A 256,100-nucleotide genomic window follows, 5' to 3' on the forward strand; every position below is an offset into this window, starting at 1 on the left:
TGGTCCACTATCTTCAACACTGCCCACGAGCCAACCAGCACAAGCCTCTCTTTGCTACAGAGGATGGGAAGCCCGTTTACCAGGCTTGGTTTGCTTCCCGCCTTCGCCTCCTGTGCCAATTTTGCCGCCTACCCCTGGATCGGTACACGCCTCATTCTCTCCGCATAGGAGCAGCTACCACAGCATCATTAATCGCTCCCGTGCATACGCTCAAAGCCATGGGTCGATGGTCGTCAGCTGCCTATGAACGCTACCTCCGTCCAGGGGCTCAAGATGTCCTTGTTGTTCAAAAAGCAATGAGTGCTCTGTAAATGTGGTGGCTCTTTAAATAAATGTTGTTGCATAACTGTTACTTGCATCAATATGTTGCCCCGGGGAGAGTTGCTGCTTCTCCCATATGCTTGGGAGGTTTTAGTCCAGAGGTGGCCTGCCAGTAGTTAACCGTTTTACAAGTGTGCACCTCCTGTTGACTGTAGGTCTGCCAGTATGGTTGTTTTGGGGGTTTATTGCTGCTCTCCCTGCCTTGGGGCTTTCCACGTCCGAACGAGGAAGGGCAGGGGGCTTCCAGAACAGAGTGTACGCCAATAAATGTATTTCATGCAATAGTAAATAAAACTTTTTCTGACAAAGTGGTCCTGACTGAGGTGTGGTTTTGCTCAGGGAGAGTTAGAGCTTTTGGGGAATTTGGCCGATGCTCTCCAAGGTGATCTGCAGCGCCTGGAATTGACACTTGACTTGTAACAGAATAAAGATCTCTTTGTTTGGTGAAAATTCTTGTGTTACGGAGTCTCATTCTACATCATCTCATCAACTGGTGTTCTGAACAAGAAGGAAGCCTGACAAAACGACACTTACAACTCAGTTTTCAAACTCAACACATGTCAACACAAAGTCAGAGATTCTCCAAATATGAGTCCAAAGTGAGTGAAATAAATTAAAAGATCTGCAAAGAATAACGCATGTCCTGCAGCCGGAGGAGATTCTGATCTGAGGCTTGTCCTTAGTATCACAGTGATGGTAGTGCAGTCATTATCACTTCAGTTTCAAACTATCAGAATGCTGATTACCTTCAAAGGAACATAACTATTATAATACACTGTCTGCGTTACACAACATCAAGATATGTTCAAAGCACAAACAAAAAAAGAGAGCATTCAGTAGAAAGAGACTGAAATGTACAGTGTTAAAACAAGTTGTTCGAAGAGAGGCACCATCAGGACAATAACCTCGATATCACGCATACACAGGTCCCCAACTCGCACTTCCCGAGACGCCTCTTATACCTCTTGATATTGCAAAATAAACTGCATGCCTCAGTCTTTAGCTGCGTCCATATCCAAAATAAATTGTTCTTCTTGCCACAGAAAAATAGACTATGACATAATACCACTGTGACCACTCTCAAGGCAGGTCGACTTTGTGCGACGGGGGCCCGCTCTGCTTACACAAGGGCCTTCAGACAGGGAGCGTGTACCGTCCAGAATCAGAGTGACCTGTAGTGTTTTTAATTTTAACATTTCACCCTTTACACGTTCAGACTCGAGCAAAGGCAGCTTACCTGCTGTTCCCATTAGCCGTCTGGAGACATTTACACTTTTAGAAACAATGAATATGGAAACATTCCAGGGTCAAGCGTTAGAACCAGTTGCAAGCACAACGTTGTATACTGCTGCCATTTTGTCTCTCCCTGCACTTCCTGTGAGCTGACCCAAGCTTCCTCAGTTGGGAATTAAGCGTCGGGGGAAAATACATAACTACTGGTCCCACGTTCCATAGGGCAGAGGGTGTTGGTCCTCGTCAGGGGGAATTCAGCAGCTGCGTTCTCTCCTCCCAGGCCTCAGAGCTCAGACAGACACTGCTGGACGTTCCCCTCTCTGCTCCTCTCCTCGTCTCTCTGCACTGTTAGTGGCTCGTTTTCAACAGAGAGTGTCTGTGTTGAAGGAGAGCTGCACCTGCCAAACACACACAAGCACATGGTCACATGGACAAGGGCAGCACATGGTCCAACGTGGGATTCCAAGATGGCCGTGAAGTGTAATATACACTTTAACAAAGCAAATATGTTACTATAAGTCTGTGTGTGTATAACTGGGGTTTACAATGCCCTACAATTAAAGGGGAATTCCACCAGTGGAGACATGAATATGTTTTGAAAGTGGGTCATATATGTAGTAGAATAGTAGCATAAATGTCTAATTTGGTGCCTTCTTGACCGAGACAAGGCAGAAAATGACTTTTTAGTGCTTGTGAATTGCAGACAACAATCCCCATAGTGCATTGCAATGCTCAGCTCCGGGCAACTCCCACTGTTGAACTCAATGGTTGAACACCGCCCATCAATCTATCAGTCAAGGATGTAGAGTAGAACATATGACATTTCAGACTAAAACGATGTCGACGTCTGCAGCGTTGTTGTCCTCCTTATCATCAGAAGAGGATAAATCCCAATTAGTGCGAGCACCAATGGTATCAACACCAGTCAAGATTCCTCCCTCTGTCCAAGCACTCTTTGTAAGTAGCCTACATAATATTATCTCTAATCATGGCTGCAGAGGAGGCTAAACGCAAGTAAACGCAGTTTACCCACCTCTGAAATTTCAGAAATAGTTTATCCGACTCTTGATAGAGTTTATCCACCACTCAATACATTAAATGCACTTCCTAATAGAGTGTATGCACTCTTAGAACTATACAGACGGCATACCACTAGTAAACAGTAATCTTCACCATTATCAAATATGTTCTGAATGTCTTATGTATTTAAAAAAAAAAAACAAAAAACATCCAGTCCCTTACTGCAGTTTAGCCTACCCACCACTTATTCAAGATTCAAGATTCAAGATTCAAGATGCTTTATTTATCCCGAGGGAAATTATTGTGCAACAATTGGGAGGTAAAAGTGTAGATGTACAAGAGTTAAAAGATACATAAAATAAAATAAAATAAAATAAAATAAAATAAAAATAAAAATAAAAATAAAAATAAAAATAAAAACAAGTAAGACAAATGCAACAAAGTGCCAAACAGAAGGAAAAACAGTAACTTACAACAGTAACTTAAATGCAACAATGCCACAAAAAGAATCAAAAAATAATCACAGTCAACGTAGGTATATATAATATACAGCAGTACGCACGGAAATAAAATAAGTACAACTAAAATATGGTGAGCAAATGTTGAAAGTTATAAACAGTGATAAGGTGACTAATGTTATCAGCATAGTGCAAACAAAGTAAAGTGATGAAGTGATATGGGTAAAGTGACATTTGGATCAGGACACAGTGTCTCCACTGTTCCTAATGCGGCCAGAAGTAGCTAAATTAAACAGCCTGATGGCCACAGGAAGAAAAGAATTCCTCTGGCGTTCTGTGTTACACCGGGGGAGAATGAGTCTGTTGCTGAAGGTGCTTCTGCTCGAAGTCAGCAGCTGGTGGAGAGGGTGAGAGATGTTGTCCAGGATACTGTGCAGTTTACACAGCATCCTCCTCTCAGACACCACCACCAAAGAGTCCAGCTGGACCCCCAGGACGGAGCCAGCCTTCCTGATGATCCTGCTGATCTTCTTGGCGTCTGCTGCCCTCAGCCTGCTGCCCCAGCACACAACAGCAAAGAAGATGGCACTGGCTACCACCGACTGGTAGAACATCCTCAGCATGGTGTTACATACGTTGAATGACCGGAGCCTCCTCAGGAAATAGAGACGACTCTGGCCCTTCTTGTACACAGCCTCAGTGTTCTTGGCCCAGTCCAGTTTATTGTCCAGGTATACTCCAAGGTACTTGTAATCCTGGACAACATCTACAGTCACACCGTTGATGGAGATGGGTGTGGGGGTAGATTTCCTCCTGCGGAAATCTACCACTAGCTCCTTAGTCTTGGTGGAGTTGAGAATCAGATGATTAGCTCCACACCACTCGACGAAGGAGTCCACAACGCCCCTGTACTCCTCCTCCTTCCCCTCACTGACACAGCCAACGATTGCAGAGTCGTCAGCAAACTTCTGTAGGTGGCAGGACTCAGAGAGGAACTGAAAGTCTGAGGTGTACAGGGTGAACAGAAAGGGGGAAAGAACAGTTCCCTGTGGAGCCCCAGTGCTGCTGACCACAGTATCAGACACACCATCCTGCAGTCTGACATACTGTGGTCGACCCGTCAAATAGTCCGTAATCCAGGAAACCAGGGGAGGTTCCACCTGCATCGCCGTCAGCTTACTCCCCAGCAGAGCAGGCCGGATGGTATTGAACGCACTGGAGAAGTCCATGAACATGATTCTCACAGTGCATCCCGGTCTGTCCAGGTGGGCGCAGGCACGGTGGAGCAGGAAGATGATGGCGTCCTCCACACCCAGTCTCGGCTGGTAGGCAAACTGTAGAGGGTCCAGTGATGAGCTGACCAGGGGCCGAAGAAGTGACAGGACCAGCCTCTCCAGGGACTTCATCAAGTGTGACGTCAGCGCCACCGGTCTGTAGTCTTCGGAGGTGCTGGGACGCACCTTCTTCGGTACTGGTACCAGGCAGGATGTCTTCCACAGCACCGGGACCCTCTCCAGACTCATGCTGAGGTTGAAGATGTACTGCAGGACTCCGCTCAGCTGGGTCGCACATGTTTTGAGGACCCTCGGGCTGACACCGTCGGGACCAGCTGCCTTGCCCGGGCGGAGTCTGCAGAGCTCCTTCCTCACCTGCTCTGCAGTGAAGGTCTGTCTGTTGTGTGTGTTGATGGGGGGGGGGGGGAAGGTGATGGCGGGGGGGTGGGGGTTGGTGGGACAGGTTGGGTAAAGTCAGGAAGGAGTTGAGGGGGAGGGGTGTCAGCAGGGCTGGAGGTTTGGAGGTGAATGGTTGTAGAGGAGCTGGGGGAGGGGTAGTCCGGAGCCCTTTCATCAAATCTGTTGAAGAACAAATTCAGCTCGTTGGCTCGTTCAGTACCACCTCCTATTGTCTGGCTACCAGATGGTTTGTAGCCAGTGATGCTCCTCATACCACTCCACACGTCCTTAACATTGTTCTGCTGGAGTTTGTGCTCCAGCTTCCTCCTGTAGTTGTCTTTGCCCTGTTTAATCCTCTCCTTAAGCTCCCTCTGGACCTGCCTCATCTGCTCTCTGTCCCCATCTCTGAAGGCCCTCTTCTTCTCATTCAGCAGGACCTTGATGTCTCTGGTGACCCACGGCTTGTTGTTGGGGAAACAGCGTACAGTCACTTTAGGAACAACGCTGTCCACACAGAAATTGATGTACCCCGTTATGCAGTCCGTGAGATCATCAAGGTCCTCTCCATGTGAATCACAGAGCAGCTCCCAGTCTGTTAGTTCAAAGCAGCCCTGTAAAGCTTCATCAGTCTCCTGTGACCATCTCCTCACAGTCCTGGTGGTCACAGGAAGCCGCTTGACTTGGGGCTTATACAGGGGCTGCAGGTGGATGAGGTTGTGGTCCGATCTTCCAAGAGGAGGAAGGGCAGTGGAGCTGTAAGCCTCCTTAACATTGGCATACAGCAGGTCCAGTGTCTTGTTTTCCCTGGTGGGACAGTCCACAAACTGCTTGAAAGTGGGCAGTGTGGCAGCCAGAGTGATGTGGTTAAAGTCCCCAGATATTGCAATGAATGCGTCTGGGTGCCGTGTCTGAAGATCCGCGACGACGGTGTGTATGACGTCACTCGCGCGCGCTGCGTTTGCGGTCGGAGGAATGTAAACAACGAGGACGATAACGTGTGAGAACTCCCTCGGCAGATAGTATGGCCGCAGACTCACGGCAAGCAGTTCAATGTCCGGGCTGCACACACGCTCCTTCACAGTAACGTGACCAGGATGACACCACTTGTTGTTAATAAGAATAGCAAGTCCTCCACCTTTACTCTTGCCACTCTCCCGGTGACTCCTGTCCGCCCGAACAGTCTGAAAGCCGTCCACAGTTGCATTCGAGTCCGGGATGTCCTCGTGGAGCCACGTCTCCGTGAAACACAGCACACTGCTCTCACGATACACCCGCTGAGTCCTCATCAGGCCCGCCAGCTCGTCCATCTTATTAGCCAGCGACCTCACGTTCCCCATGGTGATGGAAGGGAGAGAAGGTTTGTATCTCCTCTTCTTTTCCCGTTGTTTACGTCCAGCCTAACATCCCCTGTACTTTCTCCTCAGTTCTTTGGGGATTTCAGGCCTCTCCCGCATTAGCGCCGATGGTGTTAGCGACAACAGCTGGTCTCGGGTGTAAACAATAGACTCGCCGCATTGCTGCGACAAGACGGAGATGCGGTCGGGAAAAATTGTCCCAAGAATGAGACACACGGACAAAAAACATGGAAAAAAGTTCACAAACATGGTTGGCTAGGGTTAGCACAACAACTTACTGGGAAAAAACACCAATACAAATAAAATAAAATAAGAAAAATAGCTAAAAGTGCGGAAAAAAGAGAGAGCAACTGTTGCTGGCTGCCGCTCGACACAGCGCCGGAAGTCATCCACTCTTATTTCACCACTACACCTATCTCTAATATATCTAAGACTACTGTCTGATTTAAATTAGTGGAATATAGTTTGAAAAGAAACCTCTTGTTTGTTTTATAGTCACCATGCCCAAGTACACCTGGCCTTGATACCAGTGCCAGCACCCTTGAAGGTGAAACAGATGAAAGCTATCAGCTTGAGTCAACCCTCACCACCACGTCGTCATCATCATCAGAAGATGAAGGTGTAAAGGAAGACTGGAGAGGCAAGAAGATCATTGTCAATGAATCCAGCCTAATGTCACTATTCAAGTTTTGCCAGATGTGTGGGAAACCAATTTCTTCGAAGACTATCTATGATACTGGGGCACAGAGGTGTGTGAAATGGATGTGTCCATTCTGGTACTTGGAAATCTTCACCAGACATACGAGGAATGCCTGAGGTAAATGTACTTTCAGCTACAGCTGTTCTGTTCAGAAGCTGCACATACACTGAGCTCTCCGACTGGTGCCAAACAATGGGTGTCCAAATGATTGGATCATCAACATTTTACAACATCCAGAAGGCGTAGCTGCAACCTGCTATTGAGCATGTGTACACGGAGCAAAGAAGTGCCCTCTTGGTGAGAGTATATTTGGAACAGATGGATGGGAAGAGGCCACATTTGTCAGGCGATGGTAGATGTGACTCACCAGGCTTCAACGCAAAATACTGCCACTACACTTTCATGCTAGACAGTACCAAGGAAATACTCCACACCGAACTGGTTCAGGTAATAATTACTCATGCTATGTTGAATGTTGGGATAACAAACTATTGATAGAATTACTCTTGCTATGTTGACAATTTGATAACTTATCAAATATAAATCTTTAGTGTACAGAGGCCACCAGCTCTGGCGCTATGGAGCCACTGGGGTTTAGAAGGGGAATGAACGATCTCCTGGACACGGGCCTTGATGTGGAAGTGATGGCAACGGACCGCTCCACGTCAATACAGAAGATAATGAGGGAAGAATTTTCTAATGTCCAGCACGAATTTGACATCTGGCACACAGCTAAAGGTATGTCTTTTTTGCCATCCTTGTAAACACACCCATGCTATTATTCACATTCAGGCAGTTGTGGCCTAGTGGTTAGGGCTTCGAGCTTGCGACAGCAAGGTAGCCGGTTCGATCCCCGACCAGTCCGCGGCTGAAGTGCCCCTGAGCAAGGCACCTAACCCCCTCACTGCTCCCCGAGCGCCGCTGAATGCGGTTAGTACTTCACCTCACTGTGTGCTGTGTTCACTAATTCACGGTGGCAGTAATTGGAATTTCCCCATTGCGGGACTAATAAGGGAATCTTAATCTTAATTAAAAAACCTAAAGCAACCGAGACATACCTCATGGTGTCTTGCATATTGCAGTGCAGTGCTTGCAAACAGAGGTGTGAAAACAACAGACAAACGTATACATTGGCTGAGGGCACGTCTACACGGCAATGCTTCAAGGCTCTGTGAGGGGGTGGAGAGTGAGAAAGTAAGTAAATGTAGAGCCATTGTAGTGGTGTGATTCTTTCATACAAGAAAACAGACAGACAATCCACACGTCTACACTGGCTGAGAGCAGCAATGCTATGAAGATCTGGGAGGGGGTAGAAAGTGTGAAAATAGAAGATGTGTCGCACATTGTTCTCCCTACTATCTATATGTGTATCTGTCTATCCAATTGAAAGACATATTTGATAGATAGCATTGATGATATCCAATTGTCCAATTGATCACCCCACCTGCATTACTCCAAAAAAGCCCATTGACAAACCACAACCTGTGCAGTAGTCAACCATGTGGCTAAAATAAGCAATAGATAAATAAATCTAAACTATGAAAGGCTCAGACAGGGTGAATGGGGAAAATGTGTAAATTGTTTGACCAAAGTTATGCCGCATTTTTTACCACAGGTTTCCGGAAGAAGTTTGCTAATTAAGGGGAAGAAAACGGGGAACGAAATTCTACTTTCCTGGAACAGGTCAGTGTTGGTTTGCAATCTTCGGGCCTGATAGAGTTCTTCCTGAAGTTTCCATTGATTTACAAGGTAGAATATTACACATTTTTAATATCTTTCACAGGTTTGTTGTAAACCACATGTGGTTTTCCTGTGCCACCAGGAAGAGGGACATTGGGGTAAGGAATCAAAAGCTGACATACATTTTCAACCTGATTTTTTTAAAGTAATAGTGTTATTGAGAATCTTTTCATGGAAAAGCGGCATCACTGTCACCATGCTCCTCTAACAGCCGAGGAGCAGAAAAAGAGGATGTGGCTGAAGGACTCGGTGGCATATCAGGTCCTGACATCGCTAGTCTTTGACAAAAGGCTTTTGAAAGATCTTCAGAAGATGGCCCTCTTCAAACATACTGGTAAGAACCAACACCCTTTTTACCCACATGTTTTGAACGTATCCTATTGAACATGGTTTAATTAGTGCTATATATTCTCCTTTTCACACAGGGCCACTGGAGATCTTTCACAGTGCTCTCCTGAAGTACCTCCCTAAACACCAGGCCTTCTCCTACGAGGGAATGAGGGAGAGGGCCTACCTCGCCATCATGGAACATAATGAGAACATTGTGGCACGAGAACAAGCCACCACGGCAACAGGTGTGTTTTCATGTACTCTAAATACTAACATAACCAAAATTAGCATATTCACAGCTAACTTGAAGGCTGTGGAGCCAGAATGACTGTAGAAAGTTTGAGGAAAAGAGAGAGGGAATGCCTCTGTGACAAAAAGATAGACCATGTCTAGAGCAGTGGCTTATTCAATGCTTGATATGAAGCTGCAGGAGAAAATGGGGTGTTAGTTTGTGTTTGGATTGTGGATGGTAATCATGTGCTTTACTGGTTTAGACTGGTATAAAATGATAGAAGTTATTGGTGTTTGGTTCTAAGAACTGATTTCTTGTGGTCTCCTGTGGGGAGAGTTGAATCTTGTACAGGTTAAGCCAAATTTATACTTCTGCGTAAAGTGCTCTGCGTAGGCTACGTAGAGACTCTGCGTCGACGCAGAGCCTGTCGAAGAGCCACTGCGTCGTCTCCGACTGCACGAAATATTTTTTAAGTGTCCGTCACTCCGTCAAGGGACAACGGAGACGGCAAGAGCTGCGATTGGTCCTCAGGACAGGCCGAGCGAAGCTGCTCTGTGCCGGCTCTCAGTGCGCTCCGGGCGTCCTGACAGAGGCGGAGCTGATCCCCGCCAATAACGCCGCTGTCAAACTATAAATACGTCATATCTATACACACACAGCACATGTTTAGACCCTAAATGGCCAATTTCTCGCCTCAAATTATCTTAAAACTGCGTTCCGTCACACAGAAAAGTGAGAAACGGCCACTGTTTCAACAACAACAGTCTTTCTCTCTCTTTCTTTCTCGGACGCCATTGCTCACTGTAGCCAGAAGCACAACAACCTTGCGCAGCGACCCCTACTGATCAGGCGGAAAATTGCAGAGAGTGTCCGTCACCACGACGCAGAAGTATAAATGCTCGAGGCGTCTCCGTGGTGACGCAGACGGATAACGCATACGCAGTCGGAGAAGTATAATGTGGCCTTTAGACTCACACACAATGACAGAGAAACAGAGAGAAAGGGGGGTTTTAGAAGTAAGGAAAAAGTAAGTTGGTCAGAAAAGAATGTGGAAAGTAGTGAGAAGGTAAAGAGTATGTTGAAGTTGAAGTTGAGGTTTGATTAAAATGTGTATTATTATTATTATTATTATTGTTGTTGTTATTATTATTATATTTATTAATAATAATAATAATAATAATAATAATAATAAATGAATACATTAATGGAATAAATAATAGGAACTGTGTATTTTGTAATAAGAACTACATACCAACACACAAATGATTTATAATTGTTAAATTAGGCTGAAATAGAAAGGTTCTGTTTGACATAGTAAGGGCAGAGTCCAGAGATTTTATTTTTTGGAAAAGAGCAGGATTTCCTGTCACTATGGAGATGATAATGTGTGGCTGGGGCTGAGTTAGCTCAGCTCAGTTGTGGAACTTCAAATTTGTTCCTATGTTATAGTGCATGAGCTGGTGAATGGGAGAATTGTTTATGACAAAGTGTCCCTGATCAAGACACTAAGTTCTTAACGGCTCCCATAGTTTTTAAGATGAATTTGTGACATGATTTTGTTTCATTTCAAATGGCTTTGTCAGGAGTGTGCTGTGTGGATGTTGTTGATGTGGTGTGAAAATGACTGAAGTGAAGTTAACTAAACTAAACTAAACTAACACATACATCTGTAATTACATTCCAGTAACTATAGGGCAAAAATAATCTGTAATCCAGAAGTGAATTTGACTGCATGAAGAAACATCTGAACACATAATCTACAATTAGGCTCAGGAGATAATAGAGGTCATGAGGAGAGATATAGGATGCTATGACTCTTCAGGGATCCTAAGAGAGAGGAGATGGGGGACGCTCTGTTTCTTCTCAAGCCTTGGGTGAACACATACTGACCAAATAAATATCTTCTGATAATTTCTGACACTAGTAGAGAACAAATTACATACATTTGATATAGGTATAGGGGATTGATTACCCTGATCTAATCCCTGACTCCACTAACAGACCTGACTAATAGGGAAAAAACTTTGAGTGTCTATATGTATGTGTCTGTGTGTAATGTGAAGAGTGTCTGGAAGAGTATGAGTTTGTGCTGAAAGTTGTCTGAAGTGTGTTGGCAATTGAACTTGTGTATGTTAAATCATGTTTGAATTAAAAAGTAGTATGTTAAATATGCTAATTTGGAAATTGTGTTCTGCTTCAAGGTGTTTATCAGGGTGTTGACATTTATTACTTTTATTTGTGAAGTTAAGATACATAAAGTGGTCATTTATAGCTGTACAGTCACTGCTGGTAAACGTCCGCTTTCCGCATACGTTGGTCTCAAAATTACTGTGCGTCTCTTGGTGTTTCACGTATGTGGACAAACATCCCATAATCCACCAGAATCACCGGGAGGGCTTTTCCCCCTGGGTCACCAATCTTTCTATGGGCTCGTCTTTTGCCCTTCAGAAAGCAATGTTACAGTCTCGCGTGTACAAGCTCGGCCAGCCTTCCATTGAAAATGTTGGCACGCTGTAGCCAACAAAGAATATTCAGAGGTGTGCGCCCGAGCGCCGCACCACCTTTTGGAGCTCACGCATCCAGTGCAACACAGGATATGATGTCATTTTGGGTGCGCGCCCTGGGCGCTACGGCAGGTATAACCCACACTACGGCGAGTATACTGAAGGCTTCAGTGTTCTCTTCAGTGTCTGAGGCAGAAATGAAACTTGAGGACTCTCGGTGAAGTAGCAGGGGCTATCCATGTTATCCAATCATCTTGTTCTCTGACATTTGGTCACCACCCCCAGTCCCGCTGTGAGGCCTCAGTCTTGACTCAAAAACTTTGAGAAGGGACAAAACAGGATTGAAGCCACATGCAATTTCATACATATGATTCAAAAGTGGAGAGTTAATGAGATTTGGGTAAATAAGTTTAAATTGAGCATTTTTTAGCAGATTTAAGATATATGCAAGTAGATTGATATATGAATTCTGATATTTAAGTTTCTCATAATTAATTGTATTTGGCTCTCGAATTGAAACACCAACTAATGCCTAGTTTGAATAAAATGAGGTATTTGATTCAAAAGTTTACAGGAATAAATATTATGATTAATTGAAGGTCTTTCAATATGTGTGGACATGAACATACAAAATAAAGATTATAAAGTACAGGTAAAAGAGTAAAAAGTAAAACACAATTAGAATTAGTAATACTAGGTTTCTTCAATGCAGAAGGCCAACAACCCAGAAATAACGCAAGAACAGGGTTGGCTGTAATCAAACCTTGATTAATCAAAACAAAACAAAAAGAATCAGCAAAGCTTGCTGAGGATTACAGGATTGTATCAATTGCTTAGGCTCCATCAACATTAATGATATTTAGATTAACAAATCAAAGCTAAAAATCCCCTCAATTTACTGATTATTCTGGGATAACAGAATGCTTCAAGTCCAGAAGTGACATAATATTTGATTCCAATAATAAAAAGCCAAATACAGAAATCTTAGATTGTTATACAGCACAAGATGAAACTTAAAGCGGAACTAGAAGTTCCTATTAACGCTGTTTTTTTTGGTGTGTATCAGCGTCATTACCTTGTTTATGAAGCCCTGACGGTTCTAAACAAACAGTTCAGCCACTGCTGAGAACGCTGTGTTTTATTGTAATCTCGGGGCTCAACGAGATCACTGAAAATCCCGTAATAGTTACGTAAGCAGCGGTTCTCCTGAACAACTGATCGTCCTGCTCCGGGCGGTAGTCCGGGCACATCCGGTTTCGTACATTGAACCGCAGAAGAAGAATAACGTCCGTTGTGGAGGTGTTTCAGGAGCGACAGTGTCTTCTGACTCTGGGTCTGACTCCGGGTCAAAGTCATAAAAGGGACTGAGGCGGGGAGTCGTGACAAAGCTATTTTTAAACACTGTTAAAACAATGTTTTGATAATGAGGAGCAGTGCATCCACCGTTCCAGAGGGGGGCGCTGCGCTTCTGAGAACTGATGTGCTGGATAGTACTGGCCAATCACAAGACTCTGTCTTCTGGGGGTGAAAGTTCACTCTGAAATCTCGCAGCAGAAAAACAGCGTCAGAAAAGAGGATTTCAATCGGCTCGTTTACAGCAACTAGGAGGTTTTTGACCATAAAAACAAGTTAATGTATGTAAGTAGACCTCCATAACTAACATTTATGTGCAACAGGACCACTCTATGTCACCTTTAAGATAAATTTGAAAATGATGCAGAAACTAATGCTGAGAATATCATTAAAAGACAGGTAATGATCTAAAACATAGAGCCAACATACACCCACCAGATAGACGTTCTCCTGGTTGGTTACTATTTCTTTTTAATTAAAGGTACTGAGGGTGATTATGTACCATACACTTGACCTTGTGAGGCTGATGTCCAGACTGCCAGACATTCATGAAGGGGCAAGTGAGTGGCTGAGAACATATGGGGGGAAATGACAGTGGAATAAAATCAAAGTTTTGTGGACTTCTTCTTGGAACAGCAGCAGTGGAGAACCTACTGCACTCCAGAGGGAAAGGCTGGATGATGATTCCCATGGAAGATTTGGAACAATAAAATAAATAAATTTTAAATTTTTGGAACAACAAAATAAATTTAATGGAATAATTTAAATTTGGGTATGAAATATTTTAATGCATTTGTAATCTTTGTTGGTAGTTTAATACTCCACTGAGAATCCCTTTACCAGATCGATAGTTTACAACCTTCCTTTTTGATAAAGTTTATAGTTAGTTATGCTGCTATAGACCTAGATTGCTGGGGGAATTCCTGTGGTTCAGTCACACTCAATCTCTCACACTGAAGTCATGAATATGACTTCATATTCTATGACTACTTGTTCTTTCTCTCCCTTGTTTGTGTCTTTCCTTCCTTTCGTCTCTCTCTCTGTCCTCGTCTTTTGAAAACCATGTAATGTTTCCCCCAACTTTTAAATGATGCACTATTTTGTGTTTGTCGTGTGGTTGTAACACAACAAAGTGTGGAAAAGTTTAAGAGTGGTGAATAGACATTTGTTGCTTATAAGAAGTTTTCACTTTGAAATAAATAATGAAAATAAAACACATGTTTTCATAAAGAATGTGTGACCCACTCACCCTTTCTTCTTCAAAGCTGATTAGTCCTTCATCATCGTCGCTCTCCAGCTCCTCCGGCGCCTCACTAATCAGAGCATTGAGCTCCGTGTTTGCCGGTCGAGACTTCAGCAGGCTGAAGATGTGCTGCAGGGGCGACTGAGCACCACCTGGGGGCAGCACCTCTTGCTGTTCTAAGTTGTCGCTCTGCTTCTTTGCGAAGTTGACAAATACCTGTGGGGGGGTGGTAATTAATTTAGTTTCCTCCATGGTTCATTGGTGAGAGAGACTATGTGAATGTTGCATCACATCATTGATCACATTTGAGGATTCAGGATGAATTGGGACAGACAATAATGCCAGGTCTAAACTTGATCGTGGACTCACGTTGTCCAGTGTGGTCTGACTAACAGAGTAGTCTTCAATACCAAGAACCTCCACCATCTGCTCCATCTTACTAAACACTTGAGCCAGAGAGATCCACTCCGACTTCAGCTGGTACTGCACCTTGGTGTGGTGACGCTCCTGCAAACAAGACGAAAGACAGTCTTCAGGTCTGAGACAAGGCCTCGCTCTGTTCCAGGCGGCGCGTTAAAAATAAAGTGCTCCCATGGAAATTAAATTCAGAGAAGATGCTGTGAAAAAAAATGTAATAAAAGTTTTTACTTCCACATCATCAGCAAAGTTCTTCTTTGCTAATTAATTTAATGCAGAATTATTTCTGTCATGAAACCTCTGCCAAAGATGAAATAGAACAAAAGTTACATATGTAACTACGGTTCTATGAATCCTGGATGACCGCCAGAGCGTTCTGTCACTCAGAATCCTCATGGTTTCGCGAGAAGATTCTGCAAGAACAGAAGATGTCATTGGAAGATAATGCTGGCTTGTATCATCAGGGGTCACAGGTTACTTTGTTTGTATACACTCGACCTGCGCATGTGCAAGATGGAGACATTCAGTGCTAAAGCACCGCCTCTGGCAGTCATCCAGGATTCATAGAACCATGGTTACATACGTAACTTTAGATTTATACTGTTTACACTCGCTGTTTATTGCTAATTATTTATTCAGTTCTTTGACACAGAGGTATATATTATTTTGTACATAATCTTTTTTCTTTTACATATTTTTCTTAGTTTATATCTTATGTATCTTACAATAGAAACTGTGTTATTTTCTGTTCTTGGTTGGAGTAGCTGTAACTAAAGTAACCCCCCAGGATGAATAATGAGTATTTCTGATTCTCGTGTAAGTCATGGTGTCGATGTCGGACAGTCTGTGCAGTTGAGGTGCAGTGACAATACCTTCAGCACAGCCTCAGGGAAGTTTCTGTTGAAGAATCGAACCACCTCCTTCACTGTGGAGCTGCTCTTGGTCCTCACTGTGATCATGTAACCGTCTCCAAACCTGGAACACAAGCATCAAAACATGAAATGACAGATTTTCAGATATGAAGCACAACAGTAGGCTTTTCAGACAATGGTTTATACTCGTTACAGTGTAAATGTGAAAAGTCTAAACAGAGGCCGACTAAAATTTAAAGGGCACATATTATGCAATCAACTTTTTAATCATTTTAATACTTATATTTGGTCATTGTTCTTGGGGATTTTAACACAGCAAACCTCAGTCATGAACTGCCAAAATATAGACAACATGTTAAGTATCCCACCAGGGACATGCTGCACCAGCTTTTGTGAGGACATGTGTGTGCCAACCAAAACCTTCTGTACATACAACAACAATAAACCACGGTTCACTGCCAAATCAGGATGCTTCGTCAGGCCAAGGAGGGGGCCTACAAGTGGAAAAAAGTGGGGACAGAGTCCTGTACAACTCGACCAGGAACACACTGACGAAGGAGATCAAAGTGGCAAAGAAGTGTTACACTGAGAAGCTGAAAAACAGTTTCTCAGCTAACAAGCCTGCGTCAGTGTGGAGAGGTACAGTGGGGCAAAAAAGTATTTGGTCAGCCACTGATTGTGCAAGTTCTCCCACTTAAAATGATGACAAAGGTCTGTCAGTTTCATCATAGGTACACTTCAACTGTGAGAGACAGAATGTGAAAAAAAAATCCTGGAAATCACATTGTAGGATTTTTAAAGAATTGATTTGTAAATTATGGTGGAAAATAAGTATTTGGTCAATAACAAAAGTTCAACTCAATGCTTTGTAATATCACCTTTGTTGGCAATGACAGAGGTCAAACGTTTGATGTAGGTCTTCACCAGGTTTGCACACACTGTAGCTGGTATTTTGGCCCATTCCTCCATGCAGATCTTCTCTAGAGCACTGATGTTCTGCGGCTGTCGGCGGGCAACACGGACTTTAAACTCCCTCCACAGATTTTCTATGGGGTTGAGGTCTGGAGACTTGGAAGGCCACTCCAGGACTTCGACATGCTTCTTATGGAGCCACTCCTTCATTGTCCGGGCGGTGTGTTTGGGATCATTGTCACGCTGGAAGACCCATCCATGTTTCATCTTCAATGATCTCACTGATGGAAGGAGTTTTTGTCTCAAAATCTCACGATACATGGCCCCATTCATTCTTTCCTTAAAGGTCCCCTATTGTGCAAAAGTACTGATATTTGGGACTCAGGGGGCCATACCAGTCCCCGTGGGGAAAAACAATTTCCCCACAGGGATTAATAAAGTATTCTGATTCTGATTCTGATTCTGAAAATGTGAAAAAACAAGACTCAGTCATGTTTTAGTGGTTCCACTTTGTGTAAGTATAGGTGATAAAACACGCAATGTTTTAACCTCCCTCGGAATGACGACATAGCAACACATTTCACCGTGAATGTTGGCACCCCACCAGGCAGAGTACTCCACCGCTCCACCGTAGCTCCCCCTTGTCCCTGTGAAATACGAGAGTGCAGGCGAGGGAGCTAGAGTGGCAGCACAGCGGAGTACAGTGTTTTACACAAACTTCCAGCCTCAGAGGATTTTTGTGTCGTGGATATATTTTATTTATGAAAAAATGTTCACAAGCTTCACAAGCCCTTTGTTGTTGATCGTGTATGTAAATTCCTATGCTAGAAAAAGACCTTGAACGCACCAGTTACGTGCCTGCAGTTAGCGAGTGACGTGTGGATCCATAATATGAAGAGCACGCGTTTGAAAGCACTGCATAAAGATGTAGATGTCCTACATTTCTTCTCAGCCAAAGGCTTCCTTTCTGTCGTGTTTCCACGTTCTCTCCTCATTATTGATCCACACACGACACTGTGCATTCAAGGTGTTTTTCTAGCATAGGAATTTACATACACGCCGCGCCGCGTGGGCTGTTTTGGCAGGGTTATTGAACTGCTATTGTGCTTCATCCTTATGATATTTTGACTAAAGCATGACACAGACATGTTCATTAGGGCACCAGGACCTAGTTTAACTTGGGTTAATAAGGTATAATATGGGACATTTAACACGGATCAGTCGTCTTGTGTCCTTTGCAGAAAAACAGCCCCAAAGCATGATGTTTCCACCCCCATGCTTCACAGTAGGTATGGTGTTCTTGGGATGCAACTCCGCATTCATCTTCCTCCAAACACGACGAGTTGAGTTTGTACCAAAAAGTTGTATTTTGGTTTCATCTGACCACATGACATTCTCCCAGTCCTCTTGTGGATCATCCATATGCTCTCTGGCAAACTTCAGACGGGCCTGGACATGTACTGGCTTAAGCAGGAGGACACGTCTGGCTCTGCAGGGTTTGATTCCCTGTCGGCGTAGTGTGTTACTGATGGTAACCTTTGTTACTTTGGTCCCAGCTCTCTACAGGTCATTCACTAGGTCCCCCGTGTAGTTCTGGGATTTTTGCTCACCGTTCTCATGATCATTTTGACCCCACAGGATAAGATCTTGCGTGGTATTGAGTTTTGTTTTTTGTTATTGAACAAATACTTATTTTCCACCATAATTTACAAATAAATTATTTAAAAATCCTACAATGTGATTTCCAGGATTCTTCTTTCACATTCTGTCTCTCACAGTTGAAGTGTACCTATGCTGAAAATTAAAGACCTCTGTCATCATTTTAAGTGGGAGAACTTGCACACTCGGTGGCTGACTAAATACTTTTTTGCCCCACTATATACAGGAAATCACCAACTACAGGAGACCATCCCCCCACATTGCAGTGAACTGTGAACTGGCTGATGATCTGAATGTCTTCTACTGCAGGTTTGAGAAGCCATCATTCACACCCATCACCCACTCCAACATCAAACAACCCTCATCTCCCCCCACACCACCGTCACCCCTCCCTACTGACCCCCCACCATCACTCAGGATCTGTGAAAATGATGTGTGTCAGCTCTTTAGGAAACAGAAGACCAGGAAAGCTCCAAGCCCAGACGGCGTGTCACCATCCTGTCTGAAGGTCTGTGCTGACCAGCTGGCTCCCATCTTCACCCAGATCTTCAACAGATCACTGGAGCTGTGTGAAGTCCCCTTCTGCTTCAAACGATCCACAATAATCCCGGTCCCCAGGAAACCAGCAATCTCAGGACTTAAGCCCAATTTATACTCCTGCTATAGTGCTCTGTGTCGACGCAGAGCTTGTCGGATAGCCTCTGTGTCGTCTCCGACTGCACGAAATATTTTTTAAGTGTTAAAATTTAATGGTTAAAATTCGACAAGTGAATGTATTGATACTGTGGGAAAATGATAGGCCTTTGCGTAACCCAGTAGAAACAGGGTTTCCTTATTTTATTAAGAATTTAATTAAATTTAACGTGTATCCATAATGTTATGCGCCTGCCACTTTAAGGTTCACCTAACCAGGTTATATCAATGGCGGAGGCCTGTGCTTTTCGTTATGCTGCGTGTTAGAGTGTGTGTGTGTATCGCTGCTTGCTGGCTAATGTGCTACATGCAGGGAAGGGAAGGGGTGAGAAAAAAACAACTCTCACACCATGTCTATGAGGCATAGTGTAAGAAGAAAACATACAAGCAACATAAAAAGCACATTAAGCAGTTTCCACAAGACAGGGTGTGGGTCTGTCCATGAAGTGTGTGTAGATTACGGATGCAACGGTACAGTTTTCCCACGGTTCGGTATGTATCATGGTTTTGGGGCCACGGTAACGGTACGGTTTCGATATATTAATATGAAACTGTTCAAACAAGCAAAGGCAATATTGCATTGTGAAAATAATTTATAGCACAGCTATAACCACACCAAAAACTTTATTTAAACAACAGTGCACTATCAGATCAAATTAAACCGCAAACATAAAAGCACACATTAAAAATAAATATAAAGTTAAGTGCTATCCAATAAAAATAAACACATTTTTAACCCACTCACAGAAACTACTCAACACTACAAATACAATCCAGGGTCTCTGCAGGTTTCAACAAGTCAAATTTAAGACTTTTAAAGACTTTTTTAAGATTATAATGAATACAATTTAAGACCCATTTCAAATCCGTACTGGAAAAAAAGTACAAAAGACATGAAGGAAAATTGGAACCACAAATTGTTGAACTTGCAATTCGGCTTAAGCCCAATTTATACTTCTGCGTAAAGTGCTCTGCGTAGCTACGCAGAGTCCTCTGCGTCGACGCAGAACCTGTCGAAGAGCCTCTGCGTCGTCTCCGGGTGCACGGAATATTTTTTAAGTGTCCGTCACTCCGTCAAGGGACTACGGAGACGGCAAGAGCTGCGATTGGTCCTCAGGACAGGCCGAGCTAAGCTGCTATGTGCCGGCTCTCGGTGCGCTCCGGGCGTCCTGACAGAGGTGGAGCTGATCCCCGCCGATAACGCCGCTGCCAAACTATAAATACGTCATATCTTAACACACACAGCACATGTTTAGACTCTAAATGGCCAATTTCTCGCCTCAAGTTATCTTTAAACTGCGTTCCGTCACACAGAAAAGTGAGAAACGGCCACTGTTTCAACAACAACAGTCTTTCTCTCTCTTTCTTTCTCGGACGCCATTGCTCACTGTAGCCAGAAGCACAACAACCTTGCGCAGCGACCCCTACTGATCGGGCGGGAAATTGCAGCGAGTGTCCGTCACCACGACGCAGAAGTATAAATGCTCGAGGCGTCTCCGTGGTGACGCAGACGGATAACGCATACGCAGTCGGAGAAGTATAATGTGGCCTTTAGCTGTGGGTTTTCATTAAGTTTAGTTGTGTTTTAAATAAAAGTAACATTAATTAGGGCTGGACGATTATGGCAAAAATAATAATGACGATTAATTTGATTGATATTGAAATCACGATTAATAAACACAATTATTCATTGATTTCAAAACTTGAGTATTTATTGAACCACCAAAACTCAACTTTACATATTACTTAAAAGAACAGCCAGAAATAAATTAGTAACACATAAACAAGTAAAATAATAATAACAGTAAATAAAAATAATAATAACTGCTTCATAACTTGCAAAAATGTACAACATGCACTGACAACACTAATAACACAGGCAAAATCAAAACAAAATACTCTGCAACTTCAGCACAACATTTATCATACAGGACTGGAAATATTTACGTGACGGCAACACGTGACGCTTGTCCAAAGCCTTAACATGCGTCTTGAATCCTGGGTTTGCTTACGGTACTGATGCGTCCTTCACTGCCATATTTTTTAATTAACGTCACAGCCTCCGCTATCTCTTGATGTCTGCGGGACGTGGTGGATCTAGAATGGCATTGTAAAGGGTGTCCTTAATAGAGGACTGTGTTGCGGTGGCGCTGACTGACGAGCTTTATCGCCTGGTCATAGACACGACAGACAAATGCCATTCCCATTTATTGTCCATCCTGGTTCTCACGTCATCCTACAGTGAGTTTCTCCGAGTTGTAATCCACCTTGCGATTTAGTTCAGAAGTCACCACAGTCTGAGCACCCACTGCTCTGCCCACCTCATTGAGTAAGATAGGCACCTTTTGGGCTCCTTGAATGGCTGCCATCTCACAAATTTTCGGTTACATCAGGGCATCACACACTCCCAGTAGCAGATGTCCTGTTATCATTCATCTAAAAACATCCTCGACAGAGAGAACCACCAGGCACACAAAAGTCCCGTCCGGACAGAGCTCCTTGTTGAGATGATTTTGTCAATTGCATTGAGAGACCAGTTAATCAATTCCATGTTTATGGTTTGAAGAGACAGTGCAAAGAGGGGCTCCAGTCAGGCAAGACAGTAAAGCAGGCAATGGGAGTGAGAGGGATAGACAGAGAGAGAGAGAGAAAAATGCAACCGCCTTCGTTGAGAGCAAGCAGGAAAGATGGGAGTTGAAGCTATAGCTATCACAGACAAATGTATTGTTGACTGTGTGTTTTTAGGATATAGATTTAATTTGAGATATGGCCATAGGTGATTGCAATATTATGACTGTAAACAATTAAGGGTTTTATATTGTTACGCAGGCTAGGTTTTTTGATCCTACTGGACACTTCTTTGGATTCCGGAAACCGTAGACTGGATTTTCTTCCTGATGAAGGAGATGGCGAGCTACGAGGAAATCGGATTGTTGCGATCATCCGAGAAGATCATCACTCTTCTTTATTCCCTGCACCAGTTTGGTAGGATTTGAAGCTATACTTACCTTTCTTGCATGTCTCACAGCACTTAGATAAAATTTGAACATGAACACCTCCAAGTCCCACCCTCCAGGGCGGAACGGCAGCGGCTATGCGCGATTCATTTGCAGCCTGGACATAGAGTGCTCAGGTTGTCTGTCTCTACGCTGACTGTAGGCTGGGACTGCGGAGGTTTCCGTGCTTTGGAAGGTGATCCCGGCAACACACGCTGCTTGTTGAACACAGTAACTGCAGAGTGATATGTGCTTTGACGTGAGAGTCTCCAAACACCACAAAAAGTCGGCAGATTTAGCGACAAAGTCTCCATGTTGGCAACACTACTTTGTCAGAGATGTGCGCGACTCGCAAGCTGTGACAGCGATCGGTGAGGCGCGCGACAGATGACATAGGCGAGGCGCGCGACAGAAGACAGACAGGTAGCTGGGCGAATTATTGTATTTGGTCGGAATTTTTATTAGTCATACTTTTATCATAATAATATGAGAATTAAATAATGATGAGTTTCAAAACCTGGTGGGTTTATCTTACGTTTTAGAGTGTTATACGCTTATTAGGAGCAATTAAAGATTACAAAAGAAAAGTGTAAAAATGCAAGAAAGGTAAATGTAGCTTTAACATGACATAATCCCAATGCTGACTGATTATAAATAGGATGCACCCAGAAGAACAAGAGACAATTACAAAAACTTGACTAAACTCTCTGACTACAAGACATCCTACTGACAAAACTGTGTGACTTGAATTAAACTTCATTGTGGAAATATAAATAATTGTTTAAAGTATTGGAGTAAGAGTAAGTTGTTTAAAGTATTGGAGTAAGATTGATAGCTCATGTGAGTTGATTTTTCTGTTGGAGTTTGATGCTCATGTTATGTGCTTTCATAAGAAAGAACTTATGTATTTTGATTTCATAGAGGTGCTGGCTGCTAATTTGTAAAACTTAATATATATAATATATGTATAATATATATTATATCTGCACAGTATTGCAATACTAAGTTACATGTTCTATTTGCAAGGTATCGCAATCAGGCTTTTAGCTAAGATTTTTTTAGAGGCTGTCCCTCCCTTGCCCTCCAGACCCATCCCCCAATTATTGGAAAAACCGAAATCGATTATTATGCCAATTCTGTAACCTTTTTTTTTTTGTTTAAATCTATTGTGTTTTTATTGCAGGGACTGTGTGTACCTACCTCACTAAAGTCAAGGCATTGCATTTCTAGAGGGTGCCCTCATCTGGTGCGGGCCTTTTCTTTCTGCGTGTCGCCTCTGCTGACTGCACTCTTCTCTCTCTCCTGCATTGTATGCCGGTGTAAGCGGGCTCTCCGTATCCAACGCAGAATTGATAATTTCTCTATGCGCAGTTACATCCCCACATCCATATATGACACATAAATAATGATCTTTATTAAAAGGATCGAGTACAGTCGCGATGAAATACAGGGGATCCGAGTAGATCTTAGTAAAACGTGTTGACAGATTCAAAAGAGAACGCACTTTTCATTGTTTTCACTCGTGGTCTGAATCTTTGTGTAGAAGACGCTTTATCGCTGTAATTAAGGGAATAACAGATGCATCAGATGAGCTGATCGCTTTAGTTAACTGCTCAAAGAGAGAGAGAGAAGAGAGTTCTGTCGTGGGGAGTTCATAATCTGCGCTGTTTGCAGCCAAGTTTCACTTTTGCGCAAAGAGACTTTGCTGTATTTAATAGGTGCTGTTCCACCGTGTACTCACATCTTGTTGGAATGGTTTTATTGGTTCCAAACTTGGACATACTCTAAGTGGGTATAGACAGAGTTTGCAGTTTTTGCATGCGTCATCACAACATAGTTTTGGTGGTTACAGGGGGAAACGGGAGTAAAAAATAGGGTGTCTTTAGGGCGTCCTGCCTAAAAGTAGGACGTCTGATTTCTTATTACTTCCCACCGGGACGCCCGGACACCCTGCTGGCTAAAAGCCTGATCGTCTACATTTTTCATCTGCAAGGTATTGCAATACAAGGTTAACATTGAGCTCATCCCTGGTCTGTGGTCTTTCTTCCTGACTATCATACAGCACAGCATTTACCTCCACAAACCTAAACACTGGTCCACAACTCAGCTAACTAGTTGAAGCTTACTTTTGGTTCTCTAATGGCGCTTTTCCACTACCTCTACGCGACACGACACTGAGCTACACGGCACGAAGTGGCACAGTTTAGTTGTGTTTCCACTACAGAGAACGTACCTAGTCAACGTGGGAGGGGTTATCCCAACACAGCTACAACGTGGCTGCGCGAAACTGCTGTGATCTTATATGCGTCTTATAAAGCTACAGGCGGCAAGAAGAAATACTGTGGAGGCATACAGAAAAGTTTGGGAAGTCATACAACATGAAACTGAAGATGAGATGTTATGAGACGACGAGTGAAGGTAAGCTAAATATAGTTGCTATCGCTAACTAGCTCATACACAGTACTGTGGAGAAGTTTCTGGCACCACCAGCTCTGTTGTTTTTTTGAGTATGTAATACTCAAGCATTTCTTGAATAAACCTAGCGTAATAGACGTATTTTACAGCATATATTTCTTTAAATGAAATAGTAGGACAAACACAGGATTTACCAGAAACATTAATTAAGGTTCCATTCCAGTATTAACAGAGCTGTGTTATTGTTCAATTGTAAGGGTAGATCACACTTAATACTTGACACCCGTAGAGGATTGATTTTTTAAACAACAAAAAACTACATATACATATATTCTAAATTTTTTCCAGTAAAGTGAAATAGAAATAATGATCCTCTATTGTCATTATAGCATTGCTCAAGCAACAAATCTAATGGTGGCCTAAGACTTCTACACAGTACTGTACAAGTGTACAGCGTAGTAATGACTGAAAGCAATCTCTATTTTTGGTATTCTGGTATTAACGTAAGCATGCTGCCTGTGTGTTTCAGATGGTTCTGTGTCGCTCCTGAAAAGGAATGACTGTGGTGTGACAGCTGGTGCAATCCATGGTGGTGACCTGCTGTGCTCTGCATAACCTGTGTGAAAATCATGGTGAGCCTTGACACTGAATGAGATGCACACACAGCAGCTACAGTGGTTGAACCTGTGGTGGCAGTGGCACAGGGTGTAGAGGAGGGCAGAGATGTAGGTGAGGGCCTGATGTGTCATTTGTTATGAATTTGTAAAATGCTTTATTAATGTACTGTTTTTTCACTGAATTATGAATAAAAGTTTGTACTTTCTGCAGAGATGTCTCCTCTTGTCTGTATATGTTTTGTTTGTAAAGGCTGCCACAATTAACAGAAAGAAAAAGAAAAGAAATACGCATGACGTAATCACATTGTTGTTTATTCAAACAAAAAAACACAGCAAACCAAAGTTAAAGTGCAACACTGCAAATCAAATAAACTGTACATAGGTGGCGGAGTCCTAGGACAGGAGGGAGGAAATAGGTCACATGCTCCTGCCACTTATTGCCTGGACATGCTGCCCAAGCACTCAAAGGAATGCGTGGTTGAACGCAGCACTCTCGTGGTGTGGCGGTCACGTTGTGTCCGGTTCCACTCCTGCTACTGAACATCAACCACCTGAAGCTCTGCTAGGACAGCTGTGAGCTTCTTTTTCTCTTCCCTACATAACACTATAGAGAAGTAGAAGGGGGTTATTAATCAAACCATTAAGGAAATACACAAATGCTGTAAATCATGTTTATTATTTCTTACCAGTTGCACAGAGCTGTGGTCTGTGGCGAAGTTGGTGCCCCCGATAACGAAGCAGCTGATGGCTCTGCTGGGGTGGATGAACACTCCTCACATATGGAATGGGATTCTTGAACAAAATAATTGTACACATACGCTGTAATTACACACATAACAATATATATATTCAGCCACAGACTGAAACACCCTAAATGTCTGAAGGAGCTTTATCGCAGATCATTCCTCCCTGCAGCTGTTAGCTCTCAGTAGACAACATATAACCAGGCTCCTCATCCCATGTGCAATATACTGTCTTTTTACAAAAGTGCAATATAAACATATAATATCTCATGCTCATTCTCTGTCTATAATGTAAATATCCAACCCATACTGTGTATTCTGGAAATTGTCTATTATGTACACTACACATTCTACTCTATTTAACGTTTTTATATAGTCTCAGTGTTAATATCTTTTTATAGTGTACTTCTAGTTAATACATGGTTATTATTTATTCTCCTGATCTTTACTGTCAAGCTGCTGTCATTGTGGGATGAATAAATTACCATCTTATCTGTTTTAACACGTAAAAACAACACGTTTCACGGTAGTAAGTCTAATTCATGACTTGTACAAATCTGGTTTCTTTTACAGGTTTACGTAATGTTAGGTTGAACACCTAATAGCAGGCATTGCTAACTAGCTAGCCAACTACGTTGTCTCGTGTAAACAGACAGACAGAGGTTGCCGACTACCTAACTTGCCGGCACACATGATGTTACTTTTAAAATGTCTTATTTAAGTGAGTTTATTCTCAGCAGTGGTTAAACGTTGCTCTCAGGCTGAAAAAACACTTACCATTGGCGTGTGCGGAGTTGTTGGAGTTTCTGTGGAAGCCGTGAGCGGACATCAACTCCCGGTAAGACCTGCTCGTTACGGGTGGCTCCGTCCAGCTCGCTCTGTATTTTGTCGTCTCCGACTTAACACAGGACAGTCTGGACCTCGTCGTTGGACCATGGAATGTTCTGACGCAGAGTCGCCATGTTGAAGTATTCGCGCGTTGCTCTTTTTTGAAAAATTTTGGATTTGATTCCTGCATCCTGTATCTCGCTCATGACGCACCCAGTGACGACACTTCTGGCCAATCAGTGGCCGGCAGTTTTGACCAATCAGCGCATATTACCTGCGCCGCTGACTTGGAACCTCGCCAGGGCAGATACTAAAAATAGTGACTGGTTCCAGGTTCTACGCTCGTGGAAACACCGGTTGAAAAGCACCATAACAGTACAGGTACGTTAGCGGGGTTACATCTGTTTTTGGAAACAATATAATCTTGAGTTTGTTGTACATTCTTGCAAATATTAATATTCTTTTACTATTTTTGGTAAAAGATTAATTTCAAAGTTTAAAAGATCACAACTAAATCACATCTACAAATGACAAAATAATATTGATCTTAGTTTCTGCCTCCTCACCTGTTCTTGAGGTGTTGGATGCTGCCCAAGCATTTGAACCTGCCATTCACCATGATGCCCAGTCTGGTGCACAGAGCCTCACACTCCTCCATGCTGCAGAGAATGCCATCAACAGTAATACATATATAAACATTATATATTTTATAAGCTGCAGACGTTGCACTTCCTCTGTGAAGTGACGTGTCTCACCTGTGTGATGTCAGCACCACTGAGCGGCCAGTCTTGATGATGTCCAGGATTAAATTCCAGAGGAACCTGCGAGCTTTTGGGTCCATCCCAGTGGTCGGCTCATCCTGGAAACATAACCCCAGGATGTAAAAACTAATTGTGAAAATACAGTTAGTTCAGTAAGAATAAAGTCAACAGGTTGGAAGTGTGAATAATCTGTCACTGCTCAGAAATTAAATTCAAGACAGCTGTAAATGAACTACGCAGAGCAATCTGCCTTCGCATCATCTATTCATAGATTACTTATTTATGTGTGGTGACTTTTTTAACTTATCAGTGTGAGAAATGTCATGTGTGAACTAAAATACATGCGTCTCATGCGTGAGACTTGAGAACTCTGTTCATTCTTGAATACAAGAATAAAAGTCATGTGACACACTGATGTTCGAACCATCATACACTGTATTCAGCGAAACCTGCATCACACCAAGTCAGTACTGAGCATGGGATGCATAAACTTGACTTATTACAAAGTAGGGATGAGCGATTAATTGATTTTAAAATCTTTTCAAAATCGGATTTATTTGTTTGGGCGTTCTTTCCTATTATTCCTTTTTACTGTGCTCTCAGTTCTGTCTGCTCCTTTGCCCTCCCCCTCCCCCCACTAGTTCTCTGACAATATCAACACGGCAGCGTGTGCAGAAAACAGTGAGAGTGCTGTCTCAGGAAGAGATGTGCGACACAAGGATCAAGCCAAGCACTGCCGAACTGAAAATCATTTAAAAAAACGTAACTATCCTAAAAAGGCTACCAATATTATTATTATTATCAAACTTGTCATCACCAAATACCTGCAGTGTACTGGCGAACTGTCCACGGTGTACCCTGCCTATCGCCCTATTTCAGCTGAGATAGGCACAGCACCCAGCGACCCTCCGGTGGAGGAGATCCGGTTTCGAGGTTACTACTACTTTCTGCTGCCACAAGCGAACGGCATGAAGCCAGGACAGAAATGAGAACTGTGTGTGTGTGCAAAACTTTATTCATTTGCACATAGTATTTGTATTTAGTAGTTTAAAATCGAAAATTGGATGTGGTATAAAAAAATCTGGGATTTTTTTTTTCGGCCATATCGCCCAGCCCTATGCCAAAGTCATACTGTACCAGTGCAACCTGGACACATCCACGCCAACCTCTTACCAGGAAGATGAGTGAAGGATATCCAATCAGAGCAATGGCAGTGGAGAGCTTGCGTTTGTTTCCTCCACTGTACGTGCCGGCAGGCTTGTCTGCATCCTTGGATAACTCCAACTTCTCCAGTGCCCACTGCACCACCTCAAAAGTCAAGAAACATATTAAAATGTGTTAAGTCTCAGTGTGTATCAATCTGCTGATGCTGGGTAGAAAAGGTCCTAATAGAAACTCTGGAGTCTCATTCCCGGTCCTGTCTTCAACACCCCATTATCACTGGTCTGGTTTTACAGCAGTGTGAATGTATTTAATCTGCATTCACACTCAGGTCAAAGGATTATGTAATACATAGGTTTAAATCCACTCTACAAATACATCTGTCTGGCCATTAGCGTTCATGTTTATAGTGATCCTTACTTTTAACAACTTGTTACAGTGCACATTTTTATTTATTTCATCTAAATAATTGATTTGAAGTGCAACTGAAGTCAAATGTAAAAGTATTATTACTGAGAGCTAGAGAGCTGTTGTTATTTTTCCTGCCCTTGACTAATTTTGTTATCCGTGACATCCGTGACATCATTTATTGCAGTAAAAAAAAAAGTTTGAACATCCCATGTGAATAAATAGGTTTAATTAAGGAGCGTGTGTGTCATCCTACCCTCTCCTGGTCTTTCCAGGGGATGCCACGAAGGCGAGTGTAGAGCTCCAGATGTTCCCTGGCTGTCAGGTCGTCAAACAAGGCGTCAAACTGTGGACAGTAGCCGATACTCTGCTGCACATGTAACAGGTCCCTCAGGATACTGCACACACACACACACACACACACACACACACACACACACACACACACACACACACACACACACACACACAAATAAGCTACAACTGAGCTTCCACCAACTTGAAAAGCACTCAGGGAGAGCGCAGACCTCCGCCAAGGCCAGCTCAGTGCCTACAAAATACACCCTGCCGGTGCGCCTTGGTCAGACAGCGAGTGTTGTAACCAGTGATAGCGTCTACAGATGTCCTATTGCGGACATTTCTGGAAAATTTCATCCAAATCCGTTATTATGTTATGTTGATCACTAACAGACAGACAAACAAACTCCGGTGGAAACACATACAGTACCTCCTCGGCAGAAGTCAATAAAAAAAAAAAAAAACAGGTGCTGAGATCTTTATTGTCGCTTTAGTACAATTATATTTCTTTAAGAACCAGAGACGGTGAAGAAAGATGAAGCGGCTGCTGCTGTGGTAGCAGTGTTGCCAACTGGGCAACTTTGTCACTAAATCTGGCGACTTTCCAACTCCTCCTAGCAACTTTTTTTTGTCAAAAGCGACAAGCGGCATAGTATCTAGCGACTTTTTAGGGTGTTATTGGAGAGTTTTGTGGTGTTTGGAGACTCTCACGTGAAAGCACGTATCCCTCTGCAGTTACTATGCTCAACAAGCGGCGGGTGCTGCCGGGATCCGCGCCCCTTCCCAGAGCACTCACAGGCAGTCAGTCAGAGCAGAGAGGAGACCCTCTGGCTTACAGAGTGCAGTGTAAACATAAATGTATCTTCACTCAGTCTCACCCAAAAATAAATCACTGCATTTGACAGTGATTTATACATATACAGTATGTTATGTCTGTATCTGTACTGATATCTGTACCGTGTCACGGCACACATGCGATTATATCAGGCAATTGGTCAATTATGCAAATTAGGCAATGACGTAATTTAGCGACTTCGAACTTATCGTTCATTTATCGTTATCGAGGTGATCTGCTCAATATATCGTGATATTGATTTGAGGCCATATCTGTCAGCCCTAGCCATAGTGCCTGGTACTTTTATTAGTACCTGCTTTGTGTGAGGTTGTCAGACTGCCATGCATTTGGTCAGAGTGCCATCACAGAAAGAGGCCCCAGAATCAAAGCATCCATTGCCGAAATGTAGATCAGTTACGAAAACTTAACAATCCTGAAAACATGCGTTAATCGCCAATATTTTGCAAGAAAATGTCTAAAATCATGGTTTATGGTTTTGGTTCCTTCCTAAACTGACCTGTTGCCATTAATGAAAGCCTCCCCTCCCGTGGTGCACTCATCTCCTGTTAGCATCTTGAATGTGGTGGTCTTCCCGGCTCCGTTCACCCCCAGCAGTCCAAAACACTCACCAGGCTGGACGCCCAGACAAAGCCGGTCCACTGCCAGGATACGACCCATCTTCCTGGATTTATATACCTGAGGGACATACAGAAGCATCACTTAACATGTTGTGAATCTTTTATTGTACATATATTTTACAAACTGAAGCCTCTTGTAGTTTTCTTTAACAATTTTGTACCTTTGTCAGGTTCTCAATCTTCAGCATGTCATTATCAGCATCTCCTCGCAGCACCCTTCTCCTCTCGCAGGCCACATCTACGTCGTCATCGTCCACCGGCTGGCAGCTGACTGGCACTCTCCTGAACAGACACACATGTTCATTATGCTTTGACATCCGTTACTGATTCAAAAATTAGATTCTTTATTTGATTATTAAGGTCAATATGTTCTTACGATAGATAGATCTTACGATATATACCAAATTGGATGTGTATTATTGTACTATGCTATCTTTGATTTAAAGTTACTTGCTGACAACACAAATAACCAGTTTCTTTGTGTACATGTTTCTGTGCCATGCATAGTTTTTGTCTGTAAAATGGCAGCAGTAGAGACAACGGTCACTGAAACCTACAACACTCACGAGGGTTTCCTGAGAAAGTTGTACTGGCAAAGGATGGTGATGAGGAAGCCAACGAAGCCCTCTATTGTCATGGCGACGAGACTTCGAGTCACAATGTCCCACTCAAACGGCGACTTCATCTTGTCAAATTGACCTGTAATCGCAAAGTTATAAAAATGAAGAAACTCAAAACTTAAAAATGTCCCCTTTTACAGCTAACTATACAACAAACATGTAACAAATATAATATATAACCGTGCATAACAAACCTAATCTCGAACAAATTGATGTAGCCTTTAAAATATTGTTAAGTTTAGTTTATTAGTTTAATCGACAGGGACCATGTAGAGAAATGGGTCTATACCAGAGTTAGCTAAATTGCTAATTTGCATTTGTGGTCCCTGGATAGTGAGTTAAAAGACAATAAAACACCTACTAAACATTACAGACAGTATCAGCAATAAGACAACAGCAACAACAACATATAGCGAGACACATTGTGTGCAGAGTTCCTTCACATTTTCCATTTCAAAATTCCATACTTTTACAGACTCAAATTTCCAGACTACTCTGAAGATTTTTCAGTCAATATTAAACATCTGAATACCAATTGTTAGATGCTTATTATGCAAATAAATGTTTTTAAAATCCTTCACTCATCCTTCATGAAGCCAGCCCTCGAAAAACTCAAACCATGACACTGTTGCTGCCGACAATAGGTGTGTGGCTCGATGACACGTATGGAAAAAAAATTTATAAATGAGAATCACAGTCATACGGTAAACAGCAACCATGGTAACACGAAACCATTCCACAGCCAGCTGTATATTCACATCATATACAGGCAGGCCATGTTGCGTTAATAACTTGTTTTGATTTGTATATATTAATATATTTTTATATTAATATATATATATATACATATACATATATATATATATATATATATATATATATATATATATACATATATATATACATAAATGAGATAATAGTCTGGAAACAACACAAACATTTTTCCATACCCTTTTCCCTTTTTCCATACTTATCCAGACCTGGAAATTACTCAAATTATATTCCATACTTTCCATTATTTTCCATACTGCATAGGAATCCTGTGTGTGTGTGTGCGCAAGTCCCATAACATAAATTATCAAATTTTAAAGCAGAACATATTATACCCTATTAACCCAAGTTAAACTAGGTCCTGGTGCCCTAATGAACATGTCTGTGTCATGCTTTAGTCAAAATATCATAAGGATGAAGCACAATAGCAGTTCAATATCTCTGCCAAAATAGCCTTTTTCAAAACGGGTTAGGGTTACCCTTACTATCCACAGCCATACTGTCACCACTTTTCACCTATTGTCATGCAGCGTCGTCACAACCCCTGCTTCATATACCCCATAGTAATGTCCGCTTACCCGTTGTTACTGAGTTTCACCGTAATGCATAGAGTGACCACAATTTTGGCTTCTCGCGATCATCAAAAAATCGAAGAAAAACGATTAATGCGCCACGCGGCGCGGCGTGTATGTAAATTCCCATGCTAGAAAAAGACCCTGAATGCACTAGTTTAACTGCGGCTCCAACTGGTGTGTGGATCAACAACACGAGGAGAGAACTGGAAACACGACAGAAAGGCAGTCTTTGGTTGAGAAGAAATGTAGGACAACATCTACATCTTTCTGCAGTGCTTTCAAACGCGTGCTCTTCATATCACCTATCCACACACTCCACTCGCTAACTGCAGGCACGTAACTGGTGCGTTCAAGGTGTCCCTCCAGCATAGGAATTTATATACACGATCAACAACAAAGGGCTTGTGAAGCTTGTGAACATTTTTTTGGACACTGGACACAAAAATATTCTGAGGCTGGAAGTTTGTGTAAAACACTGTGCTCCGCTCTTCCTACCTCGCCTGCAGTCTCAATTTCCCAGGGATAAGGGGGAGCTACGGTGGAGCTGTGAAGTACTCTGCCTGGCGGGGTGCCAACATTCACGGTGAAATGTCCGCACTGTCGTCACTTGGTCGGGAGGTGTAAACATAGCATGTTTTATCGCCTATACTTACACAAAGTGGAACCACTAAAACATGACTGAGTCTTGTTTTTTCACATTTTGGGGACTGGTATGGCCCCCTGAGTCCCAAATATCAGTACTAAAAGATCAAAAAGTTGATTTTTCACAATAGGGGACCTTTAAGAAGTACAGCCGCAGTTCAGTCCCATCTTCAGTCATTCAACGGTGAACACACACACGCACGCACGCACACACACTGCAGAAGCAGTAGCGGGGTACATGCATATTAAGTAGCCATGTGCTTTCTCCGCCGTCACAATCACTATTTAATGTACCTATCTAAATCCACATAGATGTATATCTATCTATCTATATCGGTTGTCCTGTCAAATCTGTCCGTCGGATCAAAGGCTGTTGGCACGCGTAATGGACACAGATATTTATTTATTTATTTATTATTATTAGATTTATTTTGTTAAATGTATTATTATTATAGTTATGTGTAATCTTAAGAGAAACAGCAGAGCGCCCCCTGGCAGCTCTCAGTGAGCTGCAGGTGAGTCAGGAGGAGAGTGCGGCCTTTTTTTTTTTTTTTTTACGGAAACATCCGTAGTCCATAGTTTTCTTTGTTTGATATGTCAGGTAATGATGGAGCTGTCCATCATACCAACGCAGGATGTCCTATGGACCCGGGGAACATACAGTGGGGCAAAAAAGTATTTGGTCAGCCACCGATTGTGCAAGTTCTCCCACTTAAAATGATGACAGAGGTCTGTAATTTTCATCATAGGTACAGCTTCAAATGTGAGAGACAGAATGTGAAAAAAAATCCTGGAAATCACATTGTAGTATTTTTAAGGAATTTATTAGTAAATTATGGTGGAAAATAAGTATTTGGTCAATAACAAAAGTTCAACTCAATATCACGCAAGATCTCATCCTGTGGGGTCAAAATGATCATGAGAAGAGTGAGCAAAAATCCCAAAACTACACGGGGGACCTGGTGAATGACCTGTAGAGAGCTGGGACCAAAGTAACAAAGGTTACCATCAGTAACACACTACGCCGACAGGGAATCCAACCCTGCAGAGCCAGACATGTCCTCCTGCTTAAGCCAGTACATGTCCAGGCCTGTCTGAAGTTTGCCAGAGAGCATATGGATGATCCACAAGAGGATTGGGAGAATGTCATGTGGTCAGATGAAACCAAAATACAACTTTTTGGTACAAACTCAACTGGTCGTGTTTGGAGACAAGACGAATGCGGAGTTGCATCCCAAGAACACCATACCTACTGTGTAGCATGGGGGTGGAAACATCATGCTTTGGGGCTGTCTTTCTGCCAAGGGGACAGGATGACTGATCCGTGTTAAGGAAAGAATGAATAGGGCCATGTATCGTGAGATTTTGAGCCAAAACCTCCTTCCATCAGTGAGAGCATTCAAGATGAAACATGGATTGGTCTTCCAGCGTGACAATGATCCCAAACACACCACCCGGACAATGAAGGAGTGGCTGCGTAAGAAGCATGTCGAAGTCCTGGAGTGGCCTTCCAAGTCTCCAGACCTCAACCCCATAGAAAATCTGTGGAGGGAGTTTAAAGTCCGTGTTGCCCACCGACAGCCCCAGAACATCAGTGCTCTAGAGAAGATCTGCATGGAGGAATGGGCCAAAATACCAGCTACAGTGTGTGCAAACCTGGTGAAGACCTACATCAAACGTTTGACCTCTGTCATTGCCAACAAAGGTTATATTACAAAGCATTGAGTTGAACTTTTGTTATTGACCAAATACTTATTTTCCACCTTAATTTACAAATAAATTCTTTAAAAATCCTACAATGTGATTTCCAGGATTTTTTTTTTCACATTCTGTCTCTCACATTTGAAGTGTACATGATGAAAATTACAGACCTTTGTCATCATTTTAAGTGGGAGAACTTGCACAATTGGTGGCTGACCAAATACTTTTTTGCCCCACTGTAGGTACGGCCCCTTCAACGATGTCATATCCCTCGATCTCAGTTATCTGCTCATCACAGAAGGTCAGCTGTACTTTCTGTTCAGTGGCTTCAAATTTCATTTTGCGCTTCCATTGAGTCTGCGCTTTCTCTTTCTCCATGTTGACAACCCTTGAGTAGCGCAAACTCCTCATTTAAATAGGGCGGTCTTAACCACTTCTGCGCCTGTAGTCAATTGCGGCCGCAATCTAAGTAGGTCACTCACAAAATGCAAACCGGCAGCAGGCGCAATCTTTAGGCTTCCGCACGCAATTTAGCGCTCTCTATTTGGGATCTTAGTAAATCAGGCCCTTAATGTAAAAATAAGTGGTGACAGAAAACAGTTGCTGTGGGTTTTACAAGAGTTTAACAACAGCAATATTAATAGTGATCAATACTTACCTATTTTAGCGTAGTATTCATTGATGTACTCGTTGTAGGCCATCTCCATCAGGCCATGACCAAGGTTATAGTTGGGGAAGATGAGAAAACAGGATTTCAGGTAGCTGTTGACTTTTTTCAGATCCTGCCAGAAAAAACAGAGAAAGAATAAATATGGAAATATGGAAAGACTATGGTTAATATTGTTGCAAGTCCAATAACTGTTCAAAATACAGTTCATATAGTAAGATCTTTAATTTCCTATAATAGCAATATATTGAATGTGGTCATGTGTCTGACTGACATCAGTATGTGAATTGCATGCTGTCATGTGTGAGGTTAAAACACCTAACTGACCTTATCATGTTCAAAGAGCTGTAGAAGGAAAGTAGCAACCGTTGCAGTGATGCCTATGAAGAGGTTGATGACTATGAGGAACACGTAGGCTGTGCTGGGAACCTCGAACCAGAAGGATGCTGGGTACATGATGGGAGTGATGGACCACCTAGGATAAAGTATATAAATGTATAGTAATATAATACTGTATATCACTATACAACATGGCTAATAATAGACAAATAAAAAAGTGTTTGTCTTACCCGTAAAGAAGAAACAAGGAGAGGACAGCGGGGAAGTTGGTGGGGGAGGTGTAGGCAGGCAGGTCGAACACAAACAGAATAATGACGCAGCACGTGGCAGGTACCAGGTAATTCAGCTGAGGAGAGATAGATAAGAGGAAAATAATATATTCAGACACAGAGAGACACAGCATTTTGAGTTGGACTGTGGTTAAACTGTACATCGACAACCCAGCTCACCATGTCCCATATATAGTTAGCCAGCCAGTAGATGACAGGGTCACAGCCGCTCACAAACTGCAGGTGTTTGGCCTTGGTGGATTTCTCTGCGACCAAGAAAACCACAAAGCTGGCTGGCACAAAGGACATGGCAACGATGATGAAGATGGCGATCACCACATCTGTTCCCTGCAGCCTGGAGAGGAGATGAGAGGAGAAATACAACACCTCCACTGGAAACAGTATAATTTAGCTACCGATCAGACTTTCTGTAACATCCATAAACTATGTATAAAAAGTGGATATAGTCTTCCTGTCGCAAAATTAACCTTGAGACTTGACATTGCAATTTCTAACTGGACATTTACAGGTGTCACCTGCAACCAGGTAAGATATCGGCTATCAATCAAACAGGTGTCCACTCATAAGTGTTGTCCCATAAGTTGTCATCTTATTCCCTCTGAACGTAATTCACAAAATGTGCATCGAAACTGAACGAAATTGCACCGACAAATTGTATTTTGTGAAAAGTATACACTCATTTTCCCATAGACTTCCATTCAAATAGAGTTCTTCTTTCAAACAGTGGTACCACCCCCTGGTGGCTATTCAATACACTGTTACTTCCTGGTTAGACTCTCCTTGCAAAGCAGAAGACGACTTCCACTGTTCATATACTGTTGATGGTGAGATCACTGTGGTTCCATATCTCGCTCATGAGGTAAAGCTTTTACCATGATTATATATGAATATTATTTAGTTCATTCCATCTCTCATGTCACGGTGTGTATTAGGGATGCAAGTGCAACAATATTATGTATTTTACTGAACCGTTCAGTACACCCTGTTTGGTTCAATACGCAACGGCAAACAAGCCTCTCATTTACATCGTCATCACCCGTCTCTTTCACTTGGAGCAGCATGGTGTATTTGTAGTTGTAGTTTCTGTGAGTGGGTGAAAATGTTGTTTATTTTTATTGGATAGCACTAAACTTTATTTATTTTTAATGTGTGTGGTTTCATGTTTGCTTTCATGCTTTCAATAATTTTTTACAATGTAATATTGTCTTTGTTAGTCTGAGCAGTTTTATATTAAGATATCAATGCTGTACCATTACCGTGGCCCAAAAACCGTGATGCATACTGAACCGTTGCATCCCTAGTATACAGTGGCATGCAAAAGTTTGGGCACCCCTGTAAATTGTCATGATTTTCCTTAATAAAATATTGGTTGTTTGATTAAGAAATTTCAGTTAAATATCATATAGGAGACAAACAATGATATTTGAGAAGTGAAACAAGGTTTATATGATTTACAGAAAGTGTGCAAGAATTATTTAAACAAAATTAGGCATGTGCATAAGTTTAGGCACCACAAAAGAAACATTTTGTGCATCCTCCTTTTGCAGTAATAACAGCCTCTAAACGCTTCCTATAGCTTCTAATTAGAGTCTGGATTCTGGCTGAAGGTATTTTGGACCATTCTTCTTTATAAAACATCTCCAGTTCAGTCAGGTTTGATGGTTTCCGAGCATGGACAGTCCACTTTAAATCACACCACAAATGTTCAATAATATTCAGGTCTGGGGACTGAGATGGCCATTCCAGAACATTGTATTTGTTCCTCTGCATGAATGCCTTAGTAGATTTTGAGCAGTGTTTAGGGTTGTTGTCTTGTTGAAAGATCCAGCCCCGACACAACTTCACCTTTGTCACTGATTCCTGGACATTGTTCTCCAGAATCTGCTTTTATTGAGTGGAATCCATGTGACCCTCAACTTTAACAAGATTCCCAGTTCCCATGATGGAACCACCACCAAATTTTACTGTAGGTAGCAAGTGTTTTTCTTGGAATGCTGTGTTCTTTTTCTGCCATGCATAACGCCCCTAGTTTTGCCCAAATAACTCTATTTTAGTTTCATCAGTCCACAGCACCTTATTCCAAAATGAAGCTGGCTTGTCCAACACTGCTCAAAATCTACTAAAGCATTCAGGCAGACGAGAAATACAACGTTCTGGAATGGCCATCTCAGTCCCCAGACCTGAATATAACACGGACTGTCCATGCTCAGAAACCATCAAACCTGACTGAACTGGAGATGTTTTGTAAAGAAGAATGGTCCAAAATACCTTCTGCCAGAATCCAGACTCTAATTGGAAGCTATTGGAAGTAGGGATGCAAAGATCCACTTTTTTCACTTCCGATCCGATCCGATCCCTGAATTTGGATATCTGCCTATCTGATACTATTCCAATTTTGATGCTCTGTTTGTTTGAATATTATTATCATCATTGTTGATTATATATAAGGCTTTAATGAACTCCTTTATACAGGCAAGTATGATATGTACGACTTTTACTTGTGCATCATTAGTCCGCATCTCATTGAGACATGCCTCAGTTCAGGAAATTCATTCCACTTTTTGCAGTCAGCTATCAGAGCAGCCAGGGAACCACTTGTGGAGACATTTCAGCAGACATTAAAGGACATACGAATCGGATCGGACATTTCTACAATTGTAGATTTGATTGTTCCAATCCGTCAATTATATCTGTATCAGTACATGATATCAATACTGGATCGGATCGGCCCCATCCCTAATAGGAAGTGTTTAAAGGCTGTTATTTCTGCAAAAGGAGGATGCACCATTTTTTTCTTTTGTGGTGCCTAAACTTATGCACATGCCTAATTTTGTTTAAATAATTCTTGCACACTTTCTGTAAATCATATAAACTTTATTTCACTTCTCAAATATCACTGTGTTTGCCTCCTATGTGATAACTGAAATTTCTTATTCAAACAACGAATGATTTACAAAGGAAAATCATGAAAATGTACAGGGGTGCCCAAACTTTTGCATGCCTATCGTACACACATGCACGCACACACACACACACGCACGTGCACACACACACACACAGGCCCCTGACTGGATAAAGTGATTTACTATCAGAGGCTGAGACAGACTCATGTGACAAATTGAGCTATTTAACACAGATTTAATTAATACATTTAATAATAATTTAATACATGACTTCACTAAGAAACAGCCTTGCAAATTTTATATTACATTTAAGGTGCCAGTACTTACAAGTAGTCCAAAGACAAACTCGCACTTGTTCGATTCATTGGGTGGTTTGTCAGTGTGATACCTGCAAAACACACGACAATATACTTTTTGTGTAGTTGTAGTTGTAAACATTCATACTCTTAACCATAACTTGTATTATTGTGTGTGTTATATCATTACCGTAGGCAGCAGGGTTTCCCTTGGATGCCGGGAGGTTGGAACGCAAGATGGCATTGTTGAGGACGTTGAGATACGTGGGCATGCTGTGGTAACCTTTGTTGTTGTACAGAACCTGGACATAAGATGTTGCTCTGTCAGAGGCTCTTGTCTAAATGTTTGTGATCTTAACGTTGTGTGTGTGTGTGTGTGTTCAGAAGTCGTACCTGAGCTGATCTGCGGACCGCTATTTTGCGAACCATTGGTGGTATATTTCTCCCAAACGATGCTGGGATCGACTTCTGGATGTTTCCCACTGTGAGACCACCATATCTGTTGAGAACAACATAGGTGATATAAGTAAGACTTTGGGACGGACCCTGCACTTAGCAAAACCAAAGCAAGCTAGTGGGGCTTGGAGCCAAGATAGGGGGTCCCAACCAAGGTATAATTACAGTTTTCTCTTAGCCAAGTGTAACCCCCTCTACACCTATCGCTTCAAGCTAGGGTTATATTAAAGCCAAAGACAGGGTTATTATCTAGTTTAGACTTGATGAGGAGATTGTTTATATTTTAAATGGTCATACTGTTGGTACAGACCTGTAATATCCACCACAAATAACTCACATGACAACAGACTTGTGATTTCTTTTAAAGAACTATATATATATATATATATATCCATATCTTTTGCAACAAATTAATGTATGGTGCCATTATCCCACAGTTTACTTTATAACAATGGAATGTGATGAAATGAAGGAAACTTCACTTCACACCACAGAACCAGGTAAGTAATAAATCACAGTAACACCGTTTTAAATTCACATTAACTTACTTAAATAAAATAGTACAAAATCCTCTCTCAGGAGATCTCAGGAAAGAATTATGAACATCCAACATAATATTTTCAAAATTCAAGTGAATGAAAGAAATAAAATAAAATAAAATAAATAATACAAGTTAAACAAAATATGAGTGCACTCAGAAAGTCCTACTACCCTTAACCCTAAGTAAGGCAGTCCAGAGAGAGTATCGCAGGGCGAAATGACGATGTGGTTGATGATTCCTTGGCAGAAGATGGAAAACAACCGGGATGATGATACAGACAGATGACGTTCCACTGAAGAGCTCCACAAAAACAACAGCCTACACAATGTGCAGGAAAATGTTTCATTAAGTCCATAATAAATGTCCACATATATATAAACTATAATCTAATAATCTAATTTACTGCTCCACAGTGTCCTCTTTACGTATTATTTTAACGGCTCCTATGAACTTATAATTACCTACATCCACTATAACACAAACTACGATATCCTAGGGCTGGGCGATTTATCGAAAATGTATCGTTATCGATATTTACGACGATATTCAACGTCATTTTGCCCATATCGATATATTCGATAATTAAAAAAGAAAATAAAAGTCGTTTTTGGCTGTGTCCGTATGTAGGCAGGCTATGTTCATGTCCCTTTAAGACACTCGGCTGTGTACAGCGTGTGTAGTCACGTGACTCCACGCCCTCTGTAACAATGAGCCAAACCAAAGGAGAAAAACTGTAATAAGAGGTCAGGGATCATTTTTATGGGGTTATTTTAGCAGCGTGCAACACATTGAATATCAATTAACCGCTTCTAAGGAGTCCTACGCAGTTCCACACAATGTCAACAGCTTCTCAGTCATCTCTTGTTTGTCAGTGTTCAATTCCTATTTCAATGTTTGAATTCAACCCTTTGACTTAGGTCTATTTAGCTCAAAGCTACAGTACTAACTTCCACCTGGACCGGGCAGTAGCCGGGGAAGGAAGAAAAAAACAAAAACATAGATCGAGTGAGATGACGTCTCGCCCCTTCTTTCAGACCTAAAATAGAGTGTACTGATGCACCTCTGCTGCCACCGGACTCTCTTATGAATACAGCATCCAAGAGCTCTCTGAGCTGCTGCTTTACAGTTTCCCTATCACTGGGGTGTATTGGCCTCGATCGCTCTTTGAAAGGTGTCTGGTCGTGCAACCGAATATGGTGTTTCACAGTGGTTGTGTGACCAAAGGAGAGGTCATCAACTGCAAAGACCTCTGGGATGGAGTTCAGCTTGACTGCAATATGTCGTTTCCACTCCTCAGACATAGGTGGGTCATCGAGATTGAATGTAAGCTCCTCGCTTGTTGCCTGAGGATTGTGGGCAAAGACTGATGAGACTTAGGGTGAATTCCAATTCCTTGCTTAACCCTCAATCTTAACCCTCAATCTCAAAAATGCGCGCTCCCGCTAGTGCAAGTGCTGTCCCGATTCTCAGAAAAATTAAGTTGAGGGGCGAGTTTAAGGGCTGTATCGCCCTCAATATTGAGATTTTCAGAGACCACCCTTAGGAGCAAGGGCTACCCAGAATGCATTGCGTGTTTTCACATGAGAAAGATGGCGTTGAAAGCAGCGAAGCGAGTGCGATACAAATTAAGTATTTTCTTTGTTAATAGAGATATAAAAATTATGAAAACCATTGTATTATCTTAGTTTAGGCCCATATTATGGATTACTGACGTCATTGTTGTGTAACATTTATTTTTATTTTACGATCTTTTGTCAATAGCCGGCCGGTGCGCACACGCAATCGTTCGCTATCGTTTACCCTTCAATAAGCCGTGGTGTGTGGTAACTGTCAGCTGAATATGTCCATGGTTGTGGTATTTGTATGAGTATCATCTTATAACTAACTTACAACCTAATAACTTGACTGAAATAAAATAATAAATAAATAATCCTGACGTAAATGTGTTCTTCTTCTTCTTTTTTGGAGTTGACAGACTGGACGCAGCTTTCACGTTATTCTGCCCCCCACAGTCTGAAGACGTATCTGCATTTAAGGGGTGTCCCATTTCTAAGTGACAAAATAACCCTCAACACTTGGTTTTGAGGGCCAGTTAAGATAAGGGTTGAGCTTGAGGGTTAAGATTGGGGGTTAAGATAGGAATTGGAATTGGCCCTTACACTATGAGCGGCAGATATTTCGCCAATGACACACTTTGGAGGTATCGTGATACTGTGATCTGTTGTATTTCTGAGAATAAACAGAATTTTGCTGGAAGCCTTACAGTTGATGTTAAGATCCATCTTATATTGACTGTTTTGTTTAGTTGAATGTTTTTAACAACTATACAACCCTAAATTCAGTTTCAGCGTACCTCGCTAAATTAATTATTATTTTGTCTGAAAAACATTTGGGATGGAATTATAATCTACACCAATCTCCTGGCTAGCTCGCCACTTTTGTAAGCCCCTCCACACCTATCACTTCAAGCGAGGGTTATATTACGTAGAGCAAAAGGCAGGATTATTATCTAGTTTAGACTTGATGAGGAGATTGGTTATATTTTAAATTGTCATACTGTTGGTACATATCTGTAATATACACCCCAAATAACTCACAAAACAGACTCGCAATTTCTTCTAAAGAAATATATATATATATATATATACGTGTATATATGTATGTATATATATATAAACATATATATATATACATTATACATATTGCAACAAATTAATGCATGGTGTCAATGTCAGTATCCCAGTTTAGATACTTTAACAATGGAATGTGATGAAATGAAGGAAAAAATATTACTAGATTGCCACACTTCACTTCTCCCACAGAACCAGGTAAGTTGTATACAGGATTGCTGTATGTCAATCACAGTAACACAGTTTTAAATTCACATTAAATTACTTAAAACCTCTGAGATCTCAGGAAAGAAATAGGAACATCCAAAATAATATTTTCAAAATTCAGAGTGAAAGAAATTAAATAACAAAAAAAAAAAATACAAGGAAAACAGAATATGAGTGCGCTCAGAAAGTCCTACTACCCTTTTACCCCATGAATGTCAAATAAGGAAGTCCAAGGAGAGTATCACAGGGCGAAATGGCGATGTGGATGTCGATTTCTTGGCAAAAGATGAAAAACCACCGGGATGATGATACGGACAGATGACGTTCCATTTTAGAGCTTCATAAAAAAAAACAGCCTACACAATGTGCGGATTTCATGAATACCGCCGTTGCGTTAACTTCGGCTTTAAACCATGGATTTGTAAATAAATGCAAAACCAACGATACTGAAGTGAATATAGTAAGCTGAAAAGTACAATGACGTAGTTAAAGATTAAAACGATCAATATAAATGGTTTATTTCATTGACCGTGGCTATTAGTTTATGTGTTACAGGAATCGTTTAATCCCTTATATAATTATATAATTATTGTTAGGAACAACAACAACGTGTTTAAAGTAGTTTTATAACTAACCTGTTAGTATTTAACAATAATTAGCGTGTTCATCACATTTAACAGTAACTTCATGAACCAATAATGACGGTAAGAAAAACATCCTCCCCGGGAATCAGTGGTGAAGTGACCGCAGGTCTCAGTGCATCACACGGTCACAGCTCCACAGTCCACACCGTCATCAGTGTCACGATGTCTGGGACTGAACACTGTGATAAAGTGCAGCATGTCAGTCTCCTCTCCTCAATGAATCCACACAGCAGCTCATTATTAAAGTTTGAAAATAAATGCTAATGAGTAAGGAATAAATAACTAAAACCTGCTTTGTCATAATATTTAAAAAAATGTAAAAAAAAAACCTCATTGTCTTCATTTATTCACATTTCTAATAAAGTTTTCATGTCCTACGGTCCCACATGACCGTCCTCATAGGAGAACCCTTTTTTGTTCGAACACTTTTGGAACTCTTATTTCTAAGAGTGTAGGCAAAGGTCACAGCACAGAAGATCTGAGTGGAAGGGTAAATAAGCTCAACCCACAACAGTCAACTGATTTGGTGACAAACATCACTCCCTTGTGAGCGTCCCATGAAAGCTTGACGTCTTGCTGAGACAAACAGCCACAAACAGAGCAGGAAAAACAGAGCTGCTGGATGACCTCCTGTGTTGTCTGTTGTGTCCTGTTCGATGTCGTCGTTCATTGTCGTCGCACTGGTACACATTATCGTCACATTATGCACCTATTGGGAACAGCTCTGCCTACCAAGTAAAGGCACTGTTCTCAGCTGGAACACAAGCCTGACCCAGGAATTTACCACTCCAAACTGTACCATAACGTACCGTACCCAACTGAACTGTACAATGATGGAAACAACACTTTTTCCTTTGCGAAATGCTCCCTTACCTGTGCAGCCGCAGTCTGTCTGACGTGAACAGCAGATACTCTGAGACATTATGGCCTGTGATGTCTACCAGGATGTCACCTGTCACCACCTTCATGAGTGGGGGCCGTCCTCCCACCCCACTGGGGCAGGAGAAGCCTGTGCCCTGCATGGAGCAGGTACAGCGGACCGGCTCGTGGATGGACAGTGGGAGGGTGGGAGGAGATGTCACAGGCTCTGAGAAAACACAAAAACAATAGCTGTGTTATTAAAAAAACACCAAGAATATGCAAAGTAAAAAGGATCTTAAAATCTGTTTCCTTCCATGTTGTGCTGTGTTTAAAGCTACTATCTATATCGTGAGACAGATTTTGAATATTGTCATATTGTGATCAAGTATCTGTCATATCTATCATATTATACATTTGTGAAATACAAAAATTTCTTTCATTCAAAAAAGTCACTTAATAACACGTCCAAAATGTAAGTCTTTGTATTTTAAGATCATGGATATCATAAACATCAGATGTTTGAGTGTTTTGTTTTGGTGTATTTGTTGGAATATAGCCTTACCTTTAAGCTTGACAGAAATATTGATTTGATTTATGTTGTAATATCGATATAAAAATGTATATTGAGATAAGATTGTTATCCCATATCACTCAGCCGTCACTATGTTCAGGGTAATGCACCAATCTGTACATGCAATATATTCATGTGAACATGAAACATCACTGAATGTTCGTTATTGCATGGTATTCAATACAGAATGACAGTTCTGTTCATTTGTGGCGTAAATTGCGTCATTTTTCCATGTCAACTGTGCCTTCTTTGGCAAGAGAATAATAGTGTTATCATGTCATAATGTTATTATATTTTTAAAGCAAACCTTAGACCTACCTTATTACCTGACCTTTATTATTATTCACTTGAACTCTTTCACAATTATTTTATACCACCCGTTTTATTGCACTCCTTTTACTGAATATTTAACTGCACCTTTTACTTTATCGTGTTCTTGTTTATCTTATCCTTTGATTATTTATTTATGTATTTCCTTACTTACTTTTATGTTAGCGTTTCCTCACTTCCTCCCTTCTCCGTGACTGTTTCAATACATAATACCAGTCATGTGTCAGCTGAGATGGACGATTATTGGTTGGGGAGTGGGTTTTTTTCCTTGAGCATTTGTTTATCCTATGACGCACTTTGAGTTGCCTTTTCTTAAGTTCTTATGTTACCCCTTTGTGCGTTTATTGACCTAAGTGAAACAGTTTATTGTCCTTGTGTAATTATATAGTCAGTTAAATTCAGTTAAAACACAGATGGATCAAACAGCAGGAGCAGAAAACAACGTCACAGTGCACACATTGAAAAGCGGCAATATTGCCCAAATAGATTGTAAAGACAAATTTTATCCATTCTGTTCTCCACAGTTCCTCCAACACAGACCCCTGATCATCTCACCTGTCTGCACAGATTTATGTCTTAGTTATGAAATATCTGACCAAATTCCTCCAGCAAAAATGTCTCCAAAAACCAGCTAGTGGAGGTTGACTGCACTGAATATATATTCAGCCACTCTTCTTCTGTAATAACAGTTCCAGCCTTTTTCTACCATTTTAGTCTGACCTTATCTGTTGAGTGCTTCTTATTCGCTCGAATACGAGAGTACAGTCTTGAGACCAGCTTTTTATTATCCTTTTTTTTTGTACATATCCACGAATATGTCAATTAAGTTGGTCTCACATTCCTCTGTTGGTTTTATCTGATCAATAACTGACTGTCTTTCAAGCAATGGCGGTTTACATTCCTTAAACCAGATTGCTACCAAGTAAAGTTGCGAATTGAACTATTTGACAAACTGGCTCCACAAACTATTTACTATGCCATAGGCTGCTGTAAAGATTTAAATCTCATTGACACCTGGAGGGCACTCCACCCTACAGACAAACAATATTCATTCTATTCTAATGTACACAAATCCTCCTTGAGGATTGATTATTTTTTCACTCCTAGCCATGCCCTTTCAAAAGTGCTCTCGTGCAATTGGTAATATTGTTATTTCAGATCACGCCCGATTGTTTTTGGTTATGTCGAGTAAAGAGCAGCGTCCACCGCCTCAGTGGAGCTTTAAAAACCACCTGCTTAAAAACCCATTCAAAAAAATACTTTACTGAGCAGCTCTTTTTGGCTGAGAATGATACCCCAGATGTCTCTCCTAATATGCTCTGGGAGACTGCCGGGTCTCTGGGAGACCCGGCCGGGCTCAGCCCGAAAGAGCGACGTGGGCGCCCTTTCAAGTGGGCCCACCACCCACATGAAGGGCCATAAGGGGCCGGTGCAATGTGATTTGGGTGGCAGTCGTGGGCGGGGGCCCCGACGGCCCAATCGCGGGACAACAATCCTAGCTATGGGGACATGGAATGTCACCTCGCTGGGGGGGAAGGAGCCTGAACTTGTGCGGGAGGTGGAGCAATACCGACTAGAAATAGTCGGGCTCACCTCCACGCACAGTCTGGGCTCTGGAACCCAACTCCTTGAGAGAGGCTGGACTCTCTACTACTCTGGAGTTGCCCAGGGTGAGAGGCGGCGGGCTGGTGTGGGCTTGCTTATAGCTCCCCAGCTCAGCCGCCATGTGTTGGAGTTCTCCCCGCAGAGCGAAAGGGTCGCGTCCCTCCGCCTTCGGGTGGGGGGTAGGTCTCTCACTGTTGTTTCGGCTTACGGGCCGAACAGCAGTGCGGAGTACCCGGCCTTTTTGGAGTCCCTGGAAGGCGTACTGGAAAGTGCTCCAACCGGGGACTCCGTAGTTCTGTTGGGAGACTACAATGCTCACGTGGGTAACGACAGTGTGACCCGGAGGGGCGTGATTGGGAGGAATGGCCTCCCCGATCTGAACCCGAGTGGTGTTTTGTTATTGGACTTCTGTGCTAGTCATGGTTTGTCCATAACAAACACCATGTTCAAGCATAAGGGTGTCCATCAGTGCACGTGGCACCAGGACACCCTAGGCCGGAGGTCAATGATCGACTTTGTGGTCGTGTCATCTGGCCTCCGACCGCATGTCTTGGACACTCGGGTGAAGAGAGGGGCTGAGCTGTCAACTGATCACCACCTGGTGGTGAGTTGGATCCGCTGGCGGGGGAGGAAACTGGACAGACTTGGCAGGCCCAAGCGTGTTGTGAGGGTCTGTTGGGAACGCCTGGCGGAATCACCTGTCAGGGAGGTCTTCAACTCCCACCTCTGGGAGAGCTTTGACCAGATCCCGAGGGAAGCTGGAGATATTGAGTCAGAGTGGACCATGTTCTCCACTTCCATTGTGGACGCGGCTGTTCGAAGCTGCGGCCGTAAGGTCTCCGGTGCCTGTTGTGGCGGCAATCCCCGAACCCGGTGGTGGACGCCGGAAGTAAGGGATGCTGTCAAGCTGAAGAAGGAGTCCTATCGAGCCTGGTTGGTTCGAGGGACTCCTGAGGCAGCTGACAGGTACCGACAGACCAAGCGGACGGCGGCCCGAGCAGTCGCAGAAGCAAAAACTCGGGTCTGGGAAAAGTTCGGGGAGGCCATGGAGGAGGACTACCGGTCGGCCTCGAAGAGATTCTGGCAAACTGTCCGGCGCCTCAGGAGGGGGAAGCAGTACTCCGCCAACACTGTCTACAGTGGGGGTGGGGAGCTGTTGACCTCGACTGGGGACATCGTTGGGCGGTGGAAGGAATACTTCGAGGATCTCCTCAATCCCACTGACACGCATTCCCTAGAGGAAGCAGAGGCTGGGGACTCAGGGGTCGACTCATTCATTACCCAAGCCGAAGTCACTGAGGTGGTTAGGAAGCTGCCCAGTGGCAAGGCACCGGGAGTGGATGAGATCCGACCTGAGTACCTTAAGTCTCTGGATGCTGTAGGGCTGTCCTGGTTGACACGTCTCTGCAGCATTGCGTGGCGGTTGGGGACAGTGCCTCTGGAATGGCAGACCGGGGTGGTGGTCCCTCTTTTTAAAAAGGGGGATCGGAGGGTGTGTTCCAACTATGGGGGGATCACACTCCTCAGCCTCCCGGGGAAAGTCTATTCCAGGGTACTGGAGAGGAGAGTTCGGCCGATAGTCGAACCTCGGATTCAAGAGGAACAATGCGGCTTTTGTCCTGGCCGTGGAACACTGGACCAGCTCTATACCCTTCGCAGGGTGCTCGAGGGTTCATGGGAGTTTGCTCAACCAGTCCACATGTGTTTTGTGGACTTGGAGAAGGCTTTCGACCGTGTCCCTCGTGGCATTCTGTGGGGGGTGCTCCGGGAGTATGGGGTCGGGGGCCCTTTGATAAGGGCCGTGCGGTCCCTGTACGACCGGAGCAGGAGCTTGATTCGCATCGTCGGCAGTAAGTCAGACTTGTTCCCAGTGCATGTTGGACTCCGGGAGGGCTGCCCTTTGTCACCGGTTCTGTTCATTATTTTTATGGACAGAATTTCTAGGCACAGCCGGGGGCCAGAAGGGGTCCAGTTCGGGAGCGGCTGGATTCCATCTCTGCTCTTTGCAGATGATGTGGTCTTGATGGCTCCTACGAACCAGGAACTCCAGAATGTGCTGGGGCGGTTTGCAGCCGAGTGTGAAGCAGCGGGGATGAGAATCAGCACCTCTAAGTCCGAGGCCATGGTTCTCGACCGGAAAAAGGTGGCTTGCTCCCTCCGGGTCAGTGGAGAGATCCTGCCTCAGGTGGAGGTGTTTAAGTATCTTGGGGTCTTGTTCACGAGTGAGGCAAGGATGGAGCGTGAGATTGACAGGCGGATCGGTGCAGCGGCCGCAGTAATGCGGTCGTTGTATCGGTCCGTTGTGGTGAAGAAGGAGCTGAGCCGAAAGGCAAAGCTCTCGATTTACCGGTCAATCTACGTTCCTACCCTCACCTATGGTCATGAACTTTGGGTTATGACTGAAAGAACAAGATCCCGGATACAAGCGGCTGAAATGAGTTTTCTCCGCAGGGTGGCGGAGCGCTCCCTTAGAGATAGGGTGAGGAGCTCTGTCACCCGGGAGGAGCTCGGAGTAGAGCCGCTGCTCCTCCACATCGAGAGGAGCCAGCTGAGGTGGCTCGGGCATCTGTATCGGATGCCCCCTGGACGCCTCCCTCGGGAGGTGTTCCGGGCATGTCCCACCGGGAGGAGACCCAGAGGAAGACCCAGGACACGCTGGAGTGACTACGTCACCCGGCTGGCCTGGGAACGCCTTGGGGTCCCCCCGGAAGAGCTGGAGGAAGTGTCCTGCGAGAGGGAAGTCTGGGCGTCCCTTCTCAGACTGCTGCCCCCGCGACCCGGCCCCGGATAAGCGGTGGAAAATGGATGGATGGACTGCTAAAGCTGTGTCTGGGGGAATTACAATATCTTTTTCTGCCCATGTCAAGCACAAGAAGGAGGCAGAGCGGCAGAATTTGGTACAACAATTAGAGAAGCTCCAGAGAGAATTTGATATCAACCCTACCAGTTACTTGAGATCTCAAATTGATACCACAACAGCAGCCCTGGATACACTTATGTCAGCAGAGGCTCAGAAATTCCTGTTTTTTTTCTAAACACAGAATGTATGTATAAGCCATATATAAGTACTTAAATCGGAGCCCAAACTAAAATTTACAGCAGTAAATTAAACAGTAATCTTAATCCAAGCTCATCAGATATAATACAATGGACATTGTACCAGGAGTCATTTTCCCTTGTAGAGCTTGTCATGTAGTTTACCTACTTCACGAGCTGAAAAGCTTTATCTAAAAATCTAAGAAAGCTTTAAAAGTAAAGTAGTAAGTAGTTTTCTTCACTATTGTATGTTCTTGTGCTGGAAAGATTATTCATGGGCAGACTTCAGGCTGAGCAGAGAAGCCCTGGTTGTGCTTCTGGACCATCTCAACCAAGACATTTTTATTCTATTTAATGTAAATGTTGTTAATATCGTGTTAATAGTGCTTGTTTTGTGTTTTTTTTTTTTTACATGTTTATACATATTCTTATGCCATATTATGTCATATGCCTATTGTGATCACCGACCTTATGAGATGGACTCACCATGGATTGTGGTTGGAGGTGCGACTGTGAAGTTCCACAGGCCGTCCTCAAAGCGAGGGTCCGGGTCATCTAAAGGTGCCGGTGAAGGAGGTGGGGGTACAAAGTTGGACAGTGGGACGCCCTGAGTGAAGGAGTCCAGACACATGGAGTCAAAGTAGCGCGCAGCCAGGGTCTTGGAGTTGTTGGCACTGGGATTGAGGGTCTGGGCCAGTTGGTCCAGAGTGCTGTTGAAGGGGGTTTTGAGAATGCAGGTCGCGCCCACACCTGATGGCAGATGGAGGGTGTTGACGATCTTCTGTGGATTGGCGTCTGGGGACAACTGGGACCTGAGCACAGAGATGAGCTATTTCAATGTTATTAATATAATAAATAAATAATAATTAAACGTGTGTTTTCAGTGGTATATTTTCCAAAGATTTATTTTTACCAGGAAGTCACATTGAAATTATACCACACTTACAACAAGATATAAGCTGCTACTTTTTTCACACGCTTTGAACCCTGTGGCTTATATAACGATGTGGCTAATCTATAGATTTTTACGGGCTAATGGCTTCCACGGGGCGCTCTAGCAGGAAGTGCAAGAGCGAGACAGACAGGTAGAAAAGATAATGTTACGAAGAAGAGGCTAGTTCGAAGAGCAACTTTGCTGTCTGTCAGTGGATCCTGACAGCGTGGGGCAGTGTGAAAAATCACCAACGGGTTTCGAAAGGCTGGACAGCTGCGTGATGAAGAGGCACAAATTCGCCTTGAGACGAAAGTGACAGTGAGAGTGACAAAAAAGAGAGACTGCGTCTGATGAAGTAATTCTAAGGCCGTTCAAGCCCGACACAAGAAGACAACTTCAGTGGTTTTAGTGTGCAGTATGAAGATGAAGATAGCGATCAATGACTTTTCTGGTAGGCTGGTTATTTTTTGAAATGTTACTGCCGTGTTACAGGCACTTTTTGGAAAAATGCATTTATTTTACGGAAATTACGTACACATTTGTTAATTTAGTTGGTACGGCTTATATTCAGGTGCACTCAAAATTGCGCTGGAAATTATGGTAGTCCAAAAGCAGCTTTCTTTAAATGTAAATATAGCCACTATTTTTTTCTTAAAAGAAGAAAGTACTTACATTATCTAAAAACATACTTACAGTATGTCTTCTGTTTTTTCTTTCTAATTTACACTAAAGAGTAAATCGTAATAATAATATGTATAATTTAGTTTTGGTACATTGCTTAACAAGCATAATTTAGCTTAGTTGTGGCCTGTTGAGGTGCAATAAATAAGTTCCAAAACATATATTGTGTTATTTTTATCAATCCACTCTATAAGCATAGTAATTATAATATCTACAATAATCCATCACATTGGATGCTCGTCTCACTTTCCCACAGCAAAGTTAAAATAATTTAGATTTGTGCACTGTGGATTTCTGCTTGTATTGTATTGAGTGTCCATTTCATTATAGTATTCAGATTTATCATAAATATTTGAACACACACACAAGTTTCGTCAGATGCCTATGCTGTCACAATAATCCAAAGTTAATATATTGTAATAATTATATTATAATATGATATAATGTAATATAATATATAGCTGCAACTAACAATTCAGAAAAAATCAGAAAATGTTGATCAGTGTTACCCAGACCTGAAAATTATGTTTTGTTTTGTCCACAAACCAAAATAAATGCAAACAAAGAGATAATATTGCAGAAAAACAAGTGTCATCTCACCTGTACTGTGGTCTGTCTTCATTAGCATAGGGAATGAAGTTGCCTCTAGGTTGTGTGTAGTTATGATACTGAGATGGAGACAAGATCAGTGGGGGCAAATCTCCTGTAAGACAAGAGATACCAAACATTCATTTATCTTAGTTTGGCAAAAAAAACCCTGCATAACACAACACTTACACAGCTTTGCAGTTGTTTTGAAGGACACTCAAACAAGTCCAGTGCTTCCCAAATTGTGTGTTAAGGCCAGATTTAAATGTATGGGCGCTGTAAGACCTATAGTTTGATTGCTTTGGGCTGCACCACCACCACCAGTCAGAAAAATGTTACAATGTAGCAAACAGATGTGGGTACGGTTTGCTTTCACATATGCATAGTTCTAAACCAGGGGTTCTCAAAGTTTTGATACCTGAGGGCCAATTTAGGAACCCAACATTGGAAATCCCATTTGTAATCATTTTAATGACCAGATTGCAGTTCTACAGTTTACACTTATTGGTCTGTGTCCATTAGGGGTGGGGGAAAATTATTGTTGTAACTTCTGGGAGAAAAAGGCAGCTAGCCTAAGCTTTTATTTATGCAAGTTATATTTTTGTACAGTAAGTAAGTTTTTATTTGTTTTGAATGAATAAATGTTAACTTTTGTCTTAAGTTTGCCTTTGTGTGATCACATTATCACATTATCTTATACAAACGCTATTGTTTTGATGCCATAATTTGCCTTAACACACTATTCATTGTATCAATTTTTGAATCGAGAATCGTATGAATCGAATCGTGACCCTAAAAATCGGAATGGAATCCAATCGTGAGCCACCCAAAGATTCACATCCCTAGTATCCAGTAATGTCCAATAAACATTTAACAAGCTTAGTAGCCCCTGGATTAAAAATTGTAATCAACTGCAATTCATTGCGGGCCGCCAGAAATGTTTCAGCGGGCCACAATTGGCCCGCGGGCCGCACTTTGAGAACCAATGTTCTAAACGAAATGGACCGAAAGACTATCGACACCGGAACCAGACTAAGGGTGCTTTCACACCTGCAGCATTTAGTGCGCACCAAACATGTTGGTGCGCTAATCTCGGTCCTTTTGTGTGCACCAAATCAACCGGGCAGGTCTCGGACCGCCTTATCCGCCCTACTTTGGTGCTAACTCTGGTGTGAAAGCAACCAAACCAATGGGACGAAATGGTCTAGTTTATTGCATTATGGGTATGAGATACGGGATAACCCCGGATTATGCACCGTTATATGGCCATCTTCAATCCCCACCGGCACGTTACGGCTGCACTGCGCTGCCATCTGTGTGAATACTGTGGCGTGCCTGGTGGAAATTCTCACATTGATTAGAGTGGCAACGATCATAGATATAATAAAAAAGGTGGATGTCTCGTCCGCGCTGCCAGCCAATGGAGTCAAAATCGCACTGGTGGCCATCTTGTTACAGTTAGCTCGCTCACCCATAACATGTGTTGTAGTGGTACATGGACTTTTTAAATAACCACAACTTGCTCAATTTTCAACCGATTTTCAAACGGTTTGGTTTGTTATAAAGGTCAGAGATGTAGTTACTATGACACTGCATATTTAAGAATAATTATAACCATGGGCTTTAAATAACATTAAATGGAACAGAAAGGTGCAATGAATGTACACACACAAGGTTTATGTTAAATCAATATATGGGCTAGTAAAACTCAGGATACAGAATGGCATGAGATATATGTATACTTTATAATAGAAATATTTCTAATATAATAAAATAATTTTAATTATTACATGTTTAGTAATAATTCAAATTATTGTATTATATTAGTAAATTAGTCGTGTTGTAGGTCTTTGGAGCTGGTCTGGCCAGCTTTTGCCCCCTTAGTTGTGTTTTTTCTAATTTGGCTTGATTTTGTTTGTTTGTGTAAATAAATTTAAGTTTCTCCTTTTTTTTCCAAAACTTGATCTGGATTTCCGCTAATTATGGGTTTGATCAGCTTATTCTTTACAAATCATCATATTTTAATCTATATTAATGTTCCTTACACAACAAGGAACATTACTAAAGGGTAACAATGGTTAATAAATGCCTTATTATAGTTAATTAATTCTTATTTCGTATATACACACACATGCATACATTTATGTTTCGGCATTATTGATCAATTCATCCAAAATATCCTTTCAGCTTAATGTAAGTCAAGTGATCTGAGTGAGAATTTTACTCCTGCACCTCATCTTTGGCTTTGCTAATAATGGGAAGACTAATAATACGGCTGCAACTAACGATTATATTCATAAACAATTAATCTGCCAATTATTTTCTCAATTAATCGATTGCTTAGGAATGTCAGAAAACATTGAAAGATGTCTCGTTTTGGTCACAAACCAAAATTCTGTTTCAATAAAATATTCAATATTGTATGCTGCAAAAAGGCAAAAAAATTAAAGAGTCTCAAAGCAAGAAGAGTGAAAAAAAAATATGGTCTCAATGTGGCCAGGGATTTCAGAGATAAAGAGGTTCCTTTAGAGAAGTAGAGTATTTTAATAACTCACGGATGAAACGCGGATACGATACTTTGATTTAGAACGCTGAATACATCTTCTACTACTACTACCAACAGTATTAATTATCTATCACTATAAGAGTCTTTAGCAGGGAGGCATAGTAAGCACAGGAGTTGTTTGAAACGAGTCAGTAATTGCTCTACATATCTGCTATTGCATCCTTGTCCCCGAGAGCACAGGTCTTGCTGCTTTTAATTACAGCCAACAACTGTAATTAGAGATTGATTCATAGTTGGGTGAAAGTGATTAATCATATCAGACCAATTAATGCTGTCAGCTCAAGTAAACTGTCACCCACAATGGCTTAACACAGTGTACATCAGTGTTATTATTTGCACTGCAGCTCTGACCAAGTGCTTTAATCTACTTTCTTAATGGGTGGGTGCCCTTCCCAGTACAATTCTCTGTTGTGGGAACCAGGATAGAAACCAGACACTGTGTGTGTAACAGCTCACCAATCTCAGGCACAGATAAGGCCACAGTCATGGCCACACAGACGAAGAAAGCAGGCAGGAGGATCTGAGAGAAGAGGCCCTTGGTGTTCCTCTTGGCACAGTGAAACCTCTTCACTATGAGGCCATGAAACTGACTCAGCTTCAACCACCAACCGTCCAGTTTGAAGATGCCCTGACCCTCCTGGACCTCTGGCTCTGGGGACGAAGGGTTCTCCGCATCTCCTGGACATGGAGGAAACACGAAAAAGACAAAATTCAGAAATACTACTGTTAGTGGAGTTAGTATGCCAGTTCTATCGTTTAGAACAGTTTATGATACAAGTGTGAACATTGGCATTAACACTCTCCATGGGTCACTTGACAAGAAAATTGTTGAAGACATTTGAAATTACAAGATGGATGCCATTTTTCAAGATGGCCGATAACCTACGTGGATCACTTAAGTGATATAATGGTTTATTTGGTGATACAAGCATACTAATTGGCATGAGCAGTCTCTGTGTGTCACTTGACAATGAGCCACCCACAATTACTTGAATTTTCAAGATGGCTCCCATTTTTCAAGATGGTTGACACCGTAGTGAAGTGGTCACTAACAGGTGGACCGCCGTCATGTATGGACCTGGACCTACAGTGAGTAAATCATTTAAGTATTTTAAATGTTGACGATTTTGACTGGCGTAGCTTCTCTAGACTTTACGGTACTGGTTGAGCGAATCCGGAAATCCACTGACCAATTGCATTCGACTTGAGCCATCCCACGTGACGCCACTAAAAGCCAATCAAATCTGTGCATCCCACTAAATAGCGTGTGACAGACAGGGAGACTAGTGAGTGATACAGCGAGAGAAGACAGAGACGAGTGAGCGATACAGGTAGAGAAGAGTGTGCCAGAGAAAAATAATTAACATGGCGCTCTCTAAGAAGAGAAAAGTGGTCAGCAAAAATAGAGCTTTCAACCCAGAATGGACAGAATCATTCATGTTCAATCTTCCCCCTGGAAGCACAAACCCAGTCTGTCTCATATGTTCAGAGACAGTGGCACTTGTAAAAAGTGGCAACGTGAAACGCCACTATGAGACCAAACACAACATTTTTGACCAAACGCACCCACTCAAATCTGAACTTGAGAAAATTTTCCTTTAAGAGAGAAGAAAATAATACATATGATCAGTGTTACATCTATATAATTGTATAAAGGTAAATCAGTTATAAGTAAATAATTATTGTTGAAATAAATATTTTTGAATTGTTCTTTCTGTATTTGATTTGACAGTCAGTTGTTGTTTTCATTCAGAATACTAGGCTACTCCAGTATATATCCCACTACTAAATAATAACGCAAGTTAGACATTATGATGTTCCGGACCTTTGCTTGAGGAAATTCAAAGTGGACCTTTTAGAATTTTAGTTGATTATCCCTGCTGTAGTGGATCAATTAAAAGATATAATGGTTTATTTTGTGATACAAACATAAAAATTGGCATGAGCAGTCTCTGTGTGTCACTTGACAATAAGCCACACACAACTACTTGAAATTTCAAAATGGCGACACCTTAGTGGAGCATTTATGCAATATCACTGTTTAGTTAGTGACAAGAAGGAATTGTTTCATTTCATTGCTGATAAAGTAACGGAAATGAAAACAGTCAATATAGTCATTGTGATCAAGGGGGAAGATGCTGTTAGCAACCAAGCTGTTAACCTGGATGCAGTGGCCCCTTGTAGTCATGAAGAGGCAGACGCGTATTTTCCTTCATGCCCTGCATGCAGTGACACAAGGACACACATCCCTGATGATGGATGCCAATGACACAGACATTGTAATCATAGCCACTTCTGTTATGCCCTCTTTGATGCAACTTGAGAAAATGTGGGTGACTTTTGGCAAAGGAGAAGACAAGACAGGTCCCAATACATGAGGTGGTTTCAGCCATAGGACCAGAGAAAACATGTGGTATCCTCTTCTTCCATGCCTTCAGCATGTCATCCTTCCATGGCTAATCGAAGATGTCTACCTGGAAAGAGATGGGACGTTTGTGATGAGGTCTCAAAGACCTTTGCCAGACTCAGCAAATGTCCCTCTGCAGTGGAGGATAGTGACATCCAAGCTTTGGAGAGATTTGTTGTGTTGATGTACTACAGGTCCAGCGATATTACAACTGTTAACAAGGCAAGGCTGGATCTCTTTGCCAGAAAGCAAAGACAATGGCCGCGTTTCCCAGATTCGTTAAGAAGCTCTTAGCGCTAAGATCTTCTTTGGAGCGCTCTTAAGAACGCTGTGAAAGAAGAACGTGTTTCCCAGAGTCGCTCTTAGCTTAAGAAGATCTTTCACTAAGAAGGAAACGTAAGATCGAGCTGACCCACTCTTAACAGCCTTCTTAGCGATCAAATGTTCAGTGATAATAGCCGCTAGGGGCGTCTAGATTTCTAGGTTACAGTGATCAAGCCGCATCAGGGAAATTTATATTCTCCACTTTTTGAAATAATAAAACAATGTTCAATTTTGAAATGCGCTCATAGCTGTGGACCACTGGCGCAAGAAACATAGTCTAATAGTAGAGAAGAAAAAACTCTTATTGAATTACACGTTTATGAGTTTATAGTACTATAAAATATTTTTAAAAAACATCAACAACCCTGTGGCATTTCACAGATATCAAGGAAACAGATGTAATTGAGCACAGCTGAACCTAATCCAGAGAGGCTTCACCTGCTACTCTATATAAAGGCGTTGCCAAAGTCTGCATGTGTGAGAAACCATGGCTGCAATACAGCACATTCTCGCTGCTAATCAACAGCGTCGCCGAGCGCGGAGCCAGACAGGCTTTTTCAATGCAAAATGATCCACACAATACATGGTTGAAAAGGAAACCAAAGTTTATTAAAAGCATAATGAGGGAGGAGGGGTTGCGTCTCCGGCTTTACTGGGCGTCTGCATCACCTGCAATGAAGGGGGATTGATTAATGAAATTGAATGGGATACATTGCGTAATGCAGATAAAAAAATAGAAATGTCCCGTACATGAATCCTGGGGAAGGATGGTTGGAACGGAGATGGAGGGACGGTTGAACTGCGCCTCGGCAAGCGCCAGTTGTCTCCGGTCCAGCTCCAACCTCTCCTGCTTCATCCGGACCATCTCTTCCTGAAGGGCCGTTTGTCTTACGAGCTGGCCCTCTATCCCCCGCAGCACCACCAGCTTCTCCCTCTCCAAGCACACCAGCGTCTCGCTGCAGGTGCAGGTGGTTATTGCAGGCCGCCTGGTTAAGCCTCCAAGCATGCGGACACCGGGCCCTGCTGGTTGGCGCACGGGGACAGGGCACGGCTGTGTGGGGTTGTCCTCTCCTGTGGGCGTGCATGTCCCTGCTCCGCTCCCGGATGGCTACTCTTCCTCACTTTCTGAGAGGCCCTCATCCCCCTCAACATCAATGCCCCCTGTGATGCCTTCAGAGGCCGTCTTCCCGATTATGGACAGGACTTTCTCTTCATCGGGAGTGAGGGTCGTCCCACCAGGTGCTCCACCACCCGTGCCCATGGCTTCCCTCCTCACCTGGGCACTCTTCTTCTTGGTCTGGCTTTGGAATTCCTGCCACTTCTTTCGGACAGCACCCCAGTCACGCAGGCCACATGGGCTGGAGGGGGACATCTTCTCCGCTATAGCCTGCCATACACGGTTCTTCACCGTGATATTTTTCTTACCTTTCGTTACACCAAATAAAACTTCACGGTGCTTCCACACCTCGTCCACCAACACGCCCATCTCCTCCGCGGTAAACGATGTTGCCCACTTGGTTCTTTTGCTGCCGATTTCTTCCATTGTCACGTGTGTGCCATTATTCACGGGCTTATATGCGCTAATGGGCTTGATTACTACTTGGATACACCTGATGGTACACACACACGTTTTCAAAATGAACTTAATGCTATATCCACGTGCAAACACTTTGTTTGAGCGGGAGAGACGGGCGTGTGTACCATAGCATTAATTCCTGCAGGCGCCCCTGAGCCTAATTGCACCTGTGTGGGGGGACCACGGGGCGCTGTGTGTGACTCATGCGCTGATAAAGTGGTGGGTGATCGGTTTGCCTGGCATCAATTGATTCAGTTTCAGCACCACCGTGGTGAACAGCTCTCATTAAGAGCTTCTTAAGAAGCTTCTTTGGCTTGATCTTACAGTTCTCCTAAGAAGGCAGTTAAGAACGCGTCTGGGAAACACCCGTATCTTAGTGCTCCTTCTTAGCCGTTCCTTCTTAAGAGCCTTCTTAAGTCCTTAAGAAAGATTGAATCTGGGAAACGTGGCCAATATGAGTTGATCCTACCAACCCAAGCAGCACTCAATGCATGCCAAATGTGCTTCTAATGATATGGATATGTGTGGGGACAGGCATTGAAGAAACAGCCACAAATGCCAAGCCCCTCCTACTGGGGATGGGTTAAGCAGGACGAGGAGAGGAAAGTCTTCTGGACTCCACTTCCACCTATTGTGGAGAGTTGTTGGGAGTTGACAAAATGTGGGTGCACCAAGGCATGTAGTGGAAAGTGTAAATGCTACAGATATGGACTCTACAGATAAGCCTATATAGTTGCCCCTGCTAGAAATGTGCCTGTTTCTTTTGCCAGTGTTATTTCCTGATGTCAAGTGTAGGCCTATGTTGTGTTCTACTTTGTCACATTGTCTGTTGTGCCAAACAGGCCTGGTTTAGACTGCAGGTGTGTAAGCATATCTGATCTGACCTTACCAAGTGTTCACATTATATATTGCAAGTGATCAGATCCAATCTGCATGTGTCCATATTGACATAGTCTTCAGAAATCTGTGACTGTCTCTGTCAGTCAAGCTAGATACAATCTGGATACAAAGCCATAGTTGCCCAAACCAGGACTGAAAAAGACCAGATTCCATGTAAATGGCATTGCTATAAATAATAGATTTGTGTAAAACGTGCAAAAAATTTTAAACATGAGACTGCAGTCCGGACATGGACTTACCCCTGAGGCTGGCAGAGTCAGACTCTTGACCGTTGTCAAAGAGGGGACAGTAGTCTCCGTAGAAGTCTGCGTAGAGTCCCCCTTCATCCCCCCTCACTGAACCAACAGACGAGGAGGATTTCAGTGAGGTCTGACTCTGGTTGAGATGAGAACACTTCACTAGATTGCTCAGCTCCACCTCTGGCTTCTCACTTTCCACCGGTCCAGTCTCACCCTGTGTCACCCCCAGTCCTGAACCCATGGAGGATTTCCCTGGTGAGCTGCTCCCTGGGGAACCCTTCATGTCTGCACAGTGACAAAGATAGAGGAGGGAAAAGTTTTTTATCTTAGCCTGGAGTCAAAGAAAGAACGCTGACACAAAAATAAGTGTCTGGAGAAAGTTATGAATGAATGATGAAAGCTAAAAACTATAGGAACAGTAGAACACTCACCAGCATCACTGTTTTCTAGCGACTGGTCCTCCTCAGACACTTTGAGGAAGACTTCTTCCAAGGTGGTGTCCATCACCCCAAAACTGGTCAGTGCCAGGCTATCCAAGCTCTGCTCTAAAGCCTGGAGAGAGCCACAAGCCACAACAATAACAAGCAAGAGAACAGCTGTGTTCGACAGAAAACTATGAAAATCGGTGTTCAGTGGAACAAAGGCTCTGAAGGTTTTCTCACTCTGGTATAGTGTAGTTACTCCCAAGTGAACAGGTAAACAGATGATAAGACTTTGTTTCACATGTGTTCAGCCACTATTTTCTATTATATATAATAATTATTATAACAAAGGTTTGAATCAAGATGTGTCCTCACGGCCTGCTAAAGATATGAGCACAAACACACTCAAACAAATTTTACCCCAAAGATAATCAATTTAAACTGACACAGCTGTTGTAGGCTTGGATACCTTCTCTGTACCTGTTATACTAATGACAGACAGACAGACAGACCACTTTATTAATCCCTTTGGGAGGTTCCCTCTGTGAAATGAACAATTCCAGCATTCACACACAACACTGTTGAATTAAATTTATTTACAGGAGACAGGAAAGAAAAACACCCCAGTTAGCCGGCACCATAAAATATAAATAAAATATAATATAAGATAACATCTAAAATATGCATAGAATATATATATATATATATATATATATATATATATACACATATATATCACATACACAGTACACATATATATGTGTATATATATGCTAGACAGGCTCCTAGCTGTCGCTGAGGAAGTCCTACCAGTCACAGTGCGGCTTCCGACTATCTCGTGGCACAATTGACATGATCTTCTGTGTCCGCCTGCTGCAGGAGAAGTCTCGTGAGCAACGACGACCGCTTCTGTTCATCTTCTGGGACCTGGAGAAGGCTTTCGACAGCGTCCCAAAACCTGCTATATGGGCAACCTTGAGACGCTTTGGCTGTTCCGACCACTTCACAGATCTTGTACAGGCACTTCATGACGGGATGACTGGTCGCATCGTTGCGAAGAACACCATCTCTGATCCCTTCTCCATTACCACTAGTCTGAAGCAGGGCTGCGTTCTGGCCCCCACTCTCTTCTCCCTCTACCTTGGGGCTATGATTCACAAGCTTCCTGACACGGCCTCTGGCATCCGTCTTCGCTGCCGAATAGATGGAGGCCTCTTCAATACAGGACGCCTAGCCGGCCGACTCACCACCTCGGTCATAGTACGGGAGCTGCAGTACGCTGATGACAACGCGACCGCTGTTGACACAGTTGACACCCTCCAGACTACTGTTGATGTCTTTGATGGTACGTACTCCCGCTTTGGTCTCACCTCTAACACTGGGAATACCAAGAAACTTGTGCAGGTAGCCCCGGGCCATCCCCCTCCTGACACCAGCACTGAACGTCTCCGGGGCGAAGTCCTTGAGACTGTGGATGAGTTTCCCTACCTTGGAATCTACCTTTCCAGCGATGGCACTGCGCAGAAAGACATTGACAACAGGATTCGCTCAGCACATGCAGCTTTTGGGAGGCTCTCAAAATGTGTCTTTCATAACCACGACCTCAACCTTCATACAAAAATCATGGTGTTCCGAGCCATCGTTCTCTCTACCCTCCTCTATGGCTCTGAGGTGTGGGTCCTGTACAGAAGCGACATCAAAAAGCTGGAGCGGTTCCAACAGCAGAAACTCCGTGCTATCCTGAAGGTCAAATGGCAAGATGTCCTTCTCCAAGCCAACCTCCTTAGCATTGAGACTACGATGGCACGACACCACCTCAGCTGGGCAGGACACGTCAGGAGAATGCCCGCAACCCGACACCCCCACCAGATCGCAACTTGAACATGGCACAATATCCCGAGGAGCCCCTAAACGTCGGTTTCTCGACCAACTGAAGGCCACTCCTTCACTGCAACATTGATCATGCTAACTGGGAGACTCTCGCTGAAGACTGCACTGGGTGGATCACTCTGGGGACAGACCAAATGGAAAACAAACGTCGGTGGAAAGAAGAAGACAAGAGACAGAGACGTAAAGAGCGGCTTCTCCAGCCTCGCTCCCCAACAACCCTGCCCTACTCAAAATGCCCTCGACTCTTCCACACAGTGCTGGGCTTGGGCAGCCATATCAGACATCGTCATCCAAAAACAGCTACAAATTAACTGAGGTCAAGTTGAACCTGTCCAGGAAACAATGCTCGGACTCGAGCCACCGCCGACACACATATGTATGTATGTACATACTATATACATACATATACACACATACAAACGTACATACATACACATACATAGGTAACCCGTATTCCCCAAGTCCTCAATATACTTTTTGCATATTGTGATTATTGCACATTGTGATTACGGAAATTAGTTTAGAGTCTCTCAGCCTGTTGGTCCTGTACTTGGGGAGGAGAAGCCTGTTGCTGAGGCTTCCGTTTCCTCTGGCTGCTGATGACAGTGTGCAGAGGGTGGCTGGCATTGTCCAGGATGCTCAGCAGTTTGTTGAGAGTTCTTCTCTCTGCCATTGTCACCAGAGGGTTCAGCCTCATTCCTACCACCGAGTCAGGCCTTCTTATCAGCTTTTCCAGTCTGTAGAGGTCTGCCTTTGTGCTCCCTCCGCAGCACACCACAGCGTAGGAGAGAACACTGGCCACCACGGACTGGTAAAACATCCACAAGAGCTTCTTACAGATGTTAAACGATTGTAGCCTCCTCAGGAAGTACAATTGGCTCTGAGCTGTCACAAACTCACTCTTCCTCAACACTGTACCTATTATTCTGGCATTTGTGGGTTTTTTGACTCGCCATTGCTCTGCCTCAGGTCGGCAGGTCTCCTGCCTCCTGAGAGCTACAGACTTCTTAGATTTCCCAAGTGCCACAGATTGCTACGCCTCACTCAGCATCTGGAACCTCTCCATGCAGAGCTGTAGTAGTTTTTCCCAGCTGCAACAGAATTTTTAAGAGATACTCATCGTCTTTAGTCAATCCCTCAGGGAAATGGCACGCGTAAAGATAAATGAATGTTACGTCCACACTAAAACCCAACACTTTATCAATGACTTCTGTCACCTCCTTCCAGTAGGTCTGGATTGTCTGGATAAAAAAGTGAATCAAATTTTTCCAGCGAAAGTCTCTCCAAACAAATGAGTTAGTAGAAGAGGACTGTGTTCTCCAAGCGTTCATCCACATGTCCTCTGTTATTTCAATGTCCAGTTCTTTTTAACAGCGTTGCTTTACATACTCTGTGGAGTCCTTTGAGTGATGTGATTCCACAGGACAGTCTGCTTATCAGTCCTTTACAGTTTCTGCAGTTACAGGCATCAACAAACAACTGGACAACAGGTGACAATTCCCTCTGGTCAAGATCCTTAACCTCTTTACAGAATGAATCAGAGATTTGTAAATACCTGTAGAAATCCTCTTTACTCAGCCCATAAACCTGACATAGATGTTCAAAGCTATGAAGCGCCCTGTTTTTAACTATTGTGCATAGAGATTTAATGCCATGATAGACCCATTGTCTATATCTGAGGTCATACAATGACGGCTTGTAGTCAGGGTCGTATGCAGGCCACCCGAGTAATTTTACCTCTCTCTGGAACTGAGAGCGTTGAACTACTTCAGCTCATATCTTCAATGATAAGTTTACCCATTGGCTTTCTGCCTGTGATTTTTCCTTATCGTTGTCAATACAACCTAGTAATGAGTAATTGTATAGGGACATCTGTCAAAGGTGTCTCTATATCTTTCCATTTAGCTTCATAAGATGGGTTACACAGGCATACAAGTGGCCTTAGCTGATATATAGTAATCCTTTAAAGGTCACATAGAGTGGTCCTGTTGCACATATATGTTAGGTATGGAGGTCTACTAACATACATTAACTTGTTTTTATGGTCAAGAACGTCCTAGTTGCTGGAAACGAGCCGATCTCAAGTAATCTGTCCTTTTCGAAGCACTTGTCAGACGCGCTATTTCAGACATGAATCTTGCCTGAGAAGACAGACTGTGTTGTGATTGGCCAGTACCCCGGAAGTGACATTCGGCACACCAGCTCTCAGAAGCGCAGCTCCCCCTTCTGGAACGGTGGATGCACTGCTCCTCATTATCAAAACATTGTTTTAACAGTGTTTAAAAATAGCTTCGTCCAACTCCCCGCCGCAGTCCCTTTCATGACTTTGACCCGGAGTCAGACCCAGAGTCAGAATATCGTGAAACACCTCCACAATGGACGATATTCTTCTTCTGCGGTTCAAATGTATGCAACCCGATGTGCCCGGACTACCGCCCGGAGCAGGACGATCGGCTGTTCCAGAGAACCGATGTTTACGTAACTATAAAGGGATTTTCAGAGATCTCACTGAGCCAGAGATTACAATAAACACAGCGTTCTCAGCAGTGGCTGAACCGTTTGTTTTGAACCTTCAGGGCTTCATAAACAAGGTAATGACGCTGATACACACTAAAAAAAAGCGTTAATAGGAACTTCCGGTCTACTTCCGCTTTAAGGATGGGAGAGCCAAGCGCCCCTTATCCTTTGGTAACTGAAGTGTGTAAAATTTTACTCTTGGCCTCTTTTTGTTCCATATAGTGAGATATACCGGTTCCATTCTCTGAATTGTTTTGGGAGAATGTCTATAGGAAGTGACAAGAAAAGATATAGAAATCTGGGCAAGATGTTCATCTTGACCGATCTAATTCTATCGCCAAAATCGAGGGGGAGGAGGCTCCATCTATCAAGGTCATCATATATTTTTTTTGTTCACACAGTTATAATTAGATTTGAATAACTGGGACTGATCTCAAATGTATTTGATTTGGGTGGAGAACCAATTGAACATATATTTTGTGACAATTTCCTGTGTGGGAGTGAAATTACCTGGGTCATAACCTGGGTTTTATTAACATTAAGGACATATCCTTAATATTTCCCATATGTTTCAAGCATATCCATTAAAACTGGGAGGCCAGAGGCTGGGTCAATTAATGTGACAAGTACATCATCGGCTTACTTTATATTCCTCTCCTCCAATGGAAATATATTTCAGTTTTTCCTCCAGTCTTATTGCTTGGGCCAAGGGCTCAATAAACAAGTTGAAGAGGCTGGGGCTGCAGGGCAGCCCTGTCTACATCCTCGCTCCAAACTAATGGGATCTGAGGGGCTGCCATTAACCTTGATCCTTGCTACTGGGGAGGAATAAAGCGCCTGAATACCACTTATAAATGTATTTCCAAAGCCAAATCTTTTCATTACTGCATAAAGAAACTCCCATCCAACTGAATCAAAAGCCAAACATCCAAAACTTAAGATGATGGCCCTGGATTGTTCTTTGTTAATGTTTTCAATAATATGGAGAGATCTCCTGATGTTATCCTGTGTTTGTCTATTCCTAATGAATCCCATTTGGTCCTCATCTATGCATTGCGGTTTCCATTCTCTTTGTTAAGATTGTAGCATAAAGCGTCTAGTCTGCATTTAATACACTGATTGGCCTATATCCTTTGCAATCCATCCTGTCCTCCCCTTCCTTGGAGATGACTGATATGAATGCCTCTCTCCAAGATGGCGGAGGAGACCCCTCCTCTAAAATATAATTAAAGCAGACTTCCAGAAGAGGTACCAAATGTTCCCTCATGGTTTTGTATCATTCTGGGGGAAATCCGTCTATGCCAGGTGACTTATTATTATTCAGACTTGAAATAGCTTTGTTTATCTCCTCCTTTGTTATAGGTAGACTTAGTTTTTCATTTATTTCTGTGCCAATATTAGGAAGGTCTAATGAATCTAGAAATTCAGTTATTGTCTGTGTGTCTGCCTGGTCCCTCTTGGAGTGTAAGGATGTGTAGTATTTCTCAAAGGCTTTTTGTATGTCTTCTAAATTTTTAACAATCTTGTTTGTGACAGGGTCTTTTATCTTATGAATTGTGTTTTCTGATTGTTGCTTTCTGAGTTTCCAAGCTAGTAGTTTTCCTGCTTTGTTTCAAAAATGTTTTTCTCCACCTCCTCACTAAGTATTTTGTCTATATCCTGCTTAGTAATTCTTATTTGTTGAATAATGACTGGGTCTTTATTGGCTATATGGGTTTGTTCATGATCTTTTAATTTTTTTTCTAGATTTAACGGTTGTTGTGCTTTTGTCTTCTTTGATAAGGCTGTCCAGGCTATGATCTTACCCCTCAGGACAGCCTTAGACGCATCCCAAGGCAGTAGCTTTCCTCTGTGAAAGCCACTGCCTTTCTCTCACAAGTGATCTCGCCCACGTCAAATCCACGTCCTCTCAAATCCTCCGCTGCTTGTGTCGCGTTATAGTACCTAACCATACCCGTTTTTAGATGAACTCACATTCTGGTCAGTGGAGTCTGAAAGCGTATTCCGTGTTCCTTCAGGGCTTTCTTAATAGGGCCATATTCCTTCCTCTTCTTTTGGACAGCCTCGGCATAGTCATGGTCTCAGTAAACTCACCGGTTATTGTGGCTAAGCCCTTTCTTCCACGCAGCTTAGAGAATTCTTTCTTTGATAGTGAACTGGAGAAAACGAACCACCCTTGTACATGGTGGAGCATCTGCGGATGGTTTCGCCGCAAGGACGCGGTATGCTCGCTCTATCCCCAGTCCACTGCTCCAGTTCGGGTCGATATATTCACTCAGTTGTGTCTTAATCATGTTCAACACAAATATGGTTTCAGAAGTACCCACTCCCTCCTCTGGAATTCCATATATTCGGATGTTATTCCGTCTTGAGTGGCCTTCCATTTCTGTCACTTTATCCTGCAATACTCGCTGGTTTGTTAGCAACTGGGTGAGCGTACCCTTAGCTCCAATGTCTCACCGCTCTGCATCTACCATGTTATGTTCTATCTCTCCAACCCGCTCTGCGACCTCTTCAAACCGGCCTGACACATCTTGGAGTTTTCTGTGAATTTCTGAAGTGAATTCGTCCATCTGTTTTTTAATCTTTAATCTTCTCTAAAGCAGTTACTCAATTCCTGAAGGTCACTGTTAAGCTTGGCTTAGAGGGTTTCCATTCCTTTAACTAGGACTTCGCTCACTGCTTCCCGAATTGTGGCCAGGCTTTCGTTTTCGCCATGTGCTTCACCTTGCTTCTCTCCACCTCCTGACTTTACCTCCGTTTCTTACATTTTCTTCATTCTTACAACTGTATTTGTAACAAAATAACTGAATAATATAGTATTGAGTGGGAAAAGTTAAGCTGATACCGGAGCTCAAAAATTATGCTGTCATGCCAACTCTTGAAGACCGCCACCGAAAGTTAGTGGCTGAATCTGTTGAAGAAGATATTCAGATTGTTCGCTCTCTCCAAATAATGATGAATTCTTCAGGATGTTGCCTCTGCAGCAGTGCTGTGACTTTAAGTATTTCTTCACAGGCAGCGTCTGCTTTAGACATCGTTTTCATCTCCGGAGGAATGTAAACACAGAGGGCGATCAAGTGACTGAACTCCCTCGGCAGATAGTATGGCCGCATACTAACGGTAAGCAGCTCCAGATTCGGGTCACACAAAGCTGCCTTCACGGTGACATGGCCTGGGGTTACACCAATGGTTGTTGACATAAATGATGAGTCCCCCACCTCTGCCTTTGCCGCATGCCTCCGCGTCCCTGTCAGCTCGCACTGCAGTGAATCCCTGCAAGTCCATGTTAGCATCCGGTATGCTATCAGTTAGCCATGTCCCCGTCAGGATGAATAAGCTGCACTCGCGGTAGATCCGCTGGTTCTCCAATTCGGCCAGCTCATCCATCTTATTTGGCCGTAGTGAGTTGACGTTCCCCATAATCATGGAGGGAATCGATGGTTTGAAGCACCTCCGGTTCTCCATTAACCTAGCTTTTAGCTTTGCACCAGCCTTACAGCCCCGGTAGCGCCTCCGCAGTTCCACAAAAAAAAACAACAACAAAAACAATTTGATTTGAAGTAACAGATTTGTTAGTGACTCTGTACCTGAAAGAGCCTCTCGAAGCAGCCTTTCTTCACAGCCTCTGATGGAAGCACGTAGGACAGCTCCGTGTTTGAGTCTGACACCAGCAGGCAGGACACCACAAACTGTCGGATGAACTGGGTGACCCGAGCCTCTGAGCAAGGAGACAGCGAGGAGGATGGAGACAGACACGAAGAAGGCTGAAGCTGGCTGCCCTGTCCTGGATGAGCAATGGAGGACAAAACAACAGAGGGTGAGACAGCCTGTCTTATAGTTGTGACTGTATCACTTTAAATTCAGTGTGACTAAGTTATTCTCCGATGTTCACTGAGGATAAGCATTTATACGTTTGCTTCAAAACCACTGTTGAGTTTCCTAGGAATCAATCATCCAGGTGATGGATGTATGAACTTATTTACATGTTCACTTCACAGGCAACCTTTCACATCAAGCAAGGAATTTTGCAGAGCAATAACGCAGCTATTATTCCCGTTCAAAACCTTTAAAGAAATTAAACACTAATCATTTTGGCTGAGTTCATGCATATGGCAAGATTGTACATTTTTATTTGATTTAGTTATTTCCAGCTCCTACAGAAAGGCTAAAATAGACAAGTGTTACACTCATGCCGTTAAGTGCAAAAAAATGTACCACTAAAACCCAACCTCCATTAAAGCATAATACATGCGCCTGGGTGTCAAAACTGGGTCTTGGAATTTACCTCCACCTAATCCATTTTGGCCATTTTTGAAGAAAATACTTTGTATAGAGTATCTTTACAATAATCCATATTTTCTTTATTTTTTAATCAAGGTCAGATGTAGGTGAAAAAAATTTGCTCAATCAAAGCAGAATGTATAACCAGACCTGACCTGTCTGTGAAGTTTCAAGAGTTTTTATGCAGACCTCAAAAATGACCGCAATGACACATAATGTCATTCATAATAATAATAATAATCATAATCTGAAGGATAACAACAAACAAAGTTCCATGCACAAATTTGTGCCATGAGCCATTTCGGCCCTTAGCATTCATGCTCGGGCCCTAATAAGGAATAATATTTTTAATAGCTTGCCTTTAAAAAGCAAATTTTTGATGCGAAGCAGTACGAGTGTGACTAATATTAGACCCAGCCCAAAGGGTTATTGGGGATGGTTCTAACTAAAGTGCCTCTTTTGGTGCTATATTAAATAAATATTATTAAATATTAAAATATGAAAAAAAAAAACTCGAAAAGACATGTCTTGTAATCCACCCCAAGATAGTGAATAAACTAATTTCACAACTATAGGGCTCGACACAGACATACGTGTGATGGAGTTAGAGGGAAACTTATAACACTAATAACATCTCACTCATAATGCTCATAGAACCAGGGTAATGTTAATAACCTAAAGTTATTAAATAACTAAAAATAGCCTTCTCTTTCATAATATTTTGTTTCGATGTCTGACTATGGGATGTGGTAGCGTATTGCCAGACAAGCTTATCAAGCATCCACCAACCCACAGGGAAAGTACTCTGCTCCTATGAGAACAGTAAAACGAAACGTCAAGCATATAGAAACGAACAAAAGTGAGAGGCAATGACCAACTCGCCGCAGCACAAATGCCTGAATAGAAACCCCCCTGAATAAGGCCCAGGCTCCAAGTCAAATGCGCTCGCAGGCCCACAGGCGGCTGCAAACCCTGACTCCTATAGGCCCACCACCCAGTGGGACAGGCGATAGCTCATGGTATTGGGTTTCCCCTTATGAGGAACAGCTGATCACTTCTCCTGAAACCCTCTGTCCTATCCGTGTTAGGCCACAAGGTCAATAGGAGAACATGAACCCACCACCTTGGGCACAAAGGCCGGGTTGGGCTTCAAAATCATCCTCACATCGCCCAGGAAGAGTTGAGCACATGACTGATGCACTAAAAGTGCATGAAATATCGGGGGTTCCGGTGACATTACCATCCTGAATGGCTGCCTAAAGTAACAGCTCCCTCGCTTAAATAGTCATTTCGCCCCATTCGACCGTCAAATACGATCATTTCAGATACTTTTTGAACAGAAAAGAGGGGCAAGAATGGTGAAAAAGACGAGTACAAACAAAGAAGGCGAATGACGTAAACCGGAGGACAGCTCTCCTGCACAGGTACAAGATGGCAAAGCTAATGCTAACTCATGCTCAAGTGACGCCGCATGTCTGGCTAAAGTTTTGGATGAGATTCGGGACTTCTGAAAAGACACAAAAGAACAACATCATCAGAGATCAATAATGTTAACCAAAAAATAGTCAGACCGGGTTCAAAATGTTGAGCAGGTGTTGAATAAAATGATAAAAGTCATGCATCAGCAAGAAAACAAGCTGCTTGACCATGAAGGGAGATCCCGACGGGAGAATTTAAGGATATATAATGTTCCCGAAGGAGCCTAGGGCTCGTCTATGGTGGAGTTTGTGGAAAAACTGTTGCGGGACACTTTGGAGATCCCCCCGAATACAGAGCTTGATATCGAGAGGGCGCACCGAGCGCTCGCACCAAGACCCTCCGGAGATAGGGAAGACAGGCCACGCTCAATGACAGTCAATTTCCTCCACTATAGGGTCAAAGAAGAGATTCTGCGCAAGGCTTGGGGAAAAAAGAAAGTTTATCTAAACGGGAGGCTGATTTATTTTGACCAGGATTACCCCCCAGCAGTCCTGCAGAAGAGGAAGGAATATGCTGAGGCGAAACGAGTGTTAAAGCAGAGAAGTATCCGCTTCCAGACTCCGTTCCCAGCTAAACTATGAGTGTTTTATGAGGATGGGATGCAGCTATATCAGAGGGCGGAGGAGGCGACCAAAGATATGAAGGGCAGAGGGCTTCCCGTCAGAGTGATTACACAGAGGGAGAGTTTGGCCTGAGCAGTTGTCCAGCTCCGCCTGGGAAACAGTGGGAGGAAAGAGCCGGCGAGAGACAGGTGACAAATGAGAGAAGGATATCAAGGAGAAACTGTGAGCTTTCAGAAGGCAGTCCCCATCCTCTCCAGAGGAATTATAAGCGTTGACTGTTTTTTAAAGAATAGTAAAGCTAAACAGAACGTGCTATATTCACCCCAAGATTAGAATATATACAGGCAAGGAATACTGTATAAAGACACATTTTCTGTGGAATGAACAGAGACCTGTTTTCTATTGTTTTCGAGCGCCATCGTGGGGGCCCTCAGCCCACAGGTGGGAGCGGCTTTCCCTCACAACTAGATTTTGTTAGCTCAGGCCAGGGTCTTCTTTCAGGGGGGCACCCGACACTAAATGCATCAGTGAGCAGCCGCATCCCGTCTCCATAAAACAACAATGGTTGATTTGCAATGACATCTCAGTAGGAAACCTCCCTAAAGAGGCCCCACGTCACTTCACGTTAACCTGTGTGAAGCTATCGTTCTGCATGTTGTAAATGAAGCTGAAGGAAACATCGGAGACATCGAAAGAAATATTATGAAAGAGAACTCAATTTACATTAATTACATTGTGAATACAAAAGGTGGCAGGGGCTACAGCCTGTGCAGGACTGGTGCATGTACCTTGGCCATCGCTCTGCTTTTTGACCAGCGTCAGTTTGTATCCATCTCCATAGGTGCTCTTCAGGAAGAGAGGTGAGCCACAGCACTTGAGCTTCCCGTGCGAGATGATGGCGATGCGATCTCCCAGGAGGTCTGCTTCGTCCATGTGGTGGGTGGACAGCAGAATGGTGCGACCTGTTGCACAGATATAACACACACTTGAACAGACAAACAACAAGACATCTATACATGGACAGAAAGTGCATCTTAGTCGGTGAGCTAAAGTCTCAAAAGCTCAATAAAATGGGTTGAACCTGACATGGTCTGCCATACTTTTTATTTGTGTTTTTTCTGTTAACGTTGACCCTGAGAAGCAATAATTGGAGTGTCTGCTCTGCTGCAAATATTGCAGAAAAAATGTGTATTGTTGTACCGTTTTAGTGTATGTACCCTTTATTTTTTATCAGAAAAATGCTAAAAATGTGAAAAAAGCCTAGATCTTCAGTAAGAGGATATAACAGCGACACAGCGATACATGGTGTGACTTTCTGACAGAAGTGACTTTTGTGGTTCTCGAGATGCACTGAGATCTCATTGTGAGCATCAAAGGAGACATGCGTTGCCTTCCACCAACTGAAGATGCCTCCCTATTACGCCAGCTCTGCATCAGTTGGCTGTGTGTAATCGGGCACACGTGGTTCAGCCAACCTACCCAGCTGCCACTGATTTAGGGAGACAACTTGTCAATGGCAAACTGGTGGCAACCAGGATGCTGAAAGAGGCCAAACCCTTTCGAACTGAAACACAGCAAATACTCCCGGTGCAAGAAAAGCATGTGCACCAGAGGATGCTCCTGTGCAAGGGCCAATGTGAATTGTGGCATTGCATGTCTGTGCACTGGGGACCCCAACAGATGTTCAAGGATTGAACTTGCACTTGACGACAGGGACACGTAAGTAAGCCGCGTGTATACAAGTGTGTGTGTGTGTGTGTGTGTGTGTGTGTGTGTGTGTGTGTGTGTGTGTGTTTCTCACACTGCTGTATAACCCATCCTGCCGGTCTTGTTTGCTGTCTCCTCGGGTGGTGAGGGGTGAAGGTTTGTCCCAGACCAGTATCTGCAGTGTTCCACCCTCCTGATTATCCCACTTCACGGGGACCTGCACCTCGTTAATTAAGTTATGTTAAATGATTTTGTTCCGTTGTAAAAGTTGTAATAGTTGTCATCAGAGGCAATAAAATAATGAAAGCCATTTTGCTGTATTATATACCTTGAGTGACATATTTCCATTGGGAGAACAGCATTTTGTTGAAATTAAAAAAACATGCCTCGGCCATAATGTTTAATAATATGGACATTAACAACCATATAAAATATACAGCATGTGTTTCAGAATTATGAGAATAGCCTAAAATGCGGAGGTTCCGAGCCTGTTGATCGCTAACTAATAGTGAAATCACCACAGGTCCATTAATTTAGGTTGGATTTTTATATTTGTTTTGTTTTCTATTATATGTGTTAAGAGTTATTTTTTCAGTGGATGTTGTCAGCATGTGTTCTCTGTATCTGGAATGCATGTATTGACAGCCTACCCAACCCACTGAGGATTTGAGGAATTTTTTTTTTGCATTTTTCTGATAAAAAAATTAAGGATGCATACACTAAACTGGCCACAATTTTTTTTCGCGATATTTCCGGCAGAGCAGACCCTCCAATTATTGCTTCTTAGGGTAAAAGTTAACAGAAAAAACACAAATAAAAAGTATGGCAGACCATGTCAGATTCAACCCATTTTTGAGACTTTGGCTCCAGGACTATCTGCAGCAATAATGTAAATTATTAGTGAAATATAGCAGATTCCCACAGCCTTGTGACAACTGAGCAGCCACTCACCCTGTTTGTATTTAAGGATGAGGTCCCAGATGGCCCTGCGGGCATACGGGTCTACCCCCGCTGTGGGCTCGTCCAGGATGACGGCCCTGGAGCCGCCAACGAAGGCGATGGCCACTGACAACTTCCTCTTCATGCCACCGGACAAAGTCTGCACCAAGCTGTGACGCTTGTTTGATAACTCCAGGTCAACAATCATCCTAGATACATATACACAGACAGCAAAGTCATGTATTCATTTACAGAAATAAAGAAATAAAATAGATCATAACCAACACAGATACATTATGGAAATCTTCTTGCTATGAAGTGACACAAACATGCAGCCCAGAAACTTATCCTCCTCTACTCTTCAAATCTGGGAAAAGTCTCAACTTCCTGTTTTCTTGTTTGTTTTATTGAAGTATTAATTAAAATACACCAAATATGCAAGAGCGACATGTAACGTGTGATTCCCAGTGAAGTGTGACATCTTGTTTTAGTTGTTTGAAAGACCTTAGGGTTTGTCAGTGTATTAAAAGAGTTCCTGAAACCCTGGACCTGACGGCAACTACTTCAAAACGTGAACCTTCCAGCAAAACCGCAAGCTATGAAATCATTGAAATATTACATCATATTACATGCACAGTTATGCCATAGACAATTAGCCTTGCCCCAGTATACAAGTACCAGCAGGGAATCAATTTATTCAATGAAGTGACTCTGCTGAGCCAGGTGGAAATATCCCTTTCAGCTTGTTAGTATTAGGCATTTTCTGGCTGACCTGTTCTGTCACAGACCAAAACAACTTTAGCCAACAGCTAGATAGCACTATGTTATGCACCATTCTGTGAGTTTCTACAATGCATTCACTTCAAAATATTTATTTTTGGCAGAATTTAAGATTAAGTTACCATGTTTTCTTCACTGTTTGTTTTACTGACTTCTATTATAAATGGTTCAAATACTGAGAGCATCAACTGTGCAGAACACCTAGGCCAGTTTGGCTTTAGTTGTACATATAAATAAATAAATAAACAAATGAGTCCATTTTATTTGGTTCGTATTAATTGAAATCCAAGATGGCTGCACGCAAACAAATTTTTTTTTAAACTTTTAAACAGTTGTTTAAGTGGGTTTTAAAGGGTTCTTAAAATTATTTTAATGATCTATGATTCCGTTTTAATTGTCCCATCTTTTGAACCTTTTTCATAAATTGCACCACAGAGCGAGTTAATGGGCTAAAATTGAGGTGTTACCACAGGTAGCCTACCTGCTTCTATCAGGTTTTGGTGTCTCAGCTGAGCAGGTCCTATTCTGGATCCCTGTGTAACATTTTTCATGCTACTTTCCTCTCTATCTATTAGCAAACAGTTTGAATTTCTGGAATTGAAACTTCAATTTAAACAAGGACATTCCCTTACAGTCATAGGCTGTTATAGATCCCCCTCAGCCTGCAGTGAGGTTCTAAGTTCCCTACATAACTGTGTCTCAGGGTTGAACTCTGGTGAGTTTGTCTTGGTAGGGGATCTAAACCTTGATTGGTTGTCCTCAGCCTCGTGACTCAATAAATCTAAGTCAATTAATACATTTCCCAACTTGGCCTGATGTTAAATGTCCCTCTAGATTGTCGCTCCTTGATCTAATAACAAATGCCCCCCACAAATATACTGATGCTGGTGTTTTTGGGAACGATCTGAGTGACCATTGTGCCATTGCAGTGTTCAGAAATACCAAACTCTCTTAAACTAAACCACAAATTCTAGGCTTTTTTGCATGATCTGTCTATTGTTCAGTGGAAGCGAATCTCCGTCTTCGATGATTTTTATTTTGAGCATGGAGTTTTTTTTCACTCTGAATTCTTGAAGCTGTTAAATAAACATGCTCCATTATGTAATTCAGAATCAAGGGGCAAAATATTCCCTGGTTTTCCACTGATATTGGAAACCTCCTCAAAGAAAGAGATCATGCCTGGGTTAGAGCACGGAAAACATAGATAGACTGAACAATGTTTCGTCAGCTCCGCAATAAATGTACCTCCCTCATTGAGAAGGCTAAATCTGAATTTTGTATCGGAAACTACCAAAAACCTGAAAGATCCCAAGAAATTTTGGAATGTTGTGAGATGTTTCTGGTGCTACCTCTTCTCCTGAAGTGCCACCTTTTTTGGTCAAAGATTCTGTACACATGACCGATAAATGTGTCATGCTAAATTATTTTAATGAACATTTTATCACAGCAGGGGACTTGATTTGACTTGTTTGATTCTTTAAATCTTGATTTTAAAAACACTGTTTTAAATAACGATCCTACTGTTGTAAGCTGTCTCCCTGTTGATGCACTTTTAATTTTGAACATGTGTCTATTTCTGAGGTTTGTAGTGCATAAAGAAAATCAGCTGGTGCTGATAGTTTGGATCCATTTTTTCTAAAGCTGGCTGCTGATTTAATTGCTGAGCCTCTAACTTGTATTTTTAACTTAAGCTTCAGCAGAAACAAACTTCCAAAAATTCGGAAATCTGCATTCGTCCTCCCACTGCTTAGGAGGAGAACCCTCAAACGCAAACAATTATAGGCCTATTTCCAAACTATGTATTCCAGCGAATGTGTTTTTAAAAATTGTTTTTTTTTAATTTTTTGGAATCCAACAACTTTACAAACTCTCTTCAATCAGGTTTTAGGAAGCAACACAGCACTGCCACTGCTGCCCTAAACGTTTTAAATGATGTGTTTGACGCATTGGACTCAAAAAGGTTTTGTGTTGCCCTGTTCATTGACCTGTCCAAGGCATTTGACTCTGTGGATCACAATATCTTGCTCGGTATTCTCATCACAAATGACATCTCTACACAAGCTACTACTTGGTTTAAAGATTATTTGGCAAATAGGACGCAATGTGTTCAGATGGCTGGAGTTAGTTCCGCCTTTCTTGAGGTCACAAAAGGTGTACCTCATTTTGTAGGACCCATTTTGTTTACAATTTACATTAATGATCTGTGTGCAAACTTGTCTAATGCCAAAAATTTCACATTTTTGCAATCCACCTTTGATACAGTGCAGACTAATCTGGAGAAATTGAAACTGGTCTTAAATGCTGAAAAATACTAAATAATGCTTTTTTCAAACTCATCTGCTCCCATGGAAAAAAATCCCCTCAATTAGAACTTCCCATGGCAGAGCTCTTGAGCTGGTGACCAGTTATAAGTACCTGGGATTTGTTATTGATGGGGAGCAATCTTATTCAAAGTGCATGTTAGAAATCTGGTTTCTAAATTGAGGGTGAAGCTCGGTTTCTTTTATAGTAACAGGTCTTGTTTCTCCCTCAGATCTAGGAAGCTCCTGATATCAGTGAGGTTCTTACCACTACTTGACTATGGTGACATTGTGTACATGTGTGCCTCTCACAGCTGTCTACAGTCTTTGACTCCAGTCTATCATTGTGCTCTGTGGTTCATCACTGGTTGTGATGAACCTCACGCTCGCCTCACCCACCACTGTGAACTGCCAAAGCTTCTATGTCTTCCCTGTCTGTAAGACGCTACACACGCTGGATGACTTTGGTCTATAAGGCTCTTCTCGGCTTGGTTCCTACCAATTTAAGCACTTATGTCTTATGTTCCAATGATATTTTGCACTTGTCTGTTCCACACGTTCGGACCGAAATGGGAATAAAAGCCTTCAGTTTCTCTGCCCCCTCTGCTTGGAAAACCCTCCAAACTGAACTTAAATTGCAAGCTTTTATTTCACTGGGAGCTTTCTGCTCCATCGTAACCCATTGACGCCGGGAAAGCATTGCAGCATTTATACCATTGAGGACAGGAGAGCGGCTGCGTAATTCTACCACTGATGCCGGGAAATCGGATACGGCAATTTTCGGGGGGGTATAAGGGTTCCTCATGACATTGTTTTAAAATTTCTTTGAGCAAACATGGAGGACGGTTGCAGACTGCAGATTTCTGAAGGCTGTGATTTTGGGGAGTTTCTCGGCTTCGATGACATCATTGCTGATGACTTTGAACGCGCTGAACCAATCGACCGGGAATTATGGTTAAGACATAATTATGTTTGAAGACGAGGAGTTCGGCGATAATGACGATGAGTTTGAAGGTTTTGAAAGTGACGGAAGACGGAGAATCACCACCGTAATTGACGGAGTGTTTTCAACCGCACACCAGGGGTGAAAGTGGATTTACCACACCGCTGTAAGCACCGTCTAATGTGAAGCAGACTGTTACAGTCATTACATGCTGTTCTTGTTCTTCACACTCCATCAGGACTAAATCAAGGCAAGATGATATTACTTTATTTTCTTACTTTTTTTAATTGAAAATAGTGCTGTTCACTTTACTTTTACATTTTTTTGTGAAGGTATCTAAAACAGGGGTTCTCAAAGTTTTGATACCTGAGGGCCAATTTAGGAACCCAACGTTGGACTGAGGTTAGCCAAAGAATAAAAAAAAGGAAAAAAAACAGAAATAAATCCCATTTGTAATAATTTTAATGACCAGATTGCAGTTGTACAGTTTGCACTTATTGGTCTGTATCCAGTAATCTCCAATATACATTTAACCTCTTCTTCACGGTTGCCCCCGGGATCGGGGCAGCGTCAGATGCAGCAACAAAAGCGTCATAAAACCATATCTAACTTTAACAAACACAGACATGCCGCATACCCATAGAAAGGTCAGAAACTCAGCTAAAAGCTTATATAAACCATTCTTATGTTCACGAGACACAGTTAAACACAGATGGATCAAACAGCAGGAGCGGAAAAAAAACAACTTTTATCACTCTACGACCAAGATTCACGGATCCAGCCCCAAAATAAGAGCAAAACAACAACTGACTTTCAAGAAATACAAGCAGAAATATTGTCTTACCTTTGCTGTCTATCAAAACAAGTTATTTCCACCGGAACAAAAACGCTTCTAATGAAGAACTACACTTTCCAGCATGCTTTGGGAACAAATCCCGGTCTGATTGATCATTAGGAGAGCAACATTAGATCGTTCTGATTAGAGAAGGGCGAATGTCCGCCTAAATGCGTCATATGCATTTATGTCCTTTTGACTCACTAATGAAGTGTTTCACACACATTTGGAGACCGGGGTCTGATTCTACCGATTTCGAGGTTTAAAAACGAGCTGTCAATCACCCTAATTGACTAAGGTAAGCCAGAGCTATGGCGCTGCGTAACTGAAGACGCTTCAGAGCCACAGAGTTGTTATTACGCACCGCACAGGAAGCATTGATTTACAGCGAGTTATCATACTTTTTTTTTTTTTTTTTTTTTTCAAAACAAGTTCTTTTTAGATCTGTAGTAGTGACATATAAATAAAATTAAATGGGTTTTTAATAATTTGGTACCTAAGAAATCTCAAATGGCACAGATGATGCCAAGCTGTGCCGAAAGAGAGAACGCCCAGACATAACTTTAATAAAACATCTGTAATTTCACTCTGCTTCATTTCAGCAGCATCAGACTTTGCACAGCTCATGTCCACATGTTGTTACATGACCTCCATGTGTTTTTAAGCTCCTACCGCATATTTTAAAGGTGATATTTGCTTTAAAATGCAATATTTTTTAGGCGAGAGAAAACAATCCTTCATTTATCCTGTGTTCCATGTACATTTACTCTGACACAGTGGCATCTACAGTGAAACGTACACCTCTGGTGGAATCTCACAAGTGTTATCTGTAGTTTGATATCAAGATAATTCACATAGAGCTTGTAACTGCAGAGATTTACTCTATTTAGTTTTGGCATGTCATTTTCGAGCAGGGACTCCAAAAAGAGGGTCAGGGAAGAAGAGGTTAACAAGCTTAGTACCACTACCTCCTGTACCTTAGTACCTCCTAATTAATTGCGGGCCGCCAGAAATGTTTTTGCGGGCCACCATTTGCCCCCGGGCCACACATTGAGAACCAATGATCTAAATAAACAAATTTTCCCAGGAAAGCCACAGGTGTAGGCTAATTTTATTCCAATCTGCTACAGAGGCTGAAAAAATAATCATTTAGTAGGCATGAACTTCAGGTTTTAGAGGTCCTTTCTGAAATCACCCATAGATTTTACAGTCATTTTTTCCATTTTTTAGGAGCAGCTGGCAGCCACTGAGTAGCACATGGGGAGCAATGGGGGTTAGGTACCTTGCTCAGGGACACCCCAGCCCTTTTATTGACCTGGTGGGGACTCTAACCTGCAACCCTCCAGTTGTTCCTTTTCCACTTGGCTATGGGCTGCCCCATTTTCATGCTGTAGTAAATCACCTCCCAACCACATCATATGGTATGGGTGTAGTTGTATGACTTTGAGATATTAGATTTAGTTCAACTTCAGATGGACTAACATGAAGTTTAAAAGTCCGGTTTTCGTCAGACTAACAACACAATTCAAATTTTTACTGGCTTCCAGTAAACACAATTGTAATATTGTGTGGTATTTGTCTGAAGTGTAATTAAAACTAAAAGCAGTAAATGTGCACTGACTTGTCCATCTCCTTGCGTATGTCTTCTTCAGCCATGCCCTTGAGTCTGGAGTAGAACCACAGATGTTCCTCAACACTCAGCTTGTCAAAAAGGACGTTGTGTTGCGGACACATGCCCAGGTTCTGGCGAATGCGCTCCATCTCTGTGCGGATGTCATGGCCGTATATGGTGGCTGAGCCAGAGGTGGGTGGGAACAGGCCAGTCAGGATGGACCTGTGGAAATTCCATATAGGTAGTCAGGTGATGTAGAGGAGTTTTGTTGACTTTAAATCTCATACATTCACATGCACGCAAACACACAAACTGGTCCTCTCACATGGTTGTGGTCTTGCCAGCACCGTTGTGTCCCAGGAAGGAGACCACCTGGTTTTCGTGCAGGTTGAGGCTCAGTTTGTTGAGGGCCAGTTTGTTGCCAGTCTTGTAGACCTTGGTGAGTTTGTCTATACACACGACCAACGGCAGGTGACTTGGCTCCTCCTCTATGCCCCGCATCTCCTCTGGGTTTCAACGAGACGGGGAGAAATGAGTGCTATACAAATGTTGCTCCATTTCTCTTTTCTTCTTCTTCTTTCCCCTTTTGTCATGGTGTGGGAAATAACCAGTTTGGTGTGAAAGGCCTTGGTTTCTGTATGTTTTAAGACACTTAACCAACAGCCAAGCTGTGAATAAATGCTGGGGGGATTGTAAACCAGGGGTCAACATGAGGGTACATATGATAACATCATAAACAAAGTGTGTTTTCTTGTTGAAACTTATAGACCATCTTGGTTACAGGGTCTCTCCTCCATGCATGCAGTAAAGACCTATGACTATTTATTTATTTCACATTTTGGCGACATTAAAAAATAAAATAAATAAAACCTTAAAGTAACCTTAAAGTAAGGAATAAATATTTTTTAATTCATAATACAAATAATATGAAAAGTTCTAACTCAATTCTGAAGAACTAAGAACTGATGGCCTAACATTATTTTTCAACTTAATATCTAAGCATATATCTTCTATACATATACATGTGTATACATACATACAATACATCTATCTATCTATATATATAAGCATATGTATATATATGTATATGTATATGTATATGTATATGTATATGTATATGTATATGTATGTATACATATACATATACATATACATATATGTGTATGTACAGTAGGATATTAAATAAATGACCTTTGCAGGTAGAATGGTTTTCAAGCTAATGTGTTTACTCTGACTGTATATTTTTTGTTTTGTATGGTCCTGATTTTCCACACCTGATCTTCTCTGGTCCATCGCACAAGCTTGGTCCTCCTCTATCACACTGAGCCTGGCAGCCCCACCCCCACACCATGGCCAATCCCAGGTCTCAACACGCCCGCTGCCTGACCAATAAGACCGCTGCAGAGGGAAGTACCATGGGCGGGGCAGCCCATACATGCCTATAAGAGACACAAAATACTTAAAAAACATGTTTTTTATAAATCTTGAGTATACACACAAATAGATATGTGAAGAAGGCTCAAGATAGTAATGATTTCCTACCTGGATGCACGGCCTCTATGTACCAGGTGAGAACACCGTACACACTGGCATCAATAATGAGCATCATCATGGACAACCCCAGGTTGAAGTCATCACCTTCTACTGGTGACTGGCTAATGGTCCTCCACTGGATGCCAACACCTGCTACCTCATACAGTGCAAAATACTTGGATCCCAGGCCAAAGGCAGTGGTGGACATCAGCGACTGCAGCAGACAGGTGAAGTCAATTTATTCACAATAATAAAGATTTTTAGGAGTATTATTTTAAAAGTAAATGTAGTTATGGTCAAAAAATAAGAAAAGGTCTTACAGCTATGCACTTCTCAAAGGCAGTGATCTTATCATGGGCCACCTCCTCCCTAATGGCCACATACATGTAGGGCACGTAGCTGAGGAAGTAGATGATTCCACCACAGGCTGAAGCCAGTTTGGCCTTGGAGTAGATTACTGACACCAAAAAACTGGAAAACAGACATTTTTTTATTATTATTTAGTAGTTGACTCAGGCACGGATCAACAGGAGTCGTACGGGTGAACTCAGTGAACTTGTTTTTGAGGTACATTAGGGTCAGAAATATTCATTAGTGGACTTCGGGTTAGCAGCCTGATGGGATAGACGTGTACGTCTGAGCTCCCAACTTGCTAGCTGATTGGCTGTTCGTGTGTTTCTGCCGGCAATAACGAACTCCATGAAGACGGCTCCACTACGATAGAAATCCGCTTCAAAACAGACAACAAGCCAAAGTTCTGTCTCATCCAGACACACGCATAGACACGAGACAATACTCACCATGGCAGAAGCACCGGGCCTGAGCGGCGAGTCTGCCGCCGCGGCGTAGTGTTGTGTCGGTCAGGAGTGATTCAGTCGAAAGTACAAATCATTTGAGTGAATGAACTGACTGGGATCACTTCATGAACTGATTCGTTCCATTTTTAGTTCAGTTGAGCTCAGCAGCGATCGTAGCGGCCGGGAGTGGAACTGCCGCGTTCTGTGAATCACTCGTGAAGTCGTTTGCAGACGCGGTCACTCACTCGTGAATCTTCGGCAAACGATGCCAGTCAACGTGCGCCGAGCGGGGAGGGAGTGACGAGTAAGAAGTACTGTGTGCCGTGCTGCTGTGATTCGTTCGCGCTGTCAGTCACTGACTCAGTCATGATTCGCGAACAAACTGACACACAGAGAGCTGGTGAACTGTCGCTGTGGAGGTGAATCTCGCGAACAAACTGACACAGAGAGCTGGTGTACTGTGACTGAGGACATGAATCTCGTCCGCGCTGTCACTCACTATATGACCCGTGGTGCGAACGTACTCAGGGAGGAGGTGAGTCACGTAGCAGGGCACTGGGGTCCTGCTTAGCACTGAACAATTCGGTAAACAAATCTTTTGAACAAATCATTTTAATGAACTGATTCAAGTGATTCAGTACACGATCCCATCATTACCGTGGCGTCGTCAGTGGCTCCACTAACTTTTCTCAAAAAAAAAGATTTTGGCTTTAAAAAAGGCACAGACGGTAAAGAAATAGACGACGGCTGTCCACTGTGCAGGCGCTGCCACCAAGCTATAGGAGCAACTTCTAACGGAGTATGACCTCCCACGCCATCATCTTTTTACGCTTTTTTCAGGTCCGCGACTATGTCCAAAAAGTATTTCCCCACTTTCCCAATTGCCCCCCAGAAACCTTAATTGACACTCTTTTAAACACAGATCCTAATGCTAAGGGATGCATTTCCCTTTTATGCAAGTCTTTTTGGTCCTCATCCTCAACTTCCCTTACATCTGTTCAAAGCGTGTGGGAGGAGAGTCTCAATATTGAATTGACTGAACAAAAAAAGGGAATCGGCACTCTCTCTGGTTTATTTGTCATCAATTTGTGCCTGGCACAATCCAGTGTAAGGTTTTTTTTAGAACCCACTATACAAACGCAAGACTTATATCGAAAATATATCCTTCTATCAGTGATTCCTGTGTCAGTTGTAACTCATGTCCTGCAAATCACGCACATATATTTTGGTCTTGCTTTAAACTGGGGTCGTTCTGGTCATACATTTTTGACACATTATTTAAGGCGTACGGCTATATTATTTCTCCAAATTGTTTGTCTGCAATATTTGGCATTGTGCCCTCTCCAGGTGCTCCTAAGAATTTGAGGAATTTTCCACCCTCTTAGCCCGTCGGCTGATCCTCCTTAACTGAAAGCTCCCTGGTGCCCCTGCACATTCTCGTTGGGTCTGTGAGGTGCTTTACAATTTGAAGCTTGAAAAACTCTAAAAGGTTTTAACGTGTGGATAAGATCAGAGAGGACACTGAAGACAAAACTGATCCCGCGCGCAAACACACTCACACTTTGTTGATTGATTTAAAATTGAAATTGATTTAATACAAATTAATCTTTTCTTTATGTAAATAGACACACAGCTGCTGACGTGAAGACATTCACACACGCCAGTCTACAATGTTTTAAACTAAAATAAAGTTACAAACTAATTTGTTGTAAGAAAATGGGACTTGAATGTTGAGTAGAACATTCCCTTATCCCATTTTAATCCATACGATAACAAAATAACTGCAAAAAAGTTATTCCACTACCGCTGCGCCTTTCATCAGAAGAGACAGCTGATGCAGGTGCGCGCTCGTCAGCCGATCTGAGAATTTCTTTGCGTGCATACTTTTCAAATTTTGTGAGTACGCCCTCTTTCAGTATGAAAGCTGTGCACTCTTTTATACATGAGGCCCCAGGGCTTTACCATTCCAAACCGTACCGTACTGTGTCAAACACGAGCCATACCATGATGGAAACAGCATAAGTCAGTTTGGTGTTAAATTTCACGATGAGACCACGCCCCCTGCTCTGTTCCCCACTTTCCCTCCCACCCTCCCTCCCTTTTTTAAAATCAAGCATTGGGCTGAGTTAGCCTCAAAAGAGAGGGGTTTAGTTCTTACCAGAACATGATGGTGGCCACGGCGTAGATGGTGAGGAAGAGCCAGATGATGAAAGGGTTGCTGTGGAGCAACACTCTGCCGTACTTCAAAATGGCTGTCAGAGCGGTGACAGAGATGGACAGCTGGACAAAGCCTGTGATGAACCAAGCCACCCAGTGGACCGCATTGTTCAGACCCATCATCTTCATCACCTGACAAAGTGGCATGATGGTTACATGTCAGAATGTGTTGCTTCTGTGGTCTTCACCCTGCAGCCCACAATATATCTTTTTTAAGTGTGTTTATGTGTTTCAGTAGAAGTAAGGATTTTTATTCTAACATCTGTAATGTACAAAAACCACATTTGTAGTCAACACATTGTAATACAATGGATTCCCAGCTGCAAAATTATTAGATTTGTTTCCATTATTTAAAGTGCCTGTCAACAGTGTGGCTGTCACTGTTGGGGACAGCCCTATGTTCCGAAATCCCCATGTTACGAAATCCCCATGTTCTGAAGGCCCTGGAGCCCCAGAGCGGATACAACAAGCACCACACGCACCCCCCCTGGAGCTCCATCTTTATACTTTTTTCACCTTTTTACACATTTTACACATACACTCATGAATTGATTTCTTCCCGTTGTCCAGAATGGTTTTAGATAGGGTAAGGGAGTGCTCAATTGGCATATGGTAATTCTCTAAACCACTCCGATTTAGTTTGAGCATCTGCCCTCCGTACACTGATCCCTGAGTTGCCCTCAGTACACTGAAAGCATAGGCTTTTTGAATCAGGAAACAAACCTGGTCATCTCTTAGCAAGATTGGCGAGAGGTAGAATGGAGACAAATACGATACCATCATTGCTGGATGACAATCAGATAAGACTGAGGAGGAGGTCCGTGCAGCCATAGCATTTCTCAAGGGTGGAAAGGCACCAAGACCTGATGGGTTTTGCCCGGAATTTGACAAAAAATGGAGTCACCCTAATAGCCAGGCCACTACTGACATGTTTTCAGACTCCTTTAAGATTGGTAATTTCCCTCCAACACTTAATCTAGCAAATATCACACTTTAGAAAGTTGTGAGATATCCGTGGCAAATTTTTTTCGTTTTTTTTAAAACTATTCATGTTGAAGTTTGGAAGAAGCCACTACATGCTTCAAATCACAGTATTGTGGGTCTTAATACCATAAACTTTGTATTTGAATTAAGGTTGTTTGATCGCTGTGAATCTATTCCTAGTTAGGGTGTGGCGATCTCACATTCCAGAGCTTTTGTTGTTTTTTTCGGCCAATCAGCTGATGGTCACGGAGAATACACATGGCTACTTAATATGCAAGTGAGGTTGCTGCTGCAGTGAGTGTGCGTGTGTGAGTGTGTGTGTGTTCACCGTTGAATGAAGATGGACAAGGAAAAAGCCTGTCAGAGAGCCTCTGCGTCGTCTCCGACTGCACGAAATATTTTTTAAGTGTCCGTCACTCCGTCAAGGGACAACGGAGACGGCAATTTCTCGCCTCAAATTATCTTAAAACTGCGTTCCGTCACACAGAAAAGTGAGAAACGGCCACTGTTTCAATGTCATTCAGCTGCAACAACAACAACAGTCTTTCTCTCACGCCATTGCTCACTGTAGCTAGAAGCACAACAACCTTGCGCAGCGACCCCTACTGATCGGGCGGGAAATTGCAGCGTGTGTCCGTCACCACGACGCAGAAGTATGAAGGCTCGAGGTGTCTCCGTGGTTAAGCAGTCGGATAACGCATTACGCAGTCGGAGAAGTATAATGTGGCCTTTAGGGTTAGATGATTTTTCACAAATTTAAAAAACATTTTATTTAAACAACATTTACTTATATAACAACTTAATGTAACATTTAATAACACATATTTTGGAACACTGTGAACAGATTTGAACATAAATAAATAAATAACCAAAGATTTCTCTATTTTCTGTAACAAAATAATACTGTTGAAAAATACAAAGTAAATGATCAATCAGACTGGGATTTGTCCCATAAGCATGCTGGGAAGTGTAGTTCTTCATTAAAAGCAGATTTGTTCCAGTGGAAGGTAAGACAACATTTCCGCTTGTATTTCTTGAAAGTCAGTTGTTGTTTTGCTCTTATTTTGGGTCTGGATCCGTGAATCTTGGTCATACAGTGATAAAAATGGTACCGTTAGAATCTGTGAATATTCCACTGTTTATATATATATGTATATATATATACTCCGGTGCCGCTTTTCAATGAGTGCGCTGTAACAGGTTTTTTCCGCTCCTGCGGGTTTGATCCATCGGTGTTTTAACTGTGTTTGGTGAACATAAGAATGGTTTATATGAGCTTTTAGCTGAGTTTCTGACCTTTCTGTGGGTATGCAGCATGTCTGTGTTTGTTAAAGTTAGACATGGTTTTATGACGCTTCTGTCGCTGCGCCTGAAGCTGCCCCCGGTAGCTGGGACATCAGTAAAGAAGAGATTAACGTGAATAAAAAACATGACGCGTTAATGATGACTGTAATTAATTAATCACAATTAACGCGATAATTTGACACGCCTAATAAAAATAAGTTTGGTAGCACTAACAACTCATATCATGTGGCCAGTGTTGGGAAGATTACTTTGGAAATGTAGTTGGTTACAATTACAAGTTACCTTGTTGAAAATGTAATAGTAGTGTAACTATTTCAATTACTTTCTCAAAGTAATGTAACTAATTACATTTGATTACATTTTGATTACTTTTCTTAATTTTGAATGAAATCTCTCAATATTTATTATACAATTTTCACATTTTAAGACCTATAGTGTGATAAGCCTTTCAGCAGTACTTAAGACTATATAAAAACAACATAATAAAAGACTCTTTTTTTTAACCATATATTATGAGTCTGACATTAGGCCTGTGCTGCGAAGGAGGCTCACTTCCTCACTAAATGGAGCGACAATGGGCTGATTTCAGCCAAGAGGAGCAGGTTGTTTTAATGGAGAGAGTATGAGCGATACAAAAAAGCCTGAAGCAACAGTGTTGCTGCAAATATGACAAGAGGCTGATTTTAATTTCTGACAACTCTACATTGAGCTGCTTTTAAATATGAACCTTTAGAGCAACAACAACTGTTGTTTTAAACTGTGTTTTATATTGTTTTCATATATTATATGAAAACAATATAACACACTGACTGTCACACTGGCATTTTATAATTGTGATCAGTGTGTGTTTTATTGAAAGCGAGGCTGGGTGTGCGTATGAAAATAGGTTACGGTGGGTTTTTTAGGTGCTGTAGCTACAAGCAAATCTCATGCTGTCTCTGTACAAAGACCTTTTTAAATGTGAGAAAACAGAGTAGACCTACTCAAGATTTGCGTTAAAATAACCGGGAGTTAGAAAGGGCGTTTCACGATTCTGTTTTCTCACGCCACGAGACAGGTTCGTGGCTCTGAGTATCGCAATTTCGATTTCGAAACGCATATCGTTACAGCCCTAGTAAACACAGATATATCAATATGTTCGTTTATAGAGAGAGAATTTTCATTTCATTCATCATATTTGAGCAATTTTGACCGCTCTACTGGTGACAGACTTACCTCTTTTAGCCGGTGTTCCTTCTCCGCCACAATATGCTGAATCATCATGGCTACGGAGTACACCCAGGAGATGACCATGCACAGAGGCATCATGTGCTCAATCACAAAAAGAAAACTGTGGGAAAAAAACAAACAGGAGGGACAAACCCCCCCAAGGTACTTTAAATTCTGAACACAAAAACAAGAACACGATCATCACAAAACCAGACAAAGCACATATCTTACTCGTCTCTGGTGTAACATGGGTAGGGGAACATTTGCACGTAGTTACCAGGCTCCACCACATCATAGCCAACAAACGTGTTGATGATGGCTCGCTCTATCATATCTGTAGGAGAGAGAGAGAGAGCGCAGTAAAGAAGCGTGAATTGCTACAGTTTTTCACAGTAAAATTAATATCTTTGGTTTGTCATGATTTTGGAGGAAACCCTGCTATGTCATGACCAGCTTTCATGCCTCACGCTTACAAAATAAAAGTTGATTTGCAGTGAGGAATATTGAAGTCTATTGCAGATTGCAACATGTCACAGTACACAGTAATGACCTTTTCTAGTATAAATCCTTCTCTGAGTAATAATGCATTTGACTACAGTCTCTATTTCTGAATATTTAAATTCATTCAGAATCATAGCCTACATCCTGCAGCCAACTCTGCTCTTTGACCTTTCCTACTTCTTCTGACATCCTCAAGATTCTTCAGCTGTTGGCGAGTGCAGTTGTGCCACCTAACACCTAACACCACTTCTATAGTTTGGAAAAAAAATTGGAAATGTTGGAAAGAGCGTCGTGAAAGCAATCAAAAGAGTGTTGTGAGAGTGTCACACTCCTCAGTCACTTACCTTGGATCCACACAAAACCATAAAGAAAATAGAATTTCCCCCCAGTGTTTGGCCCTGGACGCCAGTAAGCCCTTCTGATTTCATTGGTTTTCTCTGTGAAACTGGAGTTTTGTCTGATTTTGTAGAGAACATGGGGTGGCAGGGAGCCATCTGTGTTTGTTTGGAAAATCACACCTGAAAAGACAATGCGCATAAAGTCGATCAGGTGAGTGTTGTTCTCGTGGCGCATGCAAGATAGAAGCATCATAGTGTAAAAGAGGCCAAAAGCAATAAATGAATGTTCCTCACAATTGAATCTCAACAGTCTCATAGTGCTATTAAAACAAAATGGCTGTGACAGTTTGTCTGAAAAGTCTACACAAAAAGTTTCAGAAGTAGAAGCTAAATAACCGTGGAACATGAGCAGTTTTCCAGGACAAAGCCAAGTCTGTATCTAGGGTCTGTAGTTTACTGTCCTCCTACCAAAGCTTGATTTATTTCTTAACACTGATATTTACAGTGCCAGAGTTCTGTCGGTGCAGGCAGATAGGTATTGGTCATATAATATTGGTAAGATAAGATAAGAGATTAGAGAGTCCTTGATTTGTCCCACAGTGGGGAAATTTACAGCGTTACAGCAGCAAGACAGGAAAGATAAGGATAATAAATAATTACCATGCATTAACATGAAGTACACTATACAAATATTAACAGACTATATATAAAAAAGTGAAATAGAATAGAATGTATAGTGTACATAATAGACAATTTTCAGAATATATACAGTATTGGTTATATATTTGCATTATAGTCAGAGATTGAGCATGGGATATTATATGTTTATATTGCACTTTTGTAAAAAGACAGTATATTGCACGTGGGATGAGGAGCCTGGTTATGTGTGGTCTACTGCGAGCAGTGCTTGTTGTACAGTCTAACATCTGCAGGGAGGAACGACCTGCGATAGCACTCCTTCAGACATTAAGGATGTTTCAATCTGTTGCTGAAGGAGCTGCCCAGGAGGAGGTGCTGTGATGGTGTCCTGGTGGAAGAGATTGTCCATCAGAGATGATAGCTTGGTAGCCATTCTCCTCTCTCCCACCACCTCCACGGGGTCAAGAGGAGATCCAAGGATGGGCTTTTTTTAAATCAGTCTATCCAGCCTGTTTCTGTCTGCAGCTGTGATACCACTGCCACAGCAGACCACTTCATAAAAGATGGCTGATGCCACTACTGAGTTGTAGAAGGTCTAAAGGAGTTCACCCTGCACAAAAGACCTTAGTCCCCTCAACAGGTAGAGTCTGCTCTGACCCTTCCTGTAGAGTGCAGCTGCATGATCAGACCAGTCCAGTTTATTGTTAATGTGAACACCCAGGTATTTGTAAGATGTTACCATCTAAATATTTATTTCCTAGATGTTCACGGAGGAGAGTGTCGTCTCCTGCGGAGGTCCACTACCAGTTCCTTAGTTTTCCCCCCATTGACCTGGAGGCGGTTCCGCAGGGACCAGTCCACAAAGTCCTGTACAAGTTCTTTTTACTCTTTGTCGTCATCATCTGTGATGAGACCAACAATTGCAGAGTCATCAGATAACTTCTGCAGGTGACAGGAGGAGGAGCTGTAGGAGAAGTCTGCAGTGTACAGGGTGAAGAGGAACGGAGCCAGAACCGTTCCCTGTGGGGCCCCTGTACTGCAGACAGCCATGTCAGACACACAATCCCAAATCCTCACATACTGGGGTCGATCAGTCAGATAATCCACAATCCAGAATGTGATGTGAGGATCCACACCTGTGTGCTCCGGCTTGTCCTTCAGAAATGGTGTTGAAAGCACTGGGAAAAAAATAAATAAAATATGATCCTCACAGTGCACTCTGTCCTGCAGGTAGATGACAGCGTGATCCACCCCGATGCTAGGCTGAAAGGTGAACCGCTCCAGGATCTTAATCAGGTGGGATGTTAGTGCCACTGGACTGTACTAGATGAGATCTTTCAGGTGCAATGTTTTTGGCACCGGTACCACACAGGAGGTCTTCCGTAACTGTGTTACTCTTCCCAGTTTCAGGCTCATGTTGAAGATAATCCCCATAATCTCGCACAGCTGAGCCTGGAGTTGATTCCGTCAGGACCTGCAGCCTTCTTCGCCTTGATCTTCTTTAGCTCTTTTCTCATCTGGTTAGGTGTGAAGGACAGAGTGGAGGACGGGGGTAGTAGCCCCTGGTGTCAGCGGTGGCGGCTCGCTGTGTTTTGGCTCCATGGGTCCCAGTGTTAGCAGCTGTGGCTCGTGGTGTTCATCTCCTCGGGTTCCGGTGTCAGCAGCAGCGGCTCATGGTGTTTTGGCTCCACGGGTCCTGGTGTTAGCAGCGGCGGCTCCTGATGACAGGAGCTGAAGGAATGCAGAATGTGATTTCTGTTGGGCCCATTAGAAGTTGATGGGTCTGGCATCCGGTTCCTCCGGTGGGGGGATGTTCTGCTCTGGCAGTGGTATGCCATGGTATTCACCCATATAATTGCAAAAATAAGTGTGTCTCTGATGTGCAGATCACTCTGATGACTACCTGTTTTCACATTATTAACAGTTTCCCAGCATCACCTCTAAGTGTCATCAAAGGAACAATAGCTGTAGAAACGTGCATACGCCAGCCATGAAGTTGGTGTGGGGCACCGCACATTTCCACTGCAAATTTCACGTTTCATACATCTGAACGTGAGTGTAGAAAAGGACGTAGGCCACATTTGGTGCATACGCAACCTTTGTACATGAGGCCCCAGGAGAGCCTGTGGATGCTGTGTCTGCAGACTGCTCACCACTGCGTGCAGAGTATCACAGGCTGCATTAGCATTATCAGAGGGGGGAACGTACACAGGTATCATGATAACATGCGAAACTCCCCGCAGCAGTTAGTTAGGTCTCATGCTAACCGCTAACAGTTCCAAGTCCTTACAGCAGTGTTGTTCTTTAATAGTGAATAGTGACACCCCCTTCTCCTTAGCCTACGGGGGACATCGGGTCGCTCCTCTGGTAGCACAGCTGTATAGCGGAGTGCGAACAGCTGATCCCCAGACACGGCTGAAAAGTGTAAAAACACAGCAACAGGGCCACAACAAGCACAATGTACTTGGTGCCCATGATGCCCGTAATTAAATAATTAAGCACCCAAAAAAGAAAGTCGGAAAAATTTAAAAATACAAGTTTGAGGAGAAAGAGGCTGCCACACGGGAGGCGCCATGTTGATACTAATGCCGTGTCTTTTGGTTTATGGTGGAGAACCTGATGTAGCTGAGGTTTGATGACACACAGAGTGAGAGACTCACTGGCAAACACAGACACATTGTCCTGGTAGGCCTGGTTCAGGGTGTAGTTGACGATGCTGTCCTCATCAGGAAAGCCCTTGAAGACATCCACACTGACCTAAAATGTTCAACAGCAGAGATGGACTCATGTTAGAGACATTTAAAGCTCAGTATAAAACCATATCACACTGTCTCCAAACTGGATCTTTGAGGACAACATTTTCACTGTAATGGCCAAGATCAAAAGTGTCAGTTATAGGGATGTCACGGTTACCAGTGTAGCGGTAAACCCCGAAAAAAAATGTTGTTGACTATAACAATTACCGTCTTAATTTCAAAAAAATATATTATCTCGGTGGATTACCGCGCCCGCGGTGTAGGCACCGTGAGCCTTTCCAGCGTCTCCAAATCTGCTGAAGTTGTCCCGCAGGCGCACTCTGTAGCCTACAACCTGATGTTCAAAATTTATCGAAGCTGGAATCACTGGACACGACAGCCCTCAGGACATATACGTATATGAAAACTCACCCATAACAATATAGTGCGGTGCTGGTGTCACATCATCATCTCAGACAACTACCGTGTGTGTCCTGCTCTCTTTCAGCCACTGAATAATCCATCAGTGTGTTGTTTTTGTGACGATGAAGTCTGCTAACACGTTAGCATAAAAATCGCTAGCTTAAAATGCTAATAGCCCACACACCAGCAGTCTCTGTGCTTTCTCTGTCCTTGTGAAGATGTTCAGCCACAGACAATTATTGTCGTGTTCTCCTTGCCTTCCTTTGTCAAACAAAGCTTTGATGATGACTGCTTTGATGACAATCACGCTTTAATTTCGCACTGCACACACTCACACACACACACACACACACACACACACACACACACACACACACACAGTGCTGGAAAGTTCCAGCCACTCTCTCCCCCTCTCTCTCTCTCTCTCTGTGCGTGCATATTAATTAGCCATGTGTATTCTCCGTGATCGTCAGCTGATTGGCTGAAAAAGCAACAAAAGCTATGGAATGTGAGATCGCCACACACAAACTAGGAGTGATTCACAGCGATAAAACAACCTTAATTCAAACACAAAGTTTATGGTTTTAAGACCCACAATACTGTGATTTGAAGCATGTAGTGGCTTCTTCAAAACTTCAACTTGAAAAAAAAGGGAAATCCCTAATTTTGAAAAAAAAATATTTTTCCTGTTTTTTCTCATTGTGCCCTTTGCCAACTTGTGGTCACATATATCAGCCTTCAAAAAAATGCATAGCTTTTAGGACTATCAATGCTTTCTGAACATATTCACACACTTTTTAAAAAATACGCAATAATACCGGAAACCGTGATAATTTTGGTCACAATAACCGTGAGGTTCAATTTTCATACCGTGACACCCCTAGTCAGTTAATAGTCAAAATTAACAAGCGTTGTTTAACACAGTTATCAGGAAGTGCAGCTCCATCTTGGACATTCATTTAGCTTTAAACTAGGTTTGCATTCTGCTTTCCTCAGAAATTGCCGTTCCAATTGTATTTGTGAAAGAAAATGGAAGTAAATGCATCAATTGTTTTTAAAAAAATAACACATTTTTCATAGAAATAATTATGATTTTGCCTTATGAAACATTATCAAGAACAAGAATCAGGATCAGTTTACCTTAAAATACCCTGTGGCAAATGGTATTCAGTGACACAAATTCTACACAATGGTCCATTAAGTCTTTTGTTGTTGTTTTTACGTTGAGTGTGTGGTGTTTCATTTCATAATGAAATCACAATTTGAACCATTGCACTTAGGTAATCATTAAAAAAAAAACTCAAGCTTTTATCAAATCATATCAGAAAAAAAAAATAAGTAACTAGTACCGCAAGTGGTATTAACGGGTTCGAGCTTGAAGCGTGCGAGTCATCGTGTGCCCGCCTCAACACGTGCACCTTCTCCCGTTCATTAACTCTCCACTGAACTAGTTATTATCAGCCCCATTCCTGTGCATGTGGGGCTGTGGAGGCAGAGTAATGTATAACTTCCTGTTTAGTGTGTTACACTTCCTGTTGGGAGGTTATCTTTTGTAGACATGTTCAGGATAGGTACCTGGTTCCACATATCAAGTTCCGTGCAGAATGGTCAATGCACGGTGAAGTTAGAGGGCACTTCCTGTTTAAAATGGCTGAGTACCTGTTGGGTCAAGGGCCTGTCCATTAACATGTTCAGGGAAGTTCCCTTGACTCACATATCATGTTTCGTGGAGATCAGGCAATGCACAGCAAAGTTACATTCTAGTTCCTGTTTCGGGCGTTTCACTTCCTATTGGAAGTTTAGGTTTCGCAGACATGTCCAGGATAGGTTCTTGGTCTCACATATCAAGTTCCGTGCATATCTGTCAATGTAGGGCACTTCCTGTTTAACATGGCTGACTTCCTGTTGGGTCAAAGGCATGTCCATTAACATGTTCAGTTCCCTTGACTCACATATCATGTTGCGTGGAGATCGAGCAATGTACGGCTTTTACTTTTTTACATTTTACTTCCTATTTCGGTGGTTCCACTTCCTGTCAGGAGGTCGTGTTTTGCTGTAATGTTCAGAGCGGGTCTGTATTAGGTGGATACAACAATCCCTGTTATAGCAGCATAAAGAAGTGTGAAATGAAATGTTATCTCCAGCAACCAGGGGCGCTGTTTTTAAAATTTAATATTTTCATATAGACTTCTTCAGGGTCGGACTGTCATGGATCCAAGGAAGTTTGGTTCAGATTGGAACAGGATTTGCAAAGTTATAACAATTTGTTTTTTGTTGCATAGTAAATGGAAGTCTGCCGTCACAAGGGGGCGCTGTTTTGGAAATTGAATATTGTCATATAGATTGATCCACACAGTGACCTCATCATATTTCAGGGAGATCGCACGAAAAATCTATGAGAACTTTGTTCATGCACCATTGGTGCGAAATCGGCTAAATCGGCCAAAAATGGATTTTCAGCCCAAGATGGAGGCTTTCCTGTAGGAGTTACGGCAATGCTACATCAGACTTTTTGGACCGTCCTGACATGATTAACATGTGTACCAAGTTTTGTTAATGTACATGAAACACAACAAAAAGCCCCCTGATGAAAGCTGTTTTTCAATTTCGTAAGCCCCTCCCACTTCCATTTTTTACGCACTTTCCCCGAACTACTTTCAGACGTAAATATACACCTTGTCTGATTTGGTCGCAGAAAGTTTTGGGCAATGTTCAGGCCTTGAAATAAGCGATTTACTATCCTAAAAAATAATAAGAATAAGAATAACTCCTTCAGTTTCAATAGGGTTCTATGCACCTAGTGGTCGAACCCTAATAATAAATAATAAGAATAACTCCTTCAGTTTCAAGAGGGTTCTACGCACCTTGTGCTCGAACCCTAATTATATATTTTGCACAAATTGTTCAGCCAAACTATAATTAGGGTTCCAGCACTGAACTGAAGGGGTTATTATTAGTGCTAGTTATTATTTGGGTTCGAGCACAAGCACTTTCTTTTAAACAGCAAGTGCCCTCCAACTTTATCATACATTGACCGATCTGCACGGAACTTGATATGTGAGACCAGGGACCTATCCTGAACATGCAAAAGATGTCCTCCCAACAGAAAGTGTAACACACTTGACAGGAAGTAAAACATTACTTTGCCTCCACAGCCCGACATCTGCATGGACGGCGCTGATAATAACTACAACCGCAAAGAGTGAATGAATGAGAGACGAGCTCAGGGCACAAGCGTCAAGGTGGGCACACATCGACTCACACGATTCAAGCTCGAACCCGTTAATACCTCTTGAAACTGAAAGAGTTATTAGAAAAATAGGAAAAATAAAAGAAAATAATAATAATAATCCCTACAGTTTGTCCCTACAACGCAAGGAATTATTCTTATTCTTATTTTTCCACCAAATGAATCGCATTTTAGAGGCTTTTTCCATGCCCCAAAACTCACAGATTTTTGCGACCGCATCAGTCCTGGTGAAAACTTACGTATTTAAAAGGTTCTGTGAAAAAGCGTGGGAAATTGGAAGTGGGAGGGGCCAATAAGCGTGGTAACCCCTGTCCAAATTCACCCTGAACACCACAATTATCGTACATGCACGGAAACCAGTGCGGTAGAAGGTCAGGGCGAAGAAGAAATTACATTATGACCATGATCCAAACACAACAGGAAGGCCGCCATCTTGGACTGAACAGCCATTTTTGGGCGAATTTGCACCAATGCTACAAAATCTATCTAGTCCTACAATTTTTCAAACTTCAAACTTGGTGAGGTCACTGTGGACCAAGTGAGGAACGGAATGAGTTGGAAGCTTTTTAAATATCGCATGGCGCACGAGATACGGGGCGACAAAGTTGGCGAAAATCGAATTTTTCGCCGCAGACAACGAAACTCTTATAACTTTGAAATTTGCCATGAGTGATAGGTAGTTGCAGTAGACTATGAAAAATTGGTCAATTTTAAAATAGCGCCTCCTAGTGATGACAGAAAACGTACAATAAAAAGTTTATTCAAGAATTTGGGAATAACTTTTACAGATATCGTCGTATCACACTTAAAATTACTGACACCATTTAAAACACATGGTAGATGATGGTTCTACAATATGATGACAATTTGTTTAACGGCGTTGCCATGGCAACTGCGCAAAGTCGGATTTTTGCGACAAAGAAGCAAACTGTTATAACTTTGAGAAACCTGGTCCGATCTGAACTTGCTAAGATTGATGACAGGCTGGCCATGAAGAGGTCTATATAAAAATATTCAATTTCGAAAACAGCGCCCCCTGTTGACAGAAGACAGAATGACATTTAAATTTTTTAATGCTTCTCTGACGGATTGCTGTATCCACCTGAAACTCTGTATATGAGACCAGAGACCCGTCCTTAACATGTCTGCAAAGGATGATCTTTCAGCAGGAAGTGGAACGCCCGGAACAGGAAGTAAAGTCTAACGTTGTACGATTTGCACAAAACTTGAAACTTGAGATAAGGGAACTTCCCTGAACATGTTTAAGGATGGCTCCGCAGCCCGACATGCACGGGGACGCCGCTGAAAATAACTAGTACTGGAAATAACTAGTGAATGAACGGGTTCGTGAGTGACACTTGCGCATCGGCTCGAACCCGTTCAGATTCGCTCACGGTTCTAGTTATTTATATATATTTATATAAATATATATATATAACTATATATATTTATATATATTTATATAAATATATATATATATATATATATATATATATATATATATATATATATATATATATATTACTTATTTTTCTATTTGAGAATCTAAAGATACAATGCTTGTACAACTGTACAACATTAGTTTTGAACCGCTGTACACTTTACCTTTGACATGAAGCGTGTCCAGCCGCAAGCGGCATTGTCAATGGTGTCCAGCTGCTCCAGCAGGGTGGAGGTGTTTGGCAGACTGTAGTTTCCCTCGATAAGACTCTGCATCAGCTCACTGTCTGTGAAGTTCAACAGCTCGGGGTGTTGCTGAAACTCAGAGGACAGCTGCAGGCAGACAGAAGGAGGAGGAACAGAGAGAAAGGAGAAAAAGACAATGATAAGTGGACCATTGGCTGTTTCTGGACACAGTAAACATTAAAAACTGTAAACATTTAATTAAAAACTCAGAGAGTTTCATATCCTGATAGTACATCATTAAGCTGCAACAAATGGGTTCAATGATTGATTAAAGCCTCTGGAAACATGGCTTGTCATATTAAAAATACTTATATCATATCAAATTTGAGTGTCTCATTGGGCATCCACAAAAGTCTGAGTGAAAATATACTCAATACAATTCATTCATTCATTTGTCATTTTTTAATTTTCAAACCGAGGCGGTGTGCAGCCCCGGCAGCCTCGTCACCCCGCTCTGTTGTTGTTCATGGCGGCTCGAAGACAAAACAGTCCCCGGTGGCAAAAAAAAAGCCTCAGTGCTGGCGGTAGTGGAAAGAAAAATAATTCCAAAGTGCCGACGCTTCTCTGCGTGTGGAGAAAAATAATCCTGCGGAAGCCTCAGGCTCACGTGAGAGAGCTCAGCGCTTGAGATGAGCCGGGAGCGGCTACACAAGCAAGGCCGCTCCCGCTCTCTCTCTCTTGCAGGAGCATAATAGTTTTGGTAACCGTCACTCGGGGTGGCGGGGTGGCACGCTAAAGTGGATGATTTATGATTGGTATGGATTTATTTGTCATAAATCCCAGAGATAACTCCGCCCAATTGAAACCCACATTTCAACAATTAAAAAGACAAATGTTTCTAATTTGGATGAAAACTTATTTCTAATATTTTACATGTTAAATATTATGTACATAAGACCCTAAATTAAATAGTTAGAGGACTTTTGTGGATTTGAGTTTACAGAGGCTTTAATAACTAAATTATTTTGATCATCAATTCGTATTAGTATTTTTGGCATGTGGCGTGACCACGAAGAAACATTTTGTGACCCTAGAGAGACACCATCAAATTAAACACACTTGACAGCTTCATGCAAATGAAATGCTTGTTATTGATTGATTCCTTTTTGCCAGTAGGTTGAGCCATGACTGTCTTTGCAGGTTATCATCTTGGAGCAATTGTCCCTAAAAAGCTGCTGCGCTATTCCTGCACACACACTAATACTACGTTCAAAAGTTTGGGGTCACAAAAGTGTTTTCCATTAAAACTCACCCTTTTATTCATCAAAAGAGTTGCAAAATGAATAGAAAATATAGTCAAGACATTGACAAGATTATAAGTAATAATTTGTATTCAAAATTATAATTTTGCCCTTCAAACTTTGCTTTTGTCAAAGAACCATTGTTGTTGGCATATTCCACCCAGGTGACATGGTCCCACCAGGTGACTTGGTTCTGGGAAACGAGACATGAGAGGCAGGTCTCTAGCTCCTAGTGCGTCAGTCTGACCATTGGACTGTGGGTGATGGCCAGAGGACAGGCTGACGGTGGCGCCCAGGAGCTGGCAGAACTCCTTCCAGAAACATGAGACAAACTGTGGGCCTCTGTCAGACACAATGTCGCAAGGGAAGCCATGAATTCTAAAAACCTGATTCATCATGACCTCTGCTGTCTCCTTAGCAACTTGGGAAGGGGAATGAAATGTGCCACTTTAGAGAAGCGGTCCACCACAGTCAGGTTGTGTTCCCATTCGAAGGAGGTAATCCAGTAACAAAGTCTATAGAGATGTGAGACCAAGGCCGTTGAGGAATAGGCAGTGGTAGAAGCAGACCCATTTGGGCCCTAGTCGAGGTTTTATTCTGGGCACACGCTGGACAGGCCCCACGTATTCGGAGACAGCCGCAACCATGTTTGGCCACCAAAACCGCTGCTTTATGACGTATGTAGTACGTTTGACACCAGAATGGCATGAAAGTCAAATTTTTCCGCTTTGATATACAGTGTTTTCCAACAACTTCTGAAGGACTTGACGAACATGAACTTCATGAGTGACAGTATCTTGTGATATAGCAGAAAGCTTAAGAGTTGGGGGGACAATGCCAGAGGTAATGGAGGAGTTGATGGTGTCAGTGATGAGTGGGGCAAGAGAGGTGAAACAGGCTTTGACGAGTTCAGAGGGCATGGGGTCCAGGGGGGAGGTGGATGATTTCATGGTGGAGTATTTTGGAGAGGTCTGCTGTGGTTATGGGTGAGAAAGTAGAGAGCCAGTGGTCAGAGGATGAAAGAGGTGTGGGTTCAGGGACTGGGGTGGAGGCAGAGGAGGTTGCGAGCTGGTTGTGGATGTTTTCTATCTTGGAGTTGAAAAATGAAATGAGGTTGTTGCATTTCTCTGGGGTGAATGAGGATGAAATGTTGTCGTGGGGCTTGGGGAGTTTATTTATGGTGTGTGTGGGTTGGAGGATCCAAAGTGAATGATGCCAGAGTAGTAAACAGAACAGGCTTTGTTTAGTGGTGATTTGTAGATGTGTGTGTGCTCTTTGTATGCGAGGGTGTGTACTATGAGAACAGTTTTCTTATGAAGTCAATTGTTTTTTGAGTTTATGAAGTTCCGGAGTGAACCAGGGAGCCGAGTGAGTGAAGGTGACATCTTTGGTTTTCAGGGGGGCCAGTTTGTTGAGGGATGAAGAGAGCGTGCTGTTGTAGATGTTGAGGTCCATGGGGGTTGGGTTTGGAGGAAAGGTGAGGCTGGAAATAGAGTTTGATATGCAGGTGGAAAGAGAGACTGGGCAGATGGATTTAAGGTTGCAAAAAGTGATTGTGCGGTCCTGTTTGGGTTGGGGTGCGGAAGTGTCAACGATAAGTGTGATGGCCAGGTGGTCAGATATGGAGAGGTCTGTGCTGGAGATGCTGTGGATGTGGAGGCCAGTGGAGCAAACCAGGTCTAAGATGCGTCCACGGTTGTGAGTGGGAAAGTTGATATGTTGGGTGTAGCTGAGGCAGTTGATAAGGTCCAGAAATTCCATGGCATTGTTACAGTCTGGGGAGTCAATGTGGAAGTTGAAATCGCAGAGGAGTAAAACAGATGGTGATTTTGAGGAGAGTGCAGTGATGAATTCATAGAGTTCTTGTAGAAATGATGAGTTGGGTTTGGGGGGGGGGGGGGTGGTAGATGATTGCAATGATGAGAGGTTTAGGGCCGGGTAATTTAAAAGCCAAGTGTTCAGATGATGGAGCAGCAGGGATGGAGAGTGGGCGAGGTTGGAGGTCTTGTTGGTAAATGGCAGGGATGCCCCCTTCTCTGCCCTCAGAGCGTGGGTTGTCCAGGTAGGAATATCCAGCAGGGGTGGTTTGGTTGAGTGAAAAATAATCCAGGGGGTTTTGCCATGTTTCATTAAGGCAGAGAATGTGAAGTTGTTGGTCGATGATGAATTAATTGAGAATGAGACTTTTATTGTTCTTTATTGATCTTGTGTTGAGGAGGGCGATTTTTAGATGCTTTTGTTTTGAAAGTGATGGGGCAGAAGTAGGAATTGGACGGAGGTTGAAGCTGTTCACTCGTGGTGCGTTCTGATGACGTGTGTTGTGATGACACGGAGAGGAAGTGCGGGAACCGGTGGGTAAGCTGCGGTCAGACCACAGCGCTGGGATGTAGTTTTTTTGCGGTGGAGCCTACATAAACTTGCAGCGGGACCCTTGGTGAATGTAACGGAGATGGAGGAGAAGTCGAAATTTTTTTAAGTGGTGATGAGTTCGGTGGAGGGAGGAATATCGTAGAGGAGTAGCGAAGTGCCATGGCCGAGGCTGTGGAGAGGCAAACGCTGAAGGTGGCTGGTGAAGAGACATACGGTGGAACAGGATCAACAACCACAGCGTGGTGGATGGAGAATCCGGCCCGCTTGGGCCCATCAAGATTGGAGGTCGGAGAAAGCCAACGGGCAGCTAGCTCAGGTAGCCACCACTGGCTAGCTAGCCTGCGCGAGTCGAAGGGTATCGGTCCTGGCCATCAAGGGGCTAACCGCACCGAGACAATCCACTGGATGGGAGCAGGATTGGTCCGAAAAAAAGGCAGCGGTCTTGGCCACGGCAAAGGGCCGAAGCAGTCGCACCGGTACAGGTGGCGAGTCGTCCAGGTTTACCTTCAACCAGGTTACGGTGATGGATCCTGTGGAGAGTCCTTCGACACCGGCCAGTAAGTATCCAAGCTGACGCACTGCACAGAACACTGAGAGGGGCTCTGGAACAGTAGCCTAGCACCACCATGGATGTGAGTTTGAGAAAGGTCCTGGTAGATAGAGAGAACGTAAAAAAGTTTTTCAGAGCGACAAGCAGCAGCCAAGCGCTCCAGTGTCCTCTCACTACTGTAGTTTGTTGACACTGCAGCCTCTGTGGTAACGTTAATGTTAATATTAACATTAATGAAACGTTTACAGTATATAGAACCAATATTGAATGCTCCGAGCGAGCTGTGCTGTGGTAAACATGGAACAACAACTTTTAGTTGACATGAAACCAGTGCAGTGCATGAAGCTGCTGAACCTTATTCATGCAATAACTATTCAGTCGGTACTTGTCATGCGGTGCTTGCAAAGGAGACAGCCGTGCCGCGAATATTAATTTTCACCAACGAATGTGTGTTGACTATTGGAATATATATTCGAATATAGAATATTCGTTGACAGCCCTAGTTATTATATGTGTATTTCTGATTTATTTAATGTTATATTCATTGAAAAAAAAGTGCTTTTCCTTCAAAAATAAGGACATTTCTAAGTGACCCCAAACTTTTAAGCGGTAGTGTACATTTTTGGCCGCTACCATGGCTGCTGCAGTAACCAGCATACAGATCAAAGGAAATTAGGCTTTTACCTGGTTAAATAAAGGATATATAAATAACTCATGGTTATTTACATTTACACAGGTAAGTGTACCTGTTGTAGCCACACCATGTGTCTATGCAGCCGACCCTCCTCCAGAAAAGTCCTGAGCTGAGCAGAGATGTTCAGCCACACCCAGGTGTAGTGCGTCACGTTCCCAACAAATGCAAAAGTCTCATTTGCCTATGAGCAGAACATTTTATTTTTCATTAGATCACTCTCTGTCCCTGTCTTCACTATCTCACCACACCTTCCCTCCATCTCTCACTTTGTCAAACTCACACACTGCACCCTTGATTACCTTTAGCCCACTTGCACAGATGGGAGATCTACACACTATGGTGGCCCTGAGGTGCAAAATACAAACGCAAATCACAAAACACAAACGCAAAACAAAAAACACCTACGCAAATCAAAAAGCACAAACACAAAAGCAGAAAACACAAAAACATTAACTCAAAATGGAAAAGGTATGTATTTGCTCTTGACCAGGGTCGTCGCTCATTGGATGGACGCACAGTCCGTGTTTTTGACATCCATAGGTGTATGCTTGGTGCATGTTATTTTGCGGAACTTGTTGTAGTACTTCCAATTCAGGTCACTGTTGAATATGAGGAAGTGTTTAGCTAAAACCTCTTATCCATTTTGGTGGCATGGGTTTTAAATGTCAGCTTGTATATGTGACGGACATCTGTTACCATCATCTTCAGTCTAAGGGGTGGAATTGGGATTCAGCCTAAGTATCATTCCAGAGCATTGGACAGTGCATGATTAATGATTTTGTTTTCTGGAAAACAAAAACATAAGTAATTAAAACTAGGGATTCACGATATTGGACATTTTGCCAATATCTGATATGCTGATATATTGAGAGTGCTTGGGCTGATTACCAATGCCTAAATGCAGAGGTTATTTAGTCTATAGTGTAGTGAAATGAAAATAATATAAAGCAGACTCATGTTGAAGCAGGTAAATAAACAGTGCATTTTCTTCATTGTGCAAAATCAATAATAAAAAAAAATGTTTGGAGAGGGTGCAAGCATGGAAATAATTAGTCAAAAGTCATATCAAAGGATCTTGGTGTGTTTGCCAATAATACATTTTACAGCCAATATTATCACATCATGTATCCCTTAATTACAACAGATTTAATGATCATAGTAATCACACAATTTTCTCCAATCTTCTGACACAATTCATGTCACTTAATAATCTGGCACTGGATGCAACATCAGTCAGTGTAAATGAAAGTGCACACTCAGCACTATGAAGAGTTGTAATTGACACCGCACACAGGAAAAGACCAAAAATGATTTGTTTGTCCACTTCTCAATATCTATTGTTGCGGTGCAGAGTAGGGATTGGCATGACTTTCAAAATAAAGATGCTCAATTTATCATCAGTTAATCCCCAGAGACTGTTGAGGGGGATTTTTGCTTGAAATGCCCATCCCTCGTCAGGACACGGAATATCCTATCGCAGGTAGATGCAACTGTTCACAGCGAGCATTAAAATGTGCCCTGGATGCGTCTCAGCTCTCACCTCCCTATGCTGTATGCAAATATACATGAATGTCTATTCACGAGAATAAAAGCATTCTGTCTGTACAAAATCAATACACTACTCACGCTGCTGTAATTGAAATAAGGTTTAAACCATTAGTATTGAGAGGTGTAAAGATTCTTCCAGGTCCTTGTGAAAATGCAAGAGGTTAAATTCAGACTGGGTTCATGCATACTCAGGACATAATGTCTTAAACCACCTCAGAATATCTATTTTGTGATCAGATCTGAGGACAGATTCTGGAGCATTGGTTGTGTTTCGACTTAATGATAAATCACATGACCAACGTTTGATTTAGAGTGAATTCCAATTCCTTGCTTAACCCTCGATCTTAACCCTCAATCTCAAAAATGTGCTCCCTCTAGTGCAAGTGCTGTCCCGATTCTCAGAAAAATTAAGTTGAGGGGCAAGTTTAAGGGCTGTATCGCCCTCAATATTGAGATTTTCCGAGACCACCCTTGGAAGTAAGGGCTACCCAGAATGCATTGCATGTGTTCACATAATAAAGATGGCGTGGAAAGCAGCGAAACGAGTATGCTACAAATTAAGTACTTTCTTTGTTAATAGAGATATAAAAATGATGAAAACCATTGTATTATCTTAGTTTATGCCCATATTATGGATTACTGACGTCATTGTTGCGTAACATTTATTTTTATTTTACGATCTTTTGTCAATAGCCGGCCGGTGCGCACACGCGATCGTTTGCTATCGTTTACCCTTCAATAAGCCGTGGTGTGTGGTAACTGTCAGCTGAATATGTCCGTGGTTGTGGTATTTGTATGAGTATCATCTTATAACTAACTGACAACCTAATAACTTGACTGAAATAAAATAATAAATAAATAATTGTGACGTAAATGTGTTCTTTTTCTTCTTTTTTGGAGTTGACAGACGCAGCTTTCGCGTTATTCTGCCCCCTACAGTCTGAAGACGTATCTGCATTTAAGGTGTGTCCCATTTCTAAGTGACCAAATAACCCTCAACACTTGGTTTTGAGGGCCAGTTAAGATTAATGGTTGAGCTTGAGGGTTAAGATTGAGGGTTAAGATAGGAATTGGAATTGGCCCTAAATCACTGGACAGTTGTTGATACCAGGTCTAAAAATGGACTGTTTATCTTCAGTTATACGTTCATGTACTGGTTCAAAAAAGAAAAAGCTTTGAAAAATAAGCTAATTAATTTGCTAATAAAAAGGTTGAAAATGTCGTTTGTCGGAAAACATGGTGCATTAGCTGGGGACTTTTTACTGTAGGCAATAGCTTTTTGGCATTATATAATTCTGTACTTGCCTTCTGAATCACTTTGTCCACCTGAGAGCCAATGGGGGAGTAGAGGATCTTTGGATTTGTAGTCATCAAGTGAACTAGTAAGCCCAGATTCCTTTGCTCTTTGCTGGTGAATCCCAAAGAACTCATGTTTCCCTGCTTCAAAGCCTCTGGCTCAATGATCCTGCAACATCACACCAGAAACGGAGATTGACGTCACTGTCAAGTCATAGTTTGCTTAAAGTTACAAATTGTTATAATGATCTAAAGTGGTTTTGCAACAACTATTGAGTATATGCTGACAAATTTAGCTTATACAGTTGAAACTTAACTCATGTAATATTGACTATGTTGTAATTAGCTGGAATTATCCTTTAAAATGTAAATATCCTTGTATTTTCTCAACATCAAGAGTTAAATGTCTCACCCACCTGTTGTTCCCACAAAGAATGGGCTGCAGTCCTGCCCACAGTTGTACAAATGCTGAAAACTGAGAATGAGGATTTTCCTGCTTCTCTTTCTCTCCTTCAGCTCTTCCTCCCCCCTCTGGTCCCTTCTCCACCTCCTCTCTGGGGATGCCAGTGGCATTAGGGCCCCAAGTGGTGACGTTAAGGGGCCAAGTCATGTTTGTGGTGGAGGTTGCAGAGCGGGCAGTGCAGGCTCCTTTGGGAAGCAGACTCGCCAGCCCGGACAGTAGGTCCACGTCCTTGAGAAGCCTCTCCACATCGGTCAGGTCCTTCAGTAACGCCTCAAGTTGGGACTGAGAGAGGGCAACCTGAGAGCTGGGTCGATCCAGGTGAAGCTGGAGAGGTGAGGTGGGAAGAAGAGAGAAGGTGAACAAAGCACATTGTGTTCCATGGCTGGGTAGTATGGCCAAAATCAAATACCAGCATATTTTGGCAAAAAAGTGATACTGTATATCGATGTTTTTATATCCTGGTATTTATAGATACACCCCTACATTCAAAACACACAAACACTTTAGACTGCTCCACTGATCTGATCTCCAATCCAATGCAATCATCCGTCATACTTCCCTCTGCTATGGGTGTACAGAGCCACAAAAATAGTCTGTGTCAGTATATACATATATATATATATATATATATGTACATATATATATATATATGTATATATATATACATATATATGTATATATATATATATATGTATTTATATATATATATATATATATATATATACATATATATATATATGAATTAATCTGATTTTTTTTTAAAATCAGATTAATCACAGGGTAGCTGTGGATTAATCACGATCAATTACCATTTGTAAATATGCCAGCAAAATTTGAATTTTCTCTTTATATTGTTGTAGGAACGGAGCGATAAATAAAGTATGTGAAATCCTATACAGACTTAGTAAAAAAATAAACATTACATTGTAAAGAACTCACATCATAAGACAATATAAATATATAGAAAAAATAAAATACGGCAAATAACTTTTTTAAAAAAACTTTAAAAAAAAATAAAATATACATCGATTGCACTTTAAATAACTCACATTATAAACAAATATAAAGTATAGAAGTTAAATAGTTTTCTTGTGGTACTAAACCCACAGCAGGAAATTCCTCATCAGCACTTTGAAGCACTGCTTCTACTAGTTAGCGTTAGCGTCAGCTAGCATTCTGACGCTAATGTTAGCCGCTGTCTGTGTCCCCGTTATTTAGACAATGACTGTTAATGTTATGATTATATCATTATCTGCGCCAGTAGCGCCACTTACAACTGTGTGTCTTTCTTTTTTCTTCATCCTCTTTTTTTTCTTCCTCTTCTAACTGACTGATTGATAACTCCTCTTCATTTTCCCTCAGCTTCACACAGGTTAATGTGAGGAGACGTGGGGCCCCTTTAGGGAGGTTTCCTACTGCTGAAACTGAATCAATCGATGCCAGGCAAATCAATCACCCACCGCTTTATCAGCGCATAAGTCACAAACATCGCCCCATGGTCCCCCACACAGGTGCAATTAGGCTCAGGGGCGCCTGCAAGAATTAATGCTATGGTACACACGCCCATCAACCTTACACAGCCATATAAAGGCTAAGTTACCTTTAGATTTGTTCTAGCGTGCCGTTAACGTATGGCGTTTTGACAAGCACACCAGTTGTCTACCTTGTTATTGCCCATCTGGAATAACTCCTCTAGCTTTACTGCGTCCATCCTCCATTATTTCTATTGTCGTTTATAAGAACTTGCGATATCAATGATGAGTACTGAGTTAGTGGATTAGCTTCACATTATGTGCTGATAACCATATATATATATAAAATAAAATAAAATAAAAAATAATAAAAAAGAAAACAACAAGTAGCCTAGTTAAGCGTCTACTTAACTTAATGCTGGATATAGCATTAAGTTCATTTTGATAACGTGTGTGTGCCATCAGGTGTATCCAAGTAGTAATCAAGCCCATTAGCGCATATATACTCCCGTGAATATTGGCAGACACATGTGAGAATGGAAGAAATCGGCAGCAAAAAACCAAGCGGGCACCATCGTTTACCGCGGAGGAGATGGGCGTGTTGGTGGACGAGGTGTGGCAGCACCGTGAAGTTTTATTTGGTGGAACTAAAGGAAAGAAAAACATCACGGTGAAGAACCGTGTATGGCAGGCTATAGCGGAGAAGATGTCCCCCTCCAGCCCATGTGGCCTGCGTGACTGGCACAGGGTTGTTGATGGGTTTTTTATGTGTAGTACTATAAACTCATAAATGTGTAATTCAATAACAGTTTTTTTCTTCTCTACTATTAGCCTATGTTTCTTGCACCAGTGGTCCACAGCTATGAGCGCATTTCAACATTGAACATTGTTTTATTATTTCAAAAAGTGGAGGATATAAATGTCCCTGATGCGGCTGCTCACTCATGCATTTAGGCTCCAGGTGTCGGGTGTCCCCCTATCGGCTCTGGGTGCCAATCAGTTGCCTGCCTTGCCTGTTCATAAACTGCACGTCTACCCGTAGCGCGATGAAAGTGAGAAAGTGCGTTAATGCGTTAAAAAAATGAATGCGTTAATTTCACAAATTAATCATCCTGGGTTAACGCGTTAATTTTGACAGCCCTAATAACATATATATATATATGTATATATATATGTTTTTCCCTCCCCAACATCACAGCAGATGAGTAAAATCAATAAACATAAGGAAAAATGTCAGGGTGTACACGACAGGGCGCGGATCCAAATGCACGAGAGGAGACAGATACGTAAAATAAATAAATAAAAATAAATGTCAATATCACGAACAAAAGGTAATATAAAAATGCAACAAAAACTTCAGTAACAAAAATAAATGCACATGGCAAGATCAAAAACGCAAAAACTAAACAATCGCAAAACTCAAAACATTAGAACGTGGAGGATATAATTCTTGGCATAAACACTGGGTAATCAAATTGCAGGAAGACATATAACGCACTGACAGAGAACATGGGAAAACCAAGGACTTCAGAAGGAAAGAGGGAGGTGCGACCAAGTGCAAACACTCAGGGAAATCAACGAGGACAAAGTGTAGGAGCCATACATGTAAGTTGTGTATATTCATTCTCTGTTGATTGATGCTGGAATTGGTGCACACTTGGGATCGGTATATTGGTGATGGTTCTGTCACTACCGGGAGTATGTGGCAATAAAGGATTGTTGTCCCCAGTTCACTGGTTGTCAGTCATGACATAGGGTGAGCACGGTGGAGCTAAATCTTTTGTTGACCACGTCAATGTGTATTTCAGTGTTCTATGTATTATTTCCCTCTTTTGTTAATAGCATGAGTTCAATGAGAGCGTTATGGGGTCGATTGTGCAGCGCTGTATAATAAAAGAGTGGTAGAACAATAGAGAACTACATGCGTTCGTGTGCGCGTCATCACTTAGCTCCCGTGTTTAGCCTACAGCTGCTCGTCATCGAAGTAATCTAATGTCGATTGGCCGCTACATTAGTCAACAAAAGTTTTATTTGAAGCTTGAATTGTTTGGAAGCGTTTCATCAAGGAAGTGGAACGAGCGGAGCGTGCAGAGTGACGCTGACGCACAGACCACTACTACGTCTTATTCATTCATGATTTTGTCCTGTCAATTGATATGAGGTATGAATCTGCCACAATTTCACACACAGGTTTGGGTCTCATTAATTAAATATTCCCCGGTTAGGCTCAGCAGTACTGCTACATAAGGTGGCTGTATTGTTTTTTTTATTTTGTAGCCGTTTTGTAATTTTTGTGCATCAAGTGGCTGGAGCATTGGGCTGGGGAAAACCGCCGTAATTCTTGTTTCAGGCCGTCTATGTCTGTTTCAGGACTATCGGTATACAGGTACATAATTACCCACCGCTAGTATGCACTGAAGACTAGGGTTGAGTTTAGTTGGTTTTTAATAGGCAGTTAGGGGGAATCAGTCTGACCCACATTTGCCTTTTGGTTGATCACATGAACCTGTTGGAGTGATATTTTCAAGAACTGATATCTGTGTAAAAGGGTGACTTAATTGTAATTTGTGTTAATTCGTTATTGAAAAATAATAAATCAAAGTCATGTTCTGATGTCAGTGCTAAGAGTGAAAAAAGACAAACAAAATGAACAGCTAAAGCACTGATAAATACAATTGAAAAGCTTCAACCTCAAAGGAAAAAAAAGTGAACGAAATCAAAAGTGTTGTTAGAATTATTAAAGAGCTAATGCAAACAGGTGGTAACATTTTAAATGTTGAATCTCAACTTTTAAGTTTTTTTCTGAGCTGTTTGAAGATGCAGGTCGGCTTCATAATTATGTGATTCCACTGCTTCCTCTGGAGGAACAAGAGAGGCAGAATGCATGGTTTGCAGCGTTGCAGGAAGAGAATGCAGAGTTCGTCGAAAAGGTGAAAGCGTGCAAGTTAAACAAAATACTGAACAAGTAAATACAGATGGAATGTCCGTTCTCCTTCACTCAAAAACCTTACAAAAACCTCCTAGTTGCTGTAAACGAGCCGATTGAAATCCTCATTTCTGACGCAGTTCGTCAGCCGCGATGTTTCTGAGTGAACTTTCACCCCCAGAAGACAGAGGCTTGTGATTGGCCAGTACTATTCAGCACACCCGCTCTCAGAACCCCCCTCTGGAACGGTGGATGCACTGCTCCTCAATATCAAAACATTGTTTTAACAGTGTTTAAAAATAGCTTCTTCACGACTCCCCGCCACAGTCCCTTTTATGACTTTGACCCGGAGTCAGACCCAGAGTCAGGAGACTCTGTCGCTCGTGAAACACCTCCACAACGGACGTTATTCTTCTTCTGCGGTTCAATGTACGCAACCGGATGTGCCCGGACTAGTGCCCGGAGCAGGACGATCGGCTGTTCAGGAGAACCGCTGCTTACGCAACTATTACGGGATTTTCAGAGATCTCGTTGAGCCCCGAGATTACAATAAAACACAGCGTTCTCAGCAGTGGCTTAACTGTTTGTTTAGAACCTTCAGGGCTTCATAATAAAGGTAATGACCCAGATACACACCAAAAAACAGCGTTAATAGGAACTTCCGGTCTAGGTCCGCTTTAAAATAAGTGTATTAAAGGCCTATGATGGTTCACGTGTGTCGAGGGCTGCGAGTAGCCAATCTGCTGGAATGAATTCCTACTTAGATAGAGAGCAAAAGAAGGCTGGAACCTTAAATGTTGATGCAGACATCTTCGTGTCTGCAAATGGTAAACAGTCATCTCAGTACATCTCAGCAGATGACTAGTGGCCTCCACAGTTATTGGGCGCAAAGCCAAGGGCAAAAAAATACAGTGCCACATGCTCCAGTTACATTATTGAAGCCTTCACACGCACCACAGATAAAACACAGTGATACACAGACTCTCCAAACTTGGTCTAATTCTCAGGCAGATCATCTTTTATCCTCAACACAAGGCAGCAATGAACAGCGCCATCTTGTGGCTGTCTTAAATGAAATGACATCCTTTCTTGTCGAGCAGCAGGCTCACTTTCTCCTTCCAAGGGGAGTTCAGATTTTTGATGGTGACCCACTGCAATATCAGGTTTTCAATGTATTGAGGAGAATACTCGCAGTGTCAAAGATTGCCTGTACTTCCTTTAACAGTACACTAGAGGGCATCCTCGAGAAATGGTCAGGAGTTGTCAGCATTTGCCACATACCACTGGATATGCCAAGGCTAAATCTTTGCTGCAAGTATATTTTGGCAATTCATTGAAAATTGCCACTGCTTATATGGATAAACTTTTCCATCAATAAGATCTGATTAAGGCTCTGCAGGCTTACAGTTTCTTACTGCGACAGTGCTGCAATGCATTGGGAGGAATGGAGTCCTCACGTGAGCTGGATTCTGCTGCCACCATGCAGACCGTAATTAAGAAGTTGCCTTACAAACTCAGAGACAAATGGAGAGATGTGGCAGGTGATTTACAGGAAAGGTTTCATCGTAGGGCTACATTTTGTGACATTGTGATTGAAAAGCAGGTTAAAATTGCAAGTCTCACTCTTTGCAGGACTCTCCAGCTGTGACGAGAGAAAGCGTAAAGCCCAATTTATACTCCTGCGTAAAGTGCTCTACGTAGGTTACGCAGAGCCTGTCGCAGAGCCTCTGCGTCGTCTCCGACTGCACGAAATAATTATTTCTAAAGTGTCCGTCACTCCGTCAAGGGACAATGGAGACGACAAGAGCTGCGATTGGTCCTCAGGACAGGCCGAGCGAAGCTGTGCTCACAGTGCGCACCGAGCGTCCACAGAGGCGGAGCTGATCACCGCCGACAACGTCGCTGTCAAACTATAAATACATCATATCTTAATACACAAACACGTTTAGACTCTAAATGGCCAATTTCTCGCCTCAAATTATCTTAAAACTGCGTTCCGTGACACAGAAAAGTGAGAAACGGCCACTGTTTCAACAACAACAGTCTTTCTCTCTCTTTCTCTCTCGGACGCCATTGTTCACTGTAGCCAAAAGCACAACAACCTTGCGCAGTGACCTCTACTGATCGGGCGGGAAATTGCAGCGCCTATCCGTCACCACGACGCAGAAGTATGAAGGCTCGAGGGGTCTCCGTGGTTACACAGTCGGATAACGCATTACGCAGTTGGAGAAGTATAATGTGGCCTTAAGACAACCAAGTTTCCGGCCTACTTCTAAGGCAAAGGGAAGTAGCTTTGCCACCAAGACCGTTCTCCTGTTGTGAAGGTTTGTCTGTTCTGTAGAGCTGGACATTCTCTGGATCTGTGTTGTCTATTGGCAAGTAAGGCAACCAGTGAAAAAATGTTGGTTTTGAAAGAAAATGGGGTGTGCTTTGGCTGTTTGTGTACTGGGCACAAAAGTAAGGAATGTTGAAAGCGACTGTCATGTAGAACATGTAGCCTAAAGCATCCCACCATTTTGCATGTCCACTCCAAGCAAAATGAGCCACACCCAGAACAGAAATTACAAGTGTGAGGTTTTGGTGACGTGTGCGCACTGTGCCACCTGCGCTTCGCCGTGCACCGAGAGTAGACCAGGTTAGAGCTGGACCCGTTAAGGTAAAGCGGGGTTCGCCGTTCCTCCGGTCTTAACCGGGGAACATAGGTACGACCCCTCCTTGAACCACAAACTGCAGACCAAGGTAAGCCCATACCAGTACAAACACGCATTTCTCCTCTGGATATCTATGTTTAATTTATTCAGATATACCAAATAAGAAATAAATGTGCGTCATCTGTGAACGCGTAGTTGAACATGCTCTGGAAAAGCGTAATTTCCTGATTTACAAATATATATAACTATAAATAACCGCAGCCATGTGCGCGCCGCGCACCGCTGTGCCAGTTAAGACCTGCCTTTCAAACGTGCTAAATATAGACGCAAAAATAAACACCGCAATCAGTTTCAGGTTTGATAAATCACTTTGCGCGTGCTAAAATAACACATTTACATTTTCTCCTCCCATCACACGCAAAATAGCGTGTAAACGCCCCATATTGCATATGCATTAAGGCAAGAAACGCTAAATGGGTTGCGGGTGCTATTTTGCCCGTCTGAGGGATGCGCTCCTCGTTGCGCCCTGTTAGTAGATCAGCATCAACGCTAATCTGCGTGTGCAATCCAGTTTGCACACGTTTTTTCTGACAAACTGATAAAATAATACAGCTCACTGCTACCTTTATTTTTGAAAGAACCAATCAAATACTAACTCAAATACTACTTTAAAAGAAAGAAAAAAAGCAGCCTATGAAACGAGTATTTTAAGTACTTATTAAGTTTTGCACCTCTATGTGCTGGTGAACTTACAGAAACACAGATTAAGAAAAGTCCATGTCCATACCACATTTAGGGGACATTTTTTCAACCTGTTTTTAAGCCATCAGTGGGCAGTCTCAACCAGTTCAAAAAGTAACTGAGAAAAATAAAAGTTAACCTTCCTGTTGTCCTCCGGGCAACAGGAATCTAATGAATGTTTAGTTGTGTTTGCATTTCATGCAAAGACAACATGATTGGTGGTACCATTTGTATCACTCTACGACCAAGATTCAAGGATCCAGCCCCAAAATAAGAGCAAAACAACAACTGACTTTCAAGAAATACAAGCAGAAATGTTGTCTTACCTTTGCTGTTTATCAAAACAAGTTATTTCTACCAGAACAAAACCGCTTCTAATGAAGAACTACACTTCCCAGCATGCTTTAGGGACAAATCCCGGTCTGATTGATCATTACAGAACGACATTAGATTGCTCTGTCCGCACAAATCATCGTCATACGTGCTGACTTACAGCACTGTGATTGATGGGTCTGATTTTTTTATTTTTTTATTATCTGAAGCACAAAAATCAAGTTCAGTGTTGTATTGCTCATAAATTCTTACTGCTTACTGTTTTTTCATGTTTATTTACAGCACATTATATGGACCTGATTTTTATTTGTATTTTCTAATGATTTAGAGTTTGACAATAACACAGCAGAATGTAAATGGCTTTGTCAAAACAATAAATTACTTTATAAAGCCACTTTTTTGTTATATATCACTCTTTTGATCGGCCACAATAATGTAGTAATGAATTTAAATTTCTCAGCAATTTTTAGGTGAGATTAAAAATGAGATTAATCAGATTAATTAATTACAGATCATAATTAATTAATAGCACAATTTTTTTAATCGCTTGACAGCACTAAGAACTACATGTGTTTGTGTGCGCGTCATCACTTAGCTCCCGTGTTTAGCTTACAGCGGCACGTCATTGAAGTTGTCTATCTAACTAATGTCGATTGGCGATTATGACATTTATGACTGAAAATACCGTCTACCAACTGCAGGGGGATCCTACATTGCGTTACTTTAAAGTAGCAGGTAACAGCTGCTGATGTTGCACTAGTGTTTCATCCGTACCTTTTGTGCGACGTTCTGCATGTTGATCTGTTCTCTCAGCTCGATGCTCAGCTGTCTGAAGCGCTCTGACCGTTGACCCTCCCGTCCGCTGCACAATGCACTACGGTAGACCTGCAGCGCCGGCTGCTGCTTCGCAGACACCAGGAGGATGTTACTGAGCTCGGAGGCTCCATTATCCCCACAGGTGAGTCTCTCCAGCATGGCCCCAGTCGGGAGGATTCCCTGTAGAAGACACATGGAACAAAAAACAACACTTTTATTGTGTTTTGCTTTTTGTTGTACTGACAAGAATATACAGACATAGTTTTGTACCGTGAGTATACTGAACCAGTTTATGTATGTTGTTTGTTGGTAGTGAGGTAAATATATTTCTTATAATTTACTACTTGGGAAAGACAAATATATTAAGTAAAATCTGTATTTAATGTAATTTTGGATGTTCTGATTCAAAGGTATAATAAAACTTCAGGGGCTTCACATGTATGAAATGTACAGTCAAATTCAACAGTGGCTTCAAACTATACATTTAATACAGGCAGAATAATATTATCATTTTACAAATACACATAAAAAAAATGAAAAGCATGGAAAACTTGAAAACAAAGTCATCTTTTTCCTTTTTTTGAGAATTTAAGCTCATAAATGTTTTGTTTAGTCCAAAAACCAAAGAGAATCAGTTTACTGTGAGAAGAGCAAATAATCAAGACAATTGAAAAGGTGAAATTGTTGGCAACTTGCCATTTAGTAATGGAATACCAATCATTTATTGAAGAAGCTCCATGAGACCTTTGATTGTATGATAAAAGTATCTCACACTAACTGGTCATGATTAAAGACTATGTTTACTGACATATTAATTATGTCAAACTCATGCTGAGCACTAAAGGGTGATGAACAAACTTAGAGAGGAACGTTACTAAAGGATTTATTAATTATAATACCAGTAATAATACTAATACATTCAACATAATTTAAAAAGGCACCGAACAAGCGTAGAATAAAAAATACACAATTTAAATAAAATATCTTCCTACATAAACTCCTGATCAACATTTTAAGACCAATTGAAAAATTGCAAGAATTTACATTTTGCAATGTTGGATCTTAAGAAGGTTCTAAGTAGTGCTTCAAAATGCAAAAAGAAGAAATGGGAATGAGACAAAAATTGAGTAAGCAATTCATTGCAAATAAACATTAAACTGAAATAGGCTGTTCATCAGCTGATAAAAGGTTTCAGCCTTTAAAAGCCTATATCTTTAATCTTTGCAAAAATGTGCATTCAGTGCCATTTTCTGTCAGGTATCCACACTGTCATGACCTCCTGATGGCAAAGGCAAAAAAAAGCTTTTTTTGGCATGCTTGATGCTCGTGTTTCGAGGAGGCTAGTGGGAATATTGCTTCACGTGGGTAATCCACTGTCTGGAACTGGTGTGGTGTCCATTTTTGTAAACTTCTCTTGCCATCCAACAAGTGTTCTCAATTGATTTAGATCAGGGGAACATGTAGGATGGTTCAAAATAGTGATGTTATTTCTATGGAAGAAGTCCTTTGCCAGGCGACGATGGCCTTCAGTCATGAGAGATGCCCCCTGCAACATATCCACATAGCCAGCTGTAGTTTGAAACCTCTGCACAAACTGAAGCTCCATTGTTCCATTGAAGGAAAAAGCCCCAGATCATGATGGCACCCTCACCACTGTGCCGTTTAGAACACATCTCAGGTGGGATCTCCTTGTCATGCCAGTAACGTTGGAAGCCATCAGGACTGTCAAGGTAACATTTTTTCTCATCAGAGAATAAAACTTTCATCCACCTTTCAATGTCCCATGTTTGGTGCGCTCATGCAAACTCCAAAGGAACAAGGCCTTTGAAGACGTTTTTATGTTCTTAAAACCATTCTTTCGTAGATGCCGTCTAAAAGTCATGGGACTGCAGATGGCAGCTTAATTTGGGCTGAGGATCTTCCCATGTCTTGATGGACAGCCAATCAATTTTTGGGTCTACCACTTGACTTTTTTGTTCCATAACCCTCAGGATCTTTCAAGAAGTTTAAAATGACTGTGTGGGGGGCGCTGCTGAGCTTTAATGGAGTAGGACGTGTGTCTTGAAGCTCCTGCTCCTCCTAATTGATGTGTGCTTTTTGGTCACATATTCAGTCTTTGTCTTACTCCGCGGTATATTTTGTTGAGAAGTTTTACTTTGGACTGCATAAAATGTCTGGAAGAAACGCTAAAACTCGCAATACTATTCAGACACAGCTGAGGCCATAAGGCCACATTATACTTCTCCGACTGCGTAATGCGTTATCCGTCTGCGTCACCACGTAGACCACTCGAGCCTTTATACTTCTGCGTCGTGGTGACGGATAGGCGCTGCAATTTCCCGCCCGATCAGTAGGGGTCGCTGCGCAATGTTGCTGTGCTTTTGGCTACAGTGAGCAATGGCGTCCGAGGGAGAAAGACTGTTGTTGTTGAAACAGCGGCCGTTTGTCACTTTTCTGTGTCCCGGAACGCAGTTTTAAGATAATTTGAGGCGAGAAATTGGCCATTTAGAGTCTAAACATGTGCTGTGTGTGTTAAGATATGACGTATTTATAGTTCGGCAGCGACGAAGTCAGCGGTGTTCAGCTCCGCCCTCTGTGGACGATCGGTGCTCACTGTGAGCCGGCACAGAGCAGCTTCGCTCGGCCTGTCCTGAGGACCAATCGCAGCTCTTGCCGTCTCCGTTGTCCCTTGACGGAGTGACGGACACTTAAAAAATATTCTGTGCAGCCGTAGATGACGCAGAGACTCTACAACAGGTTCTGCGTCGACGCAGAGGACTCTGCGTAGCCTACGCAGAGCACTTTACGCAGGAGTATAAATTGGGCTATAGTCATGGATGGCTTCTTACAGCTCATACCAGGACAAAACAGAGGTTATAATTATTAGTCCTGAAGGCAAGAGAGATAAACCTTTAGCAAAACGAAATGCTTTTAAATATTCAGGTTTGTGAAAAACATTCTTTCCGACTCTGAGCCATATTTTACTTTATTTTCTTACTTTTTTTTTAATTGAAAATAGTTATTCACTTTACTTTTACATTTTTGTATCTAAATAAACACAATTTCACAGGAAAGCCACAGGTGTAAGCTCTCAAATACTTTTTGAATTGTGTTCCTATATCTGCTACAGAGGCTGAAAAATTAGTCATTTAGTAGCCATTGAAGCTCAGGTTTTATAGACATTTTTTCCAGGCGCTTCAGGCCTTAATGGGTTAAACGCAGGCTCAAGACTCACCTTTTTAATTTAGCTTTTAACGAAGTCCCCTTTTACTCTTTTAGTATTACTCACTTATGTTTTTAATTTTCTCTTTTAGGTTTTATTATTCATTTACTTATGCTGCTTTTACGGGTTTAACATTCATTTATGTTGTTTTAGGAGGTCTTTTCATTTCTTTTAGTAATTAAATTTTTTATTTAAATTTATTTTCTCTTAGTTTCCAGCTCCATTGTTCTCCACATGGGGGCCCTCCACTCCGGTAGTTCTGTCTGGCCTGCCTGCGGGGGTCCTGTCTTGGGGGCTGTCTGGGTCAGGGTGGACGACTCTTGGTGTTCTTCTTCCCATAGGTTGGTGCTCAGCCATATTCCATTTTATTTTTTATTGTGGGGGGGGGGGGGGGGTATGTGTCGGTGTAGCATGTGTGTGTCTGTGTGTGTTACATGATGGTGCGGGGAGTGGGGATGTTTAAGGGGTTTGTTTCATTTTCTTAATGTAAAGCACTTTGTGCTACATTCTTACATGTATGAAAGGTGCTATATAAATACATTTAATTTGATAATTTGAATGGCCAGATTTCAGGATTTCAGGCTAAGCAGAGAAGCCCTGGTTGTGCTTCTGGACCTTCTCAACCAAGGCATTTATATTTTTATTCAATGTAAATGTTATCATTTTAATAGTGCTTGTTTTGTGTTTTATATTTTCATACATATATACAGTAATGTGCAGAAGTCTTAGGCCACCATTAGATTTGTTGTTTTATCAATGCTATAACGACAATAGAGGATAAGTATTTCTATTTCACTACTGGAACACATCCAGAAAATATGTATGCAGTTTTTTGTTGTTAAAATAAATAATTAAATAAATACATTTCTGAAAGAAAAAAAAACATCCTCTACAGGTGTCAAGTATTTAGCGTGATCTACCCTAACACTTGAACAATAACACAGCTCTGTTAATACTGGAGTGGAACCTTAATTGCCCCCTTTCAGATTTAAAATTATCATGTGAGGCATAACATTACGCTTATCTTTTAGGAATGACAAATGCAATATTTATGCCTTTACCAGAGTGAAGAGGTGAGCTCACCTCTGAGACAAATAAATTGAGCATAGTTTTATTACAAAATAAAATGATTAACGTTTCTTTCATGCCACCAACTACAATTACTGTACGTGGCGAAATAAGCATTATATAAAACGGCCACATCTATGTTAAGTCAAGTTTAACTTGAAAGTTTAACAAAAGTTTGAAATTTACGCTGTGATTGAAACTACCGTTTCACGGTGCTTGCGGACAGCGAACAGCAAATGCGGCGGTCAGTCTTGTGACTTGTGCTTATTAATTACATAAATAGCGATACGACTTTTAAAACAGAAGAAACGTTTAATTTGTATTGTTTGATTGATTTGTAAGAATTTTTTTCCAAAACGAACTCTCTGCTCCCAGCCGCAACATGTCCGCCTTGTTGTATTGGAAAAGATTTGTTGCTGGCGCTCAAAGAATTGTGGGATATCGCCGCCCCCTCTACCTTGAAGACAATTTTGTCTTGGTGGCCACTGTGGGTACTGCAAGAAAAAATCCCATGGGGCCAAAAAAGCAATTTTCCCATTGACCTCAAAAGTAAAAGAGACGCCTGTAAAAGTGTCCAGAGGACACCTCGAGACATGGACACACGGGCTTTTATAGATATATTCTATATATTTTTTCATATTTGAAAAATATTCCTAAATGCCATAAAAAGCTGAGACAAATCTTATTTCCCAGAGTGACTTCACAGCCGTGTACGAACACAGCAAAGCTTGGCCATGTGGCGTCTCGGAAACAGCGCTACTGTCAGTGATCCGTATGATATGAACATTTTAAAGACAATGAGAGTTTTTTGTTTAAATGTTTTTAAATATTATGACAAAACAGGATTTAGTTATTTACTCGTTACACTCCGTCGACCGCAGCCCTATATTTGGGATACGGCTATGGTCTTGAATTCATTCAGTGTTGATAATTAACTCAGGAAGTGTAATAAGTTACTTCCTACCCCAGGGGTCTCAAACTCCTAATCAATTTTATGTGGCCTAGCACTTTATCAAGTAATAAATCATTATTTCTCTCCATCCTTTTCACATCAAATAGTTTTTCTTTCACTGTGACACATCAAAAACACTTTCAAAATGAAAATTCTATTATGGTTATGTAATGATTAAATTCAATACAAAACAAATGTTGAAAGGTTAGGATGAGGTTTGGGTTATTTTGACATTGGGGTTAGGCCTGTAGTGATTGTAGTTAAGGTTGGAGTAGGAAATTAATGTAAGTTAATGTAATGTCCTCTGAAGTTATTGAAACCAGAGTTTCAGGACAATGTTATCAGGCTAACAGTTTGATCCCGGTTAGCAGGCTGTGTGTGTGCATGTGGGTGTGAACTTACTTCCAGATGAAGAACTTTGTCTCCAGGTTTTTGTCTGCTGTCTTTTGCCGCCTGAAGCCAAATCTGAGTTCCTCCAACAGCTTGAAGAGTCGTACCAAAGACAAGTCTGTGCACCTACAGGACCCACACACGGACATGATATACTTACCAGATTATAACACACTGTATAAGGAATGGAGACCCACAGTTGGTGCAGTGGTTAGTGTTATCGCCTTTGCAGCAAGAAGACCTTTCTGGGCCTTTCTGCAAGGAGTTTGTATGTTCTACCCGTGTGTGTGTGTGTGGGGGTTTTCTCTGGGTTCTCCGGCTTCCTCCCACAGTCCAAAAACATGCAGACTGTAGGTGTGAGAGTGTGAGGGAATGGTTGTTTGTCTCTATGTGTGGCCCTGTGATGGACTGGCGAGCTGTCCAGGGTGTACCCCGCCTATCGCCCTATGTCAGCTGAGATAGGCACAGAACCCCTGCGACCCTCTGGTGGAGGATAAAGTGGTAGATAATGGATGGATGGATGTATAAGGAATGATAAGTCAACCGTCTAGTTGTCAAAAACCTTTCAATATTTACATTGTTTTCAACAAATACTTTTTCACAGCGAACATTTCAACATGCTTCAGTGGGAGAAGCATAGGTGTTACTGATCAGATTAACAACAGCTCTGTTCTCTTCATGTTGTCATCCTACCCCGTCAACATTCATTTGATAATTTATACCTGTGCATTTCCTACTGCGGACCATCAAAATGGCTTCCATAAAAGGAGCCTTTCAGTCAGTGTGCGAAATACCCATTAATAATCGGGGGGGTCCCATCTCCCATTTGTTGCACAATACTGTTTCACCTCCCCAGGTGCCACGCTGCAGTATTGGCTATTTTCCCTGTCAGATGTGGGCTTGTGTGGGCCTTTTCCACAGCGCTATTTGGAAAGCAATTCATTAAAACATTAAAAATACAAAATTACAAATAATAATAATAATTTACATTTTGTCTGGTTATAAAGGATAAGAAAGCATGCAAAGTGTATTATGTATGTAGATCATATGTAAAACTGGAATTAAAAAGATCTTTTAAGGAAAAAAACATGTTTTTCAATGACACTGTAACATGTTTAAACTCGGGCTGGATGATTATGGCAAAAATATTATTTTTGACTGATATTGAAATCATGATTGATAGACACGATATTCATTGATTTCAAAACTTGAGTATTTATTGAACCACAAAACTCAATTTTAAATATAATTTAAAGAACAGCCAGAAATTACGGAGCCCCCGACAATTTTTTTTTTTAAATCTCGAGTTTCCCAAAATATATGAAAAAAATCATTTTTGAAAAAAAATTTTTTTAGCGAGACCTCGGCTTTCCAAGAAAAATATGAAAAAAAATTTTTTGGGAAAAAAAAAATGTATATAATTTTTTGGAAAGTCAAGATCTCGAGTTTCCAAAATATATGGAAAAAAAACCACACACGTCACACGCTTGCCGCAGCTGCACGTAACACGGGTGCATTCAAGGTGTTTTTCAAGCATAGGAATTTACATACACGCCGCGCCATGCAGTGCATTAATGGTTTTTCTTCGATTATAATGTTTCTATGATCGTGAGAAGCCAAAATCATGAATAAAATTCAATTTATCGTCCAGCCCTAGTTTAGACCCCCCTCAAATTTTGCCTTTGAGGCTTTCAGGGGGTCTCGAGTGTTAATCAGGGGGGTCTGACCCCCCAGACCCCCTGTATTTCACACAGTGCTTTCAGTACTTAGCAGCTTAGTAACACCTGTCAAAATGTCCACTATGAAAAAAGCCTGTCAGCATCATAACTCCAGAAGCCTACTGCGATCAACAGTAAAACAGATGAAGGAGTTGGCAGGGACTGTTTACTGTGTAATATCGATATTTGCACAAGGAGAGATGACAATATATCACCAAATCAATATTTTACAATTGCACAACCCTACTGTAACAACCCAGGACCTCAACAATCACCCTCTCACTTAAATGTCCATAAAAACAATAACATCTAACCCAGTTGTTTTTTGTCTGATGGCTTTTTTTTTTTTTACACTATATAAGATATACTGTACATGTTCCTGAATATACCTCTATATATAGTTACGACTATAGTTAAGTACCAATACTGTGAAAAAGAATTTTCCCTTAGTGACAATAAAGTCAAAGTAAAGTCATCCTATAATATAAGGTGCTTGTGTTGTTGTCTCTCTTTTGTCCCTCCTGTCTTACCAATCCTTGGTCAGTCATCCAGTCAGTTACACCGCATGCCTCAGTTGCTGGAAAGGACAAGTAAAAAGACGTGGACAGAGCAAAGAATCTGTCTCCCTTTCAGTTTCAGTCAGACTAACACAATAATATGATAGTTTAGTTTTCTCGACTGTCATGTTAAAGTACTTATTTAGCACAGTGAAATGAGTATTGCTGACAGATTGAGCGACAAACCTCTTTGACGTTGATTGGAATGTTGAGCAGTAAGCTGGAGGTGGCGTTGGACAAGGACAGGTTCTTCACCAGGAACTGATGGAACGCCGACTGGCTCTTCAGCAAGCTGGCCAGTGTGAAGCCTGTGTCCAAACCAAAACACTTATCAGAAACAGAAACATCGTGATCACATGTTTTTTATCTAGATTGCAGAGCTATGTTCTCCAGTATACTGGAAGGCAAGGCGACATTTATTTGTAAATCACAGTATAACATAGAGATGTTACGACCCCAGGGTCGTGAGTGTCTGCATGTGAGTGAGATAGGTTGCAGGTGTGCGTGATTGAGTGAATGAGTCTAGGTGGATCCTGGGAGCTGATTGGTCCTGCCCAGGAGGAAATCGAATAAGAGGCCTGAACATCCCAGCTGCAGTGGACTTCCTAAAACCGCTCACAGCCAGACTGCCAGCAGACATTTTGTGCCTGGTGTTAATAAACCTGTAAAATGGTTTGTGTGATGTGCTGCTGGTGGTTTCTTGTGAGTTGGAAATTCGGAGTCTCTTTATTCTTGTTGTGATCAGGTTTTTCCCCTAGGCCTGGTCGTAACAAGGGGTCATTCAATGTGCTTAACAAAGAAAAGGAAGCACAATTTGTCTGCTAATTTAAAGTATGTGGGGATATACATAAAACCAGCAGAGAACAGAAAGAAATGAGCTAAATGTTGCTGTAAGTCTTTCTCTTCATTCAGTCTCTATAAGTGAAACAAATACAGTATCAACAGAATTATTTGAGTATTTTTTTTGCAGAATTCTAGTCTGATTTGAAGAGAACCCTCTTCTTTGTGTTACACTAGACAGTAGGGCTGTAACGATACACAAACTCACGACTCGATTCTTATCACGATTTTTGACCCATGATTCGATAGATTCCACAATTATTTTTAAATTTAAAAAACATTTTATTTAAACAACATTTAAGCAACTTAATGTAACATTTAATAACAATATTTTGGAACACTGTGGACAGATTTGAACATAAATAAATAAATAACCAAAGATTTCTCTCTTTTCTGTAACAAAATAATACTGTTGAAAAATACATAGTAATGATCAATCAGACTGGGATTTGTCCCCAAAGCATGATGGGAAGTGTAGTTCTTCATTAGAAGCAGTTTTGTTCCAGTGGAAATAACTTGTTTTGATAAACAGCAAAGGTAAGACAACATTTCCGCTTGTATTTCTTGAAAGTCAGTTGTTGCTCTTATTTTGGGGCTGGATCAGTGAATCTTTTTCGTAGAGTGATAAAAGTCTGTGAATTCTCCGCTGTTTACATAATCACGCTGACGCTACGTGCCGCTGTTCAATGTGTGCGCTGGAACGGGTTTTTTTCGCTCCTGCGGGTTTGATCCATCTGTGTTTTAACCGTGTTTGGTGAACATAAGAATGGTTTATATGAGCTTTTAGCTGAGTTTCTGACCTTTCTGTGGGTATGCAGCATGTCTGTGTTTGTTAAAGTAAGACATGGTTTTATGACGCTTTTGTCGCTGCGTCTGACACTGACCACGGTAGCGGGGACATCAGTAAAGAAGAAATTAACGATTAAAACGCGTTAATGATGACTGTAATTAATTAATCATAATTAAAGCGATAGTTTGACACCCCTAATAAAAATAAGTTTGGTAGCACTAACAGCTCATATCATGTGGCTGACTGGAAAAATAACTGGGAGTTAGAAAGAGCGTTTCGCGATTCTGCCTTCTCACATCGCGACACAGGTTCGTGGCTCTGAGTATCGCGATTTCGATTTGATATTGTTACAGCCCTACTAGACAGCATTCACTCACTGGCAAAACCTCGCCCTGTGTTTTTCACATAGAATAAGGACTGTGGATATTGGTCCTCATCTCATCCCTCTACAATCAGACAATAATCTCAACAAGTGGTTGTTTTGTCTCTGTCAATCTCTGACAATATTTGGAAGAGCAAGAGTGGAGTCTGCTGGCTTGGAGACAGTGGCGAAGTCTAAAAGACAGGAGGCAAAGCTGGGCTTGAGGTGGTTTGGTCACATGCAGAGAAGGGATACTGATTATATTTGACAAAGGATGATGAAGATGGAGCTACTGGGCACGTTCTAATTGACAACACTTGGAAGACTAATTTCCCTTTAGACTTACACAAATCCTGTGGAGTCGCCACATAATGGCCATGCAATTGAATACAGATTACGGACAATCCAGAATTGGTTGAGATTAAGTCCATTTTAAGGACTTTTCTCCCTTTGCTTCTTAGTTAATGTATGTCTGCAGAAGATGTTTCATAAGTCTTTTTTTTGGCAACCCCACATGAATCATTACTCTTCTCCCATGCACACATGCACAACAATGGTGGCTGCAGCAAAACAAACTGCACTGGTTTCTTTTCTTTTTATAACAACGCACTTCACATCACTTTATGTCACTAAATGCTTTAGTTCGCCAAAGTATGAGAGCTTCAACAGAGCAGCCCATGCAGACTGTATAATGCACCTGTGCTCATCTGTCTCTGCTGTGAGCCCAAATTAATCATGAAGCCCACGCAGCTTCAAGTGATGTGGTCTGTGTTGTGATTTGCATAACAACCAGAGATGTTGTTTTGTTTATTGTATTTTTGTGGAAGGTGATGATGAAGATAATATAAAATTGTGAAATTGCACAGTATACTTTCTTTTAAAGTGACTGTAGGAGGATAGGATATTAAAGGTTATACATTGTCAAGAATCAAGAATTTTTATTGTCATTATGGGGACAACGAAATTTTGCAGTGACTCCCGGCTTAAAAGCACACGATAAAATAACAAGAATGACGAAAGACTTAAACACTTGAATCAGACACAACGATGTAAAACATGACAAAATATAAGACTTACAACAAAATATCATGAGGTTAAACAGGTTAAGGGCCAAAATATGATCTCAAGTCGCAAAGACAAATCCATTGTCTTGTTTTCTTGTCCTTGAAATAGATTTTCAATTAAGAAACACATGACTGCTTATTAAGGCGAATACAACAAAAGAAACTATGTGAAATATTCTCCTTTTTTACATCTACAAACTGTAATAATAATAATTTTATTTAAATAATCACTTAATTTGTGCATGCGATATCTTTGGCAATCTAATGCTTTTTGTAAACGAGTAAACAGAAACCTGTTTATTTGCAATTCAAAGAGTAATTCCAGCTTGAATCTGCTGGTTCTAACATCACAAGACCATCATGCTGACTGAAGCCAAAATGTGATCACATGACTGACATGGCATCACTTTCTGGACCGGCTCTCCACCGACTTTCATCTGTATGCTCAATATCATCGTTTCAAACTACAGCGTGGATCAATGCACAGCTCTGCTTACTCTGTACTTTCACAGGGGAGGCAGCAGCCAGTGTGGAGGATTGAGTTTGCTGAAAATACCAGCAGGATTGGAAAAGAAAATCAGTCAGAGAACCAAAATGTTGTTTTTTGGGAAATGTTTAATTACATATCTAAAAGAGGATAAAGATTCAATAGGTAGGGTTAGGGTTATCAGCCTGCATCTAACTGAGCAATGGTTACAAATGGTACCTGACATGGATTAAGCTGATGTCTGGCAAAACAAAACAAGGAAAATACAAAAAGATACAAATACATACACATAAGTCCCCCACTAGTGCCGCTTACCAACCAATAAGCGGTACAACCCAAACACTTCTGGAAGGCTGCTGGGCAATAGAGCCCTAACAGAAGAAAAAAGAATCCCCCTCCTTAACACCCATGATCTCCACAAAAATTGTAGATATGCATAACCAATAAGCACAAATTAGTAAAAATATGGTTATTAAAGTGTAAGATAGTAGCAAAGGAAAGAGTAAATGTGTCTTAAGTGTGTACAAAGTACAGAGGGATTTATGAAAGGTAAACACAAATAAAAATATTAACAATTATGTAGAAATATTAATATGAACAGAACTTATGAAGGGTGTACAACTAACCTGCCATCATACATGGAACAACATGGAAAAATATGAAAACATGGCAGTGAACAATTTCAAAGTATTAGACAGTAAACAACCAAATCGGACCATACTGACAGCTGTGCCAAACAACTGGACATATGTTAAAGCGGACCTAGACCGGAAGTTCAAACTAACTCATTGTATTTTAGTGTGTATCTGCGTCCTTACCTTGTTTAAAAAGCCCTGAAGGTTCTAAACAAACAGTTCAGCCATTGCTGAGAACGCTGTGTTTTATTGTAATCTCGGGCTCAGCGAGATCTCTGAAAAAACCTGGTCCGGTTACATAAACACCAATTCTCCTGAACAGCAGATCCTCCTGCTCCGGTTGCATACATTGGGCCTGATTTACTAAGATTCCAAATAGAGAGCACTAAAGTGCGTGCACGAGCAGAAAGACTGCGCCTGCTACTGGATTACGTTTTGCGGGTGAACTACTAAGATTGCGGCCGCAATTGACTACAGGCGCAGAAGTGGTTAAGACCGCCCTATTTAAATGAGGATTTTGCGCGAGTCAAGAGTTGTTAACATGGAGAAACAGCAGACTCAACGGAAGAGCAGAATCTTCCGTTGAGTCTTCCGGGTCCATAGGACCTTTTATTATTATTATAATTTTAATCCTGTGTCGGTTTCGGACAGCTCCATCATTACCTGACGTATCAAACAAAGAAAACTATGGACTATGGATGTTGCCGTAAAAAAAAAAAAAAAAAGGTGCTGCGCACTCCTCCTGACTCACCTGCAGCTCACTGACAGCTGCCAGGGGGCGCTCTGCTGTTTCTCTCAAGGTTACACATACTTTAATGGATGTCTACTTTTAATGGATGAGTGACTTTTTTGTCAATAAGTAAATAAATAAAAAAAGCGGATCATCACAACTGCTTTTTAGTCCCAGTCCGTCCCTGGTTTCATCTGTGTTCATTCAGTCAGGCTGAGTTTCCATTACCCGTGCCAACAGCCTTTGATCTGAAGTCAGAGGCGACGGGATAATCGATATAGATGATACATCTATAGCTGATTCAGATAGTTACATTAAATAGTGATTGTTGTGATTATTTATTGCATTTAAATGTGCCTTGAACTGGAAGGGTTAGAGTTAGGGTAACCTGCCTGTGAGGTTTTGGTGACGTTTGCGCACTGTGCCGCCTGCGATTCGCCGTGCACCAAGAGTAGACCAGGTTAGAGCTGGACCCGTTAAGGTAAAGCGGGGTTCCCCGTTCCTCCGGTCTTAACCGGGGAACATAGGTACGACCCCTCCTTGAACCACAAACTGCAGACCAAGGTAAGCCCATACCAGTACAAACACACATTTCTCCTCTGGATATCTATATTTAATTTATTCAGATATACCAAATAAGAAATGAATGTGCGTCATCTGTGAACGCGTAGTTGAACATGCTCTGGAAAAGCGTAATTTCCTGATTTACAAAAAGTATTTTTGTTTATGGATTTCTCAGAGGATACTGCAGCCATGTGTGCGCACCGCTGTGCCAGTTAAGACCTGCCTTTCAAATGTGCTAAATATAGACGCAAAAATAACCACCGCAATCAGTTTCAGGTTGATAAATCACTTTGCGCGTGCTAAAATAACATTAGGTATTTATATTCAAAATTCTGCATTTTATGAATAAAAAAATCATGAATGGACATGATAGTGTTCCATGTGAACAGTGAGCCATGTTTTTAAATATCCTGTTGTGTGCTTCTATTCTGTCACAGCTTTGATGCCAACAGACCAGGTGTGGTGCTTGCTCAAACTCACAGTGATGCAGAGCCTATCGAGTTTCAGCTACTGCGCAACCCAGGAGTTCTGCCCCCTGTTGACAGTCTTCCTGTCCTGGCCCCACCTGGACTGACCATGGACAGGCAGACGTATCTTTTTGAAAAAACCAGGCCTTTCTGTTCTGATGAGACAAAAGACTTCACATGCCCAGCACCAAAGGTTACAGCACAGAAGAGTAAGCAGAAGAGGGTGCGCTTGAGATGTCACCATTTAGCCACATATCAACTGTGATGGACAGAGTGGGTACAGCCACATTGTGGGGGAGGAACTGGTATTAATGATGATAATAAAGTAAAATATTGAACTCTCCTTCACACACTTAGATATATTTTATTTGATATTTGAAGTATGTATCTATCTTTCACCTTTCTTGTTTCTCATTTTTATTCAAGTGCTTTTGTAACAGAAGAATTTCCCTCTGGGGATCAATAAAGTAAATTATGATTCTTATCAGTCTACTGAAGTACTTACAGCAAATAACACTACATTGACATGAACTACATTCATTCCTTTGTTTTCAAACTGCTACACTGTTCTGTCCTGTGGGCTAACAGACATCAGATGTCACTGACAGCTAGACTGGGTGGGGGGTTGTGACCAAGTTAATGTGATGCAAATGAGCAGCTATTGGCCTGGCTCATCAAGTTGGTCAAAATCTTTCAGGCTGAATTTCTCCCTAAAGCAGTTTGAGGAGTGCCTACATTCAAATGGCCACATCTTCTTCAAAAATTATCAGATGGACATGTGTTTGACATTGTTGGAAAGCTTAGAAATCACACTTTCGGAATATGTAAATAACTCCAAATGTCCCAAAGTAGACTTGTGAACGCTTTTGCCATGGCTGGACACAAATTAGAAGCAAAAAGTGTAGTGTGGCTCCTGATGAAACCCTTAACTGAATCCCACAATATTCTGGGGTCTTCCACTGAACCCACATTAAACTCTACAAACTCTGCAAGTTTCTTCCTAAATTGCAAGCAGAAGTCATCATTTTTCAGTAATGTTGTATTAAATTGTCACATGAGATGAGCATGAGAGGAGAGCTTTTTTAAATGAAGCAGACACAATTATGGCTTTATGGTCATATTTTGCTGAAAGGTTTGTTTTCCTGGAAAAAAGTAAAATCCTCATCCTTATTTTATGTGTAATTGTATTCCTTGTCCTTTACAGTTGAAGCATGGTTTAATCAAGTCTTGGAGAAAATCTTAACACCATCCAGCTCTGCTACTCTTCACCAGACTCCTCCAGCTGAGTATCTTCTTCTGAACAACACAGGCAGGTAAAACAAGACAATCGTCTTGCCCCAGTGTCTCTGGATCCACTCCACAAAGTGACGGTAAGCTGTTCGGTGATATTACTGTCTGCAAAACAATGAGCACAATGTTAGCGAATGGGAGTATCTGTTCTAACATTAGCATAGATGTAAATGAACTGTAAAGATGCTAACGTTAGCTCAGCTGGTGTTACATATAAACATGGATAAATGTGGTGGTAAAAATAAATCTAAAAATACAAAACACAAAATACTCACTTTAAACTCAGGCAGCAGTTTATCCGGTTTCCTTCATCCACCGTGCCAGCGGGCAACGGGTGTGCAGCCGGGGGCAGCTGGGCGCTTGCCTGGCTACAGTCCACCAGCACCTGGAGCTGCCGCGGGCTCTGGCTACAAGGTGCCCGAGGTGGCTCCAGAAAAGCAGGTCTTTTACCTCGCAGCTATATCAGTTTGAAAATGATATTGTCTTCTCAGTTTACAAGGCCAAATTAAAGGGAGCCAGAGCCGGTCGTAACTGTTAGCAAAGATGGCGGAACGTGTTTAGATTCTGGGAATGAAGTCTCGTCCCCCTATGGGTGAGTCTAAAAAGTGCAGAACTAGAGTTGTAGTTCAAATCTTGAATAAACGTCATCAGTGGCAAACACAAATAATATTTTTTAGAAATCAGGAGAAAACTGAGAGAGGGAAGCACAATTTTATAAAACTAATACTGCTATTCTAGCAACACAAAGCCAAATGCAGAACAGTGAAGTATTCCTTTAAGTATGGCTGTTTGTTAAGACCTTGGCTGTTGTTGAAGTTGTCGCCTGGAGGTAAAGGTGTGGAGCTGAGAGTCTCCAGGTGTTTCTGCAACATCTCTAACTCCTGACCCAAACCGGGTCGGTCAGAAGTGAAGAGCCGGTTCTTTTCAACCACTTCACTGATCCTCTCCAGCAGCTGGGTCACACTAAGAAACACAACAACATTCAATTCAATTACTCCACAAAAACAGAAACAGTTTTCTTTTATGAAATAGTTTGGCACAAAGTATCAACACAGTGTTCAATGTGTAAGATATATTTTTCAGCTCATATAAGTGAGGTTAGGTAGGTTATTGAGCAGTAGGGATGGGTATCAAGAACCCATAATGAAGTGGTACCAGTTCTTTGTTGGACACTACCAAAGTATTAATAAGCACTTGGACCAAAAACATTGGTCCATAGCATAGCAGAAGTGCGATCGGTGTTGGCATGACCAAGAGCCTCCAAAGACCAAAACAGTTCAGCCAAAGATTTGCACATTAATTTTAACCTTGCTTGATAAGAAAAAAAACAATACATTTTGGGCTTAAAGGGACACTGTGTAGTATTTATGGGTTTATATTACCCAAAATCCACTTTTGTATACATATTATGTGCTCCTGCATTGTCTAGACGCTGTATAATATTTTTTGTTTCATTTTCGTAGTGTTTCAAAAAGTCATGTAAAATAACATGATCGCGGGCCGCTGTTGCCTTGCCACGACACCATGTTTCTACGGGAGCCTGTATAGACAAACGCGAGAGAACAAAACAAGAACCAAGACGAGGCTGAGAGCGGATCTTTTTATGCGTTTAGAATGGAGGACCACACATATTTTACAGCGGATAAAGGAACACCAGTACCTGACCGTACGCCCGCACCACGGAGAAAGACGACGAGGACGACATTTGACCTGCTGAGGATACCGTAGCGCTCAGGGAAGGGAGGGGGTGAGCAGAGGAGCAGTTTGTTGTTGTAAATGTCAGCTTCTCCTCTAGATGTCACTATAAACTACTTACTTCACCTTTAAATCGTCAACGTCGAAAATGACTCATATGCAAATACAATACTTGTTTGACTGCATTAGCAAAGCTAATGTTTCTGATGCTGCCCTCACATGGCCGCTCATTAGAATACAGGTTTCAGTTAATTCCTTATTGGCTTTACTTTTCATATCAAGATACAGTATATTTAATTACATTGTCTATAGTCTGTTTTCATTAACATTCACATATTGAAATTAGTTTAAGCTTATATTCATATTTGCTGAAAAAAAACATTCTTACACAGTTCAGGGACCACAAAATATTTAAGGTTCGAGCACGACAAGAAGATTGTGCAAGAACCCTATTGAAACTGAAGGAGTTATTCTTCTTAGTAGGGTTCAAGCATGAGGTGCGTAAAACCCTATTGAGATTGAAGGAGTTATTCTTATTATTAAGCTTATTGAGCACGACTTTGCAAGAACCCTACTGAAATTGTAGGAGTTATAAGGGTTCGAGCATGACTGTGCAAGAACCCTATTGAAACTGAAGGAATTCTTTATTAGGGTCGAGCACAACTCTGCAAGAACCCTATTGAAACTGAAGGAGTTATTCTTATTAGGGATCTCGCGCACAAGGGTGCAAGGACCCTATTGGTCAGGTTCTTTTTATTATTTTTCTCAGCGGGGAAACTCAAATTTGACCCCCTAAACGTGCGTGAAATCGGACGAAAATTGCCACGCACATCAGAACTGCAATTTAGTTGTGTCTAATTTCGCAAATTTTGGTGGGAACATTGTCTGTCCCTAGTTGAACAAAAAAGCCTTCTGACACCATGACCTCTGGACAACTGGAAGTCAGCCATCTTGGATTTGGCGCTTCGCAAGTTTCGTAACTGAGCTTGCTAGTCTGAGGGCGTTTATCCTAGGAACACGAAAAACGCGTCAAGTTGTACTAGACCCATCCAAGATCAAATGTAATCAGAATGTTGCAGATGCGCATATTCAAAAGGGCGTGGCCACAGCAGCCATCGGAACATCAATTTCAATGACTCGCCGAAAAACACGAAATGCTCTATAACTTTGCAATGCATTGACTGATCGGCATGAAACTTCATAGGTGACCCGAGACACCATCCCTGAACAAGTCTACAAACACGACCCAAACGCGATGTCGGCCATCTTGGATGTGTTCTTCTCCCATGCAAAAATTTGACATGTAGCTCCTCCCACAGTTTTGTGAAAAACCCCACATATCTTATATCAGAACGTGCGTGTTGATCGGGAATAGCCGGCTATGAGTTTTCTAAGTGTTTCGAGCAAGCATGGCGACAAAAATTAAAAAAAATGAGTCATATAAGTTTCACATACACACCAATGGGAAAATGAGAAAAACCAAGCCCATTTTGGAGCCTCATAGTGCCGTCATACTTTAACGTAGAAACGTGATTGAAACTTTAAACAAGACTCACAAGACTTGGGACTTTTCTCACCCAAGTCAAGGTTTTGATACATATCTCTCCACAATCGCAGTTTACGCTTTGTACCTTTTAGGCCGTTTCGAGATTTCTGAATGTGAGTGGGCGTGCTGCTCTCACACTCGAGGAAAATTAATCACAAACATCTCCAAACAAACTCCTCCCCTGCCCACAATTTCCAACTTAAACAGACATTTTTTTTTACATCAAAACGTTGCTATGGTTCTTGTCTAACCCTGTGTGTTGTATTTATTTTCATATGACTTGCGATTTTTCTTAAAATCACCTAAATGCGCAGAGAGTTCTGGTCAACACTCTCATTGACTCCCATGTTAAAAATTCTGATTTAGCTCATGAAATACTGTTCATGAAATATGACTAGTTTAAAAGGTGCTGTTTTCTGTTTCTCCAAAGTTTTAGACGCGTGTGTGAAAGAAGGAGGAGGGGGAGTACTGAATTGCTTTTCTTCCAAGCAAAATTTTGGCAAGCAACTCCTCCCACAGAAAACCCCCACACATCCTATATCGAAGCGTGCGGTTTGATCGGGAATAGCCGGCTATGACTTTTATAAGCGTTTCGAGTAACCATGGCGACAAAAATACCAAAGAATGCTAAATAATTTCCACATAAACACACACTGGAAACGGTGGAAAACCTGATCAAAACCTAGACCAGTTTAGAACCTCACAGTGTTGTCCTACTTCTGTCCTGAACATGTGAAACTTGACGAGTGTGACAAGGGAACTTCCCTGAACACGTCTGCAAGACATTACCTGCACACAGGAAGTAGGTCACCCGAAACCCGAAGTGGCCTGTAACTTGCCCATACATCGACCAATCTGCCCTAAACTTCATATGCGAGATAAGGGACCCAGCCAGAACACAGAGTCCAGGACTTACCCGGCCTGCTAGTGGTTTACCTGGCCTGGCAGTGGCGCCGGCGGATGAGAGGTCCCGCACAACGCTGCTCGCAGCTTTAATTATTATTATTATTATTTTCTCCCCATTTGAAGGAACTCCTCCTTGAGCTAGCCCCGCTAAACTTAGTACATGTGTTCAAGATGAGAAAATTCTTGAACACATGTACAATAATTTTCTCTCCCTCAAAAGGCGTGGCCTCAGTGGTTCAACAAAGTTGACCTTATAATTCCAATTTGTTTACATCTTTAACGTGAACAGAACATGATATTTCTCACAACCATCAAATATGATGAGTCAATTGAAATTATTTAGAACAAAATTCTAATAACTTTGCAATGGAAGGTCTGATCCGAACCAAACTTGCTGTGCTTCATGATCGATAGTTGCTAAAGATGACGAAAAAACGGTCAAGTTTGAAAACAGCGCCTCCTGGTGGTGATAGAATTATAAACAAAAACAAAGTATATTTATGATATATGTGAGACCACAGACCCGCCCTGAACATGTCAGCAAAAGATGACCTCCCAACAGGAAGTTGAACGCCCAAAACAGGATGTAAAATGTAACTTTGCCGTACATTGCCCGATCTCCAAGCAACATTATATGTGAGTCAAGGGAACTTCCCTGAACATGTTAATGGACACGCCTTTGACCCAACAGGAAGTAAGCCATTTTAAACAGGAAGTGCCCTCTAACTTTACCGTACATTGATTGATCTGCACAGTACTTAATATGTGAGACCAGGGACCTATCCTGAACATGTCTGCAAAAGATGACCTACCAACAGGAATTTGAACTTACTAAACAGGAGGTAAAACATAACTCTGCCTCCACAGCCCAACATGCGCAGGGACAGCACTGATAATGACAAGTATTACAGACAGTGAATGAACAGGAGACGAGCTCAAGACGTGCGTGTCGAGGTGGCTGCACGGCGACTGCCGCATTTCAAGCTCGAACCTGTTAATACCGCTTGCGGTGCTAGTTTTGAAATTGTTATTTATGCCTTTTTTATGTAGACTTGGACAATAAATAAATCTGATCTCAGTGTTAACACACAAGAAATGTAACAAAGACACTTTTCGCTTTAGAGAATGATGAAAGAAAGAAGTCTTCTCACGTGGAGTTCTTGTACTGCAGGAAGCCAAATTCATCCCTCTGTCCATCTGGGCACAGTGACTGCATGATGGGAATGATGCCAGCTGAGGTGAGCGGGGCAGCACTGTAAAAGGCTGGACATGAGGGAGGAGAGGCACGTAAAAAGAAAAGAGAAATCCACAGCAAAAGGATGTGGCAGGAGAAGACGATGAAGAAGAAAAGAGGGAGGGTGATGATCAACAGGTTTATCATGGAGAAAGAAAGAAGCAGAGGGAGAAATTCTGTGTTAGAGAGGGAAAGGAAAAGGAAAAGAGATGATAGACAAGTCGCCTGAAAGGCAGCGTAGCAGCAAATGGTCAGAGAGGCTCCCACATGTCAATGGTGACTTTCATTGTGTTGCTGCAGGGAAGAAAAAGAAAACTACAGCTCTTGATCATAGCCCGATGTTTCCATGGTTACTGTGCTGCTGAAGCTTGTGTGAGAGTGCGGCTGCTGTACATGATTCACCCACCATCACACTTCCTATTGTCCTCCACCTCACTCGCTTCCTTCAATATTAACCATATATCTTTTTGAGGAATAAAATAATATTTCTATGAAAATATTTGGATATATGGTCAATTGAGAGTCTGCTTTTTACCTAATCCCAATCTTCAGACTGTGGGAGGAAGCCAGAATATGTGAAAATCCACTGAACACAAGAAGAACAGAATGGCCCTTGGGGATTCTTGCTGCTGTGTGGTGACAATGATAAGTATGTAGTGTCTGCTGCGAGAAGGAGGTCTCTCCATCAAAACAATAACAGATCTAGTTTGATGACGTCACGAAGCAGTGTGAAGACACACTGGCTCAATCGTAGCACTGAATACTTCCTTCCTCACTCTAACATCCATTCCGTTCCGTTCATCAGTCCACCTGAATATTTCTGGTTTTGTGTGCACAGAGAGCCAAAAGAGTCCAACTCTGGTTCAACTGAATGTACACATGCTGTAGTAGCCAGACTCCCACATTACCTGGGTGTGTAAATCCGACCTTGAGGAATTTGATTTAGATTCAGTTAGACGAACATGTTGAGAAGTATTTTAAAAATACAAAAAAAAAAAAACTCTAATATCAGAAATTCACATGAGCAGCCCTGCCTCCCGACTCTCCTCAACCCCCTGACCACTTTATTTTAAATTGATGTGGTGGGTGATGTTAGGCTTAGAGCTGGGGATACAGTTTTTAATTCAAATTATTGACATGAGATCTCTCTAACCAGCTGAGCTGGGGGGAAAAAGGTTATCGAGTACAGGTGTTAAACACAGGATAGGGTCCATCATGACGTTACACAGGAACTGGGGGAATACAGTTTTTAAGTACAGATCCAATTACGTGATATGTACAGCCATTGATTAACCTCCTCCTCCCTGACCCTCTTTTTGGAGTCCCTGCTCAAAAAAATGTGGCATCTACAGTGAAACTTACACCTCTGGTGGAATCTCACAAGTGTTATCTGTAGTTTGATACCAAGATAATCCACATAGAGTTTGTAACTGCAGAGATTTACTCTAATTAGTTTGGGTATGTCATTTTCGAGCAGGGACTCCAAAAAGAGGGTCAGGGAAGAAGTGGTTAATGTGATTTTTCAAGAATGTTATGAGCTGCTGAGAAACTGAAATGTGCCTGCTTTCTGTCTCCCATGGTTCATAGTAGTATACAAGGTTAAGCTGACAAACACTATTCACTGCATACACAAACACAAAAAGCACAATTCTGGTACACTTACACACTGGTCCATCCAAAATGTTGAGATCATGCACCATGCACAGGAAAAAAAAAGTAATTACAGCCAGAAAGACAGAAACAAAGATAGAACAGTAGAGGTGAAGTAAAATAAAATATAAGAATCAAAATGTATTGGGTGCTACAAGCAACAGAAAATGCTCTAAAAATAAACATAATCAACTACAAACAGTGACACAATAAAAACTATAACTCAAATACTAGGAGGCAAATAACAAACTAAGTGACAACAGATTTACAATAAAGACCCGAAATCATGCAAACACTGTATCACAATCTCTCCCTGCAATTTCCTCATTCATCTTTGTTGAGCTATGCTATGTGTCTGTGAAGGTTCTCAGTTATCCAGGTCATATGGCTCGACTCTACTCATACATGGTGCTCTTTTTGGTGCCTGCTCTGGCAAGGTTCCAAATGAGCTGAGCCTATACTAAAATGTGATGTCAGACTCGGCAGCTGGACTCAGGTTAAGTGGCTTAAAATTAAGACTTCTGCGTCAAAGTGTGAATCTTGCAGTATTACAGGCTAAGGCTACAAAGTGGTTGAACACATATTATCATTGTTCATTATTACCTCCACCAAGGAAGTTATATTTCCATTGCTGTGGGTTTATCTGTAAATTTGTCCGGCAGAGGTATGCACTTGTTTAGAGATGGGATTGCAATGAGGTTCACAACAATAAAAATAAATTATCCTTTAGACACTTTAACTAGACTTATCCTCCTGCTCTCTTTGTTCGTGTATACTTTATCTGCTTACCTTCCTTGACAGAAATAGATGGCTTCTTCTGCCGCAGGCCCAGCAGGATGAAGAAGAGGACCAGCGGGATGAAGATCTCAAAGGCCAGTACCCACTGGATGGAAAAAAAGATGACAAAAGTGACAACGTTAATTGTGCTGCATTCAAGCGTCACTTGAAATTTAAATATATGCCAGCTCCTTTACTTCCTGTCAGGGGAAACTTTTTCCATTACTATGTTTAAACGTACAGTATGTACAGAGGGTATAATAATGTGTAATATAGAGTGTCTTATACCCTTTTTTCAGCACAACCTAGACAATCTGATGATCACTAAATGCTATAATCTGTCACTAAACACGGTAAGTAACTTCTACAAACACCATCTCTGCATCTTTGGCTGACAACTCTTCGGAAATAGCCGGGCTGGCTTATAAATACCAGGAAGAAACTGTGCATAGAGTCAATCAGCCAAGATGACGTCCAGTAACTCAAAGATGATCTGCCTTAAAGGTTACATCACAATCTCTCCAGGTCTCTCCCTGCCTATGGATCACGCTGTGGAATAGATTGAGTGTGTGTACTGTCACACAGCAATCCATTCCAGCAGGGAGGCAGTGTGACAGATGTACAGTCTGCTGAACTTGCAATTTCCACTCACTGCCGCCAAAAAAAAATTTCAGAGTGGTGCGTCTTGCATTTGCAAATCTGTGTCACTTTATGTGCACTGCACAGTAGAGACACTTACATAAACTCATTTGAGTGTTTATTGCTCTACTGTCCTAATATACACACCACCTCATCAGGCTACATTGAGCCACCATTCTATTTAATACATGATCTAGTTCTAGATTAGTGGTCTTTTTTTATTCTATTAGTGGTATTGGTACGACCAAACATTGGTTGACACGTCTGCAGTACGTCATGCGGGAGGCGTGGTTAAATCCTTGATTTCACCTTTGCTTTCGAAGGTCGAGATCGTAATGTCTTTTTGTTCAATATTCAATTTACAATCGAGATGGTGACACACCTAGTTCTAAAGAATTCAATTCAACAAAATGTTTAGATCCTCTTTAATGGTTGTCAAACTCCTTTCACAGTCATTACTGCGCTGCACAGGTTCAAATATGTGGCTCGCTCCATATATGGTGCATTTGTTTAATGTTGGATATTAATTAATTACAGGTTGATTTTTAGGTTTTAAAGCTCACATAGAGTAGTCCTGTTGCACATAAATGTTAGTTATGGAGGTCTACTTAAATACATTAACTTGTTTTTATGGTCAAAAACCTCCTAGTTGCTGTAAATGAGCCGATTGAATATAAATATAGAAATGCATAAATAAATAAATGCTTTATATTTATTTCTAAATTTCTGTTCACCTACATTTATTTATTTATTTCTGTTCACCTACATTTATTTATTTCTGTGTCCATATGTTAATGAGGTAGGAGGTCCTAACCTCAGTCAGACAGCATGATTGGTTACAGGAGTGTGCTCGATTCAGGTCTACTACTTCTACCTTGTGGCGCTGATTCCTGTCCAGGAATGTTGTTAGCAAGCAGCCCGCCCACTCAACTGCTCAATCTCTGGCTTAGTGATGGCATACATGTAGCACGACTCGGGATGGGAATCGTTTGCTTTTGTCTGGCTCTCCGATTTGACCAATCATGCTGTCTGACTGAGGTTAGGACCTCCTACCTCATTAACATATGGACACAGAAATAAATAAATAAATAAATAAACAAATGTAGGTGAACAGAAATGTAGAAATAAATATAAAGCATTTCTATATTTATTTATTTATGCATTTATTGGTGCATTTATTTATTTATTCCTGTATTTATTTATTTATTTATGTATTTATTTATTTATGCATTAATTTATTCCTGCATTTATTTATTTATTGATATGTCAGGTGTCGTCCTCCATACTTCTGGTCCATTGAGCTGTCGCAACAAAATTCAGCAGCCAATTAGCAGGCAGCTTCCTAAGGCCTGCACATATACAAAAAACCACAACACAAAGAACAAATCAGGAAGTGCAAAGAACAAATCAGGGAGCTAAAAATTTCAAACAATAAAATACAATATTTCTGAATGATTAAATTGATATTTTATATGCTTCTGTCAAAATATTGACAGTACTAGTAATGACAACCAATGACGGGTAAAAGTCAGAGCAAGGATTTCTTTAATGAGACTGGTGACGAACTGTAACTTAAACTGAAAGTAACTGTGAAGAGAGCTTTTCCTTCATGGCAGATAGTAATAGGTGAAGTAAGTAGTTTATAGTGACATCTCGAGGAGAGGCTGAAATTTACAACAACAATCTGCTCCTCTGCTCACCCCTTCCCTTCCCTGAGCGGGGAGAACAGTGGTGGTGGTTGTACAGGACGCTGCTACGCACTACAGGCAGCTTGGTGGCGGTTCAGATGACACAAACCGGGGTGTGGTTTGTGTTAGTCGAGCAGTTTACAAACCCGAGAGCATGGATGTGGCAGTGGGGTGTGGTGAAGGTAGTGTGATCAGACGGCTGGAATCAGGTAGTCAGTCAGCTACATAAGCACGTCTGTAACCAAAAAAAGGGAGAGACTCAAGGAAAGTTGCACAAAGAGAGAGAGCGGAGCGCAGACACAGCAGGAACAGCTGTTTTCATTTGTTTTCCATATTGCTGACAATAAACAACCTATTTACACAAACAACACCGTCTCTCCGTCCTTCCGGAACAAACTGTGTCTGGACCCAGCCTACTGCAAGCGACCAGAACCAGGTTACGAACGTGCTTATGTCGCCGACTGATTACCTGATTCTGATCACCGGCTGAGCCTCTCCTCCAGCAGTCGCTGCCTTCACTGCCACAACAGATTTCCAAAACTGAGGGAACAGTTTAGAAATGTGAGGGAACTGAGGGAGACTTAGCCAAATTCGAGTCCTCTTTAGGTCTTTTTTTAATGTATATCACCATAAACTATATAACGTTATAAAAGGGGAGGCAAAAATGAAGGACAGTTCTGTCAAATATCATGCATAACATTATTCCCTAGTCAACAGCTATAACGTTACTTTACATTATAATACATCTCGATCTTTACTGAGTGAACAGAATTGTGTGTCTTAGAGCCACTCATTTATGATAAAACGCTCGCCCTTGTCGCTCGTAGCTTGTAGCTGACGGAGGACACGCCGCTTTGGCAACCTCGACTCTGGAGGGGAGGGGGGGAGTGGGAGGCAGGTACGACTCACCGCAGTGTTTTGATTTTGAGTGTAGTAACCGTTTTTGGCCACATTGTTACAGATGGCGCCTTTAAATCTCACATAATGAATTTTCAAATAATCCCCAGTCTGTCTGCTCCGCAGTGTGGATATCCAAATTGAACCTGTTAGGACTACTGTGCGCTGTTTTCAGACAATTTGGGTCCCATCTGGTTTTATTGGCTGATATTTTTTTATTATATACAAGTGCATACATTCGCACTTGTAGGGTACAAGTGTGAAATTATAGGAAATGGTAAGTTGTGTTCAAAAACAAAAAAAGGCCAGAGACCTTGGGTTTTGTTCTCTCTCAGGCTCAGAGAGAGAAATGAAGCCTATCATCTGCACTTTGTGTCTGTTAAATACAAACCTTCACAGCACAAACCAGGTCCAAGCCTAAGTTGTCTGTTGGGGGTCCCCTCCCAAGGCAATTGCAGAATTTGCCAGTATTTTTTTTCCCACACAGTCCAATTAGTGATAGTGAATTGAAACCACACATTTTTACAGAACAGTAGTGAATACATACACAGGGCACCACTTATATGTATCTTTGCTCAACGCAGCCATTGAAACAACAACCCTCCAACTAGAATGCATTTCCGGGGGAACTGCAGAGTGTGCTTGCTCGGGTGCATTTCACTAATGCGATGGGCTTGTAACAGCTGTTTCTCGATTTATAGACACACAGAATGTATTTGTATACCATAATATCTACAGTAATTATAATGATTTAACCGTATTTAGATGAAATGTAACACAACAGTGCCACGTAGTGTATAAATGCATTAACATTAAAAGTGTGAGATCAAGCTCTTTTTTCGCTACTGACAGGTTTAACATGTGATCTCAAATGTTGCCCAACAGGAAAGGTTGTCTATGTGTAACAGGGTCAGTTACTACAGGATATTTGTAACATACTGCAATTTATTACACCTGATATTTATTTTATTTTTCCTTTTCATGTTATAATTACACAAAACGTATGTAAAGTTTTATTTTGTATATTTTATCCTGACACGGTAGGTTAAGGTCGATGTGGAACCTTTGTGACTTTTCTGTTCCCCACGTTACCTCTCCCCTTTTGCCGCTGCACACTGTGGGAGAGGTAACGTGATGTGCGCTTATGTGATTTCCATATTGTTTAGCATTGTCATTATGCACGTGTGGAGATTCTCATGCTAAATTTGACACGTTGTACCTGTTTATTTTATAGAGGGCACATTTTCGCTGTGGTTCACATGCTGATGGGAGTTTCTTTTATTTACCCTGTGTCAGAAATAAACGGAGACTGCCTCCAAACGATATCCATCGAGTGACGAATTCTTCACAAGGCAGACATCAAAACGGTTACATATGGATGTATAAATATGCCTGCTAGTGGATGCAAAGCAACTTAATAATGTTAGTACTTGTACTAGTAAGTTACAGCTTCGGTGAAATGGCCGCTGCCTACCCAGAATGCATTGCTAGTATTTAAACACTGCAAAGCAACACAATAATACATAATCTTCCGTAATTATATTCATATGTATGCTTTTACAGATGTAAACAAACCCCCCAGAAATTGTGCTATCGTTTTCTGTTAATAGTGTATGTATGTTTGATCATTGGAGGCAATTCTACTATTTACTAGTTTTAACCCTGTAAGACCCACGGTTGTAAAATTACAACGTTAACTTTAGCCATCCCTAAAAACAATCTCCTATATTTTATCTGTTTTTTTACCACATGTACATAGTCATTGGGTCTCATTGTTCAGTCTAACAATGTAAGTGGATGTTACGTTTGTTTATAAGTCCTGATTTATGGCCATAAACGCACACAACTTCTCAAGACTTCCTCCGAACAAAATCTCTTTGTTTCATTGGACTGGATTCATCAGATTCAAGTAAGTAAAATGTCTTTTATATTTTTTTGAATGTTATTACAATGTGTAGAACATGTACATATTTAGTTATTGTGGAATAGATGAATCAAATTTCATTTAGAGCTCGTTACATATTTGTTGTAATTTTACAACACTGGGTCTTGGTGGTAGCAAAAATAGCAGGCTTGTTTCAATGGACACAAACAGGTTGTTTTCCCTCCACTACATCACTGTCTGAAACAGAGGATTTTCTTTATACATGAACAGTATACATTACATACATTATACCCTTGTGTTGTGTTCTGGTCAAATTTGACTGATTTAAAAGTTTTATGTCTAAAAAAATACATAGTTAATTTGATCAGACTGAGCTAAAATCCCATGTCTTTGTCCACAAAGAGGATATCAACAGACAATTCAGTTCTGGGAAAGGTGTAAATGTTCCTGAATGTGGGGTGTGGATGTCAGTGGGGGTTTGCATGTTTTTCTTTTAGTATGATAAGTAGAGACCATAGGCTCAGACAATTACATTCACATTTAGGGCATTTAGCAGATGCTTTAGTCCAAAGTGACTTACAAACAGCAGACAGTATTGTCTGCCCTCAAAACATTTCTACCCAGAGAACTTGGTCCACCACCCTATCTATTCCTTTAGGTTATGTACCACAATATAAAAAGCATATTCATACATGTTAATTCATTGCTTTTTTTTTCAGAATGCCACCAGCAGGTAGATAGCGGCGATACAGTGTGCAGGATGTGATTGATATCATCCAAACTGGAGAGAGTGAAGTTGAGATGGAACTCAATGACACTGATGAGAGTGATGAAGACTCAGATGATGATGTCTGTCAACAAGTGGACAAAGAAAACCAACCACCCATGGACTGTCCAGCTGATAATTACATGGACATCGAGTCAGAAACACAGGTGTCGCTGGCCGAAAAAATATTTCATCAGTCCCAACACTCATTTTTCTGGTCTGGATTTCATCTTCAAGCAAAGAGAGCCCTGCAACACAGACAGTGACATCATGAAGCCTCTGAATGCTCAGAAGAGACCATCCAAGAGATGTGCACACCTGCCATTGGATGTACACAAGGACATGAAGACAGGGAGAGGATGCTGCAATAAAGGATTCACCAACACACAATGCTGTGTGTGATGTTCACCTTTGCTTTTCAGAGGACAAGAACTGTTTTTAGGACTTTCACTAACAATGAAAGTTTGTCATGAAAAGAAAATAGGAATGAAAAAGTTGCTAGAAAAAGCTAGAGTTTTATCCTGTTTATTTATTTATGTATTTATTTTTAATAAATGCTTTCATAAAAATATGACTAATGTGTGATTATTTTTAAATGTTATATACATTTATGAAGCTTAGTAAGCAATCAACCCTGCAAATGAACCCTTAGTTGTTGTGAATTGTTGTTCAGACAAAGTGAGTACAAATACAGAAATTCTGCTACCACCAAAGCGTTAAATTACATTTCTCTAAAAACGTACATAAACATTTTTTTTTACAAAAACTCTTTGATTTCTGCATCTAAGGCCTCCTACAACAACATCTGAAAGGTCAAATAATTTTTTCTTTAGGTTTTTCTTAATTTGGGTCTTACAGGATTAAAGCTCACATAGAGTGGTCCTGTTGCACATACAGTTAGGCCCATAAATATTTGGACATCGACACAGTTCTCTTTATTTTGGGTCTATACACCACTACAATGGATATGAAATTAAACGAACAAGATGTGCTTTAACTGCACACTTTCAGCTTTAATTTGAGGATATTTACATCCAAATCAAGTGAACGGTGTAGGAATTACAACACTTTCTATATGTGCCTCCCACTTTTTAGGGGACCAAAAGTAATTGGACAAACTAAACAATCATAAATCAAACTTTCATTGTTTAATACTTGGTTACAAATCCTCTGCAGTCAATTCCAGCCTGAAGTCTGGAAGGCATAGACATCACCAGACACTGGGTTTCATCCCTGGTGATGCTCTGTGAGGCCTCTACTGCAAAGGTCTTCAGTTCCTGCTTGTTCTTGGGGCATTTTCCCTTCAGTTTGGTCTCCAGCAAGTGAAATGCATGCTCACTCAGATTCAGGTCAGGTGATTGACTGATAACATTTCATATTTGCCTTAAAAAACTCTTTGGTTGCTTTTGCAGTTTGCTTTGGGTCATTGTCCATCTGCACTATGAAGCTCCGTCCAATGAGTTCTGAAGAATTTGGCTGAATATGAGCAGATAATATTGTTGGAAACACTTCAGAATTCATCCTTCTGCTTTTGTCAGCAGTTACATCATCAATAAACACAAGGGAACCAGTTCCATTAGCAGCCATACATGTCCACACCATGACACTACCACCACCATGCTTCACTGATGAGGTGGTATGTTGTTGATCATGAGCAGTTCCTTTCCTTCTCCACACTCGTCTCTTCCCATCACTGTGGTACAAGTTGATCTTGGTCTCATCTGTCCAGAGGATGTTCTTCCAGAATTGTAACAGCTTTTTTAGGTGTTGTTTGGCAAATTCTAATCTCGTCTTCCTGTTTTTGAGGCTCACCAATGGTTTACATCTTGTGGTGAACCCTCTGTATTCACTCTGGTGAAGTCTTCTTTTGAATGTTGACTTTGAAACACGTACACCTACCTCCTGGAGAGTGTTTTTGATCTGGCCAACTGTAGTGAAGAGGTTTTTCTTCACCTGGGAAAGAATTCTTCTGTCGTCCACCACAGTGGTTTTCTGTGGTCTTCCAGGTCCTTTGGTGTTGCTGAGCTCACTGGTGCGTTCTTTCTTTTTAAGAATGTTCCAAACAGTTGATTTGGCCACACCTAATGTTTTTGCTATTACTCTGATGGGTTTGTTTTGATTTTTCAGCCTATTGATGGCTTGCTTCACTGACAGTGACAGCTCCTTGGATCTCATATAGAAAGTTAACAGCAACAGATTCAAAATGCAAATGTCACTCCTGGAATCAACTCCAGAACTTTTACCTGTGTCATTGAAGATGAAATAATGAGGGAATAGCCCACAACTGTCCCTGAAATAGCTTTTCAGTCAATTGTCCAATTACTTTTGGTCCCCTAAAAAGTGGGAGGCACATATATAAAGTGTTGTAATTCCTACAACGTTCACTTGATTTGGATGTAAATACCCTCAAATTAAAGCTGAAAGTGTGCAGTTAAAGCACATCTTGTTCGTTTCATTTCAAATCCATTGTAGTGGTGTATAGAGCCAAAATAATGAGAACTGTGTCGATGTCCAAATATTTATGGGCCTAACTGTATATGTTAGTTATGGAGGTCTACTTACATACATTAACTTGTTTTTATGGTCAAAAACCTCCTAGTTGCTGTAAACGAGCCGATAGAAATCCTCTTTTCTGACGCTGTTCCCCAACCGCAATATTTCAGACTCAACTCTCACCCCCAGAAGACAGTGTGTTGTGATTGGCCAGCCAGTGTAGAAGATTCCCAACTGTCTTGTGATTGGCCAGTACCCGGAAGTGACATATTCAGCACACCAGCTCTCAGAAGCACAGCTCTCCCCTCTGGAATGGTGGATGCACTGCTACTCATTGTCAAAAAATTGTTTTAACAATGTTTAAAAATAGCTTCTTCACGACTCCCAGCCGCAGTCCCTTTTATGACTTTGACCCAGAGTCTGAAGAGTCGCTCGTGAAACACCTCCACAACGGACGTTATTCTTCTTCTGCGGTTCAATGTACGCAACCACGTGCCCGGACTAGTGCCGGGAGCAGGAGGATCTGCTGTTCCGGAGAACCGTTGTTTACGTAACCAGACCAGGTTTTTTCAGAGATCTCGCTGAGCCTGAGATTACAATAAAACACAGCGTTCTCAGCAGTGGCTGAACTGTTTGTTTAGAACCTTCAGGGCTTCTTAAACAAGGTAATGATGCAGATACACACTAAAAAACAGCGTTAATTGGAACTTCCGGTCTAGGTCCACTTTAAACCTCGCCTGGAGTACAGATTTAATTTGTATATATTCAAAATATGTGTTGCTGTTGATGCCATATTGTTCCACCAAATTCTGAAATGGTAAGAATTTGTTATCTTGGATAATTTGTTCTAAGTGTCTTATTCCTTTTTCTTGCCATGATTTTAGTTTTAATGATGTTTTATTCCGCAGGATGTCTGGATTATTCCAGATAGGGGTAAATTTACCTGGGACATGTGAGGACCAAGTGAGTTTAATAAATTTCCACCAGGCTGACAGGGAAGTAGTTATATTTATGCTTTTAAAGCACTGGTGCCGTTTGATGGTTTTGCCTATGAATGGCAGATCGGATATTTTAATTTCTTTGCGGAGTGTTTCTTCGATGTCAAGCCACAGGCTGTCCAGTGGGTTGGGTTTAATCCATTTTTGGACATAATGAAGATTATTTGCTAGAAAGTAATTGTGGAAGTTCGGAAGTTCCAGACCCCCATAGGCTTTTTCTTTTTGGAGGGTTTTTAAGTTAATGCGTGCTGGTTTGTTTTTCCAGAGGAATTTACTTGCGGCAGAGTCTAGTGATTTAAACCAGATTTGTGAAGGTTGGGTGGGGATCATTGAGAAGAGGTAATTGGTAAGATCTTCATTTTTATAGTGGCAACTCTTCCCATAAGTGATATAGGTAAAGAGTTCCAACGTAGGAGGTCATCTTCTATTGATTTAAGTAGTGGAGACTAGATTAATTGTGTTAGTTCTGGCCTGGAGGAAAAATGTATACCCAGATATCTCATGTTTCCTGACTTCAGAGGACTGGATGGTGATAGTTTGAAGCTATAATTGATAGGTAGGATAATTGATTTTGTCCAGTTTATTGAGTAATCTGATATGGCTGAACATCTATTAATAAGTGAAATGGTTTCGGAGAGCAAGCTTTGTGAGTTTTGAAGAAGTAATACATCATCAGCATAGAGGCTTATTTTGTGATGTATTTTTGTTGTTTGAATACCTTTTTTTGTTTAGGTATCTACTGGATTTATTGCTATGTTTTGTATGTATTTTCCAAGCGTAATTTCTGCAGTTGGAACTGTGTTTTTTTTTCTGTTATTTTGTTTAATTCAAGTTTTAATTTTCTTATATTGTTCAGAAGGTGCTCATCTTTGGATGTAGCATAAGCAGTCTCTGGTGTTTTTATATAGGAGATTATTCTACCCCGTATTACTGCTTTTGCCTCCCAGAGGACACCTGGTGGTGTTCCTGGCAGGTCATTAGTGTCTAGAAATATTGACCGCTCTCTTTCAAAGTATTTGATGAAATTTGGATCCTCTAGTAATGATGTTTTAAATCTCCAGTTTCTGGTTGGTGGTGTAGTGGTCTTATTAGTTATATTTGGTGAGACTGGTGTATGGTCACTGATAGTGATAGGGTGAATCTGAGTGTCTGTGATGTCTGAGAGAAGTGAGCTGTTGGTCAGATGTCAATTCTAGAGTAAGAGTTGTGTAAAGGTGAGAAAAAGGTGTATTCTTTGACAGCTGGATGACAAGAGTGCCAAGCATCTCAAAGACCATAGTCATTCATGTATTGTGTTTCTGTCGATTGCCAGTTTCGTGTTGTTCCTGACTTACTGAGCCTGTCAAATTCTTGGTCAAGAACCATGTTGAAGTCCCCTCCCATTATGCGTGTCGTGTCTAGGTGAGTGGATAGTGAGGTGAAGAAGGTGTGGAAAAAGGAGGGGTCATCAACATTTGGACCATATATGTTCGATATACAGAAGTCTGTGTTATTGATTAATAGGGTGAGTATTATAAATCTACCTTCTGGGTCTGTTGTAGTATTTTTATGTGTGAAATGTAATTTTCTATTGATCATGATGGCTACTCCTCTCTGTCTTGAGTTGTAGTTTGCTGTGTATATGTGGGGAAATTGTGATGAAGTGAACTGGCAATCTGTCTTCGATAAGTGAGTCTCTTGTAGTAAGACAATGTCTGCTTGAAGGCTATTTAAGTGGTTAAGAACTTTAAGCTAAAGTTTATGCTTAAAACTAATTCCGTGCACATTCCAAGTGACAAGCCTGAGTTTATTCATGTTATGTTATAATTTCTCTATGCGCAGTTTTAGGGATCCAAGTAGATCTTAGTAAAATGTGTTGACAGATTCTTAAGAGCGCACTTTTCATTGTTTTTACTCCATGGTCTCATTCTTTCTTTAGAAGACGCTTTAGCACTGTAATTAAGGGAATAACAGATGCATCAAATGAGCTGATCTCTTTAGTTAACTACTCAAAGAGAGAGAGAGAAGAGAGTGTTGCAGGGAGTTCATAATCTGCACTGCAGCCAAGTTTCTCTTTTGCGCAAAGAGACTTTCCAGCATTTAATAGGTGCTGTTCCACAGTGTACTCACATCTTGTTGGAATCTTGTGGTGTTCCAAACTGATCTTGGACCAGTGACGTGCGGTGAGCTCTAGGGTAGGCAGGCAGTCACGGACCAAGACGTACACACACTAAATTAGTATTTCATACGTTGCAGACAGTGCACCATGCAATCTGAGAACATCAAGATTGAAGTACTGTACTATAACAGAAACTTAAACGGTGTGTGTGCATGCGTTAAAACTTGCTTTTTCATTTGAAGATGAAGTTCATGTGCCGTTCCTTCTTCGCAAAGTTGTCGAAGACAGAGTTATACAAGTCTCCTGACTTGGCCTTCAGTTTACAGAGTCTACAGAGTTTACAGTTGCTCGGTCCTTTTTCTTATTCCACTCTTTTTGAAAAGTACGTATTATTTTCTGTCCCTTACTTTGGAGAAGGTCTGGTAGCTCAGGCGTGGGTCTCCCGCTAATAAAAGCTTCCGTTTTTCATCAGATGCCAGCCTTAAGCAATGTTTAAGCCTCTCTTGTAGAGCCATCATTACACCTCCCACTAAATTGCTGAACGTAAAACAGAGAGAGGGCGTGACGGTGTGTTGACAATTCACGAAAGCATGTGAACGTAAATGCAGCACAAACATAGTACAGTAACGTCAATAGGCAGCGTAGCGTGTGCTTTTTGACGTACATTTGTAACTAAACGGGAAACTGAGTGCGCATGTGCAAACACTCCCATACACGCCGATGAGACAGAAAGGCAGAGAAGGTCTGTGCCTTTGCTCTGTAATAGAACGCAATGGTGAATGGCTTGTGCAGCCGCTGCCTGACCATTATTAGACTATGAAAATCACCAAATGCGGACACGGCAAAAACTACGGCCAGCACACGCCTGTCTATACCCGCACGTCATCACAACATCGTTTCGGTGGTTACCGGGGGAAAAATAGGGCGGCTTTCGGGCGTCCTGCCTAAAAGTAGGGCACCCGGATACCCTGCTGACTAAAAGCCTGCCGACAAATGTCAATGTTGAGGTCCAATTAAACTTTACGGGATTTGTTTTCTCCTGATGAGTTGAGTGACATGACCTGCTCGCACTTTAGAAACAGCATGTCGTTGTCAGCTTTAAAGTTGCAGGAAAGCACACTGTACACATTAAACAAAGTGAGACACGGCAGTGAAAATACACATATTACTGCCCACCTGGAGGGTCAAAAAAAGTACACCTCCAGATCACAAAACACAGGTAAATAAATCCCAGATATCTGATCTCTCAGGTAAAACTCCTCTTAACAGGAACAAAAGGGGAAAAAAGAGAATCTGTTAATGACTGCTGCTGCTGTATTTTTTTGTTTTTTTTCTTTTGAGCGATGCTGTCCTCACACTTCCCGTGAAGTGAAAGAAGAGATGTTACAGACACGGAGAACACAGACGCAGCCAGCTCTTCTTAGGATTATTTATGGATATTTTACTCATTGTCTCACATAGAGACAATATAAACCTAATCTTTCTGTGCAAGTTATGTCACTTACGCTGAAAAAACAAGTTCGAACGACCTCAGTTTTGAATTTGAAAGTCATAGTTTGAAAAACAAGTTCAGTCTCTTTCATTTTCATTTCTCACCTAAAACAAGACAACTGAACTTTGAACTAGTTAAAAACTGAAATGGTGAACTATGAACAATGGCACTATTGCAGCGCTGTTGTTGTTGTTGTAGCGGTTTGTGGGTGAATGCAGCTGTATACTACTCGTAAATTGCGCACACACTGCTAACGATCCACTCCTTTCGAGAGATTGATTTGTGCCTGGAACGGTGTGCAACTGCTGTGTTCACACAAGCCGATTAGAACCAATCTAGAAGAGAAATGCCACCAGTTTCGGAACAACAATTTAGGTATGAAAGCACCCTTAGTTTTTAGTCTTTGTCGAATCATCATGTAGTCGGTTGAAACAGTGAGATCAAAAAGAGATAGTAGAGCAGGAAAAATGATAACCTAATCAAGCAAAAATCAGCAATCATAACTAAGATGCAGCCAACAAAAACAATTACCTGAGTCAAAATAATCCTGTTCAACAATTTTGTAAAATGAGTGTACAATGGGCGAGTTTCTGTGAAGACACAATTATTCATGCTTCAACTAAAAACAGGATTCCAAAAAATTATTTTGACTATTAAATATGACTGGACCTAACAGGAGAAATAGTTTCAGACAAAATCAGAAAGTAGTTCCAAAAAGTATCACAAGTTACCTGCCTCTCTCACAAAGCATCACTCGACAACTAAAAAACAACAGTCTGATGTGATCCATGCTGCAGCAAAGCCCGAGTCCAGGCAAACATCACTTAACCTTTCCCTCTAATCATGCTTGTCTTTTAAAGTGGCACTGCAGCCAAAAAACAAGGCCCATTTAGTGAGAATGGTTAAATTATGGCTGCAGCTGCTGCACAGTTTCATTTGGCTTAAGTGTTTAGCACTGATGAATATGAAGATGTTCTCCAGTAATCAGGATGAAGGACCGTCAGTCCACTCAGTCTGCATGGATTAACTGAAGCCTAATAGGACACAGTCAGTATCAAAGTAAGGAGGTGTGTTGTTTGTATTCAGCAAAATAAACGGGCTTCATCTCTAATGTAAGTCATTAACTGAACCAAAGATCTACAAAACAAGTACAAATGTTGCTGTGGTCTCTTTCAGTAAGCACACAAACACTCATTCAAACATCTCTCTCTCTCTCTCTCTCTCTCTCTCTCTCTCTCATATATACATGTGTACATGTATTCAGTGTTTTAGTCTTATAATTGTTGATTCGTTTTATAACTGCAGATGCACCCGTTAACAGTCTATTTGTGTCTCAGCCGCTAAGCTGAGCTCCTATGTTCAGTCTCGCTGAACACAGAGACAAATAATCTAAATATTCCTCAACAGTTATTGTGCTGATATTACTAGTTGGCATAGTACATTATTTTCGGATATCACAGGCTATGGTATTGCACAGATATGCAAGTAATGCAAAACGCTGTCAGAGCCGCCAGACTCTGTTGAACACAGACAAGAGTCCATCATCTCATTCCATTGAGTCTGTAGCAAAGATACTTTTTTCTTGAAGTTGTTTCACCTCTCATCCAAGAGGCCTCTTCATTTCATTTAGTCCTGCAGCCCAGCCATGCTGATTTATCTTGCCACCTGTTCAGCTCTTTTTTATTTTCGTTTGCTTTCAGCTTCTGCCTGTGTAGGGTTAGCCACGGCCAGTGATCCATACACATGATTTGACAGAGAGTTTTATGCCGGATGCCCTTCCTGACGCAACTCAGTGGGGTCAATTTAGAGTGTCCAATTAACAATGAGCAATGGGGATTGGGTACTTTGCTCAGTGGCACCCAAGCTCTCGACTTGGCAGGGACTTGAACCTTCCAGTCACAGTTTCACTATCAATCAGGCTACTCAGTTCCTTCCACACCAAGGTGGTGACCATTGTTTTGAATAAACATACATAGGAAAAGTTAAAAAAGAAACGGAGAGAAAACAAAGTAGAACAGAAAAGAAAAAGGTGTTTCATGCATCAGGTAATACCCTAAGGGCCTGATTTACTAAAGCTTTGAGCGTGCAAAAACTTTGTGTTGATGCTGATCTACTAACAGGGCGCAACGAGGAGTGCGTCCCTCAGACGGGAAAAATAGCACTCGCAACCCATTTAGCGGTCTTGCCTTAATGCATATGTAATGTGGGGCGTTTGCAATTTTGCGTGTGATGGGAGGAGAAAATATATAAGTAAATGTGTTATTTTAGCACGCGCAAAGTGGTTTATCAAACCTGAAACTGATTGTGGTGCCTATTTTTTTGCGTCTATAATTAGCACGTTTGAAAGGCAGGTCTTAACTGGCACAGCGGTGCGCACACATAGCTGCGGTTACGCACATATCCTCTGAGAAATCCATAAACAAAAATACTATTTGTAAATCAGGAAATTACGCTTTTCCAGAGCATGTTCAACTACGCGTTCACAGATGAGGCACATTAATTTCTTATTTGGTATATCTGAATAAATTAAATATAGATATCCAGAGGAGAAATGTGTGTTTAGTACAGGTATGGGCTTACCTTGGTCTGCAGTTTGTGGTTCAAGGAGGGGTCGTACCTATGTTCCCCGGTTAAGACCGGAGGAACGGAGAACCCCGATTTACCTTAACGGGTCCTGCTCTAACCTGGTCTACTCTCGGTGCACGACGAAGCGCAGGCGGCACAGTGCGCACACATCACCAAAACCTCACAGGCAGGTTTCCACAGTTCCAGGAACATTTAAATGCAATAAATCAACACAACAATCACTGTTTAATGTAACTATCTGAATCAGCTATAGATATATCATCTATATCGATTGTCCCGTCGCCTCTGACGTCAAATCAAAGGCTGTTGGCACGCGTAATGGAAAATCAGCCTGACTGAATGAACACAGATGAAGCCAGGGACGGACTGGGACTAAAAAGCCGTTGTGATGATCCGCTTTATTTATTTTCTTATTGACAAAAAAGTCACACATCTATTGAAAGTAGACCTATGTGTCATATTGAGAGAAACAGCAGAGCGCCCCCTGGCAGCTGTCAGTGAGCTGCAGGTGAGTCAGGAGGAGAGTGCAGCACCTTTTTTTTTATGGCAACATCCATAGTCCATAGTTTTCTTTGTTTGATATGTCAGGTAATGATGGAGCTGTCCAAAATACAGACGCAGGATTAAAATAATAATAATAATAATAATCATAATAATAATAATAAAAGGTCCTATGGACCCAGGGAACAAGGATGTCATATCCCTCGATCTCCGTTATCTGCTCATCGCAGAATGTCAGCTGTACTTTCTGTTCAGTGGCTTCAAATTTCATTCTGCGCTTCCGTTGAGTCTGCTCTTTCTCCATGTTAACAACCCTTGACTAGCGCAAAATCCTCATTTAAATAGGGCGGTCTTAACCACTTCTGCGCCTGCAGTCAATTGCGGTCACAATCTTAATAGGTCAACCGCAAAATGCAATCCAGTAGCAGGCGCAGTCTTTATGCTCGTGCATGCAATTTAGCGCTCTCTATTTGGAATCTTAGTAAATCAGGCCCTAAGATTCTCAAAGTATGTCACAAAAGGTTGCCATTTTGAATAACATTTCTGGACCGACCCTTTTAAAATTAATTTAACTTTTTCTAGTTTAAGAAAAAATAAAATATCCTTTAACCATGCGGCCACCACTGGTGGAATAGCAGATGTCCAAACCATTAAGATTCTACGACGGGCAAGAAGTGATGTAAAAGCAATAATGTCCAATTGGACCCGGATTAAAGTTAAACTCTCCTTTGGAATACCAAATATTGCAATCAACGGACAGGACTTAATTTGAACTATTGTGACTTCGGATACTTGTGTGTTAAATCAGCTGGAGAGAAAGAGCATCTATTACAACTCCTGTCCGTTGCTGGATATATATCTGCTAACCTAGCCCTACTGAAATGAGTCCTATGCACTACTTTAAACTGAATGAGCCCCAAGCATGCACAGGATGAGGACGAGTTAATCCTTTGTAGTGCATCCTTCCAGTGTCTGTCTGACAACTCGCACTCCCACCTATTCTTAAATTTTGAGAAGTCATGGTTTTCCAGAGACATTAATTGAGAATATAACTGTGATATCAGTCCCTGCAATCTTTTTGTTGTGTTCTGTAAATCAACTAATGCAATATTAGCATTTGGAGGCCCCGCTCTCTTCTATCTTCTCATGCCTTGTTTCTTGTTCCCGTTTTCTCATCTGTAGATTTCATCTAAGTCATTCTCTTTCTATCTTAAGCGTATTTCCTCTGGAGGAGTGAAGAAGCTCTCAATAATTCATCAGCCTGAGACTCTTTTTCCAATGAGCTAAGACTGCTGCGGCTGCTTCCCAACGCAGCAAAAGCTTACTGGCTCCCGTTTTGGGGGAGTTACTTGTAAACTATTGATAGTTACTCATTAAAAAGTACCACACTTATGGCCCAACAAGTTTGGTAGCACTAACAGCTCATATCATGTGGCTGACTGGAAAAATAACTGGGAGTTAGAAAGGGCGTTTCGCGATTCTGCCTTCTCACGCCACGAGACAGGTTCGTGGCTATCGCGAGCTCAATTTCTCTATGCATATCGTTACAGCCCTAATATCTAGTAATGTTATTTGTTGATCCAAGTCTGTCCAAGATCAGTTTGGAACACCAATAAAACGATTCCAACAAGATGTACACTGTGGCAGCACCTATTAACTGCTGGAAAGTCTCTTTGCGCAATGAAGCGAAACTTGGCTACAGCGCAGATCATGAACTCCCCGTGACAGAACTCTCTTCTCTCTCTCTTTGAGCAGTTAACTAAAGAGGTCAACTCATCTGATGCATTGGTTATTCCCTTAATTACAGCGCTAAAGGTCTTCTACACAAATATTGAGACCTCAGAGTGAAAACAATACAAAGTGCGCTCTTGAGAATCTGTCAACACGTTTTACTAAGATCTACTCGGATCTCCTGTATTTCATTGCGACTGTACTTGATCCTCGTCATAAAAATCAAAATGTATGTGTTATATATGGATGTGGGGATACAACTGGGCATAGAAAAATTATCCAGTATGCGTTGGATCATATGGTTTTACATGCCATTTTGTATACATTATAAAATAAACACTATGTGGGCAGGCTAAGTGATGTTTGTCCATACACAGTAAATTAAGAAACGGGAAAGTAAAGTAATAAGTAGTGAAGTTACTTTTCAAATCCTAGTAACTAGTAAAGTAATCTCATTACAATTTACAGAAGTAACTAGTAGTAGTAACTAGTGAGTAAATACCCCAACACTGGTCACAGGCAATGTGGATATCATTGTGTACTCTCACCAATGCAGTTTCTGTAGAAGGTTTTTTCCTAAAACCAGACTGAAGTTTATCATACAGCTCAAATTTTTCTTGTGTAGCTGTGACATAACACAAGCGCTACACAAATGAAGACGGCATCTCACCCAGTCAGGATCACTGTACTTCACTCTGGTGGACACCTAACGAGCGCAGGTTCAAAAACCTGAGCCGTCTGGCGAGTGGCGACGCACGCGTTCCAGCGGAGAGTCCGCTTTTTTCTCTTTTTTTTGCCCCTCATATTTATTACCGGTGTTCTGATGGTCAATAATGGACATTACAGCCATGTTTTTGAGCCTAAAATGAAGTAGTACACTGTAGAATAATTTCCACCCCTGCGTTGCTGCTGTTACTGCTGCTGTAAAAAAAAAAAAAAAAAAGTAGACAAAAAATTTGACTTCAACAATCTACCAAACCATCAAACAACTGGGTAGCACCGGTCATGACGGTCATGAAGTTGTGACAGGCATTGTGACCTGCGTATTGTTTTGTTTTATTTTGAAAGTGGGGCGGAAATGTTTTACTTTTAGTCTGTGTCGCACTTCCTGTCTGGTGCGATCTGCACTGTTGAAATTTACTTGGTTCAGCAGCGGCAACGGCAAAAATAGAACTGCTACCTATCGAAAGCGCTTCAGCGCGGCGAGCCGCTTCTGGGACACTGCTGAGACGTTCCGCAGTGCGCCCAGTGGAAATGCTCCCGTTGATTAGAATGGAAGCCGTTTGCAACGGCGACCGTGCCGCTGATGTGCCGCGTCCAGTGCAAATCCAGGGTAAGAAAACCAATGGCAAAATTTCAATGAAGTCGCTGGTGTTTGACCATAGAGTGCAGTAGATACATATGAATAATTTCAAAACTTGAAGATTTGAACATGGATCAACAAATAACATTACTAGATATTAGGGCTGTAACGATATGCGTAGAGAAATCGAGCTCGCGATAGCCACGAACCTGTCTCGTGGCGTGAGAAGGCAGAATCGCGAAACGCCCTTTCTAACTCCCAGTTATTTTTCCAGTCAGCCACATGATATGAGCTGTTAGTGCTACCAAACTTATTTTTATTAGGGGTGTCAAATTATCACATTAATTATGATTAATGAATTACAGTCATCATTAACGCGTTATGTTTTTTAATCGCGATTATCGCTTCTTTACTGATGTCCTCATTACCAGGAGCAGCGTCAGACGCACTGACAAAAGCGTCATAAAATCATGTCTAACTTTAACAAACACAGACATGCTGCACACCCACAGAAAGGTCAGAAACTCAGCTAAAAGCTCATATAAACCTGGTTTGATGGATCAAACCCGCAGGAGCGGAAAACACCTGTTACAGCACACTCATTGAACAGCGGCACGGAGCGGCACGTAGCGTCAGCGCGATTATGTAAACAGCGGAGAATTCACAGACTTTTATCACTCTACGAAAAAGATTCACTGATCCAGCCCCAAAATAAGAGCAACAACTGACTTTCAAGAAATACAAGCGGAAATGTTGTTTTACCTTTGCTGTTTATCAAAACAAGTTATTTCCACTGGAACAAAACTGCTTCTCATGAAGAACTACACTTCCCAGCATGCTTTGGGGACAAATCCCAGTCTGATTGATCATTTACTTTGTATTTTTTAACAGTATTATTTTGTTACAGAAAAGAGAGAAATCTTTGTTTTTTTATTGATTTATGTATGTTCAAATCTGTTCACAGTGTTCAAAAATATTTTTATTAAATGTTACATTAAGTTTTTATACAAGTAAATGTTGTTTAAATAAAATGTTTTTAAAATTAAAAAAAAATTGTGGAATGTATCGAAATCGTGGGTCAAAAATTGTGATACGAATCGAATCGTGAGTTTGTGTATCGTTACAGCCCTACTAGATATCCATATACAAGGGTTTACACCCGAAAAAAAATGTTTCAGGTTTGAGTTACACTTTAAACAAAACACTTTTGTTGCCGTATGTCATCTCATTTATTTACTTTAGTTTTAGAGGGCAGCACACACTGCAACTCTTCCCCTGCTCCCAGAGCAGTTTGACCACTGAACACAAAGACCAAGCTGACCAATCTGGGGGTCACATTGTCCGCTATCTGACTGACTGTGAACAATGTGACCTTCAAACATCAAAGTTATCACTGCTTTACAGGGATCAATTACTCAGTAGTTATTGGCTTGTGATGTACTTGTTACTGAAAGTAAAGTGATCACATTACTGTAATGTGTTTCTCAGTTTTGCCTTACTGCCTAACACTGAGCGGCACAGATTAGCAGCCAAGCATACTGAAGGTTGGTTGGCCAACAGTTGTGCTCAAAACAAAAGCACCATAGAGAATAGAGCTAGTGTTCAGAGACACACAACTTCAGTATTCTGTAAAAAAAAACAAAAAAAAAACAGAACGAAATACAAAATAGTAGTAAAAGTCACTAAACAGCAGCCATTTGGCAGTTGTGAGCAGAATGTATCTGAATAAGACACATTATATGTTTAAACTGTTATTACAGAGGAAGCTCTATGCATTAAAGTCAAATACAAAATACAAATAGAGCAACTTTTTGTGCCTTTTTAATGCCAAAGGCAGCATATGCAAAAATTGAGTGCCCTCCATTTCACAGCTAAATACCATGTCAGATATTGCACAAACAGACTATGAAAATAGATGTAACATAATGTATGCATTCAGCTATTTACAAGTCCAGAGGGAGGAGGGCTAGCTCTGAGTGATAATGGAGCCCTTTCACAGCTCGTACCGCTGATGCCATCTTCTTCCTTTGTGAGAAGCCTTTTAAGTCAAAGAGCAAAATGTCCTTATATGTAGCTTTTAGCTGGATGTTTTTGAACTATTTTTTATTATTTGTTGTTTTTCGCTGTTCCAGTGGAACTCCTGAACTTGTAATCCCACTGAGCTTTCGGAAGAGTTATTGTTGTGAACGTGATAGGGAAAGTGTTCAAAGGGGCTCTTTTTCACAGTGGAAAAAGCTGTGTGATTATGTAATCTACAATAAAATAATCAGCAAAATAACTGATTGATTTTGGTGACAATGTCGATTTATCCAAGGTAAACAACCTTGTTTAAACAACCATGTTAAAATACAGGGCACAGCAGTTCAAAAGTTCTCACATGCAACAGGTAGTTTGTCTACTAGGAGTTTGTCTACTAGGGATGGGCATGAGTTTTCAATTATTCACTTGACTATGGAAGTTGATCAGTTACTTATGACAAGTAATATTTTAAAAGAATTCAAAACAAATGTTTAATCAATGATTGCACAAATCTTTCTACTACAGTGAATACAGTAAACATTTACAAGATTTCCTTAATGCATCTTGAAGCTGCCCCTCTAAACTCAACATGTTTTAGATGCTGGAGAAGATGAACATTTCCAGGGTCTGTGAATGCATATTGCTAGCTGTTCCAGTTAGCTTAATACAATTGCATTACTTTCACAAGCTCAAATGCTGGAGTTTTTAATATTCGAATAATACCATCAACTACTGACATTCATTTTCCCTACTGTCTACCAAACCAGGTTCACGCAGAGAAGGATTATGATTAGCTGAAGAAAGTTTTCAGCCATCCAGTCAATCTACACATTCCAGGAGTGGAATGGAGCTGTATGTCATGCACATAAAAGTGATTAACATTAAAACTGTCTATAATATGACCCAGAGTAATAGAGGAACTAGTATGGGTCCCAGCACTGACCCCCATGGAAAACCACAAGTCAGAAGCGAGGAGTCAGAGTTTTGCTGTCAGAGATCCTGGAGATAGGATGCAAACCAATGTAGGGCCACACCTGATATGCCAATCCACTCATATATTGTTTTCCACAGAATGTGGTGATCAATGGAGCTAAGGTCACGAAGTACAAGTAAAGAGCAGTGACCAGTGTCATAGGCAGTGTTGGGGGTAACGAGTTACAAAGTAACGGATAACAGTAACCATATTACTTTGTTGGGTAACGAAGTAAAGTAACGAATTACACTAAAAATATCGGTAACTACACTGCTTTACTTGACTATAGTAACGCTCTTTTCTGCGTTAGCCATGCCGTGTTTGCCTGTGTGTAAAGTTCTGATCCGTTTAAGTGATGTGCATGCGTGTTGCTTGTGTGAGTGCTTGCCTTGGCACTGTTGTCATGGAGATTGATTTGAGTGACTTAGCTGCTGGTGTGAAGGAGGGAAATGGAAAAGGATATGGAGACGCGGAACAGGCTTTTAGCCAGCAGGGCATCAGGGTGCCCTAAAGACGCCCTATTTTTTTCCTCCCGTTTCCCGCGGTAACCACCGAAACAATGTTGTGATGATGCATGCAAAAACTGCCCCCAGCACACGCCTGTCTATACCCGCTTAGAGTCTGTCCAAGATCAGTTTGGAACACCAATAAAACGATTCCAACAAGATGTACACTGTGGCAGCACCTATTAACTGCTGGAAAGTCTCTTTGCGCAATGAAGCGAAACTTGGCTACAGCGCAGATCATGAACTCCCCGTGACAGAACTCTCTTCTCTCTCTCTTTGAGCAGTTAACTAAAGAGGTCAACTCATCTGATGCATTGGTTATTCCCTTAATTACAGCGCTAAAGGTCTTCTACACAAATATTGAGACCTCAGAGTGAAAACAATACAAAGTGCGCTCTTGAGAATCTGTCAACACGTTTTACTAAGATCTACTCGGATCTCCTGTATTTCATTGCGACTGTACTTGATCCTCGTCATAAAAATCAAAATGTATGTGTTATATATGGATGTGGGGATACAACTGGGCATAGAAAAATTATCCAGTATGCGTTGGATCATATGGTTTTACATGCCATTTTGTATACATTATAAAATAAACACTATGTGGGCAGGCTAAGTGATGTTTGTCCATACACAGTAAATTAAGAAACGGGAAAGTAAAGTAATAAGTAGTGAAGTTACTTTTCAAATCCTAGTAACTAGTAAAGTAATCTCATTACAATTTACAGAAGTAACTAGTAGTAGTAACTAGTGAGTAAATACCCCAACACTGGTCACAGGCAATGTGGATATCATTGTGTACTCTCACCAATGCAGTTTCTGTAGAAGGTTTTTTCCTAAAACCAGACTGAAGTTTATCATACAGCTCAAATTTTTCTTGTGTAGCTGTGACATAACACAAGCGCTACACAAATGAAGACGGCATCTCACCCAGTCAGGATCACTGTACTTCACTCTGGTGGACACCTAACGAGCGCAGGTTCAAAAACCTGAGCCGTCTGGCGAGTGGCGACGCACGCGTTCCAGCGGAGAGTCCGCTTTTTTCTCTTTTTTTTGCCCCTCATATTTATTACCGGTGTTCTGATGGTCAATAATGGACATTACAGCCATGTTTTTGAGCCTAAAATGAAGTAGTACACTGTAGAATAATTTCCACCCCTGCGTTGCTGCTGTTACTGCTGCTGTAAAAAAAAAAAAAAAAAAAGTAGACAAAAAATTTGACTTCAACAATCTACCAAACCATCAAACAACTGGGTAGCACCGGTCATGACGGTCATGAAGTTGTGACAGGCATTGTGACCTGCGTATTGTTTTGTTTTATTTTGAAAGTGGGGCGGAAATGTTTTACTTTTAGTCTGTGTCGCACTTCCTGTCTGGTGCGATCTGCACTGTTGAAATTTACTTGGTTCAGCAGCGGCAACGGCAAAAATAGAACTGCTACCTATCGAAAGCGCTTCAGCGCGGCGAGCCGCTTCTGGGACACTGCTGAGACGTTCCGCAGTGCGCCCAGTGGAAATGCTCCCGTTGATTAGAATGGAAGCCGTTTGCAACGGCGACCGTGCCGCTGATGTGCCGCGTCCAGTGCAAATCCAGGGTAAGAAAACCAATGGCAAAATTTCAATGAAGTCGCTGGTGTTTGACCATGGAGTGCAGTAGATACATATGAATAATTTCAAAACTTGAAGATTTGAACATGGATCAACAAATAACATTACTAGATATTAGGGCTGTAACGATATGCGTAGAGAAATCGAGCTCGCGATAGCCACGAACCTGTCTCGTGGCGTGAGAAGGCAGAATCGCGAAACGCCCTTTCTAACTCCCAGTTATTTTTCCAGTCAGCCACATGATATGAGCTGTTAGTGCTACCAAACTTATTTTTATTATGGGTGTCAAATTATCACATTAATTATGATTAATGAATTACAGTCATCATTAACGCGTTATGTTTTTTAATCGCGATAATCTCTTCTTTACTGATGTCCTCATTACCAGGAGCAGCGTCAGACGCAGCGACAAAAGCGTCATAAAATCATGTCTAACTTTAACAAACACAGACATGCTGCATACCCACAGAAAGGTCAGAAACTCAGCTAAAAGCTCATATAAACCTGGTTTGATGGATCAAACCCGCAGGAGCGGAAAAAACCTGTTACAGCATACTCATTGAACAGCGGCACAGAGCGGCACGTAGCGTCAGCGCGATTATGTAAACAGCGGAGAATTCACAGACTTTTATCACTCTACGAAAAAGATTCACAGATCCAGCCCCAAAATAAGAGCAACAACTGACTTTCAAGAAATACAATATATATATATATATAGATATACATATACATGGGTTTACACCCGAAAAAAAATGTTTCAGGGTTGAGTTACACTTTAAACGAAACACTTTTGTTGCCGTATGTCATCTCATTTATCTACTTTAGTTTTAGAGGGCAGCACACACTGCAACTCTTCCCCTGCTCCAAGAGCAGTTTGACCACTGAACACAAAGACCAAGCTGACCAATCTGTGGGTCACATTGTCTGCTATCTGACTGACTGTGAACAATGTGACCCTCAAACATCAAAGTTATCACTGCTTTACAGGGATCAATTACTCAGTAGTTATTGGCTTGTGATGTACTTGTTACTGAAAGTAAAGTGATCACATTACTGTAATGTGTTTCTAAGTTTTGCCTTACTGCCTAACACTGAGCGGCACAGATTAGCAGCCAAGCGTACTGAAGGTTGGTTGGCCAACAGTTGTGCTCAAAACAAAAGCACCATAGAGAATAGAGCTAGTGTTCAGAGACACACAACTTCAGTATTCTGTAAAAAAAAAAAAAAAAAAAAACAACGAAATACGATATAGTAGTAAAAGTCACTAAACAGCAGCCATTTGGCAGTTGTGAGCAGAATGTATCTGAATAAGACACATTACATGTTTAAACTGTTATTACAGAGGAAGCTCTATGCATTAAAGTCAAATACAAAATACAAATAGAGCAACTTTTTGTGCCTTTTTAATGCCAAAGGCAGCATATGCAAAAGTTGAGTGCCCTCCATTTCACAGCTAAATACCATGTCAGATATTGCACAAACAGACTATGAAAATAGATGTAACATAATGTATGCATTCAGCTATTTACAAGTCCAGAGGGAGGAGGGCTAGCTCTGAGTGATAATGGAGCCCTTTCACAGCTCGTACCGCTGATGCCATCTTCTTCCTTTGTGAGAAGCCTTTTAAGTCAAAGAGCAAAATGTCCTTATATGTAGCTTTTAGCTGGATGTTTTTGAACTATTTTTTATTATTTGTTGTTTTTCGCTGTTCCAGTGGAACTCCTGAACTTGTAATCCCACTGAGCTTTCGGAAGAGTTATTGTTGTGAACGTGATAGGGAAAGTGTTCAAAGGGGCTCTTTTTCACAGTGGAAAAAGCTGTGTGATTATGTAATCTACAATAAAATAATCAGCAAAATAACTGATTGATTTTGGTGACAATGTCGATTTATCCAAGGTAAACAACCTTGTTTAAACAACCATGTTAAAATACAGGGCGCAGCAGTTCAAAAGTTCTCACATGCAACAGGTAGTTTGTCTACTAGGGATGGGCATGAATTTTCAATTATTCACTTGACTATGGAAGTTGATCAGTTACTTATGACAAGTAATATTTTAAAAGAATTCAAAACAAATGTTTAATCAATGATTGCACAAATCTTTCTACTACAGTGAATACAGTAAACATTTACAAGATTTCCTTAATGCATCTTGAAGCTGCCCCTCTAAACTCAACATGTTTTAGATGCTGCAGAAGATGAACATTTCCAGGGTCTGTGAATGCATATTGCTAGCTGTTCCAGTTAGCTTAATACAATTGCATTACTTTCACAAGCTCAAATGCTGGAGTTTTTAATATTCGAATAATACCATCAACTACTGACATTCATTTTCCCTACTGTCTACCAAACCAAGTTCACGCAGAGAAGGATTATGATTAGCTGAAGAAAGTTTTCAGCCATCCAGTCATTTACTGCATCTACACATTCCAGGAGTGGAATGGAGCTGTATGTCATGCACATAAAAGTGATTAACATTAAAACTGTCTATAATATGACCCAGAGTAATAGAGGAACTAGTATGGGTCCCAGCACTGACCCCCATGGAAAACCACAAGTCAGAAGCGAGGAGTCAGAGTTTTGCTGTCAGAGATCCTGGAGATAGGATGCAAACCAATGTAGGGCCACACCTGATATGCCAATCCACTCATATATTGTTTTCCACAGAATGTGGTGATCAATGGAGCTAAGGTCACGAAGTACAAGTAAAGAGCAGTGACCAGTGTCATAGGCAGTGTTGGGGGTAACGAGTTACAAACTAACGGATAACAGTAACCATATTACTTTGTTGGGTAACGAAGTAAAGTAACGCATTACACTAAAAATATCGGTAACTACACTGCTTTACTTGACTATAGTAACGCTCTTTTCTGCGTTAGCCATGCCGTGTTTGCCTGTGTGTAAAGTTCTGATCCGTTTAAGTGATGTGCATGCGTGTTGCTTGTGTGAGTGCTTGCCTTGGCACTGTTGTCATGGAGATTGATTTGAGTGACTTAGCTGCTGGTGTGAAGGAGGGAAATGGAAAAGGATATGGAGACGCGGAACAGGCTTTTAGCCAGCAGGGCATCAGGGTGCCCTAAAGACGCCCTATTTTTTTCCTCCCGTTTCCCGCGGTAACCACCGAAACAATGTTGTGATGATGCATGCAAAAACTGCCCCCAGCACACGCCTGTCTATACCCGCTTAGAGTCTGTCCAAGATCAGTTTGGAACACCAATAAAACGATTCCAACAAGATGTACACTGTGGCAGCACCTATTAACTGCTGGAAAGTCTCTTTGCGCAATGAAGCGAAACTTGGCTACAGCGCAGATCATGAACTCCCCGTGACAGAACTCTCTTCTCTCTCTCTTTGAGCAGTTAACTAAAGAGGTCAACTAAACTGATGCATTGGTTATTCCCTTAATTACAGCGCTAAAGGTCTTCTACACAAATATTGAGACCTCAGAGTGAAAACAATACAAAGTGCGCTCTTGAGAATCTGTCAACACGTTTTACTAAGATCTACTCGGATCTCCTGTATTTCATTGCGACTGTACTTGATCCTCGTCATAAAAATCATTATATATGTGTCATATATGGATGTGGGGATACAACTGGGCATAGAAAAATTATCCAGTATGCGTTGGATCATATGGTTTTACATGCCATTTTGTATACATTATAAAATAAACACTATGTGGGCAGGCTAAGTGATGTTTGTCCATACACAGTAAATTAAGAAACGGGAAAGTAAAGTAATAAGTAGTGAAGTTACTTTTCAAATCCTAGTAACTAGTAAAGTAATCTCATTACAATTTACAGAAGTAACTAGTAGTAGTAACTAGTGAGTAACTACCCCAACACTGGTCACAGGCAATGTGGATATCATTGTGTACTCTCACCAATGCAGTTTCTGTAGAAGGTTTTTTCCTAAAACCAGACTGAAGTTTATCATACAGCTCAAATTTTTCTTGTGTAGCTGTGAGCTGATTGTGTGAAGTGATATACGGAGCTCTATTCCTCACACTCAACCCTTAAATGACACACCTTACGTAATTTTGATACAGGAAACTTTTACATCTAGGCTCAATTATTTCTGACTGAGTACACAAAGCCCTTTATTTTAGCCCTTTGATCAAAAGGCTAAAATAAACTGCATTAAGTACCTTATAGAGAAAAAACTGCAGCACTGATCTCACAGGATTTACAGATATCCTCTGCTGTCTCCAGCACCAGGCCTCAGTGAACCAGCTGCTAGTCTATTAGACTTTACAGATAACATATATAATTCATCTAGCTGTCAGTTGACCTTCTGCTACAGATTTGCACGTTCCCTTATCAGTCAGCAACTTTATTCCCCATCCCCTCCATCTTGAAAAGCTTCCTCTGTCACACTTCGTTTTATTCCTCTCCTCTCCCTGGGAAAATGTGTCTAGCTTGGCTGCTGTTTTTCTCTTTATTTTAAAATTCTCTCTCTAGACACCCAGCCAGTGGCTTTTATCCAGCCCTGTGTCAGACGATGATTAAAAGAGTGACTAGATCTAGGTCAGATGCTCAGCCTAACTGGTCAGTACAGCTGGGCAGTGTTCGGTTACTGTATGCTGCATCTGTTTTGAGGTCAGACACATAATTTTTTTGCATCTGCTCTGCAAAAATGTGTTACATATTGATGCATTAAGCTGTAAACGGTAGATGGGTTTGTCATTGTATTTTAAAATTGTCTTTATCTTGTATGCATGCAGTGTGGACATCATGTACAAAGTGAGGAAGAAATTAGGAGTGTTTTGCCTCTGAAGAATTTGTAGTAGACAGCCCACACAAGTTATATCCGTTTCATTTGGTTTTCCTTATGTATTGTATTGTATGTTACGTATTTTATGTTGTTTTGATAATGTTTTTAACTTCAGTTTGTTATAAAACAGGAGCACAAGTAAAATATCAAGGTTTTGAAGATCAGTAGGTTTTTGTTTCAAGTCAAGTCAAGTAGATTTACTATGGCATGAATGGGTGGGAATCTTGAGGTAACTGTAATGATTCTTCAACCATTCTAAAGTGATTATATAATTGCATCTTAAAGCTCACATAGAGTGGTCCTGTTGCACATATATGTTAGTTATGGAGGTCTACTTACATAGAAATCCTCTTTTCTGACGCTGTTCCCCAGCCACAATATTTCAGACTCAACTCTCACATCCAGAAGACAGACTGTGTTGTGATTGGCCAGCCAGCGTAGAGGCTTCCCAACAGTCCTGTGATTGGCCAGTACCCGGAAGTGACATATTCAGCACACCAGCTCTCAGAAGCGCAGCTCCCCCCTCTGGAACGGTGGATGCACTGCTACTCATTATCAAAACATTGTTTTAACAATGTTTAAAAATAGCTTCTTCACGACTCCCCGCCGCAGTCCCTTTTATGACTATGACAGAGTTTTTTTTAAGAAAAATAAGTGGAATGTTATGCAATGGCCAAGTCAATCACCTGACCTGAATCTGATTGAGCATGCATTTCACTTGCTGAAGACCAAACTGATGGGAAAATGCCCCAAGAACAAGCAGGAACTGAAGACTGTTACAGCAGAGGCCTGACAGAGCATCACCAGGGATGAAACCCAGTATCTGATGATGTCTATGCCTTCCAGACTTCAGGCTGTAATTGACTGAAAAGTATTAAACAACGATGAAAGTTTGCTTTATAATTGCTTAGTTTGTCCCATTACTTTTGGTCCCCTAAAAAGTGGGAGGCACATATAGAAAGTGTTGAAATTCCTACACCGTTCACTTGATTTGGATGTAAATACCCTCAAATTAAAGCTGAAATTGTGCAGCACATCTTTTTCTGTTTCATTTCAAATCCATTGTAGTGGTGTATAGAGCCAAAAAGAAGAAAATTGTGTCTATGTCCCAATATTTATGGACTGTAAATCAGACATAAATACTCCTTTAAGTTCTGTCATTTTTGAACTTACTAACCGAAAGTTTTGGTTTGAAAATGGAGGACACAAGCAAATTTGACTGTCCTCCTGAGCAGTCAGTGTGTGGAAGTATTTTGGGTTCTACAACACAGATGGCAGAGTAACAAACAAATCTGCTGACTCACCTTGGGTCAGCAGATTTGCTGTTAGCTCCACCCAAGTGACTCGGCAGAAGAGGCATCAAAGACAGGCAGCGTGTGACTAATAGTAAGTGTAATCATATAAAGTAAAAAGAGAAAATAGTTAAATATTTGTTCAAAATTAGAAAGCCTTAGTCTTTTGACTCAGTGTACATAAACAATGTATATAGCATATCTCATCATATATTCAATACAGCAACAACAACATACTCCTTAGAGGATTAGGTGATCACACCAGTAACTTTACCAGCTTCAAACATGAACTCAAATGAAATGAAGTTAAATGTCATTCTGCACCAACAGGCTACATATTTATTTTAGTTTTCATGGCATGAATATTGTATGTACAACAAATACTAAATGATTATTCTTGGACTGTGCTTCACTGTGAATTAGTCTGTGAATTAGTCTCTGTCAGAGAGACAACACATGCTATCTCAGGTAAGTGCTGACGACATCATTCTGATCTGATCTTCAATCTTATGGATGGCTTTCATGAGATGAATCTAGGGCAGCGTGATTATAAATCTATAGGCAGCAATGACGCAGCTGTTGCTATTATTATTATTCCAGAGGCTCTCCAGGGCCTCTTTTTAGCTTGATTGCTGAAGGTAGGTGAAGTTAAAAATAGCCACCATCCTTTCCCACCCCTTCACAAGAAACCAAAAACCTTCCCTTCATCAGGACACCAGTAAAAGCACCAGGCACTGATACAAATCTTGCAGGCAGCCTGAGGAAATATCCAGCCTCAGCTTTTAAAAACAGCACAAACATCACTTCACTCGCGTATATCTGCACTTGTTTTGGCATCAATAGACCCACAGTAAATAATGTTTTCCAAAATGGACAGATTAAATTGCTTCCAACTGAGTCAAAGATGACATTTGTGGCCCGCCACGGCCAAAGAGGGCACAAGTCGGCCCAGTGCAAAACGAGTAAAACATTTTTTCAAAATGAGGGATTTTCATCAAAGCAGTCGTCATCAAAGCTTTGTTCACCAAAGGAAGGCAAGGAGAACCGGACAATAACTAAACTGTGGTTGAACTTCTTAACAAAGACAGAGACAGATCTCCCTTCTGCTCGATGAGTGGACTCGTTAGCATTTTAAGCTAGCGATCTTTATGCTAACGTGTTAGCAGACTTCATCGTCACAAAAACAATGACGGATTAAAGATGGATTATTCAGCGGCTGAAAGAGAGCAGGACAGACACAGTAGTTGTCTGAGATGATGACGTGAAGCTAAAACCGCTCTATCTCCTTATGGGTGAGTTTTCATTAACGTTGTTAATCTACGTAGCGTTAGTGTTCAGCCACATACAGGGACGTTTTTTCTTTTAATAAACCACAGTGTGTTTCAGAACGTTATGTGGCTGTGTTTGTAACTAGTTGTTCCCTCGTTCATGGTTGTATCGCAGCAAGGCTGTCGTTTTGTTTTCGGTTTTTCTACGCAGCACGGCTGTTGTATTGTTTTCTGTTTTTTCTCACAGCACGGCTGTTGTATTGTTTTCTGTTTTTTCTCACAGCAAGGCTGTCTTTTTGTTTTCCCTGTTTTTTCACAGTAAGTCTGTAGTTTTATTTTCTAGTTTTCGCAGCAAGTCTGTAGTTTTATTTTCTAGTTTTCGCAGCTTAGCTGTAGATTTATTTTCTGTATTTTTGGGGAGGTTTTTGTGTGGACCCTTGGTCGCCTTTTTGAATTGCTTAATCTACCAAATAAACCTATTTTTGAAACCAACTTCTGTTCTCGTGCAATTGAGTCCAAGATCCGGTCCTGACAAACAACTTGTGAACCCTGCATTACTTTCACTAGCTCTCATGCGCTGGAGTTTAAAATATAATACAAACTTCGACTATTCAGCAGTTGAATAGCATTGCTCCCATGGTTAGAGTTAATATCTCCAATCGTTTTTGTCCATGTATTACAGCCCATGGCCCATTGAATAAGGCAGAGCCTTTAAAGACTCAAACTCACTATTGCCTATTGGTTATTATTTAAATGATGGTGTACGTGTGCTTAAATGGACACCACCACACGCATCCGCTGATGACGACTGGAGTGTTGTTGAGCCGGTTGTTGTTCCTGCCACATGTCGACCTGCCATTCTGAAATTGTCTCACTATAACCCACTTGCTGGCCATTTAGGGATAAATAAAACATACGACTGTGTCCTACGTTGTTTCTTTTGGCCGTCGTGTGTGATGTTAGACGTCATTGCAACACTTGCCATTAGAGCTGCAACTAACGTTTATTTTCTCGATTAATCAATGAATCGTTTGGTTCATAAAATGTCAAAAAAAACGTTGATCAGTGTTTGTCAAACCTGGAAATGACGATGTTCTCGAATGTCCACAAACCTAAATGATTCAGTTTTAATGATTTCTTTGTTATGTGGAGTAAAGAAACAAAGGAAATATTCACAATTAAGAAGCTAAAACAATCAGAAATGTTGTTTTAATCATGAAAAAACCTTCAAACTGATTAACGACTATCGAAATAGTTGCCGATTAATTTAGTTATCGATTAATAATCGATTCATCGATTCATCGTTTCAGCGCTACTTGCCATGTCTGTCAAGTCACAGGTAGTACCTCCATATCCACTTTATACAGACAGACTAGGGTTCAAACTTTATGTTGCGTATTTTTGCTCAGGTACTGAAACAACTTAATGTCGCTCACTGCTATGTCAGTGTGTACCACCCAGAAAGCCAGGGAGCAATAAAACACTTTCATCAAACTTTAAAGTCTTTCTTGGGGTGAATTCCAATTCCTTGCTTAACCCTCAATCTCAAAAATGCGCGCTCCCGCTAGTGCAAGTGCTGTCCCGATTCTCAAAAAAGTTAAGTTGAGGGGCAAGTTTAAGGGCTGTATTGCCCTCAATATTGAGATTTTCCGAGACCACCCTTGGGAGCAAGGGCTACCCAGAATGCATTGCGTGTTTTCACATAAGAAAGATGGCGTCGAAAGCAGCGAAGCGAGTGCGATACAAATTAAGTATTTTCTTTGTTAATAAAGATATAAAAATGGGTTAGGGTTGTATTATCTTAGTTTAGGCCCATATTATGGATTACTGACGTCATTGTTGCGTAACATTTATTTTTATTTTACGATCTTTTGTCAATAGCCGGCAAAAGATCGTAAAGTTCGATAGCAAACGATCGCGTGTGCGCGATCGTTTGCTATCGTTTACCCTTCAATAAGCCGTGGTGTGTGGTAACTGTCTGGTTTTGAGGGCCAGTTAAGATAAGGGTTGAGCTTGAGGGTTAAGATTGAGGGTTAAGATAGGAATTGGAATCGGCCTATAAAGTCTATGCTCCAGAGTTTAATAAAGACTGGCATGAGGGGGTTCACATTCTCCTTTTTGCAACTCGTGAGGAATTCCAGGAGTCACTCTGTTTCAGTCCTGCAGAATTGGTTTTTGCACACATGGTGTGTGGACCCCTTAAACTCCATCGGGAATAGTGGCTGAGTGATACGAAGCAGCAAAATCTGTTTGATTATGTCAACAACTTTAGCTTTAAACTACATCGTGCCTGCGAACTGGCCAAGAAAAACACTGTCTGTCGCTCAAGCAAAATGAAGCATTGGTTTACTAAAGATGCCGAGCACCGGAGCTTTAAACCGGGAGATAAAGTGATGATGTGTCCTCTTCTTGGCTCGGCACTACAGGCGCATTATACTGGCCCTTATGTGATTAAGGAAAAACTTAATGACCACGACTACATAGTTGACGCTCCTGATCGCAAGCGACGAGTTGGGCTATGTCATATTAACATGCAGAAGCCTTATTTGGAGAGACATTCTGGTCACTTCTGTGTTCGGTCACCTATTCGAGTCATGCTTTAATTTTTGAGGGAAGCGGTAACACAGATTAATCGATTATGAAATTAGTTGACCTTGGTGATTGAGTTGACAATTAATTGAGAAATTGTGTATTTTAGGGATTAATCGAATAATCGTTGCAGCACTACAATCCTAAAAAAAAGAAACACTGGTGGCACTGGATTGGAGTAAGTAACACAATTATAATGAATGCTATTTATAGTGTTACATTTTCGATCAATAATAGTGAAGCACAGGCTATTCTGAGGTGGTGGTAGGGGGCAACTCAAATTCGGCTACATAACAGGTTGGGCCAGCACTGAAAAGTTGGTATCCCTATTCTAAACATGATACTTTTAAAATATTTCTTATTATATTTCCTGATTTTACACAGCATGTTTAATATATTTAATTATTATTATTATTATCTGTGCTTCTGTAGCATTGCAATTTGCAAATGTCCTTGGACATTGGACTAAAAAGCTGATGGACACAGACTGGCTCTTTGCACAACTGTTGGTTGTCAACAGCAGCAGCAACAACCTGTTTGACAAGAGAAGCACATAGAGAGGGAAAGCTTCCCAGCAACACAGACACACACTTACAACATCAGCATCATCATGACTATCAGCATCATCATGCTACTTTTACAGCCTACTGCAGTGGTGTTTTTTTGTTTTTTTTTAAATGTCTGATGGGGGATATTTGCAGACAGAGGCAGGTGCTGGGAGACTTTGCCGAAATAACATGTGATGGGCACTGCAGCAACAGCAGCAGGCTGAACCCACGCCCGTCTGCTCTGCGAGGACACAAACAAACACATAAACAAAAACTCGCAACACCAACGCGAATCCCTGTGAACCTCGAGAGAAGCATCGCCGTGTCTTACCGGTCCCCTCCTCTTCAGAGAGATGTTCTTCCACAGCAGGAGATGGAGCTGGTGCAGGAATCCCATTTTCGCCTCCCACTGCTGCTCCTCTCTGTTCTAAATCCACCACATCAGCCTGAAAGCGGGGCTGCTGCCGGTGTAAGTTTCGGTGTTGGTGGTTGTCGGTTGTCGGTCGTCCTGTCGCTGTCGCTGTTGCTGTTGCTGTTGCTGTTGCTGTTGCTACTGCGGCGCAGACTCAACAACCGGAGAATTACTGTCCCATCATCCCCGGAGCATCCGCGTGCCTCCTCCGTCACTCGATATTAAAACATATCAACCGTGTCCACACAGTGTGATAAAGCAGAGAAAAGCGCGTTCCCTCCCCCCCCCGTGACTGACGGTAAAACGCGTGACGAGACAGTTCGTTTTCGGTGTGTTGGTGGAGCAGCGACTGGCTCCTCTCGGGGCCGTCTGTCCAGCTGTTATTTTAACCGGAATGGTAAAGTTAGTGCTGGAGCCCAGCGAAGAAAGCGACGTTCACGACAGCAGTGACAAGTTGTACTTCCGGCCTGCACTTTCAAACCAAAAGCCCTCCCAATATGATAGGAAGGAAGGATTTTTATATTTTATTTGTTACAGAACTGTATTGTGTAAATAAATACATTTGTAGTATAGTTAATATTACTGAGATATTGCAAAAGCAGCTAGAACGAGAAAGAGGGTAGAGAGAGAGTAGTCAATGAGACGAACATGGCCCCTGAAACATAAACAGAAATGTGTTAAAGCGGACCTAGACCGGAAGTTCCAATTAACGCTGTTTTTTAGTGTATATCTGCGTCATTACCTTGTTTAAGAAGCCCTGAAGGTCCAAAACAAACATTTCAGCCACTGCTGAGAATAGGGTGACGACCTGCAAATAAGCCCAAGGGGGGACAAGGGGTATGTTTCTGAGGGACAATGTGGGACACTGCCTGGCGCTGCGGTGCCCCCACCTCACGGGCTGACTCACTGATAGTGGTTTACCCATTTCTAGCACATACCAGCTTACATGGTATATTAATAATGCCCTATTCCCCTAAGCATGTGTAATTGCTGATGTATACTCATGAATAGGCCCACCAATGAGTATTTTTTTCTAAATAATACTTTGAACATTCAATGTATTGACAGATGCACTTCCACTTACGATTTAATTTTATTTATTTTTCATTACAATTTATCCACTTTATATAAACTACAATGTAAAATTCAACAACACAGGAACAGTTAAAAACAAGTCTTAAAGGGACACTGTGTAGTATTTATGGGTTTATATTACCCAAAATCCACTTTTTTATACATATTATGTGCTCCTGCATTGTCTAGTCGCTGTATAATATTCTTTGTTTCATTTTCGTAGTGTTTCAAAAATTCATGTAAAATAACATGGTCGCGGGCCGCTACTGCATTGGCACGACGCCATGTTTCTACGGGAGCCTGTATAGACAAACGCGAGAGAACAAATCAAGCGTCGCTTTACTCGTAGCGGAAGTCCCGCCTCCACTCTCTCCGCTTCGTCTGCTACGGCCGTGGTAGCTCGCCCTCTCCCTCTCCTCACGAACCTCATCTGCTGACACGGAGAAAGACGACGAGGACGACATTTGACCGGCTGAGGATACCGTAGCGCTCAGGGAAGGGAGGGGGTGAGCAGAGCAGCAGTTCTTTGTTGTAAGTTTCAGCCTCTCCTCTAGATGGCACTATAAACTACTTACTTCACCTTTAACTCACGAACTTGCATGTTAGTAAAGGCAGGCGCAGGAAAACAAAACTGTAGCGTGTTGGACAGTGTTATACACACTCATCACCTCTGCAGCAGTCACTTTGACAGCGAGAAAGACGCTTTTAGGTCGGAGGAAAGCATCCATAGATTTGGATGTCTCTTTCTATTGGACACGTTTCTTGTGAGTCACCGTGAGTCTGTGCCGTTTGACATCGTGTTCCCCTCCATGTCCGATTGAGAAGGACGTTTTGCAAAAGTCACAAAAAGCCCTCTCAGTATCCCCCTCAACACCTTTCAGCTACAAATATTCATTTTCCCAGTCTTTCTCCATTTTTTTCGAATTGGAAAGCGGCAGCGCGCTAAGCGGGACGGGTGGTCACCCTAGCTGAGAACGCAGTGTTGTATTGTAATCTCGGGCTCAGCGAGATCTCTGAAAAAACCCAGTCCGGTTACGTAAACAACGGTTCTCCTGAAGGGACCGTACCTATGTTCCCCGGGTCCTATGTTCCCCGCTTTGTATGTGACCGGGGAACATAGGACCCTTTCTCTAACCCTAATCCTAACCCTTCCCTTTTTCAAAAAAAGGGTCCTATGTTCCCCTGTCACATACAAAGTGGACCTTTTTTGGGAAAAACGGGGAACATAGGACCCGGGGAACATAGGTACGACCCCCTCCTGAACAGCGGATCCTCCTGCTACGGGCACTAGTCTGGGCACATCCGGTTGCGTTCATTGAACCGCAGAAGAAGAATAACGTCCATTGTGGAGGTGTTTCATGAGCGACAGTGTCTTCTGACTCTGGGTCAAAGTCATAAAAGGGACTGCGGCTGGGAGTCGTGACAAAGCTAATTTTAAACACTGTTTAAACATTGTTTTGATAATAAGTAGCAGTGCATCCACCGTTCCAGTGTGCTGAATATACTGGCCAATCACAAGACTCTGTCTTCTGGGTGTGAGAGTTGAGTCTGAAATTGTACGAAAGGATTGTTTATTCGAACAACACATCGATATATACCACATCGTTGTGACTATAATATATTTAATTCAGCTTGAATTAAAAATAAAACACTTTTCAAAAGCAAAATATGTAATTTATGGGAATTTCACCTAATCCATCCATTCATTTTCTACCACTTTATCCTACATAGGAGGGTCACAGGGGGGTGCTGTGCCAATCTCAGCTGGCATAGGGCATCACAAGTGTCAGGTTTTGTGTCCCCTGATGTGGGAGTGCACCAACGAGGTGCATCGAGGTGGAGGCGGGGTTACGTTGCTACCTGTAAAGTAACATAATGTGGAGCAAAAGTTATACTTTGGTTTGAGCTTCACAAATTTGTAAACACTTTTTTTTTTCTGGCACATCAACACCACATTAGCATCAGTATCAGAGCTTTGAAAAAAATTTGTAAGAAATTTAGTATTTTCCAAGGCAAGAATTATACAAACTAGGGACGATAGGTGGGGTACACACTGGACAGCTCGCCAGCTCATCACAGGACCACACACAGGGACAAACGACAATTCACTCACACTCTCATGCCTACGGTCAATTTAGAGTGACCAATTTACCTAATCCCCATATTGCATGTTTTTGGAATACAATTCATACACACATTGGTCATGTAATGTGCTTTAAAGCAGTGTTTTTCAACCTTTTTTGAGCCAAGGTAAAAAAAATGTAATTGAAAAAACCACGAGGCACACCACCAAACAAAAATGTTTAAAAAATGAGACTCTGTAGCCTATATTAAATATTTAGTCATTCTTATCAAAGTGTCTTGAATATTTATATCCATATTATTTGCATATAATTAATTATTTGTTTTCAAAAAAATGTTTTTAGATCAATCAGGTGAAATTGGATAATTTCCCACGGCACACCTGACGATCTCTCACGGCACACTTGTGTGCCACTGCACACTGGTTGAAAAACACTGCTTTAAAGGACCAATGTGTAAGAATTAGTGACATCTAGTGGAGAGATTGAGGACTCCTCCGCTCACCCCTCCCTCTCTCAGCTTGTCATACCAGAAATTATGTCATCATCGACAAGGGCATCGAGTTTTCCTTTATCTGATTGCAAAGCTTCCCTCTTCCACTCTTTCTGCCACTCCCTCAATTATTTATTTTATGCATCAGGTTTCTGTTTCACATCAAGTTTCAAGTCTAAATTTAGACATGACTGCTTTTCATCTGCTGTGTCACAGTCAGACTTTACAAGGACCGTTACATGTGAACTTCCGCATTGTCAGAAGCAGTTAATTGATCTGAAAGATCTTTTGAGTCATTTAAAATGCCCGTGAGCGCTCTACTGCTTTGCATGTCTGGAGTGCATACTGCCCGCCTTCAGCCTCCAGTGAGACTCAGTCACTTTTTTTTTTTTTTTTTTTTTTTTGTGCTATTTTCTGTGTTTTTCGTTCGTTTTTTTTGTAAGTACGTCTTCAAATCGCTGCTATAGCCGTCAGGACTTACTCGACGTTGGTTTTAGGCATAAGTTACCCACCACAAGTGACTTTCAACGAACTCACAATATACCCGACGACGTCGCGAGGCAACCGGGCTCTCCGTGGATTGTTATCGGGTCCGGCAGGCGTCGGAGACGGCGGAGGGAGAGAAAGCAGAAGCGAGGACGCCGGTCAGGCCTGTTGGTGAAACTCAGGACACAGCCACACAAGCCTCCCCTACCCAGCTTGTTCCTCACAAACGCGAGATCTATGGTTCACAAGATGGACGAGCTGGAACTACAGTTGGCTGGGAATCGCTATGTTAAGAACTGCTGTGTTATGATTATAACCGAAACCTGGCTTCACCCGCGGATCCCCGACGCCGCAGTAGAGCTAGCTAGCCGCTCTCTCCACCGCTGGGACAGAAACCAAGACTCCGGTAAGAGCAGAGGAGGAGGTCTTTGCATTTACGTACATAATGACTGGTCAAACAATAGCAAAATCATAGATAAACACTGTTCCCCGGACATAGAATACATGTCAGTTAAATGCAGACCACATTATTTACCCAGAGAGCTAACAGTAGTGATAGTTACAGCTGTATACATACCTCCGGATGCTAACGTTAGCATAGCTCTCGCTAGCCTGCTAAAAACAATAAACACACAGCTGCGCGCGCACCCACACGGAGTTCACATTATAGCTGGAGATTTTAATCAGGCGAACCTTAAGACGGTTCTTCCGAAATTTTTTCAGCACGTTAAGTGTCCAACCAGGGGTGCAAACACACTGGATCATGTTTATTCTAACATCAAGCATGCATACAGAGCCATACCACAACCTCATCTAGGCCAGTCAGATCACCTCTCTCTGCTCCTTACCCCGGCATACACCCCTCTCAGGAGGAGAACTACACCTCTCAAAAAGACTGTTACAACCTGGCCGGACGATGCACTCTCTCAGCTACAGGACTGTTATGCGAACACTCAGTGGGAGGTATTTGAACACCAGGACCTGGCAGAGCACACAGAAGCAGTACTGTCATACATCAGGTACTGCATTGGGAACGTCACTGTGGAAAAGAGCATCAGGGTTTTTCCCAACCAGAAACCCTGGATGACCAGCCAGGTCCGAATGCTGCTCAGGAAGCGTGACGCTGCCTTCAAGTCAGGTGACAGGGAACTGTACAGTGCCTCCAGAGCAGACCTGAAGAGAGGAATCAAGGATGCTAAGTCGGCCTACAAGAAGAGGATAGAGGACCACCTCTCTGATAACAACCCGCGACAGGTGTGGCAAGGCATACAGCATATCACAAACTTCAGGGGCTGTAACACCACACCTGGGAACCCAGACGCCTCGCTGGCAGAGGAGCTGAACTGCTTCTTCGCAAGATTTGAGAAAACTGAGCCCCATACAGCCTCACCACCTCCGCAGCCACCAGCACCCAGCACCGTCACACTGACTGTACAGGATTCTGAAGTGAGACGGGTGCTAAGAGCAGTAAACCCAAGGAAGGCAGCTGGCCCGGACGGGATACCAGGGAAGGTGCTCAAAGCCTGTGCAGACCAGCTCTCACAAGTTTTCACCTGCATCTTCAACCGTTCCCTGTCTCAAGCCACCATCCCATCCTGCCTGAAGACAGCTACAATCATCCCCGTGCCCAAGAAATCATCCACAGACAGCCTCAACGACTACCGCCCAGTCGCCCTAACACCGGTCATCATGAAGTGCTTTGAGAGGCTGGTTCTTCACCACATCAAAGACAGCCTTCCTCAGACCTTCGATCCACATCAGTTTGCTTATAGAGCAAACAGATCCACGGAGGATGCCATAGCCATAGCTCTCCACACTGCGCTGAGCCACCTGGAACACCAGGGGAGCTATGTGAGGCTACTCTTCATTGATTACAGCTCAGCCTTCAACACAATCATCCCGGACATTCTGGTCAGTAAACTTGTGGATTTAGGCCTCCACCCACACACCTGTTCATGGATAAAAGACTTCCTCACGAACCGTCCACAGACTGTTAAACTTGGTAACCACATCTCCTCCACCCGCACACTCAGCACCGGCTCTCCACAGGGGTGTGTGCTGAGCCCACTACTGTACTCCCTCTACACCCATGACTGTAGCCCAACCCACCTTGGTAACACCATCGTCAAGTTTGCAGACGACACCACTGTGGTTGGACTAATCTCAGGGGGAGATGAGTCTGCTTACAGGGATGAGATCCTAAAGTTGACAACGTGGTGTTCAGCGAACAACCTGGCACTGAATGCCACAAAGACAAAGGAAATCGTCATCGACTTCAGGAGGCACCGTGCAGACCCAGCTCCCCTCTACATCAACGGTGTCTGTGTAGAGAGGGTCCAGACCTTCAAGTTCCTGGGCACCGTCATCTCGGCTGACCTCTCCTGGACCCCGAACATCACGGAGATCACCAAGAAGGCCCAACAACGCCTGCACTTCCTGAGAGTGCTCAGGAAAAACAACCTGGATGAGAAGCTGCTGGTGAACTTCTACCGCTCTTCCATAGAGAGCCTGCTGCTGTACTGCATCACAGTGTGGTACGCCAGCTGCACTGAAGCAGACAGGAAGGGTCTTCAGAGAGTCATCAACGCAGCACAGAGGATCATCGGCTGCACTCTCCCCTCCCTAAAGGACATTTACCACTCTCGCTGCCTGAACAGAGCGAGGAACATTGTTAAGGACAGTTCCCACCCCGGCTTTCATCTGTTCGACATGCTGCCCTCTGGCAGACGCTACAGTTGTGTCCGAGCTCGGACAAATAGACTTAAGGACAGCTTCTTCCCCAGAGCCATAACCACACTGAACATGGACATGCACTGACCATCCTACCTCTACCACATACTCTCACACATTCTGGCATGTGCAATACTCTACATTTCATGCTGAAATGCTTATTTATTTAATAATTTACTCCACACTAGGCAATACTTATATACTGTGCACTACTTATATTGTATATACAGATTTTTTTATCCTGCTTAAATTACATTCCAAACTGTGCAATATCTATATTTTTAAATGGTACCCTGCTAAAATCACTTTCATACTGTGTAAATGTTTATATTTCTATTTTTATATACTGCAAAATTACATTTCACTCTGTGATATTTATATTCTATATGCTGCTTAAATCATATCTCACACTGTGATATTTATATTTCTATATTTCATATACTGTTAAAAAAAAAAAAAAAAAAAAAAAAAAAAAAAATTACATTTCATACTGTGGAAATAGTCTTATTTATTATTTTTTATACCCTGCTATGGGTCACGTCTCATAGAAATGCACTTTTTATATTTAAACCCTGCTACAGACCTGCTATTTCATATTGTGCAATAAGAATTTGATGGCTGTATATCCTTTTAATGTAGTACGCTGCAACTGAAAACCCACCTCACGTTAACTAGGGTCACTTTTTCTTTTTAATGTCTTTGACCCATACTCTGGTTGTTGTTGTTGTTGTTATTGTTCTTCGTTGTTAGCTGTATGCACTTTCAAGGTGAAGTCAAGTAAATCTCGTTGTACAACTTGTATAATGACAATAAAGGCATTCTATTCTATTCTATTCAATGCAAAGCATGAAGTGTTGGAAAGCTGAGGTGACAGTGGATTATCGTCCATTAATGTGCTCGAGTTGTTTCATTACGCACTACCAACTAGGAGAAAGAGATTTGTTTTTCCTTACAAAGTTCCATTAGTTATTATCAGTGTTCTAGACATATCTGTCATTGTCAGAATCGTTAAGTCATGTCCAGCCTCTCCGGGTGATTTCATTGACGTGGAGAAACACCCGAGCATTCTCCCATTGACTCTCATGTTAAAACTTTGTTTTGTGAAAGCTCTTGATCCTCTTGATCCTTGGTCAGTTAATTAATACTTGACTTAATATGCTGCCTCTGTCTTTATGTGGTTGCTGGACACATCTTGTGTCCTGTTTAGCTATTTTACATCATACAACATTAGATTCATGTAAATAATATTTGTTTTTGAAGTTGCCATCTAGTGGACACAAGAAGGACTCTGTTAATCATATAACAACAAATTGATACCGTCTTGCTTTAAGCACCTATTGAATGGGTCACCTTAATCATTATAAGAAAAGAATGCCCACGCTGAAATTTTCATCAGGATCTGCCACTGGTGACAATACAGGGAACATGGAGACTATCTTCAGAGAAATGGAAACATCAAGCAAGGATGTTGCAGGTGTTCATGCTGCTGGATTTCTTCTACAGATGTTCCACAAAGTGGATCAAACAACTCTGAAGTGGACTGTGCTCAACTTCCAAGCACACCATGTTCTGTGTAGGGATGCACCAAAATGAAAATTGTTGGCCGAAACAGAAAACCAGGAAACTCTTGGCCGAATACCGAAACCGTCAAACCAAAAAAATGTATTGTGCCAATGTAGCTCCGAGTAGATCTTAGCAAACGTGTTGACAGACTCGCACGCACACTTTTCATTGTTTTCACAATAGCGTAGATGATGATGCTTTCGTGCTGCAATTAAGGGAATAACAGAGTGAAATAATCAAAAATCTTTATTTTCATTATGACGACATAACTGAGTTTTGCCGAAATACCTGGCTTAAAAGACACACAAAAATAAATAACAAAAGCACTTATAAATAAGACACAAAATATAAAACCTCAAGTAAAGTAGGAATGTAATAAAGTACAGCTTAGTGCAAGTCCGAGACTATGGAGAGTTGTGAATGTATGTTGTCTTGCTGCTGAGACTGGTGGTCCATTTGATAGCCAACAGGGATGTGTGTGAGAAGGTGGGTGTGTGATGGTTCTGTGGGTGTGACGTGTTCAGATGCTGATCTCTTTAACTGCTTAAAGAGAGAGAATGCCTGCTGGTGTGAAGTGAATGTCGTGGGGAGTTCATAATCTGCACTGTGTGCAGCCAAGTTTTGTTTTTACGAAAAGAGAATCCAGCATTGAATAAGTGCTGTTCCACCATGTCAATTGTGTTTTTAGGACTAGGTGAAACAATCCCATTTAAAACAACAATTCTGAGGTATCGGTGGTGGGACAGTTTCAACATTGTGTCGGTGACAAAGCTGAGTGAGTGGGGGTGGAGGTGTTGTCAGCGTCATTGGGGTCATTGGGTGGGTGGGCATCCTCCTTCTGATATGATTTGATTTGAAAAGATTGTGTAAGAAATTGAGTATTTTTCAAGGCAAGAATTATACAAACTTGGAGGAAATCCTCTCTTCCGTGGAGGAGAAAATGGCTGGTAGTGATATGATCAAGTACAAGGCTGCTGGTGGTAACATCTGTGTGCTATTCAAAGAGGTTTAGTTTCTCAAGAAACAATTTCATTTTTCATCCAGTAGGAATGAAAATCAGTAGGGGTGTCCCTGACGTTGTCAGTACAACACGCTTTGACGTTGCAATTAATGGCTGCACAGTCAAAACAGTATGGCACTGACCAAATTGTGATTCTGGAGACTTCAAAACCCTGCTAATCTCCACTCTGATACCACCACTGATAGGCACCCACCTCCAGATGGCTTATCTGATGGCTGATTTGCCAATGAAGCCTCTGCAGCCGACTTCCACTGGGCAGACCTTGGCTTTCCATCCGTGTGTTCAGCATCGGCTGCCAGCTCTGTGTAATTAAGGCTCTTGCGTTCGAATGCCTCCTCCACAGCAGCTATGATGTACATGGTGTGGAGTGAGGAAGACCAGGGCACAAGGTCTGGTCTGACGTTTGTTGTGGGAATCTCGGTAGGAAAGCAGAGACTTTGGTTCAGATCTGCAGCCAACTTCCAGTCGCGAGCCCCTCCGAGCTTGCCAATGTCCGATGTTGTATTGACTTTGGCTGGTTTTGTACCTTCTTGGATGAACTTCGTTGCAGAAGTATGATGGAATGATGGAGGAGGCAAGGCATTGATCTTTACCCACCTGGTATCCAAAGCAGCTGCTAAGCACTTCAGGGTGTGGTTGTGCCGCCAGGTGTAACAGCCTTGTGACAGGGTTGTCTTTACATTTACATTTTACATTTACATTTAAGGCATTTGGCAGATGCTTTTGTCCAAAGCGACTTACAATAAGTACATTTGTCAAAAGAAAGGAACTTTCCATAAGTGCTATGATACAAGTGCTGAAGGTAGGAACCTATTAGTACTTTAGGGTCGAGGTGAAGTCTGAACAAGTGAGTCTTGAGTCTTTTGCGAAAGATGGCGAGCAAATCTGCTGTCCTGACGTTGGTCGGAAGTTCGTTCCACCACTAAGGTGCCAGAGCAGAAAAGAGTCGGGACTTCGTTGAGCGGCCTTTGTTTGCTCTCAGGGATGGCGGTACCAGACGGCCGGCTGATGTAGTAGAGCGAAGTGCTCGAGCTGGGGTGTGTGGTCTGATCAGTGTTTGGACGTAGACTGGTGCAGTTCGGTTGATGGCTTTGAAGGCCAGCACCATCTTAAATCTAATGCAGGCCGCAACAGGAAGCCAGTGGAGGTCACGGAGGAGGGGGGTCACATGGGAGAATTTGGGTAGATTGAAAACGAGGGGCACTGCAGCGTTCTGGATACGTTGCAACGGTTTAGTCGCAGAGGCAGGGAGTCCAGCCAATAGCGAGTTGCAGTAGTCGAGGCGGGAGATGACCAGGGATTGAACCAGGAGTTGCGTTGCTTCCTTTGTGAGGAGGGGCCGGATCCTTCGGATGTTGTAGAGGGCAAATCTGCAGGATCGGGCTACCGCGATGATGTTGGGGGTGCAGGAAAGTCCGTCGTCGAGGATTACACCCAGATTCTTTGCAGTTGATGATGGCGATACAGTGACGTCTTCAACAGTGACCAACAGGTCCATGTGAGGGAAGTTTTTTCCCGGGATGAAGAGAAGTTCAGTTTTACTAAGGTTGAGCTTGAGATGATGAGCAGTTGTCCAATTGGAAATGTCTGCCAGACATTCCGAGATGCGCGTGGCAACATGGGTGTTGGAGGATGGGGGAAAGAAGAGGAACAGCTGGGTGTCATCAGCATAACAGTGGTAAGAGAAACCATGTAATGTGATTGCAGAGCCTAGTGATCTGGTGTATAGTGAAAACAGAAGCGGTCCTAGTACTGAGCCTTGAGGGACACCAGTATCCAGGGAGCAGGGTTTGGACAAGGAGCCATTCCACGTGACCTGAAAGGTGCGTTCTGTCAGGTATGATGTGAACCAGGTTAGGGCAGAGCCGGTAACTCCAAGTTTGGCCAGAGTGCAGAGGAGGATTTGGTGGTTGACTGTGTCAAACGCAGAGGATAAGTCGAGGAGGATGAGGACCGAAGAGAGGGACGAGGCTCTGGTGGCCCGGAGCGACTCAGTCACTGTGAGGAGGGCCGTCTCAGTGGAGTGAGCCGTCCTGAAGCCTGACTGATTAGGGTCAAGGAGGTCATTTTGTGAAAGGTAAGAAGACAGTTGGTTGAAGACAGCACGTTCCAGAGTTTTTGAGAGGAATGAGAGAAGAGATACAGGTCTGTAGTTTTGAGTATCGGCAGGGTCTAGAGTGGGTTTCTGTAGGAGTGGCTTTACTGTAGCTGTCTTGAAAGGAGCTGGAATACGGCCAGCAGTGAGGGAGGAGTTGATCAGGGTGGTGAGGAAAGGCAAGATGTCATTCGAGATGCTTTGTAGGAAAGGGGAGGGAATCGGGTCGAGGGAACAGGTGGTGGCACGGTTAGATGTCACTAGTGTGTGAACATCTTCAGAGGAGAGAGGGCTGAAGCAGGTAAGGCTGTCATAGGTGAGGGTTGGGAGGTGCTATCTGGGAGGGCGTCGCAATAAATGAGGAACTAATGTCTCTTACTTTCGTCGTAAAGTAAGTTGCAAAGTCATCAGCAGTGAGGGAGGATGGAGGGGGAGCGGTGGGAGGGGTGAGGAGAGAAGAGAATATGGAGAATAGTTTCCTGGGGTTGGAGGCAGAGGAGTTGATCTTTGACAGGTAGAAGGCAGATTTGGCTGCTGAAACCGTTGATGAGAAGTCAGCCAGGTGATAGTGAGAAAGGTCATCTGGATGATGTGATTTTTTCCATTTTCTCTCTGCAGTTCGTAACACCGTTCTATTGGTTCGTAGCATTTCAGACAGCCAGGGAGAGGGGGGAGATGATCTAGCCGGTCGTGAGGTGAGGGGACAGAGAGTGTTTAAAGAGGAAGAGAGGGAGGACAGAGTGGAGGAGGCTTCCTCGGTGGACAGCTGAGAGAACTGTTCTGTGGACGGCAGCGAGGAAAGAACAGTTGCGGAGAGAATAGAGGGAGAGAGGGATTTTAGATTGCGGCGGGTAGTGATCATGCGACGTGTAGGGGCAGGGACAGCAGCGGACTTCAAGGGGAGAGAAAAACCAACAAAGTGTTGGTCCGACACAGTGAGCGGGGTAACAGAGAGTGCCAAGGTACTACAGGACCTTGTGAATACAAGGTCCAGTTGGTTCCCGGCCCCGGTGGGTGGGTGGAGAGGGGGAAAGTGTGAGGTCAAATGTGGAAAAGAAGCTGATGAATTCAGATGAGCGCAGCTTCTCTGGGGGGATGTTGAAGTCCCCCAAGACGACAACTGGTGTGCCATCGTCAGGGGAGCAGCTTAGGAGTGCGTCCATCTCATCATAGAAGAGAGGACCAGGAGGGCGATAGATCACCACAATGTTGAGTTTGAAGGGAAGGGTGACAGAGACAGCGTGAAATTCAAATGCAGATCTAGGTAGGTGGTCGAGGCTAAGGACCTGGTAGGTCCACGTGGGTGAGGCGAGGAGTCCAGTTCCTCCCCCTTGACCTGTTTGTCTCGGGGAGTGTGAGAATGAGTAGGCAGTTGAAAGGGCAGCCGGAGTGGCAGTGTTTTCTGGAGTGATCCAAGTCTCCTTGAGGGCCAGGAAGTGGAGAGTCTGCATGCACGCATAGGCTGAAATGGTGTCTGCCTTCTTGACTGCAGATTGGCAGTTCCATAACCCTCCTAGTACTTCAAGTTCAGTTGTCTTACAGCCAACCATGTACTGTCAGGGTTTCAACCTCATCAAAACATTTTTCATTGTCTGTTTCATTCTGTTCACTGACTCTCCTGTCATTTCAGACCCCGTCACTCCCAGTCACCTGATCTGCTCCACCCCTTTCACACGCCTGCCCCTCATCAGCTAATCACTCTGCTCCCATACCAGCCCTTTCTCCAGATTGTGTAGCGTCAAAACAATAGTGTTATATTCTCTCTGCTTCTGATATTGCTTGAACCTGTTTCTGACCTGTGGACCTTCCCATTTTGCCTGCCCCTTTTTCGATTTGTTTGCCTCCCGGACTGATTTCCTGGTTTTGATCCCTGCCTGTCGTCTCCTTGTCGGATTTATTTGCCAAGCGGACTGACTTCCTGGTTTAAACTTTGCCTTCCGAATAAATGCTGCCTGTTACATCTTCGTCGTGCTTTTGGGTTCTCGCCTGCCACTTTGTGAAAGCCTGGCAGTACAATCTGGCAATGAACTCAGCCGACACAGACAAGCTACAGTGGGAGCTTGCAGCACAAGCTGCCTCCATACAGCACCAGGAGCGACAACTCGCAGTCATGGCTGCAGCACTCCTGCAGTCTTCAGAACGCCACAACTGGTAGATGGAGACTACTCATCCAGGCCCGGCAAACACCAGTGGTTTCCCAACCCGCCGGACTGTCCGTTTCCTCTGGTGTTGCTTCGAACCACGCTTAAGTGCTCCAGAACGAATCTCCGGAGCTCCAGGTACCTGCCGCTCTTTCTTGACGTTATGCTCACTGACTTTCGAACTCCAACCTATCACTTATCCCACAGAGAGGTCCCAAGTGGCATTTATGATGACCCAGCTCACAGGCCGAGCTCGGGATTGGGGCACAGCTGAGTGGGAGAAACGGTTGGCTCTCTGTGTTTCGGTGGCTGCTTTCTCTGCTGGGCTTCGGAAGGTGTTCGATAATGCTACTCCTGGTCGAGAGGCTTCCCGGGGGCTATTCAGCCTGGTTCAGGGGGCCACCCGACAGGATTAGACGCTCTCATCGCCACAGCTAGTCGCATTGATGGGCGTCTAGAGGAGAGAAGACCGGAGAGAACGATGCCGGGTCCTCCTCTGGGTTTTCCAGGTCCTCCGGCGTCACCTCCTGGTTCCGGGCTTCCCACCACGTCTCACAGTTCCGACGACGCAGTGGAACCCATGCAGCTGGGCAGAACCAGGCTGTCGCGGTGGAACGGCAGAGACGTATCAGGGAGAACTGCTGCATGTACTGTGGAGGGGGAGGTCATTGGGTCAGTGACAAATAAGTGTCTGCATGATGAGCAATTCAAAAATGTTTTAATTCATAGTTTTAAAAGCTTGCATCAGGTTTGCAAACATTGTTATTTTGTATTTCTGATGGTTTCATGTAATTTCAAATAGCTTTTAATACATTTTTACAAAAGGAAAGATGGATTACCCCTGAAAATGTTAAGTGGTGTAACCACAACAAAAGGAGAAATATTAACTATCTATTTTCATCTAGACTGTATGCAAGTGTAATTATAAAAAAAGTTACTTAAATTTTATATATAACTTGAAAATAGATTTTATTTTGATTATTTTAAAATACAGTTTTGATGTGTATTTGCAACATAAACCGGGACAATTCTGAAAACCCTTGGCGTTTTCTAAATAACATTTGACAAATAAACTTTATGTATAAACTGTTACAAAATATGGAAGTACATTGTAATAGATGATTACATCTTATTCCCCATGAATCTCCCTGCAAATTATAATATTTTTATGAAAAATACCGGTTACACCAATTTACAAAACCGGTTACACCACTTGACCATGTTGCTTTTACAGAAGAAACTGGCACAACAAATCAGGCATGACAGTCAACAAGGTCAATTGAACTTCTGCTTTATTATTTTCAATGAAGAAAAAACAAGAATGGGGTGTTATTTTAGGAAACAAACATGGCAACAAAAACCGGATTGGAGCTTCTGTTCTTTTATGAAATCATTTAAAAACCAACTTACACAAACCATGTGAATTCATGTTCTTTTATGAATTCATTTAAGAAACAAACATCCAAAAAACATGTTAACTCTGAAAATCTGACTGCAATGAATTTGTGTTAAACATGTACAACATCAAAAGTTGTAGAATTGGGTGTTTGTGGCTGTGTGTGTGTGATTTGAAATGTTTTGTTATGTCCCATTTCTGTCCGGTCTGGGTCAGTGTGACAGAACACCTGCATGTTCAGGCTGTGTGTGAATTTCGACGTCTGTCATGAGTTTTTACCAGACAAGGAGGCAGAAGGCGGAAGTGATCCCAGGAGACAGTGGAATCCACTGGAGCCCCTTGTCTCTCGAATGCCAGGAGACGTGGTGACCTGGAGAAGAGTTAGGTAAGTATCTTGCAGGAGTCAAGGAGTTTCTAGTAGCGAGGTAAGTTACGTCTTTACCGGCTGCGGTGAAACAATGCACTGACGCTGGTGAGAGGGACGACTCCGCCTTAAGAGTCCTCCTGATCACTGATCAGGAGCAGGTGAGGGTGGAGCACTCTCTCTCTCTCTCTCTCTCTCTCTCTCTCTCTCTCTGTGTGTGTGTGTCTCTCTCTCTCCAGCCCCGTGCCAACGATGCCTCACGCTCTCTGCGCGTACAGGTTTAAATGACAAACGAACAAATGCTGAGTGCTGATCAAAAGTTTTATGCAAGTGATTTAAGATCCTGACTCTTGTCCCAAATATGACAGGCTTCATTCAGTGATTGAAACAAATATATAAACATTAATTAAACGTTTACATGCAGAGCGCTCACTCGCTAAGCAGACAACAGCGGCGCAGCAACGCCACAGCGCTGCGGCTTAGCGAATGTTGTGTAATCAAATACACCCGTACGGCCGTATATTAAAAATTCATATCATAACGGAAAAAAAACGGTATTCAGTGTGAACCGGTATACCGCCCAGCCCTACACTCTACTACATGTGCGTGTAGCCGCGTGCATGTGTGTTGCTGATGCTGCGCGATGCAGGTGCATTTTGATCGGCTTATTAAAATCGGAATATTCTGACTGATCGGCCGGTCACCGATTTGTATTTCTATGTTTAAATGTTCTATTAAAGAGAAAAGATGCAAAAATATATATATTTCTGTCTGCTGAAAAGTGTTTTAAAAAATTGAAATCGGAATCTGCTGGTCAAACTTCTTAAAAAATCAGAATCGGCCCCCATGCAATCGGTGCATCCCTAACCAAAATGAAATATTTAGGAATAAATCTTACTAAGGATATGTCTAAACTTTTTGAAAACAACTACAGCCTCATTAATAAAGAGATAAAATCTGACATCTCTAGATGGACCCTCCTCCCTCTAGATATGAGTAGTATGATAGAAATTATTAAAACGAATGTGTTGCCACGGCTTCTTTATCGCTTTAAACAGTGGGCTGGGAGAGGTCTCACGTCTTCCTGCTCCCTCGTCTCAAACAATACATTTCAGAGTTATGAGTTCATTTCAGACACTTTTGGACTGGAAAAGCAGGACTTCCACCGATATCAGTAAGTAAGTAAGTATCAATAAGTCAGAGACTATTATAATAAAAAAATTACAAATACAGGAGAAGGAATACAATTTGATTTCTATATTTCAGGATGCATACAAAAAAAAGACAACAAAAAGTTGGTTTCAAGAATAATGGAAGTATACAAGCCTCTAACGATATCAATTAAACAAAAATCAAAAAGAGAGGGAGTCAGAAACACAGATATCAGAAGAGACCTGGTTGGAAATATGTGAGACACCAACGACCACTGCTAACTCAAGATCACTAAGAGAGTTCGGCTGGAAAAATGTAGCGAGATTTTTCATAACTCCTAAAATAACAGCACTGCAGACGGGCACACAGAGCAGAGGCTTCTGTTGGAGACAATGTGGAACCTCTATGGCTAACCACTTTCATGTTTTTTGGGCCTGTCCGAAAATCCAGCCATTCTGGAGGGGGGTATTAACCGATATAAATAACATAATGGATTTGGATTTCTCTTTTGTCACTTTATAGCTTGGTAAAATCCCAGAAACAGTCCTACACAAGGACAAATACTTATTGAAGATTCTTCTAGCAAGTAGCAGGAAAGCTATAACGAGAAAATGGTTGCAACTAGATTCGCCAACATTGGTCCAATGGCACGGGATCGTTCAGGAAATTTACTACATGGAGAGACTTACTTTTGTTTTACGACTTCAGTTGGAGAAATGTACTGTACACTGGGAGAAATGGATTGGGTATGCACCTTGAATAGTGAGACTCTGTATTAGGATGTATGAGTATGTATCTATGTCTGTATGTGTAAAATAATATCTCTCTAATTTAAATGTAACACCCATGATGATCCCATGTTCTTTTGTAAATTAATCAAATAAAAAGTATATAAAAAAAAAATAGTTCCACATAATAAATTAGTTCACATTAAATCTTTAATCAGCATACAAAACTTCTGATATTTGACAAAATCAGCCTCTAACCGAAAGGAATGTAATAACAGTCAAATGGTGTAACCTGTTTCACCATTTAAATTCAAATTCAAATTTAACAGGCATTATGATTGACACCTATGTAAGCACATGGCCTTGATGTGAAGATTACAAACACCTTTTTAAAAATAAATACTTGTTTTTACAGTTATTATGAATTATAAATGATTTCCTTGGGTCATACCATTTGACATGTAACTCTGAGCACACCTGACCATACCCTAAAAATGTCAAATTATCAAGATTTCAGAGAGAGCTACTAACCTTGGCATGCGGCACTTAGGCTCATCAGGGGTCCTTCTTTGTGATATCATTTCCTGCCACATGGTCTTCTTACACAAATTAACAAAAAGGGTCCTTGGATGTCGGTTACACCGCCTTGACCATTTAGGAAGTTGACTTGTCAGACAAAATTCCCCAAATTTGTTATAATATTCAGAACAATGATGTTCTATATATTTTATTCATTGTTAAACAACACAAATGTAGGAATATGCCAAACTAGTCCATAATGTGTTTTATTGAGATTTTCACCCTTTTTGAACAAGTTTAAGTATTTGGTAACAAGTTTTTATGGTTACACCACGTTGACATTTTTACTGTTGTCATGTGTATATTCTCTCAAAATTGATCAAATCCAGAAATTTTAGACTAGGTCTTCAACAGGAGAATGTATTAAAGTAATTTGTGAGTTTATTTTCAAATTTAAACATTTTTAAACTTAACTAAACCACAGGAATGCAAAAAAAATTGCGCCACGTCATTGACCCCATTACGTATCCTCCTGCCCGTTAAAAGACAGTGCTCACCAGGGATCCAGAGGGCGCTGGTGAGCCGCATGATGGACACTGAAACGCCCTCTCGTCCACTACTCCAGGCTCAGCTCACCGGCAATGGCCAATCTCACACCGTGGCTGTTTTCATTGACTCCGGGGGCTGACTCCAGTCTTCTGGATCGGGTCTCGCTAGGCAGCTTAGGGTTCACCGGGAACCTTTGGTCGATCCCATCAATGCTACGGACGCCTCCTCTGCACGGTTACCCACCGCACGGCTCCTCTTCATCTGGGCATATCAGGTAATCACACTGAACTCATTATTTTTCACCTGATAGATGCTCCACAACAACCTATTGTACTAGGGTTCCCGTGGTTAAAGAGACACAACCCACACATAGACTGGATAACTGGTTCTATTCTGTAATGGCGTGAACATGCAGTTTGTCTGAAATCTGCATTGCTACATACCCGTAACACTTCTGGCACATCACCACCTAGGGGAAGACTATTCTCCTTATCAGCACCAGAAACCAAGGTCATGGGCGAGTACATCAGTAATTCAGTGGTGGCTGGTATCATACGCCCATCCTCGTCCCCTTCTGGAGCAGGATTCTTCTTTGTGGATAAAAAGGATAAATCCCTAACGACATCACCTCTGCATTCGAGTTGTTACAAGGGGCTTTTGTATTTACCAAGCTTGATCTCAGAAATGTTTACCACCTTGTTCGCATCCGGGAGGGGACGCGAGTGGAGGTCATTACGAATGCCCCCACAGTATTTCAGGCTCTCATTAATGACGTTCTCAGAGACTTTCTTTGGGTGAATTCCAATTCCTTGCTTAACCCTCAATCTTAACCCTGAATCTCAACAATGCGCGCTCCCTCTAGTGCAAGTGCTGTCCCGATTCTCAGAAAAATTAAGTTGAGGGGCAAGTTTAAGGGCTGTATCGCCCTCAATATTGAGATTTTCCGAGACCAAGAATGCTTTGCGTGTTTTGACATAACAAAGATGGCAGTGATAGCAGCGAAATGAGTACGCTATACAAATTAAGTATTTTCTTTGTTGATAGAGATATAAAAATGATGAAAACCATTGTATTATCTTAGTTTAGGCCCATATTATGGATTACTAACGTCATTGTTGTGTAACATTTATTTTTATTTTACGATCTTTTGTCAATTGCCGGCCCGGTGCGCACACGCGATCGTTTGCTAACGTTTACTTTTCAATAAGCCGTGGTGTGTGGTAACTGTCAGCTGAATATGTCCGTGGTTGTGGTATTTGTATGAGTATCATCTTATAACTTACTGACAACCTAATAACTTGACTGAAATAAATTAATAAATAAATCACGTGACGTAAATGTGTTCTTCTTCTTCTTCTTTTTTGGAGTTGACAGACTGGACGCAGCTTTCTCGTAATACTGCCCCCTGCAGTCTGAAGACGTATCTGCATTTAAGGGGTGTCCCATTTCTAAGTGACAAAATAACCCTCAACACTTGGTTGAGCTTAAGGGTTAAGATTGAGGGTTAAGATAGGAATTGGAATTGGCCCATAGACCCTTCTTGTACAGGGCGTCGATGTGAGTGTTCCAGTTCAGTTTATTGTTGAGGTGAACACCCAGGTACTTGAAGCTGTCCACCAGCTCAATGTCCAAGCCCTGGATGCTCACCGGCGAGTGTGGTGGGGTCCTTTTCCGGAAGTCGATCACCATCTCCCTCGTTTTTCCCGGTGTTCAAGCACAGGAAGTTGCTCTCACACCAGTCCACAAAGTCCTTGATGACCAACCTGTACTCCAGCTCGTCCCCCCCCCCCCCCCCAGACACACAGCCAACAATGGCTGAGTCATCGGAGAACTTCTGGAGGTGACAGCTGCTGGAGTTGTATTACACATACAACTCCAGCAGTGTCTGTGGCCACAGGAGAGCAGGTGTGTGAAGTGTGGGGGGCTGAAGTGGAGGGGGGAGGGGGTGCCCTGATCGAATCGGTTAAAGTACTGATTCAGTTCAGTGGCCCATCTCTGGTCGCCCCCTGCTGTTACTCTGGCTCCACTCTGTCCATGACCTGTGATGTTCTTCAGGCCTCTCCACACGTCCCTCGTCCTGCTCTGCCTCAGCTCCTCCTCCAGCTTCCTCTTGTAGAGGTCCTTAGCTTTTCTGATCACATTCTTGAGCTCCTGCTGGACTTATTTCAGCTCCTTTCTTCTCCCTGAAGCGAACACCCTTTTCTTCTTGTTCAACAGAAGTTGAGGTTGTCACCCATGGCTGAGGGGTCACCAATGGCTTGGTGTTTGCAAAGCACCACACCCTACGGGTTGTTGCGACATTCTCCTCACAGAATTTTATGTAATCAGTGAAACAGTCATTGAAGCCATCAATGTTATCTCCATCAGAGAATGTCTCCCAGATTGTTGTCTCGAAGCAGTCTCTCAACCTCTCCTTGGCTTCTTCATTCCACATCATTGCAGTTCTTTTCTGTGCGGGCTGGCTCCTCACCACAGGTGTGTATTCAGGTCGCAGACATTTCAGGTTGTGATCAGATCGGCCGAGTGGAGGGAGGGAGGCGGAGGTGTACGCTTTTTTATGATTTGTTGTCCTCCTTGGTCGGCTCCCATTAAGTCCACTTTGGCTCAAACGACGTATGTTGCGATCTGAAACTGATGTTCCTTGAGCTTGAAGTTCACATTTAATCTCTTTAGATGTTTTTCTGGGCTCTTTTGTTACCATTCGTATTATCCATCTCTTTGATTTGTCATCAATTTTCCTCCTGCGGCCAGGTCCAGGGAGGTTGGCTACAGTCCCATGGATCTTACATTTCTGAATAATATGTGCAACTATAGTCACAGGAACATCAAGCTGCTTGGAGATGGTCTTATAGCCTTTACTTTTCATATGCTTGTCTATACTTTTCTTTCTAATCTCCTGAGACAACTATTTCCTTCGCTTCCTCTGGTCCATGTTGAGTGTGGTACACACCATGTCACCAAGCACACTGACTACCTGTAGCCCTACATATAGGCCCACTGACTGATTACAAGATTGTAGACACCTTTGATGCTAATTAGTGGACACACCTTGAATTAACATATCCCTTTGGTCACATTATTTTCAGTCTTTTCTAGGGGTACCATCATTTTTGTCCAGGCCTGTTTCATGAGTTTATTTTTTTAAATAATTCTGCATGGTTGATTATTTCTTTTGTCAAATTCCAGTTATTTCTGTGACCATTGTGAGTTTTTCTTACATTAACCGAAGGGTACCAACAATTTTGTCCACGTGTGTAGCTTCCAATTAGAGTCTGGATTCTGGCGGAAGGTATTTTTGACCATTCTTCTTTACAAAACATCTCCAGTTCAGTCAGGTTTGGTGGTTTGATTGGAGTATGTACAGCCCGCTTTAAATCACACCACAAAGTTTCAATAATATTCAGGTCTGGGGACTGAGATGACCATTCCAGAACGTTGTATTTGTTCCTGCATGAATGCCTTAGTAGATGTTGAGCAGTGTTTAGGGTCGTTGTCTTGTTGAAAGATCCAGCCCCGGCACAATTTCAACTTAGTTACTGATTCCTGGACATTGTTCTTCAGAATCTGCTGATATTGAGTGGAATCCATGCAACCCTCAACTTTAACAAGATTCCCAGTCCCTGCACTGGCCACACAGCCCCACTGCATGATGGAACCACCATCAAATTTTACTGTAGGTAGCAAGTGTTTTTCTTGGAATGCTGTGTTCTTTTTCCGCCTCTTGTTTTGCCCAAATAACTAAATTTTTCTTTCATCAACAATTCCAAAATTAAGCTGGCTTGTCCAAATGTGCTTTAGCATACCTCAAGCGACTCTGCTTGTGGCGGGTGCAGAGAAAAGGCTTTTTCTGCATAACTCTTCCATGCAGCATATTCTTGTGTAAAGTGCGCTGAATAGTTGAACGATGCACAGTGACACCATCTGCAGCAAGATGATGTTGTAGGTTTTTGGAGCTGGTCTGTGGGTTGACTGTGATAGTTCTCACCATCCTTCGCCTCTGCTTATCTGAGATTTTTCTTTGTCTGCCATTTCGGGCCTTAACTAGAACTGTGCCTGTGGTCTTCACATTCCTCACAGTTAGGGCTGGGCAATATGTTGCTAAATGACGTCATCGCCTAATTTGCATAATTGACCATTTGCCTGATATAAGTGTCCGAGTGTCTTAAAGGGACATGAACATACAGGCAGCCTGCCTACCTACACACAGCCAAAAACAACTTTTATGCGCAAAAAAAAGGCCCCTCTGTCTGCACTAGATTAGGGGCACCTCTATAATATGATATATACTGTAATTGCAATGCCTTGACTTAAGAGAGGTCGGATGGACACCCTCTAAAAAAAATCCTAACCTAAAGCATGGTACAAAAAGGGGGGGGGGGGGGCTGGCATTGGAAGCCATAGTATAAGAAAACTTGTGTGTGGTTTCTGGCTTTTTCAGAATGAAAATATAGTTGGTTTGTGCTTGAAAATCTGTGACCTTTTTTATTTGCGGACGGAAGATGCACTGACAACCCCCCCGGCTGGCTACTTTTGTAATATGGCTGGCTTGTCTTTGTCTTGGTGGAAAGCCCTGTGCTAGAGCCTGGAAATTATCCATATCATTCATAAAGAAAGCACAGATTTTGCATCAGGTTCTGAGTATTTTGTATTTTAAAAAAAAAAACAAAAAAAACTGTTGAAACAGTTATGATGTGGTTGGCACACACAGGAGCTTCCTGTCCTCCTTTGCAGAGATACAAGCAGGAAGAGCACCCCAACTAGTGGTTCGTCAGATGTGCAACCCTGCCTTTCCTGAATGCCACATGCAGCTTTATGTGCAAGTAGTGCTAAAAGCACCTATACGGATATCGAAACAAGGTGGCACAGTGATGGGTGTCACTGAAGATGTGGGTTTGCCCAACCTCTAACCCGAGAAAAAGATGTAACACCCATGATGATCTCATGTTCTTTTGTAAATTAATCAAATAAAAAGTATATAAAAAAAAAATAGTTCCACATAATAAATTAGTTCACATTAAATCTTTAATCAGCATACAAAACTTCTGATATTTGACAAAATCAGCCTCTAACCGAAAGGAATGTAATAACAGTCAAATGGTGTAACCTGTTTCACCATTTAAATTCAAATTCAAATTTAACAGGCATTATGATTGACACCTATGTAAGCACATGGCCTTGATGTGAAGATTACAAACACCTTTTTAAAAATAAATACTTGTTTTTACAGTTATTATGAATTATAAATGATTTCCTTGGGTCATACCATTTGACATGTAACTCTGAGCACACCTGACCATACCCTAAAAATGTCAAATTATCAAGATTTCAGAGAGAGCTACTAACCTTGGCATGCGGCACTTAGGCTCATCAGGGGTCCTTCTTTGTGATATCATTTCCTGCCACATGGTCTTCTTACACAAATTAACAAAAAGGGTCCTTGAATGTCGGTTACACCGCCTTGACAATTTAGGAAGTTGACTTGTCAGACACAATTCCCCAAATTTGTTATAATATTCAGAACAATGATGTTCTATATATTTTATTCATTGTTAAACAACACAAATGTAGGAATATGCCAAACTAGTCCATAATGTGTTTTATTGATCGCGCCACGTCATTGACCCCATTACGTATCCTCCTGCCCGTTAAAAGACAGTGCTCACCAGGGATCCAGAGGGCGCTGGTGAGCCGCATGATGGACACTGAAACGCCCTCTCGTCCACTACTCCAGGCTCAGCTCACCGGCAATGGCCAATCTCACACCGTGGCTGTTTTCATTGACTCCGGGGGCTGACTCCAGTCTTCTGGATCGGGTCTCGCTAGGCAGCTTAGGGTTCACCGGGAACCTTTGGTCGATCCCATCAATGCTACGGACGCCTCCTCTGCACGGTTACCCACCGCACTAGGGTGCATCATTTGCCCCAATTTTGGAAATTCAACTTGTACCCAATTTTAAAATGTGACAATACTAATGAAAAGAAAATATGTAAAATATTAGCTGGATTGAATATTATCTAAGGGGTCCACCAAGCCTCTAAAGTTGCTTCTTAGCAGAGCCTGTATCCCCGCTCTGGAAAAATCAGTTTTTTGTAAATAACTTCCAAAATAATGCATTTAGGCCTACAGTGTCAATGAAAGTTGAATATAAATATGGCTATTGCGCATCTTTTGGTACCAGTCTGATATCTCTATCATCATTGGTTTCTAAAATATTGCATTTTCTCCCAAATTGTATTCATTTCTTTGTCCCAATATCTATAAAAAGCAGATGTGAAGTCCAGTCATGGTCTTATGAAAATCCTTTTTTTTTCATATTAATGGAACCACACCTACAAAGATACATGTATATCTAGACTTGTGCATTATTCTTGAGCAAGTTCTTGCTGCCGTTGTTATCGTGTAGTCCTTGTCAGTATTTTGTCACGATGGCAGCTAAGCCATTGCAAAAGGACAGCCCAAGCCAAATCAGCAGCAACAAGGAAGTCCAAGTCCATATATGAACTGGAAGCTACAATAAGGAAAGATGATGCCATCATAACAGGTTCCAGGCTTCCCAAGTGTAATCAAGTCCTCAGATGTTTGATGTGGCATTTCCAAGACAGAGAATCTGAGCTGCGTTCCAAATGTGATGCAGCAAAACTGGTGATGGCACAACTTCAAATCTTCTACCAGAAAGCCATCCCAAAATCCCAATGATATCTCACATCAAGGCCATGCAGAAGATAATAGCCTTGTCAGATGAAAATGACAAGGACAAGAACTGGAGGGAGCTGCCAGTTTCACAGCATAAGCTACAGAAGATGCAGGTCAAGCTTCATGAAGTGGAACAGCTCATGAAGAACCATGAAGATCTGACATTTCTCCACTCAATGAAAACAGATCGGAAAGCAACCTTTGGTGCTCTGGACAAGATGACTGCTGCAAAGTTGAAGAGGAAGGAAGCCCAGCGGAGAATGAGTGGAAACGCGGGTATAAGGAACAGGCATCCACATCTAAGGGAGCCATCAGCAGCAGAGATGGTGAGTATTCTGATGATGATGAATCTTTGCAGCAGCCTTCCAAACAGCGACCACACAAGTGTGTCAGTTTTCATTCCTCATGACATCCTGAAACGTCCCAAGCTGGTGTCACTAGCCACGAGGATAAAGCTCACTACAGCACAGAGCTTAATGTGAAGCTCAGCACAGACTACATAGAATCTGCAAGAGGAGAATCATATGGTGCTTAGTTATTAAGAATTCTGTATGTTTTATCTATGTTCAAGGATTACCCATTTGCTCAGTCATATGATATGTTTGTTGGAGGTTTACAGTTTGTCTTACACTTTGAAATTTAAGGTGTTCATGGTTCTAGAATAGGGTAATCTTTAGTTACATAATGTTATGATATTGTGAGTTAATGGAATATAATTTAAGATTTTATCGATAGCTTGCTTTCATGCTGTTGGAAAATGCTTGTCGAATGCAAAATGGCAACTGCCATATCTCAGGAACTAATAATGATAGAGATACACAACTGGCACCAAATGATGCGCAATGTCCATATTTATATTCAACTTTCTTTGACATTATAGGGCTAGATCTATTGTTTTTGCTGTTATTTAAGAAAGAAACAATATTTGTATGTCCGTCGTTTGTTGGAAACTTCAGAGGCTCGGTGGACCCCTTAGATATCAATAGAATTTAATAAAATTTTGCATGGAAGTTTAATTTAGTAAGTGTAAAAAATCTATTCTAAGTACAGATTGATTTTCAAAAAATTTAAAAAAAGTGGGGCAAATGATGCACCCTACACCGCACGGCTCCTCTTCATCTGGGCATATCAGGTAATCACACTGAACTCATTATTTTTCACCTGATAGATGCTCCACAACAACCTATTGTACTAGGGTTCCCGTGGTTAAAGAGACACAACCCACACATAGACTGGATAACTGGTTCTATTCTGTAATGGCGTGAACATGCAGTTTGTCTGAAATCTGCATTGCTACATACCCGTAACACTTCTGGCACATCACCACCTAGGGGAAGACTATTCTCCTTATCAGCACCAGAAACCAAGGTCATGGGCGAGTACATCAGTAATTCAGTGGTGGCTGGTATCATACGCCCATCCTCGTCCCCTTCTGGAGCAGGATTCTTCTTTGTGGATAAAAAGGATAAATCCCTAACGACATCACCGTTAAGAACAGGTACCCCCTCCCACTAATTTCCTCTGCATTCGAGTTGTTACAAGGGGCTTTTGTATTTACCAAGCTTGATCTCAGAAATGTTTACCACCTTGTTCGCATCCGGGAGGGGACGCGAGTGGAGGTCATTACGAATGCCCCCACAGTATTTCAGGCTCTCATTAATGACGTTCTCAGAGACTTTCTTTGGGTGAATTCCAATTCCTTGCTTAACCCTCAATCTTAACCCTGAATCTCAACAATGCGCGCTCCCTCTAGTGCAAGTGCTGTCCCGATTCTCAGAAAAATTAAGTTGAGGGGCAAGTTTAAGGGCTGTATCGCCCTCAATATTGAGATTTTCCGAGACCAAGAATGCTTTGCGTGTTTTGACATAACAAAGATGGCAGTGATAGCAGCGAAATGAGTACGCTATACAAATTAAGTATTTTCTTTGTTGATAGAGATATAAAAATGATGAAAACCATTGTATTATCTTAGTTTAGGCCCATATTATGGATTACTAACGTCATTGTTGTGTAATATTTATTTTTATTTTACGATCTTTTGTCAATTGCCGGCCCGGTGCGCACACGCGATCATTTGCTAACGTTTACTTTTCAATAAGCCGTGGTGTGTGGTAACTGTCAGCTGAATATGTCCGTGGTTGTGGTATTTGTATGAGTATCATCTTATAACTTACTGACAACCTAATAACTTGACTGAAATAAATTAATAAATAAATCACGTGACGTAAATGTGTTCTTCTTCTTCTTCTTTTTTGGAGTTGACAGACTGGACGCAGCTTTCTCGTAATACTGCCCCCTGCAGTCTGAAGACGTATCTGCATTTAAGGGGTGTCCCATTTCTAAGTGACAAAATAACCCTCAACACTTGGTTGAGCTTAAGGGTTAAGATTGAGGGTTAAGATAGGAATTGGAATTGGCCCATAGACCCTTCTTGTACAGGGCGTCGATGTGAGTGTTCCAGTTCAGTTTATTGTTGAGGTGAACACCCAGGTACTTGAAGCTGTCCACCAGCTCAATGTCCAAGCCCTGGATGCTCACCGGCGAGTGTGGTGGGGTCCTTTTCCGGAAGTCGATCACCATCTCCCTCGTTTTTCCCGGTGTTCAAGCACAGGAAGTTGCTCTCACACCAGTCCACAAAGTCCTTGATGACCAACCTGTACTCCAGCTCGTCCCCCCCCCCCCCAGACACACAGCCAACAATGGCTGAGTCATCGGAGAACTTCTGGAGGTGACAGCTGCTGGAGTTGTATTACACATACAACTCCAGCAGTGTCTGTGGCCACAGGAGAGCAGTTGTGTGAAGTGTGGGGGGCTGAAGTGGAGGGGGGAGGGGGTGCCCTGATCGAATCGGTTAAAGTACTGATTCAGTTCAGTGGCCCATCTCTGGTCGCCCCCTGCTGTTACTCTGGCTCCACTCTGTCCATGACCTGTGATGTTCTTCAGGCCTCTCCACACGTCCCTCGTCCTGCTCTGCCTCAGCTCCTCCTCCAGCTTCCTCTTGTAGAGGTCCTTAGCTTTTCTGATCACATTCTTGAGCTCCTGCTGGACTTATTTCAGCTCCTTTCTTCTCCCTGAAGCGAACACCCTTTTCTTCTTGTTCAACAGAAGTTGAGGTTGTCACCCATGGCTGAGGGGTCACCAATGGCTTGGTGTTTGCAAAGCACCACACCCTACGGGTTGTTGCGACATTCTCCTCACAGAATTTTATGTAATCAGTGAAACAGTCATTGAAGCCATCAATGTTATCTCCATCAGAGAATGTCTCCCAGATTGTTGTCTCGAAGCAGTCTCTCAACCTCTCCTTGGCTTCTTCATTCCACATCATTGCAGTTCTTTTCTGTGCGGGCTGGCTCCTCACCACAGGTGTGTATTCAGGTCGCAGACATTTCAGGTTGTGATCAGATCGGCCGAGTGGAGGGAGGGAGGCGGAGGTGTACGCTTTTTTATGATTTGTTGTCCTCCTTGGTCGGCTCCCATTAAGTCCACTTTGGCTCAAACGACGTATGTTGCGATCTGAAACTGATGTTCCTTGAGCTTGAAGTTCACATTTAATCTCTTTAGATGTTTTTCTGGGCTCTTTTGTTACCATTCGTATTATCCATCTCTTTGATTTGTCATCAATTTTCCTCCTGCGGCCAGGTCCAGGGAGGTTGGCTACAGTCCCATGGATCTTACATTTCTGAATAATATGTGCAACTATAGTCACAGGAACATCAAGCTGCTTGGAGATGGTCTTATAGCCTTTACTTTTCATATGCTTGTCTATACTTTTCTTTCTAATCTCCTGAGACAACTATTTCCTTCGCTTCCTCTGGTCCATGTTGAGTGTGGTACACACCATGTCACCAAGCACACTGACTACCTGTAGCCCTACATATAGGCCCACTGACTGATTACAAGATTGTAGACACCTTTGATGCTAATTAGTGGACACACCTTGAATTAACATATCCCTTTGGTCACATTATTTTCAGTCTTTTCTAGGGGTACCATCATTTTTGTCCAGGCCTGTTTCATGAGTTTATTTTTTTAAATAATTCTGCATGGTTGATTATTTCTTTTGTCAAATTCCAGTTATTTCTGTGACCATTGTGAGTTTTTCTTACATTAACCGAAGGGTACCAACAATTTTGTCCACGTGTGTAGCTTCCAATTAGAGTCTGGATTCTGGCGGAAGGTATTTTTGACCATTCTTCTTTACAAAACATCTCCAGTTCAGTCAGGTTTGGTGGTTTGATTGGAGTATGTACAGCCCGCTTTAAATCACACCACAAAGTTTCAATAATATTCAGGTCTGGGGACTGAGATGACCATTCCAGAACGTTGTATTTGTTCCTGCATGAATGCCTTAGTAGATGTTGAGCAGTGTTTAGGGTCGTTGTCTTGTTGAAAGATCCAGCCCCGGCACAATTTCAACTTAGTTACTGATTCCTGGACATTGTTCTTCAGAATCTGCTGATATTGAGTGGAATCCATGCAACCCTCAACTTTAACAAGATTCCCAGTCCCTGCACTGGCCACACAGCCCCACTGCATGATGGAACCACCATCAAATTTTACTGTAGGTAGCAAGTGTTTTTCTTGGAATGCTGTGTTCTTTTTCCGCCTCTTGTTTTGCCCAAATAACTAAATTTTTCTTTCATCAACAATTCCAAAATTAAGCTGGCTTGTCCAAATGTGCTTTAGCATACCTCAAGCGACTCTGCTTGTGGCGGGTGCAGAGAAAAGGCTTTTTCTGCATAACTCTTCCATGCAGCATATTCTTGTGTAAAGTGCGCTGAATAGTTGAACGATGCACAGTGACACCATCTGCAGCAAGATGATGTTGTAGGTTTTTGGAGCTGGTCTGTGGGTTGACTGTGATAGTTCTCACCATCCTTCGCCTCTGCTTATCTGAGATTTTTCTTTGTCTGCCATTTCGGGCCTTAACTAGAACTGTGCCTGTGGTCTTCACATTCCTCACAATTAGGGCTGGGCAATATGTTGCTAAATGACGTCATCGCCTAATTTGCATAATTGACCATTTGCCTGATATAAGTGTCCGAGTGTCTTAAAGGGACATGAACATACAGGCAGCCTGCCTACCTACACACAGCCAAAAACAACTTTTATGCGCAAAAAAAAGGCCCCTCTGTCTGCACTAGATTAGGGGCACCTCTATAATATGATATATACTGTAATTGCAATGCCTTGACTTAAGAGAGGTCGGATGGACACCCTCTAAAAAAAATCCTAACCTAAAGCATGGTACAAAAAGGGGGGGGGGGGGGGCTGGCATTGGAAGCCATAGTATAAGAAAACTTGTGTGTGGTTTCTGGCTTTTTCAGAATGAAAATATAGTTGGTTTGTGCTTGAAAATCTGTGACCTTTTTTATTTGCGGACGGAAGATGCACTGACAACCCCCCCGGCTGGCTACTTTTGTAATATGGCTGGCTTGTCTTTGTCTTGGTGGAAAGCCCTGTGCTAGAGCCTGGAAATTATCCATATCATTCATAAAGAAAGCACAGATTTTGCATCAGGTTCTGAGTATTTTGTATTTTAAAAAAAAAACAAAAAAAACTGTTGAAACAGTTATGATGTGGTTGGCACACACAGGAGCTTCCTGTCCTCCTTTGCAGAGATACAAGCAGGAAGAGCACCCCAACTAGTGGTTCGTCAGATGTGCAACCCTGCCTTTCCTGAATGCCACATGCAGCTTTATGTGCAAGTAGTGCTAAAAGCACCTATACGGATATCGAAACAAGGTGGCACAGTGATGGGTGTCACTGAAGATGTGGGTTTGCCCAACCTCTAACCCGAGAAAAAGATGTAACACCCATGATGATCTCATGTTCTTTTGTAAATTAATCAAATAAAAAGTATATAAAAAAAAAATAGTTCCACATAATAAATTAGTTCACATTAAATCTTTAATCAGCATACAAAACTTCTGATATTTGACAAAATCAGCCTCTAACCGAAAGGAATGTAATAACAGTCAAATGGTGTAACCTGTTTCACCATTTAAATTCAAATTCAAATTTAACAGGCATTATGATTGACACCTATGTAAGCACATGGCCTTGATGTGAAGATTACAAACACCTTTTTAAAAATAAATACTTGTTTTTACAGTTATTATGAATTATAAATGATTTCCTTGGGTCATACCATTTGACATGTAACTCTGAGCACACCTGACCATACCCTAAAAATGTCAAATTATCAAGATTTCAGAGAGAGCTACTAACCTTGGCATGCGGCACTTAGGCTCATCAGGGGTCCTTCTTTGTGATATCATTTCCTGCCACATGGTCTTCTTACACAAATTAACAAAAAGGGTCCTTGAATGTCGGTTACACCGCCTTGACAATTTAGGAAGTTGACTTGTCAGACACAATTCCCCAAATTTGTTATAATATTCAGAACAATGATGTTCTATATATTTTATTCATTGTTAAACAACACAAATGTAGGAATATGCCAAACTAGTCCATAATGTGTTTTATTGATCGCGCCACGTCATTGACCCCATTACGTATCCTCCTGCCCGTTAAAAGACAGTGCTCACCAGGGATCCAGAGGGCGCTGGTGAGCCGCATGATGGACACTGAAACGCCCTCTCGTCCACTACTCCAGGCTCAGCTCACCGGCAATGGCCAATCTCACACCGTGGCTGTTTTCATTGACTCCGGGGGCTGACTCCAGTCTTCTGGATCGGGTCTCGCTAGGCAGCTTAGGGTTCACCGGGAACCTTTGGTCGATCCCATCAATGCTACGGACGCCTCCTCTGCACGGTTACCCACCGCACTAGGGTGCATCATTTGCCCCAATTTTGGAAATTCAACTTGTACCCAATTTTAAAATGTGACAATACTAATGAAAAGAAAATATGTAAAATATTAGCTGGATTGAATATTATCTAAGGGGTCCACCAAGCCTCTAAAGTTGCTTCTTAGCAGAGCCTGTATCCCCGCTCTGGAAAAATCAGTTTTTTGTAAATAACTTCCAAAATAATGCATTTAGGCCTACAGTGTCAATGAAAGTTGAATATAAATATGGCTATTGCGCATCTTTTGGTACCAGTCTGATATCTCTATCATCATTGGTTTCTAAAATATTGCATTTTCTCCCAAATTGTATTCATTTCTTTGTCCCAATATCTATAAAAAGCAGATGTGAAGTCCAGTCATGGTCTTATGAAAATCCTTTTTTTTTCATATTAATGGAACCACACCTACAAAGATACATGTATATCTAGACTTGTGCATTATTCTTGAGCAAGTTCTTGCTGCCGTTGTTATCGTGTAGTCCTTGTCAGTATTTTGTCACGATGGCAGCTAAGCCATTGCAAAAGGACAGCCCAAGCCAAATCAGCAGCAACAAGGAAGTCCAAGTCCATATATGAACTGGAAGCTACAATAAGGAAAGATGATGCCATCATAACAGGTTCCAGGCTTCCCAAGTGTAATCAAGTCCTCAGATGTTTGATGTGGCATTTCCAAGACAGAGAATCTGAGCTGCGTTCCAAATGTGATGCAGCAAAACTGGTGATGGCACAACTTCAAATCTTCTACCAGAAAGCCATCCCAAAATCCCAATGATATCTCACATCAAGGCCATGCAGAAGATAATAGCCTTGTCAGATGAAAATGACAAGGACAAGAACTGGAGGGAGCTGCCAGTTTCACAGCATAAGCTACAGAAGATGCAGGTCAAGCTTCATGAAGTGGAACAGCTCATGAAGAACCATGAAGATCTGACATTTCTCCACTCAATGAAAACAGATCGGAAAGCAACCTTTGGTGCTCTGGACAAGATGACTGCTGCAAAGTTGAAGAGGAAGGAAGCCCAGCGGAGAATGAGTGGAAACGCGGGTATAAGGAACAGGCATCCACATCTAAGGGAGCCATCAGCAGCAGAGATGGTGAGTATTCTGATGATGATGAATCTTTGCAGCAGCCTTCCAAACAGCGACCACACAAGTGTGTCAGTTTTCATTCCTCATGACATCCTGAAACGTCCCAAGCTGGTGTCACTAGCCACGAGGATAAAGCTCACTACAGCACAGAGCTTAATGTGAAGCTCAGCACAGACTACATAGAATCTGCAAGAGGAGAATCATATGGTGCTTAGTTATTAAGAATTCTGTATGTTTTATCTATGTTCAAGGATTACCCATTTGCTCAGTCATATGATATGTTTGTTGGAGGTTTACAGTTTGTCTTACACTTTGAAATTTAAGGTGTTCATGGTTCTAGAATAGGGTAATCTTTAGTTACATAATGTTATGATATTGTGAGTTAATGGAATATAATTTAAGATTTTATCGATAGCTTGCTTTCATGCTGTTGGAAAATGCTTGTCGAATGCAAAATGGCAACTGCCATATCTCAGGAACTAATAATGATAGAGATACACAACTGGCACCAAATGATGCGCAATGTCCATATTTATATTCAACTTTCTTTGACATTATAGGGCTAGATCTATTGTTTTTGCTGTTATTTAAGAAAGAAACAATATTTGTATGTCCGTCGTTTGTTGGAAACTTCAGAGGCTCGGTGGACCCCTTAGATATCAATAGAATTTAATAAAATTTTGCATGGAAGTTTAATTTAGTAAGTGTAAAAAATCTATTCTAAGTACAGATTGATTTTCAAAAAATTTAAAAAAAGTGGGGCAAATGATGCACCCTACACCGCACGGCTCCTCTTCATCTGGGCATATCAGGTAATCACACTGAACTCATTATTTTTCACCTGATAGATGCTCCACAACAACCTATTGTACTAGGGTTCCCGTGGTTAAAGAGACACAACCCACACATAGACTGGATAACTGGTTCTATTCTGTAATGGCGTGAACATGCAGTTTGTCTGAAATCTGCATTGCTACATACCCGTAACACTTCTGGCACATCACCACCTAGGGGAAGACTATTCTCCTTATCAGCACCAGAAACCAAGGTCATGGGCGAGTACATCAGTAATTCAGTGGTGGCTGGTATCATACGCCCATCCTCGTCCCCTTCTGGAGCAGGATTCTTCTTTGTGGATAAAAAGGATAAATCCCTAACGACATCACCGTTAAGAACAGGTACCCCCTCCCACTAATTTCCTCTGCATTCGAGTTGTTACAAGGGGCTTTTGTATTTACCAAGCTTGATCTCAGAAATGTTTACCACCTTGTTCGCATCCGGGAGGGGACGCGAGTGGAGGTCATTACGAATGCCCCCACAGTATTTCAGGCTCTCATTAATGACGTTCTCAGAGACTTTCTTTGGGTGAATTCCAATTCCTTGCTTAACCCTCAATCTTAACCCTGAATCTCAACAATGCGCGCTCCCTCTAGTGCAAGTGCTGTCCCGATTCTCAGAAAAATTAAGTTGAGGGGCAAGTTTAAGGGCTGTATCGCCCTCAATATTGAGATTTTCCGAGACCAAGAATGCTTTGCGTGTTTTGACATAACAAAGATGGCAGTGATAGCAGCGAAATGAGTACGCTATACAAATTAAGTATTTTCTTTGTTAATAGAGATATAAAAGTGATGAAAACCATTGTATTATCTTAGTTTAGGCCCATATTATGGATTACTAACGTCATTGTTGTGTAACATTTATTTTTATTTTACGATCTTTTGTCAATTGCCGGCCCGGTGCGCACACGCGATCGTTTGCTAACGTTTACTTTTCAATAAGCCGTGGTGTGTGGTAACTGTCAGCTGAATATGTCCGTGGTTGTGGTATTTGTATGAGTATCATCTTATAACTTACTGACAACCTAATAACTTGACTGAAATAAATTAATAAATAAATCACGTGACGTAAATGTGTTCTTCTTCTTCTTCTTTTTTGGAGTTGACAGACTGGACGCAGCTTTCTCGTAATACTGCCCCCTGCAGTCTGAAGACGTATCTGCATTTAAGGGGTGTCCCATTTCTAAGTGACAAAATAACCCTCAACACTTGGTTGAGCTTAAGGGTTAAGATTGAGGGTTAAGATAGGAATTGGAATTGGCCCATAGACCCTTCTTGTACAGGGCGTCGATGTGAGTGTTCCAGTTCAGTTTATTGTTGAGGTGAACACCCAGGTACTTGAAGCTGTCCACCAGCTCAATGTCCAAGCCCTGGATGCTCACCGGCGAGTGTGGTGGGGTCCTTTTCCGGAAGTCGATCACCATCTCCCTCGTTTTTCCCGGTGTTGAAGCACAGGAAGTTGCTCTCACACCAGTCCACAAAGTCCTTGATGACCAACCTGTACTCCAGCTCGTCCCCCCCCCCCCCCCAGACACACAGCCAACAATGGCTGAGTCATCGGAGAACTTCTGGAGGTGACAGCTGCTGGAGTTGTATGTGTAATACAACTCCAGCAGTGTCTGTGGCCACTGGAGAGCAGGTGTGTGAAGTGTGGGGGGCTGAAGTGGAGGGGGGAGGGGGTGCCCTGATCGAATCGGTTAAAGTACTGATTCAGTTCAGTGGCCCATCTCTGGTCGCCCCCTGCTGTTACTCTGGCTCCACTCTGTCCATGACCTGTGATGTTCTTCAGGCCTCTCCACACGTCCCTCGTCCTGCTCTGCCTCAGCTCCTCCTCCAGCTTCCTCTTGTAGAGGTCCTTAGCTTTTCTGATCACATTCTTGAGCTCCTGCTGGACTTATTTCAGCTCCTTTCTTCTCCCTGAAGCGAACACCCTTTTCTTCTTGTTCAACAGAAGTTGAGGTTGTCACCCATGGCTGAGGGGTCACCAATGGCTTGGTGTTTGCAAAGCACCACACCCTACGGGTTGTTGCGACATTCTCCTCACAGAATTTTATGTAATCAGTGAAACAGTCATTGAAGCCATCAATGTTATCTCCATCAGAGAATGTCTCCCAGATTGTTGTCTTGAAGAAGTCTCTCAACCTCTCCTTGGCTTCTTCATTCCACATCATTGCAGTTCTTTTCTGTGCGGGCTGGCTCCTCACCACAGGTGTGTATTCAGGTCGCAGACATTTCAGGTTGTGATCAGATCGGCCGAGTGGAGGGAGGGAGGCGGAGGTGTACGCTTTTTTATGATTTGTTGTCCTCCTTGGTCGGCTCCCATTAAGTCCACTTTGGCTCAAACGACGTATGTTGCGATCTGAAACTGATGTTCCTTGAGCTTGAAGTTCACATTTAATCTCTTTAGATGTTTTTCTGGGCTCTTTTGTTACCATTCGTATTATCCATATCTTTGATTTGTCATCAATTTTCCTCCTGCGGCCAGGTCCAGGGAGGTTGGCTACAGTCCCATGGATCTTACATTTCTGAATAATATGTGCAACTATAGTCACAGGAACATCAAGCTGCTTGGAGATGGTCTTATAGCCTTTACTTTTCATATGCTTGTCTATACTTTTCTTTCTAATCTCCTTAGACAACTATTTCCTTCGCTTCCTCTGGTCCATGTTGAGTGTGGTACACACCATGTCACCAAGCACACTGACTACCTGTAGCCCTACATATAGGCCCACTGACTGATTACAAGATTGTAGACACCTTTGATGCTAATTAGTGGACACACCTTGAATTAACATATCCCTTTGGTCACATTATTTTCAGTCTTTTCTAGGGGTACCATCATTTTTGTCCAGGCCTGTTTCATGAGTTTATTTTTTTAAATAATTCTGTTGAAGCATGGTTGATTATTTCTTTTGTCAAATTCCAGTTATTTCTGTGACCATTGTGAGTTTTTCTTTCATTAACCGAAGGGTACCAACAATTTTGTCCACGTGTGTAGCTTCCAATTAGAGTCTGGATTCTGGCGGAAGGTATTTTTGACCATTCTTCTTTACAAAACATCTCCAGTTCAGTCAGGTTTGGTGGTTTGATTGGAGTATGTACAGCCCGCTTTAAATCACACCACAAAGTTTCAATAATATTCAGGTCTGGGGACTGAGATGACCATTCCAGAACGTTGTATTTGTTCCTGCATGAATGCCTTAGTAGATGTTGAGCAGTGTTTAGGGTCGTTGTCTTGTTGAAAGATCCAGCCCCGGCACAATTTCAACTTAGTTACTGATTCCTGGACATTGTTCTTCAGAATCTGCTGATATTGAGTGGAATCCATGCAACCCTCAACTTTAACAAGATTCCCAGTCCCTGCACTGGCCACACAGCCCCACTGCATGATGGAACCACCATCAAATTTTACTGTAGGTAGCAAGTGTTTTTCTTGGAATGCTGTGTTCTTTTTCCGCCCCTTGTTTTGCCCAAATAACTAAATTTTTCTTTCATCAACAATTCCAAAATTAAGCTGGCTTGTCCAAATGTGCTTTAGCATACCTCAAGCGACTCTGCTTGTGGCGGGTGCAGAGAAAAGGCTTTTTCTGCATAACTCTTCCATGCAGCATCTTCTTGTGTAAAGTGCGCTGAATAGTTGAACGATGCACAGTGACACCATCTGCAGCAAGATGATGTTGTAGGTTTTTGGAGCTGGTCTGTGGGTTGACTGTGATAGTTCTCACCATCCTTCGCCTCTGCTTATCTGAGATTTTTCTTTGTCTGCCATTTCGGGCCTTAACTAGAACTGTGCCTGTGGTCTTCACATTCCTCACAATTAGGGCTGGGCAACATGTTGCTAAATGACGTCATAGCCTAATTTGCATAATTGACCATTTGCCTGATGTAAGTGTCCGAGTGTCTTAAAGGGACATGAACATACAGGCAGCCTGCCTACCTACACACAGCCAAAAACAACTTTTATGCGCAAAAAAAAGGCCCGTCTGTCTGCACTAGATTAGGGGCACCTCTATAATATGATATATACTGTAATTGCAATGCCTTGACTTAAGAGAGGTCGGATGGACACCCTCTAAAAAAAATCCTAACCTAAAGCATGGTACAAAAAGGGAGGGGGGGGGGGGGCTGGCATTGGAAGCCATAGTATAAGAAAACTTGTGTGTGGTTTCTGGCTTTTTCAGAATGAAAATATAGTTGGTTTGTGCTTGAAAATCTGTGACCTTTTTTATTTGCGGACGGAAGATGCACTGACAACCCCCCCGGCTGGCTACTTTTGTAATATGGCTGGCTTGTCTTTGTCTTGGTGGAAAGCCCTGTGCTAGAGCCTGGAAATTATCCATATCATTCATAAAGAAAGCACAGATTTTGCATCAGGTTCTGAGTATTTTGTATTTTTTTAAAAAAAAACAAAAAAAACTGTTGAAACAGTTATGATGTGGTTGGCACACACAGGAGCTTCCTGTCCTCCTTTGCAGAGATACAAGCAGGAAGAGCACCCCAACTAGTGGTTCGTCAGATGTGCAACCCTGCCTTTCCTGAATGCCACATGCAGCTTTATGTGCAAGTAGTGCTAAAAGCACCTATACGGATATCGAAACAAGGTGGCACAGTGATGGGTGTCACTGAAGATGTGGGTTTGCCCAACCTCTAACCCGAGAAAAAGATTTATCCAATCAGACATCTCTTTAAAGAAGAGCATTTGAACAGTACATCCTTGTCAATATAATAATTAATTTTTTCTAATATCTTTTAAATAGATATTAGCAAAAGCAGCAAAAAAAATGTTGCTGCTGCTGTAGTTTATCTCTGCTGACCGCAGAGAGACATCGAGAACCAACCGTCACAGGCTGGGTGTAGGAAGTGTTGGGCAAGAAATGAGTCAAACATTTTCGAGTGGCAGCATTTTCTTTTACATTCTTGATTGTACCGAGCTGGACAGAGTTCTGCAGACAGCCCGATGCCACCATGGCACCCAGGCAAGTACCAGCTTCTCAGATAATCTTCAATTTTATTTCAATTAATCTCCCCCTGCTGAGCCTTTGTACAATTTTCTCTACACATTTATAGTGTGCAGAGGGACACATTTTCTTTTTCTGTTAAAATACTTTGCTCTGAAAAAATTATTCATGACTTTATGGTGCACCAAAAGTAATTCTAATATGTGATCAGATAGTGAGTTATTAAGATAAAAATCCACACAATTTGACTTTGACCACTAACATCTATTAAATCTGTTGTTTTCTTAGATTTTTAACCTAAAATAGAGTCTGGTGTGTCTCTCCAATAACGACACGCAAACATGCCTGCTTACAGTACAAATCTACAAGTGGCACGATCAAATCGATCAAATAATGACGCAGCTCTTGTGGCCTCTTTGTGCTGATGTAATTAGGGGTAATTCACACTATCTGCAATGTTCAGTTTCACATCTGTTATTACTTCTGACTAGTCATTGTGCAAGGTGGTCAAAACATTTACTGTACATGGGAGAGCTTACACAACAGTACCCTCTTTGATTGTCCTTTAAGTCTTTTTTTTAATTATTATTTTAAAAGGCAATGCAACATTTAGATCTGATTCGGGAAATAAAAAAAAAAAGTGAACATATAATACATTTGTGACAATGCGCTTGTCAGCTAGGGAGTCCCAGCCCAGGGCCTTATGGCCGTTGTATGGGTGCCGGGCTGTCTGGGTCGGGGTGATCTCTGCGACCGCAGCCCCTGTAGTCGTGGCCTTGGACGACTCGCGGTGGGGATGGCTCCCATAGGTTGGTGTTTCCTCACTTGGTCTATCAGTGCTCAGCCATACTCCCATTTTATTATGGGGTCGGGGGTGTATGTGTGGGTCTAGTACGTGTGTGTGTATGTGTGTGTGTGTGTGTGTGTGTGTATGTTACATGAGGGTGTGGGGAGTGGGATGTTTTGGGTTTAGTTTTGTTTTATTTTTTAATGTAAAGCACTTTGTGCTACAGTCCTATGTATGAAAGGTGCTATATAAATAAAGTACATTTGAAATTTGAAAGATTTACACCTTCTGGGAGCCAAGCAGGGCCGGCCCAAGGCATAAGCGAACTAAGCCACTGCTTAGGGCCCCGTGACCACTCGAGGGCCCTCAAGAACAATTAACTTAAAAAATAAAATAAAAATAATAATAATAAAATAAAGTAATGCATGAGTGATGATGATTCATATATCATCAAATATACATTATTGTACAAAAAAGAAAAGAAAACAAAAAAACATCAAATAGTGTAGTTTCCTACTTCCTCTCTGCTCTAAATGCCAGAGCTCAGTTAGTAACGTGTGCCGTGCGCACTGCGCATCCAGGAGTGAGGAGCAGGAAAAATGTCTCAAAAAAGGATTTATCCTTCAAGGGCAGAAAAAGGAAAGAGGAGAAGGAGTAAAACGTCAAGATAAAAAGTATGTCTTGGTAATGTAACATTTGTTTCAAGTACGTTAGCATATAATAGCAAATTTGCTAGCTAAGAGGAGTTCAAAATGTCTGACTAGGTTGGATAGCTTACTCTTCAAGCTAACCTGTTTGTGTTTGTGTAATACTTTGAATCGCTTTTTGGCATCAAAACAATTTTTGTGATGACAGTGTTTGATGTCAAATGTTTAATAACTAACGTAATTACAAACGCGGTGATGTTTGCTGGCAATATGATTTTGCATTAATTCATTTAGTTAACTTATAGTTTGAGCTATGTTGTTTGCAATTGTTTGATGCAGAGCACAGTAAAGTATGTGAGTAAATAAACAAACAATATTCCTTTCACACCATCTCCCTAATATACTAACTTCCCCAGGAGCAGTGTTGGGGTAACGAGTTACAATGTAACAGATTACAGTAACAATATTACTTTTTTGGGTAAAGTAAAGTAACGCATTACACTAAAAATATCGGTAACTACACTACTTTACTAGACTATAGTAACACGCTCTTCTGCTTTACCCATGCCATGTTTGCCTGTGTGTAAAGTTCTGATCCGTTTAATCAATATGCATGCTATTGCTTGTGTGTGCTTGCCTGGGCACTGTTGTGGTGCGAAGGAGGGAAATGGAGATGGATATGGAGACGCCGGAGAACAGGCTTTGAGCCAGCAAGGTGTCCGGGCGTCCTGGGGACCTGTACTGAAAATAATAAGAAATTAGACGCCCTGGGACTTCCGGTTTGACGAGCCACGCGATGGCAGCTTAGAGAATGTGCTCCAGACAATTTGAGTTAAAAGTGACCCACCGCAACTCGGATATATATATTTTTTTTTCAAAAATATATAGTTTCAGTTTGATAAAGTTCGCGGGTCTTGAGAATGTCTCGAAAGAAAAACAAAAAGGCAATGCAGACGGAGTTAAACGACGGCGACGGAGCTAGCCAAACTTCCTCGCCTAGCAGTGTAATGGACGACGACGGGGACACAAGTGCGCAGGTTGAAGCGGGCCAGAGTGAGAGCAGGGGACTGGGCCTCATATTAAAGGAAATACGAAAGTTCAGAGAGGACAACAGTCTGCAGCTGACAGCGATTCGGGAAGAAATGAACAAAACTAGTGCCAGGATCGAAGAGGCGGAGAAAAGGATTGATGCGACCGAAACACGGCTACAAGTGGCAGACGATACGGTGCAGGAGCTGCTACACCTTCAAATACACTTGGACGCTAAGCTGACAGATCTAGAGGGCCGCTCCAGACGTGAAAATATCAGAATTCACGGCGTTAAGGAAGGAGCGGAGGAGAATTCCCCATAGATGGTGGTGTATGTGGAGCGCTTGCTGCGGGAGGGTTTGGAGCTCCCGGATACATTTGAACTACGCGCAGAAAGAGCTCATCGCGCATTGATGCCAAAGCCGCCCGGAGACGCTCCGTCGAGATCCATCGTTGTCAAGATGTCAAGTTACAGGATGAAAAAAGAGCTGCTGAGAACGGCCTGGCACCTCGGAAAACGAGTCAAGGAGAAGAAAATCCGATTTCAGACACCGTTCTCAGCCAGATTCAGAGTTTTTTACCAGGATGGAGTTGTGGTGTACGACTCGGCGGCGGAGGCGACGGATGACATGGCCTCACTTTTGGAGCGGATCCAGCGATTCCCGTGGCGTACCGTCAGGAGACCGGGGAACCGCGATAGAGCTGGCAGAGCTTTGGATATTAGGGAAAAGTTACAGGCTTTCAGACGCCAGGACTCAGGGTAACTGTAAGTGATCTGAAATTGTTGAAAGCTGTTATGTGTGAGTTTATGAACGTTACGGTTGAGCGAGTCTGGATGAGACCTCATTTTCTTTTTTCGGAGGTTTTCTCTATATGCTGCCGGGATAGAGATAGTCATCATGCATGAAGGCCCTCTCCCACCTGAAAGGGGGAGAGGCTTTACCGTAGAGCCCCCTTACCATCAGGGTCAATTTCAAGACCCCACAGTTGGAAGTCTTATTTTTTGTTTTCATTGTTCTCATTGTGTTCTGTGTGTTGTCAGTTTTTGCTGCTGATGTTTGTTGTTCTTTGCAGCTTGTGTGGGGTAACCTGTGGATTTTCGATACTGATGGTCACTTATGGTGGTGTGTTTTTGGTTTGTTTCATTCCTCCATTCTTCTCTTATTGGTCACTGAATGCAAGCAGTTAAAGAAGCAACCTATAACGTGAATGGCCTTCTTAATCCCATTAAGAGAAGTAAAATATTATCTAAACTAAAAAGAGATAGAGCTGAGGTGGCGTTTTTACAGGAAACGCATCTTTCTGATGCAGAACATACTAAACTAAATCGACTGGGCTTCAGGCATCAGTACTCATCCTCTTATTCGGCGGGCCACAGGAGGGGGGTGGCAATTTTGATCTCCAACAAGATCTATTTTGAACCAATTTTTGAAAAAAAGGACACAGAGGGAAGATTTGTTTGTGTTCGGGGAAATTTAGGGGGCACATTGGTTACTCTATTAAATATTTATGCCCCCCCTAATTCTGACTGGAAGTTTTTTAAACAGATATTTGATTTGATAACAGCTGAGGCCCATGGGGTTCTAATATGTGGGGGAGATCTTAACATTAGATTGAATCCCAAACTGGACTCCTCAAATCCACATAAAGCCCAGCCTAAGATGATGAACAAAAAAATAAATCTGGCTATGAGAGAGATCGGGTTAATTGATATCTGGAGAGAGTTGAATCCTTCAAGAAGAGACTACACTTTTTATTCTAACCCACATTTGGCGTACTCGAGGATTGATTATTTTCTTACCTTTGCTAAAGATTTATACAGGGTTCATGGTTGCGATGTGGGGAGCATGGACCTTTCAGATCATAGCCCTATTTATTTGAAACTAAATCTCGATCGATATCGGAGAGACAATTTATGGAGGTTAAATACTTTTGTACTGAATCAGATGAAGGAACAAATTAAGAAGGATATTGCTGATTACTTGGAGCAGAATGACAATGGGGAAGTTTCCCCTCCAATGTTATGGGATGCATGTAAAGCAGTGCTTTGTGAAAAAATTATTGGATACAGTGCTCACCTAAAACGAGTAAGGCAAAAAGAATTGGTTCAATTGGAAGGGGAATTAAAACAATTGGAACAAAACCACAAGGATACAAATGATAAAATAAATTAGAGAGCTACTTAGGAAGAAAAAGAATGAAATAAATGAGATATATACAAAAGAAGTTAATTTTTGCAAAACAAAAATACTATGAAGGGGGAGGGAAAGCCAGTAAACTTTTAGCTTATAGGCTAAAAAAACAACAAGCAGAGAATTCAATTTATAAAATAAAAAATCCTATCACTAATACTTTACATTACAAACTAAACGAAATACAGGATTGTTTTGAAAAATATTATAAAAAATTGTACTCCCAACCTCAAATTGATGTAGGGAATATGGAAGGCTTCTTTCAGAAGATTAAGCTGCCTAAATTGAATAGTGAACAAAGTCGGAATCTCATAGCTAATATAACAGAGAAAGAAATTCGGTCAGCCATATCACACCTAAAATCAAATAAGGCTCCAGGCCCAGACGGGTTCCCTTCTGAATGGTACACAGTAATGGAGGGTTCCTTGGTCCCCATGTTGCAGTCCACCTTTAACTGGGTTCTTGAAGAGAAAAGTATACCCCCCTCTTGGAGGGAGGCTGTAATATCATTAATTCCGAAGGAGGGGAAGGATAAATCTGTTTGCGGTAATTATAGACCAGTAAGTGTACTGAACCAGGATTACAAAATCTTTACCCATATACTAACCAAACGGGTAGAAGGATTGCTACCACAAATCATTAGTCTTGACCAGACGGGTTTCATTCAAGGGAGACAAACTCAGGATAGTATTAGAAGGACATTACACATAATTAATCATATAAGAGAACATGATCTAGAAGCAGTTTTAGTGGGACTAGATGTAGAAAAAGCATTTGATTGTGTAAATTGGTATTTTCTGACCCTCCTTGAACTGGCACCTTATCGTGGTGGAGGGGTTTGAGTATCCGTATGATCCCAGGAGCTACGTTGTCCGGGGCTTAATGCCCCTGGTAGGGTCTCCCAAGGCAAACAGGTCCTAGGTGACGGATCAGACGAAGAGCAGTTCACTTAACCCCTTATGAGAAAATTCTACAACAAGACGAGTACGTCGCCCGGACTGGCGTTACCGGGGCCCCATCCTGGAGCCAGGCCCGGGAGGGGGGCTCGCAGGCGAGCGCCTGGTGGCCGGGTCTTTGCCCACGAGACCCAGCCGGGCTCAGCCCGAAAGAGCGACTTGGGCGCCCTTTCAAGTGGGCCCACCACCCACATGAAGGGCCATAAGGGGCCGGTGCAATGTGATATGGGTGGCAGTCGTGGGCGGGGGCCCCGACGGCCCAATCGCGGGACAACAATCCTAGCTATGGGGACATGGAATGTCACCTCGCTGGGGGGAAGGAGCCTGAACTTGTGCGGGAGGTGGATCGATACCGACTAGAAATAGTCGGGCTCACCTCCACGCACAGTCTGGGCTCTGGAACCAAACTCCTTGAGAGAGGCTGGACTCTCTACTACTCTGGAGTTGCCCAAGGTGAGAGGCGGCGGGCTGGTGTGGGCTTGCTTATAGCTCCCCAGCTCAGCCGCCATTTGTTGGAGTTCTCCCCGCAGAGCGTCCGCCTTCGGGTGGGGGGTAGGTCTCTCACTGTTGTTTCGGCTTACGGGCCGAACAGCAGTGCGGAGTACCCGGCCTTTTTGGAGTCCCTGGAAGGCGTACTGGAAAGTGCTCCAACCGGGGACTCCGTAGTTCTGTTGGGAGACTTCAATGCTCACGTGGGTAATGACAGTGTGACCTGGAGGGGTGTGATTGGGAGGAATGGCCTCCCCGATCTGAACCCGAGTGGTGTTTTGTTATTGGACTTCTGTGCTAGTCATGGTTTGTCCATAACAAACACCATGTTCAAGCATAAGGGTGTCCATCAGTGCACGTGGCACCAGGACACCCTAGGCCGGAGGTCAATGATCGACTTTGTGGTCGTGTCATCTGGCCTCCGACCGCATGTCTTGGACACTCGGGTGAAGAGAGGGGCTGAGCTGTCAACCGATCACCACCTGGTGGTGAGTTGGATCCGCTGGCGGGGGAGGAAGCTGGACAGACTTGGCAGGCCCAAGCGTGTTGTGAGGGTCTGTTGGGAACGCCTGGCGGAATCACCTGTCAGGGAGGTCTTCAACTCCCACCTCCGGGAGAGCTTTGACCAGATCCCGAGGGAAGCTGGAGATATTGAGTCAGAGTGGACCATGTTCTCCACTTCCATTGTGGACGCGGCTGTTCGAAGCTGCGGCCGTAAGGTCTCCGGTGCCTGTCGTGGCGGCAATCCCCGAACCCGGTGGTGGACGCCGGAAGTAAGGGATGCTGTCAAGCTGAAGAAGGAGTCCTATCGAGCCTGGTTGGTTCGAGGGACTCCTGAGGCAGCTGACAGGTACCGACAGACCAAGCGGACGGCGGCCCGAGCAGTCGCAGAAGCAAAAACTCGGGTCTGGGAAAAGTTCGGGGAGGCCATGGAGGAGGACTACCGGTCGGCCTCGAAGAGATTCTGGCAAACTGTCCGGCGCCTCAGGAGGGGGAAGCAGTACTCCGCCAACACTGTCTACAGTGGGGGTGGGGAGCTGTTGATCTCGACTGGGGACATCGTTGGGCGGTGGAAGGAATACTTCGAAGATCTCCTCAATCCCACTGACACGCATTCCCCAGAGGAAGCAGAGGCTGGGGACTCAGGGGTCGACTCATCCATTACCCAAGCTGAAGTCACTGAGGTGGTTAGGAAGCTGCCCAGTGGCAAGGCACCGGGAGTGGATGAGATCCGACCTGAGTACCTTAAGTCTCTGGATGCTGTAGGGCGTTCCTGGTTGACACGTCTCTGCAGCATTGCGTGGCGGTTGGGGACAGTGCCTCTGGAATGGCAGACCGGGGTGGTGGTCCCTCTTTTTAAAAAGGGGGATCGGAGGGTGTGTTCCAACTATCGGGGGATCACACTCCTCAGCCTCCCGGGGAAAGTCTATTCCAGGGTACTGGAGAGGAGAGTTCGGCCGATAGTCGAACCTCGGATTCAAGAGGAACAATGCGGCTTTCGTCCTGGCCGTGGAACACTGGACCAGCTCTATACCCTTCGCAGGGTGCTCGAGGGTTCATGGGAGTTTGCTCAACCAGTCCACATGTGTTTTGTGGACTTGGAGAAGGCTTTCGACCGTGTCCCTCGTGGCATTCTGTGGGGGGTGCTCCGGGAGTATGGGGTCGGGGGCCCTTTGCTAAGGGCCGTGCGGTCCCTGTACGACCGGAGCAGGAGCTTGGTTCGCATCGCCGGCAGTAAGTCAGACTTGTTCCCAGTGCATGTCGGACTCCGGCAGGGCTGCCCTTTGTCACCGGTTCTGTTCATTATTTTTATGGACAGAATTTCTAGGCACAGCCGGGGGCCGGAAGGGGTCCAGTTCGGGAGCGGTTGGATTCCATCTCTGCTCTTTGCAGATGATGTGGTCTTGATGGCTCCTACGAACCAGGAACTCCAGAATGCGCTGGGGCGGTTTGCAGCCGAGTGTGAAGCGGCGGGGATGAGAATTAGCACCTCTAAGTCCGAGGCCATGGTTCTCGACCAGAAAAAGGTGGCTTGCTCCCTCCGGGTCAGTGGAGAGATCCTGCCTCAGGTGGAGGAGTTTAAGTATCTTGGGGTCTTGTTCACGAGTGAGGGAAGGATGGAGCGTGAGATTGACAGGCGGATCGTTGTATCGGTCCGTTGTGGTGAAGAAGGAGCTGAGCCGAAAGGCAAAGCTCTCGATTTACCGGTCAATCTACGTTCCTACCCTCACCTATGGTCATGAGCTTTGGGTTATGACCGAAAGAACAAGATCCCGGATACAAGCGGCTGAAATGAGTTTTCTCCGCAGGGTGGCGGAGCGCTCCCTTAGAGATAGGGTGAGGAGCTCTGTCACCCGGGAGGAGCTCTGAGTAGAGCCGCTGCTCCTCCACATCGAGAGGAGCCAGCTGAGGTGGCTCGGGCATCTGAATCGGATGCCCCCTGGACGCCTCCCTCTGGGTTTTTTTTTTATTTTTTATTTTTATTTTTTATTAGTTTCTTGTTCTTATATTACTATATTTACAAAAAAAAAAAGTTTATTTGTGTATATTATTGGTTGGGTGAATGCCTAATGGGTCCTTGCACAATTTTACACTGCTTATTGTGTCTGTGACACTTTATCGTGAACTACAATTGTACATTGTCAATTGACTAACTTTGAAGTATGTGTATTGTAAGATTGGTATTACTTCTGTTTGTTTGGACCTGAAAATCATAATAAAAAAAGAATTTCAAAAAAAAAAAAGAAATTAGACGCCCTACTTTTAGACAGGATGTCCTAAAGACACCCTATTTTTTCCTCCTGTTTCCCCCGGTAACCACCGAAACGATGTTGCGATGACGTACGCAAAAACTGTGGCCAGCACGCGCCTGTCTATACCTGCTTAGAGTCTGTCCAAGATTGGTGTCACACCAATTAAACGATTCCAACAAGATGTGAGTTCACTGTGGAACAGCAACTATTAATGCTGGAAAGTCTCTTTGCGCAAAAGCGAAACTTGGCTGCATACGGAGCAGATTATGAACTCTCCACGGTATTCACTTCACACCAGAGAACATTCTCTCTCTTTGAGCAGTTAACTAAAGACATCAGCTCGTCTGATGCATCCGTTGTTTCCTTAATTACAGCATTAAATCGTCTTCTACACACAGATTGAGACCACGGAGTAAAAACAATGAAAAGTGCACTCTGCTCTTCAGAGTGTCACCGCATTTTACTCAGATCTACTCGGATCACCTGCACTTCATCAGGACTGTATTCCATCCTCGTCATACAGATCATTATTCTTATGTGGGGATAAAAAGCTGCAATTTCAACATGTTAAAGCATCCAGAATTATAACGACGTTGATAACGTTTGTAAGAAACCAAACTAAATCTGTCAAGATTTCAGCGCGATAAGAGTATTTTAGTTTGTGGTTACCTCAGGTTCCACAGAGAGATGGAGTGGGGCAAGATGGCCACCAGTGCAGACGTTCAACATGCCGTCATCAGACATCTACCCTTTATTATATCTATGGATGGGAGTGGCCATGTCTGATAAGGTCATGGGTCATTTTGTTTGTGTCATGAAAACAAGTTAAAGTTTTGGGATTATTTATGATTATTTGTTAATTTGAAATGGTCCTTTTTGTAGCCAGTAAATGCCGTTTGTGTCACGTTATGATAAATAATGTAATCAATGAGTGCGTAGTTCCGGGGAGGGATGAGCATGCTGGATCTAAGTTAATGTGGCAAATTACGTTGAATGTATTCTTATACTAGTCTTGGTTACTAGTCTTAGTTTCCTCACTTTTTGTATAAATAAAAATGCTGCATTATTTTTTAAAAACTCAAGTCTTTCTTTTCTCATGAGTTGGTGTTTTGAGATACAGTATGTCTGAATTGTATTAATATGGCCAGAGTGCTCTTCTGAACACCTTACAAACTACATCTTAGTGGAAATATGTGTGATCCTGCACTGGTGAGAACATTTGACACTATTGCTTTCATTCTTTCCTTTGCAGGACCTTGAAATCTATCATCTGTACTCCCTGGACCTGGTCTAGACACCATGACAACATCTCCAGAATGTCCCTCCTCCTCTTCCTCGTCCTCTTCAGCTCACTCTCCTGCTTGTTCTGTTACAGTTTGCTGAACCACACGCTTCATGTGCAGAGACGTACTCCTGATGTTCCTCAGAGAAACATCAGCATCCTGCTGTGGCGCTGGCCATTTGGCCGTTCCTACAGTCTTGCAGGAGATAAATGCCTGGAGATGTACAACATCAGTCACTGTCTCCTCACTGATAACACCTCGGACTTCTCCACGGCTGATGTGGTTGTGTTCCACCACTGGGAGAACAGCTTGTCTTCACTGCCCTTGCACCTGCATCGGCCAGCCTCCCAGCACTGGGTGTGGATGTCCATGGAGCCTCCTGTCAACAATGCGAACCTCGTGCAGTTCAATGGCCTCTTCAACTGGACCATGAGTTACAGACGTGATGCAGACATACCTATACCTTATGGAAAGACCATTCCTAGATGTGAGGAGCGAGGCTTCCAGGTTCCTGCAAATCACTCCTGCCTTGTCAGCTGGGTGGTCAGCAGATACCAGCCTCACCAGGCTCGTTCTGGTGTTTACCAAAGTCTAAAAAAGTATCTTCCCATAAAGGTCTATGGCTGGTGGACTAAAGAAATGCTGTCAGACAGAAAGCTGTTGCCCACCATTGCAAAATGTCTGTTTTACCTGTCTTTTGAGAACTCTGAGGCGAGGGACTACATCAGTGAGAAGCTCTGGAGGAATGCTTTCCAAGCAGGGGTTGTGCCAGTGGTCCTTGGCCCCACCAAGGCCACCTATGAATCTTTGGCGCCCCCTGGTTCTTTCATCCATGTATCTGATTTTAAGAGCACAGCAGATCTGGCTGCCTACCTAAAGCTTGTAGCAGCAGATAGGAAGAAGTATGAAGGATACTTCCAGTGGCATCGCACTCATGCGATAAAAACCTACAATGATTGGAGAGAAAGACTTTGTCAGATCTGTGTGAAGTACCCCAGTTTACCAGCCAACAGAGTGTACCACGACCTGGAGGGCTGGGTCAACAGTTAAGATTTACAGAGGAAAATTACTGTTTTTGTGTGCCCAAACTGTTCCATTTTTCAGTACCCTTCCCTTGCGGTACGGGTGGAGCTAGAACCATAAAGTCAATCCCTCGTGACCAATGTTTCTTAAACGGCCACAGTCTCTTCTCATACAAGGCTTGACGTCTTCTTGAGACAAACGGCCACAACCGAGCAGAAAAAAGAGCTGCTGGGTGTCCCACATTGTCCCACAAAGTCATGCTACGCAGCCATTGAGCACAGCCCACACTGCCCACAAGTACTGTTCTCAGGGCTTACCATTCCAAACCATACTGTACTGTACCAAACCGAACTGTATTATGATGGAAACATGCCACAAGAGTTCCTGGTGTTATTTCCTTTTCTTTCTTTTCCAACATTAAATTCACAAAATGCAATTATGCACACAATTCTTAAAAGTCATGGAGAAACAGCATGACTGCAATCTGCTGAACTTTAAACTTGAAAAAAAGCACAAGTGGCACCTTTTATGTAATCTTGATTGATTAGTGACTGATTAATGGAAACAGAGAGATGTATTTCCTGTTCAACATGGAAGACATTCTCTTTTCTGTGCTGAATCAGCCACGTTTGGAAACTTCCTCTTGAAACAATAGTTGTAAACAGTGGAATTGTTGGTTCATTGAGTGCATTTATGTGCAAATGAAGATATGAAACAGTATATTTCTTATGTCACGTGTCAGTAGACAGAATTGGTGTGTAGAGCTATGTCATTTCTCTCTAAATTCAAAAGGAAAAAACAGATTTTAAGGTTTATTTGGGACATTGGTGTGAGATCACAGACTGTACAGTATGAGACCACTTTAACACTGTGCACTGCTGACCTCTAGTGGCTGAAATCAGCATAGAGTATTCATCCAATGTTTTTTCGAGTTCCCCCCATTTTATACATACAGAAAAAGGCTCCAACAATCCTGAAATCTTGAAGCTCACGTAGCAACAACCTGACTCCAAACTCTAAGCACAATCCCATCAGTCTCACTAAAATATTCTAAATCTCTGTGTGCAGATCACATAATTTAGCTCATTGTTCATTGAGAAACACTGACCTTTAAAATGCAGTACCATGAGTAACATTGAGTCTCAGTAATTCTGCAACTAATGTGCAAACATTTCAGTCACGTGTCAGAGAATAAAAGAGGCCTTAAATGAGTTTTGTCACATTGTTGTATCTATCAGCGATTTTCTACTTCTTCTTCTTCTTCACGTGGTCTGATGGTGCTGTGACAGCTACGGATAACAATGTTACTGTGGTTTCTGAGGAAGGATTGATGGTGGCGGCCGTCGGCGGCTCATGCCGCGGACACTCATGCGGCGCCAGTGCGATCTGCCACTGTCGCCCTGTGGTGCCCGCTCGTCCTCCGGCTGCGGGTCTGGTGGTAGACCTGCTGTGGGACAGTGGACAGAGAAGAGTGGCCTCCTTCTTTCCATGAAGACCCCAGTCCTCGGCAACTTCATCTCCTGTGGGAAAAAAACAGCTGTACCTCATAGGGCTGAGCGATTTTATCGATTCTGCGACATAAATCGATATTTTTTTCCCAAGAGTGCATCGATTTTATAAGCTGCGAGTATCGATACGTAAGTCCCATTCAAATCTGTGTTGTTTACCTCCGTTCGCGTTGCAGGAAGTGCAATTTGGTCAGCCAGCAGCTTTTGTAGAGCAAGTTACCCGTACTAACTTTACACAGACGCCGACCTCTTTCCTGTTTATGGAGTCAGTCAGAGGGAGATTCAAGATGGCAGCTAATATAAACCCAGCACCTTCATGTTTAAAAGCATGTGGGAGCACTTTGGTTTTAAAAAGAAGAAGGAACATGACAACTTAGACAAAAGCATCGCGGTTTGCAAGCTGTGTAACACAAACGTGAAATACCTAAAACGTCACCACCCGGACAAGGTAATGCTAACGGAGGACCCGAAGAAGCTGCGGCCGCGTGACCCAAAACAAACTTTGCTGGACATTGATGGCGGTTGTGCCCGCAAGTTTCCATCTGCTTTACAGAGGTCGCAGAAAATTACAGAGTCCATTGCCTACTTTATTTGTCAGGATTTGAGACCGTATTCAGTGGTAGAAAATGTGGGCTTTCGGCGTATGGTGAACGTGATGGAGCCCCGCCATTCTATTCCAACCCGCGAACACCTCACCAAGGAGGTTATGTTGGAGGTCATAATGGTTCCATTTATATATAGATCATTGAACCTCGTGATTCCTTTTCTCTGCCATGCTACAAATGTGTGATCAAATTTGGCTGGCAACAAGTTGTGATTGTTACACAGCGGAGAGTAGGTCAAAAGAGTTTCCCTCATGTTATGCTGCCTCCTGAATTGAGACCAGTTTGAAGGTAGATATTACCACAGGGTTGGAAGTAAACCTTAAAATCTTCATAGGAAGATTTGATGAAACCAGAGCAAGAAGAGAAGATGATGTGCATGACATGCCCTCCAGTTCACACCAGTCTATACCCAGAAATTGAATCCAGTATGCTAATTTGTGGACATTTGCTGCCCAGAAGTAACCTCTTAAGTTTGGCAGTGCCAACCCACCTCCAACTCTTGAATGTTGTAGGAAATCCTTCTTAATTAAGTTTTGACCCCTCCTTATGAATCCAGATATCATTTTGTCAAGTTGACAGAAAAAGGATTTTGATAAGTAAATAGGAATACATTGAAATAAAAATAAAAATCTCGGCAGAACGTTCGGCGGTTCACTCTGCCTGCTACAGTCAGATGTAAAACATCCCATCTTTGTAAGTCTGATTTGAGTTTAGAAATGCGTGGGGCAAAATTTAAATCAAATTGGTTTTTAAAGAAGGGGTTATGTTAATACACACATATTTATCCTGATCTAGAAATATGAAATGGCAGAGCATGATCTGGGATTTGCATAGCTAATTTATTTATCGGTAAACAGAGATCTGACCAAAATTATGTAACACTGAAATAACTGTACCTATGAATTGCAGTGGATCTGATATGTAAAGCAACATATCATCCGCATACAAGTTCAATTCCAATCCCGATCTACAAATACCATGTATTGAGGGTGTTGATTTGAGGGCTAGAACTAGTGGTTCTATAGCGAGTGTGAATAATAAAGGGCTCAATGGGCAACCCTGTCTGGTGCCTCTAGACAAAGGAAAATTTTGGGATCGTATTTGATTTATAACAACTGAGAGATACTGGTTGATATGATCCACACATAGAAGCATCCTTACCTGGCTTTAACAAAACAGTTATGGATGCTTCATCAAGCGAATCAGGCAATTTGCCGTGCAAATGCATTGTGGCGACTCCTGCTGGTGTCTGACAGTAGTTGGGAGTAAGTTGTTGGATGGCAGGGGGCTGGGCCAGTTTGGCAATTTGATAACTGGGGACACCTGGGCCGTATTCGGGTTTGCCATATAAGCAGGTTCTCATTCATTGTGTCTCTCTCTTTTTCCCCTTGCAGACAGACGCCTGTCTCCCCGGGTGACGCGGCAGCCTTAATCCTTAGTTCTTTTGATTTCTTTTGTGCATCATACAACATCCACACACACCATATTTACCATGCATGCACACCTTACATGACTGATCTGACTGACTCTCACACCTCACGTTATTGTATTTCCTGATTTATCTTTATTATTGATCTAAATAAATATGATTTGTTATTCCTTTAACGGTGCGTCTCCATTTGTTTGTCATGGCCTAGAGCCAGCTGTGACAAATGGGGGCTCGTCCGGAAGTTAAAGTTTGATTCGTTGGATCGTTTAGAGTGACATTTGTTTGGCACCTATGGGGTGTGGCTGCGTTTGATTTACGCATTTATCTTTTGGTGCGCATTTAGTGCGTTACTTGTTTTGTTTTGTTTCCGCTGAGTTTTGGGAGATGCACCGCATGTTGGAGTCGTATGTGTGTTTTGCCGTGATCCGAAGAGACAGTAGGTGTTACTGCCCGCTCGTTGTTTTCGGAGTTTCCCCGTTAGGCTTAAGGGGCACTTCCTCCTTTGGGCAGTGTCCGTTTGTTATTTTTCTTGTTTAAAGTGGTGGCGACGTGGTTAGTGTCAGCTGTCCTTGGGCAGCAGTCTCGGGAGCACGTCCGGAGGATTTTGTGGAGTTGCCTGTTAAGGTCGCTTCTCAAAGCCTCGTGGGTTTCAGTGCGTAAATACCCGCCGCGGACCCACACGAAGACTAGGGGTGAGTTTATCTAGTATTGGTTAGGCAGTTAGGGGGAGTACTCCTGGGGCTAGTTTTGCCTCATGTATACTTCTGGTGGGTGGTTAAAGCTGTGCATTCTGTTCGGTCCGGTGTTTTTTTTTTGATTTATTATGGCTTCCGTGTCGGAGTTTTTTGCTGCGCCTTCAGAGGTATTTCTGAGTAGCTGCACGAAGGAGCAGTTATTGCATGTAGCCGATCATTATGAAATTGCGGTTGTAGATAAAAAGCGTAAAGATGAGATAAGGTGTGTTATCTTGTCCGCGTTATTAGAGAGCGGTGTCTTAGGGAAGGGAGAACCTGTGGGGGAGATGGCTGCGCTATCTGTCGGTCCGGCTGGTGCGTCGGGTTATGTGCCAATGTGTAATTTAACGTTTGAACAACAAAGACTTAATGTTGTTGCAGTTTGAGCAGGAAAAGCATAAACTGAGAGTGGAGGCGGACAGTAAGATGGAACTAGAGAAAGTTCGGCAGACTACTGAGAGAATGAAATTGGAGCTGCAGAAGTGTAAATTGGATTTAATCAGGGACGGTAAACTGTCAGGCGAGTCGGGAGCGGGTGGTGCCTCTGTCTATGGTACTTTGCCGCGTTCGTGTGATATGGGCGTAAATTTACGCTTATTGCCGAAGTTTAATGAGAGGGACCCTGATACGTTTTTTACGCTGTTTGAGCGCATTGCTGATGCGAGAGGGTGGCCGGATGTGGACCGGACTCTGATGCTTCAGTGTGTGCTTACGGGCAGGGCTCAAGAAGCATACTCTGCATTGAGCGCAACTGACTGTTTAAGTTATGCTAAGGTTAAGTCGTCGGTGTTGAAAGTTTATGAGTTAGTCCCCGAGGCTTATCGTCAAAAATTCAGAAAATGGGTAAAAGGTGATAAGCAGACTAACGTGGAGTTGGCCCGTGATTTGCTCTGTCACGTTAACCGTTGGTGTACTGCTGCTGATGTGGACAATTTTGATGACCTGCGGGAGTTAATGGTGTTGGAGCAGTTTAAAAACTCGATTCCTCAGCGCGTAGCCATTTATGTCACTGAGCAGAAAGCAACCACTGTTCTTAGAGCCGCTGAGTTGGCGGATGATTTTGCTTTAACCCTGTAAGACCCACGGTTGTAAAATTACAACGTTAACTTTAGCCATCCCTAAAAACAATCTGTTATATTTTATCTGTTTTTTTACCACATATACATAGTCATTGGGTCTTAATGTTCAGTCTCACAGTGTTAGTGGATGTTACATTTGTTTATAAGTCCCACTTTATGGCCATGAACGCACACAACTTTTCAAGATTTCCTCTGAACAAAACCTCTTTGTTTCATTGGACTGGGTTCATCAGATTAAAGTAAGTCAATCTGTCAAGCCGCATGGCAGCATCTATCGGCGCTGCCATGCGGCGACGAGCAGCAGTAGTTGGGTCTGTGTGTTGTTTGTCTGTATGCTTTTAACCACTGCGTGATTGATATCAATTTTTAACACTTTTTATTGCTCTTAACTACGAGGATACATCATGGATTTTTTTAGCGCTGTTTTTATGAACATTGTTGCCCTTGGAACTGTGCTGAACTTCCAAACAAACATTTCACAAATCAGCGCAAGTAATCAGCACTGTAGGCTTCAGTATAGCCGTGATTTCCTTTTACAATGCGGCAAAACAGCTGGAACTTTACCGACCCCGGTCGGCATTCTGCCAGAAATCCGAGCACACGGAGCTGCTCACTGGGAAATGCTGGCGGAGGTGCGGGCGGGGAAGCGTGGCTGGGAAGGAGATGGACAAGCGTGGCCATCCAGACCCGGAGACAACCGGCAGCTGTTAGCGGGACGAGTGAGGAAACGGGGCCGGAGAGGAGGAGTGCGGCATCGGCTACGTAGACGGGGGCTGGGTTGCTTACCACTTCCACCGATCATCCTCGGAAATGTGCAGTCACTCAGGAATAAAATCGACGAGCTGCAAGCGAATGTCGAATGCATTCGGGATTACAAAAATGCCTGTGTGATTGCCCTGACTGAAACCTGGCTGAAGGAGCAGGACATGGGTCAGGACTATGAAATCGATGGCTTCGGGCAGCCTATCCGGCTCGATCGAGACGAACAGCTGACCGGAAAATCACATGGAGGGGGCGTTGCCCTGTATGTCAATCAGCGTTGGTGTAAGACTGTGTTAGTGAGAGAATCATTATGTGCCCCTAATATTGAACTTTTATCAGTCTCACTGCGTCCATTCTACTTACCACGTGAAATTCCACAGATATTTTTGACAGTAGTGTACATTCATCCTAAGGCCAATGTGGCAGAGGCTACTGCTACAATTGTCAAACTTGTGCATCGGTTGCAGACTAAGTCTCCTGATGCACCTCATTTTATACTGGGAGATTTCAATGCTTGTTGCCTTAAAAAATCTCTTGGTCATTATTACCAGTATATAAATTGCCCAACTAGACATGGCAAAGTGCTAGACTTATGTTATGGCACAATTAAAGGGGCTTATAAATCCTATGCATTGCCTCCATTAGGCTCTTCTGATCATAATTGTGTTCTTCTTGCCCCTGTCTATCAGTCAACCCTCAAGAGAGGAAAAATTGAACACAAAGAAGTTGCTGTTTGGACAGATAGTGCCATACGTGAATTGAATGGATGCCTTTATAGCACTGACTGGGATGTTTTTATAAATGCTTGTACTGACTTGGATGAACTGACTGACACCGTGACAAGCTATATTTGTCACATGGAAGAGAGTATTATACCAAGAAAGACAATTAAATTATATCCAAATAACAAGCCCTGGGTTAATAAATCTCTTAAGAATGTCCTCAATCAGAAAAAGCTTGCTTTCCAACAGGGTGACACCCACCTGCAAAGAGAAGCACACAAACTGGTTAAGAGAGAAATAAAGCTGGCCAAAATAGCGTTTAAAAACAAAGTAGAGGGTGAACTTAAGAATAATAACTCTCGCTTTGCTTGGCAGGGAATTAAGTCTATGGTCGGTATCCAAGGAAAGAAAAAAGGAGTATTTTTCCCAAATAAGTCTGATGCTGATCTGGCGAGGGAATTAAACCAATTTTATCTGAGGTTTGATCACCAAGATTTTTCAGAAGAATTATCTGGATATTGTGGGGTCCCAGAGGGCAGTAAGATCCAGACTGATGAGATGGATGTCTGGAAAATTCTGGAAGGGACAGACCCGAGAAAAGGTCCTGGCCCTGACGGCATCTCTGGTCGTCTGCTCAGAAACTGTGGCCTGTTTCTGAGTGACATCTTCTCATACATCTTTAGGTTCTCCCTATCCCAGATGAATGCTCCACTGGTATGGAAAGAATCTGTCATAGTCCCTGTGGCCAAAATTCCATCACCTAAGGAATTGAATGACTTTCGCCCCGTGGTGCTCACCTCATTAGTTATGAAAGGATTTGAGAAGATTGTGAAGAGGAGTTTGCTGGGGATGTCACAGAGTATTATTGACCCACTCCAATTCGCATACCAGGCGGGAAAGGGGGTGGAGGATGCGACGGCAACTCTTCTTGATTTGGTCTTAGGGCATTTGGAGGGCACTAAGACACATGTTCTGGCATCCTTCATTGACTTTTCATCAGCTTTTAATTGTATGCAGCCTCACATCCTCGCTTCCAGGCTCTCTGAAATCCCAGACATTGATGCTGGTACTATAGGATGGTTGGTGGGGTGGCTGACCAGGAGACCGCAGAGAGTTCGTGTTAATAACACCCTGTCCACAGCACTGACGTGCTCAACTGGCTCGCCTCAGGGGTGTGTCTTGTCGCCCTTATTATTCATCCTGTATACAAACTGCTGTCGCAGTACTTATGAGTCATCATTTATCATAAAATATGCTGATGATTCAGTGATCCTTAGTCTCCTGCAGGACCATGAGATGGACCATGGCCCTGTTTTGGATAAGTTTGCTGACTGGTGTGAGGAGTCATTTTTGCAACTAAATGGTAGTAAAACAAAAAATATGCGGTTTGATTTCCGTAGAAACCGTCCTACCATGCCACTATTGACTATAAAAGGGTCCCCAGTCGAGACCGTCAGCCAGTATAAGTATCTTGGGACTATTCTGGACGAAAGGCTGACATTTGAGCCCAATACGGACAGAATCTGTAAGAAGGCCAATCAAAGACTGTTTTATTTGAGAAAGTCAAGGACTTTCCAGGTAGAGAGGTCCCTCATGAGAATGTTTTATTCATCCTTTGTCAAGTCTGTATTTACTTTTTCTATGATCTGCTGGTTTGGTAACCTCAGTCTTGCTAACAAAAACAGGCTAAGCAGTATCATTAAACAATGCCGAAAGATCATTGGCACTGACCTTGATGATCTAGGTCTGATCTATCAAGTCAGGTGTGTTCAGAGGGCAAAGGTCATACTGGCAGATCCTGATCATCCTCTGAACAAGGAGTTTAGATTGTTACCCTCAGGAAGGAGGATGTCTTTTACTAGGAAGGCCAGGTCAAATAGATACTTGAGATCATTCGTCCCGCTAGCTGTTAAATATTTGAACCAGCTGTAGCTGATGATTTGATGTGACTTGCAGGTAATAATTTTTATGATGTATCCTGGTATTTCTATTTCTTGTATCGTTATGTTTTAATATACGATGTATTTCTATCTATTTATTGCTACCTATGTGTTGCATCTGGTGTGTTTATTGTGCCAACTGCTGTTGTATACTAAATTGCCCCTTTGGGGATATTAAAGTAAATCAATCAATCAATCAATCAATCAAATGTCTTTTATATTTTTTTTGGATGTTATTATAATGTGTAGAGCATGTACATATTTAGTTATTGTGGAATAGATGCATCAAATTTCATTTAGAGCTTGTTACATATTTGTTGTAATTTTACAACACTGGGTCTTGGTGGTAGCAAAAATAGCAGGCTTGTTTCAATGGGCACAGACAGGTGAGATTCCCTCCACTACATCACTGCCTGAAACAGAGGATTTTCTTTATACATGAACAGTATACATTACATACATTATACCCTTGTGTTGTGTTCTGGTCAAATTTGACTGATTTAAAAGTTTTATGTCTAAAAAAATACATAGTTAATTTGATCAGACTGAGCTCAAATCCCATGTCTTTGTCCACAAAGAGGATATCAACAGACAATTCAGTTCTGGGAAAGGTGTAAATGTTCCTGAATGTGTGGTGTGGATGTAAGTGGGGTTTTTCTTTTAGTATGATAAGTAGAGACCATAGGCTCAGACAATTACATTTACATTTAGGGCATTTAGCAGATGCTTTAGTACCAGAGTGACAAAAGTTACAATCAGCAGCCTTGAAAACATTTCTACCCAGAGGACTTGGTCCACCACCCTATCTATTCCTTCATATTATGTACTACTATATAAAAAGCATATTTATACATGTTAATTCATTACTTTTTTTCCAGAATGCCACCAGCAAGAGCCGTGATACAGTGTGCAGGATGTGATTGATATCATTCTAACTGGAGAGAGTGAAGTTGAGATGGAACTCAATGACACTGATGAGAGTGATGAAGACTCAGATGAAGATGTCTGTCAACAAGTGGACAAAGAAAACCAACCACCCATCGACTGTCCAGCTGATAATTTTGTGGACATCGAGCCAAAAACAAACAAACACACCATGCACAGTGACAGGTGTCGCTGGCCGAAAAAATATTTCATCAGTCACAATACAGATTTTTCTGGTCGGGATTTCATCTTCAGGCAAAGAGAGTCCAGCAACACAGACAGTGACATCATGAAGCCTCTGAATGCTCAGAAGAGACCATACAAGAGATGTGCACACCTGTTATTGGATAAACACAAGGACATGAAGACAGGGAGAGGATGCTGCCGTAAAGGATTCACCAACACACAATGCAGCAAGTATGATGTTCACCTTTGCTTTTCAACTGTTTTTAGGACTTTCATGAACAATGAAAGTTTGTCATGAAAAGAAAAAAGGAATGAAAAAGTTGATAGAAAAAAAACTAGAATTTGATCCTGTTTATGTATTTATTTAGTTATTTTTAATAAATGCTTTCATAAAAATATGACTAATGTGTGATTATTTTTAAATGTTATATACATTTATGGAGCTAAGTAAGCAATCAAACCTGCAAATGAACTTAGTTGTTGTGAATTGTTGTTCAGACAAAGTGAGTACAAATACCGAAATTCTGCTACCACCAAAGCCCAACGTTGTAAAATTACGTTTCTCTAAAAACGTACATTACATTTTTTTTCCAAAAACTCTTTGATTTCTGCATCTAAGGCCTCCTACAACATCTGAATGGTCAAATATTTTTTTTTTAGGTTTTTCTTAATTTGGGTCTTACAGGGTTAACCCACAGAGGGGTTAGTGATGTATGCTCTGGCGGAGAGGCGAGACGTAGAGCTAGTAGCTATGGTAACTCGCGTTACAGTAATCCGTCTCCAGCGGCTGCGCCCTCTTTTACATTAAAGAACGTACGTGCTAGGAATGACGGCAGTAAATTATGTAATTACTGTCAGGAACCTGGTCATTGGAAGGACCAGTGTCCTGTTTTGAGGTCTAAAGGAAGAAATAAGTCTTTCCTACCGGCACCTGCTCTGTCCTGTTCCAGTGCCCCGGTGTGTGCGGAGCTGGGCTGTGATGCAGGTTTTGATCCCTTTATCCCTTTATATATGACCAGCGCTTCCGGTCATATATATGTGGAAGCGCTGTTCCCATCGTCTCCAATTTTCTCCCAAATTGCCCGTTAACACCAGCGGTGACGGCGGCTTAAACTGTTCCATCTTCAGATATGCTAGCCTGTCGTTCGCGGTTAATTCACCCGCTGTTACCTGTTAGCTGTAGCTCCTCTAGCTCAGAAAACTCCGTTGTCTGTTACTCCAGGCAAGATGACGAAATGGACCATCTTCTGACACCATGTAATAGCTCGTTGTTGTGGTCGTAACTTCTCAATAAGGCACAGGAGGTGTTAGAGGTGTCTATTTATTTCACACTCAGGTATAACCGAACTTCAACGGGGAGTCACTTTACAAACCACACGTAACACATCATTGCGCATGTCACATCTACCTTCAGTGTATTAGTGCGCGGCACTATATACTACATCCCCCTTCATTAACATGGAGATTAACCTTCATGGCATTTGCATTGCATACACATCTATAATGAAATCATGAGCTGTACTAACAAACTCAATTCAGTAACACATTTGGTGTTGTTCTTCCAGTATGTAAATACCTCCAAGACACAGATTGAATAACTACATTGTGTCAACTTCTGTATAAGGCATGTCAAATACAAATACTTAACTTTTATGCTAAAGGAACACATTACAAGAGACTTTCGGTTTAAGATGTCACCGAACAAACATCATTTCACATTTCGTTGTTTTATACATTCTTCGTACTTTATACATACTTTACTTCTTTTTTTTTTTTTTTTTTACAATTTTAAATTTTGCAAGAATCACTCAAATTATCAGCGTTAACCCATTTGAAAGTCTTTAAACCTCTCAGGCGGTCTGACGACTCTCCCACTCCTAGTGTGAGTTGGATTGAGTGTGGATGAAGGCTGAGAGTCCATACTCTCTGCTGCGCTCATACCTGGCGAGTCCGGCAGGTCCTCATCGACCACGTCAGCATCAGCAGTAGCCTGAGTACAGACTGGCGTTTTCCTCAGATGGCGCCTGTTGCGTCTGTAGTGCTGCCCAGAGGACGCCACAATGTTGTAGGAACGAGGTTCACCTCTCTCTTCAGTGACCACAGCCGGACGCCAGCCCTGAGCAGTTTCCATGTGCACAGTGGTGCCTGAGCTCAGCTCAGGAAGCCGCTTGGTACCTCTGTTGTAATACTGTTGCTGTCTTTTCTGCAGGTCTTGGAGAACAGAGTGTACATTCTGGGGTACTGCAGGCTGGAGAATGGAGCTGGAGCTAGGTAGAGTGCTCCTCAGAACCCTGCCCATGAGCATCTGAGCAGGAGAATATTCCATACCTGTTACAGGTGTGTTCCTCAGGGTGAGAAGTGCAAGAAGAGGATCTATGCCTGTTTGTTGTGCCTTTTTGATCACCTGCTTCACGGTTTTGACATTTCTCTCTGCTAGGCCATTAGACTGTGCATAGCCTGGGCTAGAGTGAGTGAGTTGAATGTCCCATGATGTTGCGAAGCTATGCATTTCCTGTCTTGCAAATGGAACATGGTCACACACAATCTCTTTTGGAACTCCTAGTCTGGAAAACACTGATTTCATTTTCTTGATGACTGTGTGTGCTGTCTTGTCACTAATGTTCAGTACCTCTGGGTATTTTGAGAAATAGTCCACTATCAAGAGATATGACTGACCTTGAATTTCAAAGATGTCTGCTCCCAACTTGAGCCACGGAAGCTCAGGTATGTCATGTGAGATCATCGGCTCTCTGTGGTTTCTTGGCTGGAACTCTTGACATGCACTGCAAGTCTCAACCATTTGCTCAATGTCTCTCATCATTCCTGGCCAGTAGAAGTATCTTCTGGCTAGTGCTTTTGTCCTTTGCATCCCTTGATGTGCCACATGTAGCTTGTGCAGCATGTCTCGTTTGAGCACACTTGGAATGATTATCCTGTCACCAGCAAACAAAATGCCGTTTCTCACTGACACAGTATGTCTAACTGGCCAGAACTGTGTCATACGAATGTCCACCTGTTTCTTGTGATGTGGCCAGCCCTGTCTGTGTCTGTTTTGCAGGAGCTGTAGGGTCTCGTCTGTCCGTGTTTCACTCTTGAGCTTTTCCAGAGATTCTGTGCTAAGAGCCTCCGTGGGCTCCAGAGTGTAAATCACCTTCTCATCAGCCACATCATCTTCTATCGTGTCTTGCTCTTGTATGACTGCCCGGGACAGTGTATCAGCAATCAGCAGCTCTTTACCTGGCTTGTAGAAGACATTCAGGTCGTACCTTTGCAGCTGGAGTAGCATCCTCTGCAGTCTGGACGGAGCTGTGCCAAGGGGCTTTTTGAGGATATTCTCCAGTGGCTTGTGGTCTGATTGAACATTCACCCTCACGCCATAAGCATATTGGTGAAACTTTCTGACAGCGAACACGATGGCTAATAACTCCTTCTCTATTTGTGCATAATTCCATCATACACACCTGTAACAGGTATGGAATATTCTCCTGCTTTATCAGTAGGTGGCGGCATTTCTGTGATGGCTTTGATTTTTGCTTCATCTGCCTTCACCCCTTCTGCCGTAACGACATAAATGTACTTTGTAAATGTACTTTATTTATACAGCCCTTTACAACAATCCTTTCGGTGATCCAAAGTGCTTTACAAGAAATAAATAAATAAAGAGGAAACACATAAAAGTAATTAAAAACAATAAAAACAATAAAATAGTGCAAAATAAAATAAGATAGAATCAGATAAAAGATAAGAAGACAAAAGATATGTCCCATGTATTTAACTCTGTCAACTTTAAACTGTATTTTGTCTCTGTTGAATTTTACGTTTGCTTCCTTTGCTCTTGCTAGCACTTTCTGTAGTATCTCGTCGTGTTCTGTCTCTGTAGAAGCCGCAATGATCATATCATCGGCTATGATGTGTACTCCTTCTATGTCTCCAAAGGTTTCACAGTTCCGTTGCTGAAAAACTTCACTTGCTGACTTGATTCCAAAAGGAAGCCGTTTGAATCTGTATCTCCCCCATGGCGTGTTGAACGTGCACAGCAGCGATGATGCTTCGTCCAGCTTCACCTGCCAGTAGCCATCTTTTTCATCCAGCACAGAAAATATTTTCTTACCAGCAAGCCTGCTCAGTACCTCATCTGTTGTTGGAATGGAGTAATGCTGTCTCAAGATCGCCTTATTCAAATCACTGGGATCCAAACAGACTCGCAATTTATTCTTGTCTTTCTTTTCAGTGACCACCAGGCTGTTTACCCATGATGTGGGCTCAGTCACACGTGTGATCACATCAGCTTGCAGCAGGTTGTCTAATGTGTCTTTGAGTCTGTCCATTATTGCCAGTGGTATCTTTCTACACCCATGTATCACCGGTGCGATGTTAGGGTCTGTGTGGATGTGATATTCGCCATCGAACTCACCGAGACCTTCGAAGACTGTTGGGTGCTGGATAAGCAGGTCCTCCTTTGTTGCTAAGCGATCCACATTCTACATGTCCACCTCCACTTTTTTGACCAGGCTCAGCTGTTCACATGCCTCTCTTCCTAAGATCGGTACTGAGGAGTGTTTTGACACATAAAATGTAAGCTTTGCTTGGGCCCTAGCTGTGGAACATGCGAGCATGAGCTTGCCTTCAGGCTTCAGTCTCGCCCCTCCATATGCAGTCAGCACAGTCTCAGTGGGTATCAGGTTAAGCTTCGTTCTCTTCTCACGTCTGGCCTTCCTCACCATGCTTTTGAACACTTGAAGTGGCAGGACATTGGCCTCTGCTCCTGTGTCCAATTTGAATTCGACAAGTGTATTGTACACAGTTATGCTCGAAAACCAGGACTTGTCTGTTTTAGCATTTGATTGTTCTGTATTCACTGTTCCAATAAACAGGGCATCAATTTCTGCATCTAATTCGTGCACAGTCTTTCTTTCAAGCGCTGGTCGTTCAAACTAAACACGATCTTGTGTCTTATCATATCATATTCTGAGGCACCGAATTCACAGTCCTTACTTTTCTGTCGCAGTTCCGTTACATATTTTTCAATGGAGATTTGTTCTGCCATAGGGTGCGCCCAAAACTTATGTCTTTCAAACACTGTATTTTTCTTCGGCAAACAGTATGCCTTGAAAGCATCCAATATTCCACTCACCGTGAGGTCACCGTCTTCGCCGACATCAACATCCAGCGTGTTGTATACCTCCAATGCTTCTTCGCCTATAGCGTGCAGCAGAATAGCCACTTGTATCTTCTTGTCCTTTTCCTCTGCACCACTCGTGGTCATATATATGTGGAAGCGCTGTTCCCATCGTCTCCAATTTTCTCCCAAATTGCCCGTTAACACCAGCGGTGACGGCGGCTTAAACTGTTCCATCTTCAGATATGCTAGCCTGTCGTTCACGGTTAATTCACCCGCTGGTACCTGTTAGCTGTAGCTCCTCTAGCTCAGAAAACTCCGTTGTCTGTTACTCCAGGCAAGATGACGAAATGGACCATCTTCTGACACCATGTAATAGCTCGTTGTTGTGGTCGTAACTTCTCAATAAGGCACAGGAGGTGTTAGAGGTGTCTATTTATTTCACACTCAGGTATAACCGAACTTCAACGGGAGTCACTTTACAAACCACACATAACACATCATTGCGCATGTCACATCTACCTTCAGTGTATTAGTGCGCGGCACTATATACTACAGCGGTCAGTGTTGCCTTTTTCGTCTGTCACGGAAACGGGGGAATGCATTGTGATGCGTGGGATGGAGATGGGGCTGATTCCTGTGCCACGGCATAATATGGTGCTTAACTGTGATCTTTTTCAGGGCACGGTTGCTGTGGGAGTGCGCCACGCGTTGCCTGTGGATGGTGTGGAGATGATTTTAGGAAACGATCTGGCTGGTGGTGCTGTATGGGCTAACGTGCCTCCTCCTCTGGTAACTGCTGGACCGTTGTCGACTGGGGCGCGGGATGGCAGTGACGGGGGGTTTCAAGACGTTTTCCCTATTTGCGCTGTGACGCGCGTTCAGGGCCGCGATGTAGCTCCTCCAGACTCGTATGAAAGTGGGGATAATGTGGGGTGTGAGTTTGTGGTGCCTTTGCCTGATCTGCCTCCGTCTGTTTCTCGGGAGGAGTGGGTAAAAAGTCAGCAGTCAGACCCGACTCTGTCCACTCTGTTGGATAGTGTTCTTCCTGGAGACGAGGTACGGGACGTTGCGCATTGTTATTTCCTTCAGAAGGGCTTGCTGGTGCGGAAATGGGTGCCATGTGAAGGTGATTCTGTCGGAGAACCATTATTCCAGGTTGTTGCACCGGAGAAGTTCCGCCACACGGTGTTGAAAATCGCGCATGATGACTCTGGTCATTTAGGAGTGAGTAAAACTTATGACCGTGTTTTGCGATATTTTTTTTGGCCAAAGTTGAAGAGTGATGTTTCCAGATATATTAAGTCGTGCCATACCTGTCAACTCACTAGTAAGCCGAGTCAGTCAATCAAACCAGCACCGCTTTGTCCTATCCCAGCTATTAGTCAGCCGTTCGAGCATTTGATTATTGACTGTGTGGGGCCATTGCCTCCGTCAAAATCTGGCTGCCTGTACTTATTGACTGTGATGTGCCAAACTACGCGGTACCCGGCGGCGTATCCGTTGCGCTCTGTCACCGCCAGGTCTATTGTGAAGGCTTTATCACAGTTTATATCTGTTTTTGGTATACCCAGGGTAATTCAGAGCGACCAAGGATCTAACTTCATGTCTCATCTCTTTTCACAGGTCCTCAAGCAGCTTAAAGTCAAGCATAACCGTGCGTCAGCGTATCATGCGCAGAGCCAGGGGGCGTTGGAGCGCTTTCACCAAACGCTTAAGTCGCTGCTGCGCTCTTATTGTGTTGAGCTTGGGGGGGATTGGGAAGAGGGCCTGCCTTGGCTGATGTTGTCAGCCTGGGAGGTCGTGCAGGAGAGCACCGGATTCAGTCCAAATGATCTCATTTTTGGTCACACAGTGCGCGGTCTGCTTGCGATCTTTCGGGATGATTTGGCTGAGGCCGATCCACCCACAAATCTGATCGATTATGTTAATGGTTTTCGGCATCGCTTGTTTACAGCTGTTGAGAGGGCACATGAGAATTTGGATGAAGCTCAGTCTAAAATGAAAAATCTTTACGATCGTCGGGCGGAGCGCCGTCAGTTCAGTCCAGGGGATCAGGTTTTGGTCCTGACTCCTATTCTGAATTCTCCATTTGAGGCGAAATTCACAGGACCGTACACTGTGGAGCAGCAAGTTTCTGAGCAAAATTATATCATTGCCACTCCGCAGCGGAGAAAAAAATCCCGTCTCTGTCACGTAAATTTATTGAAGCCCTATTATTTCCGTGCGGCTCCTGTAAAATCTGTTTCCGAGTCTCAGTGTTTATATGTTAGTCCTGCACTTATTGTGAATGATGTGTCTTCAGGTTTGGGGTCTGCTGCCTTGGGGTCGGACGCGGAGGTGGATGTCAGAGCACCGGACGATCCTGTGGTTTGTGGTAGGCTAAGAAACTCTGAGACACTGCGTGATTTGGGGAGCCTGCTCAGTCATTTGACTGCGTCTCAGCGCTCTGAGATGGCAGAGTTAATTAGGAGCTATCCAACACTGTTCGGGGACACTCCATCGCGTACACACCTCATAGAGCACGACATTGACATCGGGGGTTGTACCCCAATAAAGCAGCGTTTTTATAGGTGTGCGCCACATAAACGTCAGGTAATGGAGTCCGAGGTAAAATATATGTTGGATAACAATATCGCAGTCCCGTCATCATCTAGTTGGGCATCGCCTTCATTGTTGGTTGACAAATCTGATAAATCGCACAGATTTTGCACAGATTACCGAAAAGTAAATAAAGCCACAAAACCAGATTCATATCCGTTACCTCGTATGGAGGACTGCATTGACCAGGTCGGTGCAGCCAAGTTTGTAAGTAAATTCGACCTTTTAAAAGGTTATTGGCAAGTTCCTCTTTCTGCTCGCGCTCGGGAAATTTCGGCCTTTATAACGCCCTCTGGTCTGTATGAGTATACAGTGATGAGTTTTGGACTTCGGAATGCGCCCGCGACCTTTCAGCGCCTTATGAATTTGGTTGTGGGGGGTCTCGAAGGTTGTGCGGTTTATTTGGATGATGTAGTCATTGTAAGTGACACATGGGATGCTCACGTGCAGCGCATCCGTGCGTTGTTTGGCCGTCTGGCCGGGGCGCGTCTCACTGTCAATTTGGCGAAGTGTGAGTTTGCCAAGGCGACGGTGACGTACCTGGGCCGGGTGGTCGGACAGGGCTATGTTCGTCCAGCAGATGCGAAGGTGAGAGCTGTAGAGCAGTATCCTGTCCCATGCACAAAGAAGGAGCTTATGCGCTTCTTGGGGTTAGCCGGTTATTATCGGAGTTTTTGTAAAAACTTTTCCACAGTAGTTGCGCCTCTGACGGATTTGCTGAAGGGGAAGGTGAAATATGTGTGGTCCCCTCGTTGTCAAACTGCCTTTGAAAACGTTAAGTCTCTGTTGTGCTCTGCTCCGGTCCTGGCTGCACCGTGTTTAGATAAACCATTTAAGATTCAGGTAGATGCCAGCCAGGTCGGGGCTGGGGCAGTTTTGTTGCAAGAGACAGATGGAGTTGATAGACCTGTGTGTTACTTCTCAAAAAAGTTTAACTCATACCAGCGTAATTATTCAACAATTGAGAGGGAAGCACTGGCTCTTATTTGGGCGCTTCAAAATTTCGAGGTTTACGTGGGTTCTGGGGGTGGGACTTTGGTCGTTTATACCGACCATAATCCTTTAACTTTTTTGGGTTCATTGCGGTGTCCGAACCAGCGTCTCATGCGGTGGTCTCTGCTCCTGCAGTCTTACTGTTTAGATGTGCGGCACATTAAAGGCAAGGATAACATAATGGCGGATGCTCTTTCCCGTGCCCCTGTGGGCTAAGTATGTATTACATGCGTAAGTTTTGTATGTAAATACAATTGTATTGTATTATGCATTTGCCCTTATGCCTTGTTTTTGTTTTTTTTTTGTTTTGGGTTACGTGTTCCTTTTTGGGGACCCCGTCTTAAGGGGGGGGGGTGTGGCGACTCCTGCTGGTGTCTGACAGTAGTTGGGAGTAAGTTGTTGGATGGCAGGTGGCTGGGCCAGTTTGGCAATTTGATAACTGGGGACACCTGGGCCGTATTCGGGTTTGCCATATAAGCAGGTTCTCATTCATTGTGTCTGTCTCTTTTTCCCCTTGCAGACAGACGCCTGTCTCCCCGGGTGACGCGGCAGCCTTAATCCTTAGTTCTTTTGATTTCTTTTGTGCATCATACAACATCCACACACACCATATTTACCATGCATGCACACCTTACATGACTGATCTGACTGACTCTCACACCTCACGTTATTGTATTTCCTGATTTATCTTTATTATTGATCTAAATAAATATGATTTGTTATTCCTTTAACGGTGCGTCTCCATTTGTTTGTCATGGCCTAGAGCCAGCTGTGACATGCATCAACAAACATATCCTACAGCAGTGGGGCTAGCTGAACAGAGATTTTTTTATAAAAGTCGATTGTGAATCCGTCTGGCCCTGAAGATTTTCCAATTTGCATGGCAGAGATGGCAGAGCTAACCTCCCCCAATTGAATTGATTCATCCAGATACTCTCTATGGTTAGAGGATAGGGTGGGGACTTCAAAGGTTTTAAACAATGATGTGTCCTTCAGTGATTCTGAGATATACAAATCAAAAAAGAGGTCTTTAAAAATATAATTTATTTTTAAGGGGTCTGTTGTAGTCCTCCCTGCTACATCTTCGATTTGAGATATAATCTGTGCAACTGATTTGATGTGCCAAGAGACGTCCAGATTTTTCCCCATTTTCATAATATAACCCACACGATCTCATAAGAAGCCGTTCCGTTTCAGAGGTAGAGATTAAGTTATACTGAGATTGTAATGATATTCTCTCTGTATGAAGCAATGTGTTTCTCCTCTACTAGAGGGGAAATCGTACTAAGACTAAGGACTCGTATGAAGACAGGACACAAAAGAGAGTTTTAATGGTTTTATTATAAAAGGTAAGTAGGATAACAACTGGAGATAAGTTAAGTGTGTATGTGTATGTGAGTCAGTCTGCAGATGGAAGTTGAAGGGACAGCCGTTCCTTCGTGGCAGGTATTAAAGTTCGTAGTGTCGTTCCAATGGACTCACTCTGGCAGTGGCGTGCACAGACATTTTGGGGGGCAGGTGCTCAGTGAAAAATAAGGGCACTTTATGCGGCATGTGGAACTGACAGCTGCCTTATTATAGCAGTGTGAGATTTAAAAAATAAATAAACATTACAGGCATGTTGAACGTAATTACATATTTATTTATTGTGAGCGTAACCACTCTCTAAAGCAGCATCCTCCTTGGTGCCATGTCTTTAAAGAGTCTGATGACCTCACTGTGATTTATCTGGATGTCTTTCTCTATGGCAAGCAGGAGAAGGTCAGAGAGTCGTTCTACTCCACACAGACTTCTGAGTTTGTTTTTGATCATTTTTTGACTTGGTGCTGCTATGGACTCTGCTTCATCTGGTATCAGTAGTAGTCTGGAGATGAAACAGGAAGCGGAGAATGGCGGGGGAGAAGACGACAGCGGCAGAAGCACACGGAGGACCATGGATGTATAATATGAACTGGATAGAGCACCGCCCCTTCGCTTCCGTTCATTCCTATGAAGCTGCTCACCCAGCGCATATGCCAAAAAAGTTTTTGACTTCCGCGTTTATTTCCGGGTTACAGGGCCCATAGAGCATGTGCAGCAGTGTCCCTACCATCATTCCTCTCGGCTATGTGAACGAGCCGTCCGCGTTATCGACTTGCTCGGCGCGTACATGAACAGCGAAAGGCATGATGGGAGTACGCTAATGACGTGTGCTAGAGGATTTCATGAATACCGGCGTCACGTTAACTTCGGCAGCGAAGTGAATATAGTGAAGCTGAAAAGTACAATGACGGAGTTAAAGATTAAAATGATCAATGAAAATGGTTTATTTGGGTTAGGACTGTGACTATTACTTTATATGTGTTACAGGAATCGTGTTGTTTTTGTCTGATTTCCCTTATATACTTATATAATTATTATTAGGAACAATAACAACGTGTTAAAGTAGGTTAATAACTCCCGATTATTTCACTCAACACGTTTGTATTCAACTATAATTCGGGTATTCATCACATTTAACAGTAACTTTATGAACCGATAGTGACGATAAGACAAACAGCCTCCCCGGGAATCAGTGGTGAAGTGACCGCAGGTCTCAGTGCATCACACAGTCACAGTTCCGTAGTCCACACCGTCATCAGTGTCACGATGTCCGGGACTGAACACAGTGATAAAGTGCAGCATGTCGGTCTGCTCTCCTCAATGAATCCACAAAGCAGCTCGTTAATACATTGATAATACGTTTGATAATAAATGTTAATGAGCGCCGAATAAACAACTAAAACCTGCTTTGTCATAATATTTTAAAAATGTAAACGAAACCCCCTCATTGTCTTCATTTATTCACATTTCTCATGAAGTTTTCATATCGTACGGTTCACTGACAGCAGGAGTAAGCCCTGACTGCAGTACGCAGATCGAGGAGTGGCTCAACGTGGGTGGAGCTAAACGTTTGACTCCACCCACGTTGAGCAACTATATGCCATGCTATATGCCCAATACCAGGCGGAAGAGGGAGAACGTATGTTTGAGTTCAAACTATTGCGCGCGTTTCTGCTAAGAGGGAAGTTGACGTTCGTTGTTCGTGTAAATTATGAACTAATTTATGGATAAACACTGCGGTCAAGCCAGCCGCGACTTCGATCTCCGTGGTCAAATCAGCCGCACTTAAATTTCTAGTGCACAAGTATTCTCAGCATTACGATAAATGCGTGGAAACGGCGTATGGAAACAGCGTATTTACTTCCGGTCCGGATAACTTCATAATAAAGGTATTAAAACGGTGAACTATAATTCTAACATAGATTTTGAATAAAACATGTTCCATTCCAGTGTTTCATCCGCCCATGATGAATAAAAAAGATCAAAGTATCTTTACTCTACTACTGTGTGGAGAAATTTCAAAATAAAAGTCCATATTGGCATATGGCATAATCGGCCACTTTTGAGCTACTGTAAAAATATTTTGCACAATAATTCCTGGCTATGGATGGTATCTCTGTCTTCTATACATTTAAGACTACACACAGAGAAATTCTACTTTAAATATCCATGTTTGTTAAAAGGAACCCCGGCTATAAAACTTGTAGTTCTTAAAAGATAAATGTTAGTATCAGTTATAATAAATTGATATAAAAAACCTTCTTGATGTCTTCGTTTTTATAAAAGTTGCCGCACGTACACCACCGGTTTTGTCCCACTCTCGCCTCATCCGTCTTTCTTGCGCTTCATTTTGATGCTCGTTTTGTGAAACATTGTCAGTGCTGTCCTCCTCCTGTATGTTTCGCTCGGGTTCAAATTGAAAAGGCTGAACAGATGACATGTTTATGCTGAACAGTCACAACAGGGTCCCGAAGCCCCCAGTACAACCTTTATACGTCACTACCCAGAGTGCATTGCGACGTAAACAACAATGGTGACCTACGAGTTAAACTATTTTTACAAATTTTATAAAAACGAAGACATCAAGAAGGTTTTTTATATCAATTTATTATACCTGATACTAACATTTATCTTTTAAGGACTACAAGTCTTATAGCCGGGGTTCCTTTTAAGTTTTATTCCATCCATAAATGTTTCTAGTTTAAAAAGGGATTTACAAAACAACATGGAATTATATAATTACATTATCATCTCTCGCTATATATAAATATTATATAATATTATATATATATATATATATAATTATACTGCATTGACGATTGAGTATGTGCTGCCTGATCTCCGCCACCAGATGTCACTCGCGCTGAATCACTCGCGCTGAATCAAACGTTTAGCGGGCGGAGTCAAACGTTTAGCTCCACCCACGTTGAGCCACTCCCCGATCTGCGTACTGCAGTCAGGTGCACTTGGACAGCAGCGCTGTTCCCGAGACGCCACATGACCGCCCTTTGCTGTGCTCGTACACAGCTGTGACGTCACTCTGAGAAATACGATTTGTCTGGGCTTTTTATGGTCTTTAGGAATGTTTTTCAAACATGAAACTCAATGAATTAAAACGAAAGTTACGAATGTAACTACGGTTCTATGAATCCTGGATGACCGCCAGAGGCGGTGCTTATAGCACTGGATATCTCCACCTCGCGCATGCGAGTACCTAATATCAACATAGTCACTTGTGACCCTCCCCGTGACACCGGGAAGGCTATAACTTCCGGTGTCATCGGAGGCTCTGTTCCCAGAATCTTCTCGCGAGAACACAAGGATTCTGAGTGACTGGACGCTCTGGCGGTCATCCAGGATTCATAGAACCGTAGTTACATTCTTAATTTTCGTTCTATTTCATCCTTACTGACGGCCAGATGCGGTGCTTAAAGCACTGGATGACTCATACCAACAAGGTCACAAAGAATCCGACACCCACCTCACTCATCAGAGACAGTAGAGCCCGGACGTAGGATCACATCCATCGGATGGGGAGCAGCGACGTTGACACGATAAAACCGTGCAAATGTGCCAGGCGACATCCATGATGCCGCAGCACAGATCGACTCCAAGGGCACCCCTCTCAGCGCCGCCCATGATGTAGAGACACTTCTGGTGGAGTGGCACCTCACCCCGGATGGCGGGGGACAGCCACTGGCCTTATAGGCTTGCATGATGGCATCGACAACCCAGTGGGACAGCCGCTGTTTGGAAAGTGCACAACCTCTGTTCTCTCATAGTGTGCCACTATGACACACAAACAGCTGCTCCGACCGCCGTATACCGGCCGTAGCAGCAACATAAGCTTCTAGTGCCCAGACCGGGCATAGCAGCTCCGACTACCCTCCTCAGACAGGGAGCCAAAGCGTGCGAGCTGAATAGGCTGGTTGAGATGCGTACGTGAAAGCACCTTGGGCAGGAACGCCACATTCGGCCACAGGACCACACCTGAGCCATCAGGGTTCCATCGCAGGCAGGTATCAGCCACTGACAGGGCATGTAACTCCCCGACCCTCTTCGCGGAGGTAATGGCGAGCAGAAAAGCAGCCTTCATAGAAAGCCATTTCAGCTCTACTTGGGTCAGAGGCTCAAAGGGAGGTGACCGCATGGCCTCCAGCACCAGGGCAAGTCCCATGCTGGAGCCCTCAGGGTCCTTGGAGGACGCAGCCTCAGTGTCCCCTTAAGGAAGAGGGACACCAATCTGTGGCACCCTACTGTAGAACCCTCGACCATTTCATGTCTGGAAGAAATAGCAACTGTATAGACTCTCAAAGTGGAATGAGAACGACCACGATCCAGCAGAGACTGCAGAAACTCAAGAACAGTCGCCACAGAGCAACGCACTGGGTCTTCTGTCTTATCCCTGCACCAGTCAGAGAACAGCTTCCACCTGTTTTCATACTGAACCCGGGTAGATGGGGCCCTGGCGTTCAGAATAGTACCCCTGACTCCCGCAGTACATTCCCTCAGTAGAGGGTCGGGCCCTGAAGCGGCCAAACCCAGAGCTGGAGGCGACCGGGATCCGGATGCCAAACCTGACCCCGCCGCTGCGAAAGGAGGTCCTTCCTGCAGGGGAGGCGCCATGGGGGGCTGCAGCAGAGGCTGCGCAGCAGTGGAAACCAGAGTCTGCCTGGCCAAAAGGGGGCCATCAGAAGGAGTCTGTGGCCCTGCAAAAGCACCCGCTGGAGCGTAGGAAGAATCAGGGGCAGTGGCGGGAAGGCATACAGAGGTCTCTGCGGCCAATCGTGAGCCAAAGCGTCCTGGCCGAGGGGGCTGGTCACCTCCATCCAGGAGAACCAGAGGGGGCAATGTGCCGACTCCGCCGAGGCAAAGAGGTCCACTTCCGCCCTGCCAAAAAGACCCCATATCATCTCCACCACCTCCGGGTGGAGCTGCCACTCCCCCGGTGGGAGCTTTTGTCGTGACAGAAAATCTGCGACCTGGTTCTGTTCCCCCGGAATGAAGACTGCTCGCAAACTGGCCAGGCGGGGATATGCCCAAGTCAACAGGCTCCGAGATAGCCGGAGATCAGGCTCCGAGATAGCCGGAGATCAACCACCAGGGTGCCCCCCTGGTGGTTGATCTGCACATCTTTCTTTGCCACAAGAAAGTGCCTCGAGTAGAACCCCCTGGGTCGTAGCAGAGGGTCCACTGGTTCGATTGCGCCCTTGGCCAGGAGGGCAGACAACTCCTGACTTAGAGCTAAGGCCTTCGCCGGGTCGCTGACGACAGTCATATTGACCCGGCCGAAGGCTAGGGGCCGGCGTCGGAACTGCAATTCGTACCCCCGGGTCAAGGTGGAAACCACCCACGGGTCTGAAGTACAGGCAGCCCAGTAACTGAGCTGCTGATGGGAAAAACATCCGACGGCCGGCCCCGCACCCCTAGCGCCTGCTCCCCCGGCCTCCGGAGGCTCTGGGGGGACAGCGGATAGGCTGCGACGCACAGGCTGCGGCGCACGAGGCTGCCAAGACGGCAGGCGCTCAGGGGCCCGAAACCTGTCAGCAGGTTGCTGAGCAGGCCGCTGAGCAGGCCGCTGAGACCTCTGTAGGCCACCAGCAGGTGGCTGAGAGTGCTGCCGGGGAACAGCAGCGGGGCCCCTAGACCTGCTAGGAGTGGAGACTCTTCTGCGAAGGCCAGAAAGCCGCAGCCTGGTCTGCGTGGCCTGGGCCGCCCTCTCCAGTGCTTCCAAAGCAGCTGGACCAAAAAGCTCCCCTGGTTCCACTGGCACAGCATGGAGAACCTTCCTACATGACTCAGACAGGGGCGACTGAGCAAGCCAAACCTGGCGGCGAGTCTGGACAAGAGTGGACATTGTCCGTCCTAACTCTCTCGACATGAAAGCGAATGCCTGTAAAAAGGCATCGCTTAGACTCTTCAGTGAAGGATCCACTTGAGCCTGTTGCAGAGAGGTTGACAGGCTCAGCAGTAGATGGGAGAGGGAGTTCCCAATACGACCCATACGTGCTGCCGCATCATAGGCTTTCGAAAGAAGGTCGTCTGTGACCCTGCACTGTGGTCGGTGACATCTGGCATCCGGCCTCAAGGCCTCATCAGGAGCCAAAATGAGGGAGGCAATGGCTGGCTCAAAGGATGGCATATGCCCCAGCCCAACCTGTGCTGCATCCTGCATGGTGGCTAAGGTTCGGGCATCTGAGGTTAAATGAGAAAGTGCCCTCGTGTCCCTCCAACAGGCATGAAGCTCCTTCAGGTATTCCCCTGAAGGAGGAACAGTGAAAGTGGTCGGGGCAGGGTTGCGCCTGAAGAAGGCGCTAGCCTGCGCCGAGTCAGTCTGCGGAACGTCAAGCTGTAGGCGAGCAAGAGCCATACGCATGATGGCCCCCATGGAAGTGTCTGTTGTCCCCTGCAGAGAGCTCTGAACAGAAGAGCAAGAGGCCTCCCCCAATGTGCGGGAGGCATCGTCCTCAGTAACAGCCTCATGGAAGAGACCGGATGAAGCGGCCAGTGATAAGGCATCATCAAGCATAGGCACATTCTCCGAGGGAGGGCCAGGCTGTAGCCCAGCCAGCACCCCAGTAGTCCCAGGCTGAAGGGCCAGGAGGAGCGACTTCATCTGCTCCATGTCAGCCGCCAAACCGTCCACCTTGGAGGACAGCCCGCCCCTCCCCTTTTTCTTGGGGGGGGCACCTACCACCGCAGCTCCCTCACGCCTACGCCGAGAACGGTCGGGCTGATGTGGGGGGAGACCGGTTAAGGTGGAAGGGTCGTCAGCCATCGCCCGCTCCATCTCCGCCACCCTAGCCACCCTGAGCCCCCAGGGCAGGAGGCCACAGTTCATGCAGGCGCTTTCAGTGAGGCCCTCCCTCAAATGCTCGAGACCGAGGCAAGGAGTAGTAGTGGTAGTATTAAACCGCTAACGCAAAATCAAAATGCTATGAGCGCTGGGAGCGGGAGCGAATACACTGCCGTCACCAATAACTACGGCGATAAAGCATATCAATCAGGCCGAGCGTAAGCGCTGCTGCCAATAGAAACAATAAATGATAGCGTTACTGGAGGCGGGAGCGAGAACACTACCGTCCCAGTAAGATACACAGAGCGGTGTTTTAGAACCGAGCAAAGCTAACGGCTAACACACCAACGATAAACACACCAAACATTGAGAGCAATGAGGACAGCGAACGCTGGGAGAGGGAGTGAACACGCTGCCTTCGCCAACAAACACCGACACAGACCTGCTACTCTCTTCTGTCGTCTGGTTTCAGATGATCAGCTGGCCACAGCCTCTGGAGGACGGGTTCCCCGCGGCTCCGACTGTCGTCACGAAGCTGCACGCAGCCAGCTGTAAACAAAGTTTTCCTATTCTTTTCTCTCAGCACAAAGTGCAAGACGGTACATGCGCAGCGAGAAGATGAAAGGGAACTGAGCCTCCGATGACACCGGAAGTTATAGCCTTCCCGGTGTCACGGGGAGGGTCACAAGTGACTATGTTGATATTAGGTACTCGAAATGCGCATGCGCGAGGTGGAGATATCCAGTGCTTTAAGCACCGTTTCTGGCGGTCAGTAAGGATGAAATAGAACTATAGAATATAAAGATTTATAAAAGCCTGTGTCCATGTCTTGAGGTGTCCTGTGGACACTTTTACAGGCGTCTCTTTTACTATTGCGGTCAAAGGGAAAATTGCTTTTTGGGCTCCATGGGATTTTTTGTTGCAGCTACCCACAGTGGCCACCATGCAAAAATTGTCTTCAAGGCAGAGGGGGCGGTGCTCTATCCAGTTCATATTATACATCCATGCGGAGGACGGGAAGGTCCGTGAACAAACAGCGGCTGTTGTGAGACGAGGAGGCGACGAGGAGGGAGCAGATGGAAGACGAAGGAGTGCCAGGTGAGTAGACGTGGAAACTCCGTGTCAATGGCAGCCGGCAGGAGATGTGGAGACCGGCGGTAGCGAAACTACACTCTGACGCTGGTGTCACGGCAAAGCCTCGCTTAAGAGTGCTCCTGATTGGTGATCAGGAGCAGATGGGTGGACTCGCGCAGGTGCAGTGATCACCAGCGTCACCGGGGAAGTGGTTCAACCACGCCTCCTGCAGAGAGAGAGCAAAGACACGGAGTAGCAGGGAAACAACAGAAACTTAAAGGGATGAATGAGAGTGTGGATTGTGACACAATGGACACGGAGAGGTGGAATACTTACTATCCAATTCAAATAGGGCATCAATTAACTGTTGTTTTTGCCTTTTCATTTCCCTATTAAGATGAGAAGAATAGGCTATTATCCCCTAAGATAGGCTTTAAGCGTTTCCCATAGCAACGATGTGGACACGGAATCCATTTTATTAGTTTTAAAATGGATACTTTCTTGTATCCATTTTACAAAAAAGTACGGCTATACCAATTGAATTGCAGAAGGTGTTATCTGATAGTAATGTGGTGTTAAAACACCATTGAGGACGGCAACTGTAGTTATGGTGAAAGTGGAGATCCAATAATATGGGGGCATGATCTGATATATTACAATAGCTGAAAAATGAACCGTCACCACGGAGTTAAAAAGTTTATCAATAAAAAAAAATATAAAAAAATTCTAGAGTATTTGTGATGCACACTAGAAAATGCACAAAGAAAATGTCTTTCTGTGTGGATTCAAATGTCGCCAAGGGTCTACACATGCTGCATGGCTGAAAAATTCAGAAAACTTAAAGGCCATTTTAGAGAGAGTGTGTGTTTTAGGTTTGGATCTGTCCAAATTTGGATCCAAAAAAAAAATAAATCTCCCCTTAAAATCAACAGGTGGGTGTTAAGGTCAGGAAGCCGACAGATAACCCTTTCCACACAATCAGCATCATCCCAATTAGGAGCATAAATATTTACCAAAAATACCGGTGTATGAAAAAGTTGCCGAGATACTATAACATAGCGGCCTTGTGGATCAGATGTAAACCCAGAAGAAGTGAACTGAATTTTTTTTTAAATGTATTATAGCTGTACCTCTGGCTTTGGTGTTAAAGCTAGAATAAAATATTTGCCCCACCCAACTCCTCTTTAAGCGTAGTTGATCTGAATTACGCAAGTGTGTTTCCTGAAGAAATGCAATGTCTGTTTTCAGATTTTTAATATGGGAGAGTATTTTACCTCTTTTAAGAGGGCCATTAAGACCTTTAACGTTCCATAATGTAAACCTTACAGCTGAGCCGGCATAATTTGATCTATTCGCCAAAGCCACACAATAGACCTCCAGGTTTGTATAAAGTGAGCCTGGCTCCTTTTACATACAAAACAAATGTGCCATGCCTCTATCTAACACCATTAATAAAGAATCGACAGCTTTTTATTTTGGACCCGAGTGCAGACAGACAATGAGAGAGCGTAAGGTTTATAAGAATATATATTTATTTACAGATATTATGATATAATTAGCAATAGGTGAATGTATCAGTGATGTTGCAGCTGAGCCGGGTGAGGACAGTTGCAGCAAGCGAGTATCAGAGTTCGTATTCTGGTTCCTTCTTGGAACAGACTCACTCAGAGTTGGTGTTTTGGAGAGAGTTGAAGATGTCGCTGGAGATGGTTAGCGCCGCTTGCCGAGATGGTGACGAGGAGACGACAGCGGGATCGAGCAGAGGAGTCCCAAGAGAAGAGGGGAGCCGCTGGAGATGAACCGTGTCCCCCGTGTAGCAGGAGACGAAGAGACGACAGCGGAGCCGAGCGATGGAAGCCCAGGAGCAACAAGGAAGTCGCTGACGACGGACAGTGCCACTTGTGGAGCAGAAGGTGAGTAGATGGGCGACGGCAAACCCAGTGGAAAGGCAGAAACCGCCAGTGTTGGGGAGTAACGAATTACATGTAACGACGTTACATAATTTAATTACAAAATTTACGTAATTGTAATCAGTTACATTACTGGGAGAAAATATGTAATTAAATTACAGTTGCTTTTGGAAATATATATCATTGAATAAAAAATTCAATGATTACAACTTAAGTTACATTTGAAATATCATACTCTCGCTATCAAAACAACCTGCTCTTCTTGGCTGAAATCAGCCCATTGTCGCTCCATTTACTGAGGAAGTGAGCCTCCTTCACAGTACAGACCTAAGGTCAGACTCATAATATATGGTAAAAAAAGAGTCTTTTATCATGTTGTCTTTATATAGTCTTAAGTACTGCTGAAAGGTTTATCACACTATTGGTCTTAAAATGTGAAAATGGTTAACAGTTGAGAGATTTCATTCGAAATTAAGAAAAGTAATCAAAATGTAATCAAATGTAATTAGTTACATTACTTTGAGAAAGTAATTGAAATAGTTACACTACTATTACATTTTCAATAGGGTAACTTGTAATTGTAACCAACTACATTTCCAAAGTAATCTTCCCAACACTGGAAACCGCTGACGGGAATCCGTGTCTCTCGGGTAGCAGGAGACGTGGTGACCTGAAGACAAATGATAATAATAATAATAAATGATGATGAAGGTTTGTGTGGTGACAGTGGGAACGTGTCAGATTCGTCCCTTTTCTATACGCTTCAAAAAACTCACTTTAGTTTCCAATAACCTTGCTCTTTAGAGAAGAGGATAAAAATAATAATAATAAATAAAAGATCCTCCTATAATTCCAAGGAGGAATTATAGGAGGATCTAGGAGGAGGTAATATGCTCTTCGCCACCAAGTGGTCAGGGGTTTGAATTGCAATCTGTCAAAATGACGGATGGCCATCAGATTTTTCCGTCACCGTTTTAAAAAAAATGGTCAATGACGGAAAATATTCGGTTAACGCGACCCCTGCTACCTAGGTACCTACCAACCTACTAGAACACAGGTGACCTACCTAAAAACTTTTATTGGCGAAGTCACTTCACTCTTCACATCAACCTCTAGAAGGAGCACACATCTGCACTTTCTGGTAAAGGAGGCACAGACGCCGCACTGATGGCAGCATCTGGAACTCCTGTCCTTCATTGGCTTTTGACTCTTGTCCTGCTCGTTGAAGATTTCAGGAGGGGGGGCTAGGATAAAGAGACTTTACAATCCAAGTTCGTTTGACTTCAGATTATATAAATATTTATTTCTTTATTACAGCTCTGTTATATCCACGTGCATGCTAAACATAGTGGTAAAGAATAGTAAGTCTGAAAACAGTCAGTTTATCAAAGAGAGAGCTTGGCTGCGTGGGTCATTTCCTTGTTAGGAGGTTCACTTTCATCAGAGAGTGAGAGAGAGAGAGAGAATGAGCACAACAAGACAACCCAGAGTGGTTTCTGTTTCACTCTCAGCACTGGAGAAGGGTAAAGCAGGGGTGTGGATCATTTAAAAAAAGGCAAATGACATGAGAGAATGATCATTATATCTTTGTTTCCAGTAAACCTTTATCCATCAAAACAAGAACATCTGCTACTTCTTTGTTCTCAATACTGTCTTAATACTTTTTTTACACACGGACACTGCTGTGTGTATGTGTGTGCGTGTATATGCAGGTACAGTCAAGTCTAGTTTGATATGCTGGAGCAGAGAGGCTGAAACAGAGCTGCACAGAGCAGCTTTCCTGAGAGACAACAGCCACAGGCCACAGTTACTACCCCCACTTCTGTCCCTGTAACTGAAGCATCATCATCGTCATCATCATCCTGGGGCTGTAATTTAACCTATGACCCGTCGAGTGGGCCAATATGACGAGTTGCAATTCAATTCAAACACCCATGTAGTGTTTAAGCCAAGTAAACGTAGCTAGAGAATATCCATCAGGGATGCATCAATCCAATCTGTCATAATGTAAATTTTTTGAGTTAATCCAGTCATTTAGTCACGACAGGCCCAATTAGCATTAGAGAGGATTATAGATTGGACTGGATTATACTGTTAAGGTCTAAATAAAATTATTTCTATTCAAGATTAATACATGACAAAAATACATATACTATGTAATATACATGTTAAAATCTGAACGTTATTTTTAAACCAAACATTTGCAATGATAATTGAATTACATTTTTGATTTGCTGTTTAGGTTGTAACAATTAATCAATACTAATCCTCTATTAAAATAATGTCCAACAAGTTTGGTACTTTGATTAAACGTATTGATAGATCAATAAGTAATGCAAATTTCAGATTATTGTTTTCCCCTTTTTTGCTAGTGTTGTGTGGTGTGAACAATGTTGGTATTGTCTCACTTTGTACAGTATACATCATTTTCCATGACGTGTTTTTACAGTAGTATGCAAAAGTTTGGGCACCCCTGTAAATGTTCATGATTTTCCTTTATAAATCATTAGTTGTTTGAATAAGAAATGTCAGTTAAATATATCATATAGGAGACAAACACAGTGATATTTGAGAAGATAAATAAAGTTTATGTTATTTACAGAAAGTGTGCAATAATTATTTAAACAACATTAGGCATGTGCATAAATTTAGGCACCCTTGTCATTTTATTGATTTCAATACCTTTAGCACTAAATATTGGAACTCAAAATTGGTTTGGTAACCTCAGTGACCCTTGACCTCCATACACAGGTGAATCCAATCATGAGAAAGGGTATTTAAGGAGGCCAATTGTAAATGTTTCTACTCTTTGCATCTTCTCTGAAGAGTGGCAACATGGGAGCCTCAAAACAACTCTCAAATGACCTGAAAACAATGATTGTTCAACATCATGGTTTAGGGGAAGGATACAGAAAGCAATCTCAGAGATTTAAGCTCTCAGTTTCAACTGTGAGGAACATTGTGAGGAATGTGAAGACCACAGACACAGTTCTAGTTAAGGCCTGAAGTGGCAGACCATTCCAAACCAGCCCAAAATTTGGTGGCGGTTCCATCATGCTGTGGGGGACAAAATCTACTAAGGCATTAATGCAGAGGAACAAATACAAC

The 256,100-nt window shown here is 42.5% G+C and overlaps 3 protein-coding genes across 3 annotated transcripts; 1 reads left to right on the plus strand and 2 right to left on the minus strand.

Moving 5' to 3' along the window:
* Nucleotides 1–1,916: 1,916 nt before the first annotated feature.
* Nucleotides 1,917–115,477, minus strand: abca2 (ATP-binding cassette, sub-family A (ABC1), member 2; the record flags this gene model as incomplete). The annotated part of the gene is made up of 42 exons (XM_083886181.1): nucleotides 115,262–115,477; nucleotides 106,318–106,688; nucleotides 105,911–106,070; nucleotides 103,110–103,238; nucleotides 98,122–98,289; nucleotides 92,769–92,865; nucleotides 89,476–89,649; nucleotides 88,862–88,964; nucleotides 88,637–88,751; nucleotides 85,074–85,264; nucleotides 82,439–82,589; nucleotides 82,128–82,332; nucleotides 81,860–82,024; nucleotides 80,911–81,091; nucleotides 80,595–80,807; nucleotides 74,128–74,324; nucleotides 72,232–72,431; nucleotides 68,734–68,925; nucleotides 60,746–60,866; nucleotides 60,315–60,599; nucleotides 55,325–55,546; nucleotides 52,315–52,417; nucleotides 50,586–50,911; nucleotides 44,570–44,783; nucleotides 39,612–39,717; nucleotides 39,409–39,520; nucleotides 39,250–39,310; nucleotides 36,179–36,353; nucleotides 35,960–36,075; nucleotides 35,718–35,865; nucleotides 35,382–35,505; nucleotides 30,981–31,113; nucleotides 30,576–30,696; nucleotides 30,294–30,472; nucleotides 28,901–29,042; nucleotides 28,249–28,383; nucleotides 27,070–27,173; nucleotides 26,881–26,973; nucleotides 15,452–15,554; nucleotides 14,532–14,669; nucleotides 14,169–14,378; nucleotides 1,917–1,952 (listed from the first exon to the last, which is right to left on the minus strand). Exons 1-42 carry the CDS (start codon nucleotides 115,460–115,462, stop codon nucleotides 1,917–1,919), a joined length of 6,720 nt encoding a protein of 2,239 aa, XP_083742307.1. The 5' UTR covers nucleotides 115,463–115,477.
* A 4,128-nt stretch (nucleotides 115,478–119,605) lies between these two features.
* Nucleotides 119,606–173,294, minus strand: LOC310924645 (ATP-binding cassette sub-family A member 2-like; the record flags this gene model as incomplete). The annotated part of the gene is made up of 7 exons (XM_083886433.1): nucleotides 119,606–119,611; nucleotides 120,949–121,062; nucleotides 123,398–123,519; nucleotides 131,239–131,402; nucleotides 135,738–135,849; nucleotides 138,260–138,353; nucleotides 173,229–173,294. The coding sequence occupies 7 exons, from the start codon at nucleotides 173,292–173,294 to the stop codon at nucleotides 119,606–119,608; spliced, it is 678 nt and encodes a 225-aa protein (XP_083742559.1).
* Nucleotides 173,295–214,965: 41,671 nt separating this feature from the next.
* LOC310924646 (alpha-(1,3)-fucosyltransferase 7-like) lies at nucleotides 214,966–223,275 on the plus strand (the record flags this gene model as incomplete). Its single annotated transcript, XM_083886434.1, has 2 exons — nucleotides 214,966–215,312; nucleotides 222,318–223,275. 2 exons carry the CDS (start codon nucleotides 214,966–214,968, stop codon nucleotides 223,273–223,275), a joined length of 1,305 nt encoding a protein of 434 aa, XP_083742560.1.
* Between the last annotated feature and the right edge of the window lie 32,825 nt (nucleotides 223,276–256,100).

The sequence above is a fragment of the Microchirus variegatus genome (genome assembly GCF_963457635.1).
Source record: "Microchirus variegatus genome assembly, chromosome: 3".
Lineage (NCBI taxonomy): Eukaryota > Metazoa > Chordata > Actinopteri > Pleuronectiformes > Soleidae > Microchirus > Microchirus variegatus.